Raw genomic sequence first — 252,233 nt, 5'->3', positions numbered from 1 at the left:
TGGCTCAACACTATATTATTGTTCTAAATAAAAGTTATTAGAAATTGGGATTTCAGAATACACTATTGTGGCAGACACTTCTGTTCTCAGGATGTGTGTGTGTGTGTGTGTGTGTGTGTGTGTGTGTGCATGTACATACACCCATAGGGAAGCAAGAAGACAAACTCAAGTGTTATCCCTTGGACTGTGTCCACTTGTTTTGTAGACAGGGTCTCTCCCTGTCCTGGAGCTTACCAAAGAGTTTGGGCTGACTGGCCATCAAACCCAAGGAGGGTGCCTGTCTCACCTCCCCAGCAGACTGCAGGTCACCTCTTTGCATTTTCATGCAGGTTTTGGGGACCAAACTCAAATCCTTATGGTTGCACAAGGACTTTAGTGACTGAGCCTTCTCCCCAGCCCTTAGCTCACAGTTTTAAAGGCCAAAAGCCCAAGATTGAGTAGCCTCATCAGTCAGATTCTGGTGACGGCCTTGTGGCAGATAACATCACAGTAGTCATATGCACAGAAGAGACTACATAGCAAGACAGTATCAAAAGATCAGGGTCCAAGATCATGAGAGCTAACCAAAGTCCCCAGAGAACCATATCCATTCTTTCTGAGGGTGCATCAGCAATGACTGAATTACCTCCCAGTAGGCCTTACATCTTAAGGTTCCACCATCTTTCAAGGGTGCCACGGTTAAGAATAAAATTCTAGCTGGGTGATGGTGATGCACGCCTTTAATCTCAGCACTTGGGAGGCAGAGGCAGGAGGATCTCTGTGAGTTCAAAGCCAGCCTGGTCTACAGAGTGAGTTCCAGTGAGCCTTTGAGGAACACACTTCAACTGTATCCTCACCAATCAGTGTAAAAAAGTGAAGGAATGGTGGTGACGGAGGAGGTGGACAGACCAGACATGGTAAAGGTACAGTGGCCGAGGTGACTATGCAGCTCTTGGTCTGAGGCATTCCCAAGTTGTAAGATGAATTGTTAAACGGTCTTATTAATAAAAACCCGGAGCCAGATATCAGAGTAAAAAAACTGAGATCAGAGGAATAGGACAAGCCACAGACAAGCTCACCTCACCAACTCCTCAGTCTCCAAAGAGACCTACTTCCTGTACACCCATGCCTATATGCCTTTCTGTTCTGCCACCTCACTTCCTCTCTCTACCCAGTTACATCACTTCCTCTTTCTGCCCAGCTCTGTCACTTCCTGTCTGTCTGTACAGACCTCCATACCTTTATGGTTAACTAGTGTTGGAATTTAAGGCGTGTGCCACCACTCCTGGCTCTGTTCCCAGTGTGGCCTTGAACTCACATAGATCCGGATGAATCTCTGCTCCCAAATGCTAGGATTAAAGGCTTGTGCTACCATTTGCCTGACTTCTATGTTTACTATAGTAGCTGGCTTTTTCCTCTGGTCCCCAGAGCTCTATTGGGGTGCACAAAGAAAATATCACCACACCAAGTGGGGAGTAGGGTAACAGAAAAGAGGATTGTAGGAGAGGGAGTAGTTTCCAGGAAACCATGTGTTCCATTTTTAGGTTGTTTACAAGGGATCGGAACACAGGTCCTTGCACTCAGAAGAAAGGGTGAGACAGAGCTCTGTGACATGGGGTTTCCGTTTTGCAAATGGTTGAGTACCAAGAGAATCTGTTACAGAGAGTGAGAAAAGAGACCCAAGAGCAAAACTGTTAGATTCATGAGTTTGTGCAATGAAGGGGGCAGGGAAAGGCCAAAAAAAAAAAAAAAAAGGTGGCAAGATGGTTCAGTGGGTAGAGGCAGCTGTGCGCTGGTCTGGTAACTTGTGTTCTACTAGGGACAGTTACAGGGCCTTAACGATAATGAGCAGATGAACAGTGCTCATCAAGAAACAGGTCAAGGGGCTGGACAGATGGCTCAGCGGTTAAGAGCACTGGCTGCTCGTCCAGAGGACCCAAGTTCAATTCCCAACACCTATATGGCAACTCACAACTGTCTGTAACTCCAGTTCTGGAGAATTCGACACTTTCCCACAGACATAAATGCAAGCAAAACACCAATAAACTAAATAAAAGAAAAAAAAAAAAAAAGAAAGAAACAGTTCAAGAGAATACACCATTCCGGACAACTTGAATCTGTATTCCTAGCCATGAATACACTTAGTCAACTTAGAATGAACTATTTCTTATTCCCTTTGGAATGAAAGCTGAGTCTTATGTCAACACTTTAGCAACTCAGTGTGAGACCCCAAGGACAATCCCTTTTCACCAACGGAGTCCCCTCAATCCTTGCCAGGTCCCCTCAATCCTTGCCAGGTTAGCACAGCCTTTGGGACTAATTATCCACATCGCCACCTCAGGCCGATGTTAGTAAACTGTTTGTGGGGCTGGATGCTCCATTTGGATTGGGTCAGCGGTCCATTGGTTTATTGTGAATAGGTTGTTGTAAATCCTCTCATTTGCGCTGAAGCAGTTGCCAGAACCTCTGTTCTTTAGCAGTTTTTTTTTCTTCCTGATATTTTTCCAACCTAAGTACAGGGTTTTTGTTTTTTTTTCCTGTCTCCTCTCTTCTGCTTCTTACAACTTTGCCCTTTTTAGTGTAGAAATTCTATGAGCATCTAATCATACAGACAGTGAAGCTAAGCATTTATGTCTCCATCCCAACAGGGTGGTCTAATGGGGTGATGGTGATTGTCTAGGGAATTACCAAGTTCGTTCCTTGGAACAAATAGAGAATTTAATGAGCAGGAAAGATGAAAGATCTAGCCACAGAGAAAAGAAAGGTAACAGCTTTGTACGTTCAGGATGAGAGAAGCCTAAGGTGGAAGGTCATTCAGTGGCCTCTGACTTGGGTATTTTATACAGCCCTTGGGTCCTCTCCTTTCCCCTATCAGTCCTGTTTAGATACTCAACCTCCCCGCCTTTCCCTGTTCTTCTCACAATGTTCTCTGAGAACAAGAAGTGGCCATCCCGGGAAGCCTACTTTTGCCTTCCTGGTCTACCTATGTCCCTCTAATTCTCCTCCACTCCTTCTCTGAGATCCATACTGACTGCTGTCAGGGAAAGGGTCAGTGACTGCTTTAGCTTCGTAATGCTGTAAAGGGATGGAGTCTATGAAGTATTGGTCCAAGAAAGAGAGGACTCTTGCAAGGTGGGTTCCAGGGACTGGTCCAGGAGGTGGAGGTAAAATCTGGAGGTTGCTGAAACTGGAACTCCATCTGCAGGATCATTTGTAGAAGCAAAGGGCAGAAGAAGTAGAGAGAAGAATGCTAGAGGTCCCTACAGTGTAGCTCAGAGAAGGGTGCCATTCCCCCAAATGTTTCACATCCAAGGCTGCTCTTGAGAGTGAGTGATGAACCCAGTGTCTGCTTGGACAGCTGTCGGAGTGGCTGGAATCAGTGTGACATCTCTCCCAGATGGCATCTTGAGAGGGAGAGAGGGAAGAAATTTAACCATCATTTTCTTTTTAGTTTAAAGCAATAGTGGACTGTCTCTCTTGTCTACGGGTAGGTATTTCAGTATGGAACTGAGGCAAGGTCACAATGTCCTATCATCAGAGTAGCATTGTTCTTATCAAGAAGAAAATAATTAACGAGAAATGGTTGCCAAAATAACATCTCCTATGGTTTTAAAGCCCAAAGTCCAGGGTATGCAGTCCCTTGAACAAACATGCCAACCATCCTTCTCCTTGACTACACTTTTTTTCTGAGTGTTTAAGGCCATACAATTGACCAAAAGTAACCTTTTTTTTTTTCACTTTCAAAGCCACTTAAAGATCCTCAGGGGTCAGTCACTCGAGCCTGAGAGGAACCTCTGGCTCCTCCAGCCTTTCTTTTATTAGTTGTTCCCTCTATGTGAGGAGAAGTCAAAGGCCTTGCTTGCCCATGGCTTCATTTGGAAATGTTCCCTCTTTGTAGACTGGACAGTGATTAAACCTTACCAAGTGAGCTCATCACGGCCTCCCTGACCGAGACAACTGATGATTCCCTGCAGTTACAGAATACTTTAAGAGATGCCCCATAGTTCCCTGGGACCTACTTGACTTTGGAGGGAAAGAGGGAGAATAGTATCACTTTTAATTCCTCTGACCACATTAGTGAAACCTCCAAGTACAGTTATTGAATACCCAGAAGGTCATCCTGGCACTTTTAATGACTCTGTAATATTTAGATAAAGCTTGGACAAAAACCAAGCACTTAAATAGAGTTTGAATCTTTAAGCCAGTCCTTATAATTGCTATAGAGCATAGACCAATAACTCCATTGATTAAAACAGAGATTTGACATCAATATGTTTTACCCTTTGCAATATTTACCCTTTGCAAATCCCTAAATAACTTTCCCTGACCCTTGTAACTTGCTTAAGTTTTCCAGCTTTTTTCCCTGTTATGGAAAAACATCCAGCAGTCTTATGAAACACCAAAGCATTAATAAATGAACAATCAACAAGCTTAACCATGATGATCCACTGTAAGCTGTCACAGCTGATGTCACAGCAGTGGTTCAGCTTGGAAGATAGACCTTTGTAAAGCCACCTTAAAAAAGAACCCAAACTGACACATAAAACGTTAATACTACCTGTGTACATACTGTTAAACCATGTGCCTTGATCAGCCCACAGGTAACCCTTATAGAAAACACAAGGTGGCTTTTATACGATACACAGAGTGGTCTACCATACCCATGCTTTTGGTTTTGAATAAAGCACAAAAGGCACTTGCTGCTCTATGAAACTGAGCGTGGAGCAATAATGTTGAGTCCAGTGACTGCCTGGACCCAAAGCACCTGCTCTTATAACTGATAGAGAATTGTCCAGATGAGCCCTATTATCTGTTGGGTCATCATTGAAGAGGAGATTGACAAGCTTTCCTTTTAGCCTTTAACGTTGGAAAGGTTGTGGGTGAATGGCAGTAAGTGACCATGATCAATAACCAGGGAGACCAGGCTGGTGGAAGTGTCTGCCTTTATAATGTCTAACTTGAGATCCTGGCTAGACTTGGAGTGACCAATTGCTTGGAAGCCTGTAATAATATCTGCTGTCTTTAGATTTGGCTAATGAGAAGGCTCTGTGAATATAAGTATGTCCAAATTCCTGCGAGTGAAACATCCCTGGAGTTAGAGTGGGCATGCCTTGGGTTTTTTTGTTTGTTTGTCTAATTCTGACCAGTGTTTTGAGAAGGCAGCTGCGTGGTGCCTTGGAGGTATCTTGGAATCAGTTTGTTCCATCTGCGATGAGCTGAAGAATGGAGATAGAGAAATCTTGGTTCAGGGTTGCCTTTCCCATCCTCGCTTTAGTCCACCTGAGTGGACACGTCCAGTTTGTCATAAGGGAGTGGCTAATACATCTACTCTGTCCCTGGGAGAGGCCCAAGTAAGTAGTTGGATTTCCACATCTTACCTGTGAGTCAGTGCCCTCCAATCCCCAGGTTTCTTCCTTTAGTAAACCACAGAAGCTCTAAGCCACTCTCATAACCCCCCTTTTAACACACATTCAGTTTATTGGTTCTGTCCCTTTGGAGAACCCTGACTAACACACTAGGTTTCTATACATTTGCTCTGCTTAACATGATGTGACTGTATCCTGTGTATAGCCACACCTGCATCAGTCCCTTCCTGGGACTTGGCTTTCTGCTTTTTTTTTTTTTTTGGACAGATTTTTGCATAATTTTAGCTTCTAAGATGTCAGTGTTGAGGATTTTAATCTTTGTGTATGTGATTTTTGTAGTTTTAGATGTTAGTAACAGTGGTGATACTTGGGGATGTTAACATTTAAGATTATGATGTTCAGGAAAGAGTTTTAGTGGTTATGATAAGCTCTGGGGTTTCCCTATATCTTGGTTTGCCAAAAAATAATCCCCATATATGCATATTCCCTAGGTATATATGATCGTAGCATAAAGCTGCTAGGGGCAATTTGGTGGGTCTGTACTTAATTCTGACTTCTGCTACAGTCTCACAATATGCAATTCCTGTTAGTTAATATTTGCATAACAGAATTCTCACCTGAACCTACCCTTTCCCTGTCAATCTACGTGGTAGTCCAGCTAATTATGCCTTAGCCTGAGTTATAGTTCTCGATATGTAGCAAGGTGCCAGGCAGCTAATCAGCAAGGGCACTGAGATATGTGGAGAATTAGATTAACCCACGGACTATGTGCCCCAAATAGCATCTGCATAGTCCTACCAGCGTGAGTCTACAGAGTGGTCTGAATATGTGCCAGGAGTGTTCAGTGACAAATTGAGCACTGAGTGTCTGGTTCTTTTAAAAAAGCCAATGCTAAAAATGTCACCTGGTAATGTGTGAAAATTTCTAACAATGAGCTGTAATTGCCAACTACATGAAAATCGTCCCTTGCAAAAATTAATGCTATTTTTAGATGGATGTGCCAAGTCGGTGCCTGAATGTATGTGATTGGAGAAATTGTTAGCATGTTGCTTGAGCTGTAAGGAAAAACTTTTGACTTAGATAGCATGATTTTTTTTTTTTGGTTTTTCAAGACAGGGTTTCTCTGTGTAGCTTTGCACTTTTCCTGGAACTCACTTGGTAGCCCAGGCTGGTCTCGAACTCACAGAGATCCACCTGCCTCTGCCTCCCGAGTGCTGGGATTAAAGGCGTGCGCCACCACCGCCCGGCTAGATAGCATGATTTTACTTTTAAATTTTGCTCATTTGCACTCCAAGTTTTCTTGTGGTTGTATGAAAAGCAAGACAATTGTATTACATTATCGGATGCATTAACAGAATAACTTTACAGACAGAGGGTAAGATCTCATAGCAAACATCACGTACCACAAACAGGAAACAATCCAATCTCACAACCAGAACAAATGCCACAGTTGTCAAATTGTGTGCATACTTGCTAGAGTCACACAGGGGACTTGAACTATATAATTTACACACTTTGGTAGTAAAATAAGAAATAATTCAAATTCAACACAAAATCAGGCACTTTCTCTGCTACTAATATTCATCAAATTTAGGAATATATAAGTCTTTAAACAACCTCTTTGTGAATGTAGCTTAAAAATAGGACAATAACATTAAACTTATTCACAAGTCTTCAAATTTTTTTGGAAATATCAAATGAGAAGTAAGTGAATAGAATTCATCAGTTTTGAAGCATTTAGCAAGTTGCAACATACATCAATACTTACAAAGAGGTTGATATCTTGGTTAATTTTTACTAAAGCAAAAGAAGAACTGACATGTTTTTTCAAAAGCTTGAGTAATACCTGAGGTCTGGATTTTAAATTTAGTGACATATCTTTGCAATGTCTTGACATATGAGGTAGGTCTTTTGATGGATCTGCCATTTTCAGTGTGAGAAGAAGTATTTTCTGTGTCAAGGTAAAATAAAATGTAAAGGAATTTAAATTTGATTAAAAATTTTAAAAGCCAAAAAGACAATTTTCTTGATAAATTCTGTCTAAGGAAAATACTTACTGAAGATAAAATAAAAGGCAAAAGTCCTTATGAAAATATTTTTTAATAAAAACTCAATAGATTTCAATGCCAAGCAGTCTTATTGTGAATATTCTCAATGTAGAGTTATTTTTATCTTATAACGATGCAGAGAATGTTTTCATATTAGAATATTATGCCTGCAAGAAAAAGATCAATTCAGGCTACTGTAATTTTCAAACACATTAACACGTAAACATTTAAATACTGTAGGCAATTTTAGGAGACTCATAAAAAATAACTTAATAAGGAAAATAAGAAAGGCATATATTAGAGATTATGTATGCTAAGAAACTTATTCAAATATGTGAATCTATAATGAGAATCATTATTCTGTCCAAATCATCTCATTGTCTGTATTTATTTTTACAGTAAAGATACAACTCATAGATAGCAAAATCACCACTGAGGCCTCATAGTTTCTTGCATAAGTCTATTCTTATGCCAACATCAATTAGGTCTGTTTCTCTCCCTCCTCTCTCTCTCCTCCATTTCTAACTCTTTCTCTCTGCTATTTACACAATCAAACTCAACTATGACTTCTCTTGTCCTTATTCCCTAAACAGTCTTCTCCTTGCCACTTACAACAACATTCTTGGTTTCTTTTCTATAGTATGGTTACACAGCAAATTTGCCTCAAATTGAGTACATAGCTAGACTCTGAGTATTTGTAAGTATATGACTTGAAAAAAAATATTTTTCTCTTTTACTGTTGTTGGAAAGGAAATGAGGAGGAGGATGCCCAGAACCTTCAAATGAATAAATAATATAGGCATTCTCCTTTAATTTTTATTTTACATTGTGTTTCAAATAAAAAACATGGACTTATTTTAAAATTTCTAAAATCTCCTTCTTTGATTTGGGTGAAATTTTCTAAAAGATACTCACTGTGGGGCTGGTGCAGTTTATAAAGCCATATAAGAAAAAAAATATAAAATCTCTTTATACATGTTTTTCTTATAAGATACATACCTTTAATATTTTTTAAAATCTTGTCTTCAAAGTAATTTATTAGCAAATATATAATCAAGCTACTTTATGATTATAGCGTGATAAACTCAGACAATCTGTATACTTTCTGCCATTTACAAATATTGTAACCTTTCTCCAACCTCTAAGGGAACAAAACAGAGCTGGAGAGATGGCTCAGCATTTAAGAGCAGTAGCTGCTCTTGCAGAGGATCCAGATCCAGCACCCCATCATGGGGCTCACAGCTCCTGTAACCCTAGCTGCAGGGTTCTAATTCTCTCTCTCAGCTCCCTAGTCATCTATATATGCACATGATGTGCGCGCACGCGCGCGCACACACACACACACACACACACACACTGAATTTTTTTATTTTAAGAAACAAAATAAAGATAAGTATTTATTATTTGATTTTCTGCATCCAAGGCAGTAGGTAACTTAACAAAACAGTGCCAGAAAAACAGGAAAAGTGGGAAAATTCTTTCTGTTAAGGCAGATGAATCTCAGTAGCTCTGCAAATTCTGTAGAGTGTGTGTGCGTGTGTGTGCGTGTGTGTGTGCGTGGTGTGTGTGCATGTGTGTGTGTGAGTGTGTGTGTGTGTGCGTGTGTGTGTGTGTGGTGTGTGTGTGTGTGGTGTGTGTGCGTGCGCGTGTGTGTGGTGTGTGTGTGCGTGCGCGTGTGTGTGTGTGTGTGGTATGTGTGTGTGCGTGCGCGTGTGTGTGGTGTGTGTGTGTGTGTGTGCGTGTGTGTGTGCGTGTGTGTGTGCGCGCGCGTGTGTGTGCGTGTGTGTGGTGTGTGTGTGCGCGCGTGTGTGTGTGTGTGTGGGGGGTGTGTGTGTGTGTGTGCATGCGCGTGTGTGTGTGAGGTGTGTGTGTGCGCGTGCGCGTGTGTGTGTGTGGTGTGTGTGCGCGTGCGTGTGTGTGTGTGTGTGCGCGTGTGCGTGTGTGTGTGTGTGTGTGTGTGTGCGCGCGCGCGGTGGGGAATGAGTCAGTCAACCCTTGGTATCCACAGAGGATTGGTTGCAGGATTCACACAGAAATGAATCCACAGATGTTCAAATCCCTTATACAAAATGTCACATTTGCTTAAACCTACACATGTCCTCCTTTATAGTTTAATTAATATCCAGATTACTTGGAATAATAACCAATACATTACAAATGCTAGGAAAACTACTACTACACTATGTCATTTAAAAATAATGACAAAATAAGTCTACACACATTCAGTACAAGTGCAATTTCCTTCCAAGTACCTCTGGTCAGATCACAGAGCCCGTGGACACAGGAGACCAACTGTAAATGACAACTCCCTTGGTGAGGCAAAACACTGTGTAAGTTTGGATGTGTCGTGGATGTCCTCCACAGGCTCCTGTGTTTCAATGCTTGGTTCCCAGCTGGTGTCAGTGTTTCTGGAGGATTCCAAGAAACAAGGAGGATTCCAAGGAGACTTCCAAGAGGTGAGGTCTAAGGGAAAGAAGTAGGGCCAGAGCTTGAGGTTTATAGCCCAGATCTGGTTAGGTCCAGTTCCCTCCGCTTCCTGATTGTCTCTGAGGCACTAACAAGCTGTGTGGCAAGCTCCAGCCATGACTCTGGCCCGCCTTCCCCACCCTGACAAGACTGTACCTTCTCAAACTGGACCAAAATAAATCCTTTGTGCCTTAAATTGCTTTTATTAGGTATTTTGCTATACAGAGAGGAAAAGTAACTAATATAGTACACCAGCACATTGGATTGTATTTGTGGACAGAAGCCTTCAACGAAGGAAAAGTCCAGATTTCCCAGCAAAGAATGACAGAGTGGGTCATTTATTACAACCGGATAGGCTTACTTAATTGCTTGCTCATTTATTTGTTTATTTTCAAACAAATTTTTGCTATGTAGCCCAGGCTAGCCTCAAACTCATACTCCTTCTGCCTCAGCCTCCCGAATATTGGGATCACAGACATGCACCCCCATGCCAAGCTGTGGTAAGCTTTTTAAAAACAAACTTTCTAAGTAGGTGGAATTAAAAATGTAGATTTCATCACAGATTCTCATAGTGTGAAAATTAGGTAAGTTCTACAATTCACTGCAAAATTTAATCTTTTTCTTAACTTCCAGTTGAGTAGAATACTTTTAGTCTAAGGGAGTTGTGCAGATATTTTTTAAAAAACCACTTATTTGAGTGTCATTGCTAATTCAATAGCTCCTTACTAAGATGTTCTTAGAATATTTTTATTGACAAGAAAAGTAAAGAGGTTTTGGTTTCAGGAATTTTTAACTAGCTCCAGAAGAGTCTGAGGACTGAGACTGCAGGAGTCAGAGCTGGCCGGCTCCGTCTTGCTTGGATTGCATTTCCCTTGCTTTAGTCAAGCTTTAGGAGCTATTGAAAAGTGTGGCTTGCCGGGCAGTGGTGGCTCACGCCTTTAATCCCAGCACTCGGGAGGCAGAGGCAGGCGGATCTCTGTGAGTTCGAGGCCAGCCTGGGCTACTCAAAAAAAAAAAAAAAAAAAAAGCATGGCTCTTCCAAGCATTAAATTCTCGGGCAAGTTCTTTATGCTAAGTTGTTTCTCTTTATATCCATTTTCCCTTTGCGCACAGGCTTTAACCTTCTTGAATCTCTGCCCTCTCTAACACTGGCTGGCCTTTTGATAACTTGGGCTATGAAAGAGATAATACCCTTTCCTCAGCCCCTATCACTTTGCTGCTCTAAAAATAAAGTGAGAGTTGCTCTTACCTATTCTGAGACAAAGCCCTGGTAAAACATAATCAGACTAGGGACATCACACATTTTAATAACTCCTGATGTTTTGGTTCAGGCTGTTCCTTTTCTTTTTACCTGACATTGCCCGGACACTGATAGAGTCTGGCTTTGTTCTTATTTTGCTGGCTTATTGGGAGTCTCCCTAGACTTTTTATATCTATCTGTGTTCTACAATCACTTTCTCTACAAAAGTCTGAAGATACAGCAGCTGAGGATACAGAACAATGGGGGGGGGGTGATTATCAGTGACCAGCCTCAGGGCACTTCTGTTTTGACTCCTTTTTCAAAGGTCTTACAACTCAATGTAAACAGTTACAACTGTAAAGTTATTGTGCCTCAAAATCTTATTTGAATAGTCATATTTCCAGGGAAACTAGGGGTAATATTCTTAAAAAACAGATGAGTAAATATTATAAATTAATATGCTAATATATGCAAAAACCAAAAAATTCAGAAATTATCTATGAATGATGCTTACATTAATACAAAGGTCTTGGAGGTCCTTAGTTTAGCCCAGATGTGGCTGTGAAGGTTTATCTTGTTATCCATTTGATTGGATTGCGAAACACCTAGAAGATTAACGAAGCACATTTCTGGGGAGTGTCTGGAGGGGATTTCCAGGTATGATTAGATCACGAGCTCTGGTGTAATGAAGACACTAACCTCTTGATGAATTTAAAATATGGTGGCATTATTGGGAGGTGGTGATAGGTAGAAACAGGAGCCTAGTTGGAAGCAGTAGTCACTGGGGGTGAGGTGTCTGTCTTTGGGCCTATGTCTTGCTCTGGGCTCTTCCTGTATTTCTCCTTTTCTCTACTTCCTGGCTACCATGAAATTCATGCTTCTTCTCTGCCATACCCACTGACATGATAGATTGACACCTCTGGAGCCGTGCGTCCAAATAGATCCTTCCTCTCTTAGGTGGCTTCTGCCACGTGTTTGGCTGACACAGTTAGAAATAAGTTCGAAGTCTCAAAGGAAGAGACTACCACTCTAACTGAAGTGTCTGAACAAGGCCAACTTGACTCGTGATCAAGAGGGTGTGCTGTTCTAGCGAGGACACATACACAGAAAGGGCTCTTGGTTTTTATTCTAACTCAAGTGGTACCTGTGTTTTTTCCCCATTGACTGGGGGCCAATCTCACAGCTTTATTCCATAGGGTAGTCTTGTTTGTTTGCTTATTTGTTTTGTTTGTTTCAAGACAGGCATCTCTGTGTAGCCCTGGCTATCCTGGAACTCTTTGTAGATCAGGCTGGCCTTGAACTCAGAGATCTGCCTGCCTCTGCCTCCTGAGTTCCACTGCATAGTCTTAAAAAAAGAATTGGTACACAGGAAATAAAGGAGAAAGGGAAAATGAGGACAGTCTGGATTTCATGGGATTAAAAGTGTGTGCCAGCACCACATGGCAGGTTTGAGTTCCTGGTATATTGTAGATAATAACTCTCTGTCTGATATATAGCTGATAAAGTAGTTTCCCATTATGTAGGTTTCACTATCACTAGAATGATCCATTTGGAGTTGAATTTTGTGCATGCTAACATATAAGGGTCTAGTTCCATTCTTTCACATGCAGCTATCCAGTTTGACCAACAGCATTTGTTGAAGATGCTGTCTTTTCTCAATGTGTACTTTGGCCTCTGTGAAAAATCAGGTGGTTGTAGGCATGTGGATTTATATCTGGGTTCTATCCCAATGGTCAATGTGCCTGTCTTTATGTCAATATCATGCTGTTTCACTAACAAGTTTCTATAGTATAACTTATAATCAGGGATGTTTGGGGCTGGAGAGGTTCAACCGTTAAGAGCACTGGTTGCTCTTCCAGAGGACCTGAGTTCAATTCCAAGAACTCCAGTTCTAAGGGATCCAACATCCTTACACCATGCAGGCAAAACACCAATGCACATGAAGCAAAACTAAATAAGTTAAAATAAAATCAGGGATGGTGATACCTCTATCAGTTCTTTCATTGCTTGGGATTGTTTTGTCTATGCTGGATTTTTTTATGTTTCTAAATGAAATTTAAGATTATATGCTGTGGATATTGCTCTGTATAAATAAAACACTGATTGGCCAGTAGCCAGACAGGAAGTATAGGCGGGACTAACAGAGAGGAGAATTGAGGGAACAGAAAGGAAGAGGGGAGACTGCCTGCAGCCGCCAGGACAAGAAAGATGTAAGGTACCAGTAAGCCACGAGCCATGTGGCAAAGTATAGATTAACAGAAATGGGCTAAATATAAGACTAAGAGCTAGACAATGATAGGCCTGAGCTAATGGCCAAGCAGTTTAAATAATATAAGCATCTATATGTTTATTTTATAAGTGGACTATGAGACTGCCGGGGCTTGGTGGGACTCGGAGAGAAAACTCCAGCTACAATTATATTTTCAGGTTCTATTAAGAATTGAACAGGAATTTTCATGGTGATTGCACTGAATGTGTAGATTGTTTTTGGTAAGAAGGCCATTTTCACAATATTAATCCTACCAATTCATGAATATGGAAGGTCTTTTCATCTTCAGGTATCTTCTTGAACTTCTTTTTTTAGTGTCTTAAAGTTTTTGGTAGGATATTTTCCTAGTTTTGGTGTGAGGGTAATTCTGCCTTCATAGAAAAATTTGGGAAGTATTCCTTCTTTTTCCATTTTGTAGAATTATTTGAGGAGTATTTGCATTAGTTATCTTGGAAGTTCTGGTAGAATTCTATACTTTACACATCTGGTCTTTTACTTTTTTAAAAATTACTGTTTCTGTTTCATTAGTTGTTGTGGAACTGTTTAAATTATTTACTTCTCCTTGATTTAATTTTGGTAAGTCATATATCTAGAAATTCATGCATTTAAAGAAAAAAGGATTTTCCAGTTTGGTGGAGTATAGATTTGTAAAGCAGGTCCTTATGATTCTCTGAGTTTCCTTAATGTCTGTTGTAATGTCTCCTTTTTTCATCTTTAATTTTATTAAGTTGGGTCTTTGCTCTTTTTCTTTTGATTAAAGGAACAATATAAAGAATCCAACAAAACAACAAAAGTTGGTTCTCTGATAAGACTGAGAGATACTTTTTAAAGATGGGAAAGAAGAGTCTGGAGAGATGTCTTTGCAGTACAGAGAGCACTTGCTGCCCTTGCAGAGGACCTGGGTTCAGTCATTAGAATCCACCTGGGGCTCTCAGATCCAGGGGATCTGACACCCTCTTCTGACATCCACAGGCATCAAGCTTGTACATGTTGCACACACATACACACAGGTAAAAACAAATAAACATTTTTAAATATGTAAAATAATGTGTGAAGCTATAGCAAAAACACATAGAAAGGAGAAAGTATGGGTAGCATTTGTAGTATGTGCTGGACATACTTATGAGTGAGCAGAGAATGAATGTGACTGGGGTTGGACAAGTGCAGGAGAGTGAGGATGAGTCAGTTTTTCATGTGTGTGGAATTAAAAAAAAGATTTAACTTTTTCATATTAAAATTTTAACTCACGTTCTTGTGTATAGGCATATGAGTACAAGTGCTGATAGAGGCCATAGGTGCCTAATAATACCCTGGAGCATGGAGTTACAGATGACTGTGAGCCATCTATTGTGAGTGCTGGGAACTGAATTCAGGTTCTCTGAAAGAGCATCAAGTGTTCTTACTGAGTCATCTCTCTAGCCCCTTAGTTTTATTTTAAGTGTGTGTGTGTGTGTGTGTGTGTGTGTGTGTGTGTGTGTGTGTGTGTAGGGTATGTTCATATAAGTACAGCTTCCTGAAGAGCCCAGAGGACATTGGATCCCTTGGAACTGGAGTTGTACATGATTATTAGCCACCACATGGGTGCTAGGAATTGATCCCAGGTGCTCTGCTTTTAACTGCTAAGCCAGCTCTTCAGCCCCGTGTCATTTATTACAAGGATTATAAGAGAAAGAGAATAGATAATGCAAATTAATCAGGTCTGTGAAGTGAAGCAAATCATTCCACTTATTACATATTTATTCAAGGCAGTTATTCATTCACCTTTCCCTACCTCTTTTCTACATTTCCTGTTATGTGTTCTTTTGGCTTCTATACAAAAAGTTTAGTTTATGTTGAATACATTGGGTGATTTTATATTCAACAATAAGACTGCCTTCTATCTAGTTTCATTTATTTATTTACTTAAGTGAATGTGTAAATGTGTATATGTGTTTGTATTTGTGTAGAGGCTAGAAACTGACAGCTATGTCCTTATTTCTTGATTGTTCTGCACCTTATTTTTTGAGGCAGGGTCTCTTACTGACCCAGGAGCTCACCAAATTGGCTAGTGCAACTGGCCAACAAGGAATCCTCCTATCTTTGTCTCCCAAGAGCTGGGATTACTGAAGTGTGCTACCATACCTGGCTTTTTATATGTGTGCTAGGGATCAAACTCAGGTCTTCATGCTTGCACAGCAAGAACTTTTCTGACTGACTGACCTGTCTCCTAGTTTCAGTGACGTTTCAATCAGATGCAAGTAGACCCTGTAACACAGTTATAGGCAGAGTTTTTTGTCAGGACCATTGACTCCCAAATAACCACACAGAGACATATCATTAATTATAAATGCTTGGCCGATAGCTTAGACTTGTTTTTAACTAGCTCTTACAACTTAAATTAAGCCATTTCTGTTACTCTATGTGCTCCTGTGAGGTTCATTTACCTCTGTGTACTTTTCATCTTGCTTTTTCCAAGTCTGACTGGAAACTCCTGAGAATTCTCCTGCTTCTTCTTCCCAGCATTCTCTTAGTCTGGTTCCCCCACCTAACCTTATCCTGCCTAGCTATAAGCCAGTCAGCTTCCTTATTAAACCAATCACAGTGACATATATTCACACAGTGTAAAAGAATATTCCACACACAATAATCACTATTCCCTAGTTGTTCATTAAGGAACAAAGGAGGGAGAGACAAATATTATAACTAAATAGTTCATGAAGCAAGGGGAAGAATTTTCCAGCCCAGCATTGTTGAGATTTGTTGTACTTAAATTACATCAGTGTTTATCTGCCCTGCCTGTCAATACAGTGGCCGTTTATATGCTTCCACATCAAAACATCCTATTAACAACGTAGTCTACTAATCTTTAATGAGGAACATTATTACTCAAATGCAATGCTGGACTCATTTTATTTCCTGAATGTTAATGTATATAGTTGTCATTCCATTAATTCTGTGATGAAAGTATTTTATCATGCTTTAACTGTCTTTGAATACTTTGGAATGATGAAAGCACGTTATTTTGTGGTTTTGAGCATCCATTGAACTGGGAGCTATCTATTAGCTATTTACTTGCCTCCTGAAAGCAACTGATAATCTTTAATGGTTAACAGCCTGAGGATTCCTTAAGCACACCAGTTCTGTAAAGAAACCAAAGGGTTTGTATTTCAAACAAATGACTGTATTAACTAGACATTATGCTCTGCCTTGATGAGTGTAAAACAAAGTATTTCACATTGTCCTAACATCTGGGTTTTGTTTATTAATAAAGCAGGATACAATGGATTGAGGGGGGCGGGGATGAAGTGAAATCAGTTTTTATGACCATTATCTGATCTTGCTTTTTTAGACTGAAAATTGCCTTCTCTGTTAAAGGCAGGCTCTACCATGTTTGACTTTTAACAGAAGTGCATGTTTCAGTGGGAAAAAGTTACAGTGACATCATCTACTCCTTCCTTCCCCGTGACAGCAAAACAAATCAAAACAAAACCAAAAAGCCAATTCACTTACTTCGTGGAAAAATGTTGGAATAAGAGGAAACGTAATTTAGTTGAAATTTCTCTGCAGTGACTGGTGGATTTAAGATTTTGAATTATATTCAAAAAATGAATACATTTGTTAAAATGTCATATGTCTCCAAAAATAGAATATACTTGGTCTAGATGCTAAAACTTTTCATATTGTTTACCTAAGTTTAATGATGGCTGGATCTTTAGAAATGTAGGCCTAAACTAGAAATCAGACCAATGTATTTGAAACATTTCACATCTAATTAACATTTTTTCTGTGATGCTAACATCATATTTCATTGTTTATCAACTTATACAAAATTTTATACATATTAATGTATGCCTTTCAAGAAAATGTTTCCATCTATCTGCTCCTTCCCTTCCTGTCTGGCTTTTGAAAGAGAGTCTCTGGATGTAGCCCAGGCTGGGTTTTGGACTTGCAATCCTGTTGCCTCTGTCTCCTGAGTGTTGAGATTACAGGCTTGTGCCAACAGTAAATATGAACAACACATCTACAAATAACCAGACAGATGATTTATTCAAATAGTACTCGGATGTTTTGAAAATAAATCTACCTTTTAGTTAAAAATGGCAGGGTTTTTTAAAGATATTTAAATTACTACAGAGAAGGATATTTTCATATCAGCGTGCCCTGTCCCCAGTAACCCTCGTCATGACTAGTACCATCACACCAAAGGACTAAAAACATTGCAACCAGGAGTCTAGCTCAGAATGGCAGGAGCTCCAGAAGTTATGCTTTGGATGACAGATACTTTTTGTCTGGGGCTCAGTGCTCTTAAATGCTGCTGTAGTTACCCACGCTAGAATGTAAGATGAAAAGAAACACTATCCTTCCGGATACTTAAAGCCAGACCTAGTCAAATTCTGGAAAACAAAATACAGGAAAATCCCCTGGATGTGTTGCCAGGGAAATGCCCTAACTGACCTCCGTTAACTTTCTGCACTGCTGATGTAGCCATGGGGCTCTAGCGTCTGGCTTGCTTTCTCTCTGGCTCCGCTGTGACTTCAAGGGACATGTTTGGGCTGGCCGTTTTCCTCTCTCTAAACCCTGTCCCTGGAGGCTTTAGCAATGACTCTCAAAGAGGCTTAGTTCTTAAAAGCCCTTCAGGACTGGAAAGAGAAAATTATCAAAGAGATAAAAATGATTTTTCTCTTTAGCTGCTGGCAGTAAAAACTGAAATTTAGACGTTAACCTTGTTCTAATATGTTAATGTATAACCTTTTTTATTGAGTTTCCACTCAATTCAGTTGATTATGTGTGATTTCATTCCACGTTGGTTTACCAACGCACTCTCCTGATGAAGATATTCAAACCCTGGACCCAGCACTACCGGCTGTCCTGAGAGTCCAAGGGATTCTTATCTGTGTGAAAGGCAGGAAAGAGAATCTCCCATGTCCAGATCTGCTTTAGCAGTGGAACTTAAAATTCTTAAAAGCCCTTCAGGACTGGAAAGAGAAAATTGTCCGAGATAAGAATTATGTTTCTCTTTAGTTGCTAGCCAGTAAAACTTGAAGTCTAAAATTAAAGTCAACATTGGTCTAATATAATAATAAAGGGGCCATTGACTTAGCCACTAGTATTTAAAAGTTCCTTACAGTTTCCCAAGGCAGGAACAGACAGCTGACCTCTTTCCACAAGGCTTGTTTCACAGTTCCCACTTGGAGTTTGTGGGCATTTTCTCCGACTTCATGGTCCCCGAGCAGTGCCCAAGACAGTGAACGGGATACTATATGATATAATTTCATCTGACACATTCTAAAACAAACTCTTTAGTTTTGACTTAACTGTGGCTCTTTCTGTAACAAAGCTAAGGTTTCATGGGTGGCTTGTTGCAGTTCTTGGTGGCAGTGGTTTATTTCTCTGTGGTAGAGACCCAAAGCATTAAACAAAAGTATACAAATTATGAATTTAGGGATGGAAAGGAATGTTTCCAAGGAGAAAACACCAAGTTACAAGTTTTTAAAAGATGATAAATATTGCAAATATACATCATACTACAAAAATATACAAAATCCAGGCAAAGAAAAGGATGTACATTACCCATTTAACATACTTTTTTTTCCTTTATGACCTTTGTTGGATGACATAATCTTTTTATATGATTATAATTTTGTTATTGCCTATGGGTCTTGATCAGGTTAAAAGGCAGGAAGAACTCTGGGGCCCAACAGGTAGCGGCAGGGACAATCTCAAACACAGCAGGTAGAATCAGCAGTGAAGAAAGGCAAGGTTCTGTGCATGATGAGGTCTCTCTTCACCACCTGTAGATGGCTGCAACCTCCATACATTTTCACAAGGAACAGACAAATACAGCAGGCACACACAGAGAAAGACTGTTTAGAAAGTAGAAGGGGAGGCTAGGGAACCCTAAAATCCAGTCTCTCCTCTAAGACTGGGACTTTTAAGGGTCTCTGAGGGGCATCTTTGAGGTGAGTCAGTTTGAACAAAGACAGGGTGACTGATAGACCCCAAACTTTGGTATTAGCCTGTTCTGATCCTGCCTTGAACTGGTGGAGTCAGTCTGTCATCTGCTGGGGATGGGGTGGGATAGAAGGAGGGTGGGACTGCTGGGTGGAGAAAAAACGCTTGCCAAGCCTTTATTTTAAGCTTCCAGGCTTTTGTCTCAGGTCAGGAAGGTGAGGAAGAAGTCAGCCATCTTGGAAAATCACCATCTTTATTTCTTGCTCTTGGCATCTTTCTCTGTCTGCCTGTCAGAGAATTTGTCTAACTCCTCATCCCTTAGTTTTGTAATCAGTTCCATTAACTTTCAGCATGATTAATCAGAATCAGCTATTCATTACTGATAATTACTCGCACACAAAATGTGAATCCCTGTGCAGAAGCAAGCATTGTGGCCTGCCTGCAGGCTGTGTCCATAAAGTCATAAGAACTTTGTAGTTGATGAGCCCTTGTTAAAAAATAAGTCTTTCCATGATAGTTTTTGTTTGGAAATCCACAGACCATCTTCTGTTACTTCACATATCAATGTCCATTTCTCCTTGCCACAGCTGGGCTGATGCACACTTACCTCTGCCTTTCCTCATAGTATTTCCACATCAAGTGAGCTGGCACAGGGCATGGGAAGATTGTGCCTGGCAGGCATCGTTCCTTCCCTGGACAGCTGGCGATAACTTTACATGTGTGTGATTACCAGACACGTAAAGAGAGTAAAGAAATCCCCAGCATCTTCCTCTTCGTTAAATTCCAATAATATTCCTGCTGCTTTGGTACCACATTAGCTGAGAAATTAGAGTTAGCTACAACCAGATCCATTTAAGTGTTTTTACTTTGGGAATTTCACAAGAGTATACAAACACGCAAACACATACTGGTCTTCTTTCCTATGTCTCAGGGGTATTCTGGAAGTAAGGTCCGTGGACTTCATCTTGATCGGCTTCCTGCTGGGTTGTTCCTGGCAGGTTTGAGCTGCAGTACTTCAGTTGCTACAGGCTCCACCTAACCATGTACAGACCCTGCCTCCTCCCACGCCTACTGCTTCACAAATAATCCTCTTGTCATTCATCTCAGCCCACAGAGCCTTTATCTGATGTTCTGATGTCTTCTTAGTCCTATCCCTCCAGTCACATAACCCTGCGTCACCCTGCTTTATTTCCTGGTTAGCTCTCACTTTTCTCAGAATGATTTCGCTGATTTTTCAGGTTTCTCTGGTAAGATTTCTCCCTAAGAGAGTGGGAATTCTTTTCTGTGTGCCTCACCGACACATCGTCAAACACACATCTGATAGTCATTTCTTCAAATAATGCTTTGAATGAGTGGACAAACTATAAACATCGTATCTTTTTAACCACCTCAACAGTTTTGCTTTAACTTTTAAATCTCCACCTCTCCTCCTCCATCCCATTGGGTGGATGGGGAGATACCTCAAATACAGGTGGGGCCCAGGTGTTATGAGTGAATGCTTATGCCTCCTTCAAATTCATGGGCTGTGATGGTTCTTAGTGGTAGGGACTTGGAAAGATAATTAGATCCTGAAGATGGAGCCCTCATGAATGAGATTAATGTCCTTTTGGAAGACAGACACAGCAGAGATGAACTTGAATTCCCCATGTGAAAATGTATAGAGGAATTTGGTTCCTTCAACTCCCCATATGAAAACCTATAGAGGAATCTGATTCCTTCAATACCCCATGTGAAAATGTATAGAGGAATCTGATTCCTTCAATTCCCCATGTGAAAATCTATGGTGGAATTTGATTTCTTCAGTTCCTCATGTGAAAATCTATGGAGGACTTGGACTCCTCCAAGCTGTGAAGAGAGTCATTATCATACACTGAATCTGATGGCACTTTGATCTTGGATTTCCAAGTCTCCAGAACTTTGGGAAATAAATGTCTGAGTTAAAATCACCCAGTCTATTTTATTCTTCTATAGCATCCCCAACAGACGGAGACACCAAGGTTTGCCAAGCTCCTGGGGTTCTACCGAGTACTAGGCTGCCTGTCACTTGCTCTCCCTGAAGTCACTGACACAGCCATGGTATTGGTTAGCAGCCATTGTCTAGATTCAGCTGCAATGACATTCATGTGGCTGGGGATGGAGTCCGGTATCCTCCCTATGACCCAGCAGCTATTTCTCTCTGGGGCCTGCCTCTTACCTCCATATCACCAGCATAGTGGACACTGCTTCCTGAGAGGCCCAGGGGCCAGTCTCAAGGGGCAGTCCCTCGTCATCAATCTCAATGGCGTTCTCCACTTTTCCTCTCTGTCTAGCATACTGTGCATACTTAGTTCATGGAGGTTTTGGCTTTCAAAACTAATATGGTGATTGCCATCTTCTGTTCCATCTCAGCAAATGGTCCCTGAGGTAGGGAAACAGCAGGAGTGTGACCACTTGCTTAGAATAGCAAGAAAGGGGGAATCTGAATAATAAACACAATTATCACAGTCTAAAAATGTTCAAAGAACATTTTATGTATTTTCATGTATTGCAAAGAAATGAACTTTCAACTAAGTTATCTGTGTATATCACTCATTTTAAAAGATTTATTTATTTATTTACTGTGTGTGTGTGTGTGTGTGTGTGTCTGTGTCTGTGTATACAGTACGTATGTGAAGGTGCCTGTGGAGACAGAGTGGAAATGGACTCATAGGCAGTTGTGAGCCACCTGATCAGGTGCTAGGAACTGAATTTGAGTCCTCTGCCAGAGCACCAAGTGATCCTGACTTGGGAGCCATCTTCCCAGCATCTATATCCATCACTCTTATGCTTGAAATAAAGCTCCCTGAATTTTTATGTAGAAACTCTCTCCCCCGCCCCATGCCCATGCTGCAGATTGTGATTATATTCAGAGGTAGATCTTTAAAATGTAATTCACTGACGTGACATAATGAGGGTGGACCCTATTCAAAATGACTGACCTCCTCATCATAAGAGGAGGTTAGGACAAAGCCTACAAAGAGCACGTTGTGGTTTGAGTGTAACCTGTCCCTCTTTCAGATCTTATGTTTGAACACTTGGCTCCCAGCTGCTGGATCTGGAGGAAGTGGGTCGGTGGGGCAGGCCTTGAGGTTTAATAACCTGACCTCCCTACTTACCTGCTCCCTGCGTGGGAACACAGTGTGACCTGCTGCCCCCTGATCCTAGCGCTCTGCCTTCCCCGCCGTGATGGGGATCGCCCTTCTCAAGCTGTAATACAGAACGAAACTCTCCTTCCTTGAATTCATTATTGTCAAGTATGTCGGTCGTATCGATAAGAAAAGTAACCAAGCCACACTGTGGAAATACTGGAGAGCCGTCTACAAGCCAAGGGGGGGCGCTTGGAACTGTCTCTACTGGCACCCTGACCCCAGGACCCTCCTGCACCAGTTACTTTTGCCTTGCTGTGACAAAATACTTGACAGAAGCCACACAAGGGAGGAAGGACTGGTTCTGGCTGAGGGTTTGTGGATACAGACCATCACGGCAGCAGGAGAGTATGGCGTGGGCTCCTCCCATCTTGAAGCAGATAGGAAGCAGAAAGCTTTGACCAGAGCTAGGACGTGCCCTTCAAGGCCCACCCTTGCTGACCCATCTTTGCTAGGTTAGGCCGCAGTCACAAAGATTCCACAACCTCCAAACCACGAGACATACAAACCATCACACCTCCAGAACTGTGAGACGATCTTGCTTCGTAAGTCCAGCGGTTTGCGGTCACAACCTGGTGTTGGCAGCCCCAGCAGTAATGCATGCTCGAATGTCCCAAGATTGAGAAAGGCAGCAGCTCCCAGCTCTCTGTGGAAGTAGCTGTTGCGGGTGAGCATGCCCCATGCTCTGTGACCCTCGTGATAGAACCAGGAGTGGCAGTTCCTCTACATACCACTGTCAGCCTCCGAACAGAGGTCAGAGAGATGAGTGAAAACGCCTCAGGGAAGGCCCAAGGGCATCCTCTCTCACTGCTCACTCTGCCCCTCACCAGAGCTGCAGAGAGCAGTCTGCACCTGCTCAGATGGCATTCCGAGAGCATGCCTTCCAAGAGAAGACGCACATATTCGAGGGCCCCCAGGCCTCGGTGGGTCAGCAGGTGATGATGAATCAGTGCTCCTCTGACAGAAATATTGTAGCACATGTTCACGGTGACCTCACAAATGTTTAGCCATCGTGTTGTTTGTCTCTATACGCATTTTGGAGCTTCCGGCAGCTGAGGACTGCCAGGAGAGGGAGAGCCAGTTTTCATTAGAGGATGCTCACTCACTAAGGCATCCTTCACCTACTCACATACCGGCAGCACAAGGGGACTCAGTCAACTTAACAGATGACCACACGAAGCTGGGAGGGAAGAGCAGCGGTGGGAATAGGGGGAGAATCGGAAGCGGGGCGGAATAGGGGATCGATTGGACCTCAACACACTATATGAATGCATGAAATAAGCAACACCAGCAAACATTTAAAGTATCTCAAACTTTGAAACAGAAAAAAGTTATTAGAAGATAGTTTCCAGTGGAATGCCCCCCCTTTCAATTTCCTCCTCCCACCCCCTTCCTCCTCTAAACATGTCAGTTCAGAGAAGTACAGTTTCAGAAAAGATTTTCAAAACTGCTTGTGTTTTATTTCTCCGCTTTAAAGGGTTGCTTTCTACAGGCAGTAGACAGAACAGAACTGAAACTCGCTCTGTCTCTTCTTTCTCATTCATCCATGTGGTAGATGAAGAAGCCTTTCTTTGAGGGAGAGAGTCTAACTCTCTAGCAGTTGAGTTCCGAGAGTTTATGCTTTTTTAGCCAGTTACTCGTGGAAGTTCAAACTCCCCCAAGCTGGCTGCTATTTATAGAATCATTAATCTCTGTTCTATTCAGGTGCTGGCGCTGAATCTGCGAGAGCAAGAACAATGCTGTTCTCCCCTCTCTACACTCACCCCACCATGTCCCAAACAGGGATTTTTCTTTTAGTGTGGAGCTCTGTTTTTTTTTTTTTTTTTTTTTTTTTTTTTTTTTTTTTTTTTTTTTTTTTTTTTTTCTGAAAGTGGGCTGAGCAAAGGGTGTGACGCAAGAGAGGGCGGTACAGGTGCTGGGAGGGCGGTGGGGAGGCTCGGCTTCTCCGTGCACTTTCCCTGCAAGCCAGCCGCGGGGCAGCCCTGCGTCCTGCACCCTCCGCCAGCCCAGCTTAAGGCGCATCCTCCACCGCACCCGGCCTCGCCTGTCTCCCCCAAGCTCTTGATGCTGCCCAGCTGAAAGGAGAAAATGGGCACTGGAGATTTTATCTGCATTTCCATGACTGGAGGGGCGCCCTGGGGGTTCAGACTACAAGGAGGCAAGGAGCAGAAGCAGCCCTTGCAAGTCGCAAAGGTAGGACCAAGAGAGGTGTTTTGGGCTGTTAGAGGCTGGAACGTAAGGACCAAAACAACCTGTTGATGGTCGTTCTGGTCATTGGCTTGCTTTCTGCGCTGTTGATGAATTTATCTAGGATGTGGCTTTTTTAAAAAATAATTGTGTGGAGAAATGTACACCATACACCGTGCTATCATTATGTTATACGTATCAGGTGAAGATAAGGGCTGGTTAATTGTCATCTGACAGCTGACGGCCTTCGTCTACTTTGATGTGTTCTTGTTCACGTGGCTTTGCCTGACTCCCAGCAGAGGAGAAAGGCCTTAGCTTCCCATGGACAACCACTGGGCTCTAATAAACAGCTGGGAGTGACATTAGTGTGCAGTGGGCACAAAAAGGCCAGTTTGGGACAATCATCGCTAAGATATAAAGAACTGTCATGAAATCTGTTTAAAAGAATAGCCTTTTAAGGATTTAAAGAAATGCAAGAGCCCAAGTACTATATCCCATTAACTATACTCACCTGGCTAAGAGCTCAGAATGGACTCATAGCTACTTTATTTTTTTTTAATTTTAGTCTATTAAAATATAATTATTTCTCTCCATTCCCTTTCCTTCCTCCAATTCCTCCCATGCTCCATGACCTCTTCTTTTTTAATGGTTATACACACACACACACACACACACACACACACACACATACATGTGTGTGTGTATAGGCGTAAGCATATGAACAGAACCTTGCTGAGTCTGTTAATGTATTCACAGGTACTTTACATATGCACTAATTACATCTAACTTTCTGGTGCACCTAATAGCTATTTAAAATCTTTGTCACATTAGATTGAGTTCCAGCTTAGCACAATGCCCACTATCTAATAGAGAGCTCTAGTTTCTAACTGGCATTCAGCTAAAATAAAGTTAAAAAACAAGAAAGTGAAGCCTTTTAACCAAACGTTGATACTGAACTGTAGAATTCTATGACAGTATATGGAGGCAGAAGAGGCTACTTCCTTGTTGCATTTTTATATTTAAAATGAATCTAGATCTCTATGAAGCAGGCGGGTCACTGCCTTTGTAGCTATTCTTTCCCTGTGCCTTTTTACCTCTTATAAATGTTCCCTGTGAAGACAGAAGTTTCTTTGAAAATTTCTGCTCCCAGGCATCCAGCAGAAAACCCTTTCTTCGGTGGTTGAGTTCTGCCACCTAGTGAGAAGTGTGAGCCCCGAACTGGAAGATGAAAGCAGTTTATTTCTGGAAAGTTCCTCCGAGGTCCCCGGCTCTTTTAGTTCTTTTGGATGAGGAAAAGGCCTAAGGAGGCTGAGTCCTCATCTCGCGGCTCCGTTTGGAAGGGCAGGATGACAGAGGTTTGGAAGGCTGCTGCGTTGGGATTCTTCAGGAGTCAGGAACCAACAGCAGATACGATGCGAACGCGGGGATTCAGCGTATCCCGCGGCTCAGGGGACTAAGGCAGATTTGTTCAGTGGCGGTTGGTTGGCTGGCTCCAGTAGCTAAGAGTTGGAGTCTAATTGCGGCTCTGACCTAACTTGCAGTTTGCCCTGAGCCCTACTGGTCACTGGCCCTGGCTCAGTTGCCATGGAAGGGGAGATGTTGACTGGGTAAGGGAAGGAGAAAATTGAGGAAGAAATGAGACCTATATACTTCATGAGATCTATGTTGCTCAAATATTCACTCATCCTAACAGTATGTAATTTAGAATCCCTCATCTGCTAACTGAAGTGTGGGAAGGGAGGTGGCTGGTGGCTGACAACTGTCCTTCTGCACAGGCTTTCCCATGGCTAAGCCTGGAGGACACAGTGGGTGGTGGGTTTCATCGGAGTCCTCTTAAGCGCTGACTTCAGTTTGTGGTGACTCTGTGAAGCCAAATTCTGGGGAGGGGTCCCGTGGCTCATTCTCCACTGGTTTCTCAGTTGCCAGGCTGTATGAAAGTCAAGAACACTCGTCCTGCACTCTGCCTAAATCATCTTCCCTAAAATATCCAGGCAATATGCTGGTGGCTTTTGAAAGATCATTATGAAAGCACCTAGGCATTCACTTTAATGAGCTCGTCCATCAGAGGCTGGAGATGTAGGTCAATAGAAGAGCATGTGGGGAGTCCTGAGTTCCCTCCCCAACACTCCCCCACTCCACATTGTATAGTTTTCTAGTTTATTTAGAGTCGATATTAAAATGCTATTATGGAAGCTTTGAATGTTTGCTTACTTTGTGTTTCTGTGGGCACGCCACACCCTACAGTCTGCCTTTTCCTTATATGTTATGAGTTGTAAAGTGAGTTAAATGAGAGGTAAGCTTCAGATAATTGTGACTATGTCTTTCCATGTTTATCATTGATTCAAATTGATTATACTTGATTTTTTTTTTTATCTGAGAGCTTTTTGTTTGTTTGTTTGTTTTGAGACAGGGTTTCTCTGTGTTGTTTTAGTGCCTGTCCTGGATCTCGCTCTGTAGACCAGGCTGGCCTCGAACTCACAAAGATCTGCCTGGCTCTGCCTCCCGAATGCTGGGATTAAAGGCGTGCACCACCACCGCCTGGCACCTGAGAGTTTTTTAAGACACTCCAGCAACTCAGGGAGTGAACCTCCAGGAAAGATTTTTCACCAAGTTCAAGGCAAAGTGGATGTCAGTTTCCTGTAGACTGTCATCTCATTATGACTGAGTGAGCTCCACGTGGAAGTGGATAAGCAAAGAAGCTGAAAAGCTACAGGGAGGAGGTTGGCTAGTAAGTTAGATAAAGGATATGGAAATGACACATTTGGGAGGTAGAGGCTGGACTATCAGTTCAGTCATCTACACCTGCAAAGTGAGTTCTAGCCCAGCCTAGGCTACATTAAATCATCTTACGGCAAAATCCATACAAGTTATTTATTTTAGAGTTTAAAAACTATAAGCATCTCTTAAAAAATAGAAAATTTGAAACAGTACCCTTTGGCTAATAATAAAATACTTAAATGTCTAGATTATCAATAATCCTGTGTAGAAATTATAACAGTCTGAAATAGTATAGTAAAATTTAGTTCAGGATTATTAAGATCAGAAATTTAATTGCTTTTTAACCCCCAGGAAGTATCTTTCTAGTGATAATTTAGTTATTTCTGAGAGAGGCACAAATATTTTTAACATTTGCCTGGTACACTGAACTGTATACAAACCCAATATTTTAAAGAATATTAGCGAGAGTTTTCATTGACATTCAAGCTCAATGACATAAAATTCTATTTTTATAAACTCAACTGAAAAGCTTAAAGTCCAAGTAATCAGTATTGTTCCACATGTCTATGATCTGTAATTCGAAACAGACCTTTGTAACACCCACTCACAGGATAATCCGCAGCAAAGCAGATTCTCAGTTTATCCCAGGAGTGAGTTTATCTAGATAGAAAGCCCCATTGTGTGTTTGCACATTTCTGCACAAAAAGGATATTGATGTTTTCACTTCATGAACCTCTCTCCAGGGACGTGTGCCTGTATGGCCATGTCCCTGGCAGTATCTTGGCAAATCACTTGGAGAAATCTTCCTATAAGGACTTGGAGAGAAAGTTTTGTTTTGCAAATAAATCTTACAATTGAAAAATAACTCACATTTTGAAAGTAATGAGAAAATAACTCGTCAGACTAAATATAAATTAAGGTGGTCCACCATAAAAGTTTTTTTTTAAAAAAAAAATAATAATCCCATAACCTGTGTTCAGCCCTGAGGTAGTGAGTCTGAGGTTTGCCTTGGCAATCAATATTTCTTAACATTCCAAGGGGAGTTTGGATATATGAGCAAAACACTAGCCCTGCTGAAGAGAGCTGAGGCCAGCCATGGCCCCTAAGCGCCGACTAAGTCCTGGTATGTACTGTGAGCGCTTCACTTCTTTCTCAGTCTAATCAAGAGGAGGACCAGTGAGAGGTGAAGAGCTGGGCGAGTCCCTGGCATTGTGAGCAGGTCACGGTTAGCAGTTGGAGATTTCCCCTTCTGATGTCAAGATAAGTGCGCTATTGGATCAAGAAGAGGTGTTGGGATGCCCCAATGTGATGATGTTAACACTAGGCCTGCCTGTCAGATGGGAGTGTGGGCGTTTGTTCCCATGTGTCTGTTTTGTCAGTGGGTGTGACAGCTGAATGAGAATGTGGACCAGGATGGAAAACTCTCAGCTCCTTCTCCAGCACCATGCCTTCCTGCTGCCACACTCCCCACCATGAAGATAATCGGCTAACACCCTGAAACTGTAACCAAGCCCCCCGATCACACGCTTCCCTTTATAAAAGTCGTTTGGTGCATGGTGTCTCTATGCAGTGATAGAACATTGTCACGGTGCCCTTGCTCACCTGCCTAGTGCATTTATAAATGGGAGTGGGTGGTACTGATGAGAAGCAGGAAGGGAGACTGTGAAAACTAGAGAAATATAGAGGGGGTGGAGAGGAGAAGAAGGAGGAGGAGAGAAAATGAAAATTTATTAAAATCGCCTCAGTTTTTATTTTACTAAAATACCTAATAAATACTCAGAATATTATTAAATCTTGAATTCTAGGATCTGATAGCATTAAAGAAATACCTCTCTAGACCAGCTGAAAGTAAGCCTCTGCCTAAAAGCAAAAAAGCCATCCTGGGTCTTGGGCATGCTGTCATAACTGGTGGGAGTTCATACGTATAACTACCCTGTTGTGTCCAGAGAACACTGGTAGAGTAGATTAGGGGACACGGGGAGGGATAATTAACACTAAAGGCATTTCGAAATAGTCGTGTGGAAACCCATTGCTGTAGAAGCTTCTTGCCCTAAAATGTATAATACACATCTAGAAAGAGCTTGATGGAGTTACCCTGTGATAAGCAACAGTGTCCCCATGCGACACCACAGGACAACAAATCGAAAGCCCAGTGCCACAGCTCTAAATGGGACGTCTCCATCAAATCGCTCCTCAGAGCTCCGGGAACCCTGGGGAAGAGGAGGCAGAAAGTATAAGAGCCGGAGGGGATGGAGGACCCCAGGAGAACAAGGCCCTCTAGAGCAAAGCTCCTATGAACTCAGAGACTGAAGCAGCAAGCTCAGGGCCTACACAAGTCTGCACCAGGTCCTCTGGGTACATGTTACAGCTTTCAGTCTAGTGTTTTTATGGGACTCCTGAATGTGTGAACAAGTGGGTCTCAGATTCTTGTACCTTCTCTTGGGGCTCTTTTTTCCCCTTCTGTTGGTTCACCTTGTCTAACTTCTATGTGAGGGTTTTTGTTTTACATTTTGTTTGTTATGTTTTGTTGTTGTCTCTTAGAAGTCTGTTCTTTCCTAATGAGAGATAGAAAGGGGGTGGATCTGGGAGGAGCAGAGGGAGGAGCAGTTGTAATAAAGATATATTGTATGTGAAAAGAACCTATTTTTAATAAAAGGAGGAAGATAAAATTAAATCTTAAAAAAATACTCAGTGTAGGAATGAGTTACCTCCTTTGGAATTGTTGGCAACAGAAGTCCCACAGACCTCCAAACATCACAGACTATTGCCAATGTTCTTTCTTACCCTCTAGACCTTGACAATAAGTAGACACCACACATCAACAACTCACAGACATTTTCCTGCATCTGCCTCCTGAGTGCTGAGATTAAAGGTGTGGGCAACCACCACCCAGCTCTCTTATTTTTTTATGTAGGAATTTATTACTGTAAACTTTTTTTTAGAACACTTTTACTGTGTTCTATGAATTTTTATACACTTTGTTTCTGTTTTGTCTTAAGAATTTAAAATTTTTTAACTTCTGTTTTGTCTTAAGAATTTAAATTTTTTTCTTTTTTAACTTCTTCATTAATCTACTGGTTGTTCAAGTTTATGTTTTCTAGTTTCCATTTATTTTTGTATTGTCTGATTTTCTTGTTATTTCCTGTTTTATGTCATTGTAATCAGGAAAAAGATACTTGATATGATTTCAGTCTTCTTGTTTGTTTAGGTTTGTTTTCTGGCTTAAAGTGTGTTCTATTCCAGAGAACACTCCACAAGCAGTTGTGAGAAATGTATAATGCATATATAGGTTTGGCATTTCACATGTACACAAAACACACACACACACACACACACACACACACACACACACACATTAAGTCTTTTTACTGAATTTACACTTGTATACAATTGCCTTCTCTGTCTCCTGTTCAGGTTTGACTATGGTCTATTTTATCTGACATTAGTGCACGGCTCTTACTCACTTTTGGTTTCTAGTTGTGCGGGACATCTTTCCTTAGCTTTCGCTTTCTGATGAAATGAATGTCTTCTAAATGGGTATGTCTTGAATTTTTGAAAACTCTTCATTCACACTAGCCCCTAGAATTTAATCTGCTTTTATTCAAAGTGGTTATTGAGAAGTAAGAACTTAGCACTGCCATTATTTTTATTTGACTTTCTGGATGTTTTGTAGATCCTTCCTTCCTTCCTTCCTTCCTTCCTTCCTTCCTTCCTTCTTTCTTTCTTTCTTTCTTTCTTTCTTTCTTTCTTTCTTTCTTTCTTTCTTTCCTTCTCTTTCTCTTTCTGTTCTTCTTCTTTCCTTGTTTCTTCTCTTACTGTCTTCCTTTGTAGTTAAGTACTATGTTTTGATTCTTTGGTTCTTATTTTTATTTAATATAGCTGCCATAGGTTTTTTTGTTTATTTTTTGAGATAAAGTTTCCCTGTATAGTCCTGGCAGTTCTGGAACGTGCTGTGTAGACCAGGCTGGCCTAGTACTTGGAGATCCACCTGCTTCTGCTTCCTGAGTGCTGGGATTAGGGCACATGCACTAAGTGTAGCTTACCATAGGTTTTTAACTTGTATGACTACAAGACTTACAAAGAACACCCTATATTTATAAAAGATGATATTAATTTGATAAGAAGTTGTATTACAAGAAAGAAAGAGAAGAAAAAAAGTTTACCTTTTAATTCTACTTGCTCCAATTTTCAGTTTTTGTTGAATATCACAAATTACATTCTTTATCACATTTCCATTAAAATGTTGGGAGTATTGTTTTGATTTTTTAATTTGTTTTATTTTTAACATAATTGTGTGTGTGTGTGTGTGTGTGTGTGTGTGTGTGTGCTTATGTGCATGTAAGTGCAAGTGCCCAGGAAGGCCAGAAGAGAGTATTGGGTCACCTGGAGCTAGAGTTCCAGGTAGTTGTGGACCATCTGACAGGAGTGCTGAGATCAGAACCTCTGCTCCTCTTAACCACCGGGCTATCCCTCCAGGCCTAAATGGTTGGTCAGTTAACCTTTACACTAAACATAGAAGTAATCTGTAAGTCACTATCACTTTACTAGAATGTTCAGAACTGGACTGTACACTGGCATTGATCAGTGAATCTTAGACTTCCTAGTGTTTTTATGTTACTCATTGGCATTGATTTTTCTTTTAACTTGGAAAACAACTGAGAATTTCTTTCTTAGTTTTATTTTACTGTATACATGATATTAGGTTCCTTGCTATTTTTTTCCAATCAACATTTTAAATATCTCACACTTCTCTGTTTACATACATGGACTTTTTTTCTTTTTTCTTTTAAATTGAAAATAGATAATAATAATCATACAATATAGTCTGATTATGGTTCCCCTCCCCCAACTCCTCCCAGATTCTCCCTACTTCCCCATCCACCTAAATCTATACCCTTTCTTTCTCTCTCTCATTAGAAAACAAAATATCAATTAATGTTAATATTAATTAGAGAGAGAGGAGGGATTCTATAAGTAAGTGCATCAGGATCATGATGGGGAAACCTGCAGAGACGACCAAACCAAACTTGTGGGAACTTATGAAAGTTGGATCAGTGGCTGTGGAGCCTGCATGGGACCGGACTAGGCCCTCTTGATCTGCTTCGGGGGGGGGGGGGGGGGCGGGGCTGGCAGTAGGATCAGAATCCATCCCTGGTGCATGAACAGGCATTTTGGAGCCCACTCCCTATGATGGGACACCTCGTGCAGCCTTGAGGCAGGAGGAAGGGCTTGGACTTGCCTTTACTGGATGTGCCTCCCCATGAGAGGCTTTGCCTTCTTGTGGGGGGGAGTGGGGGGTGGGTTGGGGGTAAGCTAAGGGGGCAGGAGGAAGGAAGAGGGGGATCTTTGATTGGTGTGTAAAAATGAATAAAAAATTTTCTTAAGAAAAAATAATATTAATATTAATAATAATAATAATAAAAGATAAAATAAAAAACAAACCCAAATAGGGCAAAACAGACAAACAAGCAAACAAAAAGAGCCACAGGAAAAAAACCACAAGAAACACGTACAGACACTGAGATACACACATTCGCACATGCAGAAAACACATAAAAACAAAATTGAAAACCACAGTATATAAGCAAAAGATTTGTAAAAAAAAAAAAAATCCCTGACAAAACATTATAAAACAAGAAAACCCTCCCAAAATACCACTGAGATCATTCTGTGTTGGCCATTCACTGCTGGGCATGGGGTGTGGCTTGTATACTCAGTGGGACTCCGGTGAAGAAAATTCATTTTTCCTTTGTGGGCAGTTATCAATTACAGGTAGCTGGGTTAGGGATGGAGGCTTGCGTCTACTTCCCTTTCAGCCTTGGGACCCCATCTGCCTTAGATCTGCACAGACCCTGTGCTTGCTGCCTCAGTCTCTGTGGTTTTATGCTTACAGCAGTCCTGTTGTGTCCAGAAGGCCTGTTTTCTTGGTGTCTTCCATCCCCACTGGCTCTAATAATCTTTCTGTGTCCTCTTCCTCAGAGCTCCCTGAACCCTGAAGGAAGGGATTTGATGGAGACATCTCACTTAGGACTAAGTGTTTCAAAGTCTCTCATTCTTTCATTCCAGTTGTGGGTCTTTGTTTTTGTTCCCGTCTACTGAAGGAGTAACCTCTGATGATGATGAATGATTGAGACACTAACTGTGGGTTTAATAGAATGTTGTTAGGAGTCATTTATTGCTGTGCTCCTCTAGCAGAACAATAGCATTTGGTTTCCCCCTGGCTCTGTGGCCTCTCCAGTCTCATATTCTTGGCCACCTGGGCAGTGTCAGGCATGGGCTCTGTCTCATGGAGTAGGCCTTAATTCCAATCAGTGGTTGGTTGCTCCCACAAGCTTTGTGCCACTAATGCACACCAGGTAGGTCACCATTTTAGATTGATGGGTTTGTAGCTGGGTTGGTGTTTACTTTTCTCCTTTGGTAGTGTGTGGAATACCTTCCCATACCATGAACACTAGTCAGTAGGGGTGAAGGCTCTAGGTAGGCACCAGCTCAACTTCTCTGTGTTCAGTGAGTTTACGGAGGTGTTGTCTTCAGCAATAGGGCCTTAACAGTTTGTGGAGAGCAACAAAAAAGAGGCTTCTTCCAGGTTGTCTGGGTTGCTTTTGGTCAGTGTTTTATTATGGTAAGTACAGAAAATACCAGATTGCACCAGATTCATGGGCAATTGCTGTGACCAAACCTGATCATGTGGCTTCAAGAGCTTTGGGTTAGAAAAACCATATGTTCAGAACTTAATGGACATTTCTTTGGAAGTTTAGGAGATAAGAATGTTGAGAGAAATGCAGATGAGGGAGGCCTGGCTTGTGAAGTTTCAGAGGAGGGTTTAGAGTCCCTCAAGGACTGTGCCAGGGCTGTTCATGCACTATTTTGAGCTAAAAATCTGAGCTGGAGAGATGGCTCAGTGGTTAAGAGCACTGACTGCTTTTCCAGAAGACCCAGGTTCAATTCCCAGCACCCACACGGCAGCTAACAACTGTCTGTAACTCCAAGGTCTGACATCGACATACATGTGGGCAAAACACCAAATGTCTGCTTTACCAGGGCTTTTGATGCTGATTAGCTGGGGCTGAAAAATCTCTCATGATTAAGAAAATGCAGCATCACTGAGGCAATATATTCTAGGAAGCATTTCCTCAGTCAGCACACAGAAGCTGTGGTCCAGAGGGTTCCAAGGTGTCATCTCAGGCTGGCAGCTGAACTTGGAATATATAAGAGTCTCCCAAATAATACTGATTATGAAGGCATGAAAGGGATATAGAGAGCTTCCAGGTTCCTACCTTAAAGTCCCGCTCTGGCTTCCCCCAGTGATGGACTGTAATGTACAAAATGAGATAAGCCCTTTCCTGCCTAAAGTGGCTTTTCATCATGGTGTTTATCACAGTGGCAGAAAATGAACTAGTATAGATGTTTCATGAACGACTGAATTTACAGTGACCCTGAGTCATTTTTATGAATGAGCAGTTTTGGTTGGAAGGAATTTAAGTCAATACCTTAAGGTCACATAGTTGTTCAATGGCAAGATGAAAACGGGGCCAATGTGTAGTGTGTGTGTCTGTGGCTCCTTTGCAGACTGGTGTCCCCACAGAGGCGTGCAAGGTCCTTCAAACTGTCCGTCTGCATCACCTGTCTCTCCCAGGAGTACATTTAGCCATTTGGAAGTTTCACAATTCCTTCCTTCCTTCCTTCCTTCCTTCCTTCCTTCCTTCCTTCCTTCCTCTCTCTCTCTCTCTCCCTCCCTCTTTCCTTCCTTCCTTTTCTTCTTTTTAGACAAGGTCTCACTTTGTACTCTAGATAGGCTTGGAACCGGCTGTGTAAACCAGGCTGACCTCACACTTACCACCAGCTACCTATTCCAAAAACCCGAAAACTTGGATTATAGGCCTGAGCCACCACACCTGGCCTTTAAAAATATTTTTAACTGTTTTATGGTGCAATGGAGGGGGAAGTATAGTGGGGTTGAGACAGGGTTTCAGATAGACTAAAGCTGACTTCAACTTGCTGTGTACACAATGTAGCCCTTAAGTTCCCAATCCTCCTGACTACACTTCACAAGCTACTTGGAACATAGGCATTCACCACCGTGCCCTGTGACACTGTGTATTTCTTACTTTTTTAAAAATTAAAATTCATGTGTATGGTTTGTTTTTTTTTTTTTTTTTTTTTTTTTTTTTGCCTGCATGTAATTAATGTCTTTGCACTACCTGTATGGCTGGGGTCTGCAGAGGCCAAGAAGAAGGTATAAGATCTCCTGAAACTAAAGATGGTTGTGAGCTACCATGTGGGTGCTGAGAATTGAACTCGGGTCTTATGTACTATTACCACATGGGTTTGCTATGTGCTTCTGCATGTAACTTTCCTCGCGGGTCTGTCTTTCTAGCAGAGAACTGATTTCCAACTGTTTTGACTGTGCCTGTCTTAGTCACTGCTCTATTGCTGTGAAGAGACACCACGACCATGACAATTCTTATGACAGAAACCATTTAATTGGGGCTGGCTTACAGTTTAGGAGATTTAGTCCATTATCATGCTGGCAGGGAACCTGGAGACACAGAGACAGACATGGAGCTGGAGAAGTAGCTGAGAGTTCCACATCTGGATCCACAGGCAGCAGGAAGAGACTCTGGGCTTGGCTTGGGCTTCTGAAACTTCAAAGCCTACACCCCAGTGACATACTTCCGCCAATAAGGCCACATCCATCTCTTAATCCGTCTACAACTTTCAAGTAGTGCCACTCTCTGGTGACTAAGCCTTCAAATATATGAACCTATGGGGGCCATTCTTGTTCAAACTAACACAGAGCCTCATGAAGTAAAAGTTTTGAGCAAATTCCATACACACACACATATATGTAGTGTGTACATATATATCATACACCCAGACACATCCTATATACATACACATATGTAATGATATGATAACATTTTATATCTAGTGTAAGTGAAGAGAAATGAATAAAAGAATAAAAGGTTAAATCAACAGTATTTAAAACTAGCTTTTTTTTTATTATTCTATGGTACAAAAGTGTTTTTTTTAAAGATTTAATGTGCCTGAGTGTTTTGTCCACACGTGTGTATGTGTACTGCATGCATGCCTGTTGTCCACAGAGGTCAGAAAAGGGTGTCAGATGCCCTGGAACTGAACTTACAGAGGACTGTGAGCAACCATGTAGGCTCTGGGAACCAAACCCAGGTCCTATGCATGAGCAACAAGTGTTCTTAACCACTGAGCCATGTCTCCATTCTTGCCAAAAGCATTCTGCATTCTTAATCTCACTGAAACGAGTTTTTCTTTTGGTGAGAACAGTCTTTTTTCCTAGTAAAAACAATGATTGATGGAATTTATGAATTTTTTTTTAATCTTAATGTGGCCCCATGGGTTACAATTTATTTAAAGATCTAGTGAGATTTTATTTACTTTGGAACTTGAGTTTAAATGCTATCACAGCTTACGAAGATAATCTCAGAGAATACATAGAGACACATTCAGGAGATGCATCCTTATGTGACAGCCATTTCCATTCTATCAGCCAGCACTGCAAAGATTTTTGTTCAAAGTTGATGTCTGTCTTTGCGTGCATCTGCCCTTGCGTGCGTCTGCCCTTTGTTCTTATAGCTATTTACATGGATACGTTTTTATATTTTAGTGTTAAGTATTACTGTGTTTTACATTTTTAAGGTAACAGACCATAGTTGAAGTTTTTTTCTAGTTAGGCATGCAGAAATGGCATTTCAAAGAATAACATACCAACATATACTTTCAATGAAAATATTACTTATAGAAACATTTGCAGCATCTGTTTAAAAAACATTTTCTCTGTTTCATCTATTTCTTTGCTAAAAGCTGCTTCCAAACAGCTCACTGTTAGAGGACACATTGTTTTTACTGTTCTGAAACATGTTAGGTAACCAGTGACTAAGAACCATGTCTTAGCCAAGAAAAGACAGGTAGAGTTAGAATGTTCGTTTTCTGTCAACTAAAACCAGGGCACTCTTCAAGTTTTGTATTTCTATCAAGGGTTTAAAGAACTAGCAATGATCTTTGGAGGGTTACAAATGCCTATGTGATATGTAAGCCTCTATCTGTATCACTGGGTGTCACTGCAATGTGGTTCAAAGACTTCCAACCCAGTGTAGTGGTACTTACTAAGACTGGGGGATAATGAGTTTGAGGCTAGCCTGAGCTACAAAGTAAGACCCTCTTTCTTTCTTTTTTTTAATTAAGAGATTTTCTATTCATTTTACATACCAACCACAGATTTCCCTGTCCTCCCTCCTCCCACCACCCAGCCTTCCCCCTGATTCCCACCTCCTTCAAGGCAAGGTAAGACCCTCTTTCAAGCAAGCAAACAAACATAATAATTCAATAATTATTCAAAATATTCAATAATTTCAATGTAGTTTAAATGTAAGTTTCTATAAAATTTATCGTATTAATAACATTCTGTTGAAATTTTACACTTCTGTTTCCTAATCATTTGCCTGTAGAGTTGCCAGCAAATAAGGCATCTGATGTGAGACACCTTGTACCTTTACCCTAGAATCTTTTCGTTTTTTGCTGTAAATTTCTGTTAAAGCAGGCACTCCCCTTGCCTTGCCTTCCCAAGTACTTGAATTGTAGGCATGAACCACTACACCTGCTTTCTAGTTCATTATTAAAACAGAATCTAAAAATACCATAGATGGAGATATTCTACAAGTATATGTACCTTCTTCCAACCACACAACAAATAACCTTTAATATACAGTTAGGATTTACACCAATTTCTTGGGGTTTTTTTCATCCTTAACAACATTTGCTGAGAAATGTTGGCTTGCTGTCACATTACATTACTTTAGCAATTTTTAATTGCATCCATACAGATCTTTCTAAACCTTATCATGAGGTTCAAAACTCTGTAAAGTTTTCAACTCAGTACTGCCTGACTTCAACCATTGTTGAAAATTGCATCTAGAATCTTTTTATTTTCTGGCCCAAATGAACTTCCTCTGCAGCAACACTGTTTATACATCCGATCCCTTGTGGGCTTCTTGGTAGTTTCAACAATCTTGTCACTCATGCTAAGTGGTTAAACAGTCTTGGTTTTCAGTCTCATGGTAGGACTCATGATGAGCGGAGACAGAGATGGGTTGGAGTCAGCTCTTGTTCTGATTTAGTGGAAATGTGTTATCTTTAAGTAAAGGCCATTTTTTTTGGAAATGTTTTAGCAAGGATTTTGTGAGTGTTGATTATATCAAATTAGATAGGTAAATGAAAATTTGCTTCATCAAATACAGGAGAATGTGGCAAAACCTCTTCTCCCTCCAACTTGTCAGGAGGTCTCATTGTAGGTGAATTACGTCTTAGTGTTCTCTTGCTGTAAAAAGAAACCATGACCACAACAACTCTTATAAAAGAAAACACTTAAGTGAGGATGGCCTAGAGTTCAGAGGTTTAGTCCATTATCATCTTGGCAGGAAGCATGGCAGCATGCTAGCAGACAAGGTGCTGGAGAGGTGGCTAAGAGTTCTACCTCTGGATCTGTAGGCAGCAGGAAGAGAGAGAGACACTGGGCCCAGCTTGAGCATTTGAAAGCTCACCCCCAGTGACACACTTTCTCCAACAAGGCCACACCTACTCCAACAAGGCCACATGTCCTAATCCTTCCAAATAGTCACGACTTAATAGTACCAATCACTCCTTCGAACCTATGGTGGCCATTTTCATTCAAACCATCCCAGGTTACTTCAGGAGCTGTCTGAAATACATGATTCTGCCCAACAGATCGTACTGAAGCACAGTATCCCTCCCAGGCCATGTATTAAGGAGAACTAACTCTCAGAGCTCGTTTCTTTGTCATTTTTGCAAATGAAACTACGTGTGTGTAGGAGTCCAGCTATCTTGGTAGCCATGCAGGGAAAGAGCCTTCACGCACAGGCTTTAAGTACCAAGACCCTGGGATGTGCTAGAGTGTTCATGGGGTAGTAAGGCCAGTGCATATTTCCATCAGAAACAGCTGTAAGAAACCTAATCCGTCCCAGTGATTTAAAAAATTGGTAGAAGCCAGGAGATGGTGGTACATGCTTTTAGTCCCTGCACTTGGGAGGCAGAGGCAGGCAGATCTTTGAGTTTGAGGCCAGCCTGGTCTACATAGTGAGTTCCAGGACAGCCAGGGCTACACAGAGAAACCCTGTCTCAAAAAAAGGTAGGATAGACTATAATAATAGTAATAATAATAACAATAAAAAGGTCTCACCTGGAAACCCTAGCTGTGTGATCATTAAAATATTAATACACTAGTCCTAGGTTGAACAACTTTAGATGGTGTTTTTATATTTCCTCCCCATCCTTTGTCTTTTTCTAATGTAGTGGCCCGCTGAACAGTGTCTAGATTGCTCCCTTCAAATAAATAATCACAGCTTCTTATGTAGAAGTCTGCTTGGATACACTGTCACCCTTTCCTCTTTCTCTACAATTGATTCTCCTTGTGAGAGTTTGCTCTAGGGTCAGACCTAGAGCAAAGGATAAGTGTATTCTCTAGTGTGTCAATTCTGGTGCCCCTTCAAAAGGGAGAGTTGTTAGCTGTTGTTAGTTAGCTGCTGTTTGGAGACTGACCCACTGCAGGGACAAAGCATTTCAGGGCTGTGCCCCACTTAGAATGCGTAGCCTTAAACTCATTTCCCCAATCCCCTCTTTCTCATCCACAAAGTAGGATACTATATAATCAGTTTGCTGGTTTTGTACTTAAAAATATTGGATGATTGCTCAGTTGTACAGGTGGACAATCTGAAGCCCAAATAACCAGTTTATCATATGCCTTGTAAGACATATGATGTCTTATAACCATACATATGCCATGTAAGGGCTGTGTGCTAAGATGCTTGTCTGGCACATGTAAGTCATATGACAAAGGGGTTTGTCCATTATCATCATTATTATTTTTGAGACAGAGCCTCATATATTTCAGGCTGACTTCAAACTTACTATGTAGCCAAGGATGATTTTGGGGGCTCTGATCCTTCTGCCGCTACTTCCCAAGTACTAGGATTATGGGAATGCATCTCCATGCTTGGCTTATTATTACTATTTCTCTAGTTAAAGATAGAAGTGATTGTCTTTGCGTAAATTTTACTTAATCAATTCAGATATACAGACAAAAATCAAGAGCAAAAAAATCCATAGAGAATTGTTGAGGGTAGTTATTTCACATGATGCAGCTTTTTCTTTTTTATTGTGTTCATGTGTGTGTATGCACATATGTATTCTAGTGTGTGTGTGTGTGTGTGTGTGTGTGTGTGTGTGTGTGTGTAGGCCAGAGAGAAACTTCAGGAGTTGTTCCTTAGTAGTCATTCCCCCATTCACCTTGCTTTTTGACACACAGTCTCTCAGTAAGATTGGGAACTCACTGATCAGGCTAGTCTCATGGATTACAACTGTGTACCACAGTGCCTGGCTTTCTATGTGGGTGCTAGGGATTGAACTCAGGTCCTCATGCCTGAATGATAAGCACTTTACCAACTGAGCCACACCTCCCATAAGCCCCTCCAGACACACAAGTGGCCAGGCCCCTCCCTGGAGGACCTCCAACTGCAAGGTTCCACCCACAGAACACTCTAATTGCCCTAAAGGCCGGGCCCAGCTCCCACCCTACAGAGTAAAAAGTCCAAGCTCTGGACTTGAAATCCCACCAATCCCCACTCTGGAAGGCTTCACCCTGAAAAGTTCCACTATCCCTCACCCCCAGAAACTATCTAAGCCCTGCCTTCTGCTCAGTTTGCTGCTGTTTCTCACCGGAGCAGAGGCAGCCACCCTCCTGGTTTTTTTCCTCCCAAAAAATCTCTGTGTGACGTTTATTGTGAGGTGTAACTTTGGTATCCCTTGACTCCCAACTGCCAGGATACCTTTCCATCAGAGCTATAACACTTACACTCCCTAGTCCCAGTTTTTCACTTTTGATAAACGTATTTCATAATATGCAGTATCAACTGCTAATTAAGATCCCTTTGCTGTGCGATTTTCCATCACTTTGAGACAATAGGTGCTATACAAGACAATATACATATAGTGTGTGTATGTGTGCATGCTTGTGGTGGGTGGGTGTGTCTGTGTCACAGCACATGTGTGGAGGTCAGAGGACAACCTCAGACTGTCTCTTGTTGATCTCCACTGTGTGTGCCAGGCTAGTTAGACCACAAGAATTCCCTTCTGGGAATTCTCCTGTCTCTACCTCCCATCTCTCAGTAGCAATTTGGGGATTATAGATGCACACTTCTCTGTTGGGCTTTTTTGTGGGTTCTGGGGAATCCAAACCCAAGGCTTCACACTTCAACAAGAGCTTTACCCATGGAGCAATCTTGCCAGTTCCTAAAATTATACAGTCTAGCGCTGGCTTGATTGAAGCGTGCCATGTAGACCAAGCTGGCCTTGAAATCACAGAGATCCTGCTGCCTCTGCCTCTCTAGTGCTGAGATGAAAGGTTTGCACTTCTATACATGGCCGAAATTATGGATTTTAAAGGCAAAATAAGGTTAAATGATTGGTCCACTTAAAATGATATGGGTTTTAAAAGAGATGCCGCAATAAAATTATTTTATTATTTATTCATGCATTAATAAATGACTGCACATAGCTGTCAAGCTGTACTTAGAGTGAGTAGACTATGTCTTCTACTTCGTTTCCTCACTTGTGAGATGGGTATAGGGATAGCTGTATTTCTAAGAATTGTTTATAGGGCTAGAAATTATACATGACAATCACTGGAAGGAACAGTCAAGTTTTAAAAATGATGTTATCACCTTTGTGGTTATCCCAATTAAAAAAATCAACTTTGTGAGGTCAAGGCTTTGAGTCCTAGAGGTCACTGGGAAGGCTGTTACACTCCTCGGTCCCTTCCTGGGAGGTGCTAATTGTTGGTTCTAGAATGTTGCTTCTTTCTTATGGACTACCCCATCACCCTTTAGTTGGAAATAGCACATAGAAATCATCATGGAGAGAAAAAATCATTTCACGTGCATAGACACTGCAAAAGAAAATAAAGAAATTGTCCCTAGTAACTGTAGGACACAGCTCTCTGAAGTCAAAAGAAGGCTGTGCCCCACCCATGGCAGAGGCTGCAGAACGTTCTTCTCTCTCCATCCCTCTTCTATCTCTCGTCTCCAACACTAGATGTTATTACTATAGAAGATTGCTTCGCCTAAGTAGATGATAATATAGTACACTCTTTTTTTTTTATTTTCAAAGAATGGTCAGTTATTTTCATCTGTCAAGATCAAACTAAAATGGACTATGGGCAGTGGTGGTGCACACCTTTAATCCCAGCACTGGGGAGGCATAGGCAGGTGGATCTCTGAGTTCAAGGCCAGCCTGGTCTGCAGAGTCAGTTCCAGGACAGCCAGGGCTACACAGAGAAACCCTGTCTTGGAAAAAAAAACCAAGCTAAAATGAAAACCAAAACCTGTGAGAGGTGACTACTATAGAAGTCATCATTATTATTTTTTGTTTCATGAAAACATAACCTTTTCTGCTAGATGGTGCTCAGCATGACTTCTGTAGATTGTAAGCATTGTGGTACACTTTTGGCTGCTCTAGAAAGTAGACACACAGTGATGACTTTTCAGATCTAACCTATAGGCTGCCTGCCTGCCAGATGAAGAAATGCAGGCAGTTTTACCCCAGGCAGAATGGAGCAGAGCGTGGCAGAGTGGCAATCCCAGGGGAAAAGGAGCTCATCTTTCTACCAGCTCGTTACCCTTGCTCCCCTCCCCTTGACAAAATGTCCCCACAGCTTCATGTTGAACGGTTTCCCATGGCCCCACCACAGACATGAGGCTGAGAGCAGATACACAGATCCATTTAGGCATCGAGGTCTGACCTGCTCCATTATCCTACTCATCATCCTCACGACTCTTATCTTCTGCTTCTCTTTCACATGGTGAAGGAAATTGCTTCTTGTCTCCACTGCCCTTGCTCTCTTCTCATTCTTTACTGACTTCTTAGTATGCTTCTTTTCTGTGACAAAAACACCAAATTTATGTTGCCAAACTGCAAAGGAAAGAGATTTTGTGTGTGTGTGTGTGTGTGTGTGTGTGTGTGTGTGTGTGTGAGAGAGAGAGAGAGAGAGAGAGAGAGAGAGAGAGAGAGAGAGAGAGAGAGAGAATCTAACATGTTCTGCATAAGTTGCTCTTAATTGATTTTCATGGAGAGACAACAGCATGCATCTTTCAGGTGGAGGATGAGGTGAACTAGTATGGGAGGTTGTGGGCATTGGGTGACTTTCCAGGACTGTATAGAAACTGTTTTTAAGGTTTGTGCAACCCTTACCTGGGTCCCTCTGGTCTCCTTCCCTATTATCTACACTGCCTTCTTCTGTCTAGGTAGCTTCCTTTTTACCATGGAGAGCCTTCTTATATTCTCCTCAATGGGTGACGTTGCTTGAGTCATTTTCCAGAAGGACATTTATCTATCCCAGGCACACAACAAGTATAGAATCAGACCTTTATTGTTTTTTAAAACTGATTAGCACAGATCTCCATGTTTAATTTGGTGAGGTGTAAAATTGTATTTAACCTAAAAATAAGCACAAATTTTTGAGGGGAGCTTTATAAACATCACCCCAACTTTGAGGACAAGAATGAGTTGAAGTTCCTATTCTGCACTAAAGTTAAGTGGGAGCTGAGGAAGACACTGTGGGGCCGGAGCAAAGGTGGAGGCCAGGGAGGGCAGAGACAGTAGGGACACCCTCACTGACAAAATGGAATTTTCATTTGGGCTCCAACTATCAGAATTCAGGCCTTGGTACACTTTCCTAAGGTTCCACACAGACGTGTTAGAGGCTGTCATTAGTGCTTCTGGTCAAAGATCTGCATTTTCCACCTGGCTATTGCCAGCCATTTTTTTTTTTGTTTGTTTGTTTTTTTTAAGTAAAAGCCATGTCTTTTCATAGTTCTCGGCGTCTTCTAATTGACATGAATGATTAACATGAGCCACATATATGCATGACTAGAAACTTATGGCCAGCTACACATATTGCTGAAGTGTGGAATAAATTAACTAATGAATCAGTATGTCTTTTAATCTTAGTGTGAGAGTGGTAGCTATGTACATGTGCATATGTATGTGTGTGTGGGCATGTGTGTGTTTGGGTTTGTGTATGTGTATGCGCATGTGCCATGGTGAGAGCGTGAAGGTCAAAAGGTAAATGATAGGAATCAACTCTCTCCTTCCACTTTGTGGTCTCTGGGACTTGAATGTAGGTGGTCAGGCTTGGTATGGTGTCTTTACTCACTGGACCATCTTGCTGGCCTGAAGTGATGTTACTGAGGTTTAATTTTATACTGTGTTATGAGAAATTGATTTAAAGGATAATTAAAGGAGTTACCAATGTGTTCTGTATGTATATGTTCATGGTTTTATTTGATCTTATATGGTACCATGATATAAATCCATGAGATTTGATGAGATGCGTGTTGGTTGAACAATGATTCAGGAGACCCAGGTCCTAGACCTGAGTCAGTTTTGACTTTGATGTTAAGGACATCACTTAGATGAACAGGCCTTCAACTGCTCTATTTATCAAAGGAACAGTTTGGAATAGATGATTTTATTGTTCATTCTGGCTGTAGTCTATTTATACTGTGGGATGGTCTGTATGTCAAATTGCTCTGATTGGCCAATAAATAAAACACTGATTGGCCAGTGGCCAGGCAGGAAGTATAGGCTGGACTAACAGAGAGGAGAATTGAGAGAACAGGAAGGTGGGAGGAGACACTGCCAGCCGCTGCCATGACAAGCAGAGTGTGAAGATGCCAGTAAGCCATGAGCACGTGGCAAGGTATAGATTTATAGAAAATGATTAATTTAAGATATAAGAACAGTTAGCAAGAAGCCTGCCACGGCCATACAGTTTGTAAGCAATATAAGTCTCTGTGCTTACTTGGTTGGGTCTGAGCGGTTGTGGGACTGGCAGGTGACAGAGATTTGTCCTGACTGTGGGCCAGGCAGGAAAACTCTAGCTACATACTTAGATCAAGAAGATAATAGATGAAAAGCAATGCTCACAAATGACAACATTTCCCCTAACTTAACAAAGACTTTTATTTATTTTTTTTTAAGAAAGTTTAATTCTTTACATAGTATTATATGGAAATCCTGTGTGCATTTCTTCCAGTCATAATTTCTGGGACATATTTATTTTAAAAGGTAAAACAAAAACTCTCAAGTGCTATCAACTTAATGAACTTCCACTAGATTTCACTTTTTAAATGATTAAAATGATAGTGCCATGAATTACTATTGAATTTAATATGTCCCATTGCTTTTTTTTAATTCCTTGAGATAATCAATATATTTTGAAACAAATGATTTTAAAATAATTTCTTGATTAATATTCTAAATAATGAGATAGTTCTCCATTATACATAAATGTAACTAGTCTTTTTCATAAAATTGTTTGCAGTTCATGTATTTAAGCATAGTTAATATTTTCATAAATCTAAGTTCTTTATTTACATTCTGGGTCAAGGATTATTTGCAACTAAGATTTTTCTCATCCTTCTGCTGAAAATCCCAAAAAGGCAAAAAATTCAGATTATCTCACATTTATTTCCTTCATTACAGCTACTAAGCAGATAAAAAAGCTATGGCCAAGCTAGAGGGACCTGAATTTGATCCCTGAGAACCTACATGTTAAAGGGAGAGACCCCCACAAGCTCTCACCTCCCACAAGTTGTCCTCTGACCTCCACATATGCCCCGTGGAGAGCACACAGCCGCACACATTAAAAAATAAATAAATAAATGTAATTAAACAGTTTAATTTGAAAAACTTGCTGCAATACAGGTGGCCTAGCTCTTCAAGTCTGTGAGAAGCACTCTAATGTGCAGGGAAAAGAAAAACATATTTGATCCTGTTCACCTATATCTTAGCCCTTTAAACTTACTTGAAAGGAATTCACAAGAGTGACCTGTGGTCATACCAAGTGTCAAAAGAGAGAGCAGAGCCACTGGGAGCCTTTAGTTTCTACATCTCACATGGGGTCTTTTAAATCAAAACTGTGTCTCTTTCTAACAAAGGGGTTTTTTTTTGATGTTTAAAATAGACTTGAAAATGGCTTTTCAATTTTAGATTGTAATAAAACAACTTTGTCATCATAAAAATAATTCAAACTGTACAGAAAAGGCTAAAACTGAAATGAACATCCTGGCAGCTGGAGACACCACAGTGGTACCCTTTTGACAAAACCTTTCTTGGTGCTTCCCATGGCAGGACAGTGACCTTTTAAGTTCCATTTTACGTCAACAGGATTGCACTTAGGGTCTTTTGTTTGTTTGTTTGGTTTTTGAGACAGGGTTTCTGAGTGTATCCCAGCCTGGCCTTGAGTTTGTTATCTCTGACCTCAGCCTTCTAAACTTGGGGTTACAGGTGCTCATCACCAGAGCCTGTTCAAATGTCTTAACAGTTTCTCCCCTGACCTTCCCTTCTCACCGCTAGAGTAAAGCCAGGGCCTCACACTCGCAAGGGAAACTAAAGAGTCTGAAAGCATTGAGGGACAGCTAACATTCAGGTGCACTGTTGGATTGCTGGTATGGAAGACGGCCTTAGACACACCTAGCAGCCTGACCCAAAGGCCAACTCGCTAGGACCATCCATGCTGGAGTATTGTTCAAGGCTCATGTGTAACATTAATGAGACAGAAAGGAGGAACAGCCATGATAATAAATCCAGCCTGAAGGCACCTAATATAGCAGAGAGAGAGAGGAAGAGAGAGAGAGAGAGAGAGAGAGAGAGAGAGAGAGAGAGAGAGAGAGAGAGAGAGAGGGAGATCCTTTCAGGATTTTAACTAACCTAGGGGCAGGTGTTGACACAGGTGTATGAACATCTGCCCTGTTACCATGGCCTTGGTTGAGTTGAGTGGTGGGGCCACCCCTGAGGGAGTTGAGGTTTTCCCAGCATGTCTAAGATTTGGACCCACAGAAGCTGTTATGTTTGAGGTTGTGGGGAATAGGGTTGTCTGTGGAGTGTGAAGGTACCTATTTCCAGATCTTGCCTAAGGACAGCTTGAGAGGCATGGGGGCCAGGGAGCTATGGAGGTTGTAACAATTGTTTTTTGTAGATTGTCGGCAATTGTTAGAGTGAGCACTGTGGGGAGGGATTTTCTGGATGTTTCTTTTCATATGTAGATCAACATGGTTATGGCAGATGCAGGGTGGATTTCTGGTCATGCCCATTGTTACCCATGCTTGGGAAGGCTGCCAAACATGTAAGTGGAGCAGCGGAGCATTGCATTGGTGCCCTTGGGGCATTGTGATCCTGCTTCTGTCATCTGTGTGAGTCACAGAACACACACTGGCTCTTTATCTCTGACTCATCACAGCAGTTGGAATCCATGTACCAAAGGCTCTCTAAACTATTCTCATTATTATTAGTGAAGTTTTGGAGACAGAGCCTTGCTCTGTAACCCAGTGTAGCCACACATTTGTGATCCTGCCATCTTCAGCCTCCCACATGCTAGGATTACAGGCCATCGTGCCTTGGTATAAACTAAAATAATGACAAAAAGGACAACATGGCAATTATGCAGTGGCCCCAACAGATCGCTCACAGTATGTTCCTGATCCCCTCCAAGTTGAAGACAGATGGGGTGTGAACATAATTTCTTTTTTACCAACTTTTTTATGTTTTCATTTTCAGAATGTGTTTTTACCATGACCCACAAAGTCATCAATCCCCTCTAGTGTTAGGAGTTCCCCTGTCTATTCTAAGGTCCTGAGACACTGCAGAAGTACACACTGCCCTTCCTACTCTCGCTGTATCCTGGACATTGCTCAGAGCAGTGTGGCTCACTACCTCCCCTCTGCCACACCCTCACACAGCAATCTCGGACATTTGAGGTGAGCCCTCTCGAGGGGACAGTGTCAGGAAGAATTGTGTCTGGAGTACACAGGTGAGCTCTCTTGGCTTTGCTTTTCTGTCTCTCCCTGAATTTGCCTTTTACCTCTAGGAACATGCCTCTGTGCATATCCACAAGAGGGATATGTTGTACTGGATGGTTCCATTTGCTCTGTTTCACAATCTTCTACTCTTCATGATGATGAATGCCTAGAAATTCCTTCTTTCCTTGTGTGTATGTGTTTGTGGGAATTATAATTTGGATAAACACAGTATTGACATTTTCTGTCAATTGATAGGAAAAGCAAGGAAAACTGGAATGCTACTCTCCAGATCAAGGAGTAACTTTCGAGGACTATTGGCCTAAGGTGATTTTAGACAACTACCATAGATAAAGATATGAATTTGATAAGGAACTTAAATCTTAGCATGTTGGATGGATAAGTATGTGCATGTATGCACATGATAACAATGTATATGTAACCCAATCCAATAGTCTATTTTAAGCCAGGTTAAAGGAACACATGTAGCACCCGAATAATCATTTTTTTTGTCTTCTGTAATAATATTCTTTACTGTCGTCCTTTGAAGTTTAGTTCAAGCCGATTTGTTTTAATGACTCCTTCCCTCAGTAAACGTAGGTGTCTTATAAGTTATGGGGGCAGCCTAGGTGTCCACCAACAGGGGAACGGATGAGAAAAATGTGCACAGACACGTGGAAGTTAGACATAAAGAAGAATGAAGTCATGGACGCAACTGAACAATCACATTAATGAATAAAGCCTTTCTTGAGAAGATTAATATGTTTTTTTCTCATACGTTGTTTCTAGACTTTATATAGTCACATAAAATCCTGTATGTGATTAATATACGTATTAAGTGAAAGTGGAAATAAAACGGTCTAGGGGACTAACAGGAATGGAAGAATAGGAGAGAAAACATGGATGGAGAATGAGGTAGGGGTGGGGGTCTATGCCTAACATACAATATGTATCTGTAAGAAAATTGAAACATTGCAAAAGTAAGGGCTTCACTTTTTAAAGCTGTCCATACTCTACTTGTCAAGGTTCACACATCTGGTGTGGATCATATTGTGTTAATTTACTTGAGTTTTTGAAAATAAATTTTCTCCCAAAGAAAAGGATAAGATTCCTCATGTTAGGGAGTATGCTTTACACCTCTTGTATTTGGTGACTTCTTGCACATAAAATACCCTCAGTGAATATCAAGAGATCTAGCCTGGATTTTCCTGTTTCCCGCCTTTACATCTTTCCTGCTTGATGCCAGTTTGAATAAAGTAAAAATAGCAAAAATCAAAACAAACAACCCCCTCCAAAAAAAACAAAACCTACTGAATCTGTGATGAGATTTTGAATCAAGGTTAATATTTGTGTCCTCTGTGAATCCAAATCATTTCATTCCCTCTCTGAGCCTGTTATCATGGAAATCGGGGGTGGTCTGCACCAGGACTGCACCAATGTTTTGGTTATCGGCATGGATACATCAGAAGCATGACTCTGCTCCTGTGAACTCCACATGTGTGTGTGAGATTAATTCAACCTTTGTTTCCTCTTCCCCATTTTCCTCTCTGTGGAATGCAGTGCAAACATCAGCTTGTTCTCTGATGCCTATCTCTTCATTCTTTTATTAGTGTTTTATTAGTATATGCATAAAAGTTTTGTAGTGTCTTCCTATGATAACATTAAAAAAATCTTGACACTTTCAATACAGTTTGCTTGAATCTCTGTTCAGAACAAAAGCAAAACTGTACATGAAGGTCTTGCCATCTTTCCATGATGGAAAGAATTACGAGATATTAGTATTTAGGGGCTATTGTAGGAGCTAAGATGCACTATGAAATAAACATCATTTTGTTTCCACGTCTCATTTTACCCATGGACTTTTTTCTTCTTCTAGAATGGATCTAGATCTGTCACAAGGACCACACAGACCCAGTAGAACAATCGCTCTTAAGTTGCAGACATGAATTAACAGGATAAGCCATTAGACACAAAGCAAAATCCTAGGCCAACGCCTAGGTGCAAAATAAAGCGGGCTGAAGGATGGGAGTGACTGAATAATAATTGAGGAAAGCATGGAAAGCATCAAAAAGCGGGAGTTTGAAAAGCTAAGTGTGGTGATGCACTCCTGCAATTCCCAGCACTCGGGAGGTGGATGCCAGAAGGAGCAGGATCTTAAGTCTAACTTCAGCTAGGTAAGGAATTTGAGGCTAGCCTCATTGACAGGAGACCTTGTCTCAAAACAAAACAACAACAACAACAACAACAAAAAAAAACGTAATCAACAAACAAAACAATTTAGACTTTGGAAGAGATAGCCTCTTTTTTTTTTTTTTTTTTAAAGTAACATCACTAACAGCTAATCACCCAGCACTAAGAAATCACCTTTTCAAAACAGTTCTGATCATAAAACAGATGTTAGGCACCAGGAGACAGAGAAAACTAGTTTTTTTAAGAGTAAGTGAGAGCTTCATGTTTGTAACGTCTGCTCAATGGTTTAAGTTCTGCTTTTGGCAAGAAGTAGAGCAGGCCAGTCCCCCTGGAACAGCAGCTCAAGTAATTCTTCTCCAGCATGCCAACCATTCTCTTCTCCTCTGTCTGTCAGATGGAACGCATCCACCTTTAAACCCTCCTGGCCCAGCCCATACATGGAAACTACTGCATTTAATAAGATAATATCAGTTGTATAAAGTGATAGCAGCCAGAGGGTAGTTCAGGATCGTTAGGCAGAAATTTAGTTGAGTGAGCTCACTTACTAGCTCATAGAGTAAAATTTGGCAGTTATAAAACATTCTCTGGGATCATGAGTAAGGAAAATGCTTCATAAAACACAGTTACGGCTTTGGTTTCTAGCATTGGCTTCATCATAAGAATACTCTTTTCATGTAATTTCTCAGGTTGAGTTTATAACTACTGAAAGAGCTTCAGGATAAACCTTCACCAGGTCACAGATTCCTGGTCTCTGGATTGTGGCACCAGCTTCTGATGCTTGTTTTCATTCTATACCATATTCACTTGTTCTGTAAAGTGCTGGGCTATCTGTGGAATGAATAACATAGGGGCCTTACTCTTTAGAATGTAAACATCTACGGAAGAGGTAGACTTATAACCTTTACCAAGATGGTAAGGCTTCAAAGAAAATAATATAAAACATATTCTAAAGCACAAATCAAGAAGAAATTAATTCCGCTTGGTAGCAGCAAGGAGCAATGCAGAATTATCATTCAAACAAGACCCTGATGGCTCAATTGGACAGAGATATTCCAGACCTCGGGAACAGCACCAGCCAAGATGCAGGATGCATAGGATAACGGTACAGCTACTAGATGTCAGGGGCTCTGGAAAGGTCCCCCTTTCCAGAGCATTTTCAGTTCTGGAGCTGGAGTGACCTCTTTTATAAAAATTGGGATTGGGGTGGAAAAAAATGCCTCAGTGACTAAGAGCACTTGCTGCTCTTGCAGAGGACCTGGGTTCTGTTCCCAGCACCCACATGGTTTAACTGTCTGTTACTCTAGTTACAAGGGATCTGATACACTTTTCTGGCCTCTTAGGCACCAACCATGCATGTGATGCACATACATACATACATGCAGACAATCACACATGCAAATAAGATTAAAATAACTATTTAAAAAACACCTTGAATTTATCTAAGTAGCTTAGGAATAAGAGACTCTAAAGTAGTCTAGCTTTCCTGTGTACATGTGTAACTCACTGCTGGGCATGCATCTTGGACAGCATTCAAGTCTCTACTCATTTTCCATCATTTACATGAAGAAATTATGACAGAATAAGAGGAAATTCCTGTGTGAAGAGAACCATGTCAGTGCCATGGATAGTTTTGGAGCACTGGCTTTTAGACCTGCCTTGATTAACTTAGAACTCCTGAAGAACCAAGTCTTGAAAGCCACCTCCTCTTCTTCCCAAGTGTGTTGCCCTCCTCATTCAGAGCCCTTTCTCCAAAGTCATTAAAAGATTTTAAGCAGGGGTGTGGCATTGTCTGATGCATACTGAAGACAGCTGAGGATGATAATGTAGGGAGGGATGAGTTGAGAAGCAGAATTTGGAGAAAGGCATTTAAGCACTCCACGTGGCAAATCCAGACTCTAGGTTAGTCCAGCAGGGCTAAGGGTGTGCTCCATCCTCTTACTGAAAGGAAGAGTTGTAGATGAAGCAGAAGGACATTGGAGGTGGATGGCAGGATGAGGAGCAGAGAGGATAGTAGTGCTGAGAATTTTTCCGAGGTGACAAAGGAGTGGATGTTGCACTTATTGAACCATTATGTAAGAGGAACAGTTATGGGAAGAGGAAAATGAATATAACTTTAAGTAGAATCAAATTTGTGCATGGAGAACAGGGGAGGAGCTGTTTGATAGCCCATTATGATTGTCAGCACACACTCAGCAGAATGCTCAGTGGTAGAGACCATAGCTGAAGTTCATGAAGGTGAAGCATAGACCCACAGCATGAAATCTTGATATCTGGAAGTATTCTTTATGTGATAAACATATTGTTGTAGTAATTTGTGCAAGGAACAGAAAAATGAAGAAATGATTTTAGTATCTTAAAGTTTTCTTAAAGGCATTTGAGTGATAGATCTGTGTCTTAGTTAGGGTTTCTATTGCTGTGAAGAGACACCGTGACCAGGGCAACTCTTATAAAGGAAAACATTTAATTGAGTATGGCTTAAAGTTTCAGGGGTTTAGTCCATTATCTTCATGGTGGTGTGCAGGCAGACATGATGCTGGAGAAGGAGCTGAGAGTTCTGTATCTTGATCCACAAGCAACAGGAAGTGAACTGAGTGCCACACTGTGCATAGCTAGAGCATAGGAGACCTGAAAGCACACCCCCACAGTTACACACTTCCTCCAACAAGGCCACCCCTACTCCAACAAAGCCACACCTCCTAATAGTGCTATTCCCTATGAGGGTCATTTTCTTTCAAATCACCACAATCTGATGAACTGTTAACTTGTCTAAATTATTATTACTATCATCATCATTATTTTACTTTAGACAACAGATCACAGGACTAAATAGTGATGATCCTTGACTTGTTGCATATTTCTTGTTATTTTAATACTATCCTGAACAGATACCAAATCAGTCCCCTAACCAGAACTCAGACAGCACCCAGTCTATCATTATGAGTGCCGCATCTCCCTTACATTACCCTGCCTTTCTCACTTGAGGTAATCTGACCCTGGATTTGCTCGCCATTGTTTGCCTTTCTTCTTACATAGTGTTGTTGAAGATTTATGCAGTACAGTGAAGAACTAATTTAATTGTTTTAGCTTTATTTCATGCTGTAGTCTCTGTAGATCTTGTCATTTTTCTTTAAAACACAATACTGGGATTTGTCCATATAGCTGTAGCTCCAGCTTATTTGCATTATCTGTATACAGTGGATATTGATGTATATTATCCACTTACAGTCTGCAGTTAACTTAGCATCCTCTTGATAGGTATCTGTTTTGCCCCAGGTGTTTGTTCTTGTGAACAGTGTTATTAGAACACATTTGTTGTTGTAAATTGGCAAGGACTTAGTTTAGTTGTATGCTTAGAAATGGAATGACTGGGTCATGTGTTTGAAGTCGAGGTCTAGGGGAAAAATTAATGTATGATTTTGATATTCCTGCCAGTAATGTAAAAGGGACCCATGTCTCCTGACACTGGATTATCATGAATTTATTTATATCTTTCTGCTCAGTGCCCAGCTGTCCTCAGTGTGGTTTTGATTTGTATTTCTATGACCACTGGGTAAGTGGAAGAGTCCTGAATATTTTTATTGGCTGTCTGTCATTTCTGTGGATTGGCTCTTCAGATCTCTCATGTTCCTATTTGTGTTCCTGTTGATTAGTACCAATTCTTTATATAGTCACCATATGGAACTTTGTCAGTTCATGTTTGATTATTCATATTGTCATTCTTCACATTAAACTATGTATCAAATGACCACTCATTTCTATAACCTATATTTTCATGTTGTTTAAAGCTTCTTCTCGTGAAAAATAATTTAGTGTAGTCCAACTTACCACATTTTGGACTTGTATTTGGGGGCCTTGTCAGAGAAAGTTTTTACCTACACGAAGACCCAGGAAACACTTACCTTAACATCTTTGTGATTTAATGTTGACTGAAGAGTTTTTCAATGTTCTTCATGTACATTTTTATAATGGCTGTTTATCTCTCTTCCATAGTGTTGTTTTTAATCCTACAGCATTCGATTAAAAACCAACAACTATAATAACAAAAAGCCCTTCAGGTTCTGAGACTTCAACAACACTATAATTTTCTGACTAAATCATGGTATTGAAGTTCTTCACCTTAATAAAAGATAACTTATTGTTTAAATTTATGAATTTTTCAGTAGTTACTTTGCTGCTTGGATAAGAGAAATAAGGACTATTTAGTCAAAACCAAATTAAGTTTTGCACTAAGTGGATGTATATGTGTGCCCTTATATGTACAGTGTCCAGACAATACTACGTCACTCAAACTGCCCGGATGACTTTGTGGTGCTGGTAAAGAAGTATCTCATTGTGTCAGGGGTCACTTCTATTGTCCATTCTGATAGATAGTTTACCTGTAGAAACTTCATGCTATAATGTAGAGAATAAAATGGGAAGAACGGGAATTCAGAGAATGAGACGTGTTAGTTTTCCACATGTGAGTAGAGAGTCAACATTGTTTTATTTTGCATGCATGCCTGCATGGTATTAGATTCTCACACATGCCCAGCAAGCACTCTGCCACTGAGCTGGCTCCTCCGCTCACTTTTTGCTTTGTATTTTGAGACAGTTTTTCACTAAATTCTTTAAGCCGAACTTGACCTCACTCTGTAGGTTAGGATGGCCTTGAATTTACTGTCCTCATACATTAATCTCCAGAGTGGTTGGGATTACAGGTCTACAGACAGGCTTGTCTCCTTCAATGGCTTATATAAATCCTTTGCAATATAAATCCCATGCTGTACAAAATTCCTCGATAGTGAATGTTCTTTTTTTAACTTTTGGAAGTGAATGTCTTTAACAAAATATCCAACCTATAATTCCAAACTGCACTTAGATGTCTTAATGTTTATAAAAAAAAAAAAACCCTGTGCTTTCAGCCTAACATTTCACATGAGCCTGGGTGTGTGTATTTCTGCAGTCTGTTTATATATGACAGTTTATGGTATAGAGAAACTTTAAACAGACCTGCAGATGTGTTTCACAGAGTGGCTCATTTAGTAGGTAATGTATTGTCCAGAGTTTTTCTTTCTTTGGTTGCTGAGACTAAGCTCAGCTAGAAAGGGAAATAGGCTTATCACTAGGACCAGGCTTGATTTCCTTAAAAGGCAATTGTTTCTTTTTTTCCTTTGCTTCTCTGGAGAATTGGCTACAAGCTGGGAATAGCTATCCCGTGACTCATGTGCAGAGTGGTGCTACATCTATAGAGTTTCAGATAAAATGATAAAGCAATGAACTTAAGTCAGACCATGTGGAACAAGAGTAACCTTTAAACGGAAAGTTCTTGGATTACAGTTTCTTAACTCCATTTTGTCAATAAAATAAGTTGCCCCTTTAAGGAAAGAGTTAATCCAGACATTGGGATGAAGTTTATATGTACCCTTTAAATTCAAGATATCTAATTTTTTTACTTACCAAAAGTTATGATATGCAGAGCATATTAGAGAGTAATAGCTTAATTCTTATCTAAATATTTCAAAGATAATGCGAGTTATCTTTGTAATCATAAGATTACAAGTTCATCTTATTTACATATAAAATATTGGGAGATGGAGGCTCATTTTGTAAAGTGCTTGCCAGGCAAGCATGAAGATTTGTGTTTGGATCTCCAGCACCCATGTAAAATGCCTGGTTGGCAGTATGCACATGTGATCCTGGTGCTGGGTAGGTGGAGATCAGAGTATCCTTGCACCTCCCTGCCAGACCCAACTGGCGAGCACCAGGCTTAGTGAAAGCACCTGCTTCAAGAAATTAGGTGGAACTGGGGAGTGGTGGTGCATGCCTTTAATCCCAGCACTCAGGAGACAGAGCCAGGCAGATCTCTGTGAGTTCGAGGCCAGCCTGGTCTACAGAGTGAGATCCAGGACAGGCACCAAAACTACACAGAGAAACCCTGTCTTGAAAAACCAAAGAAGAAGGAGGAGAAGAAAAGAAGAAGAAGAAGAAGAAGAAGAAGAAGAAGAAGAAGAAGAAGAAGAAGAAGAAGAAGAGGAAATAGGTGGAGAAAGATCAAGGAAGGTATGTGGTGTTGACCTCTGGCATCCATGCGTGTGCACACATACATGCATGTGCACATGCAAACCCACACATGTATCCATACAGTGCTCCCACAACACCTACATACACACTCATGAGCATGCACACACACACACAGAGATTTTTGCACCAGACTGTCAGGCTAACGTTCAGACTATCAAGAAAGTAAACATACATTTAAAAATTCTCCAGTGTCATAGTGTCAGCTGACAGAAATTCTCTCTTCCAGTTTCAGCATGTTGCCCCTTGTAACCAGTCTTTAAATGGAGACACTGGCTCAGTGGTGCGCTCTTGGCGAGATCTTCAAAAACACACATTGAGTACTTACTCACCAGGACTTGACTATTGGATAATTACCCTAAGTGAGAATAAATGTAAGACACTAGCACAGCCCAAAGGGCTAGCATAGCACATTGCATTCGCTCTGCCAAGCCTGGACAGAGTTTCCCAACTCCCAGGCTTGGGCCATTGCCAACTATTTGAATTGGTGAGAGCTGGGTGTTGAGACAAAATCTCTTTGTAATCATTGCACTGAGCTGTAGTCTGTCCTCGTGTGTCCACTACCCAAGTAACTGAATGAGAACGTTTATTCATATGAGTATCAGTTTTTAAACTTTTGATGTCAATAAGCATCAATTAAGGGCTTATTATAAATTAAACTCAGCACCAAGGGATGTAAAGGTGAATATTACAGAGTTCTTCAACTCAAGAAGTTCACAACGGGCCAGCAAGGTACTTTGGGTACGGTACAAAAAGGAGAATTGAAAGATACACTCTACAGGTTTTCTAGGAGAAATACATTATTGGAGGTTGAAATAGGGAAGGTGTCCGACATGATGGATGAGAGGGTCACTGTAAGTGTTCTAGACAACCACTTTGAAGTACCAAGTGCTAGGTCTGCTTAGAGTCTATAGGGCATGTGCTTGTCACAACCAGAACAGAGACTCTGCTTGTAGGGGCCACTGAGCATAGAGAGCCTCAGCAATAGAATGTTGGAAATCACATCCCTGAAGGACTCACTGATCCCTGCCAAAAATTTGGAGTGTAATAAAGGCAACAGGCATCTAATTTCAAATATTTCTTTACTTTTTTTTTTAAAGAGAGTCTCATGTAGCCAAGGTGTCGCTAAAATCCCTATCTTGAGGGAGAAGTAAAATAAAGCAATGTCTACTCCATTCTCCCAACATCTTAAAGATAAACAAACTCTAGATTCCACCAAATTTCACTCTGGGGGAACCAATGAATTTACAGGCCTTCCTTCACAAGCCTAGGGTAGTGGTTCTCAACCTGTGGGTTGCAGCCCTTTGACAAACCTCTATCTCCAAAAATACTTGCATGACTATTCATAACAGTAGCAAAATTACAGTTGTAAAGTAGCAATGAAAATCATTTTAAGGTTGGGGCTCAGCACAACATGAGGAACTGTATGAAAGGATCGCAGCATTAGGAAGGTTGAGAACCACTGGGCTAGGGGAAGGGTTTCTTACAGGAGTGTGGGCATTTCTCTTCTAACTGGCTGTATCTGGAAAGCCTTATCCAACAGTAGACACAGATAGAGTCCTGCTGTAGTCTTTCCTGGTTTCTATATAATCTAGCTCCTGCCCCCCACCCAGGTCATTCCCAGTGTTGCCAGAAGGTAGGGAGGAACTAGATGCTCAGAAGAGAGTCTTGAGCTCTATTCTACTTTTCCCCCCAGTGTGAGTGTGTGTGTGTGTGTGTGTGTGTGTGTGTGTGTGTGTGTGTGTGTGTGTAAACTGTCAGCCAGATGGGGTAACCTTTTGCAAGAGAAACACAGATGAACTCCTCAAGATGGAGGTTGCTTTCATCAGAAAGTTGTCACTCATGACACAAGGCTAGCTTCAAACTTGAGGGCGACCTTGAATTTCTGGCCCTCGAAGTTCAGCTTCCCCAGTGCTGAGGTCACAGGGCTGTTCCACCACCCTGAGCTATGCGATGCTGAGGACCGGACCCAGTGTTTTGCGCATGCGTGACGAGCATTCTGCTGTGTTACATCCTCAGCCCCCGTTCAACATTATAATTATGGGGGGAAATACACTCCACTTGCATGGGGAGGGTGAATGACTGAAGAAAGCTGGGTAAGCACGTGTGAGAGCGTGGTGACAAGATGAGAGGAAAGATGGGACAGACACTGCTCACACAGAATGATTAGATCCATTACATTGGATGGACAGAGGGATGTTAAGAATCGTGAAGGAGAATGGACGGATGTCTTGGTTAACTGAGCTGATTTTTGAGTCTTTGTTTTTAAAGATAGGTCTTACTATGCAACCCAAACTCCCCTCAAACTTGAGATCCTCCAGTCTCAGCCTTCTGGATGCTGGGATTACAGGGGTGTGACACTGCTTGGCTAGGCGATGACAGAGAAACAACAGTATTGTGGGAAAGACAAAGAACTAACTCTTACTTCTTTGGAGTGTGTCTGGGAGGACACGGAGTGCCTATAGCTGATCTTCTATTAGGACCCAGAGTGGGGAGGAGGGAAGGGTCTGGAATTTATCTGTCTAGCTGGAGGTAAACTGATTGTGGAGATTTCCTGTGGGCCTATCAGGAAGTGCTTGTTCTGTCTCAGATTGTGAGCTTGAGGGATTAAATAGATCACCGAAGAATGAAGGAAAGGAAAGAATCGTCTTACTCTTCTAAACTAGAAAATAATGCAGTCTTCAAGGGGGAAAAAAAGCTCTCTGGAGCAGGGTGGGATGTAGCTCAGAGGTGGCTTGCCTCTGTGCACAGCCCTGGATTCAGTTTCAGTACTGAAAAAAAAATCTTTTGTAATTTCATTGTTACAAAAGAAAAAGAAGAGTGTATTTCATACTCCCAGCTTTTAAAAAATTACATACTAGAACCAGGTGTGTTTGGTCCCTGTCTGCAATCCTAGCACTAGGAAAGCTGAGCCAAGAGGGTGATGAGTTCGAGACCAGCCTGGGTGATACAGTGAACTCCAAACGAGCTTGGGCTGCTTAGTGAGATCCCGTCTCAAACAACAGCACAAGACATGCTAGAACAGTTAGAACATGCTAGAACAAATCAATCTTCAAGCAGATCAATCAGCAGTTTCTATAATTCACATATAAATTGGGGTACTAACTGTGTGACAGCCAGGCAGATGTGAGCAGCAGCCCCGCTGGCCTCCTGGGAAAGCTGAAGGTAATACCCACCCAAGGTCTTTAACTAGTTTCTCAACGCCGGTCTTACTGTTGGGGATCAAGCCTCCCTCGTCTTACTCAACATGCTCTCCAGGAGATCTCAGAGACCCTACTATATCTTTATACTCAGGATGGATGTTCACATCTGTATTTTTAGCCCAGATCTTGCCCCCCCCCCCAGGTCTCTCCTTTTCTTGAGAGCTGGCTGACTTATCTAAACACATATCTACCAGTGCCATGTTCTTGATTAAAACTAAACAAGAACCTGAACAATGACATCACCAATAGACACACTAACATGGGAGGGGGCAAATCTCACAGGGTCCCACCATTAGACAAAGGAGTACAGGTAACTAATGACTGCTTGGGAGAGGGAGAATTAGTCTTCCCCCAGGAATGAATCCCTTAATTTCTTATCCAGTACCAAGTGATGAGCCCTGAAATCATATACATACAAGCAACACTGAGCAGCAGCCTTTGTGTGTGTGTGTGTGTGTGTGTGTGTGTGTGTGTGTGTACGAGAGAGAGAGAGAGAGAGAGAGAGAGCGAGAGAGAGAGAGAGAGAGAGAGAGAGAATAACAGAAAAAGAGACCATGGATTTAAGAGAGACTGAGGGGTTCATGGGAGGGACTGGAGGGAAGAGAAGGAAGTGGGAAATGATATAACTATTTTTCAACCAAAACAATTGCAGATTGTTTGAATTGATTCAAACAATTGTTTAAATCCAAATCAAAACTCCAAGTCTTCTTTGGTGCCTCTTCATTCCCCACAGAACAAAGCCAGAGTTTAATGTAGAGAAACAGATCCTTAATCAGTGAGGACCTGGCATTTCTGGCCTTATCATTGTTTTTTATTACTTGAGCTTTATAAAGTTCAATATCAAGTTTCTCAGAATTACTGTAGATACGTGGGATGCACAGATGCAGGGGTGGATGGACAGATGGGTGAATGGGTGGATGGACGGATATCTGTCATTCTGTCTTCACCTTTGTTCCTCTCAATCTGCCGCTCTCCTCCTCTTTCACCTGGAGCTGCTATCATCTCCACTAACCTGACTTGGTTCTGAGTAGTATTATAGCACTGCGTTCATATGTGTTCTCTTAACACACGGTTTCATAATTATCTGTGTAGATGTTTCCCTCACTAACCTGACAGCACTTGAGGGTTGAGATTGTACATACCCAACTCCATAGCCTGGCACCCACCATATGCTTATGAGGAAATGATGAAGGCGGGAAGGTTAAAGGCCACCTCCCAAGGGAAGTGTGTCTTTGTACTTTGGCCTGGCTTTTTATCCAGCCAGGAATTCCAGCTAACTGTGAGCAAGCAGTCTTGCTTTTCTTGGAAGTGCTTCTGTTGTTCATCCTAACTACCAAATCCCAATCAGATGCTGCTTCAAGGCGAACACCTAGACTTACCTTTGTATGATGGACAGAGCTACTTCTTACACTCCAAAAAAATTCAGAGAGAATGGAAACACAAAGGCTGCTTTTGATCCAAGACGACATTGATGATCCCTTCTGGGAGTAAAAATATGTGTTTGTGGTTGTCCTTACTGAAGCCAAAGAGCTCCTTGAGCAAAAATCAGTGGCTACCTTAAGCCCGATGGAGTGGTCAATATGACTCTGCTCTTAACACCTTCCTTTAAACTCTTTAAACACGCATGCAAGGAACGCATACACATGAACACATGCATGCACTCATGCGCACATGCACACAGTCAAGCCCTCCCTCTTCTGCTTACATGGTAATGCTTTGTATATACTCCTATAGAGTCACATATGATCTTTGCTTACTAAATCAAGAGGAGCCTGGTGAGATGGCTTGCTGGGTAAAGAAAGACACACACTGATAAACCTGCCAGCATTGTTTTATTCCTGAGTTCAGTTCCTGGGAGCTATAAGGTAGAAGGAGAGAACCAATTCCTGGAAATCATCTTCTGATTTCTATAATAAGTGTAAGTAAATATAAATAAAAATAAACAAATCAAAGAGCATCAAGACAATGGCTTCTTCATGGAATTAATTCCCAGCATTTTTGTAATTGCTTATGGTTGTGAGTATAAGGCTATGACAACAGAACAGAGAAAGATAAAGATATCTTATATATTAAACTTGTAGGAAATGTGTTCTGTATTTTATATGCAGGGAACCCAGACAATTAATAGGGTGCATCTGTCAAAAAGAAATAAAACTCTTTTTTAGAAGTTATCACCCACATGGTACAGTTAAGTCATATTTTAACTGGCTGGACTAATCTATGATTATACCTTTAATTATAGGTTTGTACTAACAATACTATGAGTCTTTTAGGTTAAATAATAATCAATTTCTTGTAGATATGATAAAGCAGCTGTGGTTTTTTGGCACTCTGCCTGTATTGGAAGGGTACTCTTCTCCGCCATGTGTACAGATTGATTGTAGCTTCAGAAAGTGGGTGTTTTAGACACCTACCAAGTATAGTCTAAAGACCCCAATGCTCACCTTTGAGTTTGCTTCCTAGCTCTCAAGACAAAGCAAGATGGCCAACTGAGCTGTGTTGTCTCTACTAGGATGTGGAAAGGGTTGCAGAGCACAGACCATTGGGCAAAGGAGCTGGCACTTAATATCAGAGTGACTTTTGTGCTCAGTACAGGAAGCTCCTTGTTCCTCAGAACTCTCCTTATGGGGTAGGTAGCCCTTACAGAAAGGACAGACATCTCAACAGACTGCATTCACAAAAGCCAAGTCATGTGGCAGCATGTGTTCTAAGAAAGTCTGGAGGGGATTGTTATTCTAAATTTCAACTAATGCTGATCTCAGCTTGAAGAATGTGCACTTCTGGGTGATTTGCGTTTTGATACATGTGCAGTTGACAGGAGCTGTCTGAATGCATTGTACTTTACACATCTGTCAGTGGATTGAAATTTAAATGGGAAAGGCAGAACCCAGGTGCTTAGTGTGGGCGTGGAACGTTCCTCAGTGGATTAAGCCCAGATCAATGCAGAGCTACGGATGTATCAAAAAGCAACCCTCCATGACAGGCATACCTTATTCTAGGACTGCACATGTCTATAGGAAACTTTTGCCTGTGTTTCCTAGCAGAGACATCTACACTTGGCAGAAGAGGGTCATGTGGTAGACCTCTAATGAGAAATATAGAAGCTTAATTTTCCATCACCTGTTGATGCTGTCATCTGAGATAAAATACATCCTTGGACATCGTAGGCTGCTTTTTCCATAACATGATGCTTAACAGGGAGAAAATTATCTCCCCAAATATGTACCCTGTGCATTGGCAACATAAATAACAGTGGGGATTCAGATCAAAGAAGACTGGGCTCTGGCAAGTTTGATCGGATGAATCACACATGAGGGTATCCCCCTCTGCACCCATGCTTGCCCTCCACGTTAGGTACTTGCCAGGGGCCATCAGACCTGGGTCTGAGATGTACACTACACCATGTTGAGGGAACGAGCCGAAGAATCCTCAACAAATATAGAGGAATTTTCTTTGGGACCATGTCTTCTGTGGCCATGCAGAGCTCAGTTACTTGGGAACTGAGCAGTCTTTCTTGCTGGCACTTCTTTTGTTTGTTTGTTTGTTTGCTTATTTATTTGATACCCAGTATCAAACCCAGGGCCTTTCACATGTTAAGCACATACTCTACTCCTGAGTTATATCCCAGCCTTCCTGGTGCTTCAAAGGGATATCTGAGAGTAGGCATTCTACAGGTCATAAAACATGTCTCTAATGTCATTTTTTGTTTGTTCGGCTTTTTTGTTTAGTCTCTTGCATTGAAAGCCAAATATTATGCATTTGAGCTGACTTCCTGTTATTAAATTTTGAAAATTAATCCTAGGTACATAAAACCCAATATACCATCTCTCTGGTTGTAGTATTCCCACCGCTGAACTCTTGGAGTAAAAGGGATCCATCCTCTTGTCTCTCCTCTCATCTGAGCTATACACACAAATGCACTTAATTTCTTTGTACTGTCTTAGAATTTGTGTCTGTTATTCAATTATTTGGGGGAAAGGCACCACATTTTAAAGAATGCAGTCATTTCAGTATCATTACAATTCAAAATTACGTGCAAAGTAGCAAACTGCTTCTGACACAGCAAGAGAACAACAAAACAAAATAATAATTTAATTATCTGGACTTACTTCTCTAACCCTTCAGAACTGATGCACTACCCAGACTCACCAGCTAGATGGACATCAATTTCAAATTGCTGGGCTATTGACCTTAAAAGCTCAGCTTCCTTGCAAAGAATACATTGGTATTTTTCCATTCCCCAAATCCAGTTGTTGCATGGTTTTCCTAGTCATGGTGTATTATGATCATTGATAATATTAGGTTTTCTGCTGTAATATAGGCCCTGGATATTCGATCTGTGGTCTTTGTCATTTTTTTTTTCATGTCCTTTAAAGCTATTCCTTGAGAAGAGAGGCCTAAATACCTCAAATGCTACAGCTTTCTTACATCACTGTTCATTACTTTCAATCTCATGAAAGCCTATCGTTAATACAATTTCTGAGTGCAACCTTACAGTTGTTCAATTATTATTAAAACCAATGCATCAATTCAGCTCTCAAGGGTATTCAGAAGAAAAGAAAATGTGAATTATCATATTAAATGTATATAAGAGATACAAGCTTTTCCTCATAACTTGTGGGCAAGGTGTGTGACTATAAATATGCTCAGCTGAGTTTGAGAATACTGTAGCTTTCCTGCATTTAATTGCTGTCTATAACAGTCCACTGATCTTAGCATTTCAGATTTACCACTTCAAACAATGTTTAATCTAGGCATAACAATGCATGCCTTTAATCTCAGCACTCAAGAGGCAGAGGTAGGCGGATATCTGTGAGTTCAAGGCCAGCCTGGTCTGTATTGTGAGTTCCAGGCTAGCCAGGGCTACATAATGAGACCTTGTTTCAAGAGCCAAACAAAGAAAAATAAAATAAAATAAAAATGTTTACAAAGAATGACAAGTTTGCTATGTTCTGGGAAAACAAAGGTAAGCTAGACACGGATTCTGATTCCATAGGTAAAGTCTCATAGAGGAGAAGGTGGTCAGTGCTCAGCTAAGAGATGAGCAGGAGAAATGCAATCAGAGTAGAGGGAACATAGTGATTTTCTCTGTAGCATGGCTTGATTGTGAAAGTGCAGATGGAGAATGAAGTGGGACTTAGAGGAGATGTTGTGTTTGGGGTACAAAATGTCCTCTAAAGGCATTTTGAGCATTATCAGCTAGCCCTCCACCATGGTGCTGTTGGGAGTTGATGGAAGCTCTAAGAGGTAGACTGTAGATGTGACCTTGCAGAGGTGGTGCATAGTGGGAGTTTTTAGTAGACTGTAGATGTGACCTTGCAGAGGTGGTGCATAGTGGGAGTTTTTAGTAGACTGTAGATGTGACCTTGCAGAGGTGGTGCATAGTGGGAGTTTTTAGTAGACTGTAGATGTGACCTTGCAGAGGTGGTGCATGGTGGGAGTTTTTAGTAGACTGTAGATGTGACCTTGCAGAGGTGGTGCATGGTGGGAGTTTTTAGTAGACTGTAGATGTGACCTTGCAGAGGTGGTACATGATGGAAGTTTTAGTAGACTGTAGATGTGACCTTGCAGAGGTGGTGCATGGTAGAAGTTTTAGTAGACTGTAGATGTGATCTTGAAGGAGACATTGGGATCCTGGCTTCTTCCTTTCTGTCTTTTTTGCTTTCTAGTTATAAGATAGATAATTTTGCTGGGACATAAACACAAATGTGATTTGCTTACCTCCACAGGATCCTTTAAAACTATAGGTCAAAATTAAGTTCTTTTTTTCTTTAAAAATTTCTATTTCAGGTATTTGCTTTAGTCCAGACTAACATAGGAGGTGAGCTAGAGAGAGCACGGGAATTCCAATACAGCTCCTGACTTCTTCCCATGACTCTGTGATGGGGAGGTAGCAATAGCAACTATTCACATAATTCTTGAACTTTTATGGATAGGAGGGATAGGAGTGTCTTAGTTAGGGTCTCTATTGCTATGAAAGAGATTCCATCACTATAGCAACTCCTATAAAAGTAAGAATTTAATTGGGGCTAGCTTATATTCAGCAGTTTAATCCATTGTCAGGATGGTGGGAAGCATGGTGGCACACAGGCAGACATGGTGTTGGAGAAGTAGCTGAGAGTTCTAAATCTCAGTTGGTAACAGGAAGAGAGAGACACAAGGCCTGACTTGAGCATTTAAAACCCCAAACCCAAGTGACATACTTCCTCCAACAAGGCCACACCTACCTGGACAAGGACACACCTCTTAATAGTGCCACTCCCTAATAACGAAACATTCAAATCTGTGAGCCTTTGGGGGACATTCCTATTCAAACCACCACAGGGGGAAATGACCTTTTGCGTTAGGTCAGTGTCTGGAGTGCTGGAAACCTATTGCTGTCATAAAACACAGTAAGTTTATGAATTGTGGTGGCTACAGTGTACTGAGGGAAACAGCACGCGGGGGCTAAGCCATTAGCGGTTTGTCCTTCAGCTTTTCTAGGAGTTAAAGCAAAGGTTAGAAGAGGCACATCATAAAATGATGCAATAAAACCAAACCCTCTGTTATAAAATATAAAAGCTGTAAATTATGACTTACATAGTCCAGTAGTCTTTGCCCTAGCAGAGGCGGGATGCTGCCAACACCCCATAGGACATGAACAGGTCCATTCCTCCAGAGCATTTATCCACAGGCAGCAAAGATGCCTCTGCCCACAGTGGAGCCTGCTTCACGATCTCAACCCTGAAGTAGCATCAAATTACCCTTTTAGCTCCTGATTTGTCTTAGTTGGGTTTCTGAAGGGGTGTTGGGGCTGCCAAGACTGTCATCCCTTAAGTCTCTTTCTGGAATTTTCCTTTCCTTTTCTCGGCAAATTAATTCCCTCAGTCTGTTTTACTAGTCAGTACAGCACACACACCTTTCCTGGATGTCTGGATGTCCAGACAGGTGTTGGGCAGATAAGCAAGATGAAATTCCCACTACACATTGTTTCTTTATTAACAGAACTTGCTCAACAAACATACTATGTAGAGTGACGAGCACGATGTACCAGAGATACCTTTAATGATGTTGTTCTAGAACTTATTCTTTTTGGTAAAAGTTATTGAAATGTTTCAGCCATTACAGATATTTGGGAAGGGTGTTCCTGTCCTGTAGATGACAATGATGGCTTACTATACAGATTGAGTTCTTCTTAAGTTTAGCTTTCTACTAACTTGAGTGTGTGTGGGGGGGGGGGCGTTATTTGTTCTTCAAGCTGTACTGACCTAGAAATATGAAAGCCCTTCCCCTCCACCCTTGCAGTGTGCTATGGTGAGCATACCTCTTTGAGCTTATCTGGGGGTGAGGAGGAGGTTTGTCTTGCGAGCTGCCCAGGATTTGTATAGGCCAGCCTGCTCCCATGACAGCAGGTTGGCTAGGCAACGTGGAAGGTGCTTGCAAACAAGCCTGAATGTTCCTGCCTGGTTGGCTGCCATTCCCTAAGAAGGCAAGTAGGCACAATGAATTGGACAGTAATGGCTGATGGTATTAACCTTTCAGAAGTGTTGATATTTTATGGTCAAAGTTTTGTTTGGACAGAACTAGTTATCTCGTGAAGGGATGTGTGTACTAACTAGTCATAGTCAAACCTAAAATAAAAAATTGGGAACCATTATCTGTGATCACACTTAGAAAAAGAAAAGGGCTTCCAATGAAGTCAAAAGCATTGATCTTTGAGGAGAATTGCCAACATGCATTTAATTCTGCATGGGAAGAAGTGCATTTTAAATAGGCCCTACTAAACTAAACCAAAACAAAACAAAACAAAAACTCCTCCAAGCAAGAAGAAAACAGATGGCCAAGACCTTATTAGGCCATCTTTAAGACGTGAAACCCCACACCATAAAATGCTGCTTACAGTGATGTTTCTTGAGAAAGATGAGACATTTCATAGTTAGACTCACCCAGAGTTAAAATATGCATTTCTTTAACCCTGTTTTATTTGTTCCTTTTAAATGTCTGCTAATGCAGATTCAACTATTTATTAGAGTAAGCTGCACACAAGGGTCTTAAACCAAATTATCTCAAGATCCTGTGAGTCAATGTTTGACTACGAGATATATTACTACTATGGTAAATAATAAACAAATAGAGAAAGATATAAAGTGGATTCAGAAACCTTGGGGAGTAACTGGTGCTCTTATTTTACGCTGTGCTCGCCAGATTATAGCCTTGCTATGTTATAGTACCTACATTTTTCCTGATGCAAAATGTTTTATTTTTCTGTGTGTTTTTTTTAGTTACTATTGTTTTGTGTGTGTGTGTGTGTGTGTGTGCGTGCGTGCGTGCGTGCGTGTGTGTGTGTGTGTGTGTGTGTGTGTGCATGTATGCATATATGTACAACCTTCTGAGTCCATTTAATGTTGCTCACATGTATATATTTTTAGGGTAGACTACTTTGTATTAGGTAGTCAGTTAGGGGGCTAATCCCTAGGGAAGACTGATTCTTCCTCTCACAGCAGTTATTAATTGCCTGTAGCTCTCCATCTAGGGGTGGGATCTTGAGAGATTTCCCCAATTCATATTGGCATGTCAATTAGTGTTGTCATTGTTTGGATCTTGTTTGGGGGTCATATTTTAGGGGCCAGTGATGTGTCTGGGCTCTTTTTTGTTGCTGTTGTTCAGTTTCCTCAATGGTAACATATCAACCTAGGCATGCTTTCTCCTTATGTCCTGAGCTAACTGTCGGTCATTGTGGAAGGTGTGTGTTTCCTTCTCTGTAGCTGGTGGAAAGAAAGCACATTTGTCTCAGATTTCTCTAGGAATCAGCAATGGGCTAAGTTACTTTCTCACCCCTGACCCAATTACTGTTGTAGAGAAATGGAATTCACCAAATATGGTCACATGTTGCAAAATGATGGGAAATATTCTAGGAAATGTGCCATTAGGTAATTTTGTTGTTTGAAACAACCATAGTGATGCTTAGTCGGCTTACCCAAACCAAGACAGCTGCAGCCCCACTATGGTTGAATCCTATGGGACCCCGGCTATATATGCAGTCCGCTTTTTAACTCGGATGTCATCCTGTGGTAGATACTTAGCCTAGCTTTACAGCCACCTATCCCCACATGAGGTCAGTGAACTACACAAATCACCAAATGGAAATTGCTGCTGTTTAGCTGGACCAACACCGCAAACCTGAGCCTGAGACTTTAGAGGCCTCGGCTAAATGCCTCTGTGACCTATCTCACAAAATGTTACTGCAAAATGGTCACACATTCTTTGCAGGTGAAATGTGTCACAACAAGCCAGAGACTTTTGGAGACAATCCTTTGTGTTTTTGAACCATTCTATTTGGAAAGATGTTCCTTATGCTGAGTAGACCTTGCCTTCTATTTCTCTTCAGCGGCTTATCTGTTTTGTAGGTTTAACCACACCAAGGAAATTCAGTCCTCCCACATTTTCTAGTACATAGTAAAATCTCTCTTTTTCTAGGCTCAATATCTGCCATCTCTCATCTGTTCTTAATATTAAGTAGAATATGTCTTCCATTGCTTGGACCATCATGTGAATTCTGGCTAACCCATTCTAAACTCTGACACATCATTAATGATATGGACACAGAACCTCACGGTGTTGCCCTTATTGGTGGTTTATTGTCATCCATGTTGAGTAGAGGATTGAGGAAGAGGAGCCTAACCCTTGTGTAGAATAACTTTAAGGGCACATCTATAGAAGAAGCCAGACACAGGTACTTAAGCCATAATGTGTACAAAATGTGTGTTCTGAAGACTTACCTCTCTAGTCCGTCACATAGGATTCTTGTCATTGGGAGTTTAATACTTGATTTTTGAAAGGCTAAATAACTAGCATTTTAATTTGGAAGTGTCAAGGAATGTATGTATAGCTCATTTCATTTTGAAGATAATTCTTTTTACTTTCTCTTAGGGAGACAAAGGAAAGAGCCTTTATGAAGATGGCCTTGTTCAGATCGGATCTGTAATCCGAACTCATAGCTCTCTCTTTACATTGAATGTATCAGTGACCACCTCCCAAGATTGAAATTTGAAGCATCCTATAAAGGAAATCTGACAGACAGATTTTCCAGCAGCTGTTGTGGAGGGCAACATCCTCTCTCTTCTTTCTCCATGCCTGCTATGCAATCCCATCACTACTGACTAGAAAGGCCCAAGGAAACTTAGTTAGACTTAAAACATCATTACTAACAACAATTAAGTCTGTGATGTCATTTCCTTCTTTTCCCGGAATATTTCCCCTCAAGTTAGCTCCACTAAGGATTGGCAGAAAGAGAGGAAAGGAAATCTGCAGGGAGATGTCCAGAACTACTGTTTCCTCTTGTCTCCCAGCAAGTCTTAAGACTCCAGTATGCTTCTACAATATGCTCAGTCACCAGCTGCCTGTGTTCTCCCGACTATACTGCTGTTGTAGCAGCATAGGCTTCATTGGGAGCCTTTTGGGACTTCCGCAGACTGGACTCTGCCACCCACCAGTCTGGGTCTGAACAGACTATAACATACAGTAGGAGAATGCCTGACTTTCTGGAAACTTCCACTGTTTCTCTGTGTCATCACAGTGCACCACAATCTCCCTTGAGGTCTGCAAGCTTGTCTGCAGGTCCAGGCATACGTCTCTCCACTTTCTGTTGCTCGACACATTGCAGATACATTCATTTTCTTTTCTTTTTTCTCTATTAGACTCTCCTGCTTTTGAATTATTTCTTTGTGTATCAGACTCTCATTAATCAAATTCTAAGCCAGTATCATTTGCTCTGCAGTCTACCCAGTGTTCAGTTTATGATCCTGTGTCATATTCTCTACAAATCTTCCAAATTCTCCCCCATAGGATATGTGTGTAGTGCTTAAGTGTGTGGTTTGCCTCCAGCATGAGAGCATGGGTTCACTTTTAGCCCTTGAACGTACAGTCTAACTGCCTGGGTCGGAGTCCTTCAGCCCTCTTCTGGAGCTTTGGGACTTCTAATCCTCAGCCTCAGTTTCGTGAAGTAGAGGAACCAATATCACTTTCTAAATAGGATCACTACAGGATCAACAAGAAAATTCATATAAAATGTTAAATGGAATGAATGTTTGGTGTTTGTTAGGTGTTTAATTTATATTAGCTATTACTAGAGTGCTCTGTTGCTGTGAAGAGACACCATGACCAAGGCAGTTCATAGAAGAAAGCATTTAATTGGGGGCTTGCTTACAGTTTCATAGGATTAGTCCATAATCAATATGGCCGGGGATCATGGCAGCAAGCAAGCAGGAGGCAGGCATGGCACTTGAGTGATCATATCTGCCAGGAAAGAGAGAGAGAGAGAGAGAGAGAGAGAGAGAGAGAGAGAGAGAGAGAGAGAGAGAGAGGCTGGAATGGGCTTTTGAAACCTCAAAGCCCACTCCCAGTGGACATACTTTCTCCAACAAGGCCACACCTCCTAATCCTTCCTAAAGAGTCTACCAACAAGGAACCAAACAGTCAAATACATTAGCCTGTGAGGGCCATTGTCAGTTCAGACCACCACACATAACATTAGTGATTTCAGTGTTTTTACTCACTGAAGGCAAATATAATGAGGAAATGACATTAGTTTCCTGAACTTGTTCTATTTAAAATACCTTTTCTCCCAAGGAATTTTTACATAACCCTGGACAGATAGGTATATAAATCAAACACTTATAGACAATAAGGCATAAAGAATTTATTTTAAAACTATTCTCTGATATACATGTTATTTTAAGATTCATTAAAGATGAAAGCAAATTTGCATGTTAATCTGATGGATATGCGTGAAGAATTCAATCTTGGCTGAATATTTGATACTACAGGGTGCAGAACGTCTTCAATATTTTCAGAATTGATAGAGATGGTGATTTTATGTTCATCAGTTCTGAGACATGACTTTACATAAAAATATAGTACAAAATAACAGAAATATGTTCAGGGCCAGTTCAGAAGTGGGAAGCTTTGTTCTGTTCCCATGCCAAAATTCATTTAGTGACTTTTCATAAAACCCAAACAGCAGTGTTTCAAATCAAACATTCTAAGACAACATACTCCAAAGATATGTTAGTTTGATGTATGCTGAGGAAGGGCAGCAGGAAAAGACTTTTCATAGTTTGCAACTAAGCCATCATGTTTCCGCAAGAGCAGAGATCTTTGTATGCACAGTAAAGATGCCGTGGTTCAGAACAGACAATAGTCTTGAGTTGGAGCCGCAGTGTTTGAGGCTGTGGTGGTGGTGCTGTGCGATGCTGTGGCATACAACACGCAGAATGAGCATGCTGTATGAGAACCAAGGCCTCTGCGAGGCTGCACGATGCTCCACTGTTGAGCATGGCCAGAAACACCTCCGATTCGTTATGTCTTTGATTTCTCATTACATTTTGGTGTTGCATGTTCAGGAACCGTGTCCTGTGCCAGTTTTTTGCAACCACCACCTCCAGGTATGTGACCCCCTTGCCATGTGGTGTCATGACCCACGGTTTTAATAATTCAAACTCTGAAAGACTCTACGTGCTAGAACAGTACTATAGAATATTGTTTGTAAATGTCAGCCTCATTGTGGTTCTCATGAAGGGCCATTCTTTCTTTCTTTCCTTGTCTCTTCTTTTCAGTGTCAGGCTGGTCACATTATAGCTAGTCTCTTCTTCACAGGCCAGCTTGAGATGAGTCTCAAGACAGACTTTGGAGCCAATGATAATACCCCCTCTCCCATGCCTCTTTATTTACTCTATTCATAAGAGGATTTGCACAGGGAAACTTTAGGCCTCCCCCAGGCTCTAGGCAGTAAAAATGATAGCTCCTTGTAAAGCAGTTATGATGTGTATAGATTCTTGCTGTCAGATGCCTTCTTTGGCTAAATATTTATGTGAGATGAAGCACACCATTTCAAATAGCACCAAAGAAGCCGCGTACTGTCCTTGGTGACTGCCACGGAAAAGTTTGTGTATGAGCAGTTGCTTTAACAACATCTGGCACAGAGACATAAAGACAAAAATATACTTTGGTCCTGTGATATTTATAGCCCTGCCAGTTTAACCATTGTGCCCTATTTAGGAATATTTTTTGAGTGAGCATTATTTTAACATCCAAGAACATAGTCATAGATGAGTGGCTTGTACTGACTGCAAAAGGCGCAGGGCATGCTTATGCACAAGTCCAGGAAGAACAAGGGGACTTCCCTTGGGTAGGAACCCCTTCTGTGCTCTGACTTGGGAGGCAAGGGCAAGGGAAATAGTGTGTTAATTTTTGTATGAGTTGTTAGGGAAACCTTGTCTTTATGGTTTATACATGAGAAATCCCCTTTCAGAATTCTGAGTGGTACCTGACACATGTGGCATCTTTTTTTGTGGCATCCCACGTGGCATGCATTTTTCTGTGGCATCCCATGTGACATGCATTTTTCTGTAGTATCCCAGTGGTTACCCCACCAACCACATCATACACATTATAGATAGCTGGGCGCTACACTAAAATGTGTGATCACCATATATTTTGAAGCTTTCTAAAATGTATATAGTCAGTGTTTAAAGCTAAAAACAATGGCCTTTGTCATAGGACTCTTGTTAAAACTTTCACGTGTTCTTTTGACTGGCTTCAGTTTCCCTGTCATAGTAGGCTCCTTCATGGACTCAATTTGCTCAGTGACCTCCACTTCCTGAAGCATGTGTGTTAAAATTTGTGAACATGGACACTTACACTCAAAACCACTAGAGCCAGTGTACAAAGTACCACAGCCTTGCCTCTTTCATCTTTAAGTGTTTCTTGCTTTGTGAGCCTCATCTGTACCCCTCAGATTTCATCTCCTCTTCCTCTCAGTTCTGCTTTTGAGTGCCTGTATATTAGAAAATGCATATGAAATATTTTCAAAGTAAATGTTAAGTTGGCTTCCATGAATTTGAAAGAGAGCAAGGAGAGAGGTGTGAGAGGGTAGAGAGGAAAGGGGAAATGTTGTAATCATATTATAATCTCCAAAAATAAAAGAAATAAAAGGTAATTGGCTTCAATGGTTACCTGAAGGATTTCCGGTGGCTCAAGTGTAACAGCCTTTTTTGTTTGTTTTCATTTACTCAGCAAAACAATATGTCGTTGCTTACTATGTGTTCCTTTTTGGACTGGGGACAAGATGGTGCTGTGAGCTGGTGCCTGGTGTTGAGGGAGATATAGGCCTGACATACGCACATCTGTGACAGGGGAAGGACCCTCATTCTAACCTGGGGGTGTTCAGGGAAAGTGTCCTGAAAGAGGCATTGCTGGAGGCTGAGTCTTCAGTGGAGAGTCTCAACAGAACGACATTTCCGGTGAAGAAGGGAGAGTGTGGGAATCCAACTCCCACCTTTTTTTTTTTTTTTTTTTTTTTTTTTTTGGTTTTTCGAGACAGGGTTTCTCTGTGTAGCTTTGCACCTTTCCTGGAACTCACTTGGTAGCCCAGGCTGGCCTCGAACTCACGGAGATCCACCTGGCTCTGCCTCCCGAGTGCTGGGATTAAAGGCGTGCGCCACCACCGCCCGGCCCAACTCCCACCTTTTGAAGAATTCTTTGGTAGAGGAGAGAGAAATTAAAAAATGACAGAACGAGAGACCTAGACGATGAGAAGAAAGACAGAGACACAGGATAGCTTTGGGAGGGCCTAGGTCAATACCCACCAGCCTCGATATTTATTCAGAAGGACTTTTTATAATATGCCCAGGGAGAGGCAAAGACCTCGCCCTTGCAAGATCAAAGCACACTGTACAGCCAAGTATAGACCCTTCCAAACACCTAGTAAACACACCCCTGGCCAAATCATTCGTTATACAGCCCTGCTGGGTAAAGCAAGCCCAGATTCTCTGACCCTGAGTAATTGTCACTAGGAAGCCTCTGTGGGCCTCTACAGCCTAGAGGAAAGATGATACAGAGAGGCTGTGGGAGCGGGAGGGGGAGCAGGAGGTGATACAGAAAGGCTGTGGGGGGTGGAGATTGTAGGCAAAGGTTTTCTTGCTTTCCTGTCCATCACCCCCATCTCAGGCTCTTTTCAGAACCTCTCTTCTCCTGGTGAGCAGTGATCATGTCCCTCCGCTTTTTCCCATGGGCTCCTGTTGTTCATCTCTCTTCTCCAGGGCCAACTTGTGGCTGCTGCTACCATAACTGAAAAAATAGCTTTTAACTAACTTGGATGTGATTATTAAGTGTCCTCTGCTCCAGACTATTGTAGCCTCCCCTCAACTCTGGTTCTCCTCATAGTTGCTTTATCTCAGCAAAGATGTGGATGGGCACATTGCCACCACTGTCATAAGCTCCTAACAGTGGCCTCTTCCTTTTCCCTCTGTCCATTCCTCGGTTCTGCTCAGTTCCCTTTGGAAATCTTTTCAATCTATTAATGCCTGTTTGTTTCCCTTCCAACCCATTTCAGATGCTGTCAGCCTTTCCTTACATCATCCCAACAGCCCACTACCTGGCTTCTGTGTAGTTCTTTCTCCATTAACACCCCCCTACACACACACGCACACACACACACACACACACACACACACACACACACACACACACACACAGCAACCAGAAAGATCCCTCCAATAAAACACCAGTTCAAACAGCCAGTTAGCTACTAATTGCCTTCAGGGTAAGCACTGAGTGAATCGGAGCTTCTGCGCTCCCACTCCAAGTTGGTTGCACATCGTCACTTACGCCACTGATGCCATCTTTTCCCTGTAGATGAGATTTGTTTCCTTGTATTCATTTTACTGATTCTAATTCTTGGTCAGGAAAGCTTTCTGGCCTCTTTTCCATATGTTCTCTGTCTTATGATTAGAGTAACAGGGTTCTGATTTATGGCCGTGACTAGGAGAATGCAGGGAAGCTATATCTGCAAGGAGGGTTTTTTATTACTTATATTCCCTGTAGGTGTGTCCTAACTATTCGGGACCATGGGGGAAAGCAGGAAAGAGCAAGGAGTAAACAGGCTATGCCTTTCCATAGAAAAGGCAAAGTGAAAGAAATGGCTTAGAACTGATTAATTTGAATCATTCTAGAACAGTGGTTCTTAACCTGTGTGTCATGACCCCTTTGGGGGTTCACAGAGAAGATATCCTGCATATCAGATATTTACATTATGATTCATAGCAGTAGCAAAGTTACAATTACAAAAATAATTTTATGGTTAGGGGTTACCATAGCATGAGGAACTGTACTCAAGGGTCGCAGCATTAGGGAGGCTGAGGATCACTGTTAGAGAATATAGGGCCTGCCTACTTGTCTTGAGTTGATTGAAGGAAGGGAAATTATTAGCTGGGTTTTTGATAGTTAAATAAACTAATGAATGGTGGCTATTAGATTCAAGATTGCTTAGGAGTACTGGGGAATTAGATTTTGGGGCAGGAGGCATCCTCTTTTCATCCTGAAATACCAAAATATGAAATATCAAAGTATCATGAAATACAGAATAAAAACAGGATTGCTACAGTACCCTGGTGGGGTACATATCTCCTTGTATTTACATGTCCCAAACTTTCCAATTAGACATCTTGTCTGACTTGTTCACCATGTAGGCCCAGAGTTCCCCATGACGTTCCTTACTTAATGAGTGCTCAGTGAACGTTCATGATGTTAAAGAATAAATACCTTTCTCCCTGTCATACATGCCCAGTGTTCCACCTGGGAATGGCGAGCACAATAATTTTTTAAATATAGATTTGCTACAGCAACAAGATAATTAACTATATTTTCCTCTGCTTGAAGTGTTTGTTTTCTCTTTTACACTGGCCAACATGGGAGCTATTCCTAGTGGCCATTAAGTTGATTCAGAATAACGTCTATTACTTCAAAGGCCATGAAGAGAAGGTTATTTCTCTACCCCTTGTGCCAACCCATGGTTCTTTGCTTGGGTGTTTTTTCCCTACAGTGAACATTTGGCACTGACTGGAGATGCTTCCAGTTGTCCCAGCTGACATCTACTGGGCCAGGCTGGGGATGCTGCTGAATGTCTTCTAATACAAATGTCAGGGTCACCCTCCAACCAGGACTTACCCAATCCCAAATATCAACTGAGCTGATGTTGGAAAAAGCTTTTGTTAGAGGATGCTACATTTGACAAGGCTTTTAATTAAAAGATCTCACATGACTCTATCTCCAGGCTCCTCCACAAAGCAATTCTGAGCTAACTAGCCGGTGTCTTAGAAGTAAAGGCAGAAGCCCCGAGGAAGAGTGAAGTCAAAGGAAAACACAACATAGAAGCTGTAAATGAGCTCATTGTTGGAGCAAATGCCAGGAAAGGAAATCTAAGTGGACTGGGACCCAGTTTGGTGACGCTGAGGTCGGGTTTTAGAATGAAAACTGAAATGATAAGCTTGTTAATTGACATTTCAAAAGTTTGTTCAGTTTAATGTAAGTGGCATGAGAAATGGCAGCAATTACATAAGAATTTATAAACTGCCAAATTACTGTGATCAAAACTGAACTTTCCTTCTAAGGATTTAGTGTGTGTGTGTGTGTGTGTGTGTGTGTGTGTGTGTGTGTGTGGTGTGTGGTGTGTGTGGTGTGTGTGTGTGGTGTGTGTGTGTGGTGTGTGTGTGTGTGGTGTGTGTGTGTGTGTGTGGTGTGTGTGTGGTGTGTGTGTGGTGTGTGTGTGTGTGTTGTGTGTGTGTGTTGTGTGTGTGTGTTGTGTGTGTGTGGTGTGTGTGTGTGGTGTGTGTGTGTGTGTGGTGTGTGTGTGTGGTGTGTGTGTGTGTGGTGTGTGTGTGTGTGTGTGGTGTGTGTGTGTGTGGTGTGTGTGTGTTGTGTGTTGTGTGTGTGTGTGTGTGTGTGTGTGTGTGTGTGTGGTGTGTGTGCCTGTGTGCCTGTGTCTATGATCACGTTCATGAGGGCAGGTGCCCATGGAGGCCAGAAGAGGGTATCAGATCTCCTGGAGATGGAGTTACAGGCAAGTGTGAGCCGCTAGAGACAAGTGCTGGGAATTGAACTCAGGTCCTCTGTCTTAACCACTGAGTCATCTCTCTAATCCCCATGCCGAAGTTTTCTTGTGATACAGGTCACCGTTCCTCAAAGCAATGTTTTTCACCCTTTGGGACTGGCTTTGGTGCCTGGGCTCTTTTCCCCTCGCCAACGCTGGCAAATGCTCTCCTCTGAGGTAGAAATTTTGTTTTAGGAAGGAAAAAATTAGGTTGTGTGCACTTATATTAGGGGAGTAAGGGAAGTGACCTGTGTTCTTAACACAATTTCATTAAGATTGAGAGAAGACTATAACTTAAGCTTGTGGTGCTTAGAGGCAACTCAAAGAGTTTTAGAACTGCTAGCCATCATAGACCAAGTGTGTGGTCTCTCAAGGTGACGGTTTCCAGGAGAAATGAAACGCTGAGATGTGTTTGCAAAACATTACTTGATAGCACATGGCTTTCAGTGTTGTGTGCGTATCTGGAAAGAATCTGGAGTTTGTTTAAAACAAACTCCAGAGAATATATTTCAGATAGAGCTCATTGTGATCTTTCTCTTTTAATGCTTATTTTTAAAAATTTTATCATTTATTTGTTATTGTATGCATGACGGAAGAGATGCATGTGCCATAGCATGTATATAGCAGGTGATACCTTTGTGGAATGGGTTCCAGGGATTAAACTCAGGTTGCCGGTCTCACTGAGCCATCCTGCTGGCCTTTAGGTTTAATGCTTTTCCTTCCTTTTTGCATAGAACAAGACTCGAGTTTTTGTTACTTAGCTTATTTAGAGTTTTGTTGGTTTAGCTTATTTAGATTTCTGACACTGGCTTGTGCCTTCAACACGTTCATGTTTCTCCACATGGAAAGGACATTTGGTTCCATCTCAGATCCATCTCAGCCCACACGGAGCCACTGCAGCTCCACTGGCATGCTTTATTTTGTTTCAGGCAATCTTGTGAGGACTTTAGATGTCTCAACACAAGCTCTTCAACACCTGTCTGGGCATAGACCATGTACAGTTTTGGCATCTTCCTGAATTGTATTGGTATAAAGGTAAACAATTCTATTCCCAGGTCTGTGGAGCAGGCCCAGGCTACTTTTAGGCTGTAATGCAGGAAAGCTTATGACAGTCTATCAAACTGAGTACCCTAAGCACCGTTGCTAGAAGAGAAAAATGTTAATGTTTAATTTTTAAGCCATGATGTCACACTTCAAAATTGATCATTCCTGGATTAGACAAGGAGTTACGTTACTCCTCAGGGTCTTTGACCAGGTGCCAGCTTTATTTCAGCCCCATAGTCCTAAATTGAGGACAGCTTTTTGTATGTCCAATCAAGTTCTCAGTGACTATAATTGCCCCAAGTTGGTGTTATAGGAAATGAATTAATGAGAATCAAACTTCAATCTGTTCTCAGAAACCTACCAAATTTACCACAGTCTGCCCTTAATGGTCCCGACTTTAAAACTGTTCCCTGCTTCCTGGAAAACTCCTTAGTTCTGGGCAGAGAAGATGCTTCTTGAACTCAGTTTCTTAGCTCATCCTCTAGCATTTGGGGATCATCCATGCTAAAGACAGTCTTGTGTGGTAAAGAAACAAACACACCCACAGTGAAAGCCTCAAAGCAGCGTGAGTGGCCAGAACTACACTGAACAACTTGCCAGTTTTGTGCTGATTCAGGCTGGAGTCAGACCCTTTTGTCATGAAGCTTCAGCCGTATTCCAACTGATAACCACAGAAATGCACAAGAAGAGTGTGGATATGGTTTTAATTTTTAAGTTTCATCTACTGTCCTTCTATGTCTTTTGATTCTAACAACTAATGAACTTGTGCAAGAAAACAATGACCATTTACTTGGTTAATGACTTTATGTGGTCTATTTGACAGAGGTATACAGTCTCTGAGAACACTGATGTGTTTTGGTCTTGTTTCTGCTACACTCACCATAATACATCGTTAGTTACTGCGTATAACTAGACAGGAAAGAGGGGTACTGTGGCCGATTCTCTCATATCAACACTTCCTTGAACACAACTAGGAAAATACTCAGAAAAGGCATGGTGTGCCCACTCCCAGGTGCTAGAGATGAATGTGTGTCAGCATCACGCTGTCAGCCAGCCAGAGATTGACAGGCAGAAGGGAAGAGAGGAAGGGAGAAGGGGCCTCCATCTAGAAAGCTTTCCACATAAAAACCTCTAAGTAGGTCCAGATGCCTTAAAATAAAAATATGTATTCTACCACGGTGATTATGGTTTTATGTGCTTGAGATTGACTTTGAGGGTTTCAGAAGAAAGGTAAGACATCAAACAAAACCAGCGCTTTCCTGCCAGAATAAGGGTTCAGTATGTGCTGCTTTGTGAGCACAGACCAGACGTTATTTTTAATGCAACTGGCAGATGAGAGGGAGCAGTCAGTGACTTTCTTGGTCTGTGGCCCAGTTATAGAACAAGAGAGAGAAAGAGAGAGAGAGAGAGAGAGAGAGAGAGAGAGAGAGAGTCACAGAAGACATTGCTGTGTTGGGCTGTGCTCCCCTGCTGACCAGTATGCTTTGCCTCTGTTCCTTCATTTCACCCACAATGTTAAAGCACACCTCTCATCCCTTTATACACTTCGAACTTTACTCGAGAGCTGATTTATATTACATCTTCATCAGTTCGCTGGAGACTATACAATCAGGGTAATTTACACTAAGGCCTGTTAGTCTCCCTCAGGATTTTTGTCTTGCGTTTCAAATCCACTATGTTAGAGAATGTAGCATGCTCTCTTTTCTCTTTCCCAGTGTCTCATGGAAAATGGAAAATGCCTGAGAGAGTGTATTGAGTATTTTAAGAGTGAAATTAAGGAGAAGTTTTCCAAGGGCCATTGCAATGGCTCAGAGGATGGACGCTATTGCCGTCGAGGCTAATGGTCCAGATTTAATCCACAGATAGTGGACAGAGAGAATCAGCTCATAAAATTGCACACACACACACACACACACACACACACACACACACACACTCTCTCTCTCTCTCTCTCTCTCTCTCTCTCTCTCTCTCTCTCTCTCTCTCTCATGCACACACTAAATAAGTAACTTTTTAAAAAGTTTTCCATTTTGCTGTAAGAATCAGTCATGTGTTGGGATCAAGCACTAGGATTGATCAATTGCCTCTTTGAACCAATCAGATGGGTTGTTTTTGTGAAATCCCAGCTAACACTTTTTGAATCAAATATTCTCCTTCATTTTGTCAAAGAGAGTATCTTTTTGGTCGGTGTTGGGAGTTTTTCAGTTAGATGGCTACTTGTCATCTGATATGTGTAATTCATCTTTAAATACACTTAGAGCCTCTGGTGATGAAGCTCTGTCATCTCCGTGTTGCTCTTTGGTAGCCAGATGGGAGAATGGTTTACATCAGGCTCGATGTATATTTGAACACTAAGGTCACAGGCAGAGTGGTGTTGCCTTTTATGGGCAGCGAGACATGCAGCGTGGAGCTGCTTTCCTCTTCTGGCCACATGGATGGTGGGACACGGAGCCTTGTTTTCATGTCTGGATTCCAGTGCAGAATTGTTTTCTAAACATGTTTGTGTCAGCAGCCTGAGCTTTTTCGAAAGCAGCATTTTCTCTTGAAGTGCAGCAGAATGGATGACCTTCAGCTCCAGCCCCCTTAGATCTGATTAAAGCCACCTGACAGAAGTTTATTGCCACAAACGCTGATCTTTATCCTGTTGTCTGTAGTCCCTCCACTCCCATAAGAGCAGGACCTAAATTACGTTAATAAAGCTCCACTCAGAGTAATCATCACATTCGGTAAATTTTTCCCCTTGTTAAAGGCAATTGTGAACCATGTGGAACATTAAAAGGATGAGGAAAAACAACTTAAGGCAGTTGATTAGTTTAATTCTGGAGTGCGGGATGTGTTTCAAGTCTTGATAGGAAGTGCTTTCATGTGTGTGTGTGTGTGTGTGTGTGTGTGTGTGTGTGCACGCGTGTGTGTGTTTAAAAGGACAGTGTAACTCAGGAATTGCAATTCAAGCAGACTCTCATCATCACTATTGTCCAAATGACCCTTTGGGTTCAGTGTCATGATAGTTTAAGGGTTTTGATGAATGCTTGAGATTTCGAGCAAAAGATGCATAATTTTAATAGATTATGATTCTACAGGAAGTTTTAGTTCATTAACTCTGTAAACAAAAGGAAGAAGTCTCTTACTGTAGAATTTGTGTAAGAAGGCGTTTGGTATGTATGGTGTTGATGGTGTCAACTAAGAATTCTGACGGCAGTTAATAAGACGGGAGCTTTAAAGCTTGTTGATTGTACTAACGAGATCCAAGTTGTTACTATCTTGGCTCACAGAACAGAAAGAAGAACCAATTAGCCAGTGTACGTGGAAAATCTGCGGTCAACTTTCTTAAGTAAGAGAAGCAATTGGGACCGATGATGAGGACAGATTGGGTCCTCAGCTGGAGAATGTGGCAGAACGGCCCCCCACCCCCACCCCACAAGGTGGGCTTGCTGAGCTGCAGGTTACTGCCCCAGCCCCTGCGTTTCTAACTCAAGCCCAGGAGGAGGATAATTTGCCCTTCTAGTAAGTTCTGACTCAACACTGATAGTGCAGCCCAGGGACTATGCCCTGAGAGCTACCGTTGTACCCACAGCTGGCCCTCCACAGAGCAGAGCGCAGAGAGAGGGTCTTGGACAGAGGCTTAACCCCAGGGCATGTACCTCTCCTGAACTCCTAGTCCCAAAGTTTTCTTTCTCCTTCAAGTACTATGTTCCTAGAATCACACTCTTTGCCTGCTTTCTCTTTTTATGCCAGAAATATTTTCTTTACTACAGGTATCTCTTGCATATATAAGAAACCCACATAAATATACACCAATGTCACAGAACTGGCAAATGCCATTTCAAGTTCCTAAGCTAACTGAGAGGCTGGGGGCACTAAAGATATACTTGCATTGCTCCTGTCTGCTTGGGACTGAAGGAACTTAACAAAGTCTATTGGGGTCCAGCCCCTCTATAGTATTTTCCCAGAGTTCCAGAAGAGATGCCAGCAGTGGATTAATTAATCTGAGGGATTCTTATATCAATCTATGTATGTGAAACTCTTTAGTCCATTCACTTGATTCTTCTGAGTCAGTTCTCTCTCTCCACAGCTTCAATTCTGCTCTCTTACTTAGCTCCCTTCTTGCCTGATTTCTCTCTACATTTTTATGCTGTTCTCTCTGGGTTTTATCTTAGGCTCATAATCTAGTTCTGCTCCATCTTGGTTCTCATCCATCTAGTTCTTTCCCATCTTAATTCCTCTCTTTTTTCTTCTAAGTTCTCTCTCTCCTTCCTCCCCATCTGGTTCTTTCCCATCTGATCTGTGCTTCCCATCTCAATACTTTCCCATCTAGTTCTCCTCCACCTGGTTCTTCCTCATCTAGTTCTTTCTCATCTAGTTCTTTCCCATCTGATCTGTGCTTCCCATCTCAATACTTTCCCATCTAGTTCTCCTCCACCTGGTTCTGCCTCATCTAGTTCTTTCTCATCTAGTTCTTCCATATCTTCCATCTCGTTCTTCTAGACCTCTTCCTCTTCTTGTCTCTCCAGTCCAGTTTTTATATACATACAATCCACAGTTCTCTGGCTCTGCCGCTTACTAGTTGGGTGGAGCAAGTCTGCTCGGTAGCTTGGCAACCTGCGTCACAGCTGGATGTACCTGGCAAGTAAAAGCCCTTTAGTTCTGGATTAATTGTTAAAGGGAGATCTAGGATTAGAGATAAGACTTGTAAGAGAGGAGGGTTACGCTTAATTAGCACATCTGCCAGGCCTTCTCAGATAGTCTGGATACTTATCTATCTGCAGTCAGTTCTTAGAAAGTCTGGGAAGTATTTCAGATAAGATACTTTCATCTGGAGAAGGTCCTGGCTAGATGTTGCTAATGATGATAATTTACAGAAAGGACTGAAATAAGGGGTCTAGCTGTGTGACTGCTTTTAGCACAGTTGGGAGATGTATCCAAGTACTTTAATTGTATAGGGGAAATTGTGCCCAAAGAATGATCAAACACACTGTTCTAGGAATGGAAAAGCTACAATAGCACATGAGAAATTCATAACAGGAAATGGCTAATATTCAAAAGCCAATATCACCAAGACTCCTTAAGACTTGGTTTTATCCTCTGTAAGAGTCCTTAACTCTACCAGGGAATAGCTTTTGCCATAGTCAGCTGAATTCCTGCTTCATATTTCTGCAGCTTGCAGCAGGAACTTTATGTGACACACCAAAGAGTTCTAAGCAAGCAAACCAGAGTTTCACCTCAGATAAACTGCATTAAACTTTTGAGGACTTCAGTATTGAGCCGTCCAGCTCTGATGTGCACCAAGGGCTTTGACTTTTGGTAACTCTACACATATATTGGCAATGAGGGTTTGGTGCTCTCTCACCACCATGGAAAATTAATTCTTGGTGGTGAACAACTAGTGATTACAATGGTTTGTGAGTTTCCAAATTTGTACAGTATATCTGTAGCATTAGCATTGTGGGTGGGTGGGTATTAGAAAAATACCTCAAAAGGTAATTTCTTTTATCTGTATCTGTAATTTCTTTTATTATAATATTGTCTCTAGAAAATAGTACTGAATAAAAGGGTAGGCATGCTGCTGGAATACTGTAAGACTTGTTAATTTCCAAATGTATTGGAAAATCTTGTTGAATTCTCTTGCATCATCCTTGGATTCTGCTGCAGTAGATGGGTGCTTGTGGGTGCCCTTTTCTTTGGGTGGTTCCTCATCATTCTGCCCCTTTCTTTCAGAGTTCATCACAATTAGGTTTTTACTTGACTTCGGCCTCAAATTTATTCATCTCATTTTGTAGTGAAAACTCCCATCTTGATGAGGCTAACAAAATGTTTGGTTGAAGCCGTAAAGCCACCGTACAGCTTGAAGCTTCTGTCAAGCCAGACACTCATCAGATGCACTGAATCAACTTTGAGAGAAAGAATTCTGTTCCCGATAATACTACTTTTGTAAGGCATTTTAGCAAATTATAATCTCATTAATTTGTAGTAAAATAATTTAAGAAGGCTTGAGATATAGCTCAGTGCTAAAGCATTTGGTTCATTCGTGGGAACCCGCCAAATTTCATTGCCTTCACCTTAAAGAAAACAGAAACCAAACCAAACAAAGCACAACACCCACCCAAAAAAGGCAAGTACACCAAAATATCAGTGACTTGCAAAAGGATAGGTTAGCTTTAAAACATAGCTGAGGTTTTGTTTTGCTATGATACGAGGAGTTAGCCGACGGCTGCCATTGGAAAGATGGTTACTTTCTCAGGTTTCCACAAAGAGGGGCATGTGCTGCCACACAGGACCCATGCAGAAGCCCAGGCCCGTCAAGGGGAGAGGGGAAGGAATGCACAGAGGCTGCGTAGGTTGGTAGGAAGGAGTGGGCAGAGCCGGTGAGCTTCGGAGTAGGTTTCCAACTGCCTCACCTGAGTACTTCTGGCAGGCTGGGGTGTCCAGCAGTCCCTGGCTATCCAGTAGGTACAGGAATGTGGAGGCAAAGGCATATTGCCTTTTGGAGATTGAGAGCCAGATAGGGGAGACAGTGAAGCCTTGAGCTCAGGGTTGACTCTTATATTGGTTACGTTTCTTGTCACAGGGACCAAATGCCCGACAGCAACAATTTAAGGAAAGCAAGACTTACTTTGTTCCCATTTCTGAGGCTTTCATTGGTGGTTTCTTGTCCTTGTGCTGCTGAACGGAATGTTCCGGCAGTGGGAGAGGATCAGGGAGGAGTTTGGCCGCTTCCTGGCAAATGAAAAGCAAAGTGAAGCAGATCAAGGCCAAGTAAAACCTCCAGAGGCACTCCCTATCCATCTATGTCTTTAGCTAGGCCCCACCCACACCTGAAAGTTTCCACCACCTCCTAAGATAGCAGCACCAATGGGAGACATGGATCTCCCATTGAGCACCGAGTCTGCCATAGCTTCGGAGAGGCATGCTCTCAGGCAGACCCTTCTTTACTCTTGCCAAGGATTAGGTAACCTTGCGAAGGCAGGCTCCTCACAGGCAGTGAGGTCCCAGGTACAAAAATAAGATCACAGATAATAAAGCAGAATATCACAGTGCACCCCTGTAATCCCCAGAACACAAGCAACTGAGGCAGGAGGATTGCCACGAGTTTGAGGCCAGCCTGGGCTACAAATCAAAAGCCTTCATCAAACATCCCCCCAAATAAACAAACAAATAAGTAATGCAAACCAGGCATAATGGTACAGACCAATAACTCCAGCCCTCGGGAACAAAAGAATCAGGATCAGGAGTTGAAGGTCAGCTTCAGTTACACAATGAGTCCAAGTTAGCCTGGGCTACAAGAAACCTTTAGTTACTATAGTTATGGTTACCTGAGTACGATCAAGTCAACAGTATCAGGCAGCATCCCAACAGGAAGTACTAATTAGACTCAACGGATTATTATAACAACAAAAGAGAGAGGACATCAGTTGGGGAGGGGGTGCCGGGGGTACTTGGGAAGAGTAGGAGAGGGGAATTAGTGACTTCTGAGGGGAGTAGGAGAGAGGAGTTCATACACTCGAAATGCATTGTTTACATGTATGCAATTGTCAAGGAATAAATAAAAGACATTCTAAGCAACAAAAAGAGAGTCTATCTCGTTAAACAGTTAATTAATTAATTAAGGGGGATAGGTAGTTGGCTCACGGATAGAAGCACTAACCGTGCAAGCCCAAAGATCTAAGTTCAGTCTCCTGAACTCACATAGAAAAGCTGATGCAGCGGCACACATCTGTAATCCCAGCACCTCTACGGTGGTATGAGAGGCACAGATGAGAGAATCCATCAGCAGCTCACGGGTCAGCTAGCTTGCAGTACACAGTGCCGCAGCAACAACAAGAGAGACTGCCTCAATGAGGTGGAGAGTGAGAGAACTCTTAAAAGTTGCCCCACATCTGCGCGCGCACACCATGGTATGTGCATGCCTGCACACACACACACACACACACACACACACACACACATGCACACACACAGACACACACACATTTAAAATACAGTAATACTTTTAAAAATAAAGAATATGAAATACAGACAATAAAGACCTAAGCCCTCACCTCCTTTCCTTAGCATGTGGTGATGTAAGAAGGAACACGGTGACTTCCATCATAGGTCCCCAGGGTGTCCTGGAGAACTTCTTCCACATAACAAGTCTTCCATATAACAGGGCCCCACAAACTCAGGCAATTCCTCCTTGGAGAAAATCATGGGATCTTCCAATGCTGAACTCTGCCTGGATGCTTCTGATAGCAAAAGGCTCCTGAGAATCAGGACAGAGAGAGCTGGCTAGAAAAACAGGTATGATCTATCATCATACCCTCCAGGGGTCAGGTTTCCCATCTCTCTGGCCTTCAGTATGAACTCGTGTGAGTCTTGGGCCTCAGCTCCAGATTTGAGTCTCTGCTCCATTTACCAGAATTGTAGCTTTATTTTCTTAATCTGTAAAGACCAAAGTAATGCTTCGACATCCAAGATTTGTTGTTAAACACTGCCATATGACACGCTAAGCACACAGTGGCTGCTCAGTTACTTTAGGAGTTGAATGGATGCCAACTATCCTTGTTGATCGTGAGGGGCTAGCTCATGCCAGGTCTCAATCCTGACTCCTTTTCCCATTTTGTAAAGATGCTCCACACCTTCAAGCTCTTCCAGAGCCCTTCTTCATTGGCTGTTACATCCTCCCACAGACCTTCAGGTGACTGAGATATGTGGTTATTTCTGATTTGCGGTTGGATGGAGAGGGCTTCAGAAGGGACAAAGACTTGTTCCCATGGCAAAGTGAGGAGGTCAAGGTGGCTGAACTGGATCCCATGGCTACTCAGGCCTGTCAAAGCCCAATGGGAAATGCCAGCAGCACGCTACCATGTATCTCTCCAAAACACCCTGTACTTCTGCAGAGAGCAGGAGGCTGCAGAGAGCAGGAGGCTGCAATGAGCTAACTCTGGACTCACATAACAGAGCTGCTTGTTGGATGTGCAGCAATTGGCAAGTTGCATATCATTTCTTGGCCTTAGCAATCATTGATGCTTCCGCTTCAACCGCTTTCAAGGCTCTGTGCTCTTAGCCTTCTTGAATGGTGGACAGTGTCTCCATCCTTTCCACATCTTTAAAACTATGTGACTTGTTACATTTCCATTAGTCTATCTATAATATGGCTTTGGGATGGTACCTATATTCTGTGCAGACTGGTAGGGGGAGGTTGGCTTGGGAAAAGTACAAGTGAAACTTAATATCAGGTATTGTAAGGGCTGGGGTTAGAGCTTGGTGGTAGAGAGCTTACTTAGTATGTGCAAGACCTTGGTTTGATCATCAGTACCTTAAAAATAATCTGAAAACAAATATTTTGAGATAAGTTGTATTAGTTTAAATCATCTGATTTTAGATATAAAATATACTTTCCTCTAGTCTTGGGCACAAGGTTAGCTAATTGAAAAATTTGTTACTGGATAAATTTGATATTTCCTTGAAGGCTTAAGGACTGAGTTAGTTTTCTCTGCCCCTTAGGACTTTGTGGGAGGTTGGTAGATGTGGGAGAGGGAAAGCGGGAAGGGAAGGCCCAAAGTACAGGCCTGCAGCTTCTGAGTCCATTTGCAGTGGATGTGTCGGGGATCCCGAGTGACTGCCCGTGACTCACCCACACTTGTGTAAGCAAAGAGAAATGCAGACAATTCTCTGAGCTCTCCATGCAGCCTCCAGCCAGCTCGGAAACACCTGGGTCGGTCATCCTTTTCCTTCTAGAAGTCAGATGACAGACTTAGAAGAAGAAAACTTAAAATCTCCCCTTGTCTTCATCACTCTTCGATTGCTGTGAAGAGACACTATGACCAAAGCAACTCTTACAAAATCATAACAGGGAGCATGGTGCCATGCATGGCCTGGGTGTCCTGGTGAGTTGGGGGATGACTGGTATGGACTTTGGAAACCTCCAAGTTCACTGCCAGTGACACTTTTCTTCCATCAAGGCCACACCTACTCCAAGGCCAAACCTCTATGAGTTCATGGGAGCCATTCTTATTCTAACTACCACACTTTTCAAATGACTTCTAGAATTTTCTCTATCTGTTCTCTGTGTGTGTGTGTGTGTGTGTGTGTGTGTGCACATGCTCACATGCACATGCATGTGTGCAGGTGTGCATGGAGGCCAGAAGTCAGTCAACACTTGTGGTTTTCCTTGATTGCTTGCCACCTTCTTTTCTAAGACAGGGTCTCTCACTGAACCCGGAGCTCACCAATTCGCTGGCTGCTCTAAGAATCCACCTGTCTCCTGCCTCCTAGGTTTTTTTTTGTTTTGGGTTTTTTTTGAGGGCAAATCCTACCATGCCCACCATTAAGATGATCCTATTTGTCAGAAGTACAGGGAAATGGATGTTGCTGCCTTCTGAGGTTGTACATTCAGGTTATGTGGATTTAAAATATATGTTTTCAAGGTAGTAGGTCACTTTCAGATGACATTTTTACTCTACTTGATATTCAAAAATTTCTATATTTCTATTCAAAAATTTTCAGATTTGTTTATTATTAAGTGAATCCTAATGTGTTGACTGTAGGTGTGCTCAACAGTTTTATGTTAACTTGGCATAAGCTAAAGTTATCTGAGAGAAGGGAACCTCAATTAAGAAAATGCAGTGTCTCCATAAAATTGGGCTGTAGGCAAACCTGTAGGGCATTTTCTTAATTAGAGATTGATGGGGGAGGGCACACTGGGCTAGTGGTCCTGAGTTCTGGACAAAAGCAGGCTGAGCAAGCCATGGGGAGCAACCAGTAAGGCACACCCCTCCATGGCCTCTGCATCAGCTCCTGCCTCCAGGTTCCTGCCCTGCTTGAGTTCCTGTCCTGACTTCCTTTGATGACGAACAGCGATGTGGAAGTGTAAGCCAAGTGAACCCTTTTCTCCCCAAGTTGCTTTGGTCACGGTGTTTCATCGCAGCAATAGTGACCCTAACTGAGACAACAGGTTCAATGTCCTTCAGTTTCCTTTCCCCAGGCAGGGTGGGTTAGCTGCATCAAGACAAAGTTCCTGTTTCTCTATCAGAACATCAGGGGGGATGGTTGCCCTTCATCCCTTTCACTTCGCTGACAAATCCTGAACCCCAAATATAACTTTGGAAGTTTGTCCTAAGTTCCAGAAGAAGTGCTAAATAGGTTTGAAATGTTAGCTCCTTTGTAGACTCAAGACTACAGAACGGGGAGAATGATGGTTGCTATTATGTTAAAAACCTGGCACAAAATAAAACAAGCTATTTTTCCCCTTGCTCTTTCCATGTGTTCACCTAGAGAAAAATAAAATGTGTGAGTGATTAGATCAAAATGTTCCACTAACCCCAAGGCAGGTACAGGATGGGACAACAGGCCTTTCAAGATCATCAGAAGCATCAGTTTAAAGAATATTTGTTACAGCTGGCCCCGCCCCTCACTGGCTGCAGCACTTGGAAGAGTGGGCCCTGCCCCTCGCCTGGGCAGCACGGGAGGGCTGACCCTGGAGATGGGGTGGCAAGTAATACGCCTCTGTGAATGTGTGTGGAAGATCCGGCCCCACCCCTCATCTGCCATACAGTGGAGTGAGGGAGGGAGAGAAGATCTCCCCTGTCCCTCGCCACCTGTGGTGGGTGGGAAAGCTGGCCCTGGGGTCATGAGAGTAAGAGAATTGGCACTGCCCCTCACCAGCAGCACTCTAGAGAGTAGGCCCTACACCTCACCTGGGCAACACAGTAGAGCTGACCCTCTTGGTGTGTGGGGGGTGCAGGTAAGCCTGCCCTGGGGCATGAGAGCAGGAGAGCTGACCCCCCCCCCTTATATGCCTTGTGGTGGTGTGGGTGAGGGAAACATGTCCCCCACACACACACCCCTTGCCACCTGTGACAGGTAGGAGAGCCAGCCTCAGGGGCATGGGGACAGAAGAGCTGGCCCTGCCCCCTCACTGGCTGCAGCATGAGGGAGAGCTGGTATTGTACCTCACCTGGAAAAAAAAAGTAGAACTGGCCCTGGTGGGGTGAGTGCTGGTGAGCTGGACCCGAGGGTTCGAGAGCACCTTGCTGCAGGCTGGATTGGATGAGCTAGCTGAGGCAATGCTGGAGAGCTTGCCTGGGTGGCATCCGTGAGGGAAAGCTGGAGGCTGACCAACCCAGCTACCACCCAGACCCAGAAACATGGCTATGAGTTAGCCTACGCCAACATCCAACTCATCTCTGAACTGCTGGAGTATGTGAAGGTGGTGGACCTGCAGATCCAAAGCTACAGGATCTCCATGACACAGGACAACGACAGGATATCCAAGAGGGGTCCCATTGAGGGCCCAGTATTGATAGGGTAGCAGAAGGCAGGGGTCTTGAGCCAGACCAATAACCCCTTGCAATGGACACTTACAAGTAAAGATGTGTGGACTGAAGATGGGGTTGGGCAAAAATATTTGTTACACCCAGAGGCAACTCCAGTATAAAAGAAATCCAACAGCTACAAAAGAAACATGTCAGGTCCCTTCTCTGGTCCCCTTTGAGCCTTGCACTGGCCAGCTGTGCTTTTCCAGCTCTGTCCCTGCACCCACTTTCTCTCTGCTGGAGTCTCTGGCACTGTTGTTGACTCTTTCGTCTTGACTAGGTACACTTCCCCCTAGTGGGGTGAGTGGACACCCACAAATATGGACATTTTAATTTCAAGACTCTGTGAATGTTATTTGGGAAAGGACCTCTTTTCAGATTTCATTAAGTAATTCAAGATGAAGAGCCTCTGTATTGCTCAAGTGGGTCATAAATCTGGTGCCAAGTTGTCCTTGGAAGATATTGAGGTTTCTATAAACACAAGAGGAAGAGGAATGTGACCAGAGAGGCAGAGTGGAAAGGGATGGGCCTGTTAAGGCCCACAAGTAAAAACTGACAGAAAGCCCTCAGGAGCTGGAGGAGACAGGAGTGTGTGGTGATATTGTGTTCCCCAAAATATTGTGCGCCCTAATAAACTTATCTGGGGTCAGAGAACAGAAGAGCCACTAGATACAGAGTCTAGAAAATGGTGGCACTCCCGCCTTTAATCCTAGCATTCCAGAGGTAGAAATCCCTCTGGATCTCTGTGAGTTCAAGGCCACATTGGAAACAGCCAGACATGGTGACACACGCCTTTAATCCCAAGAAGTGAGCCTTTAATCCCAGGGAGCGATGGCAGAAAGCAGAAAGATATATAAGGCGTGAAGACCAGAAACTAGAAGCATTTGGCTGGTTAAGCTTTCAGGCTTTTGAGCAGCAGTTCAGCTGAGACCCATTCGGGTGAGGACTCAGAGGCTTCCAGTCTGAGGAAACAGGATCAGCTGAGGAATTGGCGAGGTAAAGTAGCTGTGGCTTGTTCTGGTTCTCTGGTCTTCCAGCATTCACCCCAATACCTGGCCCAGGTTTGATTTAGTTAATAAGACCATTTAAGATTCATGCTACAGGAGTGGGTTTCCTGCCCCGCTTCCTCAGAAGGAGCACAGTGCCACTACCACCTTGACTGGGAGTTTCTTCTGGATCCCTCACATATTTGCTAATTCCCTCAGATAGATGCAATGCTGGCTTACGTCTCCAATCCTCCCCTTTCGGAATGCCATGCTCACACATGTGACCATATACCTGACCTCTCTTGTGGGCTGTCTACTGGACTCATCAATCTTGGTTTGGCTGACAGAATTCTTTTTTAAATTTTATTTATCCATTTATTTTACATAAATAAAATACAGTTTTCCCTCCTTCCGTTCCTCTCAGCCCCCCCTCCCCCCGCCGCCAGCCCCTCTGTTGCCACCCCCTCAATCCATTCCTCCATTTCTGTCAGGAAAGGGCAAGTCTCCCATGGATTTCAACAAAACATAGGGTATTAAGTTGCACCTCCCCATGTATTAAGGCTGGGCAAGGTGACCCAGCATGAAGAGTCGAGTCCCAAACGCTAGTAAAAGAGTCAGAGACGGCCCCTGCTCCTCTGCTAGGAGTTCTACAAGAGGACCAAGCTACACAACCGTCACATATGTGCAGAGGGCCTAGGTCAGTCCTATGCAGGCCTCCTGGTTGTCTGTTCAGTCTCTGTGAGCTCCTGTGAGCCAAGGTTGGTTGATTTTATAGGTTTTCTTTGGTGTCTGTGACCCTCCGGCTCCTACAATCCTTCCTCCCCCTCTTCTGCGGGATTCCTGGAACTTCACCTAATGGTTGGCTGTGGGTCTGCATCCGTTTCCATCAGTTGCTGGATGAAGCCTCTCTGATGACAATTAGACTACACACCAATCCCAGCACATCCTATAGGCAGGACAGACTGTAGGTTGAAGTTTATGTGGCTGGGAGCTGTCCCACTCCCTACACTTGAAGTCTTGCCTGGTCACAGGAGGTGGCCAGTGCAGGCTCTGTTTCTGCTATTGCTAGGAGTATTAGCTGGGGTCATCCTTGTAAATTCTTGGGAGATTCCCTTGAGCCAGGCTTTTACCTAACCCTGAAATGCCCCTCCTGCCCCCTGCTTCTAGTGGTCTCTTTCAGTACTCTCCCCTTCTATCCCCCAACCCCAATCTGTTCTCTCATGTTCCCATCCCCATCCACCCACAGTCCATTCACAAAATCTCTTCTATCTCTCCTTCCCAGGGAGCCCCAGGCATTCCCTCCCCCCCCCACCCCCATCCTCCTTGTTATCTAGTCTCTCTGGGTCTGTGGATTGTAGCATGGTTATCCTTTATTTTACAGCTAATATCCACTTATGAGTGAGTACATACCATGTTTGTCTTTTTGGGTCTGAGTTACCTCATTCAGGATGATTTTTTTCTAGTTCCATCCCTTTGCCTTCAGATTTCATAGCTGAATAATATCCCATTGTGTAAATGTACCATGTTTTCTTTATCCATTCCTAGGTTGAGGGACATCTATGTTGTCTTTAGGTTCTGGCTATTACAAATAAAGCTACTATAAACATAGTTGAGCAAGTATCCTTGTGGTAGGGTGGGCATTCTTTGGGTATATGCCCAAGAGTGGTATAGCTAGGTCTTGGGGTAGATTGACTCCCAGTTTTCTGAGAAGCCGCCATATTGATTTCCAAAGTGACTGTACAAATTGGCACTCCCACCGGCAGTGGAAGACTGTTCCCCTTGTCCCACATCTTCTCCAATATGAGTTGTCACTTGTATTTTTTATCTTAGCCATTCTGGCAGATGTAGGATGGAATCTCAGAGTCATTTTGATTTGCATTTCCCTGACAGCTAAGGATGTGGAACATTCCTTAAGTGTGGCTGACATGATTCTTGATCTTCACCTGCCATACTTGTTAATCACTTTCTGAGTCCTCCTTATGAATTAAAAAGTATGACCATTTCCACTGACTTCATGGCTTCAGGAAGGAACCCAAGCTTCATGCTTAGCTTAATTCTTTTCTTTGGGTCACTACCCTTTTCTTAATTTCTAGATGAATCCTCTTGGGTACCACATTAGTCCATCACTCCACCATGGGCTTCTGATGGCCTTCCTGTTCTCCCTCCCCACCCCTCTCTCCACAGAAGTTGTCTTTATAAACTTCCTAGACTATCACTCTGATGCTGTGGGATGTATGGCAAATGTGTTGCTAATTAATCAATAAAACACTGATTGGCCATTGGCTAGGCAGGAAGTATAGGCGGGGCAAGGAGGAGAATAAAGCTGGGAAGTGGAAGGCTGAGTCAGAGAGACACTGCCAGCCGCCACGATGAGAAACAGCTTGTGAAGATGCCGGTAAGCCACGAGCCATGTGGCAAGGTATAGATTAAAAGAAATGGATTAATTTAAGCTATAAGAACAGTTAGCAAGAAGCCTGCCACGGCCATACAGTTTGAAAGCAACATAAGTCTCTGTGTTTACTTGGTCGGGTCTGAGAGGCTGTGGGACTGGCGGGTGAAAGAGATATATCCTGACTGTGAGTCAGGCAGGAAAACTCAAGCTACACTCTGATGTTCCAATAGTGTCTCAAACCCATGGAGTCATTTCCATATTGGTTATGTTTGACAGTAACAGTAGTTACCAGTTGGGCATCCCTCCTCCATACAAAGGAATGTCAATACAAATATGATCTCTTCAAAGAGGTACCGCCCAACTGCTTGACTAAGACAGCCTCCACCTTCTGACTTCTAGTTGCCCTGTCACCTTCTACATGGTTCTTGATTATCTGTCGTCTTATAGATCATGGGTTTGTTGCTAGGTTCTTCTCCAATTGTCTTCATCTGGGCTGATACCAGACACAGGATAAGTGTTCAATAAACACCTGGTTTTCAAATTCCAGATGTAGACATACAAAGCAATAGAGGATGGTTATTTCTCAAATGTTTTGTGTTGTAAGTGCTGTGGTATGTCATCAGAAAAGCAGGTTTGTTTGTACCCTTGTCGATTTCCAGGATCTGGCTCTTTGGGTGTGACCTCCATTTGAGCATTGGCTCTGCTGACAGGGTGAGTTGTTGTTTGAAATAAGAAAGGTGCCTTTTATCTCAAACCGTCATCCTGAAGATAGACTAGGCTTTCAGATAGCAGGCAGCTGGCACTGGTTGTTGACGTGGCTGTAGATTTTTAAATAGCCACACAGACACAACGGGTGAGTCCTAATTGCGAGGAAAAATATGGAGAAATTTAAAAAAATAGATTTATTAGGACTTTTATTTATTACAATAATACTTATTATATCTGTGTGTTTGTGTCTCTGTGGGGGTATGTGCACATGAGTACAGGTTCTTAGGGAGGTCAGAAGGAGGCATCAGATCCCTGAAGCTGGAGTTCACAGGTGGTTGTGATCCACCTGATACGGGTGTTGAGCGGTATGCGTCTTAACCACTAAGCCACCTATCCAGTCCCTGGGGAACTGTTTTTAAGGAGAAAAGCCACCTGAAGAATATGTTGATAAGTGCTAGAGGATAAAGAGGAATTATCAAAGAAAGCAGAAAAATGATTAGAAAAGAAAAAAGTGATGTAAGGAAGTTTGAAGTCCCAGTTTACAGACACAAAGAAGAGTCACTGTGTCAAGAAAGTGTTAGCGGATCTTGGCTACTCTGGGCTGCCATGTCAAGGCCAATGTTCCTGTCACTCACTGGGGAGCAACTGAAAATTTTCTGACAAAGCAATAAATTAATTTAGCTATAAATTTAACAAGAAGGCAAAAAACAAAGTTAAGAGGAGCAACTGGAATAATATGGTGAAAATATTCCTGTCTTACGTTCCAAAATCTTTAACCCTGCTGTGAAATGTGAGCAGTTGTGAATGGTTTCACACTAACCCTCCAATCCCTAGTTCTCCGGTATCACACTGACTTCCTAGGAAAACTCTGGCCCCTTTTTGTGCTTCACAGTGTTAGAGATAGTCCTTTTTGTTTCAGTTCACCCTTTGTTGAGTGGCTGAGAAATCTGCACTGGAGAATGACAACATGAAGAACTGGCAAAAGCTGCCATCTGTCACAAGCTGCTCCAACACCGTGCCCATGTTTGGGTTTCTTGAGCATATCCACAGTGTCTTGGCAGTCACATCTCTGAAGGGTGACACACACGCACTTCTCCTCACTACCCATTAGCCACGATTCTGGCCCTGGAGTCTGGAAGCATGCCACAATGTCTAGAGTTGGAAGGCGAGTAAGTTGAGAACTAGTTACATTGAGGGGGAAACTATTGGGAAAGAACTGCATCGTACCCACAGGGTGGTGAGCTTGCTTGTGAGGCTCTAGTTTGTCCTGTGAGATGCAGAGAGGAGGCAGGAAGGGTCATTTTTGAAAGGAGAAAAGAAAGTGAAAGTTAAACACATCCAGGACATCTTAGTTGTTACCTTTGATTCTAAGAAGGTCTTTCTCTAATTCCTTCAGTAGGAGAGTTAAGGATCAAGTCAGGTACCGCCCACTGGCATGCTGGGCAAGCATCTATCCTCTTAGGTCATTACAGTAAGTACACAGACCAGTGGTTTCAGTCCTATCTAAAGTTTTATAAGCTCAGCACTCGGGAGGCTGAAGCAAGATGCTCATGAGTTTGGGGCCACCTTGGGCATTCTTGGGCTATCTAGGGAGACCCTGTAGGAACAAGCAAAAAGAAGGAAAAGGAAAAGGGGGAATGTGCATTAAACGAAGGACATATTTATACTAGCCATGAGAGCGAGTAACCCTTTGTCCCGACATGCTGAATAAAGCTATAGCAGCAATAATACTTCCTCATCGGATTTTAATGCATTTAAACCCAGCCCACTGTTTTGTGTTTCCACCTTTAATCTTTTTAAATATCAGCTCTGACCCCCCCCCCCCAATTGATTAAGTGCACAGGGAAACAAGGATGGCTAGCTTCAATGTAGTCCAGCCTCAAACTCCGGGAAGCCCTCTTTGTCTCAGCCTCCAAGTGCTGGTCTCTTGGGCATGTACCACCCTGCCCAGCCTCAACTGACGTTTTTATTAGTATTTTAAATGTTGTAACTGGAGTCCATGGTCTGTAAAACTTTCATTGCTGGGATACAATCTGCAGATCCTCTTACCTAACAACTTGAATTCAGCTTTTTGCAAGGGTCCCTAGGAAATCTCTCTCCTCACCCATCCCCTGCCTCTGGGCAAAATCAAATAGTGTGGAGGACAGAATGGCTCTGTCCTTGAAATATGAGTGCTTTTACCCCAAGGCTGGTCAGGTGGTGACTGGCTCTCCCTGGAAGGGAAGGAGCCCATGAGGATTCACATGGCATCTGCGGCAGAGAAGTCCCTCCCGTTGGCATGTCTACCAGGCTTCCGAGGACGCTCAGCCTAATGCTGCCCAATGCTTGCCCGTGCCAAGGGAGAATTCTCTCCTATCCTGTTTTCTCTCTGCTCCCCTCCTCTACCACCTCCTCTTCCTCCTCTTGCTTTGCCTCTTTCCTTTTTTCCTCCCTTACCCTCCCTACTTGATTCTCCCACACTCATCTAAGGAAGAGGGTCTGTGCTAAAGCCAGTCAGTCATGCATCCATCCACAAAACCTAACTAGAGTGCTAGACAATGTAGAGACACAGGAGTTCTTACAAACAAGAAAACACATGCTTTCAAGGAGATTTACCGTCCAAAGTTCTCACGGAAGAAAATTACCCTTTACTCAGAATGCATGTTTCCCAGGTGCTAGCGGGGGGGCCTCCTTGCTTCCTGCGTTCTGGCCATCCTTTAGAAGGCCAAGATTGCACCCAAGGGGCTGCCGTGCTTGTCATCAGCTCTAGCATGGGTTTCCTGCTTTCTGATGTACTCTCCATCATGTAGCTGTGCTTTTATCTCTGTCTGGCATAAACTCGGGCTTGGGACACAACTCCATTTCTAGTCTCTCCCACACTCTATCTGCTCCTTCTCCTCCCACACAAGGCAATCATGGAGACAGGGCTGATAATGTCTTGCAAATACTTGAACTGAAAGCCTTTGGGTCACGGGAGAGCACAGCAATAAGCTTCAGATGGCACAGTGCACACTCATGCCAGGGGCCTTCGGCTCCCACCACTGCAGGACCTTCTCACTGTTTGCCTCACCCGCCAAGTGTGTGAGCCTCCGCCAATCCTGCCCTCCCTGTCAGCTCATGCCTTTGTTCCTGAGTGGCCCTCTGAGAAGTCTCCCAGGCTCCAACTCTGTGCTAGTCTTACTTGGTAGCATATTCCTTATCATGAATCCTCCAAATTCAAGTTCAAACGTACTTGGTTTTCACCTTAATCTATCCTGGAATCCTGGTACTCAGCAAATATGCCTTTCATATCTCAAGATCCACTCTCTATTCCCCATAAAAGACAGCTGTGGTTTTTATAGTGGAGAGTAGGGATGGGGAGGAGCTGCTGAAGCCAGGACCTAGAAACTGCTGTTTTTTTGGTTTTCAGATAAACTGCAGGGTGGGAGATAAGTCAGCTAGCCTGTTTTTGGTGACCTTTGGTCTGCAGGGTGAGAGAGAAGCCAGATTATCAGTTTCTGTGACCTTCGGGCTCTCCAGAAGAGGGCTGGCTGCTTTATAGAGTTCCATGGGTCTGTTGAAACCCTGGGCCTGTTCTATGGCCCTGGCTTGGGGGTGAGGGGTTTCCTTTCTGTATAAGTTGTATATATGCACTTAACTAATGTACATTACATAAACATTACATACTTATATAATATAAGCACTGTATGGTGATATTCTATAAGCACAGGAGCAACCCAAAGCTCCCTCTGTGAGCTCCCTTAGGAAGAGTGCAAATTGGCCAAGTGCCGACCTGGTTCACCCCTGTTGTGCAGGCTGTAAAAACGTAAGTTGGATAGATTGATGACATTCTGTCCAGTCTTGAACCCAGTTGCAGAGCAGATCCTTTCGTACAGTGCTTTCAACTATTTGCTGAGAAAATAGTAGCGTGTAAGGAACTGTTCTTCCTAATAGGCACATCTCATCCCTTCTTAGCCAGTTACCTCAATAATCATAGTAATAGCAAACCTTTACTGAGGATACTTAATCCCAGTAAGTAGTGTTCAGAGATTCACTCAGTGACTTAGAACACTCACAACATAGGTGATATTATCATATTTAATATTTCCTAAAGCAACGATGTAGATGGTCAAACTCAACTACTAAATTGGGCATCAGTGTAGAGCCCACTTACATCCCATTCTATATGGCCTGTTGACATTCACTTCTTCTTCATGTCTCTCTCTGCTGGTTGCCCTCTGCTCTAGGAGGGGAAGCCCTGAGGAGTGACAGTCACTGAGCTTCCCTAAACCATTTCAGTTGGCTTCTGTATCTGCAATCCCTGAGCCTGGATTTTCCAAACCAGCGGCCTTCCCTTCACTGTGGATGAGGGCCTGGAATCTGAATGTCCTGGCTTCACGTTTCCCAGTCAGTAGGTTATACTCAGAGCCTAATTCTTGTTGGGATTCCTTCTCAAGTCCTTTAGGCTGAGGTTTGGTGGCTTCTCTGGCCAACCCATCCATCTATGGCTCTTTGTAGAGAACACTTGCTTCCGCGGAAAAGGGCTGTAAAACAACATCTGATCATTGCGGTCCAGAGAGGGTCTGTGTTTTCCTTCATGGCTTTAGTACTTCTCTGGATAATTTCCTTAGCTATTAACCATGTCCTCAAGACACCATAAAACATGTAACATTTTATTTAAAGTTTATCATACCACGGCCTGCACAGCTGTTATCCCCTCTGGTTGAGTTTAAACAGCCCTTAAATTGCAGTGATGAAAAATGATGAAAGGTACAGTCGACTTAAAACCTCGGTGTGTCTGTGCACCCCAGCCTCTTAGAGAATACGATGCATGGCACAAAGAAGATGAGCTGCTAATAAATAAAATCTCTCTCTCTCTCTCTCTCTCTCTCTCTCTCTCTCTCTCTCTCTCTCTCTCTCAGAAAGAGTAACAACCAATGAATTAACTCGTAAAAAAGATAGCCCCATGTTCCTGGTATTGGTTTCAGATCTTTGAGCATTCCCTTGTTTGGGCTTGGAGGAATTCTCTCCGGGATTTCAGCCTGGCCCGGGGCTTGCTAAAGGAAGCCAGAACAAAGGAGGCCAGCTACAGAAAATGAAAGCAAGAGGTCCCATTGGGGGCCTAATGTATGTTCTTAAAGAAGAAAGAATTTGCTCTGGGGTCAGGGGATTGTCATGGAAGCCCTTAAACTTGCTAATGCCCACCAGACCCACTGCACATGGGAGAGATGAGCAAGTCCAGAGCAAGGTCTCCAGCAGTGCTGATTTCTCAGATGCCTCTCTTCTCCCAGAGGTCACTGTCAAACCAGTAGCCACTGGTAGGTTTCCAGTGTACAAGGTTATGTGGACACCTCTAACTCTGTGGGGAAAAGGGGGACAGATTCTCAGTCTATGCTGTTTTGAATGTATTTCCAGCCCCATTTAGTAAAATCCCTGACAAACATACTGTCTTGGGCATCCTAAGAAGGAGAGGAGCTGGATTTGTGTGGTTTTGCAAACACTGTGGGGGGCAGGGTCCCCTACCTTGTTTGGGGGTCAGAATAGGAGAGAAGGGGAAAGGCAAACTCACCTGTCACGGTCTTAGCTTTGCTTTTGTTGACTGCTTTCTTTTGTTGCTTTTTGAGACACGGTCTTACTGTATAGTTCATGCTGGCACATGAATACACTATGTAGCCCAGGCTGGCCTCAAACTCCTGGTCCTGTTCCTCAGCCACTGGAGTGCTGAGATTCCAGGAAAATACTACCACACTTGGCTTTGGGGTCTCACTTTTGAAGAACCTGGCTTAGCCCAGTGATGGTGGTGCACGCCTTTAATCCCAGCACTTGGGAGGCAGAAGTGTAGCTAGAGTTTTCCTGCCTGGCCCACGGTCAGGGCAAATCTCTCTCACCCGCCAGTCCCACAGCCACTCAGACCCGATCAAGTAAACACAGAGACTTATATTAGTTACAAACTGTATGGCCGTGGCAGGCTTCTTGCTAACTGTTCTTATATCTTAAATTAATCCATTTCCATTAATCTATACCTTGCCACATGGCTCGTGGCTTACCGGGATCTTCCCATGCGGCTTGTCATGGTGGCGGCTGGCAGTGTCCCTCTCTCAGCCTTCCACTTCCCAGAATTCTTCTCCTTGTCCTGCCTATACTTCCTGCCTAGCCAATGGCCAATCAGTGATTTATTTACTGACCAATCAGCAACACACTTGACATACAGACCATCCCACAGCACAGAAGCAGGTGGATCTCTGTGAGTTTGAGGCCAGCCTAGTCTACAAAGCAAGTTCCAGGACAGCCAGGGATGTTACACAGAGAAAACCTGTCTCAAAAAGCCAAAAACAAAAAACAAAAAACAAACAAACAAAAAAACTTATACTGACCTGATAGGAAGAGAAGATTTTTTAAAAATTGAAATGTGGGCCTGGTCTAGTAGGTGGAAGGACTTAGCTCGCAAGGCTGGCTACTGGAGTTCAATCTTCTGAGCATATGTAAAGTGGGAAGAGAAAAGCAGCTCCTGAAGCTGACCTCTGACCTCCACATGCCTGCAAGGGATGTGTCGGTGCACACATCAGACCTCCACCACAGCTAACTGTTCAGAGAACTTTTACAGAGGCAAGGTCAGACAGTTTTGAACACTTGTGGATCTTCCAGGCAAGAAGGAAATTCCTTAGCCGTTGAACCCTGACAAAACATTAAAAATCATAAATCAAACGGCTAGTTCTGTGAACTGTGTTACAGTAAAACACAAGCATACATGTACACATGCCTAAACCCGTGTCGGATGGAAACAGTGAGGCTGCAGGTTACAGAGCACAGTGGCCTCTCCAGGTCACTTGAAAGAGGGAGATGGACGTATTGGCCTTAGAGAGTCCCTGCAGCTTTTAAAATCTTTGCCAACAGGAATGTAATATGTGTCTCTAGTAAATTAATACCGTTATAACATTCCTTACACTATGTAGGAACATTTTAGACCAAGCTCCCAGAGCAGTGTTTTTCTCTTAGGTGGTTTTGTTTGTTTGTTTGTTTTTACATATTGCATTGAACTACAAATCTCTGAAATGCTACATAGATAGTTCCCTTCATGAAAGTTCTTATAGGGCTTCCCCAATACATGTGAGACTAAAAAATGAAGGAAGTATCTTTTTGAGCTCTGACATGTGTGGTGTTGGTTTAAAGTGGAAAACATAGTTTGCAAGAACATACATTTCTCTCCAAACGTAATGAATGCTTTACAGTGTCGATTAACAGTGCCTTCACTGCCCCCTGCTGGTCAGAATTGGAACACTGAGTTTGAACCGCCAAGTCTTCTGCACTAACTAGGGAGGGCCACCTCTTTGCTTATGGATATTACTGTTTTGTTTTGTTTTTTGGTTTTTCGAGACAGGATTTCTCTGTGTAGCTTTGCACCTTTCCTGGAACTCACTTGGTAGCCCAGGCTGGCCTCGAACTCACAGAGATCCGCCTGGCTCTGCCTCCCGAGTGCTGGGATTAAAGGCGTGCGCCACCACCGCCCGGCCGGATATTACTGTTTTTTTTGTTTTGTTTTGTTTTTCTTTTTTGGTACAGTTTATTGAACAATGATCATGATAAAAATATATCACTGAACTTGACAAGCACTGAGAACTAAGGATTTTAAGTTTTGAGAACCATTTGTTAAACATTTATCAAAACACTGCTGAATCAGTTCAATCATATTTTAGAGATCCCTTACTTTTCAAAGACATCTCCTTGATCTTCCAACACCGAAATATCCCGGGGCTATCAGTTGCTAGACAGTTTTTCTCCTTTCATCTGTGTTTATTCTCTAGGGAAGACCCAATATTTTAAATATATGTTTTTTCTCATAACCTCAGAGTTTATAGCTCTATTCCAAACCTTTCCTCAAACTTCAAATTCTATCTTTTCAACTATTAAGTGAATGTCTCCAATCAAGTATTAATCTAAGCATTTAAACATACTATTCCATTTTATGGTTTTTTTTTGTTTTTTTTTGTTTGTTTGTTTTTTAAAATTTTTATTTTGCAATACAATTAAGTTCTACATACAGGCACAGATTCCCTTGTTCTCCCCCCTACCGCCCCCCTCACCTTCCCCCCAGCCCGCCTCCCATTCCAATCTCCTCCAGGGCAAAGCCTTCCCCACAGACTGAGATCAACCTGGTGGACTCAGTCCAGGTAGGTCCAGTCCCCTCCTCCCAGGCCGAGCCAAGCGACCCTGCATAGGCCCCAGGTTTCAAACAGCCGACTCATGCAATGAGCACAGGACCCAGTGCCAGTGCCTGGATGCCTCCCAAACAGATCAGGCCAATCAACTGTCTCACCCACTCAGAGGGCCTGATCCAGTTGGTGACCCCTCAGTCATTGGTTCATATTTCATGTGTTTCCGTTTGTTTGGCTATTTGTCTCTGTGCTTTACCCGACCTTGGTCTCAACAATTCTCTCTCATATAAACCCTCCTCATTCTCGCTAATTGGACTCCCAGAGATCCACCTGGGGCCTAGTCATGATCTCTGCATCCAGATCCCTCAGTAGTTGGATGAGGTTTCTAGCACGACAATTAGGGTGTTTGGCCATCCCATCACCAGAGTAGGTCAATTCGGACTGTCTCTCGACCATTGCCAGCAGTCTGTTGTGGGGGTATCTTTGTGGATTTCTGTGGGCCTCTCTAGCACTTTGTTTCTTCCTATTCTCATGTAGTCTTCATTTACCATGGTCTCCTATTCCTTGTTCTCCCTCTCTGTTGTTGATCCAGCTGGAATCTCCCACTCACCCAAGCTCTCTTTCCCTCGACCCTCGCCCTTCACTACCCCCACTCCTGTCCAGGCTGTTCATGTAGATCTCATTCCATTTCTCTGTCATTGGGCGATCCTTGTGTCTTTCTTGGGGTCCTGATTTCCAGGTAGCCTCCCTGGTGATGTGAGTAGCAGTCCAGTCATCCTTGTTCCACATCTAGTATCCTGTTATGAGTGAGTACATACCATGTTTGTCTTTCTGAGTCTGGGATACCTCACTCAGGATGATTTTTTCTAGGTCCATCCATTTGTCTGCAAACCTCATGATGTCATTGTTTTTCTCTGCTGAGTAGTATTCCATTGTGTATATGTACCACATTTTGTTTATCCATTCTTCAGTTGAAGGGCATCTAGGTTGTTTCCATGTTCTGGCTATTACAAACAATGCTGATATGAACATAGCTGAACAAGTGCTCTTGTGGTGTGGTTGAGCATTCCTTGGGTATATGCCCAAGAGTGGTATAGCTGGATCTTGGGGGAGATGGATTCCCAATTTTCTAAGAAAGCGCCATATTGATTTCCAAAGTGGTTGTACAAGCTTGCATTCCCACCAGCAGTGGAGGAGAGTTCCCCTAGCTCCACATCCTCTCCAGCATAAGTTGTCTTCAGTGTTTTTGATCTTAGCCATTCTGACAGGCGTAAGGTGGTATCTCAGAGTTGTTTTGATTTGCATTTCCCTGATGATTAGGGATGTTGAGCAATTCCTTAAATGTCTTTCAGCCATTTGAGTTTCCTCTGTTGAGAATTCTCTGTTTAGTTCTGTAGCCCATTTCTTAATTGGACTGTTGGGCATTTTGATGTCTAATTTCTTGAGTTCCTTATATATTCTGGATATCAGTTCTCTGTCAGATGTGGGATTGGTGAATATCTTTTCCCATTCTGTAGGCTGTCGCTTTGCCTTGTTGACCGTATCCTTTGCCCTACAAAAGCTTCTCAGTTTCAAGAGGTCCCATTGATTGATTGTTTCTCTCAGTGTCTGTGCTACTGGTGTTCTATTTAGAAAGTGTTCTCCTATGCCAATGCGTTCAAGACTACTTCCTACTTTCTCTTCTAGCAGGTTCAGAGTAGCTGGGTTTATGTTGAGGTCCTTGATCCACTTGGACTTAAGTTTTGTGCACGGTGATAGATATGGATCTATTTGCAGCCTTCTACATGTTGATATCCAGTTTTGCCAGCACCATTTGTTGAAGATGCTTTCTTTTTTCCATTGTGCACTTTTGGCTTCTTTGTCAAAAATTATTTGTTCATAGGTGTGCGGATTAATGTCAGGGTCTTCAATTCGATTCCATTGGTCCACATGTCGGTTTTTATGCCAGTACCAAGCTGTTTTTATTACTGTAGCTCTATAGTACAGCTTGAAGTCAGGGATCGTGATGCCTCCAGAGGTTGTTTTATTGTACAGGATTCTTTTGGCTATCCTGGGTTTTTTGTTTTTCCATATGAAGTTGAGTATTATTCTTTCCAGGTCTGTGAAGAATTGTGTTGGTATTTTGATGGGGATTGCATTGAATCTGTAGATAGCTTTTGGTAAGATTGCCATTTTTACTATGTTAGTTCTGCCTATCCATGAGCATGGGAGATCTTTCCATTTTCTGACATCTTCTTCAATTTCTTTTTTCAGAGACTTAAAGTTCTTGTCATATAGGTCCTTCACTTGCTTGGGATATTACTGTTTTTAATAGAGAATCTGAAGGGGAAAATCCCCACAATGAAGTACAGGGTCTGGAGACAAATAAGCACCATATACTTGTGAATTTAGGTTTTCTTAAATCAGGGAGTTTAAGTATTAGGTGTTCTTTCTATTAGGTCCTTGGTATGTGAGCATGGCTGTTGACTTAAAAGCGGACTATAAGGATTTCTAAAACTCAGCCATTTTTGAAACACACAAAAAAGTAGAAATGTCAATAAAAATTACCTTAGATGAGAACCCTGCTTCTTTAGAAATTAGATCACCCTCGTGTGTGTGTGTGTGTGTGTGTGTGTGTGTGTGTGTGTGTGTGTGATGACTTTGTGGGTAAAGAGACCTGCTGTCAAACCTGATGGCCTGAGTTCGATTCCCGAGTATATATAGTATATATAGTGGGAGGAGGGAGATAACTCAGAGCTGTCCTTTGACTTCCATGAGTACAAAATAAATAAATAAAATGTAATACTTAAAAAAAATAACAAAAATTAGATTGAGATAAAATAGACTGCCTTGTTGGGGAGGTTATACTGTTTTCCCCCTATGTTCACTGCAAGGAAAGGCCGAGTGCCTCCTCATGACCTATTACATTTCTCTAATAGTCATTATAGCATTAGGAACCATTTCTGCTTACTCTCTAGAGGTCTTGTGAGGTTTAACAACCTGCCAGGCGGTTCACTTGCAGTCTGTATACATCCATCCAGCAAAGGCTTTACTTGAGATGCATCTTGCTCCACAATTATACATTATTGAATTATTGACAGATTTATTCTTTTAGCAGTTATGTACCACATGCTTTCCATGCACCAGGCCTAGAAACATTGGTGAATAAACACATCTCCTTCACAGTGTCCTCACAATGTAGCACCAGCATTGCAGTTTTGTGGTGCTGAGGATCAAACCCAGGGCCTTGTATATGTGAGGTAAGTTCTCTGTCACTTTACTATACCACAGCCCAGGAAAAGGTGTGTTTTATCAAGACAGTTCCCAGAGGTTGTGCTGCCCAGCATGGCAGTCAAGAGCCTGGAAGCTTCATTGTCTGTGATCAGGATGGATGATACGTTTGCTAATGACTAACTCTCTCTGTGTGTAGTCTTCAGTACTCACTGGGCAACAAGAAATGAGCTTTGTTCGTTTTTATCTGGCCCCTCTGTGCCAGGATGGGCGTTCTGGCTGTCCAGATGACCTGCCTCTTCTGTGGGCAGAAGAACCCAGCAGCCTGCTGTTCTACTGATTGTATGGTCTCCTCGCTCAACAAGGAGAAAGGGGAGGGCAGGGAAAGCTAACTACAGGCATTAGAAAGTCTTGACTGTAGCCAGTTACAAAGGAGTCTCACAGAGTTCCATTATAGGGCAAGACCCTGGTGAGCTTCCTCCAAGAGCAACCATGTGGATTTCTGGCTAGAGTTTCAAAGTGTTTTGGCCACTTGCGAGAACTAATTGTGTTCCCTGAATTCATAATTTCAGAGCACAATGTCATGAGCTCTTGTGAGGGTCCTCCAGAGGAGGAGTGCCCCTAATGTCGCAAGGGAGCTAGGTCAGTTATATCCCAAATCCTGGACCTTGTGGCCACATAACAGGCAGCGGATTGTTCTAGAATAAAAAACAAGCAGTGGTCATGGCTGTTGGCCATTTTACCCCTATACTTCTTGGATCCATATTGGGACCTTCTTGGACCTCATGAGTGTAAGTAAGTGCCTTGATTTGGCACAAAACAATTTTTCAGTTTTGGACCACCCAACTAACAATTTGGAAACCCAGTTTGAGGCCCAACAAAATGTGGGCTGCTCTTCCATGTGACCACTTGAGGGCAGCATAGTCTTGTGAATACACGCTTTAACCAAAGTAGGAAGTATCCAGGGTAGATTCATACTACTGTAATTCTGGGACTAAATCGTAAGTGATTAGAAGACACTTCTGGGACATCAGCTCTTGTTCAAACATGAAGATTTCTATTTAAATGTGGTCTATAGATTTTATATCAGACATAATTGCTTGAGGCAAACATGAGGTGAATCCTTTGTATAACGAGAGATTTATTCTGTGAATTGGAGTGTTAGTTAAAAAATAAGTCTAGTGTAAAAGAAATAAAAGCACCAAGTTAAAATATGTCCCACAAGCCTGAGAACGTCAGGAATATGTTTACAGGGACACATAGTTCTTTACAGTGACGAACTCCCACTAAGGCCTCATCAGGTAGGAAAAATGTTTCACTTACCTTCTTCTTCTTCTTCTTCTTCTTCTTCTTCTTCTTCTTCTTCTTCTTCTTCTTCTTCTTCTTCTTCTTCTTCTTCTTCTTTTCCTTCTCCTTCTTCTCCTTCTCCTTCTTCTCCTCCTCCTCCTCTTCCTTTTCTTCATATTTTGGGGTAAATTTAGTATAGATCTGGGAGGGTAGGAAGAATGAAGTGTTCCACTTTGTGCTTGAAAACCCACCAGCAGAGGGCTCCATCTTGGGACAGGCACTGCCCAGGACACGAGCAAGCAGACAGACTTGAGCAGCCTTCAGTGACAGGATATCTTCAGTTCTCTTTCCAAATGTCACTGCGTAGGTTACCTCAATGACAGAAGCCTGTCTGGAAGGCATTATACAATATTCCTTCTTTTCTCTATTTCTCTTCATGGACCTTTATGAACACAAACTGTTCTAGATTTTTCCAAAGAGGTCAAAGGTTTTCCTTTAGGCAAAGTCCTTTAGAGACTGGGGTCTGACAGGCAGAAGCTGATATGAGTAACTTTTTAGTCAAGCCTAGCTCCTCAGTGAGTTCAGAAAAGTCGACTTTTCCATCCCAAATTGATCATCTATAAAATTTCTCCCTCTGGTTTTTTTGCAAACCCCTGGGTGTCAATTCATCCCCCAGAACACTGATCAGTACCCCTACTTTGCTCATAGCAATGTGATTAGGAGTAAACTCTTCCAATTCTCTGTCATCTAAAATTTTCCTCATCTCTTTCAATCCCATCCAGGATCGGCTTCTCCCGGACATCTCCCAAGCTGTTCTCTCCTCAATTATTTCTTCAAACATGTAGAAGGGCCACATTCCTTTTTCCCATCTCTCCTGTTCTCCCTGTCTTCATTTATACATACAGGATTCCTTTAGGAAACAGTGTCTTCTCACCTTGCCCTCCCTTCATCCTGCCTCAGGGTATTCTATCCACCACTACTTCAGCAGCAACCTCTTCAGTGAGCCTTCATCCTCGGGGGGCCACTGCCTTTTACCCCCGGTAATTTTCTTTCTTGCCAAACCACACCCTCATTACCATGATAGATGCGTTTATCTGGAACCTCCCACCCCGCTTACTTTTGGAAAAGAGTTTAAATATCTTTGTCATTTTGGGATATTCAATCTGACTTGCTTGTTAGCCTGTGGAAGCTGTAAAAGGCATTTGCAAAGTGTTGTGGGAGAGGGTCACAGCTGAATGGAGTCAGGGGACTGGCTGTGATGGAAACCTCCGCTGGTGGGTTTTCAGGAACAGAGCAGTGTACTCCATTTCTTCCCACATGTGCACAAAGCACACAAACACACACAGGGGTGTGGTGTGGTGGGGTGTGGTGTAGTGGGGTGGGGTGCGGTGAGGTGAGGTGTAGTGGGGTGGGGTGGGGCGGGAGTCAGGGGCGAGGGGGGGTGGTGCAGAGGGCCGCCCTGAGTGTGTGCTGTTTCTCAGGAACCATCCTCTTTGTTTTTGAGACAGGGGCTCCCATTGTCCTGAGCTAGTCAAGTAGGTCAGTCTGGTCAGGGCCCCGCCTCTTTTTACTTTGCCAGTTCTAGAATTCTAAACACGTGACATCAAGCCAGGCCTTTTGAAGTAGGTTCTATGGACAAACTCAGGTCCACCCACTTGCAGGGCAAATGTCTTACTGACTGAGCCATCCCATAAGCCCTCTTCTGGGATAACCCCTTCACTAAGGTGTCATAGAACACATGCTCACTCTGCCGTCTTACCTCAGTTTCTGTTGGCCCATTATTCCATAAAGGAGGGACATCTTCGGTCACTGGCTCCTTAGTTGTTTTTTTTTTTATATTCATCTCTACGGAGCTCTCCTGCGTGTTACCACTTCTTAGCCCTCGGCTCTGACATCTCTAACTCTAACCTCTTTTCCAGGGTATGGTTATCATTTCTGCACCTGTATACTACATCACAAGCCAAAGACAGCCAACATAAACCTCATCTTTCCCCAACAGCTTCCCCCTCACTGTGTCCCAATATAAATCCCCATCCATACCAGTCGTAAGGTCTTTCATCAGAATTTCCACCATCTGTGACTCAGACATCACCTTTAGGAGCAGATTGGACTTGAATGATAGACTCACCCTTGAAGACATTCTGACAGCACTCTCTTTCAAGCTGCCATCATTGGGACTCTTGAAAGGACTACCCTTTGAAAATTACTACCCCAGGAATGATACTTAAATTGAATGTCAACCATTATCTATTAAACTATTCACGAAACCTAAGTTATAGAATCAGCCTAGATGACAACAGATAAAGAAAATGTGGTATATTGGGTTGGAGAAATGGCTCAGGAGTTAAGAAAAAGACAGGCATTGCCCATTTTCTCTCTGAGTGGATTCCAGATTTAATATATATATATATATATGCGTGTGTGTGTGGCCTATATATATCATTTATGTATACATAAATATTAAGATATGCATAAAGATCATTTTATATAAATATATAATGTGAAAGTAGAAGCAGGACTATGGCAAAAGGAGGGGACTAATAATAAGAAGAGAGTTATGATCAAAGAACATGCCCGGTGGTGGTGCACGCTTTAATCCCAGCACTCAAAGGCAGAGACAGGCACATTTCTGAGTTCGAGGCCAGCCTGGCCTACAGAGAGAGTTCCAGGATAACCAAGGCTACACAGAGAAACCCTGTCTCAATCAATCAATCAATCAATAAATAAATAAATAAATAGATAGATAGATAGATAGATAGATAAATAAATAAATAAATAAAATAAACACAGTACGTGATATACTTGAAAGCTGGTGTTTCAGTTCCTGCCTCTAATTCCTGACCAGATTTTCTTCACAATGGACTGACTACACACTCACTAGAAGATGAAATAAACCCTTTCCTCTCCGAGTTGGTTTTGGACATGGTGTTTTGCTAGCAGTAGAAACGTAACCAAGACACTTTACTAAAACTTTTTTATGAAACCCATTTCTGACCAATGACCATTCACCAATAAAATGCAAATGACTAAAGCAAGCACCATCTTGAACTACCCTTCTGTTAAAAATTCTACACACATGGCCTTCAGAACCAAATGGAACTTCTTCCTGTCGCTCAAAGGCCCTAGGGAATGGCCCCAGCGCACCCTCCATTCTTCCCTCACTTCATGCTCATGTACTGTGTGGCTTCGTCTCCTGCCTTGCTAAGGACTCGCGGACACTCACACCCCTTTTTAAACTAGCCCTTCTTTCCTGATTCGGAAGGATTTCCCTAGGTCCCAGTCTCAGCATCACACCTTCCCTTCTTTGTTTCCTGACATTAGCACCGGATGGTGCTCTCCATCTTTGCCTCCTTCTGAGGTTAGTTATGAGTATAGCTGTTCTTTTCCAGATCTGTTTTATACCCTGCCCAAGTTTGTTCTCTGTTTCTGTGACAGATACCATGATTAACTTAGGGGGAAGGGAGTCTTTTGGTTGATTGGTTATCCATTGTTGAGGGAAACTAAGGATTGTACTCAATGCAGGAGCTTGAAACAGAAGCCGTGGAAGAATACTGTTTACTTCTTTGTTCCAAGGCTTACACACAACTACCTTTCTTACACACCCAGGCTTATCTGCCTAGGAATGCTACCTACCAATCACAAAGGGCTGGGCCCTTACATCGGTTAGCAATCAAGAAAATGCCCCACAGGCGCGTGCACAGGCCGATTGGATGGAGGCAGTTCTTCCATTAAGGGTCCCTCTTTACAGCTGTGTCAAGGTTTATGCCAGTTGAGAGTAAAACTAACCGGCTCACAACCCTTAATTCCAAGTTTTTTTCACATGATTAAAGTCTTGACAAGTGGTTTCGGAGCATCATAAATCTTTGAGATATCAAGATATCCAAGCTTGAAACTCGATGGCTATGAGCCCAGTGAGACTTGGATGTCATCATTAATGTTCATCGTGGTCATTAAGAAGCACACAGCTTAATGGAGTCTCTATACGAGTGCTATGGACCACCAGTTTGCTACAGGACCCTGTGGATGGCTTGCCGTGATGCATATCCCTGGGCTTAAGCTGAGTTCCACTGATTGAGAGTCTCCAAGGAAGGCTCTTGCCATGTGTTACTGAAGTCAATATCCCAAAGTACTTATATGTTCTTTGGGGTTCGGTAGGCCCTGATCTGATAGATTCCGCCAAGTGTGGGGGTTAAGGAGCAGCAGAGAATCCCTGAGGACTCTTCAGCCTGGTGTCTGCTCAGTGTTCTTTGGCTTCTGCTTGTCCTTCGCCCCTGGTGCCCAGCTTTGTCCCTGTGCCTGGCATGCCTCATGCTCTTGGCACACAATTTGTCCTGTCTCCCCTTTCAGGACACTGGCAGCTGAGTTGTCAAACTCTGACTCCCCGCGGAGACTGGCACTGCCCACCCCTTTACTGCGGAGGGTGCCTCCGACTTCAACAGTCACCTCAGCTTCTCTTAGTCTCCCAGGCTTCCTGGTAACTGCTGCAGGCAGGTGATGATCCTCTGCGCTGCAGATGTGGGGATCCTGTAGCAGGAAAATGTTGAGACTTGCATAAGCCACTGACATATTAATAGAGTTCATTTCAAAAGCCCTGTCATCCAACTTGGCACTCCCAGGGACTATTATGTCAATCAGTAAGTCAATCAATTAATCATCAAGAATTTGCTGAATGCCAGTTAGACATCCAGAAGAGTCTTGTTTATCGTCTGCTAGCTGCCCTGGGCCCTGAGCAGACCTGGGTTCAGTGTCCTTACATTATCCCTGATCTAGGATCTAATTCTGTACCATGTCGTCCATAGCTGGCTGCCTTCATGGTCATCCCAGGTTGCTGAGCTATATTTTACATGAGCATCATTGTTTACTGCTTCATTCTGTAGCCCTTAATAATGTGAAGAGAAGGGGTTGGGCCAGCTGTTTAACCCTCCAAAGTGACTGGCCATGTAGCAATCCCCGACTCTGCTGGGATTTCCTTGGATTGGTCATTCAATTAAAATTAGAAAGGCTAGTGGCGACAGAGATGGCTCAACATAGAAGAGCACTTGCTGCTCTTGCAGATGACCCGGGTTCAGTTCCCAGCACCCACCTGACTGCGCAACTATCTGTAGTTCCAGTTCTGTGGGATCTGATGCCATCTTCCAGCCTCCACAGGCGCCAGGCGTGTACATGGAGCACAAACAGGAGAGCGAAGCACTCATACACTTCAGTCAGTCAACCTTTTTTAAAAATTAGAAATTCTACAAGTGAATGTGTAACTTTGTGAAAGAAACCTTCTTCCTCCCTGCTGATCCATGTACACACAAAGCCCCAATCTTTATAACAAAAACATTTCGTTCTTAGAGTTTGGGGTCATTTTACAGATTAGGGTTGTTATTTAAATGAAGTGTGTACAACCTGCAGCCCCGGGGCAGCGTGCATCCCAGGATAGCTATGAATGTGGCCCACATTTGCAGACCACAAAGTCAGAAGGTTGGATACCTCCGAACCCGCCCCCACGGCCCACAATGCCTTTCTCAAGCCAGATAGTTACACAACACCTACACGCAAAATAGATTTCCAAACATGTATCTTTCCCTTTGGTCTCCAACAACCACGGAGTGAAGTGTGATCATAAACGGGCAACTTAGAAAGGCACTTAAGAATTCTGTCAGTTTATTTATTTTAGGAGCCAAGGGTTGTAAAACGACAATGGCCTCTTAAAATGTCTACTCAAATTAGAATTTGTGTGCCAAGAATGCCATGTAGGGTAGTACACACCCTTCTAGGTCACCCAGAGTACTCTAACCCATTGCAAATTGCCAATAGGGAGTAGGTGCCTGAGCAAACCAGATTAGGTATGAGCATTTTAGCTCTCCTTTCTTTCTTAGAGTTCATGAATCCCAAAAGTGGCCCCCAAACTTGACCCCACTGTGGACTGCACATTGATGGTCCCAAAGATCTCTTTGGTAAATGTCACTGGCTTCTCCCAGGTTTCAGACATGGTAACAGACATATGTGGTTATTTCTGTTAACAGTAGTGGTCGATGGTTTCATCCATGATAGATTTCTGGGGTACATTTAGTGTTAACTCATGCCATTGTTCGTGGTACAGAGCACAGGTCTTCTCTGAGGAGACCTGCCTCCCAGTTTGGCTAGCTCTTTGCTTCAGACTCCGTTTCTGGCCCGATAGTGTGTATGTGTGTGTGGTTTTTCCTTTTCTCCTCACCTCACCATTAAACAAATGCACGGCAGGACACGGGGAGCCAGGGGAGTGGTTTTTCATGTGATAATGGTATTGTTCCCTGCAGCTGACCCTGCCAACACCCCCAGATGGACGCAGAAGCTGCAGTGGGTTACTGCTGTCCATCTCTGAGTACTGCAAATGGGTCCTAGGTGTCACTCCTAAAATTAGCACAGCTTTGCTGAGTTGTGCCAAGCCCACATCATTTAGATTTCTCATTGTCCTTGTCACTTCTCTGGGTAAAACTGCACACAACTATAATCCCGGAGGAATCAATTTGGATATGTGTCTGAGCATGGGAAGAAGTTTGTTAACTAAGTCATGTTCAGGAAACAATTAAATATAGAATAAAGAATGAGCTAAGATCTTGTGAGTCTCTCCTGCACGAGGGACAAAGTTTATTTTCTTCCAGGGCATAGAATAAAACGGGCAAGTAATGTCAGGCAGTAGTTGCTTTTTGTTCTTTAGAAATTTGCTTTGGTGTAAAGAGCCATGCATGCTGTTTTTAATTGCTCTTCCTTCGCTTGTTAAACTGGACCAGGATTGATGCTTCCAGATTCATTTAAAATTATTTGTTTATTCAGTGTGTGTGTGTGTGTGTGTGTGTGTGTGTGTGTGTGTGTGTGTGTGTACAGCTTTCAAGAATCAGTTGTGAATCGGTTGTCTCATTTCTGATTTTGCATCACATTCTAGACTTGCTGGCTTGTGAGCTGCTTCTGGTCAGTTCTCCTGTCTCTACCTCCCATACCACACTAGGAATTCTGGGATTCTGTTAGTGTGTTGCTGCAGCTGGCTTTTTATCTGGGAACTGGAGATTAAATCCAGGTCCTTAGGCTTGTGTGACAAGGGCTTTTATCATCTGAGCTGTCTCCCCAGCCCTCGATCCATGTCTTTATTTAGCAGTGACTCACCTGAAAAGGGAACAGGGTCTCTAGGACTATTTTGATAGATTACCATCTAGCCAGACACAGCTGGTATGAGTGAAGATGATCACATGTGGCCGCTATCATCTCTCAAACTAGAAATGAGCTGGTGGTATTTCTCATCAAAACTTCTGATACCATATATGTGCCATTGAGATCCGGGCCATTTTTATAACCACCTACTCTGTGTGTGATGTCTTTTATATGACTTCTCTATTTTCCATAACATAAAAGCTATATATTATTATCATAACCCTAGGAAAAGGATAAAATTCAGGAAAGTTATATAACATATGAGGTATTTAGCTCAGTGCCTAAGAACAATTTTTCAATAAATATTCACTAAAATTACCATTTGTTTTCCCAGAGTAACACAGTTATAACTAAATGAGAGAATTGGAGTTCAAAATCAAACACAACAGAATGACTTGAATACTTACTTAGCAGACAGCCTCAGTTTTAACACTTGTGACTTAATTTAATCATGTTTATTGAGAAGCTATGGCAAACGTATAATCTATATTTGCTAATATTGCTAAAATTAACATATGTGTATAACACCATTTCGTTTCTTCTGTTTTCCTTTTTTAGTTGTTGATTTTTTTTTTTAGTCTGGGTTTTCTCATTGTACACTGTCACGTTTTTAAGAAAATCTGTGGAGTAAGAGTTTACTTTATGTGCTTTGTGGTGGAGAAGGTGTTAATAGCAAGGGAAATAAATTGACTCCAGTCCTGCCCCAGGGAAGAACAGAAAACTTCCCTAAAAGCAGAGGCTCCCAACATAGCCTTATACAGCAGGAGTAAAACCTCAGTCTAAAAATGGGACTTGCTTTGGACTGCACATTTGGATTCTGATTTATTTTTGCCTGAAGTTTGGAAACGTTCATTTAGCATTCTCTTTAGAGATACTCCAGGACATGTCCTTACCAGTCAATTACGTTATAAATAAGTGAGTAAATACACCTGGAAGAATTTAGACTTTTATTTGCAAACAAGTAAGTGGCTATTCTTTCATGTAGGGAAAAGACAGGAGCTCAGTGTAGATAGGGAAGAAGAGCTTCCAGTGCAGGCTTCCTGGGCGCCCTCTCCCCTAGAGTATAGTGCTTAGAAGCATAGGAGCTTCCCATTGGCCCTGCCCAAGCACCCCCAGCATCTCTGCAGCAATCCCGTTCCTAAGAGGGTCATTACATACTTCTTCCTCCCAACAGTCATCTAGTCACGTGAGTCCTGAAGGTCTTCACCCACCTTGGACAGGCTCAACTTGATGAAAAATTTGTCAGAAGACTATCCAATTCATGTTTATGATGAACACCAGGCCATCCATTCATTTGGCTTCCTCACCTGGGAAAAATGAATGAATGAATGAACAGGGTCATACACGAAGGGGTCACTGAACTAGCCGTTACATTGAGTTTGGGAAATTGAATTGAAAGCCTCAGAGCTAATGCTTTTACCTGCATTATTTAATGTTTAAATTTAAGAGATATACAGCTCAGGATACTTCAGCTTGATGAATTTGATGGAAATGTAGGATTGCATCAGAAAGTGAAGGGCTCTGGGTCATGATTGTGCCTGAGATTATATGCCCATAGTTCAAGGGTAGGGTGTGGGTCTCTGGGGGAATGAAGAGCATGTGCAGAGATTTCTGGAGAGCAACTAAGTCTAACTGAACCTCTGGCAAGCTGAGAGCCAGGGAATCAATCTGTGACTCAAACTGGCACATGAAGCTGGGCATGGTGGCACACACCTTTAATCATAGCACTTGGAAAGCAGAGGCAGGTGGATCTCTGTGAGTTTGAGGCCAGCCTGGTCTACATAGATAGTTCCAGGAAATCCAGGACTATGTATACAGACTCTGTCTCAAAAACCAGCAACAAAATTGGCTTATGATTCTAACCTTGTTTGCACCTCTCTTAAATTGTTTTATACGTGACCATGTCTCCATAGCAAGCCTGAGAATTTCTGAAAACAGAATGCCCGCCAGTTTTGATTTCCCCAAAGACTCTGTCAGGATCGTGGGCTCACCTTATTGATTGACTGACAGCTACTGCTAGCAGGGACCTGTGCTGCAGAGAAAGGGAAAGAGCTGATGTTCAGAGTCATGAAGGGGAATGCCACAGAGACATGTCTCCTGGCATTTCACTGATGGCTCAAGAGAGAAATAGCCTGTGAGACAGATACAAGACAAATACTTTTCAGTATTTGGGGGATCTTGTTACAGAGACAAGAGATCTGATGGGCAAAATGTCAGAGACTTTGTGGAGGGCTCCAGAGTATATTCAGGTGGAGACATAAGCAGACATTTCTGTGTAGCTAGAGTTTTTCTGCCTTGCCCACAGTCAGGACAAATTTCTGTCACCCGCCAGTCCCACAGCCACTCAGACCCAACCAAGTAAACACAGAGACTTATATTGCTTACAAACTGTATGGCCATGGCAGGCTTCTTGCTAACTGTTCTTATAGCTTAAATTAATCCATTTCTATAAATCTATACCTTGCCATGTGGCTCATGGCTTACTGGCATCTTCACATGCTGTTTGTCATGGCGGCGGCTGGCAGTGACTCTGACCCAGCCTTCCACTTGCGAGAATTATTCTCCTCCTTGTCCCACCTATACTTCCTCCTGCCTGACTACTGGCCAATCAGTGTTTTATTTACTAACCAATCAGAGCAACACATTTGCCATACAGAACATCCCACAGCATTTCTGTATGTATGTATGGGGACCCTTCTCTCGTCTAGACCTGAAGTGAGTGATTTACTGAATCTAGATTCATTTTGAAATTTAGAAAACTACAAAAGGAGAGTGGAACTGTGGGACAAAGGCAAGCAGTAAAGTCACATGAGATTGATGGTTAATGCATTTCCACACTAATTTGCATAATTAAAGCAAGGAGAGACTAACAGCAGAAGCCATATGTATGTATATGTGTGTGTATTGATATGGTGTTTGTGTGCATATGTGTACATGTGCACATGTAAGTGTATGTGTATTGATATTGTATGTGTACATGTGTATGTTTGTGAATGTTCGTGTGTGTGTGTGTGTGTGTGTGTGTGTGTGTGTGTGTTTGTACACATGTGCGTATACTCTTTAAAGGGAACAAGTCAACCTGGGCACAGTTGTGCCTGTAATCACAACTACTTCAAGTTCTGGCTTAGCAACTTGATGTCATGGTATCTCCAAATGAAATGAAAAACGGCTGGGATGTAACACAATGGTAGGACTTGTCTGGTGTGCATAAGATTCTAGGTTCAGTCTCTAGAACTGCAAACAGCAGCAACAACAACAACAAAAAACCTCCACAAAAGGAGAAAACGTCCTTTGCAAGGCACAAATGCAATAGTACGTGGAATAGAGCTGTAGGACCCGCTGTAATTTGAATGGATTGAAATTTATTTGGAAACTTTCTTTTAAACATGTTTGTCTCATTATTTGGTGCTTCTTGATTTGGTTTGGTTTCAAGCTGAAGAGTAACAACATATTCTGTTGGCCCTAGTGTCCAGAGCAGCTTGATGGCATGTCTGTGTGGCTCCCTAACGACTGACACCTGAGGACTCTGCTCTTGTCTCCACACACTCACTGTCACTGCTGTGCATGTTAGCAGCCTCCCTCCCTCCCTCTCTCCCTCCCTCCCTCCCTCCCTCCCTCCCTCCACATTTTGGTCTTAAAGCACACTTCTCTTCAAGCTTGTCATCCCCTCCCCTTCCCCGCCCTCACTTGTAACCTCCAACTCAGCAAGTGTCCTGAGGTCTGAAAAATCTGCTTCACTGATTTCTGAAGCTTTTCTCCTCCCTCAAGAGTTTTAGGGTTTTTTGTTTGTTTTCCGTTTGAGCTATTTTTCTAATTTTAAAGGTACATCTAGTGAATGCTCAGTTATGTTCTGATGGTAAAATATGCCCCATTAGCAGATGTCACCCCGGGTCCCCAGTGACAGAAGTGTGATGCCATTCAGTGCCTCGCTCATCAATCCTATGCACAACCTGAGAACGGACAAGAGTTTCCTCTCCATTCCTGTCAAACGTTTGGTTTTCCTGGGAGGCCTGGGAGCCAGCCTTGACCCCATATTAGGATTCTCTTTGACAAGGAGTTTCATAGAAAATCGAGTTCCCTTCCTGATATGTTTTTAACTGCCCAGAGGATGAGGCAGAGTGCCAGAAATACACTTGACATCCGTGACAGCTGGAGCAGCACACGATCCCCAGACACGGGTCTTACTCATCCGCTGGGCCTGTGGGCAGGGCAGGTATGTGGCCACTGGAACATCCTGCAGAGGAGCGGCTTCCTAGGTGGGTCTCCTGCCAGAATGACAGATGCGAAGAATCAGCAAGCCGCACACCCTGAGCAAGTGTGTTGTTTAGGTCATCCTGCTAGAATGAGGGCGCCTAACTCCGAAGTGAAATGAAATGAGGCTGCAAGGGCGGTTGTTGAGGACTCCTAGGAGTACTGTTGAGTCATGGCTGAGCTGGGACAGCTTGATCTCCAAGCCTACCGTGTGTCTAATAAGAATGCAGCTACTGTGTACTCCGTGTTTACCTCGCCTGTCATTTATTCCTCCTAAAACCCATGAGAGAGTCCTAACACTTCCAATTTCACAGGTGAGAAAACAGAATTTGTGGTTAAATAACTCTCCAAAAGACACAGCTAGTCGTGGTGGAGTCTCTGAACCACAACTTGACAGATTCCACTGGCCCTGTTTTGTAAGGTCCCAAGTCTACCTGTAAACTCTGTATTTTGAGCCACACTTCCAAGGCTATCTCACTCATTTATGGGGTTCTGCCAGTTAAACCCCATAGTCTTGCACATGCTCTTCCCACTGAGCCATACTGTGAATCTCAGCTTTGAACCTTGATGACGATGATATTTGGGCAAAAGACTTGTCTCTGCCTCTGTTTTTTATCATTTGTAATGTGAAGGGTAGTTATGGAATCCAGTTCATACCATTATTTTGAAAAGTAAATTCATTTATGTCCTGAGAGAGACACACGGGCCATCATAAAGAGTATGCTTCGGTATTAGTACACTCACTAGGCCTGATCCCCACACCCCCCCCTCTCTGTCTCCACCATACACACAGACATACATATACACAGACAAACAGACAGACGCATATACAAGCAGCTGCACACAGACATACACACACACACATAGACACACATACACGTACACATACAGATTTACACATACATGTACACAAACACACGAATTCACAACCAAACTCAATGCACTCTAGGTAAATTCTTTTCTAAACTTGTTTTCCTGGCTTGGTTGATGGAGGCGTCGTCCAGAAAGTCTTCTAAGCTAAAAATTTTCATATTCACCTAGTATTTCTTCATCAATGTTAGTCCCTAAAATCTGTCAAATTCATCTTGAAAGGGTATTGTAAACATCGGCCTGCCCTTCGGCCCTGGCCTCATCAACAGGCGTGAATGGTGCTGTCAATTCAGCTACTGTGTGCTTAAACTACACCTAGTACAAACTGAGGTGTCTTATAGGGTTAAATGCATCTATTTCAAAGACCAATGACAAAATAACAGAAACTATTTCATTAATGTTTTTACTTAGTATTGTTGAAAGAATAGTATAGGTACGTGGGGTAAATATATAACACCTTTTTTTCTTGCCGACACTGGGGATAGCACTGAGGTCTTACATGTGCTAGCTAAATGCCCTACCATTGAGCTTGTCCCCAGCCTGTTTTTGTGCTTTTTATTTTGATACAGAATCCTGCCAATTTTCCTAGGCTGGCCTTGAACTCAGTTTTACTATGGCCTAGGCAGACCCTGGTACTTGTGATTTTCATGTTTTGGGTTACATGTCTGGGCCACCAGGCCTGGATCAATTTAAGTATGAAAATGAATTTTACCCGTTTCTCCCTTTAACATGACTTCTGAAAAGTTTAGGACTGTGTGTGTGGCTCGTATTTGTGGCTCACATTATGCTTCTGTTGGGTAGTCCTGGTCTGGACTTTTCCAAATGTCTTATCTCAGGTTCTCTTATCCGCCCAGCTAACCTCACTTTCTTCTGTTTTATGGCAACCTCTTTGCCTACACTGGTACTAAAAGTGCTGCCCTGAGCACAATCAAACATGGCACAGCCTCTTTTGTATGGAAGAGCCCTGGCTAACTGCTATGACCCGCAGTGGAAATTCCAGACTGAACTGACTCTGGACAGACTTTTCATCCCCCTCCCTCTCCAACCTTGTCCTGTGGCTTTCTGCCTTGCACTTCACGTTTTAGGACCTCGGAGCTGTGTTCTGGGTCCCGAGTCATTTCCCACATTATAGAACTTGTACACACCGTTCCCTCTGCTTTGAACACTCTTCCCCTTTCTGCTTATCTTGATGAGGTTTTATGTCCCTGCCAAAGGCAAGCCCAGACTCCAGCTTCCCTACAAGGTCCTCTCTGTTTTGCAATAACTGGGTTATTTGGTTTTCTGTAATGATGGCCTCATGTCCCACTGAGGCCAGTGACAGAGAACATGAATGTATCTTACTCATCTCAAGATTAGCGCTCAACTGCCTGGGATTGGATATGAAAATGAAAATAATAACCTTCTTAATGGGAGAGACATGGTTTTGTAAAATAAAAATAAGCAAACCATGAGGCAGAAGGTATACTAGGAGATGAGACAGAGGTGTGTGTGTGTGTGTGTGTGTGTGTGTGTGTGTGTGTGTGTGTCTGTGTTGGGGTTCTGGTTTCAGGCTGAGGAGTCTATTCATTTTAACTACAATTTGGAGGAAAATGTAGCAACAGGAGGCAAGGGTAATTTCCTGGCTGTGGAAGATCTACCAAGGGGGCCTTGCCGTTGTAATTGTATCACAGCTGAGGCCTGACCCTCGAGCGTATTCAGAAGCAATCATAACACTGTTCTAGCAGCATTAATACTAGCTGCTGACTGAGGACAGAGAAGGCAAGTCAAACTAGAAACCTGATTTCTGTTTTCATGGACTAGACTGGATTCGTGCATTACTGGGGCTGCTGCATCTTCCCTTGGTGTGACACCAGAGTGAGGGTCAGAGGTTGGGCCGCTGATGACTGCAGGCCTCAGGTGTCTCCCACCTGCCCTGGCCCAGGGTCAGCCGATCCTTCCTTGGGGGAACCTTTCTCTCTGGCCAATGCTTTTGTGGGTACTGTTTGTCTCTGAGCTCTTTTCTAATTTCTATTTCTGGCCAGCCATTCAGAAAGACACATTCTTTCCTTAGATACGTTAATACCTTCATTTGGGCTGCGCTAGGCTCAGCTCAGTCCATTTCTATGAGGTAACTCTGAGTATTACTCTTCTCATGTTACTTGGTATCCGAGGTGAACCGCAGCCCTTGCCATCACTGCCAAGGTCTTGGCCATGTCTCATGCCTGCCACCGGGTACTTGCCCTGGGGAGCTATGGAGGAGATGGCAGGCTTCCTGGATGAGGCAGTGTCGGGGGGCCCCCTCCCCCCCTCCCTCTCTCTTGACAGGTGGGAGGAGAGGTCATGATATGGAGCTGTGGCAGGGCTTTTTAGATTTGGGTCACTCAGGACTTGCTGACACACCTGCTTGGTAATCACACTTTTGTGTAAGCATGTCATGTAATTGAGGGGAATCTCTGGTTTCCAAACTGATGCCCCTGTTTAATGAATATCCCTAACTGACTTGGTGTTTTCATTCAATTCTAGAGTACGTGCCTAGCAGAGTACACAGGCCGCTCTGATGACTTCCGGGCAGGGTATCTCTTTCCCAAGGCAAAGAGAACAGAACTCTGTTATCTGCTGTACTTAAGAGATTGTTCTGTGTGTGCAGCGACGAGAAAGTAACCAGGGGAAATGTTAGAGCGTTAGTGATTTGCTCCTCAGGAGCCATGGAACTTTAAACACACGGGTTGGTGTGTCTTTCAGTCTTCCTTTGTATGGTTGTTGATTGATGCCTGGCCCAAATGCTACTTCCTATTGTGAAGGGAGCTTTGGAGTGGGGTTAAGATCCTCGGGCTCTGTACTAGATTCTGCTGCATCACTGGCTGTGAGACCTTGAACAAGGACCTTAACTTCCCCAATTCAGTTCTCCCCCAAAAGAGGGAGTTTGTGTGTTAATTTCTCACCACCCTACAACTCCAAGACTGTGAATTAGTATGCCACCTGATAAACGGATCGAAGTCTGAATTTTTAAATTTATATCCCTTCCTTCCTTTTTCCCTTCCTTCACCTCCCTCCTGCTCTCTCCATTTCTTTCCAGCTAATGGAAAAGCCATTAAAAATATAGGGCCAGGCTCCCACTGGAACGCTAATTGCCCTGGCCACTTATAGGCACCCCATAGATTTCAGATACTCAGTCTTGCCTTCCCCAACATGGGCTTAGCAGTCCTTACTCAGACAGTTGAGAGAGCTGGCCAGCAGTTGGTAAAGCATTGTGGCTGTCATCAGGTCAGGCCATGGGGAGATCAGAACAAAGTTCTGCTCTCACAAGATAGTTTGGAGTGGGGCTAGCACTTTAATGATTAAACAAAGCAGAACCTGAAGAGATGCTCTGAGGAACTGGTGCTGAGTTCATAGACTGCCACACCTCTGTCTGGAGAGTCTCTGGGAGCAGCCTGGGCCAAGAACAATGCGGATCAGAAGGTGGGGTAGATGCCTGGGGGAATGTAAGGAAGGTTGGGAGCACAGATGGAGAACAGTACTTTCTCCCCTCACTGCCTCGGGGCTTTACAGCACTGCCCTCGCCTCCACCTTTAAAGCCCTTGAGGCAGAGATGTTAGATACCACCATGGTGGTGCCTTTTCTTTTCCTCTGATAAAAGTGACAAGGGAGAAGTAAATGAGGTTTGTGGAGAGACCCTGACAAGAGAAGGGAGCTCCCAGGCCCGGGAAGCAGGGTACGTAAGAAGCAAGCAGGAGCAGAGTGAAGTCACTCTGGTTAGGAGCAAGGTGGCGTTCCTAGGCAACAAAGAGAAAGATGCTCACTGGGTGTGGAGGACAGTGTTCTAAGGAAGCAGCGCCTGTAACCCACTGAGTTGATGCCTGTGCTGGATCAGAGGGATGTCTGCTAAGGTCAATCTTTCTCCCAATGTCCAAGACCTCGGTAACAGATGAAAACCTAGGGCAGGCTTCACACGTCTCTCAATCTCCTTTTGTGTTCAGTTGAGAAAGACTTCCTGATGGCTGCCTAGGAAAGTAGGAAACCATAGAGTGAACACATGTACACACACACACACACACACAGACACAAACACATACATACAGAGACAAACACACACATAGACACACAGACACAAACACAGACACACATAGACACACAGACACAAACAGACACAGACACACACATAGACACACAGACACAAACACAGACACACACAGACACACAGACACAAACACAGACACACACATAGACACGCAGACACAAACACAAATACAGACACACACATACACACACACATACACACACAGACACAAACACAAATACAGACACACACATACACACACATATAGACACACAGACACAGACACAGACAACACAGAAACACACATAGACACACAGACATAAACACACACAAACACATACATACAGAGACAAACACACACACACACACACACACACACACACACACACACACACACACACACAGAGCAATGGCCCTGGATTAGTGACATAGCATTGCTCAGGAAGTACCACTCTCCCTTCTCAGCAATGAGAGGTGCTACTGAAAAGCTGTGTGAGGCTGTCTGCTGCCACCTTCATACCATGCCCATAAAGAGCCCATGACCTCATCACTATCTGTATTGCCAGGGCTGGATACCAGGAAAAGGGGGAGGGAGGTGGACAGGCCAGAGCGAGCAAAGAATAATGAGTCCAACTAATTCAAACATTTATGTATCTACTTAGAATTCAGTTGTACCCTTTGCAGAGAGGATTACTGTCTTGTTACACTCCTTTCCTTTCCTCTGTCTCCTCCTCTCTGTTACACACACACACACACACACACACAGGCTTCTACTGAGATATACGTCTAGAAAAATCTCTAAGTAACCAACGGATTCTCCAGGACTTAAGACTGTTATGTCCAGGGTTTAAAGGAGTGTGTGTGTGGGGGGGGGGATGGAGCTCGTCAGCACACCCTGCCATAAAGGCTTTTATCCCTCTATAATCTCTTTTTATCAGCACAGTTTTATTTCACTGTGAAAAACCTCTCTCTGATGCACTTGGATTTGCAGGCTGAGCCGTAGTACCGTGACTACCTACCCTTCTGCACACAGCCCTTTTCTCTCTTTACTGTTAGCAGCCATCGGGGATGTTACTGCACACCTGCAATGCCAGGACTTAGGAGGCTGAGGCAAAGAACCCTGCCTACAAAATAAACAAAAATAATTAACAGCTATCTCTTCAGTTCAAGTTCTTGTCATTACATTTATATCTCAAACTCTCTCTCCTCTGTTAAATATCCCCCAATGTTTAAAAATATACCAGGATCCCTCCTAGTCAGTATCACCTGTTTCAGAGCCATTTTGTCCTAGTCTAAAGTCTTTTCTACTTTGGATCCATCACCCCCTTTGCCTAGTGGACAGCCATTTTGCTGGAATCTTCCTTCACAGTCATCCTGGGCTTCCTCTTTGCTCCCTCGTGAGTCAGGTCGCCTGTCTCTTACATCTCACATCCCATCTTTTTCTTGCATTTCTTTCTCACTTCCATGGTGCCATTTCTCCACTTGGTTTATAAGGAAGCATCTTTATTCTCTACTCTGCCCTCACAATTAATTGATAATTTAACTAGGTAGCATTCTGGGCTGAAGACAGACTGACTCAGAATGCTGGAGATGCCAGACTCTGTCTTAGCTTCCAGTGCTGCTGATGGGCGGTCCAAGGCCACTGTGATTCTTGCTCCCCTGTTTTTCCCTTAGAAACTTATATTCACGAGTTTTCACAATCCTGTGCCGTGGTTTGGGCATACTTTTATATCGTGTGGGCTTTTTAATTCAGAAACTTCTTTCCTTCTACTCTAACTCCAGAAAGCTCCTTGAATTATTTACTTGATGACGTGTGCCATTTGTTTTTCTTATTCTCAGTTTCTGGTACTTGAGTATTAAACCATTTGCATGCATTCCCTGACTTCCTTAGCGTCTTCTATTTTATTTATTTGTCTTGTTTTGGAATGTGTTGGGTTGTACAAGAATCTGGAAAAGTTCTCCCAACACTGTCTTCTGGTTTTCTACTAAGCTATTCATTTCTGAGGTGGTTTTAATTGCCAGAAATATTTCTTAAGCTTTTTAATATTTCACCCTCTTTCTATGTCTCACATTTGATGTCTGTCTAGAGAGGGTGATGGTGTTTCTTGATGTTTTCCAAGAATAGTTTCTTTTATTTCCTACTTTACAGAGGTTTTTTTTTTCCCCTCCTATTTTCTTTGTTTTGAGGGTGGGATCGGAGTGTTAAATGAAGAAAACACACAAATGTCACTCCAAGGGCCAAAAGGGAACTGCATCCATCTTTGGTAGAACCCACGTTATCCAAGGAATTTGTGTTCAATAACCAAGCACCAAAGTGTCTTCTGGACATAGTGAAGAGTTAAGCCCCAGTAGTCACTTGCTTGGCAGCAAGCCTGGGAATGCCTGGGGATTTCCTAAGAAAATCATATGACTGTCAAGTTCTCGGGATTTATAAACTACAGCTGCCTTAAGGAGAAAACAGAGGAATGCACTTTGGGAATGAAAATACCACAGCCTCGCAGCCTCATGGTTTGTGGCACTTGTCTATCAAAAAGAAATGTCAATACAAAGAAGCAATCATTTCTGTGTTTGACATAAGTGAACTTTGGGTGGTCCCTAGAGGACATGCTGGTTGTTTTTTCTTTATTCGTTTTAATAGTTGTAATAGTTTATGTTTGTGGTGAGTACATCTGTTAGCTGTAGATACAGGAGACAGAGTGCTGGCTTACGTCTACAGCTTTCCCTTTAAACTAGAGGAGCAGGGCTTGCCTGTCATAACCAGGGCATCACCACATAAAGGCACTCTCCTTAACTACCACTTGTCTTTCAAGCTACAGTTATCTTTTTTAGTGTGTGTCTATTCTTTAGTGTGTCTATTCTTTAGTGTGTGTCTATTCTTCAGTGTGTGTCTATTCATTAGTGTGTGTCTATTCTTTAGTGAGTGTCTGTTCTTTAGTGTGTGTCTATTCTTCAGTGTGTCTATTCTTTAGTTTGTGTCTATTCTTAGTGTGTGTCTATTCTTTAGTGTGTCTATTCTTTAGTGAGTGTTTATTCTTTAATGTGTCTATTCTTTAGTGAGTGTCTACTCTTTAGTGTGTCTATTGTTTAGTGTGTGTCTATTCTTTAGTGTGTGTCTATTCTTCAGTGTGTATCTATTCTTTAGTGTGTCTATTCTTTAGTGTGTCTATTCTTTAGTGTGTGTCTATTCTTTAGTGTGTGTCTATTCTTTAGTGTGTCTATTCTTTAGTGTGTCTATTCTTTAGTGTGTGTCTATTCTTTAGTGTGTGTCTATTCTTTAGTGTGTGTCTATTCTTTAGTGTGTCTATTCTTCAGTGTGTGTCTATTCTTTAGTATGTGTCTACTCTTCAGTGTGTGTCTATTCTTCAGTGTGTGTCTATTCTTTAGTGTGTGTCTATTCTTTAGTGTGTGTCTATTCTTTAGTGTGTATCTATTCTTTAGTGTGTCTATTCTTTAGTGTGTCTATTCTTTAGTGTGTGTCTATTCTTCAGTGTGTGTCTCTTCTTTAGTGTGTGTCTATTCTTCAGTGTGTGTCTATTCTTTAGTGTGTGTCTATCTTTAATATATGTCTATTCATTAGTGTGTGTCTATCTTTAACATATGTCTATTCTTTAATGCATGTCTATCCTTTAGGGTGTGTATACATGTCTGTGACATTCTTGAATCACCTCGTATTTCTCCAGGTCACTTAACTTCTGCCTTGTTGCTTTGTTATTTCACTGGTGTGAAATAGGAAACTTCTGAAGAAAATGAGCTTCATAGCAGGCAACTGTAGTTGGCTCTTTGTACCAGGTGGAAAGACATGGCCTTTACTGTCATGAAATCAGTAAAAATTTACACACAAATAGCATTGCATTGGCAGAAAAACAGACACACTGATCAAAGCACTAGAATCCAGAAGCCGGTTGTGAAGTCCTGCCTACAGCCTACATGCACCTACAGCCACCTCATTTTTGACAAAGAGACCAAAAATATACATCAGGGAAAAGACAGAATCTTCAACAAATGGTGCTGGTCAGAGTAGGTAGCTATGTGTAGAAAAACACAGAACTGGATCTATATCTCTCACCTTGTCCAAAATTCAAGGACCTAAACCTAAGATTTAGTGCCCTGAATCTGTTAGACAGAAAGTAGAGAATGTATTTTAACTTATAGGCTCAGGGAAGGACTTTCTGAGTAGGGCCCTGGTAGCACAGGCATTAAGACCAACACTTAAAATCCTTCTGTACAGCAAAGGATGCCATCATTTGAAGAGGCAACCTATAGGACAGGAAAAAATCTTTACCTGCTGCACATTTGACACAAGACCAGTGTCTGGAATACACAAAGAACTAAATACCAAGAAAGCAAGCAGCCCAATTAAAATTTAGGGCATGGAACTAAATAGAGAGTGCTCTGAAGAAGAAATACAAATGGTTAAGAGATATTTTAAAAGACATTTCACATCCTTAGGAAATATAAATTAAAGCTAATTTAAAATTTCCTCTTACCCCAGTTGGAGTGGCTAAGACACATAATGAAATGAAGACACATGCTGATGTACATGTGGGAAAAGGGAAACACTCACTGTTGGCCGGAGTGCAAATCGGTGCAGACATTGTGGAAATCACTGTGGAGGTTCCTCAGAAACCTAGAAACAGGTTTACCATATGATCCAGCTATTCTACTCCTGGGCATATTCCCAAGGGACTCCATATTCTACTACAAGGATATTGTTTATCCATTCCATTGTTGTTGCAGCCCCGATGATCAGGAAACTAAACGGCCTACATGTCTATCGATGGATGAATCGTTGATCAAAGTGTGGTACATTTAACAATGGAATATTATTTAGCTATTAAAGAAAAATGAAATTTGAAGGTAAATGCATGGATCTGGAAGTAATAATTTGAGTGAGGTAATCCAGACCCAGAAAGACAAGTGTCACATGTTGCCTCTCATATGTGGAAGCTAGCCTTGATTCTTTATTTGCCTCCACATGCGAACTTTAAAATGTCTTAGCAAGTATAAATGAATTAGTTACAGAGATTACATTATTGTGAAAGATCACTGCCAAAACATCCATTTGAAAATGGAGTAGGCATGATTCATTCAAATCCAAGTTGTTTTATAGCAACAGAGGGGTCTCAACATCACTAAACTTTGTTTTATGAACACTTTCTAAGATTAGGACTCTGCTTAAAGAAATTATAGTACGCTTTTCCCATTAAAAATATAATTGTTATAGACTATATAGGTTGCTTGAACTCATCAAATGTTTTTATTCTGATCTTTAATGCCTATGCAAATATTTGAATATATTTATGTTGCCACCACATTCAACTATCACAATATGCCATATAATATGCAACTAATTAACATGAAGACCATTTTTCCTAACCAACAAGTACTCACTGATTACATTTGCTTTGAACTTATCCAATAATAAGGAGGAAATTATATTACTGTCCAGTGAGAAACAAGAACAAGTAGAAGTTGGCTATGGTGGCACATACCCACAATCTCAGCACTTTGGATGTAGAGTCAGAAGAATAAGAAATTCAAGTCCAGCCTCTGATACAAGGAGAGATTAAGGCCACATGAGCTATATCAGACCCTGTCTTTAAAAAAATGAAGACAGTCGGTGACTGCTAAGTGAGGGCAAATCAGTTCTCAGGAATGTGGTCTTTGTAGGGCTACCCATGCTCCAGGGGGTGGCCCTAAACCCGTACACAGAGTGACAGCATTAAGTGGACTAGACTAGAGTTTAAGAAAAGAACACATACAGTGGGGAGGTTGAAAGTGGTAGTACAGGGATGGGAGAGGAATTGGGGGTGCATGTATGAGATTCTCAATAATAGTAATAACAAGTTGAATAGTCCCTAAGGAACAATGACCAAGGTTTTTCACCTGTAGCCTCCATATGTACACACTGTGTATGTACCTACACACACATACACACACACACACACACACACACACACACACACACACACACACACATGCACCCACATAAGCATACACACATGTACACACACAAGTATAAGATAATTAAATTATATCTGGCTTGATTCATAAGCAGCTTAATTGTTTACTTTTTTTTCTTTCTTTCTTTTTTTCCCCTACGAGATTAACAGTGGCCTCAAACACATATATAAAAAACACACACACATATAAAAATATTTAAGATGTGTCTATATCAAAGTAACTGCTATGTAAATATAATGACTATAAGCCATGTGAACACTATCACCACAAAATAGCTTGAAATTTTAAACATGTTTTTAAAAGCATGTCAGCACCAAAATACAATAAAACATTAGGAATTTTTGAGTTTTTTAAAGTTATTTTAAAAACTTTTTATACAAAATATTTTGGTCATATTCTTTTCTCTCCTCCAGCTCATCCTGGATTCCTCTCCTAACTACCCCACTTCATATTCTTTCTCTCCCTTAAAAACAAAACAACAACCAAACAAAAACAAAAACACAGAGTCTGTTTCATGTTGGCCAGCTTCTCCTGAACATACAACCTGCCCTGGGATGTGGTTAATGTACTCAATGTCACTTCACTGAAGTTATCAACTGAATAGCTTCTTGGTCACCTTCCCCTTCTCTGTGCCGGGACTTTGTCGGGTTTGAACCCGTGCAGGTCTTATGTGTGCGGCCACAGTCCCTGTGAGTTCATATGTACGTCAGTGCTGTTGTGACTGTAAAACACTGTCTCCATGGGGTCATCCATCACTTCTGGCTCTTAGAATCTTCCCAGCTCCATTTCCAAAGAGCTCCCTTACCATGAGGGGAGGGGTTTGATAAAGACGCCTCATTTAGGGCTGAGTGCTCCAAAGTCTCTCACTCTCTGCAGATTGTCCAGTCGTAGGTTTCTATGTCAATTAGCACCGACTGTAAGCATCTCTGTTGAGTAATTCCCTGGTCTGTGGGTGTTGCAATATGTCATTAGGCTGACTTTCTATCACACCACACTCCAAGTGATATAATGGGAGTTTGCAAGTCTGTGGATTACACACGTCAGGTTCTCAGCCTTTCATTAATTATGAATTTTCAACTCCCATATGGCACTTCTAGCCACAAGAATTCCAAGATAAGATAGAATGTAAGGTCCCTTCGTGCTATGTGCTCAGTTGGTCATTACGGACATACCCAGTTCTATCAATCTTTTTTGTTGCAAACACAATGTGCCTTATTCAGTTCACGAGCTCACAATGCCTGAGCAACCGACCATCCCTATCGTTCTGCTCAGTTGTTAAATGGACAGAGCCAAGCCCTGGACAGGCACAGAATCTGACTCAGACTCCACGCAGAGGAGGAGACTCATGCAACAGTTCAGAGTGGTGCCTTTTCATGCCTTCCAGTCTTTACAATTTTTATGACATTTTAATTTTATTGTCAATAAAAAATAACTCATTGATATGGCTTCCAGTCTCACTGGTGGATTTAAATTTTCACTGTCTGCATTTCACTTGAACCTCTGAACCTCACCTTTGTCCCTAAAGAAAGTTCCAGCCAACTGGAGTGCCATTTCCTCTTTCTTACCCACTTGTTCCCTTCTTCCAAAGTCCCTGCATCTCCACTCACACTTCCTTTTCTCGCTAAGTCAAAGAAGTGTCCCTCATCCTGCGTGTATCACTCAGGGTCCACACACGAAACAGAATTCACTCAGGAAAAAAAAAATCATTCAGAAAACTTTGGTTGCTGTTGTTTTGGGTTTTTTTGTTTGTTTGTTTGTTTGTTTGTTTGTTTTGAGACAGGGTCTCACTATGTAGTTCTGGCTGTCCTGAAAATCATACAGACCTAGTGGGCCTTGAACTCACAGAGATCTGTCTACCTCTGCCTCCTTTTAATACAAGGTCTCATAACAGAGGTGTGGACTGTGGGGTTCCTACAAATGCTGTGACTGGCAGAGAAACGAACCTTGAGAGGCAATAAGGAAACCTAGTTCAGCACGACTTACTTAGCCAAGCTGGTTCAAACTTCTGGAGTGTGATCCTGAGTGCTTATTTTTTTTAAAAAACATATTTAAACACAGTAAAACTTTGGTGAAAAGTTTCCTTGTCACAGTTAACACAACAAACTTAAGGCATGGCTACACTGAAACTCTGTTGCGATTTCATGCCTTTTGCAAAGCATTTATGATCTCTGTCAAAAGAATGGTTCTATTGACTGATAAGGCTCAGGATAAGGGTCAAGGGAGGAAAGATCTGTAATAAGCACAACAATGAACTCTTTTGCGGAGTTCGTGGGACCTCTTTTGTAAAGATGGGTTCTGTCTTAGGGTTACTATCACTGTGAAGAGTCACCATGACCACGGCAACTCTTATAAAGGAAACATTTCATTGTGGTGGCTCGCTGCTTACAGTTCCGAGGTTCAGTCCATCATGGTGGGAGGCATGCAGACACAGCAGCATGCAGGCAGACAAGGCGTGGAGAAATAGCTGAGTGTCCTATATCTTGCAAGCAACAGGAGGTCTATTGACTGTCACACTGAGGGAAGCTTGAGAAAAAGAGACCTCAAAGCCCACCCCCACAGTGACACACTTCCTCCAACAAGGTCACACCTCCTAATAGTGCCACTCCCTTTGGGGGCCATTTTCTTTCAAACCACCACAGATTCTATCAATTGTTCTAACAATAAGGGGGAGTCACATGAGGGCTGGCTTTACAGAATAGCAAAGATTACCAGGTTGTTAACACAGCCATTCCCAGCCTTCCGGATGGAAAATAGGTATTCACATCCCATCCATTGAAGAGAAAATCCTGGGTGTTTAACAATTCTGGTTTCCCTATTTCTATCTATTGTAGAATACTATTTTAAGGTGTGTTACTTTTGTTTATGCTTCATTTGTTTAACTTTGTGAATCTGTGTTACTGTGCCTATGTGGTCTAATAAAAAGCTGAATGGCCAAATATCAAGGCAGGAGAAAGGGTAGGTGGGGCTGGCAGGCAGAGAGTATAAATAGAAGGAGAAATCTGGGAAGAGGGGATTGAAAAGGAGGAGCCAGAGAAGGAGGAGGACATCAGGGACCAGCCACCCAGCTACACAACCGGCAATGGAGTAAGATTTACAGAAATAAGAGAACGGGAAAAACCCAGAGGCAAAAGGTAGACAGGATAATTTAAGTTGAGGAAAGCTAGCAAGAAATAAGACAAGCTAAGTCCACATTCATAAATAAGAGTAAGTCTCCGTGTGATTTATTTGGGAGCTGGGTGGTGCCCCACCCCCACCCCCCAAAAAGAGCAAAAAACAATCAACAACAATCTATAAGCAAATGGACCCTGTGCTTTCTACAGTGGACAGAACTTCAAGGACTTAACAAAAATAGTATTTAATTCAATATTTGAAAAATAAAATGAATATTAAAAATGATTCACAGAATATTAAAACTGTAAAGAAAGCCAGGATCAGGAATCGTGCCTTCCTGAGTCAGGTCAGAGCTGGGCCTACGTGGAATGCCCTGTCACGTGATCTTGCTCATTGAGAATGTTGTGCATTAATTTCGGTTTCATTTTGTTGCACTAAAATCTTCTCCTGTTCACTCCTGAGTTTGGGGACTCCCAAAGCCAAAGGTTCACATGCTTCACAGAATCCTGGCCCTGACTCTGTGTTCTAAAGATGGCCTATGCCGGTCAGCTGGTGTGACCTTTAGCAGCCAGTGTGAGGAAGCCAGAAATTCAAGGGGAATTTCTTTAGGGCAGACAGAATTTTTCCCAGTTGGTGAGGTAGATGATGGGCAGGGCCTTCTGCTCACTTGTTGGGGGCAGCCGGTGAAAGGAAGGTTTGAAAGGACAAAGCAGAAAGATCTGCTCCCAGCTGTTTGGGAATCAGGGGCACTGAGTTTCCCGGGCCATGGGTAGGCTAGAGAGACTCTGTTCAGGTCACCTGTTGCAGAGATGCGGCAGAAAGGGGTGTACCATGAAGGATGGAGCTGGGAAAGAACCATGAAGGCTGCAGAGGATGAATCATCTGCACCAGGAAATACTGGGATGGGAGGTCTTCAGGTCACCTCAGAATCTAATGGTATGACGTCCTATGGGAGAGGTGGCCTATGACCTCGCAACTCACAGAAGATAGCCAAGGGAGGAATAGAAACAAGACCCAGGTATATCAAAGGACCTTAGGCTGAGCTTCCCCCCATTCTCCCCTCTGCACCCTGCAAAGCTAGCTGTGGGGGTCAGAGAGTGGAGCTCAATAAGAAGCTGCCTGTCGGGGAGCCTTCAGCAGCACCAGTGAGTAAGGAAGGTTGAGTTAGGGAGAATGTTTGAGATGCCTGAGAAATGGGCGTCCTGTGTCAGACTAATTAGGCTCTGAAGTGGCTAAGGAAGGGAAGATGGCCTCTGCCCAAGATCTTCAGACTGTGACAGAAGGCCGTGAGAGAGAAAAATCCTTAAATCACACCATTAGTGTTAAGTATTTCCTGTGGAGTTCAAACTACTTTATGAAGCAGGCTGGTTTCTTTTCATTGGTCCTCAACTTGATCCAGGCTCTAGCCTTCTCTAGAAAAGCCTGGAGACTGCAGTTCATGACCTCAGAGGACAATCACCTGCATATCGTGCTCACCAGGGGCTGCAACACCAAGGCTGCCTCTGCTCCACACCAGTTAGCAACCCTGCACCTCTGTGAACCTACCACAGCCACATCTCAGGGGCTAGGATGTTGAGACCTTCCACACTCCTAGATCTAGATGTTTCCACACAGTTTGTTCCTTGAAGTCCTGTCCATACTTCTGTTAATATTGTTTCAACAATGGAAATCTTTTGTATTCATTGGGACACATTTTGTGAATGAAAGCTTTAGTTGCAGGCTGGAGAGATAACTCAGAAGTTAGGAACATTGACTTCTTTATCAAAGGACCAGAGCTTGGATTCTAGTTCCCACATCTGATGGCTCACAAACCCCTAGAACTCCTGATCAATCAACATGATACTGCCTTCTGGTCTCTGTGGGTACCCACACATACAAGTGTACATTCACACTCATGCACACACATACTAAACATAATTTGTTTGGGTTTTGTTATGGTAAATTTGAATTTGGATGTGTTGTTATTTTCCATTATGCTTTTGGCACAAGTATAATCAAATGGTACGTGGGCTCTTTGTGTGAATGGAGGCTGCACATAGCAGCTTTGAAGGCTCACTATTTGCATGCATAATCTGCTTATGCTCAAAATCAAGACTGTATGTAGTCTTTCCAGTTGGAGGCTGGACCTGAGCAGCATGCCAGCTTACGTTGCTTGCCAGTTCTTACCCACAGAGTCTTGGCTTTGGAACATCTTTGTTTTTAGAACAATAGAAGCCGTATAGTTAAAGAACCATGCCAAAAAAAAAAAAACCTTAAAATAATGATTATATATTCATCTTCTAGTTCTTTGAAAAGTAGAGTCAATTGAATAAAGTTACTAATATAGTTTTTTGGAAAAAGTCACTTATTAAAAATCACACATGCACATGAGTTGGCTCCCAACATTTTTCCTTAGAGCGTTTTATGGAACACAATAGTTTATCACACTTAAAGTAAACCCACAAACCACATAATGCTCCCTAAAAATGCAGGTACACAAACTCCTGCTTCTGGGATAAAGTTTCTACGGAAGATAGTAGAACAGAACTGCTCTTCTGCGTGTTGAGATACTCTGCCCCAGGAATATAATGTCCATTAAGCCACTATCCTAGAAGGCCATCACTGGTTTGTGAGCCTTGAGTACAGGACAGATTTAACCCCTCATGTGTATAGTAATTGTGCAGGGAGCCCGTTTACAAGCTGCCTCCAGCATGCTGGTGTGCGACCCCCACTTTGAATAGCCAGTGTGAGTTTTTCCCTAGTCATTTGTAAATCGCTCTGTGAGCTCCCACACACAGTAGCTGTTTTGAGCATTCTTCTAGCTACTGTAGTATTGATCAGAAGTGTCATTGTGTTGTGAATAGATAATTTATCCAGCCAATAGTATGATTAACTAATGAATCAAATGAAGACATGTAAGCAACTGCTTGTGCTCCAACTTCATTTCCCTTATAAATTCCTCACAGATTTGTGACTGGCTGGTAAGAGGAGCCAAGGGTTTTTGTCTGCCTTTGCAACACTCTCCGTGACTGGCTATGGCCCAGGATCCTTTAGGCAGGATGATGATATTCACACAGGCTTTCCTTGATCGGGACTAAATAGGACAACTTGTAGCCAGTCACAACAAGGAGCATGGCTGGTTTCACCCTTCATCGCCAGTGCAGTCTCATGAGCACAGAGGTCAGTTGGCAGGATCTTGGATTCTCTTCTTGAAGTGCCTGCTTTGGAAGTCTTCACTGCTCAGCCTTGCTCACTCGGACCTGCCAAGACAAACAGGCAAGCCAAGCTCATTGGCAACTGTGGTGGTGCCTTTGACCCAACGCTTCAGTCTGTTTCTGTGCATGTGTTCATTTCCACAAATGGCAGCCAGATCTATACAGAGTGGATGTTCGTAGGTTTTACTGGCTACCCTGTGACTTTTCCTCTCACTGAACCACACAAACTGTGATGTAAATGGAGCCACTGGCAGGCACAGCTGTAGTTTGATATCAAGTCAGGGTGTGACTGATGCCTCTACAGGGAAAATTCACTTGCTTTGGCTGTCTGATATTCAGTAAAACCATTTCCTTTCCGTAAATACATGGGCATCTCTTATTGATCTCCTAATGCTTTAATAATAATACCATACATACCCAAAGAAGAAGTAAATAAAAGTAGTAGCTTTGAGAATGCCTGTTAGCCCAGGAACTGGGGACAGAAGATCAGCCTTTGGATACAATTTAATTATCCCATTTGTCCTTTATTCAGGGCGTATTTGTGGCAGGCTTACTATGTCCAAGATCTCCTTCAGACTGAAGAAGATGCAATGGTCTTTGAGTGGCAATATCAGCTCTCAGGGAATTTTTGCTAGCTGTCTTCAGAAACTGAATGAGAACATTGTTCCAAAGCAAACTTGACATTGTAGAACAGTGACCATCTCCCCTTTTCTCCTTTTTACAAAAGACTCTAACCCCCTAGAGGGCCAGAGTGACCTCTAGACTGTATTTATGGCTCAGCACACATGCTAGGCAAGTGCTCCCACCATGCTTCCAGTCCCAGCACACAGTTCTTCAAGGCACCCGTCCTTTGCTAGTTTCTGTGAGTCTTGCTTCCTCGGGTCATCCTGGGTCCTGCTTGCTCTTAGATTGCCTTTGATGGGGCATCCTCCTGTGCTGTGGGATGGTCTGTATGTCAAGTGTGTTGCTGATTGGTCAGTAAATAAATCACTGATTGGCCATTGGCTAGGCAGGAAGTATAGGCGGGACAAGGAAAAGAATTCTGGGAAGTGGAAGGCGGAGAGAGAGACACAGCCAGCCGCCATCAGGACAAGGAAGATGTAAGGTACCAGTAAGCCATGAGCCATGTGGCAAAGTAAAGATTAATAGAAATGGGCTAAATATAAGAGTAAGAGCTAGACAATAACAGGCCTGAGCTAATGGCCAAGCAGTTTAAATAATATAAGAGTCTGTGTGTTTATTTTATAAATGGGCTCTGGGACTGGCGGGACTTGGTGGCGGGAGCTGGAGAAAAATTCTCCAGCAACAAATGGCGTCCAACGTGGTGGCAAGAGTTTCCACCTAAAAACTGAGAAAAAAGATTCTAAAACGGAGCTAAAAACAGTTCCTAATTGTCTCTCTCAAATGAGCGGCAGCTGCTGGTTTCAGCTACTGGTGGGTTCCTGGCTGCGTGCTCAACCTGCAGTATGGCTGGAATCAGGCCTCTGCAAGTGGCACATTAAGCTGCATGGTGGATTTAGACTTTGCTAGCACAAAACAAAAAAAAAAAAAAAAAGAGGTTTCTGGGCTACCCGCTGCTTGGCTAAAAGCATAGACCCCCGATAGCTCCCAGAGCTGGTGGTAAACGTAGCCATGTTGGGAAGCTGAGGTGGGCGGAGCCAGCAGCCACAGCTGCTGCAGTTTAAGGCAAGAGATTCACAATAAGACAGATTCAGATGTAATAGTTTACAATGTGTGTAAAAGATACGTAGGCTTGAAAGAGACAAAAAAGGTGATATATAGAGTTATAGAAACAAATACATAGTTTTAAAAAATAAAGTCATTAAAGAGACAGTAAAGGTAGTATAAAAAATAAGCCACGTAAAAATGGATATTACACAGAGAATCTGGATTGTGTTGTCTTTGGGATTTTTAACTGCAGAAAAACATTTGATTACAAAAGCTGTTGAGTTATGCCAAAATGTATATTTTAAAGATACCTTGACTTCAAAATTTGAATGTAAGGATATGTTACTTTGGAAAAGAGACTCTGCTTTTGTTTCCACAGAAAGCCAGAGGCTATGGATTTGTTCCAGATTAAGATACATCAGGTTTGACCAGCCAAGACCCCCTGAAAGGTCTCCAATGACACCATGGCCCAGATGATCCAACATCCAGAATGGTTTGAAGGCATCTGGCTCAGACGATACAGCCTCATGGACTATTCCATAATTCTAAAATTTTCTTTGTATCCCCATAAGATACAGCGCCCCCCTCCAGCAGGAAGTAGTAAGAGAAGCTACGCCCAAATTCCCAAATATACCAAGCTGGCTTTAGAGATGGAATTGGCTCACTCCCCCTCTAAACCCAGACATATTGCTCAAAAAAAAAAAATGGTTAAGAGATTCTTGTGTCCCAAATCAGAAGAGCCCTCTGGTGTGGGACAGAGAAAAAACAATATTTTTATTTAAATCAGGTTGATTATAAATACAATCTCTTTCTAAAACAAAAAGGGGGATAGTTTAGATATGATAGGATAAAAGGGTAGATTAATGAACCTACTTTTAAAGAGTAACAACTTGTTTAAAATGTTTTACATTGCTATAGATTTTAGTTTATTGATACAAATTTAAACTTAATTTTGTTATACTGTATATATATTTCTATTGTTTGAGATATTATGTTTATGTAACTCATTTAAAATTGTAATGGATAATTAAAAAATAGATTAATAGTTAGTCATCTATGATAATATTTGTAGCCATGTTAGTTAAGTCTTCTAGGTATACATAGATATATTTCAGATAGATAGGTAGTCTTCAAACACTTCAAAGACCTACAGAATATGGCATTTAAAATGTTTTAAAAATTTAGACTTTCTGGACAGTGAGACATGTCTGCTCCTGACAGCACCGATTTACTTCAGAGAGGAGGATGGGCATCAAAGACACTCCATACGGAGTTTATCTTCACCTTGACAAAAATAGCCATTTGGGCAAGAAACTGTTCTTGCCTGGACTGTCTGATCAACTGGACATACAGGACCCATACAAAGGTGACCACTGAACTTTGCTTGACAAAATGGTCCTTCAGGTTCCTGCTTTGCAGAGAAAACTGCCAGACATTCTACAGGACACAGAGAAAAGTGAATAAGAGACTCTAGGCCTATGGGCTGAAGACAGATGCCCCAACTTTACAAGAGAACTTTGAATGACTGTCCAGGCTGCCAGCTGTCTCTGTCTACCCTACAAGACTCCTAAAAGTTGCTTATATCCTTCTCCATTTCTCAGGTAGTAATATATCCTTCTGAGGTCTTTGATGTGGTTAAAGACTAGATACTTATAATTTTCCTTAGTTATAATAAAAGATAAGTTAGATATAAAACCTTAAACTTACAAATATAAGATAGATAGGATCTCTTCTTTAATATTGTAACTGTAATTCTTGCTTGATAATTGTTTTGTTATATGTAATTTTACTATGTTAAAGTTAAAACCTTCCTTTTTAAGAAAAGAAAAGGGGAAGTGCTGTGGGATGGTCTGTATGTCAAGTGTGTTGCTGATTGGTCAGTAAATAAATCACTGATTGGCCATTGGCTAGGCAGGAAGTATAGGCGGGACAAGGAAAAGAATTCTGGGAAGTGGAAGGCGGAGAGAGAGACACAGCCAGCCGCCATCAGGACAAGGAAGATGTAAGGTACCAGTAAGCCATGAGCCATGTGGCAAAGTAAAGATTAATAGAAATGGGCTAAATATAAGAGTAAGAGCTAGACAATAACAGGCCTGAGCTAATGGCCAAGCAGTTTAAATAATATAAGAGTCTGTGTGTTTATTTTATAAATGGGCTCTGGGACTGGCGGGACTTGGTGGCGGGAGCTGGAGAGAAATTCTCCAGCAACACTCCTGTTTAACTCAGTTACCTGAGAGGCCAAGGATGCTTAGAATCCAGCTCTTTACACCTTTCAAAAGCATGGTCCACAGTCGTCTGATAAGATCTGAGATGCTTTGGACCAGAATGATTTTGATAGTACTAAGTAAGACAATATTTGTTTTTTGTCTTTTCTAATCATATTGCAATTTGTGCTGTGGTGGTGTAAAAGCAAGTATAAATAAAACCACTTACACTTTTATCATTCAAAGCAATGGTAACCAACTTTACCAGGTGTCATTCTCCTCCTCAGGGCCAGGCACTTGACTGTTTGCATTTCATTATGAGTGTGCATCTTTTTAGTATTCTGTATAGCAAAATGAAAAGTGTAGGCAAAGCACATGGCATGATCAGTGAGCCACAGAACATTTTCCTTGAGGAATTTGCCTATTTGTTTGAACTAAAAGATGAACTATCCATTTTGTTTGAGGACATTATTTTTTAAGAATAATTGGTCTGGGCTACCAAGTGAGTTCCAGGAAAGGCGCAAAGCTACACGGAGAAACCCTGTCTCAAAAAACCAAAAAAAAAAAAAAAAAGAATAATTGACAAATCATGATTATCTATATTTGCATATTTTGTAGATATTTTTTAGAAAACAAGGAAATCAAGCCCATCACCCAAGAAAAACAACTGACAATATTTGATCTTTCAAGGGAAAAATAGGATTCTGAGACAGTCTTGTAAGCCATTGTATATCTGGCTGCTTCCCCACCAGGAACTACTTATCCTTGATGACATTAGCAAGAGTCATTGTCTTGTTCTTATACAAGGAAATGTATCAGTATTTATATTATCAATAAAACGTAATGAATGAATATTTACCAAATGGCCAGGATTCCAAAGCCACACATGAAAAAAATACCCATCCAAGATGTGAACATACCAGTATCCTTCTCTCTTTTTTTTCTTCATTTTTTATTATGAGACAGAGCTTCACACTGTAGCCCAGGCTGGCCAGGTACTTACTGTGTGGCCCAGCTCACCTGGAGCTCATGGAAGGTCTCCAGTCTCAACCTCTCAAGTCCTGGGATTCTAGATGTGAGACTCTGTGTTCAGATGGGCCAATGGCTTTTAGTTCAACAGCATATAAAGAAAGCTCATTATAGCAGGATCAGATTCCACACTGAAACTTTAGAAACCATCATTTATTGAGTTTAATTTGGTATCAAAGAATACTACCAAAAATTTTCTTATGGGTCCCCTGAGCCCTGAGGGGAGGGATTTGATGGCAGCATCCTGTTTAGGGCTGAGTACTCAAAGGTCCCTTGTGTATATAGTATAGTTTCCTGTTTAGTATTTTTACGGGATTCCTGATGGACAAACAAGCGGGTCTCTGCATCTGTATCTGGTTTTTGTGCCTTTTCTAAGGCGTATTTTCTTCTGCTGCTTTGCTTTGTTCAACTCCAATATGTTGTTTTTGCTGTATTTTTTTTTTAATTATCCCTGAGAAGCCTTTTGTTTTCTAGTGACAGAAGAAAGGGAGTGGATCTGGATGGGAGGGGAGATGGAGAGGAAATAGGAGGAGGGGATGAGAACTGTAATCAGGATACATTATGTAAAAAAATATATTTTCAAAAACAGAAAATTAGGACTTCAGCACATGAATCTGGAGACTATAGTTCAGCCCACAGAAGTTCCTATCTCCAGGCACGAGCTCTGTGTGTCTGCACGGCAGAACCTCATCCCCAAATGACATTGCTGAACCGTATCTTGTTCGTAACATGTTAATTGCCAATAACAAAACAAACCAGACCAATAAAATTCACTGTTCAAATCAAATTTTAATAAAAAAGGATTCCATTTACAACTCTGTGCCTGCCCGAGGCTTGATTTCCTCCGTATGCCTTAACCAACACAAACAACACACAGCAGGTGCGTGCAGAAGCACGTAAGACGTGCTAAGCTCAGAGACGGAAGAAATTTACAGAAGTGAAAAGTAATAACGCTACTATCACTACTAAAAAATCTCTGTTTTAGAAAACATGCCTTACAGGGTGCATAAAATGCATTTTATGCTAAATGTCACTTATTTTTAAGCAAATCAATAAAATTTAAATTTCTCATTTTTTTATTTCTAATATTACAAATGCTAGAACCTACAAACGAGAGTATCTTTGAAGTCTCTGTCATCTTCAGAAGTCCTGATGGCGCCTAAGGTTTACATTTGATCATTGCCACTTTAGTTACATGAATTCGGATGATGGCCTAAATTAAATCCTGATTTACTAATATGTCAGAATACGAATGTGTGACCAGCCCTCCCATTAAAGAGCTCAGTCTTCCTGATACAATTAAGTGCCCATCGTCTCTGCTCTGGCCATGTTGCTATGCTTCTCCCCTGTCTTCTCAGTGTGTCCAGTAGCTGGGGACTGATGTCATCTCAGCTTTTTGAAGAAGTTACTGCTCCTCTTTTTTATCCCAATTCTACTTCAGGAATGTTCTGCGCATCCCTCCTCAATTCTCTGGATTAAAACTTCAATTTCTAAAGTGGGTCCCTTCCTCATGCATGTACATGCCTTGGGTCTAATCACGCCTTCGGGTTGTCCGGCTTCTTCTTTAGTTTCTCGAGAATGAACATTTATTGAAGGAGCACACGAGCTTCTGCATCACGCTGATCCACTGCAAATGAGTTATACGTTTTGAATGACTTAGAATCACTATTTTGCTTGAGTATTGCAGAGACACTCAATCCTATTGAGTGAATCGGTGCTTCCGTTCATCAGTGAAACAGTCTAGTGTTTCATGTGCTTTTAGATTTTGGCCTTTATCCTGTGGCTTTGCCAGTAGAATCAACTAAGCACAGTAATGTAAGGAGTAATGTAAGGGTACATGTTTGTCTACCACTTCCAACTTTCTCTAAAATAAGCAAGGTTTATTAGAATCGTATAAAATTAAGAAGACCAAGAAAAAGACTGATACCCTTTTACTAATCTGCAAATTTTTCAGTGAAAAATTTTTTCACTATATTTTGACCACACAAAATACATTTGGGCAAACACACATGCATCCACGTAGCTCTTCACCTACCGGGTTGGGGGGGGGGCATGTGAGATCCCCATCCACATTGACACATTAGCAAGAACATGGTTGCCCAGATAACTTAACAAACCACAGAGACTGAGGCGGCATGCAGAGGGCCTGTGCAGGTCTCAGCCAGATGGGTCCCAAGGCTAAGAGGGAAGCGGACACAAGCCCCCATCCTCACCCAGCTGTCTCTAATTGATAACAGTCCACAAAGGAAAACCTAATTTTCTCCACCAGTCTCACTGAGTATACAAGCCACACCTAAGGGCAGCAGTAAAAAGGCCAACACAAAACAACTCAATGGTATTTGGGGGCGTTTTCTGTCTCATAATATTTTGTTTGGCTTTTTTATAATCTTACAGGTCTGCTTATGTAGTATAGTTTCTGATTTTCGTCTTTTTATGTCATTTCTGTGTGTGCAAATCTGTGTCTCTGCATCTGTCTGTGTGCCTTGTGCTTTTCCTTTGGCTCTTCCACCACCCCTGTTGGTTTATTTATTCTGTCCTGTTCTTGTTTTTATTTTCTTTTATTAGATGCCTGATTGTTTTCTAACGAGATAGAGAAAGAGAGAGTGTGGAGTTAGGTGGGTGGGGAGGTAGGGTAATCTGGGAAGAGTTGGGTGGAGGAAGGAAAACCGCAATCAGAGTATATTACATGGAAGAAAATCTATTTTCAATAAAAAGGAATAAAAACACAGAATATGAAGAATTGTCTAGTAATAGGTTGTGTGTTCAGTTGACAAATATGGATTGAGGTTTGGAAAACCCAAATAATGTGTCTGCTTCCGCTTTTTCCTTATCAATTCCAATTAAAGAGACTATGAAGTTAATCTGTTACAAATTTTAGTCATGTTCCCCCACCTTATCTATGGATAGAATCCATGCTCACAAGCATGCTAGGCAAGTACTGTACCACTGAGCCACATCTCTGGGGCACAAGAGCATTTTTTTACCTTAATAAATGCTTTACAAATAAACTCTTTATAAAGCACTTTTTTCACGTTCTGGATAAAAGTTTATTAAAAAAGAATCTGCCTATATAGTTTTAAATCTCTGTGCAGGCTTTCATAATTTAATGCAATGAAAAAAAAAATATACCCAGGGACACATTCAGCACAGGCTCTGGTCTGTCTGTGTTTTCTGAAAGAGCTAAGACATTTACATTCTCAGGGGAGAATGAGAGGTGAGGAATACCATTCCATGTTTGTAGCTGTGGGTCTTCTAACAGTGTGGCAATGGCTTCATCACACTGCATAGCTGCTGCATCACTATATGGTTTCTGCCTGTGGAATCCCATTGGTATGCTGATTCTTAAGCGCTCAGCCCCCTGGATTAAGGCCCTCTCTTCTGTTACTGTTCTAGGAATATGTCCAAAATTGCTACCAGGAATGTGTTTTACTTTTATGGTGACTTGTTCCTACGGGTAAGAACAACTAACCAACCGTCCAAAAGGAAAAGTTTTTTATTCAATAAATATCATGTAGAATTCTTGACAGGTCTGGAAGGGTGGAGTTTACAAAGGGCCTCCAGCAGTGACCTCAAGGATGTGGAGGAACTGGCTGCCCACGGGATTGGCAACACTGGCTTAATAAGGAAAGTGAGGAGCCAGAATGTTCCTGGGATTTCAGCTGGGTCCAGAGTTCAATATGCAGCCATGAAACTGAGGAACCAGAGAGCTATCATCCAGTAGATCAGTACCAACCAAACGGGGGCCTCCCAAGTGGATGCCTCTTTCCTTAGCTCAGTTCCAAATTCAACTTTCAGCACAGGATTGAAATCTCAGCACGTAGGAGGCGAAGGCAGGGAGATCAGGAGTTCAAGGCCAGCCTGGGCTACAGGAGACCCTGTTTCATAATAAATGAAAAAATAAATAAATAAGCTCCTTACCGGTGTACCTGCTGTGCTGGCACTCCCTGGTGAGGAGTGAGTGCCTGGGAAAACTGACACTTGTCAGCCTCTGTGGCACACACAGAACACTGGAAGGCAGGGATGTGAGTGGGATAGCCTCGTCAACACCCTCGCCAGGCCTCTGCACTGACCATTGATCTACTCCATTTTTGTTCTTTATCATGCATGCTAGGCGTTTTCTCAAGGACCTTCTCCATCTTACTTGTTTGAGTTTCTATGCTAACCAGGATGCGTTTTGCTTCTGACACTGAAGTTTTCCCTTGGTTTACTTTTCACCCTGTTCTAGTCTGCTCTTTCGTATCCTTGTCTTCTCATACAATGTGTTTTGATCATCTTCTTTTTCTGCCCCCAACTCCTCCCAGATCCAACTTCATATTATCTTTCACACAAAGAAAAAAAGGAAAGAAAAACAGTACCAAAACCAAAAAGGTAAAATCAAAACCAACTAAAAGAGAAAAAGATTAATCTTTCAGGAAATCATCAGGGCAAGGAAACTATTACCATTCTTAACTGTTTTTGCTTGTTTGTTTGTTTGTTTGTTTGAGAAGTGTCTCATTCACAGGAATCTTTCTGCCTCAGACTCCAGAGTTCTGGGATTACAGGTGTGCACCACCAGGCCCACCTTTCCGTGGTTCTTGAGGGCATAGCAGCTCTGTTTTGCAGACAAACAAGGAGACCAGGGAAGCACAGTCTTAGCCGTTGGTTGGGAATGTAGCACACATGTACTGAAGAATGCCGATGACTCCGACACTCATGCATTGGCTTACTCAGACACCATTAAAAGCTCCCCTTGACAAGCATAAGCACAATGATGGACTGCATGTTTCCCGAGCAACGCGTGCTTGGATGACAGACATCTCTGTTGTGTTGGGGACTTATCTTCCAAGAAGCAGTTTGTCACCTTGCTCCGCAAGCTCAAAAGCTGCTTAAAACTCTGACTTTATTGTTGTTGAAGGGCCCCTCTGAGTAAGATTGGACCGTGAAGGGTACAGAATTCAGAATCCATCCCGACACCCTGTGGTCTGGATACCTTAGGCCTAGAGACCCAAGTTGACAGTGCATGTTGTTGGAGCACAGCAAAAGTTAAGGCCACGGGACAGACTGACAAGAATTAGAACTATCCAGACCAAAGAGCAGAGCCATTGCCAAATGGAAGCACAGCAGACCCTGAGGGAGGCCATGAGCCCTCTTGTCTTGTTCCCCACGCTCTTTGAACTCTTACTAGTGCTTTCTGTTGACCAGCTCCAACCACCCACCACAAGCCAGAGTGCGAGGGAGTCCAGCCTGTGGGTCCCCAGAGGCCACTGCCCAAGGTAGCGGGAAAGTGGGCCTGAAAGGGCAGCCTGAGGTTAACATCCAGTCCTGTGGGGTCATAGTTACACAGGATGCTAGCCCCCCGCATCTGCTCACTGTGGAGCTGATGGGACTCCTCTGCCATTATGCTAATAGTCTAGAGTCCCTTCCAGGTTTGTGTTCAGTTGTTTTTTTCAGCCACATTCAGAATGTGGTGCAGGCCTTCTACAGCATGGCTGTTATTTCTATTTTTTATTATTTTTAATTGTCATCATTTTTTCTTTTTGCTAAAATTTGTCCTTAATAACATGTCCTGACTACTTTTTTTTCTGTCTGTTTTTTGGTAGGTGGGTTTTTTGTTTTGAGACAGGGCCTGTCTAGGTAGCCCTAGCTGACCTGGAATAATCTGTGTGGAACCAAACTGGCTGAAGTGCCTTCGCCACCATGCCTGGCTGAAGAGTTCATTTTAACAAGGAGTCCTTCCTTGGACTTGCTCTTTAATATCCTACTCACATGCTCTCCTTGGGTACTGGGGTGGTTTTCAGCACTTGTCTGTCTGAAATGCCATCTCCAACATCTGCTTCCTGTAGTCAGTGCTCCAAGCTCCTGTGGTCACTTTCTGCATCAATAAAAATATCCAGTGTCTTTCCCCATCCTTCCTCATTCTCTATTTCTTTTATTCTGGTTCCTGTTTCTTATTTCCTTTCAATATTATGAGTTAAATGGTGTTGTTATGGTAAGTCATAAATTGTGTGTGTGTGTGTGTGTGTGTGTGTGTGTGTGTGTGTATGTGTGTGTTTGGTAGGAGGCAAGAAGTGTTTAAGATGGACTTACAGGTTAGCAGATGAAGTAAAAGTCAGGGTTGGATTCATAATTTCCAGGCCTTTTACGTCTCTCTTGGAGAAGATGACGGAGTTTCTACCAGTTATGTGATTCTAACTATTGCCTCATTTTTTTTCTCCACCCAGATTCGAAGCCAGAGCAAAGCGTCAGACTCTGGCCTGTGTGAGGGGGATGAAGTTGTGTCTATCAATGGCAACTCCTGTGCAGACCTTACCTACCCTGAAGTCATCAAGCTCATGGAGAGCATAACAGACTCTCTCCACTTGCTTATCAAAAGGTAAAGCAAATTTGTTGGCAGAAGTATTTGTTTCTTGAGGCTAAGTGAGAATGACTGTAGGATCTACAAATAGAGGTCCTGTGAGTTATGAGGGAGCTCATAATTCTGTGCAGGAAGTCAGGACAGATAAACAGATCACCATAGTGTGTGAGAACAAGCAATTCTATTCAATGGGGCTTTCTGGCTACTTGAGAATTAACTTGAAAATATTTATATCAAGTACTTGGTTGAAAATCTTAGGTATTTTAGACCACCTTTTTAGAAAGATCAGTGTACTAACCCCAATAGTACCATTTCCAAGGTGAAGAGTTTCTGTAAGGTTGGGATTATAATTCTTAGAAGATAAATTGGAAATGATTGTGCATTGAACTGTTGACCAATACAATATTTTTTTATACAGAAATGATGCCTTGGGGGTGGGGAACAAAAAACTTAAAAGTAGATTTTTACTTCTCAGGACTTCTAATAAAACCATATTTGGGTATGGAGAAGCAGGCTAGATAAAGATTTGGTGCTATTAAAGTATTATTTACAGTGTAGAAGAAACACCCCACACACACTGCCCTGTGAGATATGAGTCTGTATGTGTGTGTGTGTATTGTATATATGAGTGCATGTATATTGTATATAAATATTTACTCATCAAGCTCTTAGGATCCCACTTACTGATAATATTGCCTTATGATTTTAAAAGTAAACAAACAAAGGAACAAAAACAACAAAAAATAACAGAAACAAAACAAACAATGTATCAGGAATGCTGTGGAGAGAGCATTGTTCCTGGGTTTGCCCCCATTCTCTGTCAGTCACTAAATGTTTGAAAACTTCCGTCTTCCCTTCTGGAAAGAGTCTACGTTTGAACAGGGAATCAATCTCTTCTATTTCGTTCCCATTTTGGGTCTTTACTGACTTAACGAGGCCAGTTTCTCCGGAACATACTTGTCTGGGACATGTTCTACTGGTTCCTGTTTCCATCATGATGTTATGACATTAAAAAACATTTAGTTCAAAGCTCAGACTTAGGTACCTACCTTGTTTTAGAAATAAATGGACTGGTTCTCTGGAGCTCCGAATTGCTAGTCTCACGTTTTGTTTTGTTTTTCTCTTAAGTATTTTGAATTTCTAAGACACAGTTAATTGGAGAGTTGGGACAATGCTGAAGAGTACTTTTTGCTCTTGCATAGGACATGGATTGATTCTTAGCACCCATATGGTAGCTCAAAACTGTCTATAACTCCAGTCCCAGGGGTTGGAGGCCCTCTTCTGACCTTCAAAGGCACCGGGCATAAATGTGGTACACATATATACATGTAGGCAAAACACTCACACACATAAAATAATAAAATAAATCAGTCAACATTTTAAAAAAGAAATAGTTAATGGATGGTATTCAAATGAAATGTTCAATTTATGAGCCCTAAAGCAACAGCAATGTGGACATCTGCACATGTTCCCGAAGCTAAACAACGCTCAGTCATGTGACAGTCATCCAGAGGACCCGAGTTTGACCTTACACCCAGAGATGGCCGGCTAGTATTAGTTAAAAACAAAACAAAAACTAGCCACTTAATACTGAATCTTTATTAGCTTAGATGTTACTAAAATCATAAAAAAACAAAAGCAAATGATTTTCTAATTGTACAAATAGTGAGATTAAGTACCTGTGTGCATGTATCTCCCTCCCATGTCTTTGACTTTTTTATTCATGTGTATGTATTTCATTTCTGTCTCCAAGAAATATTAGCACTAGCCTGGTTGCCTATATCACAATCTATAAGGCTAGGATGAACTGAAACTACTCTCTTCTTAGATGCATAATTGATGAATAAAATAGTTCAAAGTGATTTCAGCTACCTTTATCCCAAATTCAGTTAGATTAAACCTCTCTGACTTTGGTGCTCTCAGATTCAGTTGCATAGAGGTATTCATCATTTCCTACATGAGAATGAACTACCTGGACTACTAGCTCATCCTTATAGTCTCAACTCCCAGGAGGCTGAGACAGGAGGATCTTTATGACTTGAAGCCTGGGCTATGGAGTGAATTCCAGGCCCACGTGGTCTACAGTGTAAAGGCCCTGTCTCAAAAAGTGAAAAGAATAGCCTAATCTGCTAACAACATATTTCAAAAAGTGTAATTTTTGTTTTGTTTTGTTTGTTGTTGTCACTGGTTTTGGTTTTTTGAGACAGAGTTTCTCTGGGTAGTCCTGGCTGTCCTAGAACTCACTCCCTCTGTAGACCAGGCTGGCCTCAAACTCAGAGATCCACCTGCCTCTGCCTCCCAAGAGCTGGAATTAAAGGCATGCACCACTACCACCACCTGGCTTACTTTTATGTTATTTTGTTTTGCTTTTATAATTTTTAAATGGTATACTGTTATAGAGCTTTTCAGATGGCTTGCATAGAGAAAGCAACAGTTGGTTTGATTTTTGTTGGGTTTTTCTAAATGTAGTCAAAATTACAGAGGTAAACATTTTGTGCATTGACCTAAAATTCCACTCCCACATAATTCTAGAGTAAATAAATTCCTTTGAGTAGAAGAGAAGTAGGAGCTCCCCTTGTGTGGATGATTCCTGCACCAGTAGGATCCATCCTAAGGAAGCAAGAAGGGGAGAGAGAGCTGCTACTGCTTGAAAACTTGACAAGTATGAGAAAGGAAGTCATCTCCAACAGCTGTTCTGTGAACGACACTTCTCTTACAAACGGTCTTAGAGCTCGGAGATTTAGGAAGGAGTTACTTGACTCCCGAACTGACATTGCTTCTCACAAACCCAAATATGCAAACCTGACTACCGTGAATGGAGAGGTTTTCCTCAGAGGGGACTGTGGAATAGCTCTGGGCTCCTTAGCAGAGATAAAGAACCAGTCTGAGGACAGAGATTCTCTAAGGAAAACGCTGGAAGTGACAGGCGCAAAGAGAAGGGGTGGCGTCTCAGATTGTAGATACCACATGACTTGGCAGTTCATTGCAGCATAGACAGGATTGCTCTTTGCCTAGGGGATCTGGGCTGGAGTCTACTCTGCTCGCTAGAGCTTAGAAATGGACTTCCATTTTATCCTTTCAAGCATATACCATGTCTATAATGTCTAAAAATGGTTTATAGTTTAAGGTTGATCTGATGCTCTGGATGTGTCTATGTGACTTGATGGTGGCCTGGCCAAAAGTTACTCCAGAGGACACTGAAGTTCCTGGTCACCTACAGCAAACATAGTTCCTTGAGAAAACCCAATTTCAAGCGAGGGGCACACAGATAGCTCTATCCAGTGCTTTTTACAAGTGAAGGCTGAATTAAAGATGGGTTTAGATTTCAAATTTTTTGTAAGCAATTTTCTTGTCCTTGAAAGACAATTTTATCTTGCTCTTCAGTAGCCATGTAGATGTGCTGTCAAGTTCTGTTTTCTAATACGTTGCAGTTATTGGGGTAATTTTTATTGAACCGTGCATGAAACATCATAAATCCTTTGGCAGGTGGGACACAAGCTGACTTAATTGTTTGGGATTATTTTTGTATGCAGACCTTCTAGTGGAACAAGTGAGACTTTGGACTCTGAAACAGAAAACATAAACCACCAACATCTTCCACATGAGGGGCCCATGGAAAGTACCACCCTGCAGATTCTTCCAGCCACAAAGCCCCAATGCAAAGACTTCTTTCTTGCTCCAGTCCAAAGTAGAGTTCCCCTAACCGATGACCAAGGAAATGAATGGGGTTATGCGGAATGTACAACAGGAGAAAACATTCCCCAGATGCTTGGCTCCCAAGAAGGACACTTGGTAGAAGAGGTCATCTTAAGGGAAAAGGCAGAAGCAGGCCAGCCAGGCTGTGTGGTTGAGCTGCAACTGTCCCTCCCAAAGGAAAGACATCAGTGCACTCGTGGCCCTATAGTGGCTCTCCAGGGAAATGAAAAATCTAAGTCTCCTGAACCAGACTGGAGTTCACAGCACGAGAAGACCGTCCACATAAACTCAATCGCTGCCCCTGAGGAAGCAGGCACTTCTCTGCTGTCCAGCACGACAATCCAGACCTCCAGTGGCCGGGAGTTGAGAGTGATCCAAGGAAGAGAAGCAGGAGGCGCAGGGCTGCCCCAGGTGGAAGTGATTCTAGAGGGCTGTGACAGGCTGAAGGCAGAAGAGTGCCGGCTGAAGGCAGGAAAGGGGTGTGTGGCTTCTGGGGTGGAAGGAGGGCAGTCAGAAGCACCTCCTTCTCTGGTCTCCTTTGCGGTCTCACCAGAAGGCACCGAGCAGGGGGAAGATCAACGCTCAGGAAAGGACCACAGCAGACCACACAAGCACAGAGCACGACATGCTCGTAAGTCCTGCCGGGGGTGGGGGCCGGTGTCGGGGGCCGGTGTCCTGGGAGCGGGGATTTTACTGTATTTTGTTAGTTGGACTGCATGAATTTTTTAAAAAAGATTTTTCTTATACCCCTTTACCATCTTTAATGCTTTAATTAATGCACAAAACAACAGATATAAATTGTGTGGAGAATACCAGTTTTGGAATTGGAAGCAGTAAATTTGAACTTCATATTGGACTGAAATACTTTTCATAAACATTTTATCCCCAAAGATGCAGGAACTGTTAAAGAAATATGGAATGTGCCTCTTTTTAGTTGTTGAAGAATGTTATGACATTTTGTGTTAAAATACTCTTCAGAGTATTAGAAGTTAAGCGGGTTCAGTTTAAATGACAAAAACAGTTCTACCTTCTTCTGAAGTGCCTCTAAGGCAGGCTCCACACTGATATGAAAGGCAGAGCTTCATTTTTGAAAAAAAAAAAAAAAAAAAAAAAAAAGGCATTCTGCGGCTTGATGATGCTTGCAGAAGTGTTTGATGGACAGGGCCATGTGTGATGCCCAGCAGTTACATGATCCTTGCCGGGTGGAAGGCTCACTAGGTGGCGGTGCACTTCACCTTCCAGGCCTGGTCTCCAGGGCCATGGGCAGGCAGCGCAGGGTTCTCCCACAGAAAATAGGGCTTAACGCAAGGCCCCTGCTGGCATTTTGTTTTATCTGGGTTACTAAGGTCACAAATAGAATGAGGTCAAGAACGGCAGTTAAGCGCCATTATTTTTTCTTTCATAGACATGGTTCTTTAGTTTTACAGACTTTGGGGTTCACGTTGAGGCTGCAAAGGCTGACTGTACACGATAGCAATGAAGTTGGTTACCCCAAGTGATACCTCAGCTTTCTAGTCCTTGTTGTTCCTTTGGGTGCATATTTTTAGCCCAGCCATTTGTAGCTCTGTTGGCAAGTGCCCGCTGCCGCCGCTGCTCCTTATCCCTTAGACACCCTCACATATATAGCATATTAACCCTGAGTGCCGTGACAGCATGTGCGGATTTCACATGGTGGCAGTGAACGGACAGTTGCTACTGTCAGTTTAATAACAAGCTGTGATATCACTAGTCAAAGAAGAAGCATACTTAATAATGGCCAGAGTTTGAACTAGTTTGTCTGCACAAAATTTGACCACCAGAAAAATATCTGTAAGTTTACTCTAAAATGATTTTCGCTCATTCTATTTTTATTTTGACTAGCCAAGTCTGACTTTTAACAACAAAAAAATAATTTCAATCATGAAGTATCTTATTTTTCTGATATCTTCATTTAGCTCCAGATATTATAAAATTTGCTCATGGATCATACTCATTAAAAGTGGTTATAATTAATTGATGCTATAAACTAATTTCCCATTAATTTCTTATAACAATAAAGTGAAAATATAAAGTCTGTCATTTGAAAACTGCCAAGGTCTTTTTTAATGGCATGATTGACGGCTGCATCAGTTTCAAAGACCTCATATAATTTCTAAACATTCCCAAGGTTTACACTTACTCTTCCTGCAACTTAAACAGCATTGTATCTGCTGTCACATTTAGAGAATTGTGTAGATAGTGTTAAACCTAGACTTTATTAGAGACTTGCACAATGTTCTAGTACTCTGAAATACAGCTAATTATTAACTCAGTACAGTCAATTATTAATTCAGTATTGTGAATTTATATTAATTCAGCTGCTCAATGGAAAGATCTGAGCTGGTTGGCAAAGTCGAAAAGAAGCTTCAATATTTAAGTGCATGGCATTGAAGCATTCAGTTTTAACATTTTAATTTTACATATGGCAGTACAAAGTACATCTCGTTTTCAAAACATACTATGTTCCGAAAGTATATTCTTTTTAATACAATCATATCCTATGAACTGGCACTTCCCAACCTATTTTTGTGTTAAAGTTTAAGAATCCATGGTGGGGGGAGAGCTGTGAGCCCTCTTGTAGGTCAGCATATATAAAGCTGTGTTTAGGTGAGTAAGTGGTACAAGATGTTGTACTGTGCTATATATTACTATTATATAAATGCAAATCTGAAAAGAAAAGAAAAGTGGTGTAGTTCAGTATTTGATCGTGGTCACTCCCAGAACACAGAGAGTCGGGGCAGAGTGAATGAAAAATACATGACAGGTTTCTTCAAATTCCAGTACCCATGCATAAGAATTTTTTTATATATTCATTTTCCGCAATTGGGAATCAATTGCTGTGATTATTCCTTGCATCCATCAATTCAGTACCATTTGTGTCCTTTCCCTAGGGCTCAGGAGGAGTGAAAGTCTGTCTGAAAAGCAAGTGAAAGAAGCTAAATCTAAATGCAAAAGCATCGCTCTCCTTCTCACGGATGCTCCCAACCCCAACTCCAAGGGGGTGTTGATGTTTAAGAAGAGGCGGCGGAGGGCCCGGAAGTACACCCTAGTCAGTTACGGTACTGGCGAGCTTGAACGAGGAGAGGAGGAGGAGGAGGACCAGGAAGAAGGAGACAAGGACGAGATAAGCGAAGTTGCCTTTCTTGGAACGAGCGAGTCCGAAGTGGATGAAGAGTTCCTGTCTGACTCTGACGACAACGCACAGGTTGTGAACTTTGACTGGGATTCTGGACTGGTGGACATTGAAAAGAAACTGAGCCGAGGGGACAAGATGGAGATGCTGCCAGACACCACGGGCAAGGGAGCGCTCATGTTTGCTAAGAGGAGAGAGAGGATGGAACAGTTCACAGCCCAAAATGAAGAGGAGAAGACGAGTGTGATGCCAGGCAGAGGACCAGATGGGCTGCAGATGGACGGTCTGAGAACCATGACTTCTTATCAAAAGAAGGAAGAGGAATCCGTGAGAATGCAGAGCTCTGTGAGTGAGAGCTCCATCCAGATGGGGCGGAGTCTTGGCAACATGCCACAACAGAATGGCTTCAGTGGAGTGTCTGAGACAGCAGGGGCCCAGAGGATGATCCCTATGAACAGAACCGCCAAGCCTTTCCTGGGAACTATGAACCAGCCAGCAGCCCCCTTCTCCCCAACACGGAGTGTGACAAGCCCCGTTTCCGACTTCCCCGCTCCTCCACCTTACTCTGCCGTCTCACCTCCACCTGAAGCCTTCTCCAGAGGGGTATCAAGTCCAATCACTGGCCCAGCACAGCCCCCTCCATGGCCCCAGCCTGCTCCATGGTCACAACCAGCCTTCTACGATGCATCTGAGCAGATAGCTTCCCGGGATGAGAGGATCGCAGTGCCGGCAAAAAGAACAGGGATCCTGCAGGAAGCCAAAAGACGGGGCACAACAAAACCCATGTTTACTTTTAAAGAAACCAAAGTGAGCCCCAACCCTGAACTCCTGTCACTTCTTCAAAATGCAGAAGGGAAGCGGGGCACTGGAGCTGGAGGAGATTCTGGGCCTGAAGAAGACTACCTCAGCTTAGGCGCAGAGGCTTGTAACTTCATGCAAAGTTCTGCCAAACAAAAGACCCCACCTCCGGTTGCTCCAAAGCCTGCAGTCAAATCCTCCTCCCAACCAGTAACCCCAGTTTCTCCAGTCTGGTCTCCAGGAGTGGCCCCAGCCCAGCGTCCTGCCTTCTCCACATCAAATCTACCAAACCCTCCACAGGTCACGGCTGTGTCCTCCATCAAAATAGCTCAGCCTTCCTGCCCACCTGCCCGGCCTGCGAGCGCACTGAACCTGGCTGGTCCCTTCAAAGGGCCCCAGGCAGCAGTGGTCAGTCATAACTTCACACCCAAGCTATCAGCACCCACACCACAAGTAAATGCTGCTCATGCTGGTGCAGGGGGACCATCCAATGAGCTTCCTGGAATGAGTGGGAAAGGAGCCCAGCTGTTTGCGAAAAGGCAGTCGAGGATGGAGAAGTATGTGGTAGATTCCGACACAGTGCAGGCCCACACAGCTCGGGCCCAGTCTCCCACTCCATCCCTGCCCGCCAGCTGGAAGTACTCCTCCAATGTTCGAGCACCCCCTCCTGTGGCCTACAATCCTATCCATTCCCCCTCATACCCACTGGCTGCTATGAAGTCTCAGCCACCGGCTGCCCAGGCCTCCAAAACGAGCAAGAAAAAGGGCAAGAAGCCTCTTAACACTTTGGAGGTCATGAAGCACCAACCGTACCAGCTCAACGCGTCTTTGTTTACCTTCCAACCTCCCGATTCAAAGGATGGCCTCCCTCAAAAGTCAACAGTCAAGGTCAGTTCAAGCCTGGCCATGAAGCAAGCCCTTCCTCCCCGACAGGTGAATGTTGGCTCTCCCACAAATGCGCAGGCTTCATCTGTGTACTCGGTTCCGGCCTATACCTCTCAGCCCTCCTTCTTCGCCGAGGCCACCTCACCAGTCAGTGCGTCCCCGGTGCCTGTGAGTGTTCCCACCTCTCCAAAGCCAGAATCAGCCTCCTCATCGTATTTTGTGGCACCAAGGCCGAAGTTCTCAGCCAAGAAGAGCGGTGTCACAGTACAGGTGTGGAAACCGTCTGTCGTGGAGGAGTGATCTCATAGCTGAAGCTGAGTGTCCGCTTTGCTTGAAATGAATTGTTTGCAGTGTTGAGTCCCCGAGAATGCTTAGCAGATCCTCAGCTTACTTAATTTCAGATACGTTACCTCTCAATCTGGGTCCAAGAAGCATAATAATATGTTTTTGGGTCAAAACCCCAACTCAGTTTGACTTAAAATGTATTGATTTCCTCTGCACACTTAAAACTATCTGTGACATCCCAAAATAGGTGTGTGCCATTACATCAAGTAAGCAGGATGCTTAGGATTTAGGCTTTAGCCACAGATAGAGATCAGAGTAACCAAGCTTGGAGGCACAGCCTTTAATGTAACATAGCTGTGCTCCCGTAGTGAAAGGACTCAAAAGTGGTGAAAATATAATATGATGACGGAGATTCCCTTCAAGTCACTCTTCAGTTCTATTTCTGGTATTAAGGAAATAAAAAATCTCTCGAGGACAGGAATCAGCTCTGCCCAGTCATCTCAGACGCCTGCTTGTTGCCGCAGAGAAGGGACTGGGAGACTTGTAGGGATTTATGTAACTTAGCAACAGGTTGTAAGGGGGATCTTAGCTACAGAGCACTAACTCTGTATTGGGCCCTTTACTAGGTGTTCTCACACACACTGACTCGTTTCAGAAGATGTATTTGAAGTAGTTAGGACAGGGAGAGAAATCTCGGTTATCCTTAGAAATGGATCTCCGTGGTCCCTCCCCAGGGTCTTAAGGAACTGTTGAGTGTGTCTCCCGTTGCCCATGAAAGCGCTTGTTTGTTTTCCTCGGCTGAGGCAGAGGGTAGCACAGTAGAATGATGCAACATCAAAAGGAGGTTGGACAGAGGGTCACATGTGGCTGTCGTTTTGCTCTGAGAAGCCACAGAATTGGGACTGGAAGGGTTACTGAGCACCGGATCTGGGGCATGGAGACAAAGCAAGAACCGCTGTCTGGGTGACCTCACAGATTTCCTCCTCGTGTTCAATCTGCTCTTTGGCACGCGCTTCCTCCACTGTCCCTTGCGATTCTCTTCTTGCGCCTTTATTTTCTTACTTACCTTTGACGAACCAGCGTAGTTTGAACAAGGTTACCTTGTAACTCTGGACTGCTTACACACCATGTTGTCATCCAGCTGGCTATGAGGTTAATAATGGCGCTGATGGCAAACCGGAAGACCTTCCTCATATCTATTTTAAGTCTGAGTGCAGCCAACCGTGGAAAATGCTCAGTGTGAGTTCACAGAGAGGAGTGCAAGGCAGTTGTAACAGCTCCAGGGAAACCCTCTGCTTTGTGCAGGGCATGGGTGTGTCTAGAGATTTCATAGAAAGACTTCCCTGGTTCGAGAGCACACAGTGACACTTCAATCTCAAGATACCTGTATTCCTGTCTTCTTCTGCCATTCTGCTGTATTCCACTATCCTATTAAAATATTACCTTACCCTCCTTATCTGTGCATCGGATGGATTCCTTAAAGGCTTCATGTATGACTTTGCTCTGAATCATTTCTCTGATGTTTCTCTTATAGCATCTGAATTTCCCTTTGGAGAGCGTCCATTTCCTTTTGGGAGCATCTGTAAAACATCGGCAGCAGTGGGTCAGCTACAGAGCAGTGGGACTCATTGTCCCACTCCTCTCTAGAAAACCTCCCATTGCATTGGGTGATGATACAACTACAGGGAGTGATTTGCTCTCTATTTGCCTTTATGGAAATTAATTGGGGAGAGTCTTGCAGAATACACAGGACAAACCAGCCCCTTAGACAACAGCATGTTTGTGTTACTCATTGCCTGCATAGGCAGTTTGTTGAATGCCGTGTATTTTTTTTTTTTATTATGGAACAACCAAAAATTCTTTCTTTATATGAAACAGGGAAAAGATCATTTTTTTGTTTTTTTGATTTTTCGAGACAGGGTTTCTCTGTATAGCTGTGTGCCTTTCCTGGAACTTGCTTTTTAGACCAGGCTGGCCTGGAACTCACAGAGATCCACCTGCCTCTGCCTCCCAAGTGCTGGGATTAAAGGCATGTGCCACCAGCGCCTGGCTGGAAAAGGTCATTTTAATAACTTAGCTTTTTGTTTCATTTTGTTTTTGCTTTTCTGAGACAGGGTTCCTCTATGTAGATCCAGCAATCTTGGAACTCACTCTATAGACCAGGCTGGACTTCAACTTAGAGACCCACCAGCCTCTGTCTTCCGAGTGCTAGGATTAAAAGTATATGCCACCAATATATATATATATATATATATATATATATATATATATATATATATATATGCCACCATGTGTGGCATAACTTTGCATTCTTAACATAGCATGAGTTAGAGGAAAGATATAGAACTTCTGGGTGCTCTTCCTTATGGCTGACAGGTAGTAAATTTGAAATCATTGGTTCTAAAGTACCCTTGTTGGTAGTGACCCAGAAGTATCCACAGTTATGCAGCGGTTTGTGGTGTGCGGTAAGGAGAAGTGTCCTTGCTCTGTTCCCTGTTGACTGGTGGACTCAGCAGAGCCACTCTTTGCTCTTTATAAACAGAGACACAGCTAACATGGCTACGTTGTCTTCTTATCTGGATGGAGACCTCTAAGAGACATGCCAAGCCTACAGACTCAGTACCTACAGTTTTTACAGATGGCGGCAGAGGCCTCATCCAGGACCACAGACAGGGTCCATGGGTGGAAATTAGATCAAACTCCCCCAAAGACCAGTGTGGGAAAGAGAAAACCAAGCCAACTCCTGAGAAAGATGGGCTTCCCCCTCTTCTCCCTCCTGCCCGGAGCCAAGTATGCCCCTACCCCTGCCTTGTAGGTATGGCAGGGATGTCATTGTGGCAGGTAGGAGGCTAGAACTCTGGGTTCTAACCACTGCTGCACCCGCTTTCAAATCTGAGCCCTGGCTTGGCTTACGTGGAGGTTCGTTGGGTCAGCTGGTTGGCTGGGTGAGGAGTCTGGAAAAGCAGTTCCTTTTTGCTTTCCTTTTTTTTTTTTTTTTCTGTTGATTTTGTTTTGTTTTGTTTTGCTTGCTCCTTGTCTCTTCGTGAAGTCGGTTTTTATTGTCAACAACAGCAATAATGGATCCCTGAGCACGCCTTGTATGGGGTGCCTGAAGTGGAGTACCCAGAGGGATGCTTTATTCTCTGAGGTGATCACAGCCGCTGACGGGCGGAAAGGCTATGCTAAATTCTTCTGCTGAGCGTTTCCCCTTTATAACTCCTCAAGCCTCTCTTCCCAGGAGGAACATGGTGCTGTGCACAGAACATGGAAGATTCTAGGAGGAAGGCAGGTAAATGCAAATACAAGCTCAGCCTTCCCCACTTTATGGAGGAAGCACATTGACACCTTAACCCAAGAACATTCACTAGCCTATTGTTAATACTTCCATCATAAGTGTGTTCTGTTTTGAGAAAGGCTAAGACACAGTGTGTGTATGTAGACGACCTGCTGTCATGTCTTTTAGAACTATGTTTTATAATGCACATTTGGGTGATCACTCTAGAACATGGAAAATGGCACTATCTACAATGATTGTTGACAATAGCACCCATCAACATCCCATTTAATGTTCACAAGAAGCAACTGATTTTTAAGCACAGGAAAACATGTCTAAGTCACAAGTAGTTACTTAACATAAGCTGACATAATTTTGTTGCTATTTAATCACTATAATTTTTCTACCATTATGAATCATAATGTAAATATCTGATATGCAGGATATCTGATATGTGACCCCTGTGAAAGGGTCCTTCCACTCCCAAAGAGGTCGCGACCCACAGGTTAAGAAGGCTGTTTTAGTGCCACCCTCTCTCAGCGTAGAACAGCTGTGGATTATCTCACAGCCTCTATTCTAGCATCCGTAGTCACATCTGGGACATCAAAAACAGATGATGCTCTTTTAAAGGGATGAACTCATGCATGAGGCTTCCTGTTGGCAGTCACCGGGATAGAGGACACTAAGGGTCCTCGTTACCTCTGAAAGCACAAAGCTCGCTGAGGCACTTCCAGGAATGCCTACTCAGAGCGCCAGACTAGGGGTGGTCAATACTTACTGGGTGCCACCTCAGTCACTTAGTACAGAGCCCACAAGCACCCACATCTTAAGAGTGAGTTCCTCAGTGTCAGCGGCGCTCTCCTGTGAGTCCCCACCAGGCAGCCAGGAGGCGTATTTGAAATCAAGGTCATCAAGAAGTGCCTGTTTTCCGAAATGCTTAATCTTTGACATGCTTTCCAAAGGAAATGTGGAGAGTACTTCAACTCTTCTGAAATAAGAGTTGTTGAGTTTATTTTTTAATATATGTATTAAATAATAAATAGATATTATATATATATATATATATATATATATATATATATATATAAAATGAGAAAAGTATGTAAATTCCAACAACCAATATTCCCAGAAACACTGACCCCCTCTGGTCTTACGTCCCATATCTCTGGACTCTGGTGGGGACACAAAGACTTTTGTGAACACTTCAAAGCTGCTGGCAGAGTCAACAAGTATTCTGGGAAAAGGCCGAGTTGAAATTCTTCTCTTGACTTCCTACCAGGGTTGGCCTCCAGCCACAAAGCAGACCAGTAACTCCCCACAGGGCCCAGACACCAAGCAAAGTGCTGAATGACCAGACACCACTTCTCCCCCTGTGAGCTTCCGTCCCCCACAGGACCACTGAGACACAACCATTTCCCTGACAGGATCAGGTGAAGCCTGTCTCCCAAATGTTTAAAGTGTGTCCACATGATGCATGCATGCTAATCTACCACTTGGTATCCAGAAATCAAAAAACTACTGAGAGGCAATTGAATGAGGAGAATTTTAATTTTAACATTGTCAAATCTGGGGTTAGGGATGTTGCTCAGGTATGCAGATGGTGGTTCCCAGGTTCAACCCCCCAGATCACTGTGAGGAAAAAGTCACATCCTGTCAGACATTGATCAGATTATTGACTTCATCAGAAGTTTGGGAGCTAACAGAACGACTCAAGAGTAAGAAGAGGGTGGCTTCTGCTGGACCCTACAAGTGACTTTTCTCATTATGGACACACACATCAGTTTTTACTTTTATTTTTCCCTTTTTTTTTTTTTTAACGTGTAAAGATCCTTGTGGTGGTCTCTGTTTATCTCATCCTTCCTGCTAAAATGTTAGTCAGAGTCCCTAAGCAAACTCTTCCAAGACCTGCCCTTCAACCTCCCTCCCCTAACGGGAACACTCAGAAATGTTCAAAGCACGCTGCAAAGATCTGATCCCTCAGTTCCCGCCTCCTCTGCTCCATAAGAAATGTTCCTGGTATGTTCATGAGAACCAGTGTCAAGGCAAAGGACTGTAGTTGGCCCTGCATGAAAAAGAAATGCGCCTTGTAGGAATAAACAGAAACATGTTCTTCTGGGAAGTTGACATCCAAGAGTACAGTGTTGTATTCTGTTACATTTGATGATGGTGTTTTCACACACCAGACAACCCTGAATGGAGACTTCCAGTTCATATCAGGATGGCAGTTAGGGATGGAAGCTGGGGCAGCCGTTCACATGGTTTCACACCTTCTGAGGACTAGGTCAAAGGCAGAAGGTAGGCGGGAGTTAACATATTAATCATCTGCTATACCTCAGGCAGTCTGTGAAATATTTATATAAACTGTAGTTTTATATGATAATACTGTCCTTTTAAAGCCTGTAGCCACGAATCAGCTGAGTATGCTTCATACACTATCCTTTTGACCAGTGGTTCAGGTAAGGGAGGTAACATCTTTTGTGTCCATTTCATGGACTATAGATGAGATTCTAAGATACAAAGGCTAGAGACCTTGCCCTAGGCTGTACACTGTGAGCTAGCATGCCCTGGAGAACTCAGTGTGCACCATGCCTTCTTAAGCCACACTCCCTTTGCTCCTTGGAATTACCCCAAGAATCAAGGTGTTTTCCTACTTTATGAAGCACCTGAAACTCAGGGTGGTTAACAACATGTCTAACAGTTGGAAAGGAGGGGAATCAAGAGAAATAAAAATGAAAAGCTTCCCCTGTCTCTACCATTTAGGTCTACCGACCTAGCTCTAAGATGTTTCAGTTCTTTCTGGGGTCAGAAGAGTTACTGGTGCTTTTGTGGTAGTTCTGAGCTTTGGGTAGTGGATGAGGCTTAGCTATACACCTGCTGGCCAAGACTCTACTCCCTATACAAGACCATATGGTTTCCACTCTGGGCTCTCAGTCCATAAGACCTGCTAGGTGTCTATTGGGCAAGCAAATTCACCATCCAGTTCCCTGTGCTGTATACGTGACTTTGGATACAATGAGTAACCTTAGGAAGGACACTGCTGTCATCATAAGACAGTCCATAAATTGGTAAACTATGACAGCTTGTTGAAAATGGAAATAAGTCTCTGAGAAATATCTATTTTATAAATTAAAATAAAAAAGGCAGCTCTGACAGTGAGTTTGTGTGACTAGGTTACATTCACTGGCTAGGCACGGGATGCGATTTACAAAGTAGATTGGGGGCTGGGGATGTAGCTCAGCAGTAGATCGCTTGTCTAGCATGTGAAAGGCCCTAGGTTCAATCCCTGGGATGAAAAAAGTAAAATAAAATCAAAATAAAACATAACAAAATCTTAGAAGGGGGTTGGTGACGTGGGGGAGGAGAGCACAAGTAGATATGCAGACTAAACACGGGGAAGCATCCTCTGGCTTTATGCCAGCCAGACGACATGGAGTTCAAAGAAATTTCCTGCTAGGTAGTCACCAGACTTGGGTTATTTTGAAACCCATAACTCACCAGTTTTCAGTGTGTCAAAGAATACAAGTACTTACCGCTGGGATCCGTGAGACCAACACTTCTGGTTGAGCCAACAGCCACCCTGGATGTACATGGAGGGATCAATCCCTTCCTGCAATGCAGACCCCATTGGAAGATCCCCCACCACACACAACTTTCCCTGTCCTAGTAAGGGTTACTATTGCTGCATTGAAACACTATGACCAAAAGAAAGTTGGGGAGGAAAGGGTTTGTTTGGCTTATATTTCCACATCATAGTCCATCATTGAAGGAAGTCAGGACAGGAACCCACGCAGGGCAGGAACCTGGAGGCAGGAGCTGGTGCAGAGGCCATGAAGGGGTATTGCTTACTGGTTTGCTCCCCATGGCTTGCTCAGCCTGCTTTCTTATAGAACCCAGGACCACCAGCCTAGGGATGGCTCCACCAATGGGACCCTCCCCTATCAATCACTAATTTAAAAAGTGCTCTAGAGGCTTGCCTCAGCTCAATCTTATGTAAGCATTTTTTTTTTAATTGAGACTCATTCGTCTCAGATGACTCTAGCCTGGGTCAAGTTCATATAAACTTAGCCAGCACAGTTCCTCTCAAATACTTCCCCACAACCATAGTTAACAGCTTATATTTCAGGGGAATATGCCAGACCAAATCCTTCAAACTCCACTCTTGTCTCACATGTCACCAGGTTACTCATTGGTACCAGGACAATAAAGGACCAAGAGAACACAGCAAAGAAAGAAAACCCTCAAATTTTAGTGAGAATGACACTAAATAACAAAATTTCCCCCAAATTTGAGAATTAAAAAGAAGCTGGGATTTGGGGGTGAGGTATAGCTCAATAGTACAGTATTTGCCCAGAAAGTATGAGGTCTTGGGTTCCTTAGGGCTGGGGAGGGGATCAGGACCTGATTTGATTTGGGATGATAAAAAGATAATCACATCTTAAGTCAGTGGTTCTCAACCTTCCTAATGCTGCGACCCTTTAATACAGTTCCTCATGTTGTGATGACCCGAATCGTAAAATTATTTTGTTGCTACTTTATAATTTTTCTACCGTTATGAATCATAATGCAGGATATCTGATATGCAACCCCCAAAGGGGTCATGACCTGGTTGAGAACTGATGTCTTAAGTGGATTCCACGCCAGATTACATGAGATAATGCATGTACACTCTGAGCAAACAGAGGCACTCCCCCCACCTTTCTTTTTATTTTTGAGATAGAATCTCACTGTGTATCCCTGACTGGCTTGGAGAGACTTTCACTACAGAGCCCAGGCTAGCCTGAAATCTTGCAGTGATCCTCGTGCCTCTGCCTCTTGAGTGCCAAGATGACAAGTGTAGGCCACTATTCCCACACCAGAGGCCCATTTTATAGTGGATTAGAGTGTGTCCTTTAGGGCTTGAGAGATGGCTTAGAGGTTGAGAGCACTGGTTGCTTTTCCAGGAGACCAGAGTCTGAATCACAGCACCTGTATGGAATAGCTAACAACTCTAACTCCAGTTCCGGGGGGATACAATGCCCTCTTCTGGCCTCTGATGGTACTGCACACACATAGTATACAGACACAGGTGCAGACAGATATATACATAAAAATAAGTAACTCTTAAAACAAAGAAATAGTGTGTCCTTGGAGCCAAAGTGCCTTCATCTTAATCCAGCCCAGTTTCTTGTGAGTTTCAAGGCTTTACACAAGTGATTCTGCCTCTCCACACCTCAGTATCTCCACTGTGAAATGAAAATTACACTAATGAGTGTGCAGTGTATGTATAGAACAACCCCCGGCGTGTGGAAAGCACTTAGTGAATGTTAGAATTGTTCCTTCTACTAACAACACTCCTGCCATCAACAAGAGCTGTTGTTTCAAGAACTTTACAGGGAAATGTTACCTGGCCAGCTTTGTGTGTTCTTTGTTAGTATGAATCTCATTTTTAAGGGAACTACCACAGCCAGAGGAGAGAAAGCAGAAGAATGATGGGAATGTGTGTAGTTCAGTTAGTCGAATGCTTGCCTACATGCACAGGGCCCTGGGGTCAATCTCCAGCACTGTATAAAACTGGGTGTGGTAGAGCATGCTTGAAGTGCCTGCCCTTGGGAGGTTGAGGCTGGAAGAGCAGGAGTTCAAACTACATAGGGAGTTTGAGTCTAACCTGGGCTAGAGACCTTATTTAGTATCTATATAAATCTCATATTAACCTCAGAAATCTAATCCTCAAAGTATTTGAGAGGTCTTCATTGGTGTATGTTGTTGTTTATTTTATATTGGTTCTTACTTTGTAGTCCAGGATAACCATGAAACTCACAGTGCTCTGACCTCATCCAATGCTTCAGCTACCCGTGTCCGCCCCCCCCCCCAACACTCCCTGCCTGTATGCCCACTCTCTGCTCAGCATGCTTTTCATTTTTCAGCTTTGTAGTCCTCAGGTGTGCTGGCATAGTTTCAGTGAGTACATGGATGAGATCATGATGAATTTTTGAGACAGTATTTTGTAATATTTTGAGATAATATTCAATTCAAAAGAATGTTATCAATAGAGCAGATGCGGTATACTTAGTAATATGAAGAGTACTCTTTGGGGAGAGATATTTGTAAGTCAAATATATTCTCAAAGTAGAATAGGTGATATTCTGAATAAGGTTCGGTAGGATCCCTGATGCCCACCATATAGGAAGGGGAGCATTCTGCCCCTCCTTTCCCAAATCTACCCCACACCTCCAGTGCTCTGACAGCGGCCCCCACTGAGGGTTTACTGCAGCCCACTGTCTTAGGCCTCTGAGAGCAAAGGGTCAACCTCCCTGTTTTGCAGTTCTAGCTCTCTCCTGCCTGAGAGGTTCCTTTCCAAAGCCACAGTGAAACCTAGGCCTCCACAGAGCAAGCACCCAGCTCCCGGGAAGGCTGGGAGCCAGGTTCAGAAGTGATGCAGGGAGGGACCTAACAGCCCAGGGAATTTTTGTGGATTTCCTGGAACTTCTAGAATGTTTCTGAGTCAGACGCACAAGTCGGAGGTCTGAAGACTTGATCTTTAAAAGAATGACAAATCAAAACAAGCTTCAATTTTGGAATTTTTATTTGGATCCAGAGTATTTTTTGTTGCAGATATAATTAAACTGACGTTGCTTAGTTTTCCTCCTGTGACATCTAGTTACAGTTAAAAACAAAGCACAACTGGGCCCTAAAAGCAGCAACTGAAGCCAAAAAGCCCCAAATGGGTCTTGAGTCGGCTTCCCTTTAGTGATTTTTCTTCTAGTGTCTTTCAAATGTGTAAATGCCCTCAACAGTCATCCGCTCCAGCCTAAGAGTCACTGCAGAACAAGCCGGACCGGGATAAAGCAGGTGGCCGCTGAAGTGACTAGTCCTTCAGAATCAGGTTTCTGGTTTTCTTTCTTCTTCTTCTTCTTTTTAAAATTCACTCTCAGCACCAGCGGATGGTGACCTGGCCACCTGGCCTGCTTGTTAATGTTTGTCCGATATGGCTAACTGTAATTCTTCACGGTAGCCTGTTATGAGCTCCGTGGATGCTGGAATCTGAGTTAGGAAATGCCTGCTGAATGGTGCAAACTGGTAATCCAGCATGTGGTAGGTGGAGGTAGTAATAGAATTCAAGGTCACCCTCAGCTGCAGAGGAGTTTGGAGGCTAGCCTGGGCTTCCTGAGACCCCGTCTCAAACAAAACCCAGCCGGGAACTACGCACTGAAAGTAGCGCAATTCCGTGGGTGATACTGAAACAATGTATCACTCCAAACACTTGATTTTAATTTTAATTTGGTAATTCATCAACTCAGTGAGATTAATTCCTTTGTACATAGCACATTTGTTTGAGTAAAGTGTTATCCTTTCGGTGTTTTTATTTACCTGGGGTCTCATTCTGTGGCCCAGCATGCTGGGAACTCCAAGGACTACTGTGGAGTCTGCATTTTAAGTGTGAGATGACAGGATGAACCACCATGCCTGACTCTATTTCTGATGTTTTAACGCATGGTTTTCCAACTTCCACTCCCAGAGGAATAAAGATTGGTGCGGCCCCACCTTAGGTACTTATTTACTAGATCTGGGTGGGAGCCAGGAATTTGTCCTCTAACACACCGACTGGTGATTTTGACAACTAATTGCTTGTGCCCTGCATTTTATAAAACTCATTTCTAACATCGGTCAACTTTATTCGTTAAAACGACTAAGGGTTTGTGAGCTCCCCTCCTCCAGGACAACCTGACCAGTCAGAGCGGGGCTATGCCCCCACCCCACCGCATCCCACCCCCACCCCTCTCTGGAGCTGCGGGGAGGCTCTACAGCAAACGTGATGTCCAATGTCCACCAGGTGGCAGCAGACTCTTCCCCACGCCCAGAGCTTCCCAGGCGGCCATTCCGAAGTTCGTGGCTCAGCAACTGACTTTCCAGTATTGTCCTTATTTTATTGAAGGATAGGAGAAGCCTCGAGATGTGATTTTATCAGATCCTTTACTGCTCGTCAAGGATGAGCATAAATATTTTCAAACATAGAATATAGTTTTATCACTTAGAAGGACAGTCCTGAGTTCTTCAGGATTTTTTTTTTCTTTGTATCTTTTGGAGAAGGGATTGTCTGCCCTTGGTTTGGGGGCCTAGATCTGCTAACTCCAGTCAAAAATGTTCTTACTAATCTCTTTGGCAGTGATCAAAACATTCTTATTGGTCTAAACTGGAGAATTCTGAAGCATTTTGAATGCTAATTAGCTATATTTCCTTTTTTTTTTTTCAGGTTTTTTTGAGTTCAAGGCCAGCCTAGACTATATAAAAGTAAGACCCTCCATGCTCTTCCAATAAATAAATTAATTAGTTAATGAAATAAAATATGACAGACTAATAATATTCCATCTCTCGGGTATACAATGATTTCTTTCTTTCCTAGTCTTGGCCTATTTAAGTGCTGGGATTAAACATAGTGAGCCACCATGCCCAGATAAAATGACTCCCACGACACAAATGAGACCAGATTTGAGAGGGACATTGTGACTATTTGTTAAAACCTTCTTTTCCATTCCTTCTCCAGCATTTTTTTTTAAATGGATAGGTTCATAAATATTTCAGACATGTGTATGTGGGGATTTCTGTTTTCTTCTCTCTGCTTTCTCCCTCTGCACTTATAAGGACTTAGACATTTCGTTACCTTTAGAAGTTGTCATCTTAGGCTAAAATTACCTATTCAAGTTGGACCAGAAGATGATTGTAGATGATTCATGATGTTTTTGTAAATTCACCCATATGTTTAAAAAAATTAATATTGAAAGTGCAAAATGGTTCTCAATAAATATTTAATCATACCAAAACCGATACAAACTTGAAGACAAGCCAAAGAAATAATCTTTGAGAAAAGTGACAGGTTTTTACTTCATCATAAGAGGCCTGGGAACTCAGAGGAGCAGAAGGGAGGCAGTTTTTGGTGACTTGGGGGCCATCAGCCCAGAATGACTGCCATGCTCTTTGAGTGCAGGCAACACTTTTTAAGCTCTTCCTCTTTAAGGACGCAGGAGGGCACAACCTTCCACATCATCTAGGTCTTACCTCTCCCTCTGTGTGTTTCTCAGGAAAAAGAAATGTGGATTGATCTCTACATTTTACATCCCACTTACTATAGAGCTTGCCAGATGTGTAACCTTGCAGGCAAGTGTAGCTGTTAGTGATTTACTCGGATATGGTTTTTGCTGTGATGTTGGCATGTAATATCAGACACTATGTTTTGTGTGTTCATTAAGAAATCTATGTAATAACAGCTAATGCCGAACACAAAATTAAATAAGTGTTCTCCAATTTTAAAAGCTAGGTAAGGAGAGCAGGAGTATTGGCTCAGCAATTAAGAGTACTGGCTGCTCTCACAGAAGATCCAGGTTCAATTCCCAGCACCCCCAGGGTGACTCACAACCCTCTGTAACTCCAGTTCCAGGAGATCCGGTACCTGCTTCTGACCTCCAGGCACTAGACATGCCCATGGTGTGCATACATACAGGCAGGCGAAAGACTCATACACACAAAGTAGAAATGAATGACCCTTTAAAAGTTCAGTAAGTATACTGGCATTCTAATACCTCATAAGACATTAATAAGACTAAGACAGACAACTTAGTGGATTCAGACTTCAAGAAGTGAAGTGAATACTTCCCATTTTGGATAAAGCTGCTTCCAGCCCTGAGCAGTGCACACACCTATAATCCCATGTATGCTATAATGCTTGGGAGGAGAAGCAGGAGGAACACAGGTTCAAGGCCAGCCTGCACTACGCAGTGGAATCCTTTATCAGCAATGTCCAAATGTCTTATTGTGTTTGGAAATCACAGGATCAAGACTGCCATTGTGTAATCTGCTTAACCCTCCTTTCCTCCTTAGTCCTTTCTCTACTTCAGAAAATTGGTCATTCATTTGAAAATCCCTACCTGCGCTCTAGAATTCCTTTTTCTCTAAAATGAAATTATTTTGCAAATTTTCTTTTTCTTTGTTTGTTTTTGGTTTGTTTTTAAATCCAGGGTTTCTCTGTGTAGCCCTGGCTGTCCTGGAACTCACTCTGTAGACCGGGCTGGCCTCGAACTTAGAGCTCCCCCTGGCTCTGCCTCCAAAGTGCTGGGATCAAAAGCATGCACTACCGCGCCCAGCTGCAAATGTTCTTAAGAAAGGGTCTTAGGAAAGGGTCTTAGTTACTTTTCTATGACTGTGATGAAACACCACGGCCAAGCAACTTATAAAAGAAAGCATTTAATTTGGGGGCTCGTGGTTCCAGAGGGTTAGAGTCCATGACCATCATAGCAGGGAGCATGGTGACAGACAGGCATGGCACTGGAGCAGTAGCTGAGAACTTACGTCTGATCCACAAACACGAGGCAGAGAGCAAGAGAACTGACTGGGAACCTCCAAACTTTTGGAACTTCGAAGCCCACCCACCCCCTACCCTGTGACACATCTCCTCCAACAAGGCCACACTTTCTAATCCTTCCCAAACAGTTGTATGAACTGTGAAACAAGCATTCAAATGTGAGTATATGGGGGCCTTTCTCATTCAAATCATCACAGGAAGATATTAAGCAAAATGTCCCACTTGGACCAGAGAAACATGCAAAGTGAGTTAATCACAATCTTTGTTTGTGAGCGCAATGGCCATGTCATGTCTGGAAGACTGAATTTCACAGCTCTCCCCTCTGTCCTGTGGCTCTTACATCTGTCTGACCCCACTTCTATGATATTCCCTGGGTTGAGAAGAGGTTGATACAGATGTTAGGGTTGAACACCCAACAGTCCCTTATTATCAGCACTTTGACGAGTGATGAGCCTTTGCCTACTACAAAAAGAAGTTTCTTGGACGAAGGTTGAAAGCAACACTTACCTATATGTATAAACTTAATATTTAGAAGGCAATTTGACAACATGAACATTTAGCAAAACAGCAGTAATAGGTTCCTCCCTAGACCCTATGAACTCCCCAACCTTGAATTATTCACCAGGTTTACTGTATCAGGCGTGAATCCCTCCTGGGGAGCAGCACCCAAATCCAATCAGAAAACAGTTGGTTACCCCCATAACAGTTGTGCCAGTGTTGAACCCCTGGGCATACTTTGACTGGCACATCAGTATTGTAGCATGCGGGGTTCAGCACAGGGTAAGATCATTGATGTCTTAGCAGCATTGTTTGGAGGACTCTGGACCTCCTTGATCAGTAATTCAGAGGGAAGTATCTTACGCCTGGCATTGAGATTTCTGATTAGTGACCCTGTCTTCTGACAGGAGCATTATCCACCCATGCAGGGTGCTTCTGCTCAAGCATCTTTGAAAAACAATTATATATTTTTATATTGGCTTATAAAGTAGTAGACCTTGATAAAGATGTTTATGTATGTTTTCTCTGGTTAATCCACTTCCACCCCCTCTCTTCAGTCCACATGCCCCCATTCCTGATTAAACCTCTAACCCCAAGCATTTCCCCCTCTCCATTAATATCACATATATTCTACTATCTCCTACATCCATCAAGGCCTCTTTTCTCCCTCCTCTCAAGGACCCTTTCTGACTCTGTGACCTTTGCAGTCACTCCAAATTAAACACACAAATAAAAAATTTCAAAGCTAGGCATAACATATGAGAGAGAACATGTGGCATATATCTTTCTGAGCCCAGATTAGATCACTTAGTAAAATATTTTCCAGTTCCATCAATTTTCCCACAAATTAAATTTCATTTATTTCTTTACAGTTGAACAAAATTCCATCGGGTATGTGTACCACATTTTTGTTACCCATTTATCAACTGATAGACATCTAGGCTGATTCCATTTCCTACCTATTCTGAATAGAGCATCAACAACCATGGATGATTGAATGTCTCTGTGGTAGGAAATAGAGTCCTTTGGATATATTTCTAGTAGTGGCTACAGTAGTTGTATTTCTGGCTTTTTGAGAAACCTCTGTACAGATTTCTGCAGTGGCTTCGCCAATCTACACTCCCACAAACAGTGGGTAAGTGTTCCCCTTTCACCACACCCCCACCAATGTTTGGTTTCATTTGATTTTTTTAATGATAGACAGGGGCAATATTGTGTCTTAGAGTTTTTTTGTTGTTGTTGTTGTTGTTTGTTTTTTGTTTTTTCGAGACAGGGTTTCTCTGTGTAGCTTTGTGCCTTTCCTGGAACTCACTTGGTAGCCCAGGCTGGCCTTGAACTCACAGAGATCCGCCTGCCTCTGCCTCCCGAGTGCTGGGATTAAAGGCGTACGCTGCCGCCATCACCACCCGGCCAGTCTTAGAGTTTTTATTGCTGGGATAATTCATGAGGACCAAAAGTCTCTTGGGGAGGAAAGAGTTTGTTTCATCTTATAACTCTCACATCAAACTGCATCACTGGAAGGAAGGGTAGGAACTCAAGGCATGAATCTGGAGTCAGGAACTGTAGCAGAGGCCATGGAGGAACACTGCTTACTGGCTTGCTCTGAATGGCTTGCTCACCCTGTTTTCTTATATACCCCAGGACCATTTGCCTAGGGATGGTACAACCCACAATGGGCTGGGCTCTCTTACATCAATTATTAATTGAGAAAATGCCCCCACAGCCCTGCCTACATACAGGCTGATCATATGGAGGCATTTTCTCAGTTGAGATTCCCAACTCTTAGATGACTCCAGATTGTGTAAAGGTGACAAAAAACACTAGCCAGCACAGATGGAATCTCCAAGTAGTTTTCATTTGCGTATCTCTGATAGCTAATGATATTGGGAATTTTTAGAATATTTATGGGCCATTTGTATTTCTTTTCAAGAACTCTTTGCTCAGTTCCATCTATTTTTAATTGAGTTGTTTTCTTAGTGTTTAGCTATTTGAGTTCTTTGACTATCCTAGGTACTAATCCTCTATTAAATGTATAGCTTGCAAAAATTTTTCTTCCATTTGGTAGGCTGCCTCTTCAGTTGACTGACAGTTTTCTTTGTGCTGTTCAAAAGTTTTCACAGGATCCTCTTTGTCAATTATTAGACTTATTTCTTGAATGATCAGAGTCATAATCAGTAAGCCCTTCACTACATTTCTATCTGGAAGTATACTCCATACTTTCTACAGGTTTCAACTTTCAGGTCTGTACAAATCTTTAATCCTTTGAGGGTTGAGGTTTCTGCTGGGGAGAGATAAAGACAGTTTCATTCTTTTATATGTAGATGGATGTCCAGTTTCCTGAGTACTGTTTGTCTTTTCTCAGGTGTAGATCAGTAGTTTGGTACCTTTGTCAAAGGTCAGGTAGCTATAGTTGTGTGACCTTGTATTTGGGTCCTCTTAAAATTTACCCATTTCCTTTAGAGTTTTTCCAGTTTAGTGGAAGATATGTATTTTAGGTAAGACTTAATGATTTTTTAAATTTCATTGGTGTCTGTGGTAATGGCTCCTCTTCCACTTCTAATCTTATTTGGGTCCTCCCCCCATTTCTGTTAGTTACTTTGGGTTATTTATGTTTGTCAGTCTTATCTACCTTTATTTCAAAGATAAATAACTTCGTTTCTTGATTCTTTGTATTGTTTTGTTATTTCCATTCCATTAATTTCTACTCTTCATTATTTCTCTCTGTCCACAGAATTAGGGTTTGACTTGTCCTTATTTTCCAGATCTTTAAAGTGTTTCGTTAAGTTGTTTACTTAAGATTGCTCTAATTTTTTTTTTTTTTTTGGTTTTTTGAGACAGGGTTTCTCTGTGTAGCTTTGAGCCTCTCTGGAACTCACTTGGTAGCCCAGGCTGGCCTCGAACTCACAGAGATCCTCCTGGCTCTGCCTCCCGAGTGCTGGGATTAAAGGCGTGCGCCACCACCGCCCGGCAAGATTGCTCTAATTTTTAAATATAGGCACTTAGAGCTTAGAAGTTCCCTCTTAAGACTGCTTTCATTGTATTTCATAGGTTTTGGTATGGTGTGTTGTAATTTTCATTTGATTCTAGGATTTTAAATTTTTTCCTTCTTGATTTTTTAAAAGGACCCATTCATTGTTCAATAGTTTATTGGCTAATCTCCATGAGTTTGTATATGTTCTAGGGTTTCTCTTGCTATTCATTTGTAGCCTTAATCCATTATGATCAGATAGAATATAGGAAGTTATTTCAGCTTTCCTATATTTGTTGAAAATTGTTCTGTGTCCTAGTATATATGATACATTTTAGAGAAATATCTGTGGACTCCCAAGAAAAATGGGTATTCTTTATTATTTTTACGGGTGTTCTGTAGGTGTCTATTCAGTCTGTTTGATATATAACATCACTTAATTCATAGATTTCTCTGTTTAGTTTTTATTTGGATGACCTATCAACTGGACAGCATAGAATGTTTGTGTCGCCCACTCTTATTGTACTGAGGTTGATTTGTGACTTCACATGCCTTCTGCTTTATGTAATGTTTGTTTTATGGAATGTGGTGCTCCTGTGTTCAGGGTGTTAAGTTTAGAATTGTAATGTCTTCTTGACTGATGGGCCCCTTAGTCAGCATGAAGTAAGCATCCTTATCTGTTCTCATTAGCTGGGGTTTGAAGTCTACTTTGTCACATATTGTAACAGTGACACCTGCTTGTTTCCTACGTCTATTTTCTTGGAATACATTTCCCTATCCTTTTATTCTAAAGTAGTGTCTATATTTTGTAGTGGGCTACATTCCTTACAGACAACAAGTAGATTGTTCCAACTTTCTGGTCCCATCTACTAGTCTGTGTCTTTTGACTGGGGAATTAGGACCACCAATATTCTGAATTATTATTTAAAGATGTGTATTTATTCTTACAGTTTGCTAATATTGGATTTTTTACCCTCTTCCTTTCTTGCTTAACTATTATTCTAGTATGATTTATCCTTTCCGGTGGCCTTATGTATGGGGACATTCCCCCTTCAATCTGACGAATTCCTTTCAACATTTCCTGAAGAGCTGGCTTAGTGATCATAAATTCTTTTGCTCTATTTTTACTATGGAAAGGGTTTTTTTTTCAATTTTCCTTCAATTATGACAAGTAGTTTTTCTGGTTAGTCTGGGTTGGCAGATGTCTTTCAGAACTTGAAATACATCATTCCAATCCCTTCTGGCTTTTAAAGTTTCAATTAAATAATCTGCTGTTTTCTTAGGGGCTGGCCTTTGCATGTGATTTGTTGTTTCTCTCACTGTTTTCAGTATAGCTTCTTTGTTCTGTATATTTAATGCTTTCATTTTAATATGACAAGTGAGGTTCTTTTCTGGTCTTGTCTGTTCTGTGCCCTAAATACCTTCTGTGTCTGGATATCTTTTCCTAACTCTGGGAAATTTTCTGTTATGATTCTTTGAAAAATGTTTTCTATGCCTTTAGAATGAGATTCTTCTTCTTTTACTGCATAACCCAAATATTCAGTCTTTTCAGAGTGTCACATATATCTTGGTATCTTTTTTATTATTTTATTGTCTTAGTTTTTTTTCTATTGCTGTGAAGGAACACCAGGATTAAGGCAACTTATAAAAGAAAGTATGTAATTGAGAGCTTGCTTATACTTTCACAGGGTGGGTCTATGACCTTCGTGGCAGGAAGCACGGCAGCAGGCAGGCATGGTGCAGGCGCAGGAGCTGAGAGCTTCCATCTGATCCACCAACAGGTGACAGAAGTGACAGAACTAACTGGGCCTGGCTTGGCCTTCTGAGACCCCAAAACATCTCCAGTAACACACCCCTAACAAGGCCACACTTCATCCTTCCTAAGCAGTTCACCAATTGGGAACCAAACATCGAAATACATGAGCCTGTGGAGGCCCTTCTCATTCAAACCACCACATTTATCTTCGTCCTTGTTGGATTGTTCCGTTTCTGCACACTGTCTTCAAGCTCACTTATTCTGTCCTCTCCTTGATCCACTCTATGGCTTTTTTTTTCTCTTCCTTTTCTTCAATTTCTGGTGCTCTGGATTGGAGTTTCTCCAACATTTCTATCTTTGGTGAATTCCTTGTTTATATTATGCATCATCAAGGAAGGAAACTTCATTCAACTCTTTGTGACTTTGATCATACTTACAGTCATTATTTTGAGTTCTGGATGGGGTTTCATCTAACTCACTCCCACTGGGTGCCATTACTGTAAGGCTCACACTCTCACCAGGTGCCATTACTGTGAGGCTCACACTCTCACCAGGTGCCATTACTGTAAGGCTCACACTCCCACCAGGTGCCATTATTGTAAGGCTTGCACTTTTTGAAAGAGTTGTGGTGTCTTGTTTTTCTTGTTGTTGTTTTGGTTTGGTTTTGTTGTTGTTGTTTTTTTGTTATGTTGGGATTTGTGCATCTGGTGTTATTTTGTTACTTGGTTTAGTTTTTGATCAGCTATTCCTTTCAGTTGAAATATTTGCAATTTCCACACAGAACTTCAATGTGTTAGAGTTGAATGTGTTGTAGTTCAGAAAATAATTCCTCAGTCCAGGAGCTCAGGATGCCTGGTACAAACTCCATATCATTCCCCGAATAGAACGTTAACTGCAAGAGCAACCACAGCTGCTGAATGGTGCCACTATTCAAATATTTTACTAGCCAATTAACGACAGTGGCTCCTTTGACTTCAATAACCTTTTGAGCCTAAGCAGCCAAGGATAGTAGAAAGTGCACTTGGATTTTAGTTAACGTGTTTGTTTTCTAGAGAGAGAGAGAGAGAGAGAGAGAGAGAGAGAGAGAGAGAGAAGAAGAAGAAGAAGAAGAAGAAGAAGAAGAAGAAGAAGAAGAAAAAGAAGAAGAAGAAGAAGAAGAAGAAGAAGAAGAAGAAGAAGAAGAAGAAGAAAGTGTGGAGTTCGGTGGGTGGGGAGGTGGGGAGAATCTGGGAGGAGTTGAGAGAAGGGAAGCTATGATCGGATTATATTGTAGGAAAATAATTGTTTTCAAGAAAAATACATATATAAAAAATCATCATGTAACCTGAAACATACCCACTAGAAAGTAGGATTTGGATTAGGAAGGAGCAGAGTAGGTAACAAGTGGGAGAAGTATTAAATTAACACTGAGTAGAAAACAGAATGAGGTGGGGAAAGTGGCCGGGAGACGAAAGCTGGGAGATGAGGGAAGACGAAGGAGGAAATACGGAACGTGTACAAGATGTGGCTGAAGACTGTAGTAAAGAAGGCCTTACAGGACACCATGTGTGGGCGCAGAAACAGCAGACCTAAAACCTAACTGTGCTCTCTACAAGCAAAACCAAAACCATCATGAGACACATGCGCAAGAGTAGAGATTCAGCAGTGGAAAATAAAAAACGAAAGACTACTTATGGAGTAAACTGCTAGTATAGCCTCACAGAGTTGAAAGACAATGTTTCTGGACCACTCTGTGGTGTGCAGGAGGGATGCGGGGGGCACTGGTCTCTGCAGCCTTTGGTTCCCTGGTGGTCTGACCCGTGCGGCAATGGAGGTTGTGAGCCTTTCCTGGTAGACCTGGGACATGCGCTATGGCCTCTTCTGGCTTTGCTGTTCCAGTGCATGTGAGGGACAGTGCACACTGCAGGCTTTCTCCGCACCCTCCTCTGCTCGTCTCTGGGCAGCTTTATCCACTGTAGACTCTTATTAAAACATCATTCAATAACGCCACGCATTACAAAAATCTAAGATGGCATTTTCTACTATTTCAATAGAATGTAGCTTATATTAATACAAGTATTTTTAATAAAGTTATACTTCATGCACTGGCTTCTTTTCTGAAGTTGGTAAAAAAAAAAAATTCCTGTTGTAACTGCTTTCCTGCCTTAAAATAGATTATTCAAATTCAGTTTTATTGCCTACATCTTCAGTTGTTTATGTAAATGCATGCAATACATGATCTGTGGCATGGAGTAAAATACTTTTCATAGTTGTGTTCTTATGTGCGGGGTGGGGATTTGGAGGCTTTGCAGATGACAGAAAGTACCAGACACTGAGCGCCCAGCATTCAGATGAGCGCACGGTCAGTCTGAATAGCTTAGCTCTATTTTCATTGTCTCTAAAACGAAGAGAACACAAAAGAACACACACAGATTCCTCCATAGTGTGGATCTTTCTGACCTTCAGTTGACTGCTGCTGCTTTTATCTTTTATCTCTTTAAAATAGAACATTAGAAACAAACCGCTCCTCTGTATTCTGGCCTGCTCCAATCTAGCAGGGAGACGAGGTCAGGGGTGGTGGTGCTTCTGGCCAGCACAGCTGCCTGTGTTCTGGTAGCACAGGGGAGGCAGGGCTGGCTTGGCACTATCTGAGGCCAGCATTGCTAACCCCACTTCAAAGTCAAGGCTTGCTTCTATTTTTATGTGGGGTCGGCAGCTTGCCCATGCAGTTGCCTCTTGAACAAAAGGTTCTGCCAGATCTCTGACACCTTTAGAGCTCCACAGTCTTCACACAATAACAAAAATAGTCATGTTTGGTGTACTACATGGCATTCGATTTACAAACTCAGTCCTCTTTGACACAGAATCTTGTAACAGTAGTCAGAATTTTTCCTTATTTTACAATTAGAAGAAAAACTGAATCCCAGTGGGAAACCAGAGGCAGTGTGTGCACATCTATATGATGTCAAAATTCCCCTTCCTTCCAACACAACATGCTGTCACTCACAGCCATTACTATTTCTCACAAAGGTTATCTTTAAGTGTGAGATAAAGCCTAAAAATTTGTTGTTTCAGTTTACTTTCTGCTACTGTGATAAAACACCATGTTCAGAAGCAGCTTGGAGAGGAAAGGGTTTATTTCACCTTAGAGCTTTCAGTCCATTATCAGGGGGAAGCCAGAGCAGGAACTCAGGCAGGAACTCAGAAGCAGGAGCCATTTTGATGTATATTTATTGCATTCATCAAACTGTGTTAAAATGTTTGGTTCCTTGGTTACTTTGCTGATCAAGTAGATAAATAGAAACATAGATAGATAGATAGAGACACAGTCCAAAAATAGAGATATATAGATATATGGTCTATTAGTTAGGCTTTTCGTCTCTTCTCGCAAGCAGAATAATAATGCAAACTTGTGAAGACTCTCTTATCCATTTCCTTGATAAAACAATGCAACAACTGAATTTCCAAAAATTTCACATGGGAGTATTTTGAAGAGACTGTGACAAAGACACTGGAAAAAAAAAGCATGTGAGGTATCTCCTCTTCCTCCAGTGTCAAGCTTAAATCACCTCCAGGAAATCTGTGCCCTGTATTTAAAGAACTTTAGCTAGGGATGAGAATGTAGGTCAGTTGATAGAGTGCTTGCCTAGGATGCCCAAGGTCCTGGGTCAGTCTCCAGCACTGCTTAAACTAGGTGTAGTGGTGAATGTTTTTAATTCCAGAACTCAGGAGGTAGAAGCAAGAGGATCACAAGTTCAAAGCCATCTTTGGCCATTTTGAGGCAATTATGGGCTATAGGAAATCCTCCCTTTAAAAGTAAATAAAGTAAGATAAGATAAAGTGAATCTATATCTTAACAGATTTTTTTAAAAAAATACATTTCCAGACACATAATAAATGAAAAATCAACTTGGCTTTCTCCCAGCCCTGTCCTGGTTACTTTTTGGTCAACTTGACACAGACTAGAATTATTTGGGAAGAATCTCAATTGAGAAAATGCCTCCATCAGATTGCCCATAGGCAAATCTGTGGGGACATTTTCTCTGTAATTGGTGTGGGAGGGTCCAGGTCACTGTGGTCAATGCCATGCCCTGGGTAGATGGTTCTGGGTCATGTAAGAAAGCAGGCTAAGCAAGCCGTGGGGAGCAAGCCCAATGTTTCTCCATTGTCTCTGCTTTAGTTCTTGCCTCCAGGCTCCTGTCTTGACTTTCCTCCATGGACTGTGACCTGAGATATACGAACCAAATAAGCCTTTTCCTTTTGAAGTTGTTTTTGGTCATGGTCTTTATCACAGAATAGAAACCTAACTAAGATAACCACTAACACTATTTATTATTTTTCTTCCTTGATCTTATTTTTAGTAAATGTATTTCAGGCTCCCTTTATGACCTGGGCATAATTTTTTATGATTTCTCATTTGTAAGATCAAAGCAGTTTGAAAACTTAGAGTGATGCTTGTAATCTCAGCCTCAGGAGTTAGGAAGAAGAGGAATTAAAGACTACCTGAGACCCTGCCTCAAAGAAATAAACAAAAAGTAGTTTGAAACTCCCAAATTTCTATACCTTGAATGCAATCATTTATTTGCATATTCTACTATTTAGAAAGAGTTGGTTAATACATGAGGTGAGGGTCAGGGTTTAACTCAGTGGTAGAATGCTTGCCTCGAATGAGCAAGGTCCAGGGCCTCATCTCCAGCACCACAGAACAACAACGCAAAGCAAGCACGGATGGGAGTGGACACTGATGTGCCTGCAGTAGAGGTCAGGGCACTGTGTCTGTTTCTATTGTCGCATGTACCTGGAATGTGAAACAGGCTACATTTTGTAAGTTGACCAAAAATTTCAGTGATAATAGGAAAATATCCTACTTACACTAGTATGATATAGAAATCAACATTCATTTAACAAATATTTGATAAACATCTTTAATTTTGATGCTAGGTACTGTTTTAAGAATTCTCTCTCATTCTCTGTCTCTGTCTCTCCATCTCTCTGTCTCTCTCTGTCTCTCTCTCCCACCTGGTTCTTTTCTTTTGCTTGTGGGCACTTTTTTGGCACTTTTGAAACAAGGTCCCACTCTGTAGCCTACAATCCTTGATTCTCTTGCCTCTGCCTTCTAAACACTGTTGAGTGTTGACATAAGCCTCCAAGCCCAGCCTCTAGGAATGTCTTAATAAAACAAAAAACATTGCCTTTAGACAGACTTCAGACCTTAATTTCTCTCTTCAGGAGAAAAACAAAATGATGATTTAGTAAAATATTTCTCATGTTAGATCGAGTATGCGCATAAGAGGAGGGGATAGGTAAATGGAGATGGGGAACTTTGAGAGAGATGGAATACACAACAGATTGTATGACATTTGAGAGGAGTCATGCTGGTGTCTGGAGCATTGTGTTCCACACAGAGGGATCAGCAAATCTCAAGTCTGGGCTACGGGAATGCCTAGTGTCTCAGGAATTGCAAACAGAGGTTCAGTGAGGACTCAGCGGATCTTGTGGGCTATGTACAGGCCAACAAAAGATCTTTGGCTTCGGCTTCTGTGACATGAGCCGCCATAGAAGAGTTTTAATCAGAGTATCACAGTCTAACTTCAGTTTGAACAACCAATCAGGCTGGCACACTGAAAATCAACTGACAGAAGCAAGGCTGGAGCTAGGGATAGGCAGTGCTGATCTAACTAGGGCTCTTGAGCCCAACTGGCCGCAGAGGAAGTAGGGACAAACCGTCAGGTACTGGGCATGTTGTGCGACCAGTGCTGTAGAGACTCCTAACCAATCAGTGCCTGTGTGTATAAAATGGGGAGAGATGCGTGCTGACCGCAAGCCTCTGCCTTAGTCAAATGGAGAACTGGAATATTCTTTATGCCTCTTGCATGCTTGCTTCCATTCGTTCACCTCTCCTAGGACTGCTGCTTTTCAGAAACCCTAATCAATGGTTTAAAAGGCAAAGGAAATACAGTCAGCTCCTATTTCCTTGCTTTGGACCTCTCGAGAGCTGCTTTTGATAAAGTGTATGTTTGCAAAAAGTACTTTCTGATTATGTGTTTAAGAGAGAAAGGTACCAGAGGAGCTGAAATAATATTTGTCAAGTGGAAATGCTTTCTCCATGGTGCATGTGTAAGCAAGATTTCAGCCAAGAAAATTGTTTTAGCTTTCAGAGTTTAGGAGATAAAATACTTTGAATCTGAAAACCTGTATCACATTCAATTCCTTTGGCTGCTAGGACAATTCACATTGCTTTAGAATTGCCTTTGTTGTCTGAAGTAAACTTCAGATGGCATTTCCATGTTCAATAAGAAGCCAGCAAAGCTTTTGGGTTAATAAGCTGTGCGAATAGATAACATTTAGTTGACCTGAAGAGATGCTTGCTGAAAAGCTGAGACTGCTCCTTAGCCCCTCTGTGCCTCACTCCTGACTGCATAGGCCAGGAGTGTCACACCAGCAAGGAGCATCTAAATGTGACCTGTGCATAGTCCTTGTATGCTGGTCATTAATACTAATCAGTATTGATTAGCACAAATTCAATCAAAATTTAAATGAATTTTCCCAAAATTTCCAAGATTGCATTCCATTTAGTTTTCCTGGATTCACACTTTAAGAGAGAAGGTCACTGTATGAGAGAGAGTTGCCTGTAACCCAGGCTGACCTTGAACTTGCTCTGCATCTGGGGATGACCTTGAACTTCTTTCTGTCTTTCAACCTCTACCTCCCAAGTGCCTCTACTGCCCAGAGGGTTGTAGGTCCATGTCATCATTTAAACTGAGGCATTGTGTTTGCTGGGCAAGTGCTCTATCAACCAAGCTACAGTACCAGAACCCAATGTTTTGTTTGTCTGGTTTTTTGTTTGTTTGTTGTTTTACAAATATCTCCCAAAACAATTTTATATTTTGTTTCAAGTAAAGTCTAACATTATATTAAGAATGAACAACAGTTGAGGTTGTTTTCTTTTGAGAAAGGGTATCCTTGTGTGGTCCTAGGTGGCCTGGAAACCACTATGTAGACCAGGATTGCCCTCAATTTGCAGTGACCCTCCTGCCTTTGCCCCGTGAATTCGGGGATTACAAGTGTGTATAAATCTGTCAGATTAAAAACTGATCCACATGTAGCTCAGTGGTAGACTGCTTGCTTGGGCCATGCAAAGCCCCGAGTTCAATTTCTAGCACAAAGAGAAAGAAAAAAATAACAAACAAGATCTTTGCTGTGAGAATTATTGTGCTCAACTCCCCACACCAATAGTCTAGCTTTCTGCCCTTGGGGAGGCTGTTCACCTTATTCAAGTGCAAGAGGCACACAAATAGAAAATAGAGATAATGATAGTGTGCACTTCATGGGTCTGTTGTGAGGATTGTATGAAATAGTCTACAGAAGCAATAAACACCCGCTGCCTGATGTACAATAATAAGCACTATGTTCATGTCAGCTATAATTAAAGGTGAAAGTAGAAAAATAGTGTTTAGTTTTCAGTCCTCCCGTGGGAATATATAACTCCAGCTAATTCTTGAGTTCAGTGAGAATCTTATAGTCTTTACTGTATTATAAATACTGAGCTATTTTAAGATTGGCATGTAAGAAAGAATTGGCATGTACTCTCATGGCTTAAAGAACAGATTGCTCTGAATATACGATTGACTGCTCCATGTAAGGGATTCATTGTCATCTACGGATGACATGGTCCCACAGGCAGTCGGAGTGAAGTTTTTACATAGCCTATAGGTTGTTTTTCTCTCTCTCTCTCTCTCTCTCTCTCTCTCTCTCTCTCTCTCTCTCTGTGTGTGTGTGTGTGTGTGTGTGTGTGTGTGTGTGTGTGTGTGTGTTTCAAAGTGTTTCCACATTAATCTTACTTGACAAGCTGGAAGGAGAATTCAGAACATGAAAGACAGTAACGGATGGTGAAACTGGTCCAATGTATGTTGGGGAGCGTTAAAACCTGGAATCTGTGTTAGAGCGCTTGCAAAGAAGCAGAAGTAAGCCGGGTGTGCAAGATAACGTCTGTAAGCCCAGTACTCAGAACGCTGAGGCAGAAGGGTCATTCAGAGGGCCAGCCTGGGCTACAGAGTAAGACCCTGCTTTCAACCAACCAACCAACCAACCAACCAACCATTGAGGAGAAGGGAAAGGAGGAGGCGAAGGAGGGTGCTCTTAGAAGGTGATTCTAAGTCGTCAGGATCAATCACTAGGTAAAGCCATGGAAAGGGAGCTTTGGGTCAATATAAGGAAGAAGTTCCCTGGCCAAGGATTCATGATGCCCTGGACACAAACAAGCCCTCTTCTCCAGGGCCTGAGCCAGTCATGAAGTCTCCACTCTTAAGACAATAGGAAGTTCCTAGTCATTTTTCTTAAAATTAATTTGTAGAATAAAGTTCTATTCCATTTTCAGCCCACACCAAAAAGCAAACTATGATAGAGAGCTTCATGCTTTGGCTGAAAATGGTGTGTGAATACAGAAGGTTAGAAAATCTGGTGTTTTAGCCAAGAAACCACAGCCAGGAGCTGGTGCACACTGACATGAGCGTTCAGAACAGAATAATGGGCTTTACAAAGACAATAAGAACAAATTACTTCTACAGCGCTTGGGCTCCTCAGCCAGGTCCATGTAACTAAATAGGTCAGAGCATGGGCAAGGACAGTGGAGGATTGCAGCTCAGGAACCCTGTCCTTTCCCTTCAGACCATGCAGGAGACGAATGTTCAAGTGGCATCTGAGATGAGCTGACGTGAGAGGCAATATGAGGACAGCTGAGGGGTCAGAGAGGGCTGTGACCTGACATGCTCAGGAAGTCTGGAGGGGGAGAAGAAGGCTGGCAAACTGTGTTGGCAAAGAACCAGGAAATTTGCTGCCTCATGCCCATAAATGATATGTGTTTCCTCATGGAGCAGGACAGGGCAGGAGCAAGAGAAAAGCAAGTGGCCTGTTCACCAGGTCTCCCAAGGAGGCAAAAGGATCCTAATAGCTACAAGCTAAGGTAGATAGCTTCCAAAGTGAATGCAAAACAATTTACAAGTTACCTCATAGAATGGAAAGAGATTGCAATGTCTTAGTTGCTGCTGAGATGAAGTACAAAGACCAAAAGCAATGTGGGGACAAAAAGTTCATTTCATCTTAGAGCTGAGGTGACATTCCATCACTGAGCAAGTCAAGACAGGAACCTGAAGGCAGGAACTGAAACAGAGGCTGTGGAGGAATGCTACTTACTGGCTTGCTCCCTCGGCTTGCTTAGCCTCCTTTCTTATACACCCCAGGACCACCTGCCCAAGGATGGCACCACCCACAATAGGCTGGCTCCTTCTACATCAGTCATTCATCAAGAAAATACCTTACCGAGTTGCCTCCAAGCAGTCTGGTGGAGGTATCTTCTCAGTTGAGGTTTCTCTTTCCATGTAACTCTAGTCTGTGTCGAACACACACACACACACACACACACACACACACACACACACACACGCACACACACACACAAGCAGGCATGCACACACGCACAAGCATCAAGAACCATGAGCTATGTCCTCAGGGATCAATCTTTGCATCTATCCTACGAAAGCACCTCTCTCTCAAACTGCCTGTCCCCAAGAGATGAAAGTCAAAAGATAGTGTTACTGAAAAACTTCCTTTTCTTCATCCTTGTCCTTCATCCCATGGAGTCAGAGTTAGCAAGCGAGAAGAAAATAGAGAGAGCCCTACCTTACCCCTTGCCTACATACAGCAGGTGAACCTCTAGACTCTGTGGGGAAAGGGCAGGAGCCTTCACTTTGAGTAAAAATTAGAGCCTGGACAGAGGTGGAGCCTTCTGATTCAAAATAAGACTGGTTTAGGTAACTTGGGTAGCTACAGAACTGCCCCAACAGTAAACAGGATGCTGGGACCTGCTCGGTTTTGGCAGAGGAAAAACTTCTTTCCTTTTGTTAAACAAAACTTCAAAGGTAATGGAGCAAGGAGAAACAATTTGATGAGGTCACCACAAAAGCCAACTTGCCATATTAGTTACTAATAAATGATAAATACTCTCTAATTAAAACCTTTCATTGCAGCCAGGCAGGATAGCTCAGTGGATAAAAACACTCACGGTGCAAGCCTGCCATGAGTTTAGTCCTGGATCCCACAGGAGGAAAGAACCTACTCCTGAAAATTGTCCTCTGACCTCCATACTCAGGAAGTGGCATGTCCTAGACACACACACGTGATGATAAATAAAATAAATGACATTTTTAATTCCTTTGATAATAATAAAGCATGCAGTGGAGGCATAGTCCGTGGGGTCAAGCTGGAGTTCTACCACACCAGATACAGACTTCAAAACAGAAGAAATGTTTCTGATATTTTCAGGTCTGTTAGTCATTTCTGGATCAAGGTATGTCACATGGCTTCAGTTACCAGCTAAGGAGAGAGCATCCAGAACCTTGGGACAAAGATGGACAGCAGGCTACAGGGCCAAAGAACAAGATGTGAAGACTTAAAATTAGGAATTTAGGGGAAAGTGAGAATAGAAGCAATTAGTATTTTGGGCATGGGCACACACACACACACACACACACAAATAATACATATCACATATACACATACAGAGACATACATATAGCCCACACCCAGATACACATCACACACACATACACGCACAGATGATACACATCACACATACACACAGAGAGACGTACACCTCTCTCTCCTCTCTCTCTCTCTCTCTCTCTCTCTCTCTCTCTCTCTCTCTCTCTCTCACACACACACACACACACACACACACACACACACAAACTGTGGACCTAACGATGAGTTTTTTATATTGTAATCGCATCTCCAACCTAAGATAATTGAGAAGTCTATCCGCTGCGATTAGCAGGTAAAGGATCATGAAGGCATGTGTGGCAGGCCATGTAAGAACAATGCTCGACTTGTTCACTGAGATAACTTCTCTTCCCCCTCACACTCGACAGGGCCTTCATACTTGTCAACTGGGCATTCCACGTGGAATTTCATTTGCTCTTCAATGTGAGTTTTAATGTTCCCCTCAGAAAGTCCTGGCTTTCTCTTTCATCAGCATGCCTCAAAGTTTTACTTTTCTCCGTAAATATTTGACTAATTAATATTTGTTTTAGCTGATAAAAATCCTCATCTTTCATACTAGGATATTACTGAAAATACTTTGAATTTTCCATTTCTATTAAATTTTGATTCCTCTTAAGATTTTCAAACTAAGTGAGTTGGGAGGAAAAGTAGAAAATAAATTTCTTTCAGCCAGTGTTTTAGATATCTCATCACTTCAGTGTGTGTGTGTGTGTGTGTGTGTGTGTGTGTATGTGTGTGTGTGATATGTATGTCTCTTTGTGTGTGTGTGTGTGATGTGTATCATCTGTGTGTGTGTGTGTGTGTGTGTGTGTGTGTGTGTGTGGTGTATCTGTATGTGCGGTGTATCTGTATGTGTGGTGTGTATCTGTGTGTGTGTGTGTGTGTGTGTGTGTGTGTGTGTGTGTGCATTCAGTCTGCCCTGTATTTCTATAGAGTCCTGGGTTCCTTTATCTGCTACTGTCCCTTCAACTGTGTTATTGTAAACCCTGGCATGTGCTGAGAGAGCTGCACCTGACCGCATGAGTCCTCTGCAGGTATCATTGGAATCTAAGAATTTTCCAGGGACTCTGGAGACCAGGGTGTTCACCCCTTCCATAGCTACTGACAAAGGGACGCATAGATGTATGCTGGGGGGGGGGGAGCTATTTCTCTTTCACAGACAATCTTTTTTCAAAGTTTAGAAAAAAATAAAACAAGACAAAACCTTTCCTTCTGTCAAGGTAGGTAGTGTATTTTCATTGTGTAATTACTGGACACACCGTGGGGGTTTAAATGGTGCTAGATCTTGTGCTCCTGGGCACAGCCTTTATTGTTTCTGTGTCTTTAGCTCATAGAACAGTGCTTAGAAGTACCAGATATTCCATAAAAGATGTTAAATAAGTTTATGAAACTATGCACAAATAGTATAGAATGTATGCGATTTTGTTGTCAAATTTTAAAATGTAGATGTAGGTCAAAGGTGACGAAAGCACCCATCTACTCTTGCCAGCTCTTAGTGAAGAGGGTCTGCCCAGAGCTCTGGGTTAAGATAAGGACATCAATAGAAACAAGTTTTTGGTGGGGTTCAAGCATCGTAGGCATTTTTAGTGACTAAAAGGAGAGAACCAACGTCTACTATATTGACACCTTTACTCTTTGTCCACACATCAAGAATCAGTTCATTTCCCGTGGTACGTCTGTGTGTCGGCATTGCGAGGGGCATGCTGAAAAATAGAAACTAGCTCAGCCTGAGACATTTTGCTCAAATCCAGTATTGCTATTCACTTAGTCAGGTAAGAGAGAATTATTTCAAAACTGGGAAATTTGAATCCATCTTCAAGCATGACCTTTTGTTCAACAAGCCTCCTCTTCCCCCACTTTTCTCTCTCTCTCATTTGTGTGTGTGTGTGTGTGTGTAGTTTCTTGAGGCAAGTCTCACATTGTTGTCCAGGCTTGCCTCTAACACATTATGAGACTGAAGTTGGCCTTGAACTCCTCCTGATTCTCCTGCCTCCAGCTCCTAAGTGTTGGGATTATAGGCAGTACCACCATGTCTGGTGAAGAAGCAATGCTTTGATACTTTCAAAGTTGACTCATTTCCCCCTTGCTTCTTTCTCTTGCAGTTTGTCTAAGTGAGTCTCATGTGAAGAGGGATGAGCACATGAAAAAGAACAGAAGATAGTCCCTGGCTAGGGTTCCTAAGGAGGCAGAAGGGTGAAGGGGCAAGTTTTCCATAAACCATACTACCAAGGATTAGCCAAGCAGGGCATTTAGCAAGCACAGGGGAATGTGCAGAGAGTCACACTCTGGAATGTAATGAAAATAAAATGGAGCCAAGATGCGCACGAGACAAGCAAAGTGACTCCCTTTGAGACAAAGGCTATGCATGCCTCATCCTTGAGAACAAAAGACACAAGAGCTTGGGGGCTCAGAGCTACAATTGTAGCTCTTGGGAGGCTGAGTCCATAAGATTTCCCAGAGAACAGCCTGGACTACAGAGTGAGACCATGTCTCTAAAGTAAGCAAGAAAGAGAGGCAGGAAGACAGAGATAGAGAGACACAGAGACAGAGACAGACAGAAACAGAGAATAAAGACCCATGTCGTGTGGTCCTCATCACATAGATTCTGAGAGGAAAGATGCCTGTCCCTTCTTCACACTAGTAACCACTACTAAGTAGCTTTTAGTGCATTCAGTGAACCAAAATAAGTCAAGCAATTAAAAGTAATAGGTTTTCTGCCCCCAACCCATAATAATTTTTTTTTTTTTTACCGAAGCAGTAAGCCAGATCAAGCCCAATTGAAAAAGTGTAACAACAGGTTTATTTGAGCAAAGCAACTCCCACATGAGTTCTCCAGTCCCAGACATCAAGGCTGGAGAAGCTGAGTCCACAAACGGAGCAGAGAGACTTTATAGGTTGTAGGTGAGGTGGGGATGATGTATCCACCACAAGCCGGGTTTGTGCCCAAGGATGGTCAAAAGCTGAGCGCTTTAGATGGGGACTCCGGCAGCTGGCAACTTCAGGGCAGGAAGCTGCCGTAGCCGCCAAGAATGCTGAACTGGGTGGGCTTTTTGGCACCTTTCCTTTCTTCGGGAGACTCTGAGCTGGCAGGGGTTGGAGGGTGAGACAGGAATGGGGCTTTCCAGATCGTACAGGATCGAACTGGAGGTTCCAGCCAAAGAAAAAGTTACTTGATAAAAGGAGTTTATGGCCCATTTCTGGAGTTATTCCTGTTCCATTTATTTTGTGCCAGGTAAAACAGAACTGGAATGGAGCAGGTGGGCTGAGGGTGTACAGAAGGCAGAGAGCAGGGTATGTCTCAGTAGAGTTAGGGTTTCTGCCATGAGGTTACTCCTAGGGAAGACGTGTCAACAGTTTGAACTATGAGAGGGAGAAAAACAAAGAGAGACTCGAGCAGCGGACCCGAGCTAGAATAAGCTAAGTAAGACAACCCGTCCAGGCTCCAGGACTGAAGGGCTTCAATCTGTACAGTGTTTGGTCATGGTGCTATGCGCGCTTTGCAATAATAAGCACAAACAGAAGCGAATGAGATACAGTAACATTTTCTTTGTTTTTAGGAGAGTGGGCGCTCCCTTTCTCTTCCTGGAAAATCAGCCCCACCCATCATTCCTGCAGCTCCTTGGCTGTACCAGCCGGCTCACAGTTACTCTGGCAAGCCGACCCTCGGGCTGGAGAAAGCTAACAAGAGGCCAACACCTTGGGAAGCAGCATCCAAGTCTCCTCTTGGTCTAGTGGATGATGCCTTCAGACCCAGGAGCATCCAGGAATCCATTGTGGCGAATGTAGTCTCCGCAGCTCGGAGAAAGGCATTTCTAGGGTCCCAAGAGGACTGGAAAGAGAGACCGTCCTTTGTCCCGCAAACTCAGAAGACCAACATGAGCTTCTCGGAAAGGCAAGAGTATAAAGCGCCATCCCCAGTCAACAGCCACATGTCTACCCGCTCCTTATACAGTTCGCAGTTGCCATATATGTGCTATAGGCAGGAGTCCAGATATGACCCCCAAATAATGTCCATGGAGACCAGGTCTGAATACTGTCTTCCATTAGGTGGTTGCAACTATAACCCACACCCAAGGGGGTGGAGACACCAACCCTGAAAGCTACTGTGACAACTCTGTGGGTTTTGTTGCTTATGTTAGTGATCCCTTGTGGGGTTTTTTACTTCTTAAATAGACTTCAATCCACTTTTAGTCCTCTGTGGCTCTCACGGGTTATTTATCTGAGTGCACATGTGTGTAAACACACAAGTGTGGAGCACTTCCTTGTCTGCGGATGCCTAAGGAACTGCTTGGAAGCCACTATGAGCAGTCACTATGAGCAGGGTGTGGTGGCGTACACCCACAATGTGGCAAGGCAGAGCACCAGGAATTTAAGATAATCCTCAGGCACATGGTTTGAAGTCAGCCCAGGGTACGTAAGACCCTGCCTCAAAAAAAAAAAAAAAATACTTTCTTGCATTGGTATTCTATCACTTATGTATTATTCAAAATCTTAATTCCATTTGCCAAGAGTCCCATGCAACTCAAGTTTGCTCAGTTATAGTGAATTAAACATCTTCTTCATGCCTTAGTCCAATAAGGAATTATTAGAATATGGCGTATTAATTACAAGTAGTTCTAATAGCAAGGAGTATAAAATTATTTTTATTAGTTTTTAAGTTAGTTGCCGGGCGGTGGTGGCGCATGCCTTTAATCCCAGCATTCGGGAGGCAGAGACAGATGGATCTCTGTGAGTTCGAGGCCAGCCTGGTCCATAGAGTGAGATCCAGGATAGGCAACAAAACTACACAGAGAAACCCTGTCTCAAAAATAAAACAAAAAACAAACAAACAAAAAAATTTAAGTTAGCATATAAAGGAAGGGGTTTCATTTTGTCCTGTTAATATGCATGTGCCATTATACCTTGTTCTAATCCACCCATCATCACCCCATTGCCCTTCCCTACGCCACCAGCCTTTCCTTTGACTAGTTCTCATCTTTCCTATTAGAATAAATCCCTAAGGTGAGCCTGACATGAAGTATAATAATTTTACAGAAAAGAATCTCCTTGGTGTTATTTCATATATTTCTCTAAAACATTTTTAGGTGCAGTTCAGGTGTTTTAGAAGGCTGAAACTGAAATGTTCTATCCCTCTTCTTTCGTTCGTCTGTTTGTGAAAGTGCTTTGCTATGTAGTCCTGGCTGGCTTGGTACTTCTTTTGTAGCCCAGGCTATCCTCAAACCCCTATCTTGTCTCAGCCCACCAAGTGCTGGGATTTCAGGTGGGCAGCATTATGCCTGGCTGAAATAGGGATGTTCTTAGACAGGACTATGTCAGAGTCAGGGAATTGTGAAACTCAGATAGACTTTGGAGGAAACTGTAATGTGTGGGAAGCACAAATCTAGGCATTGGATTTTTTTCCAATCTACTTAAAGCCAGCAGCCTGAGACAGGGAGACTTGAGTTCAATCGCTCTCATTTGTCAAATGAGAAGGCTGCATTGCCTAATTGCTTAGGTTCTTAGCAACTCTGGTATTGTGAGATTCTCTCAGTAGAATGACCTTTGATGCATTGTTTACTCTTGCTCATCACATAAATATCAGATTATCTTTAGGAGTGGATGAGGTCGTTAGTGCCATGAAATACGTCACCAAAGGTCCCCAAAGGAATTTCCAAGTGGCGGGTTTTGTGTTATGTGGAGTGAGGGTTGATGATAGAAATATTAATGGATTGAAGGAAGTGGTGGATGAATATGCCTGTCATTATGCAACTGTTCTTCATAACCATTTGCTTGGTTACAGAAAACATGCCGGAGAAGCATACACAAGGGCTGCTTCTAGGCTATTCAGAGGAAGTCAGACGGCTGACTCACCTCTCCTGTAACCCATGCCTTGTAAGCATGACCAGGAGGCAGGCCAAGCGCCTGCTCCTCACTGCAGTACCCACGGAGTGTTCAATACAAGGGAGTTCAGAGTACTTCATACCATCATCAAGTTTACCCAGACTATTTTTTAATTTTAAAATTCTTGAGTGTTTAATCTTCTTTTCTGTTAAAAAAAAAAAAAAGGATAATTGTGCTTTATTTTCCCTTTTAACTCTTCATCTTATCATGATGGTGGTATCTTTCACAGACTAAAAATGAACTATGAGGATGCAAATGGTCTCTTACCTTAGAAGTTTTTTTAAAAAATGGAAGAAATCACAGTAAGTTCTACAGGTGGCAGGGGTGGCCAGATACTAATTTGTTCGATTAGGTGGCAAGAAAATGGATGACTACTTTCCAAAATTTGATTGCTAGCCAGGTGTGATGCCTTATGCCTGCATTCCTAGACTCCTAGAAATGAAGAAAAGGGACTGCAAAAATTCCAGGCCAGCCTGGGTTATAAGTGACATCATGTCTCAAAACAAAAACAAACAAACCAAAAAAAGCAAAAAACCAACAGCAAAAGTTTCATTGTTAATTTATATAAAATTGATATAATGTTAATTCCTTTAAAGTATAAAATGTAATTATTGGTCACCTATGAGGTTTTTTTGTGGTTGTTTTGCTTTGTTTTGTTTTTTTGTTGTTGTTGTTTTTTTGTTGTTGTTGCAGAATCTTAAAAGAATAATGTCAGGCTAGTAGAGTTTGAAGAATCCTGCACATATGATCCGTATCAGGTTCAAATTAACCATGGTGTTTGAGTCATCCTGGATTAGGCCGTTTTGAGAAATGAGAGACTTAAATGGAAAAGACGTTATTTAGTGGGTCCAAACTCTATCCCATCACTTTCTTTTGTAAGTGCTAGGCTTTATTTCCACCAGTTGATTTATATCACACTATTTGCTAAAACTCATTAGACTCAGAAGCAGATGTTTTCGATATTATTATAAAATGCACTTGTCCTCTGCTTGTATGACACCCAAACTAGCATTTATATTGAGCTATCTGAACTTATTCTACCCAACAGAAAGGCTGCATATTTTGTTCATGATGATTTTGAGTGTCTTTATCAGACAGTGATGCTTCCACAAGTCAAATTGTGTAGATAATTTTGCAAAGCAAGAATGCTGCTGCAAATTAGCACTGGGTCCATTGTGGGATTTTCATCTAGTTGACTAGAAATTGACACAGTTCCATCGCTGACATTCAGCCACCCTTAGATCCAGGCTCTTACAGTCAGGAAGATGTTGCTAACTATTGTTCTAACAAAAATAAAATGAATGGGTCTCATTTTCCAAATAATAGCAATTGTACAGAAGAGCTGTGGCTTCGAAAGATATGCAAGACACATTTCAATCACCAGCAGCTACATAATGTTTGTACTAAACCTGCTCTAAAGGTTGAGCATGCCAGTTATAGAGATGTTAATATGGCATTTCCTCCCATCGACTTTGAACATTGTATCATTGCATGGATATGAAGCATTAGTTAGTAGATGATTTAAACTTGAACTCTGAGTGTGATGACTGCACAGATTCTAGTCCCTTTGTGTTTGAGGATGTTTGGCAGCATCATGCACCTTGGAGAACGTACACTTATTAGGCCTTAATCATAGATATGTATGTGTATTAATGACTTCAAACTTTGGATAAATAAATATATCAATTAGGGACAGTTATAATGGAGAGGAATTGAAAGAATGTCTCTTTAAAAAAAATAGATTTTCACACTTGGTTTCTATTCAAAGCAGAAGCAACTGCTACACAGTTCATACTTTCCTATCAAAAAGAAGTCTGTTCTCTGGCTAATTAGATTGTCATTTCTATTTCTCTTGGTCCCCAAAGGCTGTGTGTGAAGACTCGGACTGAAAATCTAAATGGTGTTAGTAATAAAGTAACTTGAAAATCAACTCAGAAGCCTTTTCATTTCTTTCCGTGTAAAGACCATTTTGAGTTATTTTTCACTGCAAGGGAGATTTACTCCTGTTGAGTGTCTGCTTTGTAAATTTCACAAATTTTCCAGACACAACGGGGTTTCATACTGCATGGCTACATTTTAACTTTTTTAAAATCATTCTGTGACATTTACTAAAGCATGGCAGAGGCTTGACTCACGATCAGGCCATAACGTGAGAAGCACAGCTCTCGAACCGTGCTGTGGGGAAAGAGACAGCATTCAACTGCAGATGCAGCATGGCAGAGATGACATACGGTGAAGGGGCAGGTGGGGTGGGTGGGTGGAGAGTAATTAAGGACACTTTGGGGCATTGAAGAGTCTGGATAAGCCCAACTATCAGGGTGCTTGCTGCTGACAAGCCAAGATGATCAGAGGTCTTCTGGGGAGTGTTGAGAGATAAGGGACCCGATTAGACATCCAAAGTGGGGACTTACGGTACACCGACTTTGTCACGTTCTTTGCTGAAACCAGATTTTCTGAGGAAGCATACTGATATGCTTAATACACTCATGCATATAATATGCTGATTGAACTTTGGCCAAGCAAAGACTGTCACTGCCCCATTCAAAAGCTTCTTTCCAGACTCACTTGAAAATACAGTCAATTTCATTAGGAAGCTGAGATTCCAGCCAGGAGTGGTAGCATATGCCTGTGACATCAGAACACTGGAGGCTGAAGCAAGAGGTCACGAGTTCAAGGCCAGCCTGGCCTACAAAGCAAGACCCTGTCTCATAAAGCAAAGCACAGCACAGTGAAACAAAAAAGAAGTGTGGGACCTGTGGTGCTTACTGTTGTTCTCTTGACAGGATCTGGAGTCACCTAGGAGACAAGCCTCTGGGTGGGTGCTCCTGTGAGAGATTACATTGTAGTTGGCCTCTGGCCACATCTGTGAGGGAGGGACTTTCTAGGTCGATGGAGACACCCTAAAATCAGGCAAGACTGCTTTATGAGCTTGGGTCCTGCACTGCCTAAGAACAAGGAAGCAGCTGGGCCTGTCACTCTCTGCTTCTTGACTGCTGAAGCACTGTGACCAGCTGCCCTGCACTCTCATCAGCGTTATGGATGGCACCCTCATACTGTGAGCCAAAACAAACCCTTCTCCCCCACGTTGCTTTTTTGGGTGTATTTTATCAGCATATGAAAAGGAACTAATGCAAGCATTTTTTAAAGATATTAGTCTTATTCATTTATTGGAAATCAATTCCAAGCATGAACACAGCCAGTACATGAATGGCCAGCAGGCTGGTAGATTCTAAATTCACTGGGCTATTTCTCTACCTTCCCAGTGTGGCATTCCAGGGTTTCTAATGCTTTGTCCACTTGGGGCTGGCCGAGTCTCACCATGTGAAACGGAAGCTGTCGTTTTTATATACACCTTCCTTAGCAATTCCTATGGGCTTTTCCTATGGAATATTAAAGCGAACAGCTAGAATGTGAGTTTCCCAGTCAATCAGTATCACACAGCACAGATTTTTAACTTTTTTTGGGAAAATATAAAGTAAAAGCTATTTTTTTTTTTTGCTTTCTAATAAAAGGTCATTGTTTGAAAGCATACTTACATAATGAGGAATGCTTTAAAGGTTTTATGTGACTTAAGAGAAAATAGTAGGACTAGGAATGTGGCTGACTAGTACACTGCTGACCTAGCACACTAGAGATCTGGTTTTGATCCTCAGTCCTGGGAAGAGAGAAATAGAGGGAGACAGGGAGGCAGAAAACTAGCCCAGCTCACGTACAGTTGCTGCATTAAAAGGTCCTCCCCTGAGAATTCTAAGGCTCAAGCCCCATGCCTCATCTCCCAAGAAGACAGTACCAAGAGCATGCCAAGATGGCGACGTCTCCCCAGTGCTCATAGAAACAGTTGTGGGATCTCAACACAGTGCACGATCTCTCAGCAGCCTTGGGAAAATCACAGCGTTGGGGATTGTTGGGGATTGCTTTTTTTAGTATATACAGCAGCGCTTTTCATGAAGTGATGTTTCACTACTCACAGCCTTATAAACATGACTGTTCATCCCTCTGGAACATCTCACAGTATTCTTCCCTCGCTGTAAAAGCCAAGTCATTTCATTAAGGGCACTTAAAGAAGAAATGATCTCACCCACCACGCCTGGCTTATTTTTTCTCTCCCTACAACTTTCTGGAAGACTGGCTTTCCTGTCCCCTTCTCCTTGGCTCTTGTCACCCTTTCTCCTAATCCTTCCTCTAGTTCTGTTACAGGAGGAAAAGCTTGGCTCACCCACACAGCACTTTGTACTTTAATTTTTCACTCAACATTCTGGAAAGGCTTTGTACAGTACAAACGCCACACCATGATGACGTGAACAAGTGTGAGCTTTCCTCTAAATGGCCAAATACATTAGAACAGCTTAATCAATAGCATAATCTTGGGCCCAAACCCTGCCCCCAAAGGCCTTGTCTATATTCCTAGGAAAATAGTGATGAGACGCAGCCTTTTCTTAGCAGTGCCTTTCCTAGAAAGAATTATTCATGTACACAGTTGAGCCTTCATGTATTTGGGGGGGGGGGGGGATATTTCTTCCACATGTGGTAGTCCCAGAGCACATGTTAGAAAGCAAAAGGCTGTCTTCTGTGCGCCCATGCCCTCAGTGTGATGAAGCAATTGTGTCAGAAGCAAGATAGGAAACCAAACAAGCAGACGGGGCATAATGGATTGAGGTCTGTGATCCCAGCCCTGGGGAAGCTTCTCCAGGAAGATAAAAAGTCAAGGTCGTTTGGGAATACTTAGTGAAGTGGAAGTCATCTTGTGCTACATATTTAGACCCCATTTCAAGTGAAAGAACGGAGCAGGAGTGGGAGGGGGAAGGGAGAGAGAGAAACTGCAGACATTTTGCAGTTCTCAGGGCTGCTCCCTGTCCCGTGGAGATCGGCCTCATTTCAAGACACATTTGCTGGTTTTTCCCGCGGCCCAGCACCTCATTCACAGCACAGCTTTCTGCAGGACTAGCTAACCAAGGGCACCGAAAAACAAGAGTTCCTAAAAACACATGAATAACGAACCAAGGAGTGATGGGTGCCCCTCTAGGGCTACGCTGCTGAGTGTTGTACTCTCGCTTACCTACAGAATCCCAGCAGCATCCATATAATAAAAGACCCCTTAGCAAGGAAACATCCACTTACAGTGGATTTAGTGAAAGTTGTGGATGACACAGAAGCCTTCAGAAATGAAAACCCAAAGACCTAGGGAGCATTGTCCATTTTTCTGCTTAGTTTAATGCACAACGGACAGCCATGTTGAAATGGGACCGGATAAAAAGGCGTGGCCTAAAGGTAGCAGCTTGAGGAGGGACTAGTTTGGGTTTCTCTATGGAATACGTAGTTCTCTCAAGTATGGGAAAGGGACTTCTGGAGAGAGACTCTAAGAGTCAAAAAGAAAAGAGTGACTTTCCTGGGTTTTACAGCTGACCTGGGAAAGAGGGACTCTAACGCTATGACTCTCCCTAGGGAAGAGGGAAGAGGGATGACAGGCTTCGGAAGGAGTTTGAAGGATGCAGGTTGAGAAGGTCTTTCCCAGCCCGGCGGTGGTGGCCTTTAATCCCAGCACTCGGGAGGCAGAGCCAGGCGGATCTCTGTGAGTTCGAGGCCAGCCTGGGCTACAAAGCGAGATCCAGGAAAGGCGCAAAGCTACACAGAGAAACCCTGTCTCAAAAAACAAAAAAAGAAAAAAGAAAAAAAAGGGGGAGAGTGTCTTTCCCACCACTGAGGGCTTTCTGATATCCTTCACATCCAAACACCCAGCTCATCAAGGCACTCTATTTGGCAATTTTGTGAGTATCTGAGTTTTGTTTTCAGAAGTAAGCTCCTCTCAACCTTTTGCCTCAGACGTTCCCTGTTAATCCTTGCACTCGGATGTCCCTCTCTCCCTGCACTCGGATGCACCTCTCTCTCCTGCACTCGGATGTCCCTCTCTCTCTCTTGCACTCGGATGTCCCTCTCTCTCCTGCACTCGGATGTCCCCTCTCTCTCTTGCACTCGGATGTCCCCCTCTCTCTCTTGCACTCGGATGTCCCCCTCTCTCTTGCACTCGGATGCACCTCTCTCTCCTGCACTCGGATGTCCCTCTCTCTCTCTTGCACTCGGATGTCCCTCTCTCTCTTGCACTCGGATGTCCCTCTCTCTCCTGCACTCGGATGTCCCTCTCTCTCTTGCACTCGGATGCACCTCTATCCTTGCACTCGGATGTCCCTCTCTCTCCTTGCACTCGGATGTCCCCCTCTCTCTTGCACTCGGATGTCCCCCTCTCTCTTGCACTCGGATGTCCCCCTCTCTCTCTGCACTCGGATGTCCCTCTCTCTCTCTTGCACTCGGATGTCCCTCTCTCTCTTGCACTCGGATGCACCTCTATCCTTGCACTCGGATGTCCCCCTCTCTCTTGCACTCGGATGCCCCCTCTCTCTCTTGCACTCGGATGTCCCCCTCTCTCTTGCACTCGGATGTCCCTCTCTCTCTTGCACTCGGATGCCCCTCTACCTTGCACTCGGATGTCCCTCTCTCTCTTGCACTCGGATGCCCCTCTATCCTTGCACTCGGATGTCCCTCTCTCTCTTGCACTCGGATGTCCCCCTCTCTCTTGCACTCGGATGTCCCCCTCTCTCTTGCACTCGGATGTCCCTCTCTCTCTTGCACTCGGATGTCCCTCTATCCTTGCACTCGGATGCACCTCTCTCTCTTGCACTCGGATGTCCCTCTCTCTCTTGCACTCGGATGTCCCCCTCTCTCTTGCACTCGGATGTCCCTCTCTCTCTTGCACTCGGATGTCCCTCTATCCTTGCACTCGGATGCACCTCTCTCTCTTGCACTCGGATGTCCCTCTCTCTCTTGCACTCGGATGTCCCCCTCTCTCTCTTGCACTCGGATGTCCCCCTCTCTCTTGCACTCGGATGTCCCCCTCTCTCTTGCACTCGGATGTCCCTCTCTCTCTTGCACTCGGATGTCCCTCTATCCTTGCACTCGGATGCACCTCTCTCTCTTGCACTCGGATGTCCCTCTCTCTCTTGCACTCGGATGTCCCTCTCTCTCTTGCACTCGGATGTCCCCCTCTCTCTTGCACTCGGATGTCCCCCTCTCTCTTGCACTCGGATGTCCCTCTCTCTCTTGCACTCGGATGTCCCTCTCTCTCTTGCACTCGGATGTCCCCCTCTCTCTTGCACTTGGATGTCCCCCTCTCTCTTGCACTCGGATGTCCCTCTCTCTCTTGCACTCGGATGTCCCCCTCTCTCTTGCACTCGGATGTCCCCCTCTCTCTTGCACTCGGATGTCCCCCTCTATCCTTGCACTCGGATGTCCCTCTCTCTCTTGCACTCGGATGTCCCTCTCTCTCTTGCACTCGGATGTCCCCCTCTCTCTTGCACTCGGATGTCCCTCTCTCTCTTGCACTCGGATGTCCCTCTCTCTCTTGCACTCGGATGTCCCTCTCTCTCTTGCACTCGGATGTCCCCCTCTCTCTTGCACTCGGATGTCCCTCTCTCTCTTGCACTCGGATGTCCCCCTCTCTCTTGCACTCGGATGTCCCCCTCTCTCTTGCACTCGGATGTCCCCCTCTCTCTTGCACTCGGATGTCCCTCTCTCTCTTGCACTCGGATGTCCCCCTCTCTCTTGCACTTGGATGTCCCCCTCTCTCTTGCACTCGGATGTCCCCCTCTCTCTTGCACTCGGATGTCCCCCTCTCTCTTGCACTCGGATGTCCCCCTCTCTCTTGCACTCGGATGTCCCCCTCTCTCTTGCACTCGGATGTCCCCCTCTCTCTTGCACTCGGATGTCCCTCTCTCTCCTGCACTCGGATGTCCCCCTCTCTCTTGCACTCGGATGTCCCCCTCTATCCTTGCACTCGGATGTCCCTCTCTCTCTTGCACTCGGATGTCCCCCTCTCTCTTGCACTCGGATGTCCCCCTCTCTCTTGCACTCGGATGTCCCCCTCTCTCTTGCACTCGGATGTCCCCCTCTCTCTTGCACTCGGATGTCCCCCTCTCTCTTGCACTCGGATGTCCCCCTCTACCCTTGCACTCAGATGCCCGCTTTGCTCCTTCCACTCAGGTAATAATTGCATGGCAGTCTAACACAAAATGTAAAACAAAACAAAACAAATCTCTCCATATGAAAAGGCAGGTATCCTTTTTTGCCTTCAAAAGCACTCTCTACTAAATAGGTCAACACTAGACTATCCTTAGGGGCCCTTCCCTCCCCATCATTGCTGTCCATTTTCTGCCACCGTGTGTCTTTGTCCCTCCCTGTCACCTAGCTCCCACCTCCAGCACACTGACTGTCCTTATCAGCTGCTGCCTCTTTAAGTCTCTGTCAACAGGACAGAGAGCTGTACTCAGTGACTCCCAGCAGCCCACGTGCTGATTTCTAGGAAAGCAGGTATGACCCAGTGAGCCCGGGACAGCCACCCCTCCTCCTGACTGCCAAGGAGTAGAACATTTGATCATAGTTTTCGCAGACTTTATTTTATGAATGACCAGAATACTAATACTTTTTAAAAATTCCATTTGTCAGATGAAATAATGAGCTCTCAAAAAAATTGAACAAATTCCTTTCCTGAAATATAATCTAAGAATTTATCCTTTGTTGAGTAATCCTGAATCCTTGATTTCAAAGTATCTCAAATTATATATGCCACAAAATTCCAAGGGATCAAAATCACTTTTCCAAGATTAAGGTATTAATATCTGGCTGGGTTTTCAAAACCTGAACAATTAAAATTCGGAGGGAACCTATGGCTGAGCAGTGGCTTAGAGGAGGGGCTCACACCACCCGAATGGAGTCTGGTTCTCTTTCTTCCTATGCTGTGTTCTTACAGGGACCTGACCGCACACTTTTGTAGCCAACGATTGCCAGATTTAAAGTGACAACCTTACACCTTAGTGCAATGCCATCTTTGGACGTTAATGTCACTGTGCTGTAAAGCACTTTCCAATCAAGGGGAGCTTGATGTGTACAGAGTGGAGCCAGTGTTGCTCCAGACATAGCCTCTCTCCTCCCTTCCTGTTTTACAGACAAAGATGATGTCATGGGCGACTGAAGGTGGATTTTATGGGGCAATATATCATTACTTCCATTCTATAATTCTCCCCAAATAGACACAAAACGAAGGTGACCACCACAATGAGAAAAGCACTATGATGTGTGCTTCCAAAAGAGTGGAGCAAACAGTAGCAGCCAACAGCATGGCAACTGGGTCTATATAGAGCAACTCTGTAATTGGGAAGTTGCTGGCCTGTGCTACCCACCCGGACAGATTGTGCTCCAGAGACCCACAAGTCTGTCAACAGTGCAATGACGGACAGAAAGTCACAATGCTTTCATTATTAGGATTATATTTTAAACAAATGGAAATAATTGGAAAACACTCTCCTGGGCTGTTCTAACCTTATCACCTATGTCATCCACAGTCAGCTTTTAGATAAACAAGGTGAAGATCCGTGCTGGAGATATAAGGACTGGAAACTATGTATTCATATAATCAGTATCTTATTGAAATCATCAGCCCAAAGGGGAAAAAAACCCAAAAAAACAAAACTGAAGTAGAGCTTGGTTTGGCGCGATTTGTCTAACTCATCAAATCATCAGGACGGTGGGGAGAATTTCCTTTCTTATTTAGTTAGTTGTTGGTTAGTTTGTTAATTTGTATTTTGAGGACAGGATCCATTCTATATACTCCAGACTAGCCTCAAACTCACTATGTAGCCAAGTCAGACCTTGAACTCATGGTAATCCTTTAGCCTCAACCTCTCAGAGTGCTGAGACTATGAGTAAGCCACCACACCTGGATGTGGGAGGTATTTTCTAGATGTTAAGTATACTATTAGATGATGGTGGTGGTGGTGGTGGTGGTGGTGGTGGTGGTGGTGGTGGTTGTCATAGCAATCACTAATTGTCTACAGTTACAACACACCAAAACCTATATCAAATAATTTACTTCTACCTCAGTTAATGCCATTAAATCAGGAGCTTGGTACTATTAACTCCATTTTACAGAGGAAAGTGTCATACTGATAAGACTTTGGTGAACAGAGGGTTGAATTTGGACCTGCTCTCTGTTCTAGTCTACACACACGAGGGAAAGATGTAGTGGTATGGTGTCCCCCTATTTAGAAATAAGACAGATAAATTCACAACAACCGAAAAAATGTAAAGTACATGTAGAATTCCAGACCAAATATTTTAAATTATTTAAAATAATTCTATTTTAAAATAAAGATGGAAGAATGATCATCAACATGGACTTCTCTCTCCTTCCTTCCTAGTTGAGCTCAGAAATGCTCAGCCATTTCAGGCTCCTGACACTCCACACAGGTAGGTGGCTCTCAGCTCCTTCCTTCCCAGTGTGTAGACTGCACCCCATCTCAAGCCTGAGCCAATGTAAACTCTTCCTTCCTTTGGTAGGTTGTTTTCCTTGGATATTTTGTAACATGAATAAGGAAAGCACATTGGCCATGATAGCTCAATGGAGTACAGAAACACTCATTCTTCACGCTGCTACTCAACTCTGAGTCCTTATTACTCTATGTAGATTACCAAAGTGGCCTCAGGCCACATCTCTCCCTCTCCAGGTCTTTGTAGTTACATCTCAAACTCAGACCAGGTAATACTGAACTACTTCATCTCTTCACAGCACTGTTCTTTTGTCTTCTCAGAGGCCCCTTGCCTCATCAGCATCATCTGTCTCCTGCTCCAGTTCTCGCCACTCCTCCTGATGGTGACCAGTCCATTTCCCCTGTTGCCTTAGACCTCAGCAGGCTCTTGCCTAGGACTGCCACATCTACTTCACTTCCTACCTTGCCAACTGGTTCATCCTTTAAGAAATGGTTCATATATCACTCGTTAATCACTACAGTATCCAAACTGTTAGGCACCCTCTCTCCTGCACTTTTGTGCTATTTCAGTATTAGGGGCAAAACCAACTTGTTGGGCGAATGAGCAAACTGTGGATGCTATGCTTTCTTGACTACTAAACCAATTTTTCGTGCAAAAGATCCCATTCAGTCTTCCAGTTAGTCCATGGAGTAACTACATTTCTACTTTCTGCAAGCTGCTTTGCTAGGGAAAAGACAGTGGAGACAGAAGGAAGAGAAGACTCTGCTCTCACAGAATTCTTCTGCCCAGAAATGCAGATGACCAAAGCAAGTGCTGGGGAAGTCAGAAGCAAAGGATGAAAGAGGAAAGAATGAAGGAAAACCACCCCAGAAGGTGTTAGGATGATGTTCCCTAAGCACGTTTACTTAAGAGCTCAGGGAGATGCCCATCTTTGTTGGGAGCTGGAGATTTTCTATGCAATTGAAAAAGACTTGTACGCACTATGATCCAAAACCTGGAAGAGGTCTGTGTGGCCAGCATCACATAGTGGAGAGGGACATTTTGGTTTGCATGCTATTAAGGGATGGAATTTTCTGTTTAAAAAGTGGAAAGTAATCCAATGTGATCTGTATTGATTACAGATTGTGCATTGAAAAGTTGGAAAACAGCTGGATTTGACCTAGAGGCTGCCACATAGCAGATGAGTAATGAGGACAGCTCTCCTTTGCTCATTGAATCTCCACTTTGCTAAGCCTGTGCAATTCTTGAGTAGAAACAGAGAAGAAAAAAAAGATTGGAAAAGGTGAGGGTAAAAGCAGGAAGACCAATTAGGAAATTCCTGTCCAAATCCATGATAGCAATGTTGACAGTGGAGTAATCAGAGACAGAGACACAGAAAGGCTTCAGTCATACTCAGAAGACTGGTTTGCTAAGTAACAGACCAGGGAGGGAAATAGAAGGGAGGAGCTAGCTGGCTTTTAAATTTTTATGGCTTGACCCACTGAATAGATGGTATTTTTGTTTGTTTGTTTTCTTATGGGAATGAGAAACTCTACAGTGAGAGATAAATTTTGAGTAGAAAAACTGAAAGCCTTATGTTGGATATCTTTAGCTGATATTGAGTATAGATGTTTTTAAGCTTTGTGGAAACTGTTATTAAAATAAAAGAACCACCGGAGTATAATGAGAGCTACAAATGGTGGGGCTTGCTTCCTCTGTGTCAGACTGTCTGCATAGTTATTTAGTTAATCTTCACATTCAACATGCAAAGGAGCAGCTATTGTAACTTCCATTTTACAGATGAGGAAAATAAGGTACAGGATAGTCTGGTTAGCTGGCTTCCCAAGAGCTATGGTCAGCGGCTTCTCCAGAGTTATGGTCAGTCGGCTTCCTAAGAGCTATTGTCAGTCGGCTTCCCAAGACCTGTGATGAACTGGCTTCCCAAGAGCTATAGTCAGTCAGCTTCCCAAGAGCTATGGTCAATGGCTTCCCAAGAGCTATGGTCAATGGCTTCCCAAGAGCTATAGTCAGTTGGCTTCCCAAGACCTGTGATGAACTGGCTTCCCAAGAGCTATGGTCAATGGCTTCCCAAGAGTTATGGTCAATGGCTTCCCAGGAGCTATGGTCAATGGCTTCCCAGGAGCTATGGTCAATGGCTTCCCAGGAGCTATGGTCAATGGCTTCCCAGGAGCTATGGTCAATGGCTTCCCAAGAGCTATGGTCAAGGGCTTGCCAAGAGTTATGGTCAATGGCTTCCCAAGAGCTATACTTGTAACTGAGACTCGGGACTCAGTTCTAAGCTGTTTACTTTGGAGCAAAGCCTGGTCTTTTAATCTCTGCACCATAAAATCAGAGTGTTGATGCCAGAGAAGGGATTAAAATACTATTTATTTCAAATTATGTCAGCGGGAAGCAGACACAACACTCCACCATGCCATGACAGGACCTTCTAAACACTGATTTTAATATATTTCAGGAGGCTGCCTTTTCTTTTTACTTTTTTCTTGCTGTTTTAATTGGTGGGTAGGTGGTTAGTTTTTGAGTCAGGGTGTCACTATATAGCTGTATATGGCCTAGAACATTCTAGGTAGACCAGGGTGTTCTCATACTTTTGGCAATCCTCCTGCCTCTGTCTCTTGAAAACTGAGATGTATAGATGCACGGCACCACATTTGGCTTAAAATGACGTTTCTCATAACGAGTACAATTACACAACTACAGTATGTTCTGAACACTAAGAGCAAATATTTCAATAAGATCTTCTGCCTATGTGTGCAGTGCTGAGCAGTGAGTTCTCCCAAAAGAATTAACTGGATCACTACTCAGCCTTCTTGCCTGCACACATTCACCTGTAGATACTCACTTACCCACAGGTGTCACTTCAGAGGCTGTTGACTGTCACAGTGAGCTGAGCACTCATAGGACCTCAACTCCTTCCAATCTTAGACCCTACAAGTAGTGGTAGAGGCAAAAATACAACCACCATAAGGTAGCATAAGCTGTGACTGCTGACAATACACACCACAGTGATGTCTGGATGTTTCGGGGGGGGGGGGGACGACATCTGCTGACTTGAGTACACACAGGGGTGACACCTGGAAGTTAGGGTAGGTAGAGTGACATCTGCTGACTTGAGTACACACAGTAGTGACACCTGGGAGTTAGGGTAGGTGGGGGTGACATCTGCTGAGTATCATACACACTGCATTGATATCCCAGATGTCAGAGCAGGTATGTATGTGGCAGGGGGTATATTTTCTGATTGTAGGACACACCGCAGTGATGTCCAGCTGTTAGGTAGGTGGCATATTTATTATCTGCTCTTTGTAGTCTGTTAGTGTAGGTGGAGTGATGTCTCCGACTATAATGTGCACTGCAGTAACATTTCAGCTGGTGGCAGGGACTCATTCTGTGACAGCTTCAGTCTCCAGCCTTTGAGTCCACCCACGACTTCAGAGACGCTGCTCCCCAGGTCTGCAATAGCCGTACCCTCCTCAGAACTGCAGGCTTGCCCCAAGCCTTGGAGAGCTTCGACCCACGATACTGCTCAGCACGGTCTTAGCATCCTGCTGCTACCGAGAGTGCAGACTGGTTTAAGTCCCATGTGGCCATCTGTCTTCAGTCGTTTTTACTCACTTTAAGGTTGTTAGTTCTGAATGGATGGCACGTACTTCCTGTTTGTATTCTTCTTCACCGTTGGCTCACTTCATTCCTGGAGAAGGGTGGGACAAGAGCCCTGGTGGGGACAGCAGCAGACTGTCTCCATGGGCCACTTGACAACTGTCTATGGAGGAAGTTCTATTTCAGTGAAGAGAGCCAGAGCTTAAGCTGGAAGCTACCCAACATTCAACGGCCAGAGCAGAGAAGAAACCTCCAGAGAGAGCACTTTGAAAATGGCACAGAAGTGTTGACGCCAACTTCGTTGTCTTTGTGTGCAGTGCACGCATGCGTGCATGTGAGTGTGTGTGTATCTGCGTGCACACACTTTGAGATAGGTCTCATTCTGTAGGCCAGTCTGGCTTTGAACTCATGCTGATCCTCCTGCCTCAGACTTCCAGAGCACTGTGATTACAGGCATGAGCCATCATGCCCACCTACCTCAGCTCTACCTGCTTCCTCCACATCAAGCTGCTTAAACTCCATAAACTCCTTCCGTGGATACAGATCCCTAACCCTGCAGCGCTAAGTGTTAGTGGCTTGAACTGCCTTTCCACACTGCGCCCCCAACCTTGTCTCACCTTCCAAGCCTCAACCTACAGGCTGGCGTCAACCTACCATGTTACTCTGAAGTATTTCTCTGCTCTCTCCTCTTCTGCCTCAACTAGAACGGGCCTTTGCCCTCATTTACCCCCGGTTGCTTCTAATGTGAAGTCTGTCTGTAGCACTTTCGTTAGAGTAGTCGGGTCAGTGCAACCCAATGCCAGCCTGTCAAATTCCTTTTCCTTCTGGCTGTTCTTTGGACCTCATGGGTACTAGAGGCAAGTATTTACCAAGGAGCCACATCCCCAGCCCTTGCCTGTCACAGTCTTTAATAGATATGACAAGTATCATAATTTGTCGTATGTAGGTGCTACAGCATCTACAGCCAAATGCTGGAAAAGCAGGAGGAATGAATCTTGTCCTCTATATTTCTATATAGTCACAAAGTAGAATGTTTTGGTCCCAAAGTCACAAGCCCTCCCGTGCCTTTTATATCACAGATACTACAATGGGGTTTCCCTGCGGCTAACATCAGAACTAGTTTAGAAACATCCCTTCTAAAGTCCTGTGCTCATTTTATATTTTTAAATTGAAAATTACACCTTTTATGTAACATCTTCTCCTAAGCGCAATCTTAAAGTTGGATACATTTCAGGTCCAACAAAAACCTGCATCCACCCTGGCTCGCGGTCCCGCGGTCGCTTATCTGTGGCCACAGACTGTAAACAGAGCTGAAGGAAAAGTCAACAGTGGTTCTGGGTGGGTTGCAGAGAGGTGGCACCTGCTTCCTCCTGGGTGGGGAAGCTGAGGACTGAGTGGGGGAGGTCAGCACCCACCCCCTCCTGAGGAACCTAGACGGACGGACGGACGGAAACACCGAAGCCTGTTGTCTCCGCCTCCCCTACTGCTCACAGCTCCTAACACAGGGTGAGTTAGAACAGAGGGCCGGGAAAGCCAGGGTTCCATACTAACAGAAAACACGTCATACTGGCTCAAGCAGGTTTGTGACCGACCGTGCGGTAACACTATTGAAATTCCAGGGGGAAACACAATACCAACAGGCCAGAAATAGGGAAAAAGGGAAGTTGGAAACAAAATAAAAAACGAGGTTCCATGTGGCCTCCCAGACTTGAAAAAGGAATCGGGTTTCCCTGCCTCACCTCCAGCGTGGCCTCCCATCAAGGCAGCAGAGTATTTCTCCGGGGCCTGCACCAGTACTCCGGAGTTCAGGTTATACTTGGGCAGAAGTAAATTCTTTCGTGGTGCCAAGTACAGAAAAAAAATTGAGACCACCACTACTTCCATTATGTAATGTAAACCACACTTAAATATATTTTAGAGACACACAGTTTACATAGATGCTAAAATTAGGGTGCTTTTTTTCCCCCCTGAATTTTGGGATTTGTACATTTTGAGCAAACCAGCTGGATCTGATCCTCCCCTCCTCCTCCACTTTGTTCATCCTGCCCTGTGCTAGTCTTTATCGATGTTGTGGCTGTGGGAGAGGCCCTTTCCACCCTGTTTTAGTCATTTATAAAGTTGGTGTGTGATATCCCTCTAACCCCATGGGTCTATTAATTATCGTTTTCTTTCCTCTTCTGAACAAAACCGTTTAAAATACTTCTGTCCAGGCTGTGCATCCTACTGATTTTTTTCATTCTATAAGTGCTTACTGAATCCCTACTGCCTTCTGGCTGTTGAGTGTACAGTGATGAACGAAAGACACACTCCTTCCCTTGCAGGTTGTAGGTAGAACTCAATGCTTGGATGTGGGATTAAGCCCGATGTCTGACTCTGTGGTGAGGTAGCCTGGGCTCACATTCCAGGTGTGACTTCCCTGCTTTAGACTTTGAGCTGTGTAGTCATCAATCCTCTGCATACTGCTAATTAATTCCTTCTCTTTAAAATCGGGCTAGGGTTAGGATATCCACGTGCCCGAGGTGTGTCTCCCTTAATGGATGCTTCCACTTAAGAGTCAGGAGGATGAGCGCACAGGCCCAAGGGAGTTTCCTCATGCCTCAGTAGATGATTCCGGCCACAGAGAAAGATTCTCCAGTTTGTGTCTTACTTTGGGATTCAGCGTCCAGACCGTGAACTAATGTCACACGGAGATGTAACGAAAACACCCTTTTTAGTTTTCAGAATAGGCCCTGTTTCTTTACCGTCCTATGCCCTTGGGGGCTCGAATGAGGAATCAGGAGTCAACACGACTCCAGTTTCTTCTGACCCTTGTCCTGTTTGGTCTCCCCAGTGTCTGCCTCTCCCTAGAAATGAATACCCTGGCCAAAAAGATATTACTGAGAAACGTGGGATTTACTCAAAAATTTATGGAAGCGCAGAGGAGGTGAGACCACTCCCTCTGCAGCTGACCACTTAAAAATTCCTTCTAGCTGGTCCCCACTTCTCTCCCTAGCTCCCGGGGATCCCACAGTGCTTCAGCCCTTCCCTGCAGCAACAGCCGAGGCCAGTCCTTATTCAGAAGGCTCAGCAGTCCCTCACTTCTGGACAGTTTGTCCATGGTTTGCCTCTTCCCTCGGGCTTAAGCTTACTTCCCATCTCTGTCCTGGCCTGCAAGAAGGCAGGCCCCTTCCACCAGATGCAACCTGGACGGATGTGGAAATCCAGTTCTGCCCCTGCTGAGATGCAGAAGTTGCGCCACAGGTTATTTGTATCTGTCAACAGGACTTAACATTCACAGCAAAAAAATTTGTTAAATGAATTGAATTTTTATCACTGACCTTTGGGTTTCAAGCCTTTCCTGGCCTTGTCTTCCTGCATTTTATCCCCTGGCAAACTTTCTTCTTCCTGCACATTTTCTGTAACAGCCCCTCTTGCCTCCAGAACCCAATAGGTCACAATTTCCTTTTGTGTGTGTGTGTGTCCCCTAGTAGATTATGAGTTCTATGAATGCAGGCATTGAGACTTTTGTAGCTCAGCACCCAGTACAGTGTTCGACTCCATTAAGTTTCATGTACATTCATTGAATTAAGGAATGAACGGATAATGCAGACTTCTCCACAGGTCGTATTCATTATGAGGAAATATGTACTACGGCTTTTGTAGACAGTCCCAAATGCCAGTAGACTAGAATATGAAAGATCCACTGTGTTTTCAACTTGACCTCACCATTGTCTTTCCCAGGCTAGAGCCTCACAGGAGATAACATCATGAATTCTTTGTTTCATTTGCTTGTTTTTTTCTCTTGTTCTTTCTAACCACAAAGCAAAGCAAGCGTAATATCTGGAGGCATGTTTTTAAAAAATGCTTGTTTTAGCTGGGCAATGGTGGCACACGCCTGTAATCCTAGCACCTGGGAAAAAGAGGTAGGAGGACCGTGAGTTCAAATCCAGCTTGGAAGTATATAATACACACACAGACACACACACACACAGTGAGAAGAATAAATCATCTTCCACTTTGTTTTCCTTACAATAAAATGAAGACACCCACCATAACAGTATTGTCAAAGAACTAGGTGGTGCCTATGAGCTCTCCTGGCACTTACAAGGATTTGGTAAACATGAATCCTATTAAACTCTCTCCTTTCACCCTTGCTGTAACTGGACTATGTTCTAGAAGTTCAATATGCTCCTCACTCTTCCTCACCTTTCCTAATTTCAGCTAGTTCCTCCCTACAGCTGAGTTTAAGACTTTCTTAGAACTTAGCCCTCCCTTCTCCCTCCTGTCTCTGCCCTCCCCCTTGCTTGTTTTTGTGAGGATCTCTCATGTGGCCCAAGGTGACCTTGGACTTCTGATCCTCCTATTTCCACCTCCTGAGTTCTGGAGTTAAAGGTATGTAACCACCTCATTGGGTTTACGCAGTCCTGGGGATCTACATTGGTTAATGCATTAGAAATAACCTGGGAGTGAGCATTCATTGCCTAATGAACGAAAGGCATAATAATAATAATCCTTCTGGATTAATTTGACCAAAAGAAAGCCCAATTTTTAATTCTCCACGTCTTTCCCCACGCTTTCTGTCTGTCTGCAGTTTGTGGTTCCTGGCCTGTCTGTGGCATGTCTGTTGAGTGAGTCTCAATCTGTGCCCTGTTAATGGTGCCTGGTGCCTGTGAGCTGTGCCTGAGTCCCATGCCCGAGTCTGTTCTTGTGTCTGATTCAGTGTCTGGTCCTCACTGTATCTGTTGGACAGCTCAGAAAATGTGATGTGGGAAAGGATGGGGATTTTGTTTTGAACAGAGTCTTCAACAGAGTCTACAAGGGAAGCAGTTACTCTGCCCATATGACTCACAGTAGCACTCAACATTGCAAACAGATGTTTCCAACCTTTAGCCACATGCTGCTTGCAACATTTATGGTGGTTTTATGTTTTATTTTTAACATTATTTTTAATTGATCCTTTGGGAGTTTCACATCATGCATCCCAATCCCACTCATTTCCCAATCTTCCCATGTCAGTCCTCCACCTTGTAGCCTCTCCCTCAAAATAAAATAAAAATAGATAAATATAAGTGAAACAAAACATTTTGTTCCTCCACTTTTCCCTCCTCTCCATCACACATTATTTTGTCCTGGTGGTCTTGGGAGCTGCGGTGTGTCATGCATTACCCTTTTGATCAAACGGCTTCACTTGCAAATGCTCATTGCGATGAGTTGTTGGTCTGGTTCGAGAACCCTGGCTTCTGCTACACCATCAATACTGGACCCTCACTGAAACTTCTCTCTGATATCCTGCTGTTGCCCTGAGTCATGGAGAGCCTGTGGCTATGGTCCTATAGGACATAGATGGGCTGGATGTGGGCCTGGGTGGTACCTGAGTTGGTATAGGTGCGGGTCAGGGCCAGCTCTTCTGTGCACATGGTGAGGGGTGGGGCCAGTTCTTCCCATGTAGGTTTAGCTTCGAGAGGCAGTTCTCCCCGGGTCAACAAAGGTCAGGGCCAGGTCTCGTGCACCTATGCCTCTGGGAACAGTTCTCCCAGGAGTGGGGGGCAGCTCTTCTGCTGAGGTGGCTGGTGAGGGGCAGGACCAGCTCTCCAGTGCCCAAGCCACCAGGGCCAGCTCTCCCATGGCCCTTGGTGGTAACATGGGCCACAGGCATCAATACAGAAGCCAGCTGTGATAGGACCACAGACCCAAAGATTGCCTTCTGCTACAGCTCAGGCCCTGATATCACCATGGCCCTAGGTGACTGTGCAGGCCACTCAGATTGGTATGGCCCTGGTGCCAGCATGACCCTCAGACACCAATGTGACCTCAGATTGTGGCCCAGACTCTGGCCATCCACATGACTTTCAGTGGTAAGATGGACCATGGACATCAACACAGACCCCAGCTGTGGTTGGGCCATGGACCCAGAGATGGCCCTCTGCCACAGCTCAGGCAGGCTTGGCTGTCACCATGGCATCACATGTCAGCCCAGATCTTGAGCATTCACCAGGACTTCAGTGGTAAGATGGGCCATGGACATCAACACAGACCCCAGCTGTGGTTGGGCCATGGACCCAGACCTGGCCCTCAGTGGCAGCATAGGCCAGGACATCACGTGGCCTCAGATGGCAGCATAGGCCACCCATATCAGCCTGTTCCTCACCCCAGTTCAGTTCCACTTCTATCCACAGTGCAGGTACCATGCTGCTTCTCCTTCTCTCCCATTTCTCCACCACATACCTGTTCTTCATAGTGGCGCCCACCCATTTCCCCACCCACCAGCCTGGGACTGTTCTGTGTGACTTGGAGTTTTAAGGTTGCTTCCAACTTGTGGGCTGCTTTAAGCAAATGATTACCACAAAACACACATACATATATTCATTATTCTGGGTCAGGGTACAGAAGAATATGTGACTTAAGATAAAGCTATACATCAGTTTAGTTTGTGAAAGCTGATTGCATGGAAAATTCAAGGAATAACAAGGTTGGTTATATTGTTTTGAAGGTTAAACAGGCTGTGCACACAGGAGGACAGCAGGTTTACTACAAGGTCTTAGATTATCTAAAGGCACAGTATTAACTTGGCTGCAAGAGATGTTTTCACAGAAATGTATCCCTATAGGGATTGAACCCAACACTTCCTATGCACCAGGAAAGTATTCTACCAGCTGAGCTGAATTCCCATCCAAGAGTTCTTGAGTTTCACTAAGATATATATCAGCAAATTATTCCATGACTGTGGTGGTTTGAAAGAAAATGGCCCCCAAAGGGAGTGGCACTAATGGGAGGTGTGGCCTTATTAGAGTAGGTGTGGCCTCATTGGAGGAAGAGTGTCACTGTCAGGTGGGCTTTGAGGTCTCCCATGCTCAAGCTACACTCAGTGAGACAGTTGATTTCCAGTTGCTTGTGAATCAAAGATGTAGAATTCTCAGCTCCTACTCCAGCACCATGTCTGACCACATGCCACCATGTCCCACCATGATGATATTGGACTGAACCTCTGAATGGTAAGCCACCCAATTAAATGTTTTCCCTTGATAAGAGTTTCCATGATCATGGTGTCTCTTGACAGCAATAGAAACCCTAACTAAGACAGAGTTGGTATCAGGGACTGGGGTATTGCTGTGTTAGGCCTGACCATGTTTTTCTTGGGAGGAATTTAGACTTTGGTACTTTGGGTTAGGAAAGTAGTGGAGTGCTTAAGCACTGCTTTAATAGGCCACATTAGTAGGAGCATGGAAGACAATGGTTCTGAGAATGATTTGAATTGTGGGGGACTGGCTCAAAGAGTTTCAGAGAAGAATATTAATATGTGGCCTGGAGATCATTCTTGTAGTATTTTGGTGAAGAATGTGGCTGGCTTTTGCCCTTGCCTGAAGAGTCTGCCTGAGGCTAAAATGAAGAGTTTTGGATTAATTCCATCAGTAGAGGAAATCTCAAAATAACATAGTATAGACTCTGTAGTGTGGTTATTAATGGAAACTCTAATGAAGATTTATAATGAAAAGGAGCAAGCTGAGCAAGGGAAAAAAAAACAAAATGTAAAATTTGAGGAGAAAGGGAACACCAGGAAGTGGAATGGAACTAAGTACTGTGTTCAAGGAGATAAACAGATTAAGAAATGGAATACAGGGACTGGTGACCTCAGGGCAAGATCCCACCCCGCTAAGTTTCCAACTTGTGAAAAGTAATTAAAGAAAAGCTTAGAGCTGGATGTGGTGGTGCACACCTTTAATGCCAGCACTCCAGAGGTGGAGGCTAGTGAATCTCTGAATTCAAGGTCAGCCTGGTCTACAGAGTAAGTTCCAGAATAGCCAAGCTTAGGTAGTGAAGGTAACCATTAAAAACAGAAAACTGGTGAAGATGTAATTGAACAAGGGGCCCACATTCCAACCCCAGTAAATAGCAGAACTTGGCAGCTTTTGTTAATCTCACTGATGGAAGAAAGACAGCTACCACAATTTAAAGTCAAATTTGAAGCAAGCTTCAATTAAATACTGTCCAGGTTGATGGACTTTCTGACTAGGTCCATCTCTGGTTTTCCAGAAAAATGTTCCCAAGTCATGTTTTGCAGTGGCTTAAGTATTCCCCATCAGGTCCAATCAGGGACAAGCATACATCCTGATGTTTCTCCAGCCTACACCGAATCAGGGGCAAACCTGTATCCAATCAGGGGCAAGCATATATACTGATGTATTTCCTGCCTGTGAACTTTCCACCCACATGTATCAAGCACATCTGGTGCAGATGAGTCAAATGAACTTGTTTAGGGGAGTGAAAACATGTGGCTTGTTATCTCCCATAAACAATAGCCTCCAGCATTTCAGAAACTATCTGTCCTTGGGTAAGAGGCTTGCAGATCAGAGACATTTTTGTTTCATGGATCTCTTAGGCACAATAATTATAACTTAAAATGTAACTTTGGCTCTCACATTCTCCCTTTGAGTTGTATCCCAAGTCAAATCCTTGACTCTGTGATAGGTACCATACTGTTTATATTGGGATCTAATAACAATCAGCTTAATGACACCCAGGTAGTAATTATCATCTAATTAAGGCATCAATGATGCAAGAGCCAACAGTAATTAGCAGAAGCAAAAGGGCTAAAGGCCCTGTGATGACAGACATTAGAGTTATTATCTAGAAGGAACCTGCAAATGAGAATAGCGACCAGTTATTTACTTCATCTCAGATCCCCCTTTTTGCAATGATTTTTTTTAGTACAGCCAGATTATTTCTAATAATTCCAGAGTGGTTTGTAAAGAAAAAAACAATTTTCCCTTAAAGCCATACAATACCTCTCTCTTTTTCATATAGCAAGTTGAGTGCCCTATCATATCGTAGAACTATTTTAGCTAGTGACTCTACCTGTTGATAGATCTAGGCCTATTTTGTTTTAACAAGTACCTTTCCTGGTATGTCAGTAGACACTATAGGTAGCTATTTTGCCCCCTGTGCCAGGGAGTTTCCTTTTGATCTAACATCTAGCCTCTTGGGGGACAAGGAGTGACATACTCTCTTCTGTAACTACTTCCTGCTTAAACTAGGATGTTGTTGTCAGGGCCCAAGAGGGCTGGAATGCTAGTCAAAGGCAAGGAGGGAATTCAGGTAGTGGGGCATTCATCAGAAGCATCTGGCTCACTGACCCAGCTGAAAAGACAGAGTATTCCCATTGGCTGGACTGGTCCACATCAGCCTTCTGCAAGTCCAAGGTTCACAGTCATTTGGAGCAGGTTGTAGTCAGCAGATGATGTTTGGATGTTGTCTGTCAGCCAAGTGAAAAATCAGTGGAGACAGATATAGACTAGAAACAGAAGTTGAAAGAACTTAAAGGAAAATATTACATTTGGAATGTTCAGGCCCATTGTCCTAGTAGTTGGGGGAGGGGAGGAGTCCAAGAGTGAGAAAGATACCATCCTCAGGAGGGGAATAGACAGGAGGGGAAACTTAGGCTGTACTTACCTGGAGTCCTTTTGACCTGTGAGAGATAGATCCAAGTTTTGTGATTGCCTAGATCCTCTGAAGCTTACATGAATTTTTAGTTTACAAAAGACATAAAAGTTTTAGATATATTATTAGTATAACCAATCTGTACTGAAATCCACATTGTAGAAAAATCAGATAATAGGTGTCTGTAAAACAGCTGGAATAGAGTCACACCTTTGAGTCCCAGCAAAAGCTACAGATCTGGGTTAAAAAGCATGAACATTTTTTTCCTCTGTTCAGACAGCTAGATATAGATTGGACAGAGATGTCTATGGACTAATAATAAGCACTTTTAAGTGTATATTAGAAGACAACCAAAGGAAATTTAAAATCTTGAGCTTGTGACTAAACAGTAAGTGGTCAGTGTTCTACCTGCTTATCAGAACTCCATTGATCAATGCTAAAACTCTGAAATTTTGAAATCTTAGTGTAACAATAGCATAGAAAGAGAAAGAAGTCTGAAACATTACCCATTTTCATATACTTTAAATCACTTTTTTATACCTTTACAACTTGCATTTACATCTTAAATCATTTTGTGAGACCCTCAGAACTTAAGCTTTCACATCCTCAGACCTTTATATATCTTAAAACATTTTCTTAGGACCTCAAAACTTACATAGAGTTTAACCTTTTTTCTTTCCAGCTAATCATTTACCAGATACACAAGTATTCATTACTGAAAACAATCATTTCAAATCATGTTCCTTTAATGGAAAGTTGTATCTGAAACCTGTTTATCTTTTAATATGAAGCCTGTTTGGAAGGCAACCTGTCTGCTTTTACTCAACAGGATACCTAGTAGCTCTAGAAAAAGCAAGGCTTAATTTTTACATATGAAATGAGCTAACAAGGTGGATGCAGTGTTGGGGAAGAACCTGGTTGCCTGATGCTGCTAAGCTGACAAAGTTAGCCTAGTGGTCAATACCATCAGAGATCTGAGAAGGATAAATTATAGCAGGAAGTATAATTCAAATTGCCTATGTATCAATTAAAATGACAGAAACTAGTCCATTACCTAGACTGTCATCCCAGGCTCCTGTGGTCTCCATGACAGTGAGAGCAGAGGTACCAGGGTAGCATCAATCTTTGGTTGCCAGGCCAAAAAGGTCAGAGGCTTTCCTGTGGAGGAGGAACATGGTGGGACTGGCTTTATTTTGTCTAGGCAAAGTGGGGCTGTAGCACAAATCTTAAAAGGGTCTTATTAATAAAACAAACCTGGAGTAAGGTATTAGGGTAAACAGTGAATGATCAGAGAAGCAGAACAAGCCACAGCCACCTCACCTTGCCAATTCCTCAGCTGATCCTGTTTCCTCAGACTGGAAGCCTCTGAGTCCTCATCCAAATGGATCTTAGCTAAACTGTGCTGCTCAAAAGCCTGAAAGCTTAACCAGCTCTAGTTCCTGCTCCTCACGCCTTATATACCTTTCTTCTTCCTGCCATCACTTCCTGGGATTAAAGGCATGTGTTACCATGCCTGGCTGTTTCCAGTGTGGCTTTAAACTCACAGAGATCCAGATGGATCTCTGCCTCCCAAGTGATAGGATTAAAGGCCTGTGTGCCACTATTTTCTGGCCCCTGTATCTAGTGGCTGTTCCATTCTCTGACCCCAGATAAGTTTATTAGTGTGCACAATATTTGGGGGAACACAATATCACCACATGAAGCAATCAACTCTCCAGTGTCCTGCTTGTCCACACTTTGTGCTGGGTCCTGGCAGCAGGTGTGACATTGGGGCAGTCTTGTCTAGTGGTTAGCATTACCACAATGCAGGTGAATTAGTCATGGTGCCCTGTCATCTTCTTTGGAGTCCTTGGGGTCACTGCTAGGAGCTGGGGTTCTCTGCCATAGTAAGCTTTTTCCATTAAACATTTTAAATGCCATATTCATCAGATCTCTGACAAGTTTGAGGACTATTATCTATTAAGTATATATGAACTAAACAAACCCATGTTTAACCTTGAAAACACGTATGAAGCTAAATAAAGCTTTTTCCTGTAATTAATCACATTCATACTTAGCATGACTACAAGTATTGTTCTAAACATATTAAAGAACTTGGTAATTTATAAGGTGGATTTTACTTTCCACATCTTAATTATCTTTAACAGATAATAATCTTCTAATTATAAGCTTTTCAAAGATTAGGATTTGCTGGGGTAGGACTTGTGTGTGGGGACTGAGGGACCCTAGAGGATAACATTGCCCTTGGCAAATTAATAGGTAACAAAGTCATATGTTAATGGAAGGGCCACAAGTTCTTTTTTGCCAGAGATAAGGAGAATGACTCCCCTTTTAGCAGGCAAGAACTTTCTTCAAACCCTTGAGGGAATGGGGGCTTTTGTCTCAATGCCTGACCTTAGGATTTTATAGCTTTATCTCTGTTAAGATTGAGCCTTAAAAAACAACAATTTCTCAATTGAAGCTCCTTTTAGTATGAAAATAAAACTCTTAACTTATAAACAGTCCAATGAGAGACTAGGAAGTTGCCTGGTCCTTTTATAGTGTACCATTATAGAACATATCAGTTTGTTATATGACTCAGTTTATCAAAATAGCCTAAGCTTAATAAAATTAGCAAAGACAAAGAGGCTAGACATACATTCTCAAGCATGAATAGACCTTAGGTAAGGAGATACATTCTCTAAGCCAGTGGTTCTCAACCTTCTTAATGTTGTGACCCTTCAACACAATTCCCCATGTTGTGGTGACCCCCAACCATAAAATCATTCCTGTTGATATTTCACAACTGCAATTTTGTCACTGTTATGAATTACAATGTATGGCAAAATTATTAAGGCCACTCCACGTAGTTAAAAGGAAGATTTATTTAGTGGATAACTTACAAATGAAGGGATATGTAGGTCGCAGGGTCTGGGGAAGGTGTATCACAGTCCAGCAGTTCTCTGGAGTTCTGCTCGGTCATCTTCCACCGTCTGGAGTCCAGGAACAAAGAGAGCGCTTGCCCATCTCGATCTCGGGTCTCCAGGGTCCTCCCTTGGCCCCGCCTTGTAGGCATGACAGTTGCCAAAGCCTCAATGGGGGTTGGAACTTCCAGATCAAAGCTAAAATGGCTACCCACTACAACAATGCAAACATCTGACATGCAAGCAGACCTAGGCTACTTGTCCTGTAAAAAGGTCTTTCAACCCCCACAGGGTCAAGACTAGGCTGAGAAGCTGTTCCAAGGCTTTTGCCAGACACTTAGCTAATTGTCTTCCTGCATCATGACATAGAAATATCCCAGTTTCTGGTGTTTAGTATTTGGTGCTCATAGCTATGGTCCTAATTCTTAACCTTTTTATTTATTTATTTTTAAATTCAAATATAAAACAGTTGATACACTTAGAATGTCCTATATCCTTATTTAGATATTTTAATTTAATATCAATTTAATTATTAACGTTATTAATTTATATTAATTTAATATTTTAATATTTAAAATATTCTGTTTTTAATTTAAATTCTGTAAAACTTCAAAATTTCCTCTTAGAGTATAAAATCTCTCATTTGTGTGTTCCTACAATATAAAAAATAAAGTACTTCTTTTTACCTCAAGAGGAAAGATACAGGACACAACCACAAACTGCATAAAGCAAAACCAAGCTCCAACAGTGCAAACAATTCAAAGCTCAATATCTGGGATTCATTCACAATCCTTTTGGTTTCCTCTGAAGGGCTTGGGTCACCTCTTTAGCCCCACCCTCAGCAGCATATATATAGCCCGCCTTCTAGATCTCAGCCTGCTCCATTTCATTGTGGCTGATGCTTCTGGTGACTATCATATGGCACCAGCATTTCCAAAACTGCTGGAATCCACCATTGCAAAAGGGCTCTCATTAGGAACTCTAGCCCTACCACACACTGGCAAGCCTTAGCTGCTCCCCCATTACCCCTTAAAACCAATACCACCTGGGTGACTCTTAAATTACAAAGTTTGGTTGCCAGTTTAAGGTACATTCTTTCATATGAAAGCATGGAGCTGCAGCTTTACCATATCAAACAAGCATTGTTTCAAAATCCTATCTTTCATAAACCTGTTTTCAGGACAGGACAGGAATTATCATACAAAATCCATTCTAATCCAAAACATCTTGGAGTCCTGTTGTTACCTCCTTGGTGATCCCACTCTACGTAGTTATCTTTAATGAAGATAGTGGTGAAGTCACATGACATCGGCCCTTCTCCAACTCTAGCAAAGATGGCTGCCAGCCATGTGGCTTCCTAAAGATGGTGGCAATCCACATGTTGCTTATATTCCAAAGTGGAATAATGACACGTTTCCTTTAAGATTAACTATGCATAGATTTCTTTGGTTTCAATTTTTTTGTTTGTTTGTTTTTCAAGACAGGGGTTTCTCTGTGTAGCTTTGTGCCTTTTCTGGATCTTGCTCTGTAGACCAGGCTGGCCTCAAACTCACAGAGATCCGCTTGGCTCTGCCTCCCGAGTACTGGGATTAAAGGCGTGCACCACCACCATCCGGCTATACATAGATTTTTAACTATCAAATCTGTGTTATAAATTTTAACTTTTTCATAAATTTTACAGATTTTTTTAACCATATCCAATAGAATAAACATAAATCCTGAGGTAAAGAATGTTCAATTTTTTCGGCTGTTCTGCTTCACTTCCTTCTCCTTGTCACAGGGTCAGGTGACTCAGACTGACACAGGACATAGAGAGAATTTTTCAATATACTCGGGTCTAGAGAAGGGAGAGCCAAATCTCAACTCTAGAGCCAGCTTTTCAACACAGTAGGGCAGCATAAAACAACTTTAAAGTTATCCACACCCAAAAGACATCCGAACTCCTGCTAATCTGAATCAAGTGACAAGATAGCTCAGGGTTAAATTCTGAGCCCTGGCCATAAAAGCACCCATCACAGCAGTGGTGACTGGTGGTTGGTGCAAAGAGACAGCTAAAATATTGCAACCAAACTTATAGACACACTTGACACACAGACAGACAAAACTCTCCAGCCAGAACCAGAACCAGGTGGGCAGGTGACATCTTGCTATATGCCCTGGATGGGAGAATATCAGAGTCCCCGTTGAATCCTCTCCACATCCCAGCTAGGGGGCCCACAAAACAGAACCAGACTGACTCACCAGGAGGCCTCCGTAGATGCTTGCTGCGTTTCTCAGCATGAAGTTCACTCTGATAGTCCGGGAACTGAAGGCAGCCTCGGAGCCTTGGAACATCTGGAAGCACATGCCTCCTGAAGCGGCCCCTCAGTCCTAGAGTTCCAGAGTGAAGGACCAGCTTTAGAATTTGAGTAGGTGGTCTGAGGTCTCACTGAGGCCTCCAGAAAATGTTAATCCCACTGATTAAGAGTAAGACCACTACCACAGTTTAAAGTCAATTTTGAAGCAAACTTTAATTAAATACTGCCAAGGTTTATGGAGTCTCTGGCCAAGTCCATCTCTGGTTGCCCAGAAAAATGGCCTGAATCACTGTTTGCAGTGACTTAAGTATTTCCTATCAGGTCCAATCAGAAGCAAGCATATATCCTGACATACCTCTGGCCTACATCCAATCAGGGGCAATCCTACATCCTGATATATGTCCTCCCTATGAACCTCTTGCCCACATGTGATCAAGCACATCTGGTGCAGATGGATCAAACAAACTTGTTTAGGGGAGTGAAAACATGTGGCTTGTTATCTCCCATAAACAATAGCCTCCATCATTTCTGGAACTATCTGTCCATTGGCAAGAGGCTTGCAGATCAGAGACATTTTTGTTTCATAGAACTCTTTCATGTAGTAATTAAAACTTATAAGTAACTTTGGCTCTCACACTTTGGCCAAGTGGTTCTGGCTTTAAGGAGAGAAGAAAGGGGCTATGGAATTTGCCTCCATAACTAAGGAAAGCTACCGGGGCCAGGCATGTATCAGGGGTGTTCCTGAATGAAAGTCTGGAGAGTCCATTGTGTGAAGCTGTGAAGTTGAAGCCTGGATTGCCTTGGAAACCCCCAAGAGGTTAGAGATGCCAGAGCCATGGGATGCCTGTCCAGGAAAGCTGCTAACAGGGAGCAGAACCAGCCCAAGAGAAAGAAGTGTGTTGTAGTCAACAAATCTGAAAGGAGTTGGAGATCTGAAGAGTGTTTTGACATCAGACATGAGATGTAGAGTTTGGAGTTTGCCCAGTTGGTTTTCAGTCTTGCTTTGGTCCAGTATTTTCTCACTATGCTCCCTTCCCTGGGTTTTGGAATGGTAATGTGTACCCTATGCCATTATATGTTGGAAGTATGTGATATTCTTTTTTATTTTAATTTTACAGGGGATTACAATTAAGAGATTTGAATTTTAAACTCTTAAATAAATTTGAGACTGTTATATACTATGGGGACTTTTGAAGTTGGACTGAATGCATTTTTGCATTGTGATATGGCTACAAGCCTTTGGGAGCCAGGGAGTGGAATGTGGTGGTTTGAAAAATATGCCCCCCACAGGGAGTGGCACTAACAGGCAGTGTGGCCTTGTTGGAGGAAGTGTGCCATTCTGGAGGTGGGCTTTGAGGTCTTCTATGCTCAAGTTACACCCAGTGAGTCAGTTCACTTCCTGTTGCTTACAGATCAAAGATGTAGAACTCTCAGCTCCTTCTCCAGCATCATGTCTGCCTGCATGTCGCCATGTCCCATTTCTGACTGTAAACCACTCAATTAAATGTGTCTCCTTTATAAGAGCTGCCTGTGGTCATGGTGTCTCTTCACAGAAATAGAAACCATAAATAAAACAATGCCATTTCAATTTGTTTAACTTTCCTAATTTTGTAGATTGGCATCTTTTACTAAACAAACAAACAAAAAAACCTGTCTCCATTGTATTCTCTCCACCCCACAAATTATATATGTTTAGGACTTCTCAGACTAGCCCCCCAGGCCTCTGAATTAATCATTAGTTCCTTCATTCTCCTTTATTCACTGACTCAATTTTGGACAATGTTTTCAAGGACAGTATACTAACTTTCTGAGGAGTTATAGCTATATGCAATTCAGCTCAGATGCTGAATTCTTGGTGTTGTGTCTGTTGCATGTTCATATGTATGTGGGTGCATCTTTGTGGGATGTGCCTTCATATGCATGCACACATGCTTGTTCCAAAATGTCAGTATATTCCCCTTGTCTGCTGACTCTTGCTCTAATATATTCTTTCCTTATATGTCTAATTTCCTTATATGTCTTAATTTTATTAGCATTTATTAATTGTACAAAATAACAGGTTTCATTATGACTTTTCATATATGCATATAAGATACTTGGATCATTTTCAGTCCTCTTTTACCATATGATGCTTCCCCCTCTGACTGCTCCTTTGTTTCTACCTCCGAGACCTTCTACTTCCATGTATTACCTGAACTGTTTTTTGTTTGTTTTGCTTTAATTATTATTATCACACACATATGTATGTATAGATATGTGAGTACAACCTTCTCAGTCTATTTAGTGCTGCTCTTAAGTATATGTTTTTAGGGGTGACTATTTGGTACTGGATGACAAATTAGGGGGTCTCATCTCGAAGAAGTCTGATTCTCTATCTTCCTTCCTCCCGACCCCTCCTCAGCCATCATTGGTTGCCTGTAGGTCTTCATCTAGAGGACTGTCGAGATTTCCTTTGTCCACGTTGGCATGTCAGTTGGTGTCATCATTTTTCAGGTATGGTTTAGGTTACCATATTGTTGTGATTTCATGGCTGTGGCTTCCCTGTCCTACACAGAACACATGGTCTCTGAGCAGGTGTTGTGGTCCCCTGGCTCTTACAGTCTTGCCACTCCTCTTCTGTGATGTCCCCTGAGACTCAGGTATAGATAGGGATTGTGTTGTAGATTTCTCAGTTGGGGTCAGTTTGTTCTCTACATTTTCACTAGTTGTGGCTTTCTGTGATGGCCCCTATCTGCTGCAAAGAGAAGCCAGAATTTTAAGGTACATGTATGATTTTAATGAGCTGCTCAACTTCCTTGAGCCTTTCCTCACATATAAGACCTGAGGAAAAGTAGGCTCCTATCCAAGGAGTTTCCACTACTTCCTTTTAAGTACCTTTGCAGTGTTGGTGTAGGAGCAATTGAAAACAACCTTTTGGCTTTGGAGTCTTCAAGCTACAAGGGAGTGTGGGAATTCCGTCTTCAAACACATACGGAAACTAGTGTAGAGTTAGAACTTCTAAAGTAATGTTTTATAAACCTTGCTTATTGCCAAATCCAGGGCATTTGCATACTGGAGAGGAGCGCCACCAGCAAGATCATCTCTCCTTTTATTTTGCTTGATGTGGAGTCTTACTAAATTACCCAGTCTGGTTCTAGGTTGTTATGGATTCCAAACAAGCCTTAAGTGTACGATCGCCTGACCTCCTGAGTGGCTGGGATTACAAGTGTGAACCACACCTGGCTTTATTGGCCAGGTTAAATACAGGTAATGGCCCTAGGGAGGGGCAGTGTACATAGTACAAGCAAGTTTACTTCTGGCTCTCTCTTGTGCTACAAGTCCAATCCTTTTATATTCTGACTTTGTAGAGCGTGTGTCTCTAATCTTCTCATGCTCGGCAAACCCTTGGCTTTCTTGTCCATCCTCATAAAAGATAAACAAATTAATAATCAGGTTCACAGAGGTCAGGATATACCTTCAGTCATGGTGTTCTGAGGCAGCATGCAGGGGACTGCACCTACAATCTCAGTACTTGAGAGTTGGGAGCAGGAGAATGACAAGTTCCAGTGCAGCTGATGCTACCCAGCATGGATTTGTCTCAAAAAGAAGCATGAAAGTGCATTCTGGGATTCTGCTCACATCTCCAAAGCCTCTCTCTCTTTCTCTCTCTCTCTTTTTTTTTTTTTTTTTTTTTTTTTTTTTTTTTTTTTTTTTTTACTTCATTGCAGCAGCTGGGAAGCTGGTGGACGTAAATATTTTTTCAAACGCTAATGCGTTTTAGACACCTTGCACAGTTTGTTCAATCTGTTAGTGGGTTCATCTTGATGGACGATCAGCCTAATACAAAGTCATAGTGCTTAATTCATTATCCTGAGACACATACAGCAATGAGTCAGCTGCATTATCCCTCCTGCCCTTTTCCCTTTAGGCAATGAAGTGTTGCTGTAGAAGAAAGAGGGTTTGAGAAGGCACAGTTAAGGAAGAACCTTCATTTGGGACCTCTTAAATTCCAAGCAGGGCTTAGCCTATTTTCTTTGCCTTGCCCTGCTTACGAATCTGCCAAATTGATTTCACAGTAGGAAAGCTGATTGTTTACACATGTTTAAACATTTGCTCACTGACCCCACAGCTGGGTGTGCCTTTGGAATAACAAAAGATAAATAAGCTAAATAAATTTAATTTTATCTGTCATCTGTAGCCTGTTGAAATTCAACAACAACAACAACAACATAGAAGCAAGAATACATATACCTGTTTGTGCATTGTTTCTGTGACAGATCCAGAAGCTCTCAGAGAACAAGGAACCCCAATCCCATGGGGACCACATGACCTGTTTAACATCACAAAATACAACCATTGCTAGGAATAGACCTCCTGATTCTTGGGAAACAATATCTTTCCACTATGCCATGTTATTGAGTAACATACAATTTCTATTTTGGTAGAAAATGGTGAATGTGTTTAACAAATGGTGTATTTTATGACTGTAGCTTATGTGGGATGTCTAATGGCAAATTAGTGAAAAATAAGCAGAAAGAATCTATTGTACATAGAGATGTTAAGGACTTTCATTATATATATATATTATATGAATATATATTTAAGTAATAGTAGGTTAATCTTATATAAAAGGAGATTCATGATTTGAAGGCCAGCTGGCTATATAATGAGTTCTAAGCTATCCTTAGAGGCATAAGATCCTGTTTAAAAAAAAAAAAAATGAAAACTAGTATGCATTGAACTTATTTAAGCTTTGCATGATTAACAAAGTCTCAAAAATTATTATGGTCCAGTGTTAATAATCTTCTTCCCAGGGCCCAGAAGAGAAGCTACAAATGGCATAAATTATTTTCGGGAAAAAGAATCTAAGTACACCAAGCTCCTTTGTCTATCTACTTTATTCCTCTGGGATAAAATTCTATCTACACAGCCTCAGTTCTGTTCTCATGCCTAGCTCCTTTCTTGCCTGTTTTCTCTCTACATTATCTGCTGTCCCCTCTAAGTTCTATCTTAATTCTCCCATCTTAGTTCTGCCCCATCTTGGTCTTTCTCATCTCATTCTTCCCCATCTGACTCTTTCTCATCTTCCATCTCATTCTTCTAGTTCTCCATCTAGTTCTCTAGTCAAAATCCTCCTCAGTCTCTGAGGTTCACAGTTATATACCCATACAATAGCAGTGCTCTAGCTAAAGCAAGGTCACCAGGCTTGAATTCTTACTGAGTCATAAAGGCAGACAAGAGTTTTCCTCAGGCAATGACCATCGGGCTTTCTTTTACAATCCAAAAGGGGAGTGGTAAAGGAGGAAGTCCACTAAGAGCTAAAATCGGTTAATGTATCAGAAAAAAGGAATTTGTGTGCTCAAACTACATTCCTAGAGGTGGTTAGGTAAATGTTAGGAGTCTATAATGTTAGTATAAATACCACTAAGGCTGTATAAGAAAGGAGGGTCTGAGTTTAATTTACCTTAATTCAGGAGATCATTTGGCCTTGGATGCTTGATAGGTATTTCAGATAAAATACACTGTTAGTAGTTGGAAGCATACATAGCATACAAGGAAATCATTGCAGGAATCGGCTAATATATATACAAAAGCTAAAGTATCACCAAGACTTCTTAAGCCAAGGCTTGACCTTTGGAAAAGTTCTTTCCAAGTAGTAGCTTTTGTGATAGTAGCTGAATTCCATTACATTTTCCTGTGGCTTGCAGCACCAAAGAGAAAATTTTATTATTTAGATATTTTTCCATTTGGAAATATTTCAATAGTTCGACATTAAATCTAATATTTAGACAAGATATCTTTTTGGCTGTCACTCATCATAAGATACACACACACACACACACACACACACACACACACACACACAGAGATGTTATATAGGAGGATGAATGTTAACTGGAGGAAAACTTCAGAACTCCATGAAGTCAGGTCAGAACTAACAGCAGAGGAAACAGTCCCATGTCCTCATCATTACCCAGGACAAAGCTGAAGCCGATCATGTCACTTAAGGAGCCACAAAGGTCTCTTTGCTACTGTAGTCAGGTCGTTGCTAATGGATTAGATCTGACAGTACTTCTACTCACAACATACAAATCATTGTATATTCAGCAACAATTCTTATCAGATATTTTACATTTATTACTTTTTCTTTACAAGAACAATAATAACCCACACCAGATTTTTGGGGACACATTAAAGCATTCGTCTCCTATTTCAAAAAAACAATTTTCAAGATTCTGAAAGATTACACTAAGATAACTCTGTGTTGCCAGCACATTCCAGAATTTACAGGTTCACAGAAGTTTTAGTCACCTAGAACTAATTAGATCCAGCAGAGATATTTTTGCTTATTTTCTTTTGTTTCAACTACGAACATGGAAAGTTCACTTATTTATTATGGGCTTTGTGTCACATCTGCAAGAGCTCAAAGTTAACATGGAAAGTATCTCCTTCGAATGTACGTTGTCTTGTCAGAGGAACTGCATGTGCCAGTGGGATTCAGTGATTGGATGAAGCTCATGAAAAAGAGCGAGAGATGGAGTAAACACAATCTCTATTAATAAGACGGTGTCTAGCCAAGAAAATAGAAAGTTGAATTACTTCATAAAATGTGTCCTAGTTGTCCTTAGTTGCCAACCTGACACAGCCTGGGTTCACTGGGAGGGAAAGCTTCAGTTGAGGAATTGCTTAGATCAGAATAGCCTGTGGGCATGTCTGGGGCTGGGTTGTCTGCGTTGGTAATTGAGCAGGAAAGCCCAGCCCACTGTGGGAGGCCCCATCCATAGGCAGGTGGTCTTGGGCTAAATGAGAAAGCCAGGCAGCAGGAGAGTGACTCACTAATGAAGAGTGCAATTGCTCTTGCAGAGGACCAGTGTTTGGTTCTCAGCACCCACAATGGGTGGCTTGTGATGTCAGAGAGGGAGAGAAAAATGAAGGCGGCAGAACATTCATGCATTCTTTCTCTGTATTTCCTTCAGTAAGTAGTGAGGAAGCCTCTGCTAGATATCTGATGAGGCATGAGGGAGTGGTGGAGAATGGGGAGGTGCATGCTTATAATCTCCATACTCTGGAGGTGGGGAATCAAGAGTTCGAGGCCAGCCTTGGCTGCATGGTAAGTTCCACATTAGTCTGGACTACACAAGACCCTGTCTTAACCCTCACTACCAAAGTAAATAAATAGATAGATAGATAGATAGATAGATAGATAGATAGATAGATAGATAGATAGATAGAAATTTTAAAAGGAGAGAGACAAAGAATCGGTCCCATTTTGAAGACAGGTTTTCCACTGGGTGTTTCAGTATGGAATGTAAAAAAGAAAACAGAGTCCTGGGTGATGGTCAAGATTTTGAGTTGAGCACCATGTTGTTAAGTGACGTGACAGGAACCAGTTTGTGTCGGGGCAGCAGCTAAAGACTGAAGCAGCAATGTAGAAACATCTGGAGTACAGAGTTGACAACGGCTTTAGAGGCATACTAGATCAAAGGATGTGTTTATTATGCTTTGGTTCTGTCTGTGAGCTTCCGTGTGTGTTTTTATACTTTGATTTTGTGTCATTTCTATTTTGTTTTGTTTTGGGAAAGGGTCTTTCTTTTAAACTGCTTAATTTTTTAAAGTATTCATTTATTTATCCATTTTTAAAATACTCATTTATTTATCCATTCATTTATTTTAATATGTTACAATGGCTCACATAAGGCTATTTTCAAGAAAGTATATGAGTGAATTTAGAACACATCCCCCAGCCCACACCCTTAGCCTCCTCTTGAGACAGGGTCTTGCTATGTAGTCTTTTCTGGCCTCATACTTGTTGTATGCCAGGCTGGCTTGAACTTTCTCCAGTTCACCTACATCTGCCTCCTGAGTATTGGGAATAAAGTCACACACCATCCCATCAGGCCTAAGAGAAATTAAATTACTATTTTAGTGGTGCTGAGGATTGAACCTACACGGGCTGAAACATGCTAGGCAAGCACTTACTACTGAGCATATCCTAGCCTTTTGTGTTTGCTTTTGGTGTAAGATATAGAACAGCATGTTTCTATGCTGATGAGAAAACTCCAGTAGACAGAAAAATGACAGAAGTAGAGGGCCAAAGTGATAACTGTAAGAAGTAAGGGCTTGGTTTTGAATAGAAATGAGCAAATGAGACCTAGTTCCCAAGAGGGGGCCTTAACTCTACAAAAGAACATGGGCAATTATCTCTTATAATACACATGAAATTACATTGGTTGTGATTGTTGTGATTGCCGGGGAGTATGTGGCTATTCTATCTGATCACCAGTGGAAAGTGATGATTAGAACTTCAGCCATGCTTGCCTCTAATTTCTATTCTTTATTATCTGAAGACAATGAACTCAGTAAGTCGTATAGGCAGATAAGAACACCTCAGAAATAAATTCCTTAGCAATTTAGAGGAGGTAAGCCACGTCGCTTAGGAGAAGGGGTAAGTACATTCCAAGAACAGTAACTAAATGGTATAACAGCTTTTGGGATGTCATGTGACTTGGACACACAGGGCAACCTAGAGCACAGTACTGGAATGAGCTGTACTGTGACTATGGATGGAAGGTAGGATGTCATCAGAAGAACATAAAAATGCATTAAAGACTTAAATGTTATATAATCAGCAATACTGTCAATCCATGGGAGCTGGGGAAGGATCTGTGAAAGGAAACTGTAGCTAAAGTTTTCTCCAGTCCTGCCTGGCCGCTCAGACCCAACCGAGTAAACACACAGAGACTTATATTGCTTACAAACTGTATGGCTGTGGCAGGCTTCTTGTTATCTAGTTCTTCTATCTTAAATTAACCCATTTCTATAATTCTATACCTTGCCACTTGGCTCATGGCTTACCAGTATCTTGCATGTTGGTACTCATGGCAGCTGCTGGCAGTGTCTCCTGACTCAGCCTTCCTGTTCCCAGAATTCTCTTCTCTGCTTGTCCCACTTATACTTCCTACCTGGCCACTGGCCAATCAGTGTTTTATTTATACAGAGAGATATCCACAGCAGGAAACAAAAAGATGCAACAGCCTATAACGTCTGCTCTACTAGGAAACACTGACTCAGAGGTCTCTCGTTCCTATCTCACTGGGATAATCTCTGGCTTGTCTCATAAAGGTATCAGAGCACAAGCCAACAAGGCTTATTGTAGGCAGTCAACTCTTGGGGAAAAAAATGTGACAAAGAGAACTGCTATCCAGGAAATAATATTTAGACAAAAATGGGAAACAGAAAAATAAACTTGATAATTAAGGATGATCAACACATGTATAAAATGAATTTCAAAACTCTAAAACAGTACAAAGTAAACACTCACCTAATAGGATATGAATTCTAGATATATTCATATGCAGACAACAGTGACAAATTCTAGTGGCAGGATTAACTGTGCCTCCCCTGAAATATTACATCATGCTAGGTCGAAACCTAGTGGGTGTAACCTGTTTCCAAACAAGAAGGCAGTGGGTCACACTGTCTGTATTCTTCATACCTACTGGGTGACTCACGTCTGTCTGAAGGTCAAAGTCCTTGTTTTTCAGGACAATTAACTCTAAGGGCAAAGTTTGTCCATAGAAATTTGAAACAGGCATTTAATCTTTACTTTTATACCTAACATCTCAAAATAAAACTGATTTTTATGCCAATCACAGAAATAAACTACCAAACCACCACGGTGGTCACATTCAAGAATAAGACCATACTCCTTAACAAAAATACAGTTTTGATGCAGGAGCATAGAGAAAGGCAGATTAAGTTCTCAATATATATAACATTTAAAATCAGTAACTTCCTTACTCCATTTTTTTTGGCTAGGTAAATGGTTTACTGTTATAATCTTGAGACAGACATTTAAAGTCCAGGTATTCAACTTCCTTCCAACTATAAAATGACCTAGTAAGAAAACTTGAGAACACAGGACATTTTTTCCCTCTCCAATTACCAGCAGTTAACAGTAACAAATGAACACAAAAGAAAAGAAAGAGAAAGATTCATAAAGCAAAAATGTAATTCCTTATCATAGCAATTCTACTAATAAATTATTATTTCCTTTGGAAACACAGATTTTGAGCTGATTGAGTTAAGATTTTTTTCATATAAACTGGCTTCAAAATTATGGTTCTAGATCTTGCTGAGAAAGTGTGGCAATGCCATTTAATTTTTTTTTTCATTTAGATGAGGGCCTCACTATGTAGCCCCCACTGGCCTGGAGCTCTTAGGGCAGCCTGTAAATTCACAGAGATCAACCTGCATTTGCCACCCAAGTGCTGGGATTAGAGGTGTTTATCACTGTGGTGGTTTGAATAAAAATGGCCCCCATAGGGTCATATATTCGAATGCTTAGTCACCAGAGAGTGACACTATTTGAAAGGATTAGAAGAATTTGGAGGGCAAGGAGGCTTGTGGACAAGGTGTGGCCTTGTTGGAGGAAGTGTGTCACTGGGGGTGGGCTTTGAGGTTTCAAAACCCCATGCCAGATCCAGGCTCTCTCTCTCTCTCTCTCTCTCTCTCTCTCTCTCTATATATATATATATATATATATATATATATATATATATATATATGGATCAGGATATAGTTCTCAGCTACTGCCCCAGCACCAAGCATGCTGCCATGCCCCTCCCCACATGTTGATAATGGACTAAACCTCTAAAGCTGTAAGCCAGTTCCAATAAAATGCTTTCTTTTTTAAGAGTTGTGGTACATATACACAATGTACTACTCAGCAGTAAAAAACAATGACATCGTGAAATTTGTAGACAAATGGATAGAACTAGAAAATATACTGAGTGAGGTAACCCAGACTCAGAAGGACAAACATGGTTTGTACTCACACATAAGTGGATACTAGATGTGAGGGAAGGCATGGCCAGACTGCAACCTACAGCTCCAGAGAAGCTAGCTAACAAGGAAGACCCTAAGAGGGATGCATGGATCACCCTGAGAAGGGGAAATAGATGAGATCTCCATGAGTAAACTGGAGATGAGGCAGGGCAATAGAGGGTAGGGGATGAGGGATGAGAACATCAGGGAACGGGATGGTTGAGCTGGAACAGGGACGAAGTCGAAGAGCAATGAAAGAGATACCATGATAGAGGGAGACATTATGGGGATAGGAAGAAACCTGGTGCTAGGGAAGTTCCCAGGAATCCACAAGGATGACCCCAGCTTAGACTACTAGCAATAGTGGAGAGGGTGTCTGAACTGGCTTACCCAGTAATCAGATTAGTGAATACTCTGTATCATCATAGAGCCTTCATCCAGTAACTCACGGAAGCAGATGCAGAGATCCACAGCCAAGCACCAGGCTGAGCTCCAGGAGTCCAGTCAAAGACAGAGGAGAGGAATTCTATGAGCAAGGGGCATCAAGATCATGGTGGGGGAAAAATACAGATACAATCAAAGCAAACTAGTGGGAACTCATGAAATTTAGATCAACAACTGTTGGAGTCTACATGGGACTTGACTAGGCCCTCTGCATAAGCGAGACAGTTGTGTAGCTTGATCTACCTAAGGGACCCCCTGGCAGTAGGATCAGGATCCATCCCTGGTGCATGACCTGGCTTTTTGGAGCCCACTACCTATGGTGGGACACCTCACACAGCCTTGATTCAGTGGGAGGGACTTAGACCTGCCTCAATTGAACATACCAGGCTCTGCTGACTCCCCATGAAAGGCCTTACCTAGTAGGAGGAGGGAATGGAGGGTGAGTTGTGGGGGAAGGCTGGGGGTCGAGAGGAGGGAAGACAGGGGGATCTGTGGTTGGTATATAAAATGAATAAAACATTTCTTAATTAAAAAATATGTTTAAAAAAGAGTTACCTTAGTAATGGTGTCTTTCCACAGCAATAGAACACTAAGATGGCCACATGCCCAGCCTGTGTTTTTTTTGAACATAAAATGGCATTATACTGTATGTTTATGACAAATATAACAAGTCCTCTGATAGTTTAATCCAAAAACTCTCACCAAATATTACATCAACTATAACTTTTCTTCAGGAAAAATGACTTAAATTGTTAGGATTCTATTAATTAAAAAGAATGAGGGCTGGCTCCCCTGTCAATCATTCTATACACCCTATTACACACCATCTCATGGAGTCCCACCTAGAAGTACAGGAAGGTCCTCTGGGCCCATTCCACTTGCCTGGCTGTCAGTCACACTGTGCACCACACCAACTAGCACTTGATGGTGCCCATTCTACCCATTTGGCCACTTATTGGTCACCCCATCCACCATGTCACCCATCACCTCTAAAGTCTAACCAATAACTCCAGGTAAAGACTCCCAGAGCCAGTCCAACACCTGCCTACCAAGACATCAGGGACCATAGCATCCTCCCCCTGACTCCACCCAAGAATGGTGTGGCATCCTGTGTCCCACCTCCAAGGAACACTGGCCACTGCTACTGTGACCTGAGCCACTGCTACCCAAAGACCACTTGCAGAACCCGGTGATCCTTCTGTAAACTTCTCAAGAATGGCAGCAAGAATTTTCTAAGCCAACAGAAGGTTTATTCCTAGGCTCAGAATTTACACCTATGCCTGGCTGAGCTGAGGCCACTTCTGACGCCTTATTTGTACATCCACACAGAGTAAATCCAAGACTGAACAACGAGCACCATTCAGCCAGTCTACAACCTGACAGAGCGAGGTAACAACAAACAAAGATCCACAGACTCACTCAACAAAGGCAAGACCACATATCCACACTAACACCCACTGCCAGTGACGTAACTCCAGCTCCCTAGCTCCCACTGCAAAAACAGAAACAACATGAGAAACCAAGACAACATCTCTCCCTGAGAAATTAGCACCCCATTGTAATAATCCCTGGGAAAACAACTTAGCTAATGTACAAGATAATGATTTCAAAACAGCAGTTAAAAATATGTTCGAGGAACTCAAAGAAGATATGAACAAAATGTGTGAAGATCACAAAAACACAGTTGAATTAAATAATAAAAATAATTTAAGATACAAGAATAAAATTTAATAAAGAGATAGAAACTCTGAAAGAAGCAAAAACAAAGTAAAACCTGAAATGAAAAACACAAGAGTTCAAACCAAGTATAGAGGGAAATCTTACTAATATTTATGTGTTTATTTATAGTCATATCTATTAGGAGAGAGACTATTAGGCCTCAAAGACAAAGTAGAGGAAATGAATTACTCAGTCAAAAGCAAAAAACAAAAACACAGGAACAAAACATCCAGGAAGTATGGAACACTGTGAAGGGACCAAACCTACAAATTACAGGTGTAGAAGAAGTAAAAGAAAGCCAAGTCAAAGACACACAAAATGGCTACAGCAAAATTACAGAAGAAAATTTCTCAGACCTACGGAGATGCCTATTAAGGTGCAAGAGGCATAGAGAACACCAAATAAACAGGACCATAAAAGAAGTCCCTGTCCCAGCTCATTTTTATGTCAACTTGACATGAGCTAGTTCCAAAACCACATTGTTTTTGCTACTACAGCCCTATACTATAACTCGAAACTAAGGATGGTACTACCTCTAGCAATTCTTTGATTGTTGGTGATTATCTTGGCTATCCTGGGTCTCTCTCTCACTCTTTAATGGTGTGGCCCTTGTAGGACTGGCACACTCCCAAGAGTAGTTGACCAACAGCAATTGAACTACGTGAGTTTCAAAAAAAAGCAACACAAAGAATAAAGCTCTAAGTGGGGTGGAATGATAGTTGAGGATAAATCCTGTAGGAGTTGGAGGAGGGGGTGTGTGGTTTAAATGAAAATGGCCCCATAGGCCCATAGGGAGCAGCACTGTTAGGGGGTGTGGCCTTGATGAAGTAGGTGTGTCCTTGTTGGAGGAAGTGTATGGGAATGGGGGTGGGGGGGTTGAGGTTTCAGAAGTTTAAGCAGTTCCAGTGCTTCCTGCTCCCTGCCAATCCAGATGCAGTACTCTCAGCAACCTCTCCAGCACCATGTCTGCCTGCATGCCACCATGCTTCCTATCATGACAATAATGGACTAAACCTCTGAAACTGTAAGCCAGGTCCAATAAAATGTTTTCCTTCATTAGAGTTGCTGAGGTTACGATGTCTCTTCACAGCAATAGAACTCTGACTAAGACAAGGGTGAATATGATCAGCAGTGCATGAAATCCACTAAGAATTAATAAAAATATTATTAAAAGAGAATGAAGGCTTCAGGAAGATCTCTTTGGAGATGGGGGCGGTGAATGGAAGGGAAGCCGCTAAAGGCTATTTAAATTTTTTCTGACATTGCTGGGGTTGGAACCCAGGCCCTCAAACATGCTAGACAAATGCTTTACCACTGAAGTATACCACCATTTTTTTTTCAAAAAGAGTTTCACTAAATTACTCTGACTGGCTTTGAACCTCTTTGATCCTCTTGCTTCAACCTTCTGAATAGCTGAAATTGTAAGTGCACTACCAGACTCAGCTAAAATGTAGAGTTTTCATTTAGCCTTTCTTGCCTCATCTTTTTGTTTGTTTGTTTCTATTCAGTCAAAAGCTGTAGCTCATGAGATGATGCCACCACATTCAGGGTGGGTCTTTGCTCATCAGACAAACTCAACTGTAACATTCTCGTAGTCACATTCAGAGGTGTGACTCCTAGGTGACTCTAAATACAGTGAAGGTGACAATGAAATGAACCATCACAATGCCTCCTCCCCACCCTGCCCCCATTTGCTTGACATCCAAATATAGCACTTTAAATAACATTCTAAATCTGGTCCCTAAAGTCTGATTTTTTTCATCTTAGGCAAAATATATAGAGTCCATCTTTAAAAGTGCCCATAGACTTTAATAGTGCCAACTCTGCACAAAAGTCTCAAGTCCAAAGTCTCCTTTGAGACTAAAGGCAATTTCTTAACTGCTTAAGTATGAGTAAAATAAATAATAGTAAAAAAAAGAGTTATATACTCCAATACACAATGCACAAAATAAGCATTCTCATTCCAAAAGAGAGGACTGGGGTTACACCAGAAAAGATCCTTCCAAAGTAAGAACAAAATCCAGCACAGTAAATGCCAAATCCCAGAGTGCCTTGTCTGGCATCTGGGGCTCTTGGAGGCCTAAACTGGACTCCAATGGGCAGAGAGGACCCTGCACCTCCCATTCTGCCAACTGTAGCAAACACAGCCTCTCTCTTAGACCAGCTCTATTCCATGACGTCAGCTCTCCTCAGCAGACATCTTGTATTTCTGGCATCTCAGATATCCTGGGGACTCCATCATAACTTGAGCTTCTCCTTCACCACTTCATGGCACACCCTTGGAGAGCTTCCTGCTTCGTGGCACGCCCTTAGAAAGCTTCCTGCTTCTTGCCACACCCTTAGAGAGCTTCCTCGAGAAGAACTGACTCAGCCACACCTTGGTGGCCTCAGTGCCTTTCTAGAACCTTGCTGCAAACCACCATGACCCTACCACTGTTGTATTGTGCAAGCTTGTGAAACTATAAGGGCAATAGTGCCGAATTCTTCGATCATCTTGAGATGCCCTCTGGCTCCTGTCTGCCACAGATACAATGGCCTCTCTCTGCTTTACCAGACGACCCCTGGGAAACACTTTCTAGGGGATTGACTTCAAGCAGGTCACCCTTTCAGCAGAATTCTCAATTCAGTTTCTCCTTTCAAATGAATTTGCATTTTTACAGTGTGATGTCTCTAATATCTTATTTTAAAATTTTAATTACTCATTTTGGGGTGTGTGTGTGTGTGTGCGCGCGCGCGTGTGTGCGCGTGTGTGTGCGCGTTTGTGTGCATGTGTATCTGAATGTTTGTCACAGCACACATGTGGAGCTCAGAGAACAACTTACAGGAGTCCGTTGTCTCACATGGGACCTGGAAATGGAATTGCCACTGTGAGCCTGACAGCAAATGCCTTTACCAAATCAATCCTAATTCATTGTCTTTTAATTTATCCATTTTTTTTTTGTTAAAATATAGCACCCAGGGCCTCAAGACCAATGGCGTCCTTCCTTGTTGCCCCTGAAAACCCACTAGCATGATTTTTACCACCTGGTTTCACCAGGATTCTGTGCTCCCATATTCCCACCTGAGGGTCCAGTAAGCCCTGCATATAGCATTCTGAGCTTCTATGGCTTCCATGTCCAAAGCCTTTCACATTCTTCCTATAAACCACCTCCGAAGGCGTGCAATCACATGTTCAGGTCTGTCAAAGCAACATCTGCACTTTTCTATACCATTATTTTCATTTTAATTTTTAAAATTATAACTACGTTGTTTCCTCCCTTCCCTTCTTTCCCCTCCAACCTTTCCCATGAACCCTCCCACTCCTTGCTCTCTTTCAAATTTATGGCCTCTATTTTTTTTAAATAAAAATTGGTCTCTATTTTAATTGTTGTTATGACTATATATAATTCTAAATATAGAAATACAACCCACTCAGTCTATATAACGTTATTTGTATGTATATGAGTTTAGGACTGACCACTTGGTATTGGATATCCAATCTGAGGATTCCTTCCCTGGGGAAGATTATTTTTCCCACCCTCTAAATTCCTTAGTCACCTGTAGGTCTTCACCTAGGAGTGAGGCCCCATGAGATGTCCACATTCTGTGTTGGCATGTCCATACATGTCATCCTTGTTTCAGGTCTTGTTTTGATAGCCATGTTGATGGGATATCCAGCATATACAGCTTCTCAGACATTTCTAGGAGACGAAATCCCACAGGCATTCCTTTCCTCTGGCTATCACAATCTTTCTGCCCTCTCTTCCACTACGATCCTTGAACCTGAGTAGCAGGAATTGTGTTGCAGATGTATCAGTTGAGGCCTGGGGTTACTCATTCTCTGCATTTGATCTCTTGTGGTTTTCTGTAATGGTCTCCAACTGTAGCAAGGAGTTATTTCTTTGATAATTTGTATGATGGCAGGCTGTAAATTGACAGCATCTGGAATGTACTAAAACCCATGTAGCTGGACACACCTGTGAAGGATTTTCTTGATTGGGTCATTTGCAATGGGAAGACCCAATCTAAATCTGGCCATGCCCTCTTCTTGCAGCTGGCATAAAAGGACGCGGAAGAAGGAAACTTTTGCTTTTTGCCTGCTTGCCTTTAACGCTTGCTGACAAGTTCGTCTATCTTGCTGCTGAGGCATTCCTTCACTGGTATTTGAACCTACTTCTTTGGGATTCCAATGCAGACTAAAAGCTGGCAGCGAAGACTTGCCTAGGACTCCAGCACAAGATTGAGACTGTGGAGACATCCGGTCTCATGGACTGAACAACTATTAGGTCCTTGGCCTTTCCGTTGGGAGATATTTATTGTTGGACTACCCAGACCACAGCCTGTGAGCCAATCTAATAAATCCACATGTAAATATTTGTTCCTTTAGAGAACCTTAAAAGTGGTGAGACCTATGCCTTACGTGTTGGTATAAGGAAACATATTTAGAATGTCATCAGGAATTAAGCTGGCTTAATAAAGTGTCAATCGTAGGCTCTCCTCCAAGATCCATGACTTCACTAGCGACAGGTAGCTAGCTAGATTTCCAGTACCAGGCATGAGTTCCCTTTTGTTGAGCAGGCCTTAAGTACAATTAGAGAGTTTTGGTTACTTCCAAGGTATGCATGCCACTATTAAAGCCTTAGGAATATCACATCATGCTGGTCATTGCTTCGTTGACAGGCATCGTAGCAGGGTAAGACTCTTAGTTGCTTCAGGTATGAAAGCTAGTCTTCAGTGAGGATGCTTTCTGGTCAGAACATCTTGAGTCCCCTGGCTCCTAAGTCCAAAGTACACAGTGTCTTCAGCAATAAGGACCTACCTTCAACCTCTGGGAAGCAGTCAAGGGCACCAACAACAACTTCTGTTTTTCAGGTCTTTTGGACAAACCCAACTGTTGTTTGTTTTTGCTCTTTTGGGGATCCCACCACCCAGTTCCCAAGCAAATCACACACGAAGGCTTATTCTTAATTATAAATGCCCAACCTTAGCTTGGCTTGTTTCTAGCCAGCTTTTCTGAACTTTAAATTATCCCATCTATCTTCTGCCTCTGGGCTTTTACCTTTCTCTATTTCTGTATGCCTTACATTATTTCTTACTCCATGGATAGCTGTGTGGCTGGGTGACTGGCTCTTGGAGTTCTCCTTTTCTTGTTCCTTCTCCTCTCCCAGATTTCTCCTTCTATATCTTCTCTCTGCCTGCCAGCCCCACATATCCTTTCTCCTGCCTTGCTATTGGCTGTTCAGCTCTTTATTAGACCATCAGGTGTTTTAGACAGGCACAGTAACACAGCTTCTCAGAGTTAAACAAATGCAACATAAAAAAGTAACACACCTTAAATAATATTCCCCAACACCCAACCAAGAACTAAAAACAGGGAGCTTGAGTTACAGGAGACTCTATGTTAAAAATAAGTAATTAATTCAACAAATGAATATGTAAGTAAGCTGGATATGGTGGCCCATGCCTATAATGTCGGCACTTGGGAGGCTAGATTAGAGGACTGTCGTGAGTTTGAAGCTGGTCTGGACTACAGAGTGAGACCCAGTGCCAAAACAGCAACAACAAAAATCAGATGAATAAAAAAAAATTACAGTCTAATCTATAATTAGCTGGTTTTTATTATTAGGGATAAGTTTGACCCAGGGACTACAATACCTTAGAAAAAGTTTATTCATTTATTTTTCAACTTTTGTTTAGCAAAGATTTACTTAGGAAGATGACCCTTATAGTCTTGAGATATCCATCTCATGTAAAATTGAAAATATACTGGCACTTTGGTTCTTTTGGGAGAAGGTGGGACTTTTATTCCCAATATTTTACTTGTATATAATTTCAGACATGGAAAATAGTACTTAAAATTTTCAGTTATTCTGAAACATTGTTAAGTAGACAGGTTGTAGAATTCACCAGACCAAATCAATGGAGAGAAGTAGAATAAAAAAGAGAAAGATAGGAAAGCAGACCTCAAAATGCAGGCCCTTATGGCAAACCATAGCTTGAAATCTGAACATTTAGCAAGGCAGAAATGCCGTGGAGAAAATATGAATTAAAGAAGGCTGAGTATGAACAATGGAATATTGTGAGTGTGTGGCACTTTCTGTACCACAGAACAGAAACAGAACCAAGGTCACTGATACTAAAGGCCGTTCTCCTGAGCCTTGCCCCTCTGCGTTCACTTTTCCTAAATCCTGACTTGAGAAAGTAGGTGATTTGGCCAGGAAAACTATCTGATTTGACCATGCTGACATCCTCAATATAACCTCATTTACCCCTTAAACCACATCCATGAACACAGGTTGATTTAGATTTAGTCTTTGCTATTCTTCATTTAATCCATATATCAAATTGTTATTACTCTTGATGTTTTGTTTAAGTATACTTTCTTATTTTAAATTAAATATCAAGTAAATATGTTACTTTCTGACTGTAGAGTGAATTATGTTTCTCCTTCTTAGTACATTCCTTCATATCTAAGTTGAATATGAATATCAATCATAACATTTTCATGAAGAATATAATCATAACTATGGGTCTTAAAATAATTTAACTGGTCTTACTTCTATGCAAAATCTCAGCAATTTATTAAGACTAAAGCCTATATTAATTATACATATGATATACACTAGAAGGCATGTTTTCCCACTTTTATATGTAGTTCTACTTTTACGGCAGGAAACTCCTTCAAATGAAATCAAACACAATTTTGTATTCTTAGAAACACATTTAAAGATTCAGGAAGTTTTTCTCTTTTTAGCCAACAAGCAGGGCTGGATATGGCAGCTCAGATCCTATCACTCAGGAGGCTGGGGCTGGAAGAGTGTGAAGCCAGCCTGGACCACATAATGAGACCCTGTCTCCAACACGTACTGGGCCATGAAAAGGCTAGTGTACTGTAATTGCCACTTTCCTTTTTAAAGAGTGCAGTTTCTAAAACTGGGGTGACAACACTGGATCTTTTAGTTTCCATAAAAAATAAAATAAAACGATATAACAACTCTTCACTAGGGATTCAGGCATGGTATTGAATATCATAATAAAAGATGCTCACCATAAAAGACCCTTCTCTGTGAGTCATCAAAATTCATTTAAGAGGATGTCTTAGATGATCCTTGCCTCTCTCCTGCAAACCTGCAGAGGTGTTAATGCTGGGAAAGCAGGAAGATACTTAGTGAACAAATACTGGACAGAGATTTCTGCCCCAGCCTCACCACACAGCCTTGAGTAAGTGGTTTCGTTTTGTTGACGCTCTTTTGCTTGGTTGAAATGGGGCAAAGCAAGAGTGGTGACTCATGTCTGTCTTTCAAGGATCTGGGAGGCTGAGGCAAAATGTTCACTATAAGGCTGAGGCCAGCCTGTGCTACACAGTGGTCTCCAGGCCAGCCTGTGCTACACAATGGTCTCCAGTGCTACACAGTAGTCTCCAGGCCAGCCTGTGCTACACAGTGGTCTCCAGGCCAGCCTGTGCTACACAGTTGTCTCCAGGCCAGCCTGTGCTACACAGTGGTCTCCAGGCCATTTGGTGGGATGATCTCGAAAAAAACCAAATAGAAGACAGGAAGGAAGGGATGGAGGGAGAGAGGGAGGAGAGAGGGGGAGAAGAGAAAAAGGGAGGAGAAAGAAAATGACAACATTATTTTTCCCGTGCTTTGCTCACAGGTTGTCATCAATATCCAATGGAAGGTATCAAAGGAGTTTTTAAAGTGTAACCTTGAGCCAAGCGTGATGGTGAATGCCAAGCATTATGGAGTGGAGGCAGAAGGATTAGGAATCAAAGCCAGCCTCAGCTACCCTATGGAGCTTGAGGCCAGCTTAAGGCTCCACATCCTGTTTTACTCCCCTCTCCAGATGGCAATTGTACATGCTTTACTAAAGATAAGGAAATTAAGCATTTATTATTATTTATTTTCATTATTCTAAAAACTATTTTAAATATACCTGTAGATCTAATCATTGTAGTACATTTTATTATACTTTGGGGTGTGTGTGCATGTGTGTGTGTGTGTGTGTGTGTGTGTGTGTGTGTGTGTGTGTATGTGTGTGTGTGTGTTTGTGTGTGTGTGTGTGTGTGTGTGTGTGTGTGTCTGTGTCTGTGTCTGTGTCTGTGTGCCTGAGGAGTCCAGAGAAGGATGTAAAGTGTCCTTCTCTATCATTGTCTGCCTTATTCTCTTGAGACAAGAAGCTGGGCCGGCTGGCCGGCCAGTGAGCTCCTAGGATGTACCTGTCTCCCCACCCAATCCCCTCCAACCTGTCCTAGGGTTGTGTACAGGCATGCCTGGCCATGCCTACTTTTTTCACATGGTTTCTAGGATTTTTTTTTATTATTTCTTCTCTTTTTTTTCAGATTATAGTGTAAGTACATGTCTTAGCATTTTTATTTCTGTGAAGAGGCACCATGACAGGGCAATTCTTTAATTGGGGTGACTCACTTACAATTTCAGAGGTTCAGTCCATTATCATCAGGATGGGGAGCATGGCAGCATGCAGGCAGATGTGATGCTGGTAGCTAAGAGTTCTACATCGTACAGGCAACAGGAAATAGACTGACACTGAGGGGTATCCTGAGCATAGGAAACCTCAAAGCCCACCCCCTCAGTGACACACTTCCTCCATCAAGGCCACATCCACTCCAACAGAGCCACACCTCCTAACAGTGCCACTCCCTATAAGATTATGGGGGCCAATTACATTTAAACTACCATAGTACATCATGTCTCCCCCTTTCCTCCCTCTAAACCTTTTCTTCTTGATCTCTTTCAAATCCATGACCTCTTTGTTCATTAATTGTCATTACATACTTATATACATACACACACACATACATACATGCATTACTAAGTACATAAATGCAGCCTGCTTAGTCTGTATAATATTACTTGTAGGTATGTTTTCAGGGCTGACCATTGCTAGGGTTTTAAACTGAGGTCTCCATGCTTGCACAACAAGCTCTCTTACCCACTGAGCCATTTCCCAAGCCCCTTGGCATCTTATTCTATAGCCCATGCCTCATTATATAGTTCAGACTAGCCTTGAATATGTAGTAGTCCTTTTGTCTCAGCCTCCCACACTGCTGGAAATCACAGGTGAGCACCTCCATGCCAGGCTACACATTCTTTCAAAGTAACCAACAGACTCCAGAGCTCATGGATTTTTTTTTTTTAAGTCATACTACTGGGTTTTTTTTGGGGGGGGGGAGGGGGAAATCACGTTAGTTATCTATTTCTCCGTTTCTTGATCCATAAAGTGGAATATAATAATAGGACCCACCTCGGCCGGGCAGTAGTGGTGCACGCCCTTAATCCCAGCACTCAGGAGGTAGACCCAGGTGGATCTCTGTGAGTTCAATGCCAGTCTGGTCTACAGAGCAAGATCCAGGACAGGCACCAAAGCAACACAGAGAAACCCTGTCTTGAAAAACCAAAAAAAAAAAAAAAAAAAAAAAAAGGACCTACCTTATAGGAGTGCTGTATATATTTAAAACACAAAAACATTAAATGTATCTAGAATAGTAAGTGCTACAGAATAGACAAAATATAAGTTCTAAGAAGAATAAGGATAGGAGGGGCCGGTGAGTAGGGTAGCATCTTTACTACAAGAAGAGGTAGACATGCTCCAGTTTCAGGCCAGGGTGGGGCATAAGAAACTCACTCAACAGTGTCCTTAGATCCACTCATCCACATAACACTTGTATCTAAGGAGGTCTTTGAAAGCCTGTCTGTTGTTGTTGGAAGTCTTAAGAAAAGGCCCTAACAGTATGACTCGCCAGTAAGTGAGAAAGCAGACAAGGATGCCGTAGGCCAGGCTTCCACTTCCTTTCCGTGGTTGACTTTGGCTCTTGATCTGAAGGAATCAGGAAGCAAATATTAAAGGCAGTCAATGTGGAAAGTGTCTTCATTCCCACCAAGTCTGGAGAACCAAATCCAATTGATGGAGTCTGGCCGGAAGCAAGACTGCCTCAGGGTAGAGATGAATGTAGTGGAATTGCAGTCTTGAGACACCATGACAGGGTTACTCGTCATCTTCGCATGTGTTTCTGATGAACAGTCAATTCAGTTTCCAAGACCTGACTGGGATATCAGGTACATTTGCTATGAAAAGCTCTAGCTTGTTTAGCCTTTTGACACAAGAACCAAATTACGTAGAGAAAGGTTGCATTCTCTGTGGCAACTAAGAAACAAAGCTCTTGCCATTAAAAGAAAACTGCACAGAACAACATTTCCCTTTGTTCTAACTCATTGTGCTCCAGGTTACTTCCAATGCCTGACCAAACTATATCATTTAATCCTCACAACAACTCTATGGACTAAAGATGAGAAACAAGAGCTTCTTAGAGGGGAAATAATTTTCCACTGATGTTATAATCAGTAAGTCTTAAGAACAATTTGTTCTCTTTATTTGGGGTGGGGATTGGGGATGGACACATCTACCTTGTCACTGAGTCCATAGCAGCTAGTACTGCAAAATGGTAGAGAAAATATTTTGGAATCAAATTATTTAACCCTAACCCTCCCCCCCCCATTTCCTCAGCTATTCCTTTAAAGTACTCTTCAGAGCTACTGCAGTAAACTCTGGTTGGTCTCGCTGCCTCTCCTTGATCTAGTCTCCATATGCTGCCATGGTTACAAGATAAAACATCCCTGTCATATGGTCTTCGATGGCTTTTATTGCCTATGAAGTAAAAGACAATTCCTTACCACTCAAGAGTGCTCACAGCTAGCCCTAACTGATCTTTTAGGACCATCTTCCATGCTCTCTCAGTCCAGTGGCAGGCACCCATCTGGTCGCACTGGTTCATCTCAGCCTCTGGAAACATGCTGTGGAATGAGCTGTGCTCTACCGCGATCACTCCAGCCCAGGCTTCCTCATTACACAAATGTTTGAGTCATCCTTGAGGGAGTGTATTTTTTAAAATGATTAAAAGCAAACACAACACCTCTTCTGGGGATTGGATCTGGATGGGAGGGGAGGAACCCGAAGCAGTAGAGGGACGGGAAACCATGTTCACTATATATTATGGGAGAAAAAAAAAACATCTATTTTCAATAAAAGGAAAACAATGTAAACCCCCTTATGTTAAATCTTCTCTAAGCCTCCCCACTCCACTCTTGTTTCCTAGCCAAGGGTTTTCCTCTCATGATTCCCAAGCTGAAGCTACAGTTCTGTAAACCTTTTGTATACAGATACTAATGTACTTGGGAATAAGATATTAGGGCATCTGATGCTAACTTTAAAAAAAATTCTTCTCTCATACTTTACATCCTGACCACAGTTTTTCCTCCCTCCCCTCCTCCCAGCTCCTCCACCTCCCTTCTCCCCCCAGATGCTAACTTTTTGATGCTAGTAAAATGGCTAAGACTCTTACATCCCCATTTTACAGCCATGCTACAGACACTCTGACACATACCACCTGACTGTGAGGTTACAAAAATAGAAATAAGTTTGTAGGGGGTGGGGCATGTGTGCTATGGTGTAGCTGGAAGTTTCTCTGGTCCTGCCGGCCCTGTAGTCGGGATGAATCTCTCTCACATGCCTCCCGCAGCCGCTTGGTCCCAAGTAAACACACAGAGGCTTAAATTAATTACCAATTGTTTGGCCTATGACAGGCTTCTTGCTAGGTAGCTCTTTCATCTTAAATTAACCCATTTCTATTAATCTATGTTTTGCCACATGGCCGTGGCATTACTGGTCTGCTGGCATCTTGCTTTTCCTTCGGTGGTAGCGGCTGGCATCTCCCTCGACTCTGCCTTTCTCTTCCCTCTTCTTGGATTTCCCGCTTGCCATAGGCCAAAGCAGCTTATTTATTAACCAATGGGAACAATATATATTCACAACATACAAAAAGACATCCCCCAGCACTATGGCATGTCTGTAGAGGTCAGAGACCACTGCCTTCCACCTCGAGGAAGAGTCCTGCTGCTGTTTCTCTGCTGTGTGTGTAGCAGGCTGGTTGGCCTGCAAGCTTCTGGGGGTTCCTCTGTTTCTGCTTCTCATCTTGGTGTAGGAGAGCTGGGATTAAAGACACATGCTACCATGGCTACCTTTATGTGGTTCTGGGGATTCAAAAGTAGGGCCTCACATTTTCATAGCAAGAGTTTGACCTATCTCCCAAGCTTCATAGTTTAGGTTTTTTTTTAAGACAGCCTTACTTACATAGCCCAGACTGGCCTTGAATTCATGAGCCAGAGCCTCTTGGGGGCCAAGGTTCCAGGTATACATCACAACGTCTGACTCCTTGAATGAATTTATATTTAATTAGGTCAGTTGATATCTATATGTAAGAGATGGATTGCTTTTCCTTGTATAGGTGAGAAAACTATATTTTAAAAAAGAGCTTCAGTGTTTTGAATCTATATAGCATATGGCCTGGCTAGAACTGTGGAAGAACGTGTGATAAAGCTCTGTAAATGTTGGGCTTTAACAAGAAAGGAAAAATGACTTGCAGGTTTGTTTTGGCAACTTGTTTCTTAATATTCTTGTCTACAGAACTTTATTTCCAACTTCTTAGCCCTACTACTTCAGTGCTTGTCCTCACTGCTCCTTTTTTCTCTTCCCAACTTACTCTGAGGTTTAATATGAGCATTTAAAGAAATGTATGAGAAAGAAAACAAAACAAAAACAACTTGAAAAGGAAGACAGACGAAGCATGTGTGTTCCCTTATTGGGTCACTTCGGTAGGGCGGGACTTGATGCTTGTTCTCAGCAGAAGGTGGTGTGTTTGCCACACTGTGGTGCCCAGGCCAGGGGAAGGAAGGAGCTGAGAAACCAAGCACTCTTGCTTTCATTTGCTTATACTCCCCATTACAATAACTTCAATATTTGCGCAGCTGAAGGAAAGGAAAGCACACTGAGAATGGATACCAAGATCTCCAGGAGCTGGCAAACCAGAAAAACATGAATAGGAAAACAGTTGCACAGGTTATAAATAAAATCTCCTCAACCAAGACAAACCTAGTCCTGGGGTTTGGGGATTCCAAAGGGAACCTGTAAGGAACACGTTGCTATATTTATTCTGAGAGCATTCTCTGTTCTCTTTCTTTATTTATGGAGATGTTCAGGACAGATTAGGGAGATAGAGATCTCTAGTATTTAGCCTTCGTTATGGTCGGGGAAGAGGTCAGTTGTTCTGCCTTTTCCTGAATAGGAAAATGGGAACCATGGACAACTCACCAGGCCAGTGAGGCCTCAAGAAAAGAATGGGGCACTTTGGACAAACCAAAAATCCATTTTTCATGAATAGCCTCTCCATGCGTGAGTTGTTTGCACAACTATGAAGTTTATTTCCAAGTTCCTAGACCTATTCCTTTGTCCTTGAGAAACTAGTCTTTGGATTCTGCTTCCTTCCAGTTCTTTCCTGGCTTATTTTAAGGCTTGCTTCGTTGTTTATCCCATACAGGTAGCTTGACAACTTGCTGTCTGAGTTATCCCTAAGTGCAGCTGAGGCTACTGCCCTGTTTGGGTTTGTGTGTGTGTGTGTGTGTGTGTGTGTGTGTGTGTGTGTGTGTGTCAATCCGAACCCAAGCCTCAGTAACAGTAATGTGATATTTGCCCATCTACCAGTCGGCTCCCACATCCTACATCTTTCAAATCCTGCCTGAATCTGTAATTTCCCACAGCCACCTAATATAGACTGGAAACAGGACAAGGAGAAACACAGAATTTCAGAATACGCTCCCAGTTAAAGGTGGTCATGACAGACCTTGTTTACCAGTTGGCTGAGATGCCCATGTTTACCCACAGTTGAATAAGTTTGCCTTTCATGGATCTCAAGGTGTGGATTTTTGTTGGGTAGTAATGTGGTGAGAAGAGTCACCTTATTTAATCTTTTCTGAGCTTTTAGCAAATGGTAAGATTGGAAATGCAGCTGTAGCCCAACAATGGAAACAGTTAAACTACATAGGTGTTGTAGCTATGTCACATATATAACATAGGGAGAGGCTCCACTATCTTCCTAAGACAGAGTTTAGCCACTAGAATGCCATCATTCTGCTCATTAAGGAAAACAATTTCTTTTTTGTCTTTAGCATTAATTGGAAACTACTTAAGAGGGAAAAAGAAAGCACTGCCTTGTATGAACATTCCTTGGAAGACTCTCCAAGGAAGACAGTACTTAGTAGGACAAAAAAAGTATCTTGAAATGAGGATATCCTTTTCTAGTTCTTAGTGTGTTGTGGGTAGGGCAGAAGCAAGGTAAGTCCTGGGCCATAGGAACGGGATAGTGGGGGCTATGGACGAAAGAGTAATCACAGTGTGACATGGGGTGGGGCACAATTTGGTCTAGTGCCAGATCTAACTGTAGATAAAATAGAAATATATTAACCATGACTTTGTTTGAAATTAAGAGCCTTTAAGGATGGGACACCTGGCCATGCTTCACCTCAGCACCCAAATGCCGCTAAGTTACGCTCTCCACTGTGTCCTGAAATGAGTGCCAGGGATTTGCTTTGTGTTTTCCCATGGATTTACTTTTGTCTTTACAAACAAAAGTAACTCAGAAACCAAAACACCAGTTAAACCATCACTAATTAAACAAAATAGTTTGAAGTATGTTTGAAAACTAAACAGAAACATTTAAGCTATTAATATCCTAAAATACTTTTTAGATTTTCAAGAATATTGATTTCAACCTTATAACTATATCCAATGTAAAACTGGAAACGAGATGAGTAAATAGAAAACTGGAACTTTCTTAATCTATCTTTATTTTTACTAAATAATTCAACTGATTATTTTAAGTCCTTTCATATTATAGGAACAAAAATAGTGAAACATTTTTTAAGCTTTCACTACCTTTAAAGAATTTTTAAATTTTATACAAATTATTCGTGACTACATAAAACAGATATTGTAATTTTCATTTTACAGATAAGAAAATTAGTTTAAAAGATCTAACAGCTAATGTTAGAGTCAGAAATGAAGGTAAACTGAAAGATTGTTGTTTTGGTTCTGATACTCATGTTTTGAAACAGTGTCTACATGGGCCCAGGCTGCCTGCTATGTAGCTGATGGCTTGAACTCCTCATCCCCCACTTTATAGGTGCTGAGATTACAATCATGCACCCCCATTCAACCAGCTAATTAAAGGATCTTGAGATGCATGCCAATTTGCTGGCTTTAGCCGAATGATCCCTTATTGGCACTTAGTTCATTGTTTCTGGGCAAATGTTTGCTTAGAAGCGACTGCGAGAGAGAAAGGCCAACCTGCAGTGTTAAAATTTAATACTGTGGCTAGGTTCACAGTCTATTCCAATTTCTTTTGGTGCCCAATCTCATGTCAGTTGGACATATGCTCTTTTACCTTAATGAATTGATTTGGTGCAGAGTATCAAATCCAGTACCTGTCACATGCTTTGTAAGCACTGTGTCACTGAGCTACACACCAAGCCTCTTTCAATCTCACAGCGGAAGGGCTACCAAAACAGCTACCATCTTGTATTCAAAATGACTGGCCACTTACCACAATTTCATTTCTTCCCAAGTGTTCAACACAAGAGAACTCTAAATTCATGCCATACTTTTGATGCATTTCACAACTAATCCCAGACCCCTAGCTCATTACATAGAAATCAAGTACTTTTTTACAAGATACATGTTTTTTAATTGGCTTGGGTTGTTTTGGTGGTGGTGATGGTAGTGGTGGGTTGTTTGTTTGTTTGTTTGTTTGATATAGGGTCTCATGTAGCCCAGGCAGGCCTCCAATTCTCTATGTAGTTGAACATGAACTTGAACTCTGGCCCCTCATCCTTCTGTCTCTACCTTCTGATGCTAGGATTATAAGATGTGCCAACATGTCCAATTTATGTGGTGTTAGTTATCAAAGCCAGGACCTCATGCAAGCTAGGATAGCCCTCTGCTGCAAGCCACAGGAAAACGTAATGGAATTCAGCTACTATCACAAAAGCTACTACTTGGAAAGGTCAAGGACTTTTCCGAAGGTCAAGCCATGGCTTAAGAAGTCTTGGTGATACTTTAGCTTTTGTATATATATTAGCCGATTCCTGCAATGATTTCCTTGTATGCTATGTATGCTTCCAACTACTAACAGTGTATTTTATCTGAAATACCTATCAAGCATCCAAGGCCAAATGATCTCCTGAATTAAGGTAAATTAAGCTCAGACCCTCCTTTCTTATACAGCCTTAGTGGTATTTATACTAACATTATAGACTCCCAACATTTACCTAACCACCTCTAGGAATGTAGTTAGAGCACATAAATTTCCTTTTTCTGATATATTAACTGCTTTTAACTCTTAGTTGACCTCCTCCTTTACCACTCCCCTTTTGGGTTGTAAAAGAAAGCCTGATGGTCACTGCCTGAGGAAAACTCTTGTCTGCCTTTATGACCCTGTAAGAATTCAAGCCTGGTGACCTTGCTTTTAGCTAGAGCACTGCTATTGCATGGGTACATAATTGTAAACCTCAGAGACTTAGAGAGAAGAATGATATGGAAGAGTCAGATGGGGAAGAACGAGATGAGAAAGACCAAGATGGGGCAGAACTAAGATGGGAGAATTAAGATAGAACTTAGAGGGGACAGCAGATAAATGTAGAGAGAAGTCAGGCAAGAAAGGAGCTAGGCATGAGAGCAGAACTGAGACTGTGTAGATAGAATTTATCCCGGAGGAATAAAATAGACCAACTAAAAGCTTGGTGTACTTAGATTCTTTTCCTGAAAATAATTCGCGCTGTTTGTAGCTTCTCTTCTGGGCTCCTAGGAAGAAGATTATTAAGGCTGGACCATAATAATATTCAAGAGCCCTCTACCGATTGAGCTCCATCCCCAGTTCGCAGGTGCAGTTCTGAGTCCTAGAGATACAGCAAGGCCAGAATTCTTTTGGAGTTCATAGTTTAGTAATAAAAAGATGTAGTAGGTAAGTCAATGATAAGATGGTGATGGGCAGATAAAAAGCCATCCTGTCATGTCCTTGGGGGAGATCCTGAGAACTATTACCCTGAAACCATTGCCTCCTTTTTTTTGAAAAAGTCAATTTTTCTTTTATTTTGTGTGCGGCTGTATGACTAACCTTTGCCCGATGGATGTAAACAGGAGAGAGATGAACAATATTCAGACATCTTCTAAAGAAGAGGGAATGTTCTTTTCTTTCTTTTCTGCTGGCCAAGATAGAAGTCTGCTGGCTGGAACAACCACGTAGACCTCAGAGATCTGCATTTTAGGGATAATGGAGCAAAAACAAGGGATCCAAGATAAGTTAGGACAGTTAGACCCACCCTAGGCTCCTCACTCTGGAATAGGTTCCCTGGGGGACTAACAAAAGTCCACCTCATTGTTGGTTGTTTGTTTCAATGGGGGGTTGGTGGGAAGTGAGGGGGTGATTCTACCACTCACTCCCATGTGATGTTACTCTTGACTAATTTCAAGACACTAAGAAAACCAAGTAAGGAATTAGAGAGTGGTACAGTGTAATATGGGCAGGATGGTTGGGGCAAGGTGTCATGAGGACTTAAGACTCAAGCTGAGCCCTGGACCTGTGAAGAAGTGAGCCAGGATAACAGGGAAGTGTGTTCCTGGAAATGGGAAAGAGTGAAAGAAAAATATCACACAGGAGAAGGGAACAGGATTTTGTGATCAAAGACCAGCAAGGTGCCAAGATGACTGATTCTGAGGACCTTTCTAATTATTGTTCCTGGAGACAGAAATCCTTCCCTCCAGGTCTGGAAGAGGCGGGCAACTTTGCGGGGATAACCTCTATGGATGTCTTCCAAAGTGTGACCCAGTTAGAAGCCTTCAGCTTCATGGCTCAACCCATACTGGCCAATTTCAAACTCTCTTCATGTTACCATTCAGATATTGCTTGTTGTTAAAAGCTGCAACAATTCTCACCTTTGATTATGGGCTGGCTCTGATGACCAACTCCTCACAGCTTTTGTTCTTGACGAGGCCCCATAGACATTGTCCATAATGTTCATTTTAAAAAAGATTTATTTTATTCTTCTCTCTCCCCTTCTTCTCCCTCCTCCCTCCCCCTCCCTCCTCCTTCTCTGTCCCTGTCTCTGTCTCTGTCTCTCTGTCTTTGTCTCTCTCTCTCTCTCTCTCTCTCTCTCTCTCTCTCTCTCTCTCTCTGTGTGTGTGTGTGTGTGTGTGTGTGTGTGTATGACCCATAGAGGTCAGAAAATGTGTCAGATCCTCTGAAACTGGAGTTCAGGCAGCTGTGAGCTACCATGTGAGTGATTGGGATCTGAACCCAGGTCCTCTGCAAGAACAGCAAGTGTTCTTAACCACAGAGTCATCTCTCCAGGGCTCCTACAGTTCATTTTGATTTTGAATAGTCCATCATTTTGCTCTAATTAATATATATCTCTTGTCACCTCAATTAAGGTATAGAATAAGAACTACACCTTTAAAATGTTTTAAAATCCATTTTGACTGTGGTCTCTTCTAATAGAAGGTCTTCAATAAAAATGTTGTTCCTGTCCAATGAATGAGTATTTCATTCAGCTATCTCAGAGTCCCGAAACACAATGGAGAGAACCTAATCTCTCCCTGTCCCTCCCTTTTGCCAGGAAGATATGAGCAGCTAAAGTATTTGGTGCTATATATAGTCAGTTGATGTCAGCTGGATGCCAGTCTCTTCAGAGAGGCTCAGTCCCCTGTGTAAGTCAGAGCTAGGGACCATGCCGTTCCAGGTTCAAGGATAAAACCCATCAGGCCCAAGTGCCATCATATTCCACCTTCAGCGTTTTCCTCCACAATTGGGATTCACCCCTGCTGAAAAGTGCAGTCTACCAGCAAGGTGAGTCTACTGTTTCCTAAAATGTCTTATTAGTCAGCTGTCCCCAGAGGTTCAGAGTTATGACTCATAAATTACCATTCTTTGCTTTAAGGGGAGGCTGTTGATGCCGGCTTGAAATGTTACCACCAAAGAGGTCTGGCTGAGTCTGGCCTCTTCCTCACTCTCAGAGTTTGCTGGAAGTGATGTCCTCTGATGCTGGTGGGATGGCAGCCAGGAGAGAAGCATTGGCAGATGAAAAAAAAACTGTGGGAAAGAGAGGGAAGAGCGAGGAAGCTGGCACTTTAATTGTTTCTCAATGCATAGTGGTCAATGTACTGAAAGACTGGGTCTGAGGCTGTGTCGCCCTCTGTTCACAGGGACCTGGGCTGCTGCTGAAAAATGTGCACTGTCGACAGACAAGCAGGATCTGTTGGTCTTTCAGTAAAAAGCAATAATAAATTCTTAATAAGAAAGATGTT

General features: G+C 42.5%; 2 protein-coding genes across 3 annotated transcripts in view; both read left to right on the top strand.

Annotated features, from left to right (window-relative positions):
- Window positions 1-24,427: 24,427 nt before the first annotated feature.
- Window positions 24,428-192,228, top strand: Synpo2 (synaptopodin 2). Of its 2 annotated transcripts, XM_059266193.1 has the most exons (5): window positions 24,428-24,656; window positions 147,358-147,509; window positions 151,025-151,818; window positions 154,097-156,291; window positions 189,229-192,228. In XM_059266193.1, the coding sequence occupies exons 1-5, from the start codon at window positions 24,552-24,554 to the stop codon at window positions 189,766-189,768; spliced, it is 3,786 nt and encodes a 1,261-aa protein (XP_059122176.1). In that variant the 5' UTR covers window positions 24,428-24,551; the 3' UTR covers window positions 189,769-192,228. The 2 variants fall into 2 exon arrangements, with proteins under 2 accessions (XP_059122176.1, XP_059122177.1); XM_059266194.1 differs by lacking the exons at window positions 151,025-151,818; window positions 154,097-156,291 and having other exon boundaries at window positions 189,229-189,511.
- Window positions 192,229-251,318: 59,090 nt separating this feature from the next.
- Myoz2 (myozenin 2) overlaps window positions 251,319-252,233 on the top strand; it is a 27,583-nt gene continuing 26,668 nt past the window's right edge. The window contains exon 1 of the mRNA XM_059264998.1: window positions 251,319-251,775. The gene's annotated coding sequence lies outside the window, so the exon portion shown is untranslated. The remainder of the gene's footprint in view (window positions 251,776-252,233) is intronic.

This window comes from Peromyscus eremicus, chromosome 6 (genome assembly GCF_949786415.1).
Source record: "Peromyscus eremicus chromosome 6, PerEre_H2_v1, whole genome shotgun sequence".
Taxonomy (NCBI): Eukaryota; Metazoa; Chordata; class Mammalia; order Rodentia; family Cricetidae; genus Peromyscus; species Peromyscus eremicus.
Note: the sequence above shows the minus strand (reverse complement) of the source record. Positions and strands in the feature narration are given on the sequence as shown.

Bases quoted from the DNA above. Each gene is read 5' to 3' on its own strand.
- Synpo2 (XM_059266193.1), top strand. From the start codon at position 24,552: ATGGGCACTGGAGATTTTATCTGCATTTCCATGACTGGAGGGGCGCCC. The intron at 24,657-147,357 runs GTAGGACCAAGA...TTCTCCACCCAG, and splicing joins AGCCCTTGCAAGTCGCAAAG to ATTCGAAGCCAGAGCAAAGC. The intron at 151,819-154,096 runs GTAAGTCCTGCC...TCCTTTCCCTAG, and splicing joins GCACAGAGCACGACATGCTC to GGCTCAGGAGGAGTGAAAGT.